General features: G+C 54.7%; 27 protein-coding genes across 46 annotated transcripts in view; 14 read left to right on the forward strand and 13 right to left on the reverse strand.

The window, feature by feature from the left end:
* Window positions 1–756: 756 nt before the first annotated feature.
* On the reverse strand, window positions 757–2,013 carry RPS27 (ribosomal protein S27). Its single transcript, XM_075039450.1, has 4 exons — window positions 1,863–2,013; window positions 1,515–1,623; window positions 1,307–1,417; window positions 757–991 (listed from the first exon to the last, which is right to left on the reverse strand). Exons 1-4 carry the CDS (start codon window positions 1,866–1,868, stop codon window positions 963–965), a joined length of 255 nt encoding a protein of 84 aa, XP_074895551.1. The 5' UTR covers window positions 1,869–2,013; the 3' UTR covers window positions 757–962.
* A 128-nt stretch (window positions 2,014–2,141) lies between these two features.
* Window positions 2,142–4,661, forward strand: RAB13 (RAB13, member RAS oncogene family). 4 transcript variants are annotated; one of them, XM_075039453.1, is made up of 8 exons: window positions 2,142–2,337; window positions 3,396–3,456; window positions 3,546–3,639; window positions 3,740–3,817; window positions 3,903–3,992; window positions 4,079–4,144; window positions 4,271–4,321; window positions 4,411–4,661. In XM_075039453.1, exons 1-8 carry the CDS (start codon window positions 2,214–2,216, stop codon window positions 4,483–4,485), a joined length of 639 nt encoding a protein of 212 aa, XP_074895554.1. In that variant the 5' UTR covers window positions 2,142–2,213; the 3' UTR covers window positions 4,486–4,661. The 4 variants fall into 4 exon arrangements, with proteins under 4 accessions (XP_074895554.1, XP_074895555.1, XP_074895552.1 ...); XM_075039454.1 differs by having other exon boundaries at window positions 3,546–3,606; XM_075039451.1 differs by lacking the exon at window positions 2,142–2,337 and having other exon boundaries at window positions 3,045–3,456.
* Window positions 4,662–5,000: 339 nt separating this feature from the next.
* Window positions 5,001–6,201, forward strand: JTB (jumping translocation breakpoint). Its single transcript, XM_075039455.1, has 5 exons — window positions 5,001–5,162; window positions 5,262–5,305; window positions 5,382–5,467; window positions 5,605–5,684; window positions 5,804–6,201. Exons 1-5 carry the CDS (start codon window positions 5,086–5,088, stop codon window positions 5,958–5,960), a joined length of 444 nt encoding a protein of 147 aa, XP_074895556.1. The 5' UTR covers window positions 5,001–5,085; the 3' UTR covers window positions 5,961–6,201.
* A 254-nt stretch (window positions 6,202–6,455) lies between these two features.
* Window positions 6,456–9,042, reverse strand: CREB3L4 (cAMP responsive element binding protein 3 like 4). The gene is given in 10 exon segments (XM_075040832.1): window positions 6,456–6,703; window positions 6,706–6,726; window positions 6,831–6,927; window positions 7,016–7,091; window positions 7,196–7,264; window positions 7,344–7,450; window positions 7,527–7,607; window positions 7,689–7,786; window positions 7,911–8,121; window positions 8,265–9,042. Coding segments are annotated over 10 exon segments (975 nt in total). The 5' UTR covers window positions 8,376–9,042; the 3' UTR covers window positions 6,456–6,599.
* A 15-nt stretch (window positions 9,043–9,057) lies between these two features.
* On the forward strand, window positions 9,058–12,066 carry SLC39A1 (solute carrier family 39 member 1). 2 transcript variants are annotated; one of them, XM_075040833.1, is made up of 4 exons: window positions 9,058–9,097; window positions 9,470–9,766; window positions 10,263–10,393; window positions 11,039–12,066. In XM_075040833.1, exons 2-4 carry the CDS (start codon window positions 9,574–9,576, stop codon window positions 11,663–11,665), a joined length of 951 nt encoding a protein of 316 aa, XP_074896934.1. In that variant the 5' UTR covers window positions 9,058–9,097; window positions 9,470–9,573; the 3' UTR covers window positions 11,666–12,066. The 2 variants fall into 2 exon arrangements, with proteins under 2 accessions (XP_074896934.1, XP_074896935.1); XM_075040834.1 differs by lacking the exon at window positions 9,058–9,097 and adding an exon at window positions 9,135–9,229.
* A 554-nt stretch (window positions 12,067–12,620) lies between these two features.
* CRTC2 (CREB regulated transcription coactivator 2) lies at window positions 12,621–25,450 on the forward strand. The gene is made up of 14 exons (XM_075040836.1): window positions 12,621–12,837; window positions 16,770–16,871; window positions 17,216–17,332; window positions 17,560–17,621; window positions 19,411–19,479; window positions 21,039–21,142; window positions 21,374–21,403; window positions 21,647–21,726; window positions 21,924–21,973; window positions 22,136–22,380; window positions 22,979–23,427; window positions 23,910–24,206; window positions 24,311–24,485; window positions 24,593–25,450. Exons 1-14 carry the CDS (start codon window positions 12,658–12,660, stop codon window positions 24,799–24,801), a joined length of 2,169 nt encoding a protein of 722 aa, XP_074896937.1. The 5' UTR covers window positions 12,621–12,657; the 3' UTR covers window positions 24,802–25,450.
* Window positions 25,451–25,899: 449 nt separating this feature from the next.
* On the forward strand, window positions 25,900–35,344 carry DENND4B (DENN domain containing 4B). The gene is made up of 27 exons (XM_075040844.1): window positions 25,900–25,986; window positions 27,868–28,178; window positions 28,257–28,509; window positions 28,602–28,671; window positions 28,831–29,000; window positions 29,077–29,318; window positions 29,409–29,475; window positions 29,568–29,626; window positions 29,721–29,865; window positions 29,959–30,134; window positions 30,255–30,355; window positions 30,437–30,652; window positions 30,740–30,885; window positions 30,965–31,104; window positions 31,188–31,311; window positions 31,443–31,649; window positions 31,738–31,866; window positions 31,966–32,116; window positions 32,177–32,763; window positions 32,839–32,961; window positions 33,050–33,225; window positions 33,628–33,751; window positions 33,848–34,081; window positions 34,162–34,267; window positions 34,373–34,538; window positions 34,616–34,680; window positions 34,784–35,344. The coding sequence occupies exons 2-27, from the start codon at window positions 27,880–27,882 to the stop codon at window positions 34,927–34,929; spliced, it is 4,422 nt and encodes a 1,473-aa protein (XP_074896945.1). The 5' UTR covers window positions 25,900–25,986; window positions 27,868–27,879; the 3' UTR covers window positions 34,930–35,344.
* Window positions 35,345–36,122: 778 nt separating this feature from the next.
* Window positions 36,123–77,291, forward strand: GATAD2B (GATA zinc finger domain containing 2B). Of its 5 annotated transcripts, none has more exons than XM_075040837.1 (11): window positions 36,123–36,249; window positions 62,254–62,583; window positions 68,035–68,164; window positions 68,437–68,568; window positions 68,924–69,055; window positions 71,276–71,446; window positions 73,392–73,707; window positions 74,609–74,811; window positions 75,753–75,863; window positions 76,408–76,525; window positions 76,821–77,291. In XM_075040837.1, the coding sequence occupies exons 2-11, from the start codon at window positions 62,255–62,257 to the stop codon at window positions 76,952–76,954; spliced, it is 1,776 nt and encodes a 591-aa protein (XP_074896938.1). In that variant the 5' UTR covers window positions 36,123–36,249; window position 62,254; the 3' UTR covers window positions 76,955–77,291. The 5 variants fall into 5 exon arrangements, with proteins under 5 accessions (XP_074896938.1, XP_074896941.1, XP_074896940.1 ...); XM_075040840.1 differs by lacking the exon at window positions 36,123–36,249 and adding an exon at window positions 51,545–51,562; XM_075040839.1 differs by lacking the exon at window positions 36,123–36,249 and adding an exon at window positions 53,706–53,913.
* Window positions 77,292–82,247: 4,956 nt separating this feature from the next.
* SLC27A3 (solute carrier family 27 member 3) lies at window positions 82,248–86,141 on the reverse strand. The gene is made up of 10 exons (XM_075040843.1): window positions 85,607–86,141; window positions 84,637–84,846; window positions 84,403–84,561; window positions 84,186–84,310; window positions 83,921–84,115; window positions 83,735–83,825; window positions 83,466–83,664; window positions 83,200–83,297; window positions 82,979–83,109; window positions 82,248–82,904 (listed from the first exon to the last, which is right to left on the reverse strand). The coding sequence occupies exons 1-10, from the start codon at window positions 86,106–86,108 to the stop codon at window positions 82,728–82,730; spliced, it is 1,887 nt and encodes a 628-aa protein (XP_074896944.1). The 5' UTR covers window positions 86,109–86,141; the 3' UTR covers window positions 82,248–82,727.
* A 780-nt stretch (window positions 86,142–86,921) lies between these two features.
* INTS3 (integrator complex subunit 3) lies at window positions 86,922–130,491 on the reverse strand. Its single transcript, XM_075040845.1, has 30 exons — window positions 129,687–130,491; window positions 126,085–126,168; window positions 124,851–124,934; window positions 119,361–119,474; window positions 119,025–119,109; window positions 117,335–117,401; window positions 113,620–113,764; window positions 112,529–112,658; window positions 109,146–109,243; window positions 108,199–108,390; window positions 107,229–107,316; window positions 106,565–106,644; window positions 104,506–104,597; window positions 103,806–103,912; window positions 102,866–102,985; window positions 101,323–101,452; window positions 100,384–100,438; window positions 99,335–99,438; window positions 98,726–98,770; window positions 98,131–98,250; window positions 97,823–97,976; window positions 95,869–95,937; window positions 93,749–93,824; window positions 91,889–92,002; window positions 91,754–91,802; window positions 90,549–90,716; window positions 88,434–88,534; window positions 88,131–88,203; window positions 87,891–88,047; window positions 86,922–87,760 (listed from the first exon to the last, which is right to left on the reverse strand). Exons 1-30 carry the CDS (start codon window positions 129,777–129,779, stop codon window positions 87,683–87,685), a joined length of 3,072 nt encoding a protein of 1,023 aa, XP_074896946.1. The 5' UTR covers window positions 129,780–130,491; the 3' UTR covers window positions 86,922–87,682.
* Window positions 130,492–131,133: 642 nt separating this feature from the next.
* NPR1 (natriuretic peptide receptor 1) lies at window positions 131,134–140,095 on the reverse strand. 2 transcript variants are annotated; one of them, XM_075040847.1, is made up of 21 exons: window positions 139,360–140,095; window positions 138,016–138,215; window positions 137,532–137,645; window positions 137,083–137,218; window positions 136,844–136,935; window positions 136,629–136,764; window positions 136,455–136,539; window positions 136,232–136,352; window positions 136,078–136,152; window positions 135,917–135,994; window positions 135,698–135,802; window positions 135,419–135,490; window positions 135,158–135,317; window positions 134,910–135,065; window positions 134,205–134,373; window positions 133,976–134,122; window positions 133,156–133,348; window positions 132,868–133,042; window positions 132,000–132,098; window positions 131,818–131,909; window positions 131,134–131,546 (listed from the first exon to the last, which is right to left on the reverse strand). In XM_075040847.1, exons 1-21 carry the CDS (start codon window positions 140,039–140,041, stop codon window positions 131,484–131,486), a joined length of 3,150 nt encoding a protein of 1,049 aa, XP_074896948.1. In that variant the 5' UTR covers window positions 140,042–140,095; the 3' UTR covers window positions 131,134–131,483. The 2 variants fall into 2 exon arrangements, with proteins under 2 accessions (XP_074896948.1, XP_074896947.1); XM_075040846.1 differs by having other exon boundaries at window positions 136,844–137,218.
* A 1,125-nt stretch (window positions 140,096–141,220) lies between these two features.
* Window positions 141,221–146,032, forward strand: ILF2 (interleukin enhancer binding factor 2). 2 transcript variants are annotated; one of them, XM_075040852.1, is made up of 15 exons: window positions 141,221–141,337; window positions 141,513–141,572; window positions 141,934–141,976; window positions 142,952–143,056; window positions 143,362–143,439; window positions 143,616–143,718; window positions 143,800–143,865; window positions 144,076–144,192; window positions 144,319–144,397; window positions 144,547–144,634; window positions 144,800–144,861; window positions 145,072–145,186; window positions 145,261–145,351; window positions 145,590–145,759; window positions 145,883–146,032. In XM_075040852.1, the coding sequence occupies exons 1-14, from the start codon at window positions 141,333–141,335 to the stop codon at window positions 145,748–145,750; spliced, it is 1,173 nt and encodes a 390-aa protein (XP_074896953.1). In that variant the 5' UTR covers window positions 141,221–141,332; the 3' UTR covers window positions 145,751–145,759; window positions 145,883–146,032. The 2 variants fall into 2 exon arrangements, with proteins under 2 accessions (XP_074896953.1, XP_074896954.1); XM_075040853.1 differs by having other exon boundaries at window positions 141,228–141,337; window positions 141,513–141,552; window positions 141,932–141,976.
* A 241-nt stretch (window positions 146,033–146,273) lies between these two features.
* On the reverse strand, window positions 146,274–147,833 carry SNAPIN (SNAP associated protein). Its single transcript, XM_075040857.1, has 4 exons — window positions 147,560–147,833; window positions 147,005–147,051; window positions 146,766–146,884; window positions 146,274–146,675 (listed from the first exon to the last, which is right to left on the reverse strand). The coding sequence occupies exons 1-4, from the start codon at window positions 147,793–147,795 to the stop codon at window positions 146,571–146,573; spliced, it is 507 nt and encodes a 168-aa protein (XP_074896958.1). The 5' UTR covers window positions 147,796–147,833; the 3' UTR covers window positions 146,274–146,570.
* An 86-nt stretch (window positions 147,834–147,919) lies between these two features.
* On the reverse strand, window positions 147,920–154,941 carry LOC142036998 (mothers against decapentaplegic homolog 4-like). Of its 3 annotated transcripts, none has more exons than XM_075040850.1 (12): window positions 154,666–154,941; window positions 151,695–151,943; window positions 150,764–150,938; window positions 150,636–150,656; window positions 150,319–150,522; window positions 150,093–150,187; window positions 149,875–150,003; window positions 149,732–149,785; window positions 149,586–149,632; window positions 148,767–148,935; window positions 148,308–148,446; window positions 147,920–148,210 (listed from the first exon to the last, which is right to left on the reverse strand). In XM_075040850.1, the coding sequence occupies exons 2-12, from the start codon at window positions 151,929–151,931 to the stop codon at window positions 147,999–148,001; spliced, it is 1,482 nt and encodes a 493-aa protein (XP_074896951.1). In that variant the 5' UTR covers window positions 151,932–151,943; window positions 154,666–154,941; the 3' UTR covers window positions 147,920–147,998. The 3 variants fall into 3 exon arrangements, with proteins under 3 accessions (XP_074896951.1, XP_074896949.1, XP_074896952.1); XM_075040848.1 differs by having other exon boundaries at window positions 149,449–149,632; window positions 150,093–150,224; window positions 154,666–154,936; XM_075040851.1 differs by lacking the exons at window positions 149,875–150,003; window positions 150,093–150,187 and having other exon boundaries at window positions 149,449–149,632; window positions 154,666–154,936.
* Window positions 154,942–155,400: 459 nt separating this feature from the next.
* Window positions 155,401–164,749, reverse strand: CHTOP (chromatin target of PRMT1). Of its 3 annotated transcripts, none has more exons than XM_075040855.1 (6): window positions 164,546–164,749; window positions 163,153–163,234; window positions 161,513–161,666; window positions 158,192–158,375; window positions 157,925–158,062; window positions 155,401–156,639 (listed from the first exon to the last, which is right to left on the reverse strand). In XM_075040855.1, the coding sequence occupies exons 2-6, from the start codon at window positions 163,215–163,217 to the stop codon at window positions 156,437–156,439; spliced, it is 744 nt and encodes a 247-aa protein (XP_074896956.1). In that variant the 5' UTR covers window positions 163,218–163,234; window positions 164,546–164,749; the 3' UTR covers window positions 155,401–156,436. The 3 variants fall into 3 exon arrangements, with proteins under 3 accessions (XP_074896956.1, XP_074896955.1, XP_074896957.1); XM_075040854.1 differs by having other exon boundaries at window positions 158,192–158,378; XM_075040856.1 differs by having other exon boundaries at window positions 157,874–158,062; window positions 158,192–158,378.
* A 127-nt stretch (window positions 164,750–164,876) lies between these two features.
* Window positions 164,877–171,908, forward strand: S100A13 (S100 calcium binding protein A13). 3 transcript variants are annotated; one of them, XM_075040860.1, is made up of 3 exons: window positions 164,877–165,096; window positions 171,334–171,514; window positions 171,716–171,908. In XM_075040860.1, exons 2-3 carry the CDS (start codon window positions 171,362–171,364, stop codon window positions 171,851–171,853), a joined length of 291 nt encoding a protein of 96 aa, XP_074896961.1. In that variant the 5' UTR covers window positions 164,877–165,096; window positions 171,334–171,361; the 3' UTR covers window positions 171,854–171,908. The 3 variants fall into 3 exon arrangements, with proteins under 3 accessions (XP_074896961.1, XP_074896962.1, XP_074896963.1); XM_075040861.1 differs by lacking the exon at window positions 164,877–165,096 and adding an exon at window positions 170,871–171,028; XM_075040862.1 differs by lacking the exon at window positions 164,877–165,096 and adding an exon at window positions 170,899–171,028 and having other exon boundaries at window positions 171,289–171,514.
* On the reverse strand, window positions 165,721–168,490 carry S100A1 (S100 calcium binding protein A1). Its single transcript, XM_075040859.1, has 3 exons — window positions 168,263–168,490; window positions 166,141–166,289; window positions 165,721–166,012 (listed from the first exon to the last, which is right to left on the reverse strand). The coding sequence occupies exons 1-3, from the start codon at window positions 168,426–168,428 to the stop codon at window positions 165,869–165,871; spliced, it is 459 nt and encodes a 152-aa protein (XP_074896960.1). The 5' UTR covers window positions 168,429–168,490; the 3' UTR covers window positions 165,721–165,868.
* Window positions 171,909–172,580: 672 nt separating the features above from the next.
* LOC142036318 (protein S100-A14-like) lies at window positions 172,581–175,592 on the forward strand. Its single transcript, XM_075039456.1, has 4 exons — window positions 172,581–172,712; window positions 172,968–173,076; window positions 174,396–174,542; window positions 174,650–175,592. The coding sequence occupies exons 2-4, from the start codon at window positions 173,044–173,046 to the stop codon at window positions 174,767–174,769; spliced, it is 300 nt and encodes a 99-aa protein (XP_074895557.1). The 5' UTR covers window positions 172,581–172,712; window positions 172,968–173,043; the 3' UTR covers window positions 174,770–175,592.
* Window positions 175,593–178,304: 2,712 nt separating this feature from the next.
* S100A16 (S100 calcium binding protein A16) lies at window positions 178,305–181,879 on the forward strand. Of its 3 annotated transcripts, none has more exons than XM_075039458.1 (3): window positions 178,305–178,460; window positions 180,782–180,953; window positions 181,076–181,878. In XM_075039458.1, exons 2-3 carry the CDS (start codon window positions 180,798–180,800, stop codon window positions 181,238–181,240), a joined length of 321 nt encoding a protein of 106 aa, XP_074895559.1. In that variant the 5' UTR covers window positions 178,305–178,460; window positions 180,782–180,797; the 3' UTR covers window positions 181,241–181,878. The 3 variants fall into 3 exon arrangements, with proteins under 3 accessions (XP_074895559.1, XP_074895561.1, XP_074895560.1); XM_075039460.1 differs by lacking the exon at window positions 178,305–178,460 and adding an exon at window positions 178,517–180,144 and having other exon boundaries at window positions 181,076–181,879; XM_075039459.1 differs by lacking the exon at window positions 178,305–178,460 and adding an exon at window positions 178,518–180,166 and having other exon boundaries at window positions 181,076–181,879.
* A 2,743-nt stretch (window positions 181,880–184,622) lies between these two features.
* Window positions 184,623–188,928, forward strand: LOC142036209 (uncharacterized). The gene is made up of 5 exons (XM_075039332.1): window positions 184,623–184,806; window positions 185,000–185,158; window positions 185,845–185,998; window positions 188,424–188,578; window positions 188,685–188,928. Exons 2-5 carry the CDS (start codon window positions 185,018–185,020, stop codon window positions 188,847–188,849), a joined length of 615 nt encoding a protein of 204 aa, XP_074895433.1. The 5' UTR covers window positions 184,623–184,806; window positions 185,000–185,017; the 3' UTR covers window positions 188,850–188,928.
* A 3,427-nt stretch (window positions 188,929–192,355) lies between these two features.
* On the forward strand, window positions 192,356–193,421 carry LOC142036320 (protein S100-A12-like). Its single transcript, XM_075039461.1, has 3 exons — window positions 192,356–192,496; window positions 192,665–192,821; window positions 193,063–193,421. The coding sequence occupies exons 2-3, from the start codon at window positions 192,669–192,671 to the stop codon at window positions 193,270–193,272; spliced, it is 363 nt and encodes a 120-aa protein (XP_074895562.1). The 5' UTR covers window positions 192,356–192,496; window positions 192,665–192,668; the 3' UTR covers window positions 193,273–193,421.
* A 2,168-nt stretch (window positions 193,422–195,589) lies between these two features.
* On the forward strand, window positions 195,590–197,304 carry LOC142036321 (protein S100-A12-like). 2 transcript variants are annotated; one of them, XM_075039462.1, is made up of 3 exons: window positions 195,590–195,624; window positions 196,405–196,633; window positions 197,039–197,304. In XM_075039462.1, the coding sequence occupies exons 2-3, from the start codon at window positions 196,433–196,435 to the stop codon at window positions 197,201–197,203; spliced, it is 366 nt and encodes a 121-aa protein (XP_074895563.1). In that variant the 5' UTR covers window positions 195,590–195,624; window positions 196,405–196,432; the 3' UTR covers window positions 197,204–197,304. The 2 variants fall into 2 exon arrangements, with proteins under 2 accessions (XP_074895563.1, XP_074895564.1); XM_075039463.1 differs by having other exon boundaries at window positions 196,414–196,633.
* A 3,242-nt stretch (window positions 197,305–200,546) lies between these two features.
* Window positions 200,547–202,482, forward strand: LOC142036322 (protein MRP-126-like). Its single transcript, XM_075039464.1, has 3 exons — window positions 200,547–200,722; window positions 201,303–201,461; window positions 202,141–202,482. Exons 1-3 carry the CDS (start codon window positions 200,561–200,563, stop codon window positions 202,324–202,326), a joined length of 507 nt encoding a protein of 168 aa, XP_074895565.1. The 5' UTR covers window positions 200,547–200,560; the 3' UTR covers window positions 202,327–202,482.
* Window positions 202,483–224,786: 22,304 nt separating this feature from the next.
* Window positions 224,787–226,123, reverse strand: LOC142036323 (uncharacterized). The gene is made up of 2 exons (XM_075039466.1): window positions 226,084–226,123; window positions 224,787–225,653 (listed from the first exon to the last, which is right to left on the reverse strand). Exon 2 carries the CDS (start codon window positions 225,630–225,632, stop codon window positions 224,991–224,993), a length of 642 nt encoding a protein of 213 aa, XP_074895567.1. The 5' UTR covers window positions 225,633–225,653; window positions 226,084–226,123; the 3' UTR covers window positions 224,787–224,990.
* Window positions 226,124–227,759: 1,636 nt separating this feature from the next.
* On the reverse strand, window positions 227,760–229,333 carry LOC142036324 (uncharacterized). Its single transcript, XM_075039467.1, has 2 exons — window positions 229,103–229,333; window positions 227,760–229,011 (listed from the first exon to the last, which is right to left on the reverse strand). Exons 1-2 carry the CDS (start codon window positions 229,205–229,207, stop codon window positions 228,367–228,369), a joined length of 750 nt encoding a protein of 249 aa, XP_074895568.1. The 5' UTR covers window positions 229,208–229,333; the 3' UTR covers window positions 227,760–228,366.
* A 12,970-nt stretch (window positions 229,334–242,303) lies between these two features.
* LOC142036325 (uncharacterized) lies at window positions 242,304–244,225 on the reverse strand. The gene is made up of 2 exons (XM_075039468.1): window positions 244,205–244,225; window positions 242,304–243,685 (listed from the first exon to the last, which is right to left on the reverse strand). The coding sequence occupies exon 2, from the start codon at window positions 243,644–243,646 to the stop codon at window positions 242,672–242,674; it is 975 nt and encodes a 324-aa protein (XP_074895569.1). The 5' UTR covers window positions 243,647–243,685; window positions 244,205–244,225; the 3' UTR covers window positions 242,304–242,671.
* Window positions 244,226–265,572: 21,347 nt separating this feature from the next.
* The window catches only part of LOC142036326 (uncharacterized), a 1,827-nt gene continuing 718 nt past the window's right edge, over window positions 265,573–266,681 (reverse strand). Inside the window, exon 2 of the mRNA XM_075039470.1 lies at window positions 265,573–266,499. Coding sequence (XP_074895571.1) covers window positions 265,813–266,499 — 687 coding nt within the window. The 3' untranslated portion in view covers window positions 265,573–265,812. The remainder of the gene's footprint in view (window positions 266,500–266,681) is intronic.

Raw genomic sequence — 266,681 nt, forward strand, 5'->3', positions numbered from 1 at the left:
TGTCACCCACCCGTACCCCCAAGTCCTTTTCTGCAGGGCTGCCCCCAACCCATCCATCCCGCAGTCTGTGCTGGTATGGGGAACTGCCCCCCCCTGCCCAGGCATATGACCCTCAGGAGCTTCACACCAAGCCCACTCCTCTAGCCTGTCTGGGTCCCTCTCGATGCCATCCTATCCCTCAGCCTTATCAAGCAAATCAATGTACATCCAGCAGTACAGAATCAGAGGTATTCCCATTTTTCACGTTAAATCCCCAGGGTTTTTTGTGTTTCATCAGTATTTCCTGCACTCTCCCAGGCCAAAGAGCAGCAAGAGCTCTGATGAGTGAGCTTAAGGTTTCCCCATGGAACACCTCTGCTATGAGGAAAAGAAACATGCTTCCAACTCTGGCATCACTAGTTACGATCCAGAAATACTCATATTCAGAGCAGCCTCCCTGCATTGCCCTCCTTGCAGGATATTCTCACCCTCCTGGAGGTTCCCAGCATTAAGCAGGACTCAGCTGGGGCTCTGGAGCATAGGGAAGTAAATCCCTACACGTGGAGAACGCAACCATACGGCAGTGAGAGATCCTATGCTGCACATGGGGGTGGTTTTGTTTCTGGCCTGAATAAAAGGAAGTGTTTCATTTGTCGCAAAGATTAATAGCTACTGATTTCCATCATTTAACTACCCAGGGGAGACAAAAATCTGCTTCAGAACTGCTGCCAAACCACCCTTCTCTTGCAGCAAAGAATCAGAGTGTTAAAAGAGAACTGATTTGTATGTATTTTATCCAAAATTTATTGACAGCAAGATGGGCGGGGCTGTAGCAACAATACGAATGTCACATTCGTGGCTGGCGTTCCACGGACGCACACCTGCCAGCACACTCGGGTCAGGCCTGGCGACGGGGTTCTGCGGCAGCAGCCCCTGCTCACGCTCTGGGCAAGTTGTCACATCCATACCCCCGCACCCTTCGCTTAATGCTGCTTTCGTCTGAAAGAGCAGCCTGAGGGAGGTAAAAAAATTAAAAAACACAAAAAACCCCACAAACAGTCAGAAACACCATAGCCTCTTTAAATATAATCCCTTCCGTACGGGAATCTCTTTGTCTCACCAGCCCAAATACAGCAGTTTTTGCCTTAAAACACCACCCCAGTTCTGAAAGTGCCCATAACCAAGTGGCTTTTACAATCTTCCAACCCAGAAAATTCGCGTCTCCACAAGCCTCCTCAAGACCCCTCCCCGGCAGCTCCCCGAGAAAGCTGGGGTGTGCGTGTGGGTTTCATAAGCCGTTCCCCCCATCCCCAGGCCTGCTACCCACCTTCTGTCAGCCTTGCCTTGCCCCCCGTGGGTTGGCACAGCACGGTCGAGCAGCCCACGCACAAAACCACTGTCTGAGCGTGGCTAAACACCGTAGTGATCTTGTAACAACCTGTCCGGAAAGGGAGAGCTCTGAGAGCGGCCCGGGGGCGACGCACCGGGACACGTTGCCCGCCCCCCGCCCCCCGCCCCTCGGCCCGCCGCCCTACCCGGGCACTTGACGTCCATGAAGTAGGAGTTGGGGCTCTGCACCAGCCGCTTCTTCTTGTGTTTCCTCTTCTCTTCCTCCGGGGAAGGGTGCAGCAAGTCCTTCGCCAGCTGCGGGGACAATCCCGGTTACAGCCCAGTCCCCGCCCGCCGCCATCTTGGAGCCCCCGCCATGGAGATGGCGGCGGTCACGGCCCACCCCACTGTCCTTCCCCCCCCCCACCCCCGGATCGACAACTGGGTCCCCCTCCTCCTCTTCCCTCCCATATCGCGGCGCTGGGACCCTCCCAGGTCCGGGAGCAGTGGGGGAAGGGGGAGGGACTGGACCCCAGTACCGGGGCCGCACTCACAGGCATGTCGGCGTGGAGGCAGCCGCGACCGAAAAGGGGCCAAACCGGAAGCGGGAGCCGCTATATCCGCTACGGGGTTCCCCGCACGGGCGGAAGTGAGCCGCGGCCGCGGGGCGCCGCCATGTTGGGAAGGTCAGCTGTATTGCCGCCATCTTGGGAGGCGTGCCGGGGGGGGGGGAGCGCGGATGTCGTGACGTCGGTTGATCCCCGGCGGTGACGTCGCGGGGGTGGTAACGTCATGGCTGCGGGGCAGGGCTCGGGGCGAGTCTCCGCCCCGGGACGGGGTGGCGGGGTGAGGGGGGGGGCGGGTCCCGGTGGCGGGGGAGAACGGCCCGGCGGCGGGCGGGGGCCATGGCCAAGGCCTACGACCACCTCTTCAAGCTGCTGCTGATCGGGGACAGCGGCGTGGGCAAGACCTGCCTCATCATCCGCTTCGCCGAGGACAACTTCACCAGCACCTACATCTCCACCATCGGTGCGTGAGCGGCACCCCCAGGGACACCCAACGCCCCCCCCCCCTCCCCCCACCCTCCCCCCACCCAACCGCCCACCGGGTCTCCACCGCTCAACCCCGGGGCGGCCGGACGACGGCCGAGGCGGTTGGGTCTGCTCTCATCGCTCGCTCGCTGCCTTTCTCCCTCTCCATCCCCCGCTGGCCTCTCACCCACACTCCGGCACTGGCAGGAGACCCGGGGACGGGGCAGCTCTGTGTGTGTCTCATCCCGAGTGGTGAACGGGGAGGTCTGAGCCATTTCCAGGGGCTGCATCACGAAGGAAGCCGGCGTGGCACCGTGATGCTGGCCACGGCTCGACGCTGATCCTGCTCAGCGGCCGACACCGAGCTGGGACCCCGGCACCCACTACCCCATCCTCCTCCAAGTTTCCATCGTGCTGGTAAAACCATTTCCTGAGCCTGGAGCAGCCATCCCAGCACGACCTGTGCCATAAACTCTGGTGTGGAGATGCCAGCTGGGCTGGGGGTCCATCCAGCTTGTACCCCACCATCACCCTCCCAGCCTGGGGCTCTGGTCCTAGGGGCTGCCCCCCAACTGCTCCAGCCCTTCTTCCTCCTCCACTTCAGCCCCTGAAACAGAGTGTCCTGAAACAGAGCCGAGTGGGGGGGGGGGGGTGGCTGCAGGGACATGGGAGTTTGGGGGGGCATCTGACAGCTTTTGGGACTGGTTGACTTGATTGGGGGGGGGTCCAGCAGCTCCCTTTATCTGGTCTGCGCCCACCCCTGCCACCCCGGCGTGGGCAGCATGGCAGGCAGCTGTGTGGGGTGATGCCATTCTGCAGGAATGCCGTGTCTAGCAGGCTTAGGGATGCCGGTGACCCTCTCCCACCCACTTGGGGATGCCGGTGACCCTCTCCCACCCACTGCAGCTGGTGCCGGGCTTGAACTTTGCTCCCCCCACCTTTCCTGGGATGCCAGATGGTTACTGGGAAACTGGGGGCTGGGACTGGGAGTGGAACTGTTTATGGCATCTGCTCCCGATGCCATCACTAGCCCCTGTCTCTCTCCTTCCATCCCAGGGATCGACTTCAAAATCCGGACAGTGGACATCGATGGGAAGAAGATCAAGCTGCAGGTCTGGTAAGTGGGGGGTGTGTGTGTGGAACTGGGGACCCCTCCAGCTTCCCATCGAGCTGCCCTCACCCTCCTCTCCTCTGCCTCTGCCCCAGGGACACAGCGGGACAAGAGCGCTTCAAAACCATCACAACAGCCTATTACCGTGGAGCCGTGGTATGGTGGGGGGGTGCCAGCAGCCCCCAGAAGGTGGGGGGGACAGACTGTGGCTGCCTGGGGATGAGGACCCTCCCCCCGCCTCAAACCGGGGTGGAGGGTCTCTGCCCCAGTGACCACATTATCCTGGCAGGGCATCATCCTCGTGTACGACATCACTGATGAGAAATCCTTCGAGAATATCCAAAATTGGATGAAAAGCATCAAGGAGGTGGGTGTGCATTGGGGTTGGGGACACGGGAGGGGGGCTGGGGGGGGGTGGAGGGGGGGTCCTGCCCATCCTCTCCTGCCTGCAGAACGCCTCTGCTGGGGTCGAGCGTCTCCTCATCGGCAACAAGTGCGACATGGAGGCCAAGCGCAAAGTGCAGCGGGACGAGGCCGAGAAGGTAAGAGGGGGCACCGTGGGGCTGGGGAGGTTCCCCCTGACCCCAGCACCTGGCTCAAAGCCGGCGGGGGTCCCATTGTCCCACAGCTGGCGAAGGAGCACGGGATCCGCTTCTTCGAGACCAGTGCCAAGTCCAGCGTAAACGTGGAAGAGGTGAGAGGGGGACCCAGATGTAGGGGGCGGTGGGACGCACACCCCCCCCCCCCCCGCAACGGGAGCGGCACTGGGGGGTTCCCCATCCCCGGAGGGGGGTCCTTGCTGACCATCTCCTCTCCCCAGGCCTTCAGCACGCTGGCGCGGGACATCCTGCAGAAATCCTCCCGGAAAGCGGTGAGTGGAGCTGGGGGGGCCGGGGGAGGGACACCCCCCCCCCCTGCTCCGGCACCCCCCTCCCGACCCCTCACCCCTCCCTCTTCCAGGCCCCCAGCAGCAGCAGGCCCCTGCTGGAGCCCGGCCCCCCGAGGAAAGCTGGGGGTAAATGCTCCCTGGCGTAGGGCCGCCTCGACACACACCCCCCCGCCGCCGCCGCCGCCGCTTCCCCCGCCTGCCCCGGAGCAGCGCGGGCGCCTCTCCGGAGGCGGGGGGCCGGGGAAGGCCGGGGACGGGGGGGAGGGAGGGCTGACACCCCCCCCCCCCCGGTCCACACCTCGTGCCATAAAGCCCAGCTTGTGCCTTGCCCCGTCTCCGGTGTCTCTGTTGGGGACGCGGGGGGGTGGGGGGGGCGGGCGGGACGACGGGCCCGGCGGGGGGAACCGGGATTGGGGGGGGGGGGGGTAAGGGCCCGGGGCGCCGCCGCGCCGTGCGAAGCCACGCCCCTTCGCTCGAAGGCCACGCCCTTTTGCTTAAAACCACGCCCTTCCCTCAGGTCACGCCCTTTCCCGTAACGCCCTGTCGTTCAAGCACGTCCCGTCCCTCAAGTCCCGCCCCCGCACGAAACTCCGCCCCTCCACAGCCTCGCCTCCTATCCAGGCACTGCCCCTCGCTGCCGCCCCCCGCCCTTCCCGTCGTCCCCCGCTTCTCCCAGCCGTCCCCGCGCGCGAAGATGGCGGCTCCGTCAGAAACGTAGGGCTCAGCCCGGTGGTTCCGCCGCGCCGATGGGGCCCCGTGGCCCTACCGGGCCGCGCTGCTACGCCCTTTACGCCATCCTGGGTGCCCTGGTGTGCGGTCTGTGGTGAGAGGGCGGCTGGGGGCGAAGCGCGGCCGGGGGGGGGAGGCACGGTTCGGCCAGGCTCGGAGCGCGGTCCTCACGGCGTTTCTGCTCTCTCCACAGGCCGGCGGCGGCGGCGATGGCGGCGAGCGATGAGAGGCGTTCGGGTGAGTGCGGGGGCTCGGGGTGGGCCAGGTGAGTTCCCGGCTGGGCCCGCACTCAGCGGCCGTGCTCTCTCTGCAGCGAGCCCGGTGGCGGCCACGCCGTGCTGGCGGGTGGAGGACTTCGTGGTGGCCCAGGAGTGCACCCGCTGCTCCAGCTTCCAGGCGGTGAGTACGGGCAGCGACGGGGCTGCACTCACCCCCAGCGGGTCAGGTCACACTGTGCCCTGCCCGGGACTGGCGGGGTCCAGGGCAGGGCAGGTCCTGCCCCGGTATAGCCCCTGACGGATTTTTCTTGGTTGCAGAAGACGATAGCGGAGTGCAGCCCCACCGGCTTCATTGAGAAGATTAGCTGTGCCACCTCCAAGAGGGACGAATTCAAGAGGTGAGTGCAGACTGGGGCAGCCATGAGCCCTGGAGAGGGGGGGTCACAGGGGGAGACAGTGTTGGGTTTGGGGTTGAAGCTTTTCCCTCCAGGGTTCCTAACTCTCCCTATCGATGCAGCTGTCGCTCCGCAGTGATGGAGGCGCACGTTTTCTGGAGATTCGTTGGCACCATGATGTGCGTTGCCACCATCTTTGCAGTGCTGGTGGTGTGTCGCCAGCGTGTCCTGGACAGGAAGGCCCTGGAGAAGGTCCGCAAGCAGATTGAGTCCATTTAACAGAGCCCGGCTGTCCTAGAGCGGAGTACTCTGCTCACCTGCTGCTCCCAACCGGGTGGGAGAAGGAACAGGTGCCTGGGGCAGGCCCTGCCCTGCTCTGTGAACACAGGAGTCCTGCTGGGAGCTGCTTCAGGTGCCACCGGGGCATCCCGTGGGACCAGCTGAGGGGTGCCTGCCTGCACGGGGCAGGCCCCTGGGGAGCACGGTGTGTAATAAATCCTGATCGTTGTCACCAGAACAATGCTGGCGTTCGTCCCTGGGAGCGATGTAGGGCTGTTCCACTGCGTCTGCTCCCCCGTTGGAGACCTGGCGGGGGGGGGCGGTTCCATCCCCCATGGCCCCACTACGGGCTCAGCGCCAACCCTTGGACACATGTTGGGGTGCAAACCGGGCACGGGTTTATTCAGTGGCACACCCCCACATCTGGGCTGGGCTGGATGTCCGTCCCCCCCCCCACACTGCTGCTCCCACCCCAGGGTGACTCCCAGGGCCCCAAAGCTGGGGCTGTTCTCCACTGCCTGTCACATTTCGTCCCCATGTCCCTGTTTTGCTGTCTGTGCATCCTCAGGGGGGGCCCGGCTTGAGGAGTTGATGCTTGGCTCCCTGCTGGGGGGGGGCCTCCTGTCCCCGTGCCCCCCCTCAGCTCCATCTTCCTCTGCAGCTGCAGGTCCTGGCTCTTCCACCCTCAGCCACCCCGGCACAGGGAATGGGGCTTCTCTGGCCAGTCCCAGTGGCTCCCCCCGGGTCAGGATGTTCCTGGAAATCACTGTGGGAACAGGGAATGCTGGGGTGGGCAGCACTGGGGTGGGGTGGGGGGAGCTGCAGCTAGTCCCCCTGCCCTGACCGGGGCTCCTACACCCTCCCTGTTACCTCCGGTGGGCCTGTCACCGTCTTGGTTGCCCCCCGGGCCCCAGCAGAAGGGGCTGTAGCTGGGGAAGAGGATGAGTCCCAGGGAGAGGAGCAGGATCTGCCAGGGAGAAACAGGAACCGTGTGCCCCCGAGTGGTGCTTGGGAGACACCGGCATGCGCGGTGTGCCGTGGTGAGCATGCTGTACCAGGATGCAGGTGCTGGTCTGGGCAGCCTTGTTGGATGTTTGCTTGATCAGCGCCTGTAGCTGCTGCAGCAGGGACCTAAGGGACAAGGGGTCAGCAAGCGCCAGTCCTGGTGTCGTCTCCCCCCCGCCCCTTGCTCATCCCAGCACTGTCCCCACCACAGTGCCCCACGCCACGCTCACCCGTTGTGCTTCTCCAGCTCCTGGACTTTCTTCCGCAGCTCCTGGTTCTGGGCTGAGCACGCGGCCGCCCTGCCGGGGCAGAGACGGGCATGGGTTGAGGGGACACGCACCTGGGGACATGCTGGCTCGCAGTGCTGCCGGCACCCACCTGCTCTCCAGCCCATCCAGGTACTCCTTCTTCCTCCGCCGGCTGTCCTGGGCCGACTGCTTGTTGCGGATCTTTCTCCTCACCTTCTTCAGGATCCGCTCCTCAGCCTAGGGCAGGGGGGTGGACGAGTGAGCCCTGCCCCCCAGCCCCTCCCACCCCCTTCCAGCCCCCCCCCCCATGCACCTGGGTGAGGGGCAGGGTGCTAGGCAGTGTCACCCCCTCCTGCGCCAGCAGCTGCTTCTCCTCCTCTGTCAGGCACAGCTGCTGAGAGATGGGACATGCATGGGGACGGGCAGGGGATGCCTGGCAGTGTGGGGATGGGGGGGGGGGGCTGTGGGGACTCACCGCAGGTCTGGGTGCGGGCAGGGGAGTGGGCAGGGACACAGCAGGCAGGTTGTTGATGATGCAGGAGCCAGGGAGCAGCGTGGGGTACAGCCAGTCATCTGTAAGGGGGAGAGGTAGCTGTGCCCTGCCTGCCCTAACCCGGGGAGCTGCTCTGCTCCCTGCTCTGCACCACACCAGCAGGATGCAGCCCCCAGGGGCCGAGCCGTGTCAAACCCCACTGACCCAGCTGGATGGAGATGACGCTGCCATGCTGGGGGGTGCTGAGGTCACAGACCACCTCGTAGAGGGTGGCAGTGGGGGGCTCGGTAGGCTGGGGGGGCTCTGGGTTGGCATCCTGGGAGCTGCAGCTGCCCGGGGAGGTGAGGCAGCCGCTCAGGCCGCAGACGGCGTCGGGGTTCACTGTCGGCTGCAGCAGCTCCTCGGCTTTGCTCCCCTGTAGCCAGAGAGGTGCTGGCAGGGGAGACGGGGACCCCGAGGGTTCCCGTGGCACCCCGCCCACGCACACACCGGTGTCCCTCCAAGGGGACACGCACACACGCTTCTCCCTGCCCCGCTCCCCCTCCGACACCGACTCACGCCATCCTCGGGGAGCATCCAGCCCTCGAAGGCCGGCTCCGAGCTGGAGAAGGGGGGATCAGGGAAGACGTTATCCGGGAAGATTCCAGCAGCCGGTGCTTCTGGCTCCATCACCTGAGCTTAAGGGTGAGCGGGGGCCACCAACCACCCCCTGCAGCGGGGTGCCTGGGGACCCTCCCGAGCCCGGTGCTCTGGGTGCTGCTCCCGCCAGATCCTGGTGAGGGACAGTGGCACCTTCCGCCGGCTCCGTGCCCTGACGCAGCAGGGATGGCCCGCCGCCCCCCTCGCCTTTCCCCAGCTCCTCGGGGCGTCCCGTTCCCCCCACCTCGGTCCCCGGTTGTGCAGCCACCTCCGCCCGGTCCCGGGGCCGTGCACCAGGATCTCCGGTATCCTGGGCAAACCCAGCCAAGTCCCACCCCCGGAGCTTTACACCGGTAAAGGGCCGGGCTCCCCGCGCTTCTCCCCGCCTTTCCCGTCTCTACCGGGGCACAGCGGAGGGTCCGACTGGGCTACCGGGGAGAACCGGGCTGAGGCTGTCCCGGTACCGCGTCCCGGGGAGCAACAGCGAGCGATCCCGTGGGGGAATCGGAGGTCCCGGGGGTCGGTTCGCTGCAACTGACGGTGGCTGCAGAACCGGGCCGGTGCCCTCCCGGTAACGGGACCCCCCGGGGGGGACGGGGCGGGGGGACAGCGGATGGACCCGTACCCCGTCTTCTCGTTTTTTTATTGGCTGCGATGCGCGTCACTCAATAATACCGTCAGGGTTTTCCGCGTCGCTATTGGCTGCGACGCCCAGTGCCGGCTCCGCCCCCTGGAACACCGAGTAGCGAGCGGTGAGTGCGGGGCCGGGGTGGGACCGGGACTTTGGACCGGGACCGGGGACCGGGACCGGGGTCCCGGTCCCCAATGCCGGTCCCCGGTCCCCGATCCCGGTCTTTGATGCCGATCCCGGCTCCCCAGTCCAGGTCCTTGATCCCGGTTCGCCGTTACCGGAGCGCTGCCCCGCTTTCCCGGGCCACCCCCGTCCCCGCCCCGGGAATTCCCCTCCCAACCCGTCGCCGTGCTCCGGCCACCGCGGGGCTCTGGATGGGGCGGGAGGGGGGGGTGGTCGGTGCCGGCGGAGGGGGCGGGGGGGGGGAGTGTGAGTCACCGGGACCGGGAGGCGGCACCGACCGCTCTGACGGTGCCATCCCGTCCCGCCGTAGCTCCGGTTCACCCCGGGGGATGCAAAGCGCTATCGAGACAGTAACGACGGGTCAGAGCTTCTTCCGCGGTGAACGTTGAGTTCCCGTACCGAATCCCAGCCGGGATGGCGGTGGAAAACGGGATCGGAACCAGAACCGGGACCGGGACGGAGGTGCTGGCCTGGAGTCCCGGGATAGCTCTGCGCTCCCCGTCCGGGCTGGAGGCGAAGTTGGGCTCATTGGTGCTGCTGCTGCTGTTGCCCCTTGCCTGCGGCCTTGCCCCGCTCTGCTGCTTCCGACAACCCCCCAGCTCTGCCGGTATGGCCGGAGAGGGACCGGGGACGGGGGGGTCGAGGTGTCCCGGGAAGGCTTGGGGGGGGGGGTCTCAGGGATCTGGGGTGTCTCGGTGGGGAGGGTTGGGGGGAGCCGGAGGGGGCTCGGAGTGTCCCAGGGGTTTGGGGGGTCCTGGAGGAGCTGGGAGGGGCTGAAGGGTTAGGGGGATCCTGGAGGAGTCGGGGGGGTCCCAGGAGTTTGGGAGGTCCTGGGGACGCTGGGGGGGTCCTGGGGAGTCTGGGGGTCTCAGAGGTCTGGAGAGTCTTGGAAGGTCTGGGGGGTCCCAGGGAGTCTGGGGAGGCCTGGGGGTGTCCAGTGGGGTCCAGGGGTCTCAGAGGGTCCCAGGGGTCTGGGACAGGCTGGGGACGGGGCTGTCACCTGGGGCTGGTCTGACCCCAAAGGGCCCGGCACGTCCCAGGGTGCAGGGCTGTGGTGGGGGGTCTCAGTGGGGGTCTCAGTCCCTCCTGCCGGCCCCCCCCAGATGCCCGCAGCCCAGTGCTCAGCCTGGTCAGCTGCTTTGCCGGTGGCGTCTTCCTGGCCACCTGCCTGCTCGACCTCCTGCCCGACTACCTGGCCAGCATCAGCGCGGCGCTGGAGGGGCTGCGCGTCACGGTGAGCACCCAGAAACCACCCCCCAGGGTCCTGCCCCCATCGGTGACCCTGCCCAGGGGGACCTCAGCTCTGTCCTGGGGTTTCCTGGTGTCCCTGTCCCCAGGATCAGGATCACCAGCCCCGGCTGGGTGCAGGGGGGGGGTGTCAGCTGTGCTGGGACAGTAGAGAAGGGACAACAGTGGGGAGGGGGTGGTGGGGAAGGGGATGGGGACAGCAGGGAAGGGACAGTGGGTACTGGACTACAGGGAGGGGGACAGTGGGGAGGTGTTGAGCGGGGATGGGATGGCAGGGAGGGGGACAGTGGGGATGGGATGGCACAGAAGGGGACAGATGGGACAACAGGGAGGGGGATGGTGGGGACAGGATGGTGGGGATGGGACAGTGTGGGGTGGGCAGCAGGATTGGGATGTTGGGGATGGGGACAGTAGGGATGGAGCTGGCAGAGCTGGGCTGGTGGCAGCAGAGCAGCCGGGAGGGGCCAGTAGGGACGAGCCCTCGTGTCCTGCTGTGACTCATGGAAAGATCCTCCCTCTGCCCACGGCTTCCCGGCAGCCTTCCCCAGGCTTCTTCCTTCCCCAGGGCCGGGTGCAGGCAGGGCCGGGGTTGCAGGCAGGCCCTGAACCCCCTTTCCGCTGTTTCTCCCAGCTGCAGTTCCCCTTGCCGGAGTTCATCCTGGCCATGGGCTTCTTCCTGGTGCTGGTGCTGGAGCAGGTCGCGCTGGCGCAGCGGGAAGCGTCGTCCATCCCAGAGGAGACGCGGGTGTTGCTTCCCACCGGTTCCATCCAAACCCTTTCACCGCAACCTCCCGTTCCCGGCACCCGGAGCGCCATCCGTGCCGGGTTGTTGGTGCTGGCGTTGGCGTTGCATGCCGTGCTGGAGGGGCTGGCGCTGGGGTTGCAGGAGGCGGAGGGGGCCGTGCTGCGCGTCTGCCTGGCACTGGTGCTGCACAAATGCGCGGTGGCCTTCAGCTTGGCACTAAAATTGTTACGGGGTCGTCTGCGCCCGCCGGCCGTGGTCGCTTGTTTGACGCTCTTCGCCATGATGTCACCTTTGGGTGTGGGGTTGGGGACAGCGGTAGCAGCAGGCGCGGGACCACGGCAGCGGTTGTGCCGAGGGGTGCTGGAGGGGTTGGCAGCCGGGACCTTCCTCTATATCACTTTTTTGGAGATTTTGCCCCAGGAGCTGGGGGTCCCCCAACATCGCATCCCCAAGGTCATCCTGCTCCTCGCTGGCTTCGCCCTTGTCACCGCCATCCTCTTCATCAAGATCTGAGACACCCCATCCCCAGAGTGGGGGATGCCCCCCTCCCGACCCCAATGCAGGACGCCAGGGAAGGGGGTTCCCCTCTGCACTCCCTCCTCTGTGCAAATGCCAAAGTGCCGCTTCAGGTGCTGGCCCCGGCCCCCATGTGCACCCCGGAGTGGGAGTGGGGGTCCTGCCTGCGGGGACACCCCCTCCTGTGAGGCTCAGCCCCGTGCCTCAGTTTCCCCATCAGTACAGGGGGAACAGTGCTGTCCCCCTCCACGGGACCCAAGGACGGGGGTGGGCTGAGTGTGTCGTGCCCCCCCCCACCCACAAGTGCCCTTACAGCGCGGGGTGCAGAGCCCCAGCCCCCCCCGCCCCCCCCGGCTGGGGAGAGGCGTTCGATGAAGCAAATAAAAGACTGGACCTGATGTGCTGCCTCTGCCTGGGAGGGGGCTGGGGGGGGGGGCGCAATACTGGGAGGGAACGACAATGTCCGGGGGGGGTGGGGGGGGCCAGAGTGCCCCCCTCCAGGTCTATATGTGCTGAGGGGGTCCAGGCACCCCCAGTTTTGGGGGGTGGGGTCTGCTCTGTTCCCAGCCATGGGGGGGGAGGTGACCCGGCTGTACCCCCCCAGCTCTAACCGCGTCCAGCATTACCCCCCCCGACCCCCCATGCAGCGCTGCACCTCCGCCCCCCCGTTACCCCTGGCCCCGCCCCCAGCCCCGCCCCAGCCCGAGGGAGGGCGAGGCCGCGCGGTGCACGCCGGGAGTTGTAGTCGGACCCGTCCTCCCCCCCCCCCGGCGCGTACGGGCGGGGGCGCCCCCTCCCCCGTGGGGGGAGGCCAGGCCGAGGACTCCATTTCCCGGCGGCCTCTGCGGGTGCGCCGCGGGGCCTGCTGGGAGTTGTAGTCCCCAGACCCCCGTGCCCCAGTGGCGGCCCTCGGCCCGCGGACTCCCCGTCCCAGCCTGCCCCGCGCGGCGGCGGCGGCGGCGGCGGCCGGAGCTGCCCGAGCAGGGAAGATGGCGGCGGCGGCGGGCGCGGGGGCCGGGGCCGGGGCTGGGCCCGGTGCGGGTTCCTCGGCCGGTGCCGGTGCTTCCAACCCGCGGAAGTTCAGCGAGAAGATCGCCCTGCAGAAGCAGCGGCAGGCGGAGGAGACGGCGGCCTTCGAGGAGGTGATGATGGAGATCTGCTCCACCCGGGTGAGCAGCGCCGCCGCGGCCTCCCCCCGCCGGATGCGCGACAGGCCCGGGGCAGGGGGGGGACGGGACCAGGGGCTGTAAGGGACCGAGAGCTGGGGTGGGGGTCGGGGCTGTGGGAGACCAGGGGGGTCGGGAGGGTCCGGGGAGAGATGGGGGCTGTGGGCTGTGAGGGGACCGGAGGCTGACTGAAGGCCTGGGGAGGTGGCGGGGGGGTAGAGGGGGCCGGGGGCTGTGGGGGTGCGAGAGCCTCGGGGTTCGGGGGTTGGAGGGGGCGTTCGGGGGTGCAAAAAGGAAGGGGAGTTCTCCTGCGGTAGCAGGGGGCCAGGGGCTTCGCTGGGGGTGCAGAGCGGGTGGGGGGTCAGGAGGCACAGAGGTAGTGGGGGGGCTTAGGTGGGTGCCCAAAGGGGCGGGGGGAGGGGTTTGGGGTGCAGAGGAGATGGGACTGAGTGGGGCATCACCCCGAGGCTTGGGGGTGGGTCTGCATTTGGGGTACTGAGGGGTGTGGAGGGGCCGGGTAGGGCCCCCCCCCCCAAGAAACGCTCCTTCTCCGGGTGCCTGCCTGCACCCCACTTCTCCTTCCTGTGAGTTTATTTTGATTTATTTTTTTGGCTGTGGGTTTCTCAGCAAGGGTTCGCACGTGGCTCGCTCCAGCCCGTGGCCAGTGTGCGTGGGTCCTGGTGCGCGCCGTGTGCCTCCTGTGCTTCCGAGCGCGCATCCTGGTGACCCGGTGGAAAAAGCGACTCACTGCCTGCGGCACCTGAGGGTTTGCCAGGACTCTCGCCAGCTCTTGCTGCGGGGGCGAGGAGGGGATCCCTGTGTCCACAGCTCTGGGATGGGTTCCTCCTGTGTCACAGCCCTGCGTCATCTCTGCTGGGTGATCCTCCACCAGCCCAGGCACTCGGGGCGTCTGTCCCTGAGCACCAGGGACCCTTAGGAAGGTTGGGTTGGTCCTTCCCGCCAATGCGGCCGGCTCCTGCGGGAAATGGTGGATGCTTCACCCCTGGAGATGCTTAAATTTAGCTTGGCCCGAGCCTGAGAAAATGCAGTGTTGGGAGTGCGGATGAGTGTGCCAGATCTGAGCCGGCAAAACCGCCCTGCTTGGCAGCTTCTGGGGAAGGGGAGTTGTTGTCTCCCATGGGCTGAGGACTTCTCAGAGGGACCTCGGTGGCAGGAGGGCTGCTCTGGGATGCCAGGGGGATGACAGCAGAGCGGGGAGGCCGGGAACGCCACGGCATGTTTCCAGGACCATGGTTTCCCGGGTAGGGGGAGCTGTCAAGAGGAGACGGTCGGCTCCCGTTTGCATTTTGTTCTGCGCTGGCCCTGAGGAGTCGGCGGGGATTGCACGGCTGTTTGCCAAGATCAGGGTTTGGCCAGATTTCAGCTCCCAGAGAGGCGGGTTGTGCCAACCCCGGTGATGGGGCTCTGCAGTGCCGCAGGTCGCTACACCAGCAGCTGCAGGGTCCAGCAGCCAGCGCCTTCCTTCCCGGCGCAGATACGAGATAGATGACTGAGGGGAGAGAAGTGCGGAGTTGAGGGAGCCAGAGACATGGAGAAGCTCTTCCAGGTGGCAGGGACCCGCTGACGGGGAGGCTCCTGTGTCACCCTGCACTTGGGGTCGGCGGGACTGGGAGAAGAGGGGAGCAAAATCCGTCAGACCTTTAAAAAAGAGGGTGTTTGGGTTGGAGAGCCCCGCTGGCACCCTGGGTCTGGTGAGGCAGTAGTGACCTGACATCCACAAAGCCGAGGCTATCACCAGGAGGGTGATGGGGACAGGGTCCCACTGACCCCAAGGGAGCGATGTGTGGCTCTTCCCACTGAGCCGACAGCAGCCCCATCCCCGGCAGGCAGGCAGGGCTCCTGAGTAGGGACATCTCTGCGGAGGTTTTGTCTCTTTCGCCAGGATGGCAGGCAGGAGCTGTGACCAGTGCATCGCCAGTGAGTTTGGGAGTGGACTGGAGCTTCCCGCGCCGTGTTTGCACAGTAAACAGCTGGTTAATGTGCAGCAAAGCTGGGGGGGAGAGGCAGCAGGACTGTCCTCCCTGCTAATCCCTGCCCTGGGACGCTTCCTCCAGGAGTTCGGGAGTTCATTACCTGTATGTGGGACTGGCAGCCCCGGAGAGGCACAGAGCAGCATGGCCTGGAACAGGAGCTGGTCCCAAGGAGGGTTCTGGCCCTGTGGGTCCTCTCCATTGTTGCCCACAGGGCTGCAGGCAAGGAGCTGGCAGCGGCCGTCACGTCGGCAGCTTGTGCCCCACACGGACATCTCCGTTTCATGGCTCCTGGCCGGGGGAGAGGCAGCTGAGGGGCTGCTGCCCAGCTCTGGGGTGCCCCGCTCCCGCTGCAGGGGTGTAGCGAGCCCCTCAAGCTTTGCTTTGTGTTTCCTGGAGTTTTTTCTGGCTGCTTGCAAGCTGCTGCCTGATTTCGGCCTCGTCTGGCTCTGCCGGCTCCCGCAGGGACCCTGGCTCAGAGAACAGAGCAGGATCCCAAGACCTTAAGCCCCAGTGCAACTCCTCGCACTAATCCTGCAGTTCCAGCGCAGCCAGCTGTTGACTAAATCTCCCTTTTTTTTGGTTGTTTTTCTTTTTTTTTTCCCTGGATCTGGATTTTGCTGGTCTTAAGCTTGGGAATTTGCTGTCGCAGGTTTCCCGGCTGCAGCCCATTTCCGAGCTGCTTTTTGTTCTTCATCTCTTCTTTCCCTGGGGTTTGTCCAGGACCGACAAGCACTGGTGCTGGCCGGTGTGTTGGGCTGCTCAGGGACCCCCTGGGTCCAAAGAGAAGGTGGTTTCATATATGCTTGGCCTTGGCTCCGTGGATTGGGATAGGAGAAACCCTCCTTTCCTGGTGGGATGCCAGAGAGGGGGGGAATAGGACATCCCCTTGTGCTGGAGGGGATGATGGGGGCCGTGCCCTTTCCCGGGATGCGGGCAGCAGAGCACTTTCCTGCTGCTGTTGGGATGAGGAAGTCTGTGCTGCTCATGGCGGGTCAAACCCCTGCCTGGGTCGGCTGTGGGCAGGCTCCTGCCTGCGGCGCTGGGGCAGGAGGGGGCTTTTGGGGCCAGCTCGGTTCTGATGCTGCCCCAGGACCCCAGCTCTCCTCTGCCATGGGGCTTTCCTCTGCCGAAGAGTGCGGGGGGGCGAGAGCCCAGACCCAGTTATCTCCCGCCTGCGGTTTGCCGTGACTCCTTCCCTTGGCCTTGAGCAGTGCTGGGAGCTGGCAGGCTGCTGTGTGGTGCCGAGCAGGCAGCCCTTCCTGCTCACCCTGCCAGAGTCCCAGACCCAGGCTGGGATCTCCCCCAGTTTTTGGGCTGCGGCACTGGCTGACTGTCTTTAGTGTGGATGAGGTGCCTGCTGGAAAACCCAGCACTCTGGATTAAAGTGGACGGGCTGACCCACTGAACTCCGGTGGCTGGGGAGCCCAGAGCCCTCTTGGGTGGGCACAGGGGCTTTGGCTGTTTGCAGGGGGAGCAGGGCTGGGCTCAGCCTCTGCTCTGGGGATGTGTGTGCTGCAGCCTGTGGGAGAGATGTGGTTTTCCCCGCTCTGGGCTGCTAAACCCAGCGGGGGCTCAGCATCCTTCCTGCACCAGAGCACCCATGGAGGGAGGAAAGTCCCTTGCAGGGCCTTCTCCGCACTCGGTGGCTTTGAAGCAGAGAGGTAGGGTGCACCTCGAGCCCTCCCGCCTCACTTCTGAGCAGTTCCTGAGGGCAGCTGGGTCAGATGTGCCTTGCTTGGGGGCTGCCTCCCCCCACGGGACCCTGGGGGGCTTGATACTGTCTGTGGGGCAAGCTTGGGGCTTGGCTGCAGGAGGCAGAGCATGGGGATGACCCATGGGGATGGGGATGTCTCGGGTGTGATGGGGCAATTCGGAGGAGCCCCAGCACCCTGGGGTGCCTGCTGGCCCCCCCTGACCTGCCTCCCCCCACCCCCGGCCCAGCTGCAGGCACAGAAGCTGAGGTTGGCGCACAGCCGGGGACCCTACTACAGCGGCTCCCTGCCCAACGTCAATCAGATCGGCAGTGGTGTCTCCGACTTCCAGGTGAGCAGCGCCTGCTCTGCTGGCTGGGGGCTGCCCTGGTGGGGGTCTGGGGGGGCTGCCCCCCATGGCACAGCGGCTGCTGCTCTCAGTGCCTTGGGGAGGGGGATCGGGATCTGTGTCAGGACTTAGGGTGGGTGTCAGGGAGGAGGGTGAAGAGCTGTGGCACGGGCTGCTGTTGGGGACAGATGTGGACGAGGGGATGTTCTCCTCTAATCCCTTTGCCTGGCCCCAGCTCTGTCCCCCCAATAGCGCTGCCAGCAATGGGGCAGTCGAGAGGGGCTGATCCCGAGACCCCTTCCCTCACAGACGGGTGGTGGGCTCACCCCGGTGTCTCCTCCCTGCAGGGCCCTTTGCACTCGCCGCTGGACTCCACGCGCAGCACCCGGCACCACGGCCTGGTGGAGCGAGTGCAGCGGGACCCACGCCGGATGATGTCCCCCCTTCGCCGATACGTCCGACAGATATCCTTTATCCCATTCCCTCCTGCCCCATCGGAGGGGCAGGCAGCCTTTTCTCCCACCACTGGGGTTCCTGCCCTGATCCCAGTGCCTCCTGGTGTTCATCTCTCTGGAATTAGTGAGCATTTGCGATGCGCGCTGCCCTGGCCTGTCTGCAGGGCTGTGTTAGGTGCCTGCACGCTGGCTGCTCAGCCCCTTGCTATCCGTCTGGCCCTTAACGTGCCTCTTACATCGACAGCTCTCCCTACGGACCGACGTACCTGTCGCCTCCACCCGAGCCCAGCTGGAGGAGGTAAAGACCCCACGTTTTCTTGGCTCCCAGCACTTGTTTTCCGGGGTGCCGGTTTCCAGCCCGCTGCCTCCCTGTGTCTGTGGGGTCGCTGGAGCCCAGGGCTCGCTCTGTGTTAAAGAGCACCCAGAGGTCTGGAAACAGGCAGGCTGGCCAGGAGCCCAGCGTGAGAGTCCCTTGCAATGGGCAGCCTTCCTGGGAGGATTTACACAGCTTCACTTACCAGTCTGTGGGGGAGAAACCAGACCTTGGGGGGGGGCACAGAGAGAAACACTGAGATGCTGGGAGTGGGGCTGGGAGGTCTCCCGCCTCTCTGATTTTGGGTCCTGCCCGCATTGTCCTGCAGAGGGGGGATTTTTGAGGAGGAACAATTTCATTGTGCCCAAAAGAGCCAGCTCTGGCGTGCAGGGTAGCCTCTATCTGCCGTGGCAGTGGGAAGAGGGATCGTGCCTGAGGTGAATCACCGGGTGGCTGAGTCCCTGTGTGCTCCGGCCCTTGGCCCCGTGGGCAGGCGAGGATGGGGCTGACTGGCCAAGCCTGAGCATGCCTTGAGCATCGGCTCCATCCCACGGAGGTCCTGGTGAGCTGTGGCTCCGCGCAGGAGCTGCTCGGGCTCAGCTCAGCCCTTTTAGAGGTCGCTCAGGGCTCCTGGGCTTTATTTTTGAGGCTGCCCTTGCTCTGAAGTGCTGTGCTCAGCAGACCTCTCCTTCCCTGGCCTGAGGACCATTCTCCCAGGGAGGCTTGCTGCTGATGCTCCTGCTGTGTTCGTGCCTCGGTGCCTGGTGCAGCTTGGCTGCCATGTTGGTGTGCTGGGAGCCTGAGGGGCTGTGTGTGCCCCTTCTCCCCAGCCTGGTGGTGACACCAGTGGTGGCAGGTGCCGGGTGGCAGACCTGGGTTGTGCCGTATGACGCTGGGGCTCTGCTGGAGGGTCATGTTGTGTCTTGCCCTTTGGCCCCGGCAATGAACCTTGGTGCCAGTCAGTCCAGAGTACGAGGGCCGAGACCTCGTCCCCCAGCACATCTTCCCCCATCTTGCCCTGTCCAAGCCCAGCCGTCTGGTGCCCTCTCTGCCATCCTCCCTGACCTCCTGGGGCAAAGCCTTGGCTTTTTTCCCTGAAAGAAGAGGTTGTGTCAAATCCTCCCTGTCGCTCACAGCGAGCACAGCTGCCCTCCCCGCAGGACCTTGGGCTCTGGGGAGCCATCCCCAGGAGCATCTCACTGCGAATCCTGCTGCAAATTCCTCACCCCAGGCTCAGAGAGGACTTTCATCCTTCTTCCAAACAGCTGCCTTCACTTGGCTTTTGCTCTGTGATGCTTCCCCAGGCGCTGCTGGAGGGGAGGGTGATCTCTGGCCTGTGGTCCCCCTGCCCTGGGGCGTAGAGACCCTCTGGCATTGCCCCAGAAACCCTTCAGCGTTTCCCTAGCATGCCTCAGCCGTCATGGCATTGACTCTTGGCCGCGGTCTGCATGGACCGGGCCGGCGGCTGTGTTTTTGGGTCCCCAAGGCCGAGCCGCCCATCGCTGTGGTGTCTGGGCTGTGGGCAGAGGGTTAAGGCAGGGAATAGGGTGAGGATGTCATGAATCAGCCCCGACTTGGTGCCAAGGGGTGTCCCCCGGTGCCAGTGGAGATACCCCAGCTTGTCCGCTCAAGGCAGCCTGCAGGCAGCAAGCTGTCTGCCTCTTCCTGCTGCCCTGAGCCTCCCCACTGCCAACCCTCCCTCCCATGGGGCAGTGCCGCCCTGCGCCCCGCTCCCTTGCCCCCTCAAGTAACCATGCTGTTTCTCCTTACAAAGGACCATGCCCTGGGGTAACTTTCCTATGGAGAAAGGACATTTGTTTAGGCTGCCGTCGGCTCTCAACAGGTGAATGATTTTTTGATTCCATCTTCTTTCTCTCCCTGTCTTGAAGCTGGGCTCCAGCCCTTCCCCGGGACCCCCAGGGTGGGCACGGTCCTGGTTGTAGCAACTCCAGACCCCCAGGAGAAGGGAAGGGGTCTCCACGCTGCCCTGGCTGCTGAATGGGAGGACCCCTGGGGTGGACATGGCCCCGGGGACCCCCAGGGTGGAGGTGGCTCTGCACACCCTGGGCTTGGTGCAGCCCTCGTGCCTCTGCAGGCTGCGTGGTCCCATAGCCACACTGAGCTCCTTGAGGAGCTGCTTTTGGGGGCACAGGGCTCCTGAATGCAGAGCAGGGTGTTTCCGAGGGCTGCCCTGGCTCAGTCCTGGATGCTGGGCTAAGGACCTGGCTCTGCCTGCTGCCATGGCTGCTTGGTTTCACCCTGGCACAGCACGAGGAGTGGGAGCCAGCGCAGCCCCGGGGGATCGGACCACCTCTCAGGAGCCCAGTGAGGTGACAGAGCAGTGGGTTCCCTGTGAGGTTTGAGCCTGCAGCCATGGGTGGCCTTGGGTACAGGGAGGAGCTGCCCCTGCCAGCCCTGGAGAACTGTGGCTTTGCCCCACAGGGGCCAGGGTGGCTTTAGGGTTGTCCCCTTCCCTGGGCTGGGACACAGTGGGGTCTCGGCAGGGCGAGCCAGGGCTCGGAGCAGGCACATTGCTGATGCCACTGGGATGCCCAGTGCGGGGGGGCTCGCGGCAGCTCCCACTCTGTCTCCCTTGGGCCGTGCGGGATGTGGTGCTGGCACCTTCCGGGGCTCGGTGCCAGCAGCGAGGCCCTGGTCGTGCGGCGGGCGGGTGCCCATCACTCCCCGCCTGGGCCCCGCACAGGAGGGGGCTGTGTCCCATGGGCGGCGGGGGGAGCTTCCTGCCTCCCAGCTGCGTCGCAGCTGAACAATATCCCCCTTGTGCGGTCCCAGGACGCGTCATTAGCTCGAGCAGCCTTTTCCCAGCCCCTCCCCGCGCTCATCTGCTTCAGACCAACTAATTGGGAACACAATGGGTGTAATATCCCTGGGTCCTCTGCCCCCAGCCCCTCCAGGGCCCCAAGGGGAAACAAAAGGTCCCTGAGGGAGCCCATCTTGCCCCGTGCCAGGACTGGCGAGGGCTCCTGGGCCTTTGCTGTGGTGGCAGAGCCATCCCTTGGAGGAGACAGGGCCAGAGCAAGCCCCAGCATGTCTTGAAGTGCCGGGCAAGGGACCCCACTAGAGCATCACTTGGGTTGGAGAGGGCAGGGCTGGCAGAACCCCTTGGCATTAGGCTCCAGGGCTTGCCCCGGGCACAGTGAGCATTAGACACAGAGGGCTTTGAAGGAGACGGTTGTTCCTCCAGCAAACCCCCCACACCCCGTGCTCTCCTTCCCTTCCTCCCCCTGCTCTTCCCCTTTTTTGCCTGCCACCCTGCCCCAATCTTGCCCACCATCCCAGGGCTGACCATGGGGGGCTGTCACAGTAGCAGGCTGTAAATGGGGTGGGGGGCGAGGGCAGAGCCCAGGCCCAACTGACAATCACCTTTCCTTTTCCAATTAGAACAAATTCCGACTCAGCGCTTCACACGAGTGTGATGAACCCCAACCCCCAGGACGCGTACCTGGGCCCCTCGCAGGGTGCCGCACCGCCCAGCCGCCGGAGTGGTGAGTGTCCCCTCCACACCCCACTTTCCCCAGTAGCACCCCACCGCTTCCCACCTCCACCCAGCTGCCTCGGGACCCCCAGGCCCCTTTTGCCCCTCGAGGACTCTGGGGGGGACTGCATGGAGCCCTGTCCCTCCACAGCAGGGTCATACAGGAGCCCCCCACCTTGCTCCGCGGTGCTGGCCAATGTCCCCCGTGTGCTGCTGCTAACGGTTGTCTGCTCTCTTGCAGGTTTTCTGGACGGGGATGCGGACAGTAAAGGTGAGCACCTGCCCACACCCACCAGCGTGGCACCGAGCCCAGCACGGACCCCTGTTCCTGTCCCCTCCTTGCAGTCTGCAAAGTCAGGGCAGCGGGTGGGATGCGGGGGGTCAGTGGCTAGGGACCCCTCTGTGGTGAGTGGGTCTGTAATGCCCCACTCATGACCAGTCGGTGCCCCTGGGGTGGATGTGGGTGGGCTGTGCCGCTCTCCCCGCACTGACCCTCTGCTCCCCCCCTTGCCAGTGTTTCTTTTCCAAGTGCCTCCCATTGAAGAGAGCTTCGACGATAACAAGCATTCGCTGAAGCCCTGGGACACCAAGAAGGTGGGTGCAGAGGAAGGACCGTGAGGAAGTCACCCCTCCGTTCCCCTGCCCAAGCTGCCTGCTTCCTGCCCATGGGGCATTGCGAAATCAGGGTGGCTCTGCCTCCTTCCGGCCCTCAAACCGTGGCTGGCCCAGGGTTGGGGGAGCACACATTCAGCATCCTGGCCTCACTTCACTCCTCCTCTTTGATTTTGTAGCTCTCGTCGTCCTCGGCCCGTCCACGCTCCTGTGAAGTCCCTGGGATCCAGTAAGTCCTGGGCTGTGTTGGGGAGCATGGCTGGGCAGCCCGAGCCCACAGGCAGCTGTGGAAAAGGGGCTGGAGCTGAGGGGGGGGCCGGGCTGCTGGGGGGGGGATGCTGGAGAAGGCAGCGGTGTTCCCACACTGAGTGTGTCTTTCTCTTTCCCCCAGCATATTTCCATCCCCAGATCAGCCTGCCAATGTCCCCCTCATCCCCTCAGCCCTCAACACGGGTGGCTCCCTTCCCGACCTCACCAACCTGCACTTCCCCTCCCCGCTGCCCACGCCCCTCGACCCGGACGAGACCGCCTACCCCAGCCTGAGTGGGGGCAACAGCACCAGCAACCTGGCCAACACCATGACGCATCTGGGCATCAGCGGCAGCATGGGACTGGGGACGGGCTACGACTCGCCAGGTGAGGGCTGACCCCATCCCGCTGCTGCCAGCAGGCAGGGGGACGCCGGGGCTGATGTCCCGGGGTGGTTGGACCAGCCACCAAGATGCACGTGGCCAGCATGGGGAGCCGAGAGAGAGGCCCCTGTGGCAGGGAGCTGCCTGCGGCGAGTGTTCGGTGGGGCTGGGGGAGATGGGGAAACCCCCAGCTGGCATCCCGGAGCTGGCTGTGGCAGAGATTGGCCTCTCCAGGTGATCCCGGCCTGGGATGGAGGCACCGCAGCCTGGGAGCGGGGTGGGGAGAGCTGCAGGGTCTGACAGCATCAGGGGGTCCTGCAGGGGTATGGGGTGGTGGTCCCGGTGGGGAGCCCACCGCCCATCCCACTCCTGCCCTGGTGCCTTCCGCTTGCCAAGCCGGAGCATCCTGTGCTGCCGCCAGTCCCGTTCCCGGGGTGTGTGTGTTTCTGTCTCTGTCTCCATCGTTTTGGTCGCCTCCGTCACCTTCCATCCCACCCAGGGCAGACGGGGAGCCCCAGCCTGGCCCAGCCCGGGGAGGAGAACCTGGGGCGTGGGGCGATTCCGTGGGTAACGGTGGTGTCTCTTCTTTTTTGTCCCCACAGGACTTACCTCACCTATGCAGAGCTCCCTGAGTAACCCGTCCCTGCAGTCCTCGCTTAGCAATCCCAACCTCCAGGCCTCCCTGCGAAGCCCCTCGCTCCAGTCCTCCCTCAGCAACCCCTCGCTCCAATCCTCCCAAAGCAGTTCCTCCATCCCTTCCTCGCTCTCCAACCAGTCCCTGCCCTCCTCCCTCTCCTCCTCGCTCAGCAATCCCTCCCTTCCCACGTCCCCCCGCAGCCAGCCCATGCAGTCTTCCCCCAGCAACCCCAGCTTGCCCTCCGGCTTGAGCGGCTCTTCCTACACCCCCATGGTGCAGGCGTCCATAAACACCTCGCCCCGCCGACGGGTCCCGCTCAGCCCCCTCACCCTCCCAATGGGTGGCGACTCCAGAAGGCAGCACCCCAAACAGTTCTCACCAACAATGTCACCCACATTGTCCTCCATCACCCAGGTATGCATGGTCCCATCGCCCCCACCGGTGCCTGCGCCGTGCGCTCGCCTCCGTCTCCTCCTCCCTCAACTCTCTTGTCTCGTTTCCATCCTCATCTCAGTCATGTGCCAGGGAAGCCCCTTGCCCCCCACCCCGGCCCAGCCCGTGGACCCCTCCCCGCTGGGAGGGAGCTCCTTGGGGACGGGACAGGGAGGAGGGGGATGCAGCACGTCCCAGCTGGGGCTCCCCCACCCCGGCTTCCCACTCTGGAGTGGGGAGCCCAGGCGGTGGTGGGTGCTGGGTGCCAGGTTTTGGCACCGGTGGGGCTGAAATTTGGGGTCTCCCGGATCGCCGTGGTCTCCCCAACCCGCTGCTGGTGCTGGGGGATGCACCAGGGGTTGGCGGAGATGGGGGCACCGGGGCACCCCGCAGAGGGGCCGTATCCTGGTGGGCACTGGCATGGGTGCAGGCTGACACCCCCCCCACCTCCGCTCTATCCGCAGGGGGTACCCCTGGACACCAGCAAGCTGCCGGCCGATCAGCGGCTCCCGCCATACTCCTACAGCCAGTCCGGCCTGCTCCTGCAGTCCCAGCCGAGCCAGAAGGCCCTGCACCAGCCCGTGCAGTCCCCCCCGCAGCCGGCACTGCCCCCCGCCCCGCCGGCACGGCCCACAGTGCCTCCGGTGCCGCCGAGCGGGGCCACGCAGCGTCCGTATGCCCCCCAGTACCAGCCTAACGCCTCCCTGCAGCAGCAGCAGCAGCAGCTGGGACAGCCCCTGAGCGACTTTGGCCTGGGCAGCGTGAGTGCTCCCGGGACGGGGAACGGTGGGGGGACAGTGGGTTGGGGGGACACAGACACGGCACAGCAGGGATATTCGTCCCTGTAACCTACCTCTCCCTGCAGTTCGAGCAGTTCGGGATGGGGGAAAGCCCTGCCAGCAATAGCAGCAGCTTTCCTGAGGAGCTGGGGACCCTGAGCTACCCCCCAACCGAGGGCGCCTACGACCCCCACGTCCTCAACCGGCAAAACCTGAGTAACTGCAGCCGCCACGGCCCCATCCCCAACATCATCCTCACAGGTGGGTGGGTGGGGGGCACCCCAGCCCCCCTTCCCCGGGGAGCAGGACATCACAGGGGGAATGCTGAATGCTGTTTCCACCCCCTGCCCCTTTCCCCCTTCCCATAGGGGATTCTCCCCCCGGCATCTCCAAAGAGATTGCGACGGCGTTGGCTGGCGTCCCCGGCTTTGAGGTGGATGCGACGGCGTTGGGTCTGGAGGAGGATCTGAAAATCGAACCCCTCACCCTGGATGGACTGAACATGCTGAGCGACCCTTACGCCCTGCTCACCGACCCGGCCGTGGAGGATTCCTTCCGCACTGACCGCCTCCAGTGAGGGGCTGGGGGCTCTGCCAGCAACTCCCCTGCCTCTGCCCCCTCCCCCCCGCCCTGCACCCCTCCCCAGTTTCTCTCCTCCCCTCTCCCCCTTTTCACTTTTTCTTCCGGTAAAACGGTGGGGCCATCGCTGGCTCCCTCCCCAGAGAATGGGGCCAGGGGACGCCGGAGCTGGTGGGAAGGGGGTGGGGGGGGATGTGAGCCAGGCGCTCTCTGCCCCCCCCCCCCCCCAAACCCCGGCGGGGAGAGGGCTCCCATCCCCCAGGGAGGCAGCTGTACATAACCCCATAGGTAGAGACCCCTGGGGGGGTGGGTGTGTAGGGGGGCTGCTTCTGTTTTTATTTTATTTTTTTCTGGCTAATCATCATGTTTAAGGAGAAATCCTGCTCCCCCCCTCAGCTGCGCCCCGTATGTACCCCCAGCCCCCCCCCACTTTACCCAGCCGCCGGGGACCCCACGGGACGTGTAGAAAGCACTTGTAACTTTGCCCCTGCAACCCCCCCCCCGACCCCCGGGGGAGCGCGGGGGCCCTGTCCGCGGGCGGGGGGACCTGGGGCCCCAGGACCCGCGTTCCCCCCCATGCCCGGGAGGGAACCAGAGTGATTTATTATTATTATTATTTTTTAAAATATATTATATGTTAATTAAATGCCCCCTGTGATGGCGTGTGGCTAATTTCATGGGGGGGGGGGGTGTGCTCTGTGATGGCGTGTGGCTGATTTCATGGGGGGGTGTGTGCTCTGTGATGGCGTGTGGCTGATTTCATGGGGGAGGCACGCATGCCCACACCTCGGTGTGGTTGGGGGGGACCCCCAGGCCTCCCCGGGGGGGGTTGGGGGGGCACAGTGGGGGTTCAGCTGCTCCAGCTCTCCCTGCCCTGCCAGACCCTTAGGTCTGGGGTCCCTTACTGGGGGGGGCAATGGGGTTCCTGGGGGTGCTGGGGGCAGATGACACGGTGGCCATAGGGAGCTTGGGGGTTTCCCTGAAGTTCTTGGGGGTGCCAGGAGGGGTCCTTGGGGCGTCCTGGCGGAGGGGTCCCGGGGTCCCCGGCGGGTGCAGAGAGTCCTCCCGGCCGCCAGGGGGGCGCTGTGGGCGGCGGCGGGGCCGGGCGGGCGCGCGGTAGCGCCCCGGCGGAGCCCAGCGGCGCGGCGCGGCCCGGCCCGGCCCGGCCCGGCCCGGCCCGCAGGTACCGGCGGGGGCGGTCGGGGGGCGGGTCGGGGCCTGCGTGGGGCCGGCCGGGGCCAGGGGGCGCCTGGCCGGCTGTGGGGCCGGCTATAGGGCTTGTGGGGCCGTGTGTCGGGCCTGTGGGGCCGGGCGGGTGTACAGGGTGTATAGGGCCGGCTCTGAGGTGCATAGGGCCGGCTGGGGGGGGGCTGTAGGGCCGGGTGTGCGGTGTATAGGGCCGGCTATAGGGTCTGTGGGGCCGGCCGTGTGTATAGGGTGCAGAGGGCCGGGTGGGAGGGTGGCTCTGTGGCCAGGCTGACGTTTGTTGACGCCCCCATTTCCACCCCAGGGTTTCCAGCCCGAGATGGGAGCGGGATGGGGGGGGTGCTGCGGTGTGTGGTGTAGCCTTGCCGGCCCCATGGGGTGCAGGGAGCCGTGGGGCAGAGGGTACGCAGTGGGACAGGGTCCCCAGGCACTGTGGGACAGGGGCTGCTGGGGACGTGCTGCTGCCTGGGGACCCCCGGTGCTCCCCTGCCTTTGGGGCACTGCCATGGGGCAGGCTCGCCCTACAGCCAGCGGCCAGATCCTGCCCTAGGGATGGAGCTGGAGCACGGGGGGGGGGTCGTCCGTCCACCCGCCCCCCCCCCCGTCCCTGCAGTCGTCACTTCCCCTTTGGCAGCCTCACGGTGGGGCCGGTTCCTGTTCCCACTGCAGCTGGGGGCAAAGCCCTGCCTCTGCCACAGGACCCCTCCGTGGGGCTGCCCATGCTGGGGGTCACTGGGAGGTCCATGGGGACACGAGGGCAGGTCAGGGGACTGATCATCCAGGACCCTGCCATGTCCTGCTGGCTTTCAGTGGGGTGCCCCACTGCAGGGGCCTGGTCGGGAGGACCCATGAGAGAGGTGGGGGTTGTTGGGGGGGGCACAGGCTGGCTGTGTGGGACCCCCCCCGCCACTTTCTCCCCACGCGAGGCGGGTGGCAGGAAGCTAAATCTGGAGCCGGGGCTGTGTCTCGGCAGCTTGGCAGTTATCACGTGGCACTGGGCTAAAAATATCCTGGGTGGCTGCCTGTGGGGCTGGGGGTCCCGAGGTCACCAGCTGGGGGATGGGGACAGCCTCCAGCTGCTGCCATGTCCCTGCCTCTGCCGGCACAGGGGATGCTGGCACGGCCCCAGTGGGGCACGACCCCACTGGGTGAGGGGGTTTCCTCCTGGGGTTCTGGGGCCAGTGCGGTGTCCCTGCTTGGGGTCCCCGTGTTTGGGGTTGCGACCAGTTTGCCACCCTGGTGTGGCTGGGGCAGAGCCAGTGTTGCACTCCGGTGCCCTGCAGAGGGGGGTGATGGCTGCAGGGGTGTGACATGGGTGTTCGCTGCCTTGTTGCCCACTTCCTTCCCCTTTCTACCCAGCCCTGCGCAGCTCTCCGGTGGCCTCCATGGACCCCTCCTGCGGCACCCAGGCAAAGCTGGGGGTGCTGGGGACGGAGAAAGGGCATGCAAGGGGGAGAGGGGCTGGCTGCAGGCCAGAGGTGCAGCCACCAAGCCGGGGGGCCACGGCACAGGGTGGGGGTCCTGTCTCAGAGGTGCTGCTCGAAGGGTATCCTTCCACAGCCGCTGTGGTCGGGGTGGGGTGCTGACCGCCCCTGCCCCGAGCCGTGGGGGTCCCCATCACATTGCCGTGTGCTTCACGGCATGACCGGAAGCCTCCTCCCTTCCCGTCCCCAGTGCTTTTGCTCCGTCAGCTCTGCCGTGCCCCACGGCTGCTGGCTCAGCTGTGGGGCACCCCACACTGCCAGTCTGCTGCGATAAAGGAGCTTTCCCTGCTCCACAGGGCCCTGGGGACGGCCGGTCCGGGTGGGCTGTGGGGCAGGGTTGGGGTGTCACCCATCCTGCTGTCTCCCCCCACCAGATGCCGTGAGCCATGTCGGACGAGAAGCCCCCGCAGCTGGTGGACTACTTTGTGGTCGCCGGACTGACGGACACCTCACGGCCGCTGGAGGAGGAAAGCCAGCAGCACCGCCCAGCCCGCCCCAGCGAGCCCATCACCGACGTGGCCGTCATCATCCGCTCGCAGGGCGAGGAGGTGCCCCACGGCTTTACCTGCATCGAGACCACCACCTCAGGCCACCCTGTCGACCTCAACGCCGGGCTGCTCAACAACCCCCAGATGTTCATATGCTACAAGCGGGGACGAGACAAGCCCCCCCTCATCGAGCTGGGGTGAGTTCTCGGGACTGGGGCTGGCGGGGAGGGCAATGAGCTCCCCAGGGGTCCTCCTCACCCCTCCTCTCCATCCAGGGTGCACTACGAGGGCAAGGACCGTTCAAAGCCAGGCTATAAGATCCTGGACACGACACCCTACAGCCGCTCAGCCAACCTCAATTCGGGGGGGCCGGGACACCAACGCACCTTCCTGATGTACCGGCGGGCGGCTGAGCCCCACGGCCACAACACACTGGGGATCACTGACATCTGCCTCATCATGCCCAGCAAGGGCGAGAGCACCCCCCACACCTTCTGCCGGGTGGATAAGAACCTCAACACCAGCATGGTGGGTGCCGGGGTTCCCCCTCTTGCCGCTGCTGGGATGCCCCCGCCACCATCCGGCCCATGCTAACCCCCTTCTCTGCTCCCTCCTTGCAGTGGGGCCCTGCCCTGTTCCTGTGCTACAAGATCGCTATGGCCAAGGCCAACACACTGGTCTACGAAGCGGGTACGGTCTCCCGTGGCAATCGAGGTGGGGTGGGTGTCAACCTGCAGTGGGTTGACAGGCTGCCGGGTGCCCACCCAGCTGCTCCCTCCCTCCACCACCTCAGCTGGATGGGGGAGTTGATAAGGTGAGGCTCATCCTTCTGTCCGTCTGTCTGTCCAGGGCTGCTGGGACGTTATCCCGAGCAGGACAGTGAGTCCTTCCCCCTGCCCGAATCAGTGCCCGTCTTCTGCCTGCCCATGGGGGCCACCATTGAGAGCTGGCCGGCCGACACCAAGTACCCGCTACCTGTCTTCTCCACCTTCGTGCTGACTGGCGCCTCGGGCGATAAGGCAGGATGGGGGGCTTGGGCTGCGGGGAGAGACAGTGGGGAGGGGGGGTCTCACCTTGACTGTCTGTCCCACACAGGTGTATGGGGCGGCCATCCAGTTCCATGAGGCGTTTCCCCGGGAGCGGCTGTCTGAGAAGCAGAGCCTGCGCCTGGGGCTGCTGAGCGTGGTGGACCGACGGCCTGTGGCTGGCCGCTCACTGCAGACCCGCAAGAGCATCTGTGTCCTGTCCCACTGGCCTTTCTTCGACGTCTTCCGCAAGTTCCTCATGTTTATCTACCGCTACTCCATCTCGGGGCCCCACGTGCTGCCCCTCGAGACGTGAGCGCTGGGCAGGGGGAGGTTTGGAGGGGGGACACAAGGGGGTGGCTCCCATCGTCTCCCCCCACCGATGGGCCCCTCTGCCTGCAGGCACATCTCGCACTTCATGCACAACGTCCCCTTCCCATCCCCGCAGCGGCCACGCATCCTGGTCCAGGTGAGTCACCATCTGTGTGTGTGTGTCTGTCCCGCTGTTCCCTTCCGCATGCTGGCTTCCCCCAGCCCAACCGTGTCCTCATGTCTCCCCAGATGTCCCCGTATGATAACCTGCTGCTGTGCCGGCCTGTGTCATCCCCGCTGCCGCTCAGGTAGGGATGGCTGCAGGGCACTGGGGACACACACACACACACACGCATGGGAGGGGGATGTGGGGCGGCTGAATGACGTCCCCCCCCCTCGCAGCGGCGCCAGCTTCCTGACGCTGCTGCAGAACCTGGGCCCCGACAACGCGGTGGCACTGCTGGTGGCCGTGCTGACCGAGCAGAAGCTACTCATCCATTCCCTGCGCCCTGATGTCCTGACCAGCGTGGGCGAAGCCCTGGTGGCGGTGAGTGCCGGGGAGGGGACATTGCAGGGGGGACACGCCACGGTGCTGGGGAACCCCGGCCCGCGGCGCTGACCGCCCTTGTCCTGTCCCCAGATGATCTTCCCCCTGCGCTGGCAGTGCCCCTACATCCCGCTGTGCCCGCTGGCGCTGGCTGACGTGCTGTGTGCCCCCGTGCCCTTCATTGTAGGCATCCACTCCAGCTACTTCGACCTCTATGAGCCCCCCAGGGATGTCATCTTCGTCGACCTGGACACCAACACCATCTTCCAGTGAGTGGCCCCCAATTCTTGGCCGGGGGGGGTGGGCTTCACCAGCTGGCTGCTGCCTGGAGGGATGCCGGGGATCCACTGGCTGCCCTCCCGTCGTCCCTCTTGTGTCCCCCCCACCAGGAGCGAGGAACGCAAGCTGCTGTCCCCCCGCTCTCTGCCCCGCCGACCCTGCAAGGTGCTGCTGGCCTCGCTGCACAGCCTCTCCCAGCAGCTGGACGAGAGTGAGTGGGGGGGTCCGGAGGGGACCCCACAGCTGCCTGTGCCCCTCCCCCGCCTAATTTCCTCCCTCTTTGCTCTCACAGTGTATAGTGGGCCGGGCGAGGAGGTGTCCCTGGAGTTGCTGCTGAGCGATGCGGAAGCGGCGCGGGGACGTCGGGCACAGCTGGAACTGGAGGCGCGAGCGGCTTTCCTGCGCTTCATGGCCTGCGCCCTGCGGGGTTACCGCTCCTTCCTGCGCCCCATCGCCCCAGCGCCCGCCCCGGCTGGCCGTGACACCGGCAGCCTCTTCGCTCTGCAGGGTGGGTGGGCAGCAGGGAAAGGCAAGTGTAACTGGGGTGGGGGTGTTGGCTGGATTTAACCTCCCCCCCCCCATCCTGTCCCCTTAGGGTTCCTCAAGTCCCGGGAGCGGGCGTACCACCGGTTTTATGGGCAGCTGCTGCGCACCCAGCTCTTCACCCAGTTCATCGAGGACTGCTCCTTCGCCAGTGACCGAGACCCCTGCCTCGAGTTTTTCGACACCTGCGTGGATAAGGTGGGTCCTGCCAGCTCTGCACCGTGTCCCTGTGTCCCCGTTCCCCCCACCCCAGTGACACCCTGCGCCCCCTCCCCAGGTGCAGGCGGAGCTGGAGAAGCCGGAGGACACACCCCTCATGGAGCTGGATGACCCGCGGGGGGGTGAGCACACCGTCTTCATCACCCCCCCCGAGCAGCCGGCAGGTCCCGACGGTGCCGAGCTGCCTGCGCGGTACCGGTGAGAACCCCCCCTTACTCCCCCCAGCCCTGCCGCCCCCTGAGTCCCCCCAACTTAGCTTCTGCTCCCCTCTGCCCCCCTAGCTATGATGGGTTCCCCACCCTGCGCCCCGAGCTCCTGGAGCCCCCCCGGGACCCACTGGTGGCCCAGCTGTGCCAGGCCAGGAGCAGTGCCCCCAGCAGCCCAGCCCCACGCAGGACCAAGCAGGTGAGCAGGGCCAATGGTGCGACAAGTTGGCCAGGCCTCAGCAGGGATGGGACAGCATAGCGAGGGGGTGCAGGATGCTGCCTGCCTGCCCACCTCCCCCAGCTCCCTCCTCTTCCTCCCCTCATCCCCAGGAGATGAAGGTGGCCCAGCGCGTGGCCCAGAAGTACTCCTCGGTGCCTGACATGTGGGCCAAGTGCCTGCTGGGGCACTGTTATGGGCTCTGGTTCCTCTACCTGCCCACCCACGTCCGTGCTGCCCCCGCCAAGCTGCGGGCACTCCAGCTGGCCTACGAGGTCCTGCGCAAGATGGAGACTCAGAAAGTGGTGCTGCCGGACGAAGTAGGTGGCATTTGGGGCAAGGCGGGCATGCCGGGGGTGGGGAGGGACCCCAGGCCAGCCCTGACTGCCCGTGGTTGCCCCCACCCAGGTCTGCTACCGCATCCTGATGCAGCTCTGCGGGCAGTATGGGGAGCCGGTGCTGTCGGTGCGGGTGCTGCTGGAGATGAAGCGTGCAGGCATCGTGCCCAACACCATCACCTACGGCTACTACAACAAGGTGACGGGCTTGGGGGAACACACACGTCGGGGGGGGCGAGGAGGGTCCCCACCGCAAGTGACTGTTTTGTTTCCATCCCCCCCCCCGCCCCACTCGCAGGCGGTGCTGGAGAGCAAATGGCCGGCGGGCACGCAGGGCGGGCGCCTGCGCTGGGCCAAGCTCCGCAACGTGGTGCTGGGGGCTGCCCAGTTTCGGCAGCCCCTGCGCCAGCGCCAAGCTGCTGCCGCTGCTGCTGCTGCCGCCCCCCCAGGTAGGTGGGGATGGAGTGGGGGGGGATGGCCAGGGGGAGCTGCTGTCACCCCGCTGATAGCCCCCTCATCCCCTCCCACAGGTGGCCGAGCCCCCCCGGCACCCCGTCCTAGCCTGCAGCGGCAGACCACCTGGGCCGGGCGCAGCCTGCGGGATGCCCCCCTGGCCCCCCGGCTCGTGAAGAGTGGCAGCCTCAGCTTCCCCGGCGGCACCCACGGTGAAGGGGGCCGGGGGGGGCCGGAGGAACCCCCGACTACCCGGCCCCCACCTCTTCCTGCAGCCCTGGACCCACTGCCTCCCCGGCTGTGGGGTCCCCCTGGCTCGGCCGACGGGAGCCTGTCGGATGTCAGCTTCGCCACAGACGAGAGCGACCGGGTGGATGAGGGGCCGGTGAGCAGTGGGGGGCTGGCGGGGGGCACGCCGCGGCGGGGGCTGGCTGCCAAGCTGCAGCAGCTGCTGTCCCCCGGCAAGCGGCCCCCGCTCCGGCCGGGCGCCAGCACCGAGCTCCCTGTCGGCCCCCGGGACGCTGCCGAAGCCACCTGCCCGCGCCGGGGCTCTGAGCAGCGGGATGGGGAGCCCCTGCCGCGCCGGAGCCCCGCTGAGACCCTGCTGCGCCCACGGGAGCGCCCCGAATCCACCGCCTCCGAGGTACCTGGCTTCTCCTCAGGGACTGTGACTGTCCGTCTGTCTGTCTGTCCTCGCTGATGGCACGTGTACCCCCAGAGCTCTGTCTCGCTGGGCAGCGAGTTGGACCTGTCGGACACGTCGGTGGGCAGCGCTGGCGTTCCCAAGTCCTCCGAGCCACCGGCCGATGGGGCAACTGGGCAGGAGCCGCCTGCTGTGGAGGTGAGTCGGTGGGTCCCATCCTATTATGGCCCCCCCCCCCGCCCCTTTCACTGCAGGGTCTGACGGTGCTGTCACCACTGCTGGCCAGGTCCTGCTGTCCAGCTGCTCGCGGTGCCAGGGCTGCAGCGCACTGGTGTATGACGAGGAGGTGATGGCTGGCTGGACCTCTGATGACTCCAACCTCAACACCACCTGCCCCTTCTGCGGTCGATCCTTCGTCCCCTTCCTCAGCATCGAGATCCAGGACTTCCAGCTGCCCCCCAGGTGGGCCCCCCCGGACCGGTGGGCCCCTGCGCACCCCCGTGTCCCCTGTCCTCTGGGAGAAACCCTGATGTCCCCCATCCTCCCCAGCACTCTTCTTTTGCTGCTCACCAGTATCCCCTGTCCTTCTGTCCTCTGGGGTAAGCCTTAATGTCCCACACATTCTGGTGTCCCCAGTGTCCCTCTTTGCTGCCCGCTGCTGTTCCCCAGCCTTCCACCCTCTGGGAGAAAACCCCAATGTCCCACATCTGCCTTGGTATCCTCCGTGTCCCCAGTGTCCCCAAACCCCCTCTTTGCTGTCCACCATTTTTCCCCCATCCTCCGGGGAAATGTCCCGCATCCTCCCTGCTGCACCCCCCTCCCCATTTCCATAACTCCCCCCTCCTCTGCCTCTTTGCTGCGCAGTGCTGCCGAGGACGGCTCCCTCCCTCCTCCCACTGTGCAGGGACCGGTGCTCAGTGACCGCCGCCGCTGCCTGGCCCTGGACGAGGCCGAGCTGGAGCTCTGCAACGGCTGCCTGGACACAGTGGTATAGTGCTGGCTGTGGAGAGGGGAGACAACCATCCCCACAACGGGGAGTCCAGGTGTCCCAGTGGCGTGTATGTGCCCCCCCCCTCTCCCACAGGTGCCGCGGCGGTCAGAACGAGTGGCTTTCGCCTACCTGAGCCCATTGGTGCTGCGGAAAGAACTGGAAAGTTTGGTGGAGAATGAAGGCGGCGAGTTCCTGGCGCAACCGGAGCTGGTGGACAGCCACCCCATCATCTACTGGAACCTGGTCTGGTATTTCCAACGCCTGGGACTGCCCAGCAACCTCCCCCGCCTGCTCCTGGGCTCCCAGCACGTCACCCCGGCCCCACAGGTAAGGCTGGGGGGGCTATGGAGAGGGGTTTTAGGGGTTGTGGGGGATGCCAGCGTGGTGCCCACCTGCCTGTCCCACAGGCGCAGCCCCCTGACTCCCCCCCCGTGCGTGTGCGGCTGCTCTGGGACGTCCTGGCCCCTGAGCCCGACAGTTGCCCCCCGCTTTACGTCCTCTGGCGGCTTCACAGTGAGTTGGGGGGGTGGTGGGAAGGGGGGGAACCGCAGCGGTGGGGTGGCACTGACCCCCCCCACTCTGTTCCTGTGTTCCTGTTGTGTGTGGTTCCCCCCCCAGGTAATGTCCCCACCCGGCTGAGGTCCTGGCGGGCCCACGGCCACCCCTTCTCGCTGGCCTTCCTGGAAGCTGTGCTGAGCCACGTGGGGCTGAGTGAGGTGCACAAGGCCATCGCCCTCTTCCTCGAGACACTGGCAGCCCCCGGTGGCCCCTGGCACCTGCAGAGGTAGGGCTGTGACCCCCACCCCCAGCCTCGTTGGCACCGGGCTGCCCCCCCAGCACCTCACTGCTCTGCCTCCCTAGGAGCATCTACCGGGAAATCCTCTTCCTCACGCTGGCGGCGCTGGGCAGGGACCACATGGACATCGGTACTGGGGGCTCAGGGAGCGGCTTTGGGGGGTCTGGGTGCCCCCCCCCAGCACCGCTGATGGCCTGTGTGTGTGTCTGTGTGTGTTCCCCCTCGCCTTGCAGCCGCCTTTGACAAGAAGTACAAGTCGGCCTACAACAAGCTGGCGGGGAGCCTGGGCAAGGAGGAGCTGCGGCGGCGGCGGGCGCAGCCCCCCAGCTCCAAAGCCATCGACTGCCGCAAGAGCTTCGGGGCCACCCTTGAGTGCTAGGGGTGGCCCCCCTGGCCCTCCCTCCCCCGGGACAGAGCAGTTGGGGGGGGGGGGGGGCGGTGACCCAGGCCAGCCCCTCCGCTCCCCAGGTTGGGGGGGAGCCCCTGCCACAGTCCCTGGCTCACAAAGGGTTTTATATGTCAGTGTTAATATATTTTTATTTATTTATTCCCCCCCCCCCCAGCACCTCCTCCTTGCTTGTGCTGGCAGCTGGGTGGGCAACTGGGACAGTTGCGGGGAGGCTCTGTGCATCGCCCCCCCCCCCCATCTCACCACCCCGCACCTGGGGGGCTTGTGAGGTCATGGGGGGGTTTGGGGGCCGCCTCCCCCTCCTCCCCCCCCCCCCCGCACTGTGCAATAGGAGCCCCCCCCCCCGCCCAGGGGGTCTGTAAATAAAAGCCACTGCGGTATTTTCCCCGCTGCCTCCCCAGGTGTCTTCTTGGGGGGTGTCAAGGGGCAGCAGGACCCCCCCCCTCCCGGGGGTAGGGTGGGGGGCTGGGGAAAGGGACACCCCAACCCCGCCCCCGGGAGGGTTCCGCCATCGGGGGGGGGGGGGAAGAGGTGCCAGAGCGTTGGCTTGCGGCCACGGCAGCCATCTTGGGGCCTGGCAGAGGCCTGAGGGCTGGGGTGAAGCCTCGGCATTGGGGCCCGCTACCGGCAAGCCCGGGGCGGGACACCCCCCCCCCATGCGCGGCCCTGCCCGGTACCGGGGCCCGCTCCGCGCCCCCCCCCCGCCCCGGCGTCGCGTCGGGCCACGTGCAGTCCCGTAGCGGGCGCCACGTGGGCCGGGCGCAGGGCGGCTACGGCGGCCGCTTTGGGCCGAAATTCCCCCGCGGGCGGAGAAGGGGGGGAGGGAGAAAAGCGGGGGGGGGGGGGGGGGGGAACGACACGGTTTTTGCCCGCCGAACACGGCGCGCGGCCGACGGTACCCGGATGTCCAGGCTCGGGGACCCATTAAAGGCGCCCCGCGGGGAAGCTCGGCGGTTTTCTATTGGTGGAGCGGCGCGCCAATCTTAGCGACCGCCCGCCAGTAAGAAGCGGGTGGTGAGCCCGGTGAGGAGGCCGTCGGATTCGATTGGCGGGACGTCGCGTCCGTCGTCGCGCCGTACCAATAGGCGTCGCGTCTAGGGTCGGCAGGCGGGGCGAAAGCGGCGGGGCCGCTGCCCAATCAGCGGTATTGTTTGTGGTGGTGCCGGCTGCGCTCAGCGGCTGCGGGTGGCTGCGGCGCCGCGTCTGCTCCGCCCGCCCGGCCCGGCCCCGGCTCGGCCCCAGGGCACCCACCGGCGCCTCCGGCCCCCAGGGCGGCGTCCCCCGAGCCAGGTGAGGGCTGCGGGAGCGGGGGGGGCCGGGCCCGGCGGTTGAGGGGGGGGGGGGTGCCGGGGGGGGGGCGGGCAAGGCCCGGGAGTTTGGGGGGGGGGGGGGCGAGCTCAGGGGTCGAGGGAGGGGAGGGGAGGGTGTCTGTGTTTGGGGAGCAGCGCTCGTCGGGGCTTGGGGGGGTTCTGCTGGTAGGAGGCAGAGCCCGGGGGGGTTGGGGGGAGCAGAGGGTAGGGATTTGGGAGAGCAGGGGGTGGTGGTGGGGGGTGTGTGCCTTTGTGGGGGCAGAGCTCAGATTTGAAGGGAGGGGTCAGAGCAGAGGGAGTTTGGGGGGGCAGAGCTCAGAGATTTGAGGAGGAGGTCAGAGCCGTGGGGTTTTGGGGGAGCGCAGAACGATTTCGGGGAGCAGAGGGGTTTGGGGGGGGGCAGAGCTCAGAGATTTGAGGGGGAGGTCAGAGCCGTGCGGTTTTGGGGGGCAGAGCCCCGGGCTTCTGGGGCTGGCGCTAGAACGGTGCAGAGCTCGGGGGGGGGGGGGCTCAGGGGCCCAGGGTTTTGGGGGAATACAGAGCCTAGGATTTGGGGAGCTGGCAGGGGTAGCCCAGCCCTCGGGAATGGGTGAGGAGGGCTGGGGGCGGGGATACCCCGTGGTAAAAACGGGGTGTTGGCTCTTCCGCCCGGGCTGGGGGGGGAACACCGGTCCCTGCCCGGCTGGGGACCGTCTGGGCCGGGGTGGGGCTGTCTGGGCCGGGGGCGGTGGGGAAGCGGGGTGCGGGCGCTGCCTGGCTCCAGGCCTGGTGTGCGTGGGGGAGGTCCCTGGGGCAAGGGAGAGCAGGGAGGGGGCGGCCGTCTCCATCTAACCACAGGCGACAGAGTGGGGTGGGAGCAGCCGCTTCTCTGTGCACCTGGAGGGTCTGGGGGGAGTGGGGTCTGTGTACCCACCCACCCCCCGCCCCGGCATCCTTGGCGTTGGGGCTGGGTACCGCTGCTTCGTGGGGAGTAATGCTGCGATGGAGCAGCCCTACATGATGGGGGGGCTCGGGGCTGGCTGCTTCCCCTGTCACCCAGAGGGGACACCCCCTTTGTTCCCTCTTCTTCTGCCGTATTTCCTTCTGCGATTCCCATTTCCTTCTGCGATTCCTGTTTCCTTCTGCGTTGCCATCACAGCATTTCCCTCTTCCCTCATTAGGGAGGTGATGGGAATGAGTGATTGACTGTCCCTGCCTTGCTCTGCCGCCGGTTGGGAAACCAGGTTTTCTGCCCTGCAGGATTCTGCCTCCTTTCTTCACTCCCCCCCTCCTCTTCCCGATGCTGCTTCCCCATGTCAAAACCAGGAGAGGGGCAGCCCGGAAGACTTTCACATCTCGCCTTTAATGTGGAGCAAGAGAGTCCAGCGACTGCCTACTCCTTCCCTGTGGGCAGCGCAGGCAGCCCTGTCTGCACCCCTTCCCCTTTTGCCGTGAGGATCGGGGTGGGGGAGGATGAAAATGCCTCTTCTGGGGAGGCCCAGGCCCTTCCTGACTCGACATTTGGGAAGCTGGGCAGCATGGTTCCTCTCCCCTTTGCTCAATTTCCCAAAATAAGAGCGTTTTAGGTTTTTAAAAATGCTCTCCCTTCCCCTCCACGGCTAGAAAGAAGGGTCTCTTTGATGGCGGGGGGGTGCTTTGCCAGGAAGAGGAGGAGGAGGTGGTTTGGGTAAGCGGAGGGTAGCTGAAAGCAAGGAGGAAGAGCGACAGCATATGGATGCGATCCTATCGATTCGCTTTAGCTGCCTTGCCTTCCTCGCCTTCTGTTTGCTGAAATCACCCCCGAAAATGGATTTTTTTTTTTTTTCTTTCTTTGAGCCTGCCTCTGCTGCTGACAGGCTGGAGGAGGAAGGGGGGGGGGTACGAGCCCGTGGGGAACGGCGTCCTTCTGGAAGAAGGTGTGGGAGGTTTTGACTCTTATTTCTCGGTGTTCTTCAGTGGGGGTTGGGGAAGGATTGCAACAACAAGCAGTTCAAGAGGACAGTGGTTTTTAAGGATTATGCGTGGTTGGCTACTGGCAGAGGATTGCATGCCTTCTCACCGGGGAGCTGAGAGCCAGCTGTGTTTGAGCTGTTGAGGTGTGCAGGGAGACAACCTCCCCCCCCCCCCTTAAATGCTGGTGCTCTGGTCTGGCACATCACTGGATTTTAAATGGCCCGTGATGCTCCTGTCACCGAGGGCAAACACAATTTCATCTCACGTGGGCACTGGGGGAGCTTGGTGCAGCTGTCGAGCTGGGGTGCCACTGGGGCCCGGTGCTCTCGGAGTGAAATGATGCCTTCACCATGTTCGCGTCTTATCCGTAATGGGGTTCGTGTCCCCTTGGATGGGTGTCTGTAGGGATCCCCCTGCCTCGCCGTGATTTAGGAGCATGCCTGGAATTTGTTGCATTCTTGGTTCTCCTGGGTGCATTGGAGCTGCTGATCGCCTGGCGGTGGTGGGAAATGGCCAAAAAGACCCATCTCGGGGGACAGCGACCTGATTTCCGAGCCGTTAAGATCTTCAGTGCGAGGTACAACCTTCGCTTTGGCGCTTTTCCTGATCACGAGGCTGCATGAAACCAAATGTGACGTGCAGCTGACAGGGAGCATCCATCTTTGCAGCGCTGCGGTTTGCCTGTGCCGAGAGCGGCCTGGCTTCCTCTTCCGATGGCTAACGGGCTCCTGCTGGTCATGGCACCCGGCTCCGCTTGGAGCATCCCGGTCCCTGCTGTGCTCCCGGCTGCTCTGACACAGTGGTGGTGGGGGTTTGCTGCCTCCTTTCAAATGTTTCTGGAAGGGGGAGAGCAGAAATATCTACTTGGCAGAGTTAATTAAACTTAAGATGCTCTTGAAAGTGTCTTTTCTGCCAATGTTTTCTTCCGAGGGAGCGGCGCAGGGCTCGTGATCAACTACTTGCAAGATGCAGGGGGGTTTAAATGAGAGGAGCTTCTTGGATTCATTCACTGAGCTGCTTTCATCACTCGCTAGACCCTTCAGCATTTAAGTAAAAAAAATCATGGAACCTGTATTTTTTAAAAAAATTATTTCCCTGCTAATTGATAGTTCTTTACACTTTCTTCTTCCCCACCCAACAACAAACTGCTTAGCGGACCCTGGTCTTGCGGGGTGTGGGGGGGTAGGGAGCTGTGGCCCCTGCACATGGGATAACTCCCTCCTTTTTGGGAGCCATCCAGGGGGGAGCCTTTGTCTGGTGAGCGGCCCTGCTCATCCTGGCTCGGAAGGAGTCCTGTTGCACCGCTTGGTTGTAAGAATTGATCATTTTTAAAATGTTTTGGCAATAACAAGAACTAGGGATTGGGGGGTGGGGTGGGTGGGAAATACCTGGTTTGTTTTTTTTTTTTACAACCTAGTGTATTACCCCATGGAGAGTGACTTTTATTTTTTTAAAGGGGCATTTGGTTCGGGTGGTGTGTAAAGCTGCTGGTGTGCGAGCACCGAATGCACGGCTCTGCATCGTGTTAGCGCCGAGGCACACCAGCAAAATGTTTCTGTTTAAAAAAAAAAAAAACAACAAAAAACCCAAACCAAAAAAAACCCCCAACACAAAAAGACCAGAGATTGGCCATAAATCTAATCCCTGTGTAAAGCTATCCACCTCGCGCACAGAAATTCAACCTATCAGGCCGTGCCACATGCCGCTGCAATTTTATAGCGTTGGATCGACCGCTGGAAGATGGAGAAGAAACTTAGTTTTATGTGGGGCTGCTGTGCTGAGACCTCACTGGTGCTTCTGCGTGGGCAGGTCGAGTGCGGACACAGTTTGGGGATCCATTTGCTTCTGTAGCTTCTCGGTGTCGTGAGCAATCCCTCCATGGAAAGCTGTGGTTTTGGGTTTTGCCCAGAGACTCATGGATTTCTGCTCCTTAATCTCGAGGTGATTCAGAGGAGCCTGGTTACAGATGGCTGGGGTTTCATTTGCTGTGACTTTTTTGTTGTGTGTAGGTTATTTTGCAGGTTTTTTTTAAACATGTAGGATGATATATCACTGCTCCATAACTTAGTTTGCAGCATCTCGGGGCGATGCACCTAGCGATGGGGCCTGGGAAGTGAGATGTTGTGATGAGCCCGTATTTCTCTCCTTCACTCTTATGGATAGACTTCAAGTCATTTCTCTTGATTGGTTTCAGTATTTCAGGTAATTTGGCTATTTAAAAAAAAAAAAAAATCACAAATGTTCTCTGCCTCGGCTGTGCTTTCTTCAGGAGGTTTCTGTGGAAAGCGGTGGAAAAGTGAGGAGCTGTGCTCGCATGTGTCCCGGTGGACTGTCTGCCTGGGGAGAGGCTGGTTTTGCTGTGACACATACTGACTTGTGAGAGCTGGAGTTGAAATGCTTATTTGTGTCACTTGAAAAAGAGATTTTTTTTTAAATTATTTTTTTCCTGTAAAGAGCATTACTCTGAAATTGGGACTTTAAAGAATACATCAACCTGCCTGGTGTGATGGTCAGGGTCTAGCTTTCAGGGGCTCGGACAGCCCAGCTTGCCCACGTTCTCATAGTGCGGTTGGGGTCGACAACAAAGCTTTGTGGCCGGAGGGATGCCAGTGGCCCGTGGATGTGCAGTCCTCCTTGTTTTCCTGCTTTTTTTGTTGAAGCTGGAAATGAATGGACATAAAGTTTTGCTAACCTTAAATTGGACCTACATACCTGGTGGTTGTCCTGGTGCTTTCCAGCTGTCTATGGAGCAATTGAGGCTGATGGTGGCTTTCCCCCTTCCCTGAGGATCACCAGCTGAGCACAATGTTGTAAGCTTTCCTGCTCTTCCCCGGACCTCCAGCTAAACTGGAACCCGGCCTTTGGACACCGCTGGGTTCATGCACCAAACCTGATTTGGAGAGGAATCAGGGTTATCTCCTGGGTTAACTGGGCAGAGGATGGAAGTGGTCCTGGCGTCGTGGTGGTGCCTGGGTCCGGCGATGGATGTGGCTTGGCTTCAGTGGGGCTACAGAGAGAAACTGCCTTGGGCTGGGGGGGGGAGCTGGGACCTGGGGACCCCCAGGCATGGGACGGTTCGTTTGGGCATCAAAGGTCCTGCCCTTGAACCATGCAGCTTTTTCATCTCATATGTATTTCCTTGGAGGGATTCCTTGCCCTTTGCTCTCTCACCTTCAGATGCCCAAAATCTTAAAGAATGCCATTAGGATTTTTTTTTCATGGAATCAAGGAAAACTGAAGTAGTTTCAAGGTCGTTGTTGTTGTTGTTGTTTTTCCCCAGTGTGACCCAGGTAACTGGGGCAATGAGCTCTGTGTAATGAATACAAGAGTGAGGTTCTCCCTCCGATTGTTTTAACAACTCTAGGTGCTACTTCTAACAAAACAAAGCCATGTTTTCAAGTAGAGCTCTGGCCCGTTTGCTGATAATACTGCCCTAAGGTACAGAGGCTTCCTTGTTGTGACTAACCAGTTCCCTCCTGTCGCCTTACGGTCTTGTCTTGTGCAAAACCAGAGTGGGTGATTATCTTGGGTCGGATGTTTTTAGGTTTGTCAAGTGCCTTGTTGCATGCACAGGCCTCAGAAAGCTTGTTCCCATCCGTGGGAAGTGGGTCGGGGAAGAGGCTACAGTGCTGGGATTTATTCTTTTTTTTTATTCTCCATGATTTTCATGTAAATGCAGCATATCACTTCTAATTGCTTGCTCTCAGCACTTGCAAAGATGGGATTATTTAAGATGTATTGAGGAAAGGGGGATAACGCTAAACTTTGGATCGCGATTAGTTTTGCAACTCTGCCTTTTGGATGCAGAATATTATCTGGTTATTTGTGATAACGGTATCCAGAATATGCCTGAAATCCTTCTGAAGACCAGGACCAGCATTTGGAATTTGGAGGGTGTGAGGAGAGGCGCTTCCAAGCCTCCTCTCTAAAATTAGACTGAAGATTGTCGCGGAGGAGTCTATAAAGAGCCTCGGGGGCTTTTTTTCCACGGAGCCTCGACACAACCATTGCACATTGGTCCTGTGAAGTCGCATCCATTTTGTTTCATCCCTAATCAAAGTCTTTTGGCTTTGTGGCAGCAGCAGGTATTTCCAGATAGGTGGTGCCAACTCTGATGGAGCCATGCACATGCTGGGATGGGTTAACAGGCCTTCACTGGATGAAGGGTGCTGCTGCTCAGGATTGAGTGCGTATTTGGGGGCAGAGCCCTGAAACTGTCCAATTTCAGAGTCCTGATGATAGATTAGAGGCGGTACTCACAAGCCCTGCCTGGTTCCTCAAGGTCGGAGGAGCATCCTGCCGGATGATCGAAAGGGTTGTGAGAGGGGAGAGAGAGGCATTAAAAGACCATTAAGGTTGTGATGGAAAGCAAAAGCCAGAGAAATTCTCGATTTGGGCTGAAATGAGCTGTCTCTCCTCTGGTCCTGTGGAGCAACGAGGAAGGAGGAAAGGTGTCCTGTTGTGCTTGGAGGTGCTGGAGGATCTGCCCTGAGCTGCGTGTTTCCTCCCGTTTATTGGTTTTCGTTGCAGCAGTTGGCGTTCTTGTGGTTCTTTTCCTGCGTAAATTTTTCATGCCTGGTCTTTTAAAGGCAAAACTCACTGCTGTTGAATATGCAAACACACGGTGCTGTCGGTGGGGTGGCTGGTGCATGCGTTCTCCCAGCGTGCCGGCTGCCGGAGCTGTGTGCTGGTGCCTTTTGGGCGCCTGCGTCAAAATAGCAGCTTGATACAACTGCGCAGGGGCCAGACGGTGCTAATAATAAAATAACTTGTGACCATGTGCCTTTTGGTTCAATGGAAGAGTTAAAAATGCCTTAAAACACCTAGTTTTGGATCTTAAAGGGTTGGTGGTAGCGGTGCTACTGGGCTTCTGGGGCAAATTGTAGTGACCATAAGCTCAAACTGCCTGAAGCCAATAAGCGTATTTTTCCAGAGTATCCTAGATTTAGGCCTCATTTTTATTGAATCTCAGAAAACGAATGCAAGAATCTCGTTTCTTTCGGATTAGACTTAACCAAAGTCCATCTGCCGTCTCGGGAAGAGGACACTGCTGCTTACTTACTGCCTGTTTTCCATCTCCTGGACCTGTAGTTTTGGGTTATGCCCCGTCCATACCTGGGAGCAGAGCAGCTATGTGCTTCGATACGTGAAGACAAAACATTTAAGTACTTTCATTCCGGTTAACACTCTGGTTTGGTAGGGGGGAGCTAGAAACAGGATCTTTATCACCAAACCTGCATAAATATTTGCAGGGACTAGAAAACCTTCTGCATGTGGCATCTTGAAGCATTGCCTTTCCCCGTCCAAATCTCTCCAGGCCTGAAATTACAGTCTCGGGTAGCTGGGGTTCCCCTGGGGAGCAGACAGGCATATCCCTCCTCTTCCCAAGGCACAGGGGTCCCAAGAAGCAAGCTGCAGAAACAGGATTTCAGAGGAAAGAGGCTGGACCTCTCCCTGGCCTCTTGGTGAGCTCATGTGTTGGGATCAGGCTTTTTATCCCTCTTCTGCTGAGCCTGAATTTTGGTTGCATCCCTACCAGCAAGGAAACAGATGGAAGTGTGTTTCTTCAAGCTCTCAGCAAGGAAGCAGGTTGTGTCCTCCTGACATGCCTCTCGTCAGAGACAAAATCTAACTCTTTTGCCCCAGAAATGTTCGCCCTGGTGAGGTGCTGTGGGGTGTAAGTCAGCTCCGGCTTCCCCGTCTCCTCTGGTCCGTGCAAGAAGCTTTCTCATTGACATCCCAGCACAAAGACTTGCAAAGCAAACATGTGAGATCTCGCTCTGCGCCCTGGTATGGCATCGTCCCTTTGAGGAGCAAGGGAGATGTGAAGGGAGATGGATGACCTGAAATCCTCCTGCCTACGAGGTTTTTGTTGCTGACAAGTTCTGGGTTTAACAGTTTGCTTGTCGTTTTTTTTTCTTTTCCCGACTGCCTAACGCAGTTTGTAGAAGAAAGATAATTCACTTTAATGAATTATAAAACTTGTTTCGCTGCAGTGGGTCTTCATTTTTCCTTTTGTCTGCAGCAGAGTCACTGTTTGAGTAGAATAAAATTAACTTAGTCCCTGAAAAGACAAAAGAGCTGAAACTCTTCGCTGCTGAGGGAGGGAGGGGGCAGGGCATTGTCTCAATGGCCCCATATGCTTTGCCAATCATAATGTTTTGGTTTTTTTTTTGTCATCTGGAGTTTTAAATTTAAACACTTTGCCATTTAAAAATGGTTCTTTTATATATGTATATATATATAAAAGATGACATATATATAAAAAGTTTTGTTTTCCCAGTCAGTCACTGAGAGCTGTACACATGCATCCAGAAGCAAACTGCGTAAAGTTAATGAAACTGTGCAGCATCTTTACAAACATCTGCAGGTGTAGTCTCTCTGTCTGCACTCCAGCACTACCCGTGTTGAGTGAGGGACTGAGATACTGAATGGAAAACCTACTTGTCCTTTATGCTGTGTGACTTGCTATGTAATCATAGGAAATTTTAAGATTTATGCTGTAAAGTATTTGTTAAAGTTGGATCGCTGTCTTGATTAGGTGGCTGAGTGAAGGTCTGCACCAGGGCTTGGACTGGGGAGTAGCTGGAAATCTGGGCATCAGCTGAGCTGCTCCCAGTTTGCTCCCAGTTTAAATCCACCCTTTAGATGGTGGTTTGTAGCAATTACCTGGAGCGGGTGGCTGATGTGTGGGGTGTAGCCTGCGCAGGTGGAGATGCTGCTTCCATATCTGGAATGAAGCTATTTGTTCCTCAAGCACATCTATTAACGCCCTGCACAGTCTGGCTTACCTTTGTCACCAGTCAAGAGATGCTGCTCTTTAGATTTTTGTTTTTTAAAAGGGAATTTTGAGTGAAAGGAAATCAGACAGATTCAGACTTTCAGAGAGTTTCAAAATGGTTGCTTAGTAATAGTTCCTTGTTGTTGAATAAGTCCAAACCTAATGCATTTTCCCCTTCTATGAATCACTCCTTAACTTGCTTCTTATTGAAGTCCCTGATTCTAATTTAATCTTGGAGACCTGACAATTTTAAATACCTACTAGTGCAGTGTGAGTCCGATTTGGCATTTCAATAGCTTATTGTTTTAGTCCCTGCAACAATTTCAACAAACCAGCAGCAGTGTGGAGAAAAGCGGCACTTTGGTGTCTGTGGTTGGAGCCTCTGCTCTCTTATTTGGAGGCACCAGTTTAACCTAACACTGTGTTCAGTAGCCCTGGAACAACACATATGTCTGCTGAAATAAAGATGCTAATAGACTTGGTTTTAAAGGAATGGCTTTAACGGAAAATCAGATCTTGAATTTGTTCAGCAATACCATTTTTAAATAACCTCTCTTCTGGGCTCAGCTGTATTTAGTCAGTGTGTCTCACTGAGATTTGGATAAATTGAGGGAATGATGGGTCGGGAAGCTTGCTGCAAGCCACCAAGGATGTCTTAATAAATTGCTGGGCACCATATGGCAGTTTTGGGTGTTCCAGTCGGTGTGCTGGCAAGCCCATTTTCTTGATAGCTTGCAAATGGGGTTCGGTTGGACCACCAGCAGCCCTTGGGCTCCTTGCTTTCTCTTCCCCGCATGGAACTTTTTGTTGTTTTGCTCTCACCCTGGCATTTTTATGCTAATTGTACTTGCTTTGCTCTCATTTAGTCTGCTGCTCTGAAATACGTGGACCCAAAGTGCTGCTCGCTAGTTTTACGTTTCAGTGCTGAAAACAACTGGACTGGGAAGCGGGCAGCTGCTGGACATGGTTAGCTTCCCACGCTTTGTGGTGAAGATAGAAATAGGACTGCCGTCCATTCACTTTCCGGTGGGATAGCACTGTGATGAAAATATCGCATTGCAGCTAGTTGGTGGTGTCATGGATGGTGACCTGTTGGTTAAAATTGCCATTAAAAGTGAGTGAGGGGAGCTAACCTTGGCACTGTACTGCAAAATTCAAAGGAGATCAGTCAAAGGACGGATCTGAGCCTCGGTTCTGTTGCATTTTAAAGAGAATTGATCCATTTCAGAGGGGTTAACCCCAGACCTGGACTGAACTTAGGTAGTGGGGTTATGCCAGTGGGGACTAGCCCATAGAAAATGAAGTAACTGTGGATTATGCTGAGGTAGTCCTGGTGGTCTTTTCCTGGTGAATGTTGTTCTGCTTCATGTGAGTTTGCTGGTGAAACCTTGTTAACCAGTTCCTTTGCCTTGAGATTAGCCAGCTTTGAAGTGGTATTGAATGGCAAATTTAAAAAAAAATAAAATTTCTTTCCTCATGTAATTGTCTTCCAGTTTTACCAAAGTATTTTTCAAAGTACTTGTTAGTCTGAAGCTGTATTATGATGATGATCATCATCTGCTTGCTATTAGCTAATGAGAAGGAAGGAAAGAAAGTCCAAAAAACATGAAGAGGAGGGGATTTGATCCAGGAAGCCTCTGTTTTGGAGAAGAGGCAGCTTGAATGACAGATATATAACTGAAGGACAGCACAGGTGGGGAATAAGCAACAAGGGAAGAGATGAGTCCTGGTGAAACCCACCCTATTCCCATGCCTTGGTTTGCTGCAGAAAGCTGTCCCAGTTGGGTCCTGCTGTGTTGGAAACCGGTGTGCCCTGCACAATGAAGAGCAGTAACAGTCCAGAGGACTGGGTTGTTTGTTTGTTTTTTTTTTCCCCCAGAAAAATGATTAGGAGAGATTTATTGTTCTTAGATGTGTTGATTTGAAATACCAGCAGCACAGATGCAAGTCTGTATTCTGATTGGCATTTTAGTCCTTTGGTTCCTCTTGGAGTCTCGCCTGGATATTCAACGCAGGCTTTAGGCAACACTGAGGAGCGATGCTGCTGGTGTCCCCATCCTTTAGTGCTACAGTGATGTTATTGCTGACTTTATTAGTATTCTTATATTTACACCACCAACAACTGTCTGTCATTGGATGTTTAGTTATGATTGAATTGAAAATTCAGTAGAAGTGTTGTAATTCAATCTGTTTCTCCTCCCCAATGACTATCATGACGTTTACCACTCTTTGGATCGTGGGCTTTCATCTTGTCATAACTTCATATAACAGGTTTGTATATGAAATTAGCCTTCCTGCCATCTTCACACTGGGTGTTGAGAGTCTTCTGGGCTTAACCTCATTACCAGCCTGTACCTTCAAACCCACCCTCTGCTCTTCATATCTTACACCCTTCTCCTGTGTGCTTCAATGTGATGGATTCATCACTTGTCCCCAGTGTCGGGAGCATTACCCAATTTTACTGCTTATTTTGGGGTTGTGGCACTGTCGTTGTTTCCTGGACCAGTGTGCAGTGGTCAGATCATAGGCTAAATCTCACCCTGCCATTACTTGGGTGCCATGCTACATTAGTCCTTTAATAAGTGACTTTATAATTCAAACTTTCCAAATACTTCGTCCCAATAAATTAACTCAAGGCGATCGCATCCTACTTTCCTGGTCGGCTGCCTCTTTCTTACCTTCCTGATTAGTCACCTGGGAAAGCTTGAAGGTTTGCTGGCCTAGAGACCCTTGCCACCTGTCCTTTGTGTATTACATATAAGAATTGCCGTAAAAGTGTAAATGAAGAGAAGATGGGGACTTCTGGGCTAATCACCCAGCAGAGCTGACGGGAATCGGGAGAGATTTCTCAGCGATGGATCACCTGCAGATAATGAATTGGGTTCGGGAAACAGAGCTGCATAAAAGCAGCTATTGTTAGCACTTTTGCAGACTTTGTCAAAGGCCTTTTCATACTGCAAATAGAAGCACCCAGAGGATGGGTCCTTATGAAAGGACCCTAAAATTCAATTAAATGAACAGTCCAGTGATGTTTTACCAATACCTTTCCCCATCCTGGCCATAAAGATCTTTCAGAAGCCTCGCAACAGTGGGATAAAGGACAGGGCAGGAGGAGAGATGTAGGGCATCTTCAGCCACCCCTAATTTGTTGGAAACAGTTTAATCTCTGCTGAAACTCTGCATGCCTTAAGACAAGGATGAAAGGTCTGGAGGAAGATGACAAGTGTGGAAAAAGCATGAAGCGGTCCTAAAAAAAACCCCAGAGAATGGAAATGCCTGAAGACAGAGCAAAGTGCTGAAGAAACTTTTTGCCACGGTGGGCTGAAGTCGTCGAGGTGAGATAAAGAAGTGTAGGAAGGAGATTTCTCTAGAGGGAACCATTTGAGGTAGTGCAGTCTTCTCCTTGATACTAGTTATGTTTCTCCATGACATGGTGAAGAGATTGCAAACTGCAAGGCTGGGCAGAGTCTCCCTGTGGTGCCTGGGGAGGTGAATACCAGTGAGTACCAGTGAATACCAGTGTATGGGCTGGGGCTGCATTGAGCATCATACTGGGTAGACCCAGTGTCAGGGAACTGAATTTCAGCTGCAAAGACCTGCAGCCAAGGACATATTGCTTAGGCCTGAGTGTTGAGAGACAGTCAGCAAAAACATCTCAATTCTGGGTTTTAAATGAAGAGAGGGTCAACCTTGTCTGTGATCGAACACAAGCAGCGTTACATTAAAGGTAATGGCAGTCTGCAGAGGGAAAGGAAAACCAGTGCCGGGATATTGGTGAGATGGCTGCCTCCAACTCCAGCTGGACTTGAGAAGCATTTTCCAGGTATCACCATGTAGATTTTTTTTCCCAGGATTGAACAAATACCGTGAAAGATGAGTGTTTGCTCCCTGGGAGAAGCCACACTTGCCCATCTCTGCACGGAGGGGCCGTACCTACCAGTCATGACCACCAACTGCAGCACATTGGAGGCTGGGGGGTTTCTTCACGCCGTATGGAAGAAGGGTTTCCTAATGTAATACCTTCTTTTTCCCCCAGAGACCCCAAACACATCATTTCTTCAAGCAGAACCTCAGGATTTCTGAAGACTTCTCAGCCGTAATGTGCTTGGGCTTTCTCAAAAATAGCAATTTCTTATCCTGTGCTTCTCTTCTCCATTTTCTTGTGACCTGCCACGTGGTCTGCACGTTTTCAGTGGACACAGCCTGGAAATAAATCTTACTGGGGCCCAAACCACCAGCTCATTAGTTTATAAATCTATAGTAACTACCATGTAATTAAAGCCTAATTAGTTATTTCCCCCTTTGTAAACGAAATTGTTCCATTTTATCTAATAAAGGCAAACTCTGGTAGTACCAGTGCTTGGAGTGGCATTGAAACTCTGCTTAATTACCAGATTCTCTGCAGCCCATAGGTTGACTAATACATGATAGTTACTGGGTATTATAGATTACATGGTTATTTGTGCACTGTGTAATAGCTTTATTTTTAGAAGATGCTTTGATAACACTTTCAGCGTGTAAAACCAGTGAAACCTGCGTGCGCTATCTTGACAAAGATGTAATTTGTAAGTCGGTCACTTCTGCTTGCTCCACAAATAAATTAAGTGTAATACTAATATTAATTATGTGCAAGGAGTCTCTCCAGATTGACACTAGCGGTCTTGTTAAACTTTGATTAGCACCATTTTGTGATTTGCAACCCAACATGGAAGGTTCCCATTTTATTAGTTATTTCAGCCGCCCAGTCACCCCAACCATTTTCATCTGCACTGTTGAGACACCGATTCCTGTTCTGTGTTTGGCAAAGCTGGGTTTGTGCTGGGTTTTGAAGTCATCTCTTGGTTTACTAGCTCTGGAAAATGCTTGAACTGACTCGTTAATGGAAGGGGTTTAGACCAGACTGGTCCTAATAAAGGATGTAGTGTGGGGAGGTGGGTGACCCCTAGGTCTTTCCCTTTGGCTAGGAACTTTAAATGGTAAAATGTATGAGACATACCTTGCGAAAAGGATACGGTCATTCAAAAAAAATCTGTTCCAAGCCTTTTAACCTATTTCTGGACACGTATCGGTAGACATTTGGGTAGCAGGGTAAGCGTTAGTAGCCCAGCTTTGCTTTGCTTTCACTTCAGGCTCTTCGTCTCTCAGGTTCTCCGTTCTGGCTTGCAAAGACAGGGGCATGTTGGCTTTATTTCTGCTTTCAGCATAAAGAAACCAAATTCAATAATTCTGGTTTTATAAAAAGCTGATGGGATCAGTGGAGCTGGACTAAGATGAACGTGAATCATTTCTATTCTTGTTGCTTTTGGAGGAGCAGCTTGGTGTGGTGGACACTCAAAATGCACATTAATTCCTTAATGAGGCCTTAAACTTGTCACCATCATCCTTACTGCTGGTTCCTCCCACATTTCATCTTTACCTGCTTGGTTCCATCTCTAGACTTCAGGGCATCCTTTTCTTCACCGTAGGAACCGGTGCGGGTGGTGCAGGGTGAGAAGCTGTGGGAATCAGTCATCTCTGAAATTTGGGTAAAACAGCTCAGCCTGAGGTTTGGTAGAGCTGCTCTCTGCTGAAGTCCGGTCTCAGGTGCCACAATGCCCTTGCCGCCAGCCAAAATCCTGCCAGATCCTTCCTCTTCAGCAAGGGAGGGAAGATGAGATGCCAAACCCCCAGCCAGCATCTTCGAAACCATCCAGGTGTTTGAAACCAGGTGTCCATGCCCGGTCCAGTCAGAGCTCCAGACCAGGCTCTGCTGTCCCAAGGGAGTGGAGATGCCCTCCTCCAGTGAGCAGGGATGCGGTTGCCCATGCTGCCAGTCCACCCTCGTGCTGCTGTCAGCTTCACCGGCATCCCTCGCATCTTTGCTGGGACCAACGTGCCGTGAGCTGGGCGACGGAGAGGGTGCTTTGACACCTACCTTGGGGTGCACGGTATTTTTTATTATTTTTTTGGGGGTGGGGGCAGGAAGCAAAGCCCCGCATGCCCCGGCTCAGTGTGCAGAGCATCGAGGGACCCGACTGTCATTTTCAGGAGCGAAACAGTTAAAATACCATCAGAGGAAAGGAGCTCTCATGAATGAAGACAAAGTTTGGCAAGGGGCCAGGGACTGCTGGCGGCCGGGGGAGGGAGGGGGCGGCAGCCAACTGACTCTTATACCACAACCCACTTAAAAAAAAAAAAAAAAAAAAAAAAATTAAGAGATAATTCCATGTCCTGAGGTTACAAACCGGCTGCAACTGGTTTTTTTTTCTTTTTTTTTTTTTCTCTTTTTCCCTGCCCCGCGAGGCATCATGGGTAAAAGTAAGCATCCCCCTTTTCTTTTGTTTAATATAACAGTACAGCGCATGATTGGCAGGGAAGTGCCCGTTTTGAGACAGGGTTTCTGCAGGTCCCTGGAGGGGGATGGCACGCGGGGCCGCCCATGCTCTTCCGAGAGGGCTCCTCGTAAAAAAAGCTTGGCTCTTCCTCGCCCTCCTCTCCCCCCTTCCCGCTCTGCCGTCCCTGCTCCCCGGCTCTCCTGTCCCCCCTTCTTTTCTCCCTAATTTTCTTGACAACTAGAGGAGGCAGCAGGAATATTGTACCTGTAAGTATTCTTTAGACTGTCCTTTTTTTATTTTTTTTTTTTTTAAACAGACAAAAGGCTCTTTATGGATTATCAGATCTGCTTTTTCTCTCTTTTTTTTTTTTTTTACGTGAGTTTGGCAGCTAAATGTAATGTCTTTACAGAATATTTTAAGGAGAAAACTAGCACTGTTGCTTGTATTTGCTGTTGGAGCGGTTCCCTTCCCCCTTCCCCCCCTCCAAACCCCCCCCCCCCCAGGCTCCTACCATTGCTGTTTTGCTGGAATTACTAAATCCAACCCTCCCCGCACTACTGCTGCAAGGGAAGGCTGATTTTGAGTATTAAAAAAAAAAAAAATAAAATTTTTTTTCTTTTGTCTGTAGCGCTGATGGTTTGATGTAACAGCATCCCCCCCATCCCCCATCCCTTTTATTTTCTTTATTTATTTTTTTTTCCTCTTTTCATGTCAGCCCTGGCCCCGCTGTGCACGGAGGCCGCCAGCTGACGGGCGCGCGTGGCTCGCCGCCAGCGCGCAGGAGCGTGCGGCGCGCACAAAGGCAGGGCCCGCAGTCGAGGAAATCGCGGCGCATTATATAAGGAAGCCTGCGTCATCCCTGGCTTGCTCAGCCTGACGGATGGGGAGGAGAGGTGGAGGAGGATGGAGGCGAACGCTCCCCTTTCCCCCCTCTCCTTTAATAATAATAGTACTATTATTATATATATTTTTTTCTAACTGACCGGTTCATCAAGGGCGCGGAGTATTCTCCAGCTGGCAGGGCTGACTTTCCCCAAAGCGTGCAGCCAAATTCCCCATGAAGCAGGAGAAGTGTTTTTATATTTTCTTTCCCCCCGTTGAGGGGCAAAAAGCAGCTTTTTTTAACTCTCCCCTCTCCCCATCTGCCACAACCTGAAAATGATTTTATGGGGTAAGATGTATGGTCTGTTGTGCTGGATGTAGCAACCATGATTACCTCCTCCCCATAAATTAACTTTGCTAAAAATGCAAACTTAGGAGGGGAAGATAGGAGAGGGAAAGAAGCACTTTTTCTGCCCACTGCCTGCTCCCCGCTGTTAGGTTCGTACTGTGCAAAACTTGACCTGGGGCTGCAAAACCCAGGGCTGCTCTGAGCTGGACAGCGGCGATTTGGGGTCTTGGGGGGGGGCTGGGGTTGTGTTTCACAAGCTGTGCAATGCCCCCCACTGCAGCTATGGGCGTTTTATCCAGCGAGATGGAGTCGATTTGGAAGTTGCAATGTGTCTGTACTGACCATGGCACTTTTATAATCATAGAATCATAGCCAAATATTTTGCCCGTTCATGTATTAATTTTCTTTCTCAATGGGTTTGTCGGGGAAAGGTGAAGGAAGCCGGGTGGGGAGCAGGGCTGTCGGAGGGGGGAGACCAGTGTCTCCCATCGCTCAGAGCTGGGGATGGGAAGGGGAAAGAGCAGAACTGTTTAACGAGTTTGCGCCGAAACGACTGTAAGAATTTACAGTCTGCTGCAACCGAGAGACAGCTCCCTGATCCTGTCGAAAACTAGCCTTACGGTTTGTCTTCTAAAATATTTTCTTTGTCTTATTTTTTAATTCCTTCTCGTGCATCTGAATGGCAGGGAGAAGCCTTGCTTAACCCCCCAATTTATGAATGACTCTCCTTTTACGCTCGGTGAATTTTTTTGAAGACTCTGTCAGCTATTTTCTCTTTGTTAAGGCTGTATTTAGGACTGTGTGTTTCTTTAAAGCCTCGTGCACGTTCTGCTCTTGATAAAATCTCCGCGATAGGCCCTACATGTTTTCTTTCTTACCTGCATAAAAATTCCTCCACAGGGCTGTAGTGTAGTATTTCTCTTTGCAGCTCACACAATAATCTGAGCCCAGCGTAGCATTTCTTGACAACTTACAATCCGTAGCACCAGGATTCAAAGAGCAGCACGTTTTTATTCGATAGTGCGGTGGTTTTTTTCTCCCTTTGCATCAGTGTTCTTGCAGATCTCTCTTCAGACTGCCGAGCCGTTAAGTCATAATTACCTTTTTAGGTTATTATCCTTTTTATAGTATTGTATGGAAATGCTCGTCTTGGGAGCCAGCCATTTTGTGTGTGCTGTGTTGAAATGCATTTTACGACGTAGATGTTGGTTTGTATTCAGCCTAGATGGAAGCGAAGACGTCGGAGCGGTGCATGTGCTGGGCTCTCAGCAGCCCCTAGACACACGATTTCATCCCATGGCGCTGGCGGGCTCCAGACAAGGAGCCAAACCTTGTGAAACCCATGGTTTGCCTACGGGCTCAGCGTGTTTTTAAGCGTGCAAGGGGAATCGTGTGATTCAGGGGTGCAAACGTGGCTTTTGAACAGCAGGAGTGGAGCACATTCAGGTAAGTCGGACCTTGCCTCCTCAGCGCATGTAAATACCATTTCTGCTCCCTGAGCCCAGCAGAACAGGGCTTTAAACAGCTCTTATTCCACCGACATAATAATTTTTAATATATAAACTATGGCACAGCACGGTTCCTGTTGTTTCAAGGGACCAAGATGGTGGCAGAGCTGCCTGGAGCGCCTTCGCTCTAACCTGGCCACGGCGCACAGGGATGGACATGTCGGTCAGGTGTTCAGTCCCTGCAAACATGACAGATCACGTGGGGATATTGGGGTTTGGATGCTGGATGCTGGTGCAGGTGCCTGAGTTGCTGAGTCCCTTCCGTGTGACTCTGTGTGTTATAAATGCATTTGTTCTGGTAATCCAGCCCGTTCGCTTTTTTGAACTAATGCAGCCCCAAATGTTTCTGAATTGCGCGTGAAGGTGCCCACTTCCCCCTGGGTTTTATTTCATGGGGTGGATGGGGGGTACCCACTTCACTTCTGAATCTCTTGTCCCAGTGGGGCTTATTCCTGCTGGGGCAAAATCTGGTGTGAAGTCTAGGTTGAAGCTGGAAGCAACACTGAGCTGTGGATTTAGTCTGGGTCTGGTACTCAGGAGGTAGAAAGGTGGCTCTGTGACCATTGGCTTCCCTGGGTGCTTAGGGTCTGCTTGGATGGCTTGGAAGAATAAAAAAATACTTGGTTGGAATTTACTGGTGATTGGTGTTACTGGCTGTGCTTTGCTGGCTGAAGAATGTTGTCCTTCTAGTTGACGATGGTGACTGAAAACTGTTCTTGCCCGCCTGGGATGTGGGAGATGCTCCGCCCTCCTGGACCATGTCAAGTAGCCCATGTTGGTGTTGGAGATATTCCTGTACATCTCTCCTTCCCTATCAGGCTGGGATAAAAAGTGTCCTTCTCTTCTGCCAGCGCATCATTAGGCTGTAGTGGTCCTTGCACACGGATGGACTGACGCTGTGCTTGGGAAGAGTAGAAGTTAATCTTTCTAGAAGATAGCCCTTCTCAAAAGGTTTAGGATGCTTCTGGTCTCCTGAAGCTGCTGCAGATGCCCGTCTGCCTGCGTTCGGTTCTTGCGTCTTGGTGGATGGTGCTGGCAGTTGTCTTTCACCGCTGCTCCCTACCCAAACTCTTCCGATAACCTTTGCAAAGGACTGTATGATCCCATTCCTCGTTTGAGTGTGACCATTTTTCTTTCAATACAGCCACCTGCCTTCCTCCACAGGGCTCTGGTTCAGCGACCTGCTTGTCATGGAGAGGGATTTCTCTCCTATAGGTGCATCCATAAGCCTGTGTGCAGGAGACATGCACGTGCATACTATTGCTCCTGCAAAATTTTTGGAGTCTGCAGTGCCTGACCATTGTGTGGTCATGCTGTAATCTGGAGCAGGGTCAGTAATATGCTTGCACAAACAGCCTGGCATTCTGTCCCTGGAGATGAACTACCCTGAGTGACTTCCTTGCCACCAGTCTTATTCTTATTGTGAGCGTTGAGCATCCCAGCAGGCTTTATCAAGCTACTGTGAGCTGGGGAATCCTGCAAGGGCCCTGAACCAGGCAAGGGCTGAAAGATTTGCTTTTGGTGCTTCATCTTCCAAGAAGGACCTGCCAGGCGAGCATTGCCTCCTCTGCTGCTGCGGGCTGGCTGATCACAGCCGGTATTACCCTGAAGCTGTGTTGCATTAAGCAGCAGGTACGGGCAGGGTTATAAAGGTGATGTCTTACCTGGTCGGCGAAGAAACAAGAACAGAAATAAACATGTGATCTGCACACGGAGCATGTCCCTTTGCTCTGGGCACCAGTACCTGGAGGAGCTGCACGGCCCGTGGTACACAGTGTGTCCTTGCCCTTCTCCTCCTCCGTGAAGACAAGCGGCTCTGTGAGGAGCAGAGCAGGCACCAGGTCTGGTTTGTCCTTTTATTTTCCTTTCATGCTCCCTCAGAGGCAGGAACCCAGGTAGCTGCCTCAGCTTTTCCAGGGCTGCGAGCTGCCTCTGTGCAGCAGCTCCGCTCGTAGTAACTCCTTGTGCTGCTGGAGCAGAGATGAGTAAGGAAACTGGTTGTTACTGGGTGGGGTGGGACTGGGGAGACCTTGTGTCACTGTAGCCACGTGGCCGGGGGAAGATTTTCCTTTTAAGACATGTCAAAGAGATCTGTTGTAGAGTCTGTCTTGCCTCGGATGCTTGTGACGGCGGCCAGTATAAATAGCTTTGCAGGAAGGCAGGAGTAGGGTTGCCAGGAGGATTTTGAAGCACAGTGCAAAAAGTTTTAGCCCTGGCTAGTTCAGAGAGAAGGAGGATCGGAGAACCCTCGTGGTGGATCAGAGATCCCTCATGCAGAGTCTGGAGTGGAGGAAAAGAGGAAACTTTGCTCTTGCCCAGCCAGGGATGGAGCATTGGACTGCGTCCCACCTCTGCGGATCCACACTTGGTGTGGTTGATGCTGCCCGGAGTGTGGGCAGCCAGAAAGCTCCAGCCTGGGAGCTGGAGGAAGCCTCCGGCAGCGGTGGCATCACTTCTGGATGTCATGGCCTTCACCTCGGGCGTCTCGCTTGGACTCCTGTGAGAAAGGAGAAGTGTAGGTTGCACTTCTTGGTCTGGATCATGTCCAGAGGCAGAAAGCGGAGGATTTCTGTCTGTTTTTTTCTGCATTTGTAGCCTCCCTCTTGGCTCCAGGGGAATCTTGCTGAGGGTGTGCTGGTTTCTTTTGTAAGATTTTTCCTTCTTCATACTGCTGGTTCTTGGTTGGACACGTAGGATGGCACATTATCTTGTGTTGCCTTTCAGCTTTGCTGTGTGTCAGCCTGTTAATTGCAACCCATCAATTAGTTCTGGAGGGTCTGAGTCCGGGAATAGCGGCTGGACGATGCAGTTGGTTGTGTAGGAGTCGAAGACAAAAATGTGAGTTAACACAACAGAGGAGCCCTAAAAGAAAGACAGGGAAGGGGTTGTAACCTCCTGGGGCTTCCCTGAATAAACTTAAGTTGAAATTAACTTCTGCTGGTGCTGCCAAATTTTGGTTGCTTGGTCCCACATTCATCAGGTAAATCTCAGAAGGATATTTATCTGTACAGGCTGCGTGTTAAGAACCGGCTATATCTAGTCCCTAGATATACTTGCTTCTCCAGTATAATATTCATCTTTTTGGCCCAACTCACTTGTTCCAGCTTTTAAAATAGTTGTGTTGGTTATTTTTTTTTCCTTGTGGGTGATGTATCAAATATAAATGGAAAATTGGGCTGCTGCTTTGTTTGTCTGGGAACAGCAAACCTGTCTTTCGAGCACTGGAGAAGTAGAACTGCCTAAAGCTAAAGGAACGTGTAGAGAAGCGCATGATGCTGAAGCTAAGACTGCCTTGCCCCTGACTGTGCTGAAGGCAGCATCGGCACATACGGGCACCAGGCTGCAATGCTCTTGTGTTTCCGCACAGAACAGCATGCCTTTGGGGACGTGAACCAAAAATGAAGGTGAGCCTGTAAACCAGTGGCACTGGAAATGCATGGTTCCAACTGGAGGGATTGCGGAGAGGAGAGCTCTTGTGCTTATAAATTGGAAGGGGGTATGGGGACTTGCTGGTGCTGGGGTGGAGAAAGAGGTTTGGAGCTTGCCTGGGTGGTGGCGACGTTCGGCAGCGTCAGATTTGGGGACCCAAAGTCTTTGGGAAGAGCATCTGCACACCAAGCGACTGTGACTTGTCCATTACATCCGGTAATTACTGTTGGTAGAGAACAAGAGCGATGCTCCCATCACAGCTAGGTGCTGCCTGTTTTTCGCCTCAGCTGCAGAAGTTTTGCTGGTCCTAGAAGGCATTTTTCCTCCAACATTGGCTGGTACGGTCTCACTGATGATGCTGCGTTTCGTCTCTCGGACCGCCTTGCATCCCTGCGTCGTGGGAGCTGAGCAGGGTGTCCCTTCTCTCCCTCTGGCCTCCTCCTCCCTGGGAGCCTCTTAAATGTTGGCTCTAAACTGACACAAGCTTTTTTTTTTTTTTAGTCAGGAAAGCTTTCTCACCTACAGAGCTGCAACTGGAGATAATTACAGTCTGTATCAAGTCAGAAACAAAACATGTTTTATAGCTCTCTTGTTTTCCCCTGGGGGATTTTGCCACCATTTGAGAATTTTGTTTCAATTTTTTTTTTTTTTAAATAAAGTTCCTTAGGGAAGTGAGAGGGAGAGCCTGCTTCCTGGGATGTGCCAGATCTCCAGGAGTGTTTTGCTGGAGGGAGGCGAGTCTGGATGATCTGGTTTGCGATGCCGTGTTGGTGGAGATGTGCCGTCATGCCTGTTGCCTCCTGTCCTTCAGGTGTGACTTGAGCACACCTGTATTGTCCGGTGCAGCTGGATGGCATCACTCAGTGTGCATCCATTTAACATGGTCCTATTACTGTCTGATTAATGAGGTTGGTTTCTTCTGAAAAATGGCTAAAATTCAGAGGGGGGGGAAAATCTGCCTTCACTTAGCTTATAATCCTAGATTGCCGATAACGAGGAGATGCTCCACAGCCGGTCCTCGTTCACGAGTCAAACCAGAGAGGTTTAATCTTTGCTCTTCATTTGCGTTACTGTGACACAGAGCGGACTGGTACTGAAGTTCCTGTCTGACCTTCAGACTCACTGAATAGCCCGTAGTTGAAAGAATTCCTGGTCTTTTCTGCTGTTTTTTGGCTGAAGTAGAGTGCTCTCCCCTGGCTTGCCCAGTTCTGCAGATGAGGTGCTCTGGAAATTCCCAGGGCTCCCAGTAAAGCTGCAGTTTTTCCCCTCCCCTTCCCCCTCCTCGCAGCTGAGTGTTAATGCTGAAGGGCCCCATTCAATAAAGAATCTGAAGCCTAATTTAATTTTTATTGAATCTGGCTGAAAGCATGTGCTCCTTACCAAGCCTGGAAAGCTTCCTCTTGAAAGGATTAAATAGTTGTGGTACCTGTTTCTGATAACAGTGCTTTTGATTTGTTTCTAGTACTGAAGCCACTCACGTTAAAGGGGAGGGCATTTTGAAACCCTTCAGATACCATCTACTCACATCTCTGCAAGCAGGGTTTTCATTCATGGTCTGCTCAGTCCTTTCCTCCTGCAGCAAGTGCATGTGCTAAATGATGCTGCTGAAATCCCACTGACTGGTGGCCATCGACTCCTGGAGGCTGGTGCATTGTTTCCTCAGTGTTTGTCGGCCAAGACCTTGATTTCCCACCCAGTGCATTCCTCTTCTGTGTCCCGAGATGGTGTTTCTTGCTTGTCCCCCAGCTCTGTGCTAGCGGGTGACAGCAAAGCTGGAAAATCACAGGGATACTGTGATGCTCCGGGACGTGGTACCACTCTTGCAATGGAGCAAGATGGGTCCATGTAGGTGAGGGACACCCAAAAACCCACTTTGGTGATGGGACTGGTAGGTCTCTGGGCTTCCTGCAGGGATGGGGAGACAGAAGGAGACCATCTGTCTTGCAAAGAGGCCAAGCAAAAGATTTGTTCTCCTTTCGTACCGCCGCTGTCTGTCCTTTGTGGTCTCAGTGGTAGTGAACCTTGGCTGCTGCCGACTCCATTGCTTGGCACAGATCCTGCCGGTGCCTCTGTTGCTGGCTTTGTTTCATGCTCCGACTCCGATCAGAGCATGGTGATAACACTCCTCATCACCTGTGTGCCTGCAGACGGGGCTTTACAGCTTCCTTCTGCTCACGGGTGTGCAGAGGCAGCCCAGCTCCAAATCAGCAGTTACTAGCAGGTAATTTCTTCTCTTTTCCCATGTAGCAGTTCAAAGGGACAGCGGCTGCCATGGGTCTTTAAAGGAAACACACAACTCCGGTCACGTTTCATGGCAGTGCTTTAGCTTGCTTAAATAACTGCCTGTAAAGGTGTATGGCTCAATCTGAAACCTCATCAGAGCCCAGCAACTCTCCCTTTGGTTATGTTGCTTTTTTTGTCTGTGCCAGGTTTGCTGGAAGTGGCACCTTGAGGTGCAGATGTCACCTTTCATATTTTTTAAAACGGGCAAATATTTACAATGTTCTGATGGTTTTCCTCGTGCAGGTACATCTCACTTACCCTTCTGAAGGCCAGAAGATGACCATTGTGTGCTCAGGAGGCCTGAACCTCCTTTGTGCGCTCCAGTATTGTTTTATTTTTCTGCTTGCCAGTGATATTACAGCTGTGTTTGTCTTGGTGTCAGAACACATGATGTGAAATATCCATGTGCGTGAAGCAGCGCAAGGTTTTTGAGTACCAAGACGTAATTCAGTGAAATTGCTTCAGATTGCTTATCAGTCAAGGTGGCACCAGCTCTCCTATGCTTGGTGTGTGGTGGTCTGGGTTTTTTTTTAAGCGATATATTCAGTTTATGTATTGTGTCAATGTGGAGCTTGTTTCATACGGACAAAGTGGCTTCTCAGTAGGGAAGAACCTGCAGGATGACTTGACCGCACCGCAGGGTGGGTACCACTATCTAGGGATGCTTTTTTAACATATCCTCAAGCAAACACTGAAGCGGTGGCAGGTTAGAAAGTGCCTGTGCTCCCTCTCTGTGCGTCAGCCTTTGTCTGCCAGGTATCTGGACTTCTCTCTCCTCCTCCTCCTCACTTTCTTTCATCTCCCAAGAGTATGAAGTGGGGGAGGCAGCCGTGGAGGCCCTTTCATGGCTGAGTTAATTGGAGCTCAGAGCTTTCCCAGCAGCTGGATCCAGACCGCAGCGCTGGGTGCGGTGAGGCTTCTTGCTATCCCATGGTGTCTTAAATAACCCACCGCCACTCACAGCTTCAGTTTAACCTGGGGTCACTTCTTAGGGATGGGGGCGGAGAGCGGCATTTCATGTGTCTTCCTTGGCTTGCCTGTGCTTGCCTTTCTATATTTGGTTGCAGTAGACGTGTGTTTTCCTGCAGAGAGACTAGACTGTCAGGTAGAAAGAAGTCTAAGGTGCTCACCCTGGACGTGGCAACCTCTTTGAGATCAGGCTGTGCCAGAGGCTTGGTCGGACTTTTTTTCTATTGCATTGCAGATGCGTGCTTGTTTTCTTGCTGCCTGCCATGACTGCTGCCCTTTTTTTAAGAGTAAAGTTTCTCTAGCATGGTTTATACCCTAGAAACTATATTGATACTGTAGTTGAACTTGTGTGACAGCTGTACTTTGGAAGATATGTAATTATAGGGATTTATAACTGAGGCAGAACATTTTCCTGGTAGAAATTTGGCTTGGTGAAGGTTTATCTCGTGAGTGACTTAGAGCCAAGTTTAGGAAGCTCCACCTGAAGTGAGCGTGGAGGAGCAGAGGTGCCTGAGATTCGGCCGCTTTGGCCTCATCTTTCAGCCTGTAGCACATAGACCTTATTAACGAGCCCCTGCAAGTTGCTGGCGCGCAGAGCAAAAAAAGTTATTGGCGTTTTCGAGACAACTACATTTTAATTCTGACTTATTCCCCACTTGTTTGTCATCGTCCCTAGCCCTGGTCTGCGTGTCAGTAGGTAAAGATCTCACCGAGCTGGTCTTTCCTTTTTTCAAGTGGAGCTCCCTTGGCTTTTTTTTGTTGTAGCTAGTTTCTTATCAGCCTGGGAGCAGAGAGATGGGTTTGGGATGGGCTCTGCGGCTTCTTCCTCTTTTTACTGCATCTGTTTGCCATGGGGCATTTTTGCACCTGGAGGAGAGGCAGGGGAAGATGGAGAGGGAGCGTGGGTGAGGATGGTCCTGCATGTTCCTTCAACCTTTGAGTGAGAAGGTGCCTTGCAATGCTGACTAACAAGGCAACTTTGCCCGAGAGCGTAGAAAGAGTGGGAAAAACTGCATGGTAGGAGATTTTCTGTATTTTGGAAGCTTGCTACCAAACTTGGCGTGCTGTGGCATTCATACTGATAGCAGGGGGCTCAAACCATGCTTCGGGTCCCCTCAAAAAACAGAAGTCCATGGCATGAAGCCTGCAAACGAAGCCTTACAAAAAACTAAGGCTGGGCACCTGTAGTGCAAGAAGGAGCTGAGCTGCCCTCGTGTCCCTGGATGACTCGAGTCTTTTCTGGCTCCCCTTTCTAATAAATCTTGTCGAATCGCAGCCGGCAGTGTTTTAATGCCGAACGAGGGATTGTGTCCTCATTCTCAAGGGTTTCGGGGTGCTCTCGCTCTTCAGGTGCGTGCGGTTCCTTCTGCTTGGGAAACTCCCCGCCTGACTGGTTTTAGGATCAGGACTAAAAGCGTGCAGCACTGCTGCCAGCAGGTCACTGCATGCAGGCGCGTGGGAGGTCGGTGCACCCCGAGGTGGGAGGCTGGGTTTGGAGGTCCCCGCTGGCCCCGGGGGAGTTAAGCCGTGTCTGCCGCAGCTGTTTTCTGTTTGCTGTGATACTGATTGTGTCCTTGTGTCAACCTCTGTCCTGCAGGATGGACAGAATGACGGAAGATGCTCTGCGCCTGAACCTCTTGAAACGGAGCTTGGACCAAGCAGATGATCGGGATGATGTCCTGGCAAAGAGATTGAAAATGGAAGGACATGAGGCGATGGAGCGCCTGAAGATGCTGGCACTGCTGAAGAGGAAGGACCTCTCGGGCATTGAGGTGCCCCACGAGCTCCCGGTGAAACAGGATGGTGTGAAAGTCTATGAAGAAAAGCTGAATGGGAGCCTTAGGCCCCATGGGGATGGCAGGACTGCAGGGAGGCCAGGGAAGGAAAACATTAATGATGAGCCAGTGGATATGAGCGCAAGGAGAAGGTAGGTGCTAAATGACTAGAGTCTGTAGCTTGCCTGTTGTTAATCCTGTGCTCTGCCAGATGTGAGAACCCAAGTCAGAAATTAAATCAACATTCTGCGGGCCTGGGGGAGTCTTCCTGGTGTCTGCGAGGTCCCTTTGGCTGAATGCCGAGGAGCAGAGCCTGCTCTCCCAGTAGAGTTTCTCTGGAAGGCACTCAGCGCTATTCTTTCATTGTTTTTGCTTCTGCTGCCCTTCTTATTCCACCCCAAAACCAGATGGATTTTGTTTCTTCCTCCCTCCATATGTTTAGTATTATAAGCTACAACCATTGGGTGGCTGGCAGAGCAGACCTTGCCAGTGTGTGTGAAGGAGGAGGGCGTCCCCTCCAGCCAGGACTTTTTATTAGCACCTACAAAAGTGGCAGCAGAAGTCCTTTATTCAGCTGGAGGCCAGATCTGATGCAAGTGGCACAGACAGTCGCTCTCAAACCTGACCGTGGCCAGGCTAGTGCCTCTGTGAAGAAGAAAATGTTTTTTCCTGCTGAGCCTAAGACTGCTTGTGAGAAGCAGTTGCCTGAGCGATCGAGTGCTGGTGAGATGTGTCTGTTTTCCAGGAGAAGTTCCTCATGGTCTCTGTATGTGCAGTACCCACACACCTGATTTTTATCATTAGTGAACTGCAACTCGATTTCCGCGGCCAGCACCTGCAGCCAGATTCTGCATGGGGGAGTTGGAGTGAGAGGGTCACATGTGAGAGCCTGTCCCATGTGCTGCACAGCACTGGTACATCCTGCCTCTGTTCTTGTTTCAGCTTTCTTGGGAGGAAGAAGGAAACAAACGTTAACAATTTTGATTTTTGGCTTGATTTGGATACCGAGCCAGAATGGGCTTGGCAAACAGGCTGAGGAGCAGAATGGGGGAGTCCTGTTTAAAGTAGGTACAAAGTGCTGAGAAATTCCCTTGATATTTTAGTGGATGAAAAGCTGGACCCGAGCCGCCAATGTGCGCTGGCAGCCCAACAAGCCAACCGTCTCCTGGCCTGCATCACCAGCAGCATGGCTGGCAGGTCGAGGGAGGGGATTCTGCTCCGCTCTGGTGAGACCTCCCTGGAGCTCTGCGCCCAGCTCGGGGGTCCTCAGCGCAGGAAAGACACGGAGTTGTTGGAGCGGGTCTGGAGGGGGAACACAAAAATCATCCGAGGGCTGGAACACCTCTGCTATGGAGAGAGGCTGAGAGAGCTGAGAGAAGAGAAGGCTCCAAGGAGACCTCACTGTGTCCTTTTGATGGGGACAGACTTTTTAGTAGGGCCTGTAGTGATAGGACAAGGGGTGATTGTTTTAAACTAAAAGAGGGGAGATTCAGACCAGATGTCAGGAAGAAATGCTTTACGCTACAGGTGGTGAGGCACTGGCCCAGGTTGCCCAGAGAGGTGGTCGATGCCCCATGGTTGGAGACATTCAAGGTTGGGTTGGACGGGGCTCTGAGCAACCTGATTGAGTGGGAGATGTCCCTGCTCACTGCAGGGGCGTCAGACTAGGTGACCTTTAAAGGTCCCTTCCAAGACAAACCATTCTGTGATTCTATGTTTTCTTGGTGCTTCCTGCACCTTGCTCAGGAAGCAGGTACCTGCAGTTGAAGCATGTTTGAAGGAGGCAGTGGTAATTCCTATGCAAAGCTGCAGCCTGCAACGACAGGAGCTGCATTTGCAGGCCTGGAGATAGATGCCGGTGTCCCAACTGGTTGAGTATGTCTTTGCGTGTGGATGTATAGGAAGTTTGGTTGCTTCAGCAGAAAGGTGTGAGGGCAGGGTGAGCCCTCTTTGTGACAGGGTACATGTTGCCAGTGTTGTCTGTTCTCACTCTCCCTGTTCATCGAGGAACCGGGATCGTGATTCAGCAAAACTGAGATTGTTTTGTCTTCATGGGTGCGTCATATCAGGGCTGGTTTTTGTTGGTGGTGGCTTTTGGATAATGAGGGGGTGCTGCCTATGCTTCTGGGGGCTGCTGTCCCAGCAGGGGCTGGTGAGCAGGTGATGGATGGGGGATATGAAGGCAGAGGATCTCAATGTTTCAAGCCCCTTCTGGGTGCCGTCAGTATAGTAAATATTATAAAGATTAATGCCTTCATAGGCACTTGCTTATCTGTCACACCCTGGCTTGCAGAATTTCAGAAGTGGTGAACAGATCTGGAGTGCCAGAGGTTGAAAGGAGAAAACCACCTGGATTATTTTTGTTTAATGACAATATATGTGGCTTAAATCTGCCTGGTCACCTCTGCTGCTGGTTCAGCCTCCCGTAAAATCTGAAGAACTGCATGCGGTGGGGCAGAGATGTTACTGTTGTGCACCAGAGGGTTTTATCTGTGCTCGTGGGAGCATTCAGGTACAAGCAACACCCTTTGTAGGTGCCCTGGGTTGACTTGTGTCCTGCTCCAAGTGCATCATTGGGGTGTTGCACCTCTGAAAAGTGCAGTTCTCCCAAAAAGCTGTGTGGGTGAGACAACATGGGTAATACTCAGCTGCTTGGCAAATGGGTTTAAGCTCTCAAGGTGTTAAATGCTGTAGGAATAACTGTGGCTCTGGGTAAGTTACTGTGCAGGTCGTCTTCTCCCCAGAGAACTGGCAGGCGAGCATTGGGCACTGTGGAGGGCTGCATGCTCAGCTGAGTTGCTTGAATATTGTGCAAGACACGGGGAATCCAGTTAGGTACCAGAACTGGATGCGAACACTTGAATCACTAACTGTGATTGAAAAGAAATCAGCTCTAAAAAGAGGTAGAAAAATTCTGCTATGAGTTTTGAAATTATTGAGAGTGAAAAACGTTTCTAGCAAGAGAAATAAGGCTAAGGGGTGTTTAACTTTCCTAACCAGCTGATAAGGGGTCAGTAAGCTGGAGTTTGCTTGGGAACATGCTCCATGTCTTCGCACCTCTGCCTACCTCTTGTGCTGTCGGCATAGCACTTCTTCCAGTAGTTTTGTTGTAATTATGCTCTTCTCTTGACAAAAGTAAATAAAACAACCCTGACATATTCAGCAATTCTTTGCAGATGGCCCTGTTTTCCCGTCTGGTTTTGACACTGGCTTTGCTTTTTTCCCCTCAACGGAATGTAAATAAAACAGCCTGGATGTATCTGGATGCTTGTGCAAAATAATCACCAGCAGCCATAACGACAGCCCTTGTTTAGGAAAATCCTGAACCAAAATCCAATACTTCATTACTCCGGGTGTGCCTGATATGTGGCCAAGGATGCGAGAGGAGCAAGAAAACCTGTTGTCCTCAATGCCTGATTGCCTTCAGTCCTTCTAGTCCAAGAGTTCGGGATGCTGTTACTCAAAGCAAGCACATCCAGAGACTTGCAGCAAAATAAGGGACTTGGTTTTGGTGCCTGTGGGGTCCGTGTGAGCAGCCCTGATGCTGATGGGGGAAGGGACCCTCTGCCAAAGCCTGCTTTATTTTTAACATGCAATCCTGTGCATACCAGAGAGCCCTTATCCAAACACTTGGTCATCACGGTATTTGTTGACATATGAAACTCCGTTTGGGGGACGGTGGCTGCGAGTTGACCCAGGATACCTGCTTTGTTGCAAGGACATGTTTATTCCGGAGTGGTTTTGTGTATAGACATGCCCTAACTGATGGTTTGGAGATAGGCACCTTGGGTAGCTCGCAGCAGAAGCCAGATAAAATGCCGTGGGAGGGTGATGGGCTGCTCAAGAGCTGTTGAAGACTCACCCAAAAGCAGCTCTTGCTCTTGGCCAGCTAATTATAAAACTCCTCGGATGCAGGTTGGTTTGCCTGGACAGGCTTGGGCTGACTTTCTCTCGATAGGATGCTCTGGACCTTCTCTGCCAACCATACTGCGGGGACAGACCACAAACTCAGGCCCAGCTGGAAACCCTCCTGCCACTGGCAACCTGAGAAACCTCCTTCTCTGCTCTGGAGCAGGAGCAGCAGCTGGAAAACCCCTGGTTTGGTCCTGCACGGAGCGTCTTTGGGGTGCTGAAAGGAGATCCGCAAGAACAGGATGTCTGTTGATCAGCGGATACCATGTTCATGTGATGGCTTAAATGTGTGATGGCCCACAAAGACACTATTGAAGGCTCTGAAATAATGCACCCACAAATACCATGCAAAGCCGTGTCCTCATGCTTTTGGGTGCAGCTGAGAGCTTTCACAGCTTTGATTTCTTTTTTTTTTTTTGATGGTTTGGAGCAATGCTGCTGGGGGCATTTCTCCAGCTGAAGAGTGACCTGCAAACTCTGTGATCGATGGAGCTCGCCATGGATGTGCAACGGCTGGAGAAGGGGACAGCTGCACAGCACTAGTGCTTTGAAATGCCCCTGAAAGCAGCTGTAACATTTGGGAGATAAAGCTGTCAAAGGCAAAACCCCCTGCAAGCCAGCGTCCCACTCCGAGTACCCTCTCTGGATCCACGGTCCCTGGAGTGGCCAAGCCTTGGAGCTGGGATTTGGCTCTGTGCTTCCTCCTGGGTATTCAAAGCTAAAAGTTTCGGATATGATAATCTGTGCATCTCCTTACCCCCACAGCCTCACACCAGAGACCTTCCAGTGAGTTCGAGAGCGATAAGTCTGTTTGCCTCGGTGGCAGTGTGCCTGGCACTTTTATAACTGTGGTGCTTGTCCTTCTTCACACTGGACTATCTAGCATTTTTCCAAGGCTCTCCAAGCACCATTACATTAAATTGGTGATAGCAAAGGACTTTTATTAGTGTCTTCTTACTCTGAATGATGGCATCACGAATAATGCGGTGCTTGGATACTGCCGGATTATGACATTGATTTTTTTTTTTTAAATATTTTTTTTTTCCCAGTGGCGGGCTGTTGCTGTTGCTGCTCCTTTCATTTACTGATTTTTAGGTCATGGTTCAATTGGATCTTTTGACTCTATGCAGGGTATTTATTCAGATTTTCTTTTATGAAGTGACCTTTTAAAATAGATTTGTATTGAGATAGGCTTGGAGTATTTACATTTCTGTTAACTGGGGGGCTTAGTCTGTTCTCATCTCCAGCATCGTGGTGATCTTCCTGAGTAAGTATGAACAATAGCAGGCCGGAGTATCTACCCCTGTTCACTCTCATCTCAGCACCTGGCTACAGTTGTGTCTCCCTATTTAGTTACTGTATTGCTCATTATTAACACCTGACTAGTCCTCTCACGGATAGGGTTTGCATCACGTGTTTGCTTACGCTGTGCTTAGAACAATACACCTTTCGCCCTGGTGAAGAAAATGTTTTTGAACAAGTCTTTTCTCTCCTGCGAGCAGAGGATACTTCTGTCCTAAAACCAGCAGTCCACTCCTGTTCATTGGCTCTGCAGGTATAGAGAGCAGTGCTGAGCTCCAGTTCGCATCTGTGGTGGAGGGGGGTTTGTTCCACACCCAGATTTGCTGCCTATGTCCCAGTGTTGAGGCTCAGCCTTTTTTTTTTTTCTCTTTCTCCCTTCTGTTACACAGTGACCAGGACAGGGGACGATTAACCCCTTCACCAGATATAATTGTCCTCTCCGATAATGAGGCATCCAGTCCCCGTTCCAGCTCTCGTATGGAGGAAAGACTTAAGGCAGCAAATCTTGAAATGTTTAAGGTAAGGGATTTCTTGGCTGTCCCAGGTGGCTGCTCCAGTGGGGAGCCATTCTGCTGCAGGAGGTTTCTGCTTTTCTGAAGGATTTGGGAGCTAAGGGGGTTTCTGAGCAATGCAGTAACTTCTGGGCGTTAACAATCCAGCTCTTGCATCCTTGGTTATCCTTGGTACAAATTCTTCCTTGTGTTAAAGCTTCCTCATGCTCTCTTGCCACTGAGGCATAGGTAGCAGGTTTCAGCTGTTTGAGTTTTGACTGATTTTCTGCCTCTTTGTAGGGTAAAAGCATAGAGGAGCGACAGCAGCTGATCAAGCAGCTTCGGGATGAGCTACGGCTGGAGGAGGCCAGGCTTGTGTTGCTGAAGAAACTGAGGCAAAGTCAGCTGCAAAAGGAGAATGTGGTACAGAAGGTGAAGCTCTGAGCAGCATGGTTTGGGTCTGGGTGGGATAAGGGGAAGGCGCTTGGCCTCGCAGAAGCCTGTTAGTGGGCAAACACTGAAGACTTGCTCTGCTCTTGGACCTTCCTTTACTCCACATTTGACCTCTTGTGTGATATTTCCTACCAAAGTGTGTCTGTAGCAAATCCACAGCCCATCCTACCTAGCATGCTGCCCTCAGGGCCAGCTGAGAAGACAAATCTATGCAGCTCTGAAGTATTAGTATTTGATGTAGCAGCGATGAGGCTTGGCTCGTGTCAGGTCTGTCAATGGATTTCCTTTCCAAGCACCATGCACTGATGCCAGTTCTCATTTTCTCTCAATCTAGACTCCAGTTGTCCAGAATGCGGCATCTATTGTCCAGCCATCTCCTGCTCACGTGGGACAGCAGGGACTGTCCAAGCTTCCCTCCAGGCCTGGAGCTCAGGGGGTTGAGCCTCAGAACTTAAGGACATTACAGGTGAGCCTTTCTGACACCTGTTTTCTGTGCAAAAGACTATAATTTTGTTTGGTGCACACACAACGCTGCACATTTGTCTCTGCCCGACTGAGATGCTTTTTCCAAGAGGCAGATAAATGCTGGCAGTTCCCAGCACCGTGAGTCGAACAGTCTGGTGTCCCACAACTTGTCTGGGAAGTTCTCTCTGCAGGCAAGGTCATCTCTGAAGCTGATCGGTGGAGAGTGAGCTATCCCCATAACACTTCATGCCTGTCCCAGCACTTGGCCCCTGCATGATGTGTGTGGGGAGGTCTGGGTCCTCTGCTGCTTCAGAAGTGGCAGATTTTTCTGCAGGGAGGTGTGGAGGTCAGTCCAGCTGACAATTTGCATTGTGTGAGGTGGAAGGAGCTGACTTTAGATGTGGTGGCCCTGAAGAAAGTTGTCTGCTGCTTGGGTAATGCAAGTTCTGGGTCTGCAGGGAGAAAACTGCTCATTTGCATGTACCCGCAGGAATTGCCAGTCAGCAGACCTGCTTTTTGAAACGGTGCAGAATGGTCAGAGGAAGAGGGTGAAGAAAAATGCAAACAAAACAGGGAATTGAAATGTTTACCTTCTTTGGGAAAGCACTATAGGCAGAGCAGGGTGCCGTGTGACATGGCTACCTTTCTGTCTGTGCGCTGGAAGAATGCTAATTCTAGATGACACAATTGTTTAATGTCGCACGGGTAAACAAGAAGCCAATGGTATGAGCTCACTGGAAGGAGGGCACTCGGCCTGTGCCTGTGGAGCCGGGTGTTGATGCTGATGGGCAATGGGGATTTCTTTCTTGGGGCTTGGTCCAGCTCTGCTGCAGGGCTTGGGGTCCCCTGCCACCTTGGGGCATGCTCTTACCCCTCCACAAATGTTCCTCTTCCACGAGCTCTGTAGCATCAGGAAATGGACTTTGTCCTTTCAGTAAGAGTCTGTCAGTTATATTTCTTTGATAGTATATTGGAATATACAAAGTCACAGCAATGCGGTTGTGAACCTAGATGCTGGGAAGATGGTGTATGGGACCAGGATGGAGGTGATCCTCCAACGTGTCTGTCTGCCTGTAGCTTTCTCTCCTGCTTTTGTCAAAAGTCTTTCATTTCAGTCTTGCTGATCATTTACTCCCTCCATTAACCATCTTCTTTGTTTGTGGCATTTGTTTTCTTTGCTATGGCAACGATTCGGGGTCAAGTCTATTGTGGCTTCGCAGTGGGATCAGGCTGGTAAAGGAAATGGGCTTTAGGAGAAGAGGAAACGCATTGTTTGCACAGTCTTTGTGAAGCTTTTCTTATGTGTGACAGCGAAGAACCTCATCTAGAACAAGTCTAATAAAAAAAAGAATAGGGGGTTGAGACAGAGGTTGTCAGGCAGGAGGTGTTTAATGTTTTGAGATCATTTCTGATAAAAAAATTGAGCCCTTCTACCTGTCATCCCTCCTTGGAGCTGTTCCTTGGCGCTCAGAGACAAAAAGACCTTGCTGCGAGCTGAGCGTTAGGAGGAGCCTGGGCAGGTCAAGCCCTGGCTCAGCCTGCGCTCAGGTCTTTCCAGTCCCAGTGTCATGTTTCTGGCTGCTCAGCATTGAGGTTTTTAACATGCCTCTGCATTCCTGCACCAAAGGCAAACACCCATCTCCCTGTTAGTCAGGACTCTTATAACTGTTTCACTTTGAACTCGGGCACCGGTGTGAATTCTGGTTTTAATAGCTCTATGCAGCTGGCAAACAGCTGTCTTTTTTTTTTTTAATCCCCTCTTTTCCCCTTGCTTTTTTCCATATTGATCAAATTGATGGGGTTGTTTTTAATGCAAAGATAGGCCACGAATGTGTGTCTTGAAAATCACCTTCCAAAACATCCCAGCCTAGATCCTGGCAGTCTGTCCTCTTCCCAGTGAGCAGGCTGGCTCCTGGGAAACAGTTGCTCCATGAGATTACTACTCCTTTTCTTGACTCAGGTGCTATCCCAGCCTCTCTACAGAAAATATGAGTACGTTGAGACATCCTCCCTCCAGGCAGAATGGCTGTGATTATTTAAAATAAAGGACAATTAGAGGAAAAGTTAACTTCTTTCAGTGGTGTCTTGCCTTAGAAGTTAACTGGAATTACAGATAAGTGGAAGTGCTCTCTGCTGTTGCAGAGCCTGATCAGGGAACTAAAAATTCTGGTTTGCCTCAAGTCCTTTTTTTAAATTTATTTCTTGTTTCCTTTCTTGACAGGGTCACAGTGTCATTAGGTCTGCCACAAATACGACTCTGCCCCATATGCTTATGTCGCAGCGCGTGATTGCTCCGAACCCTGCCCAGTTACAAGGGCAGCGGGTTCCTCCTAAACCTGGCCTCATCCGCACTACAACTCCAAGCATGAATCCAGCCATCAACTACCAACCGGTACGTTACTGATTTATTGCTGGATTTTAGGCACAGTTGCCTGGTGGGGTTAGCAAGAAGGGAAAATAGGAGGTGCCTTAAGGAATCTGAGTGCCATGGAGGTGCTCAGAGCTCAGCATGAAGACATTGGAGTGAAGCTTGCAGGTGGAAATATATCCCAAGCGTGGGTGAAGACAGATGTCCTTGACCCGTGTGGAAGAATGAAATGATAAATAATTTTAAAACTTCCTATTTGGAGCTGCCTGCTACCAAAGCGCTGGTTCATCTGAGCAGTGCTGGCCTCCTGCTGTAATGGTGACATGAAGACCCCACTGAAGCGGGGTGACTGGTTTGTGAGCAGGTCTGTTTACTCTTCCCGCAGCCAGTAGCAAGCACTCACTCACTTGTGCTTTTCTTCTGCTTTTCTCTGCTGGAAGAGCACAGCGAGCTCCCTGCAGTCAAGGAGCAGGACGTTTAAACCCACTTGTTTTACTTTTGGAAGAGTGGAAAGATTTCCATGAAGACGGAAAATGGAGAGGGAAAAAAAATAACACTTTCTGGTTCTAGCACTGGTGCTGCGTAAAGCAATCAAAACTTTCTCCTGCAAACAGCCTTGGTTCCTGGGCTGCATCTCTCCCGCTGTGGCACAGTTTCTGTCCCTCGTCCGAGACTGCAATGCTTGGCTGAGATGCTCTGTGTGTGTGTGGGCCCAGGTCAACGACCCCTGTTAATTCCTTTTAGGGTTTGTCACCGGTTCTTAAGCCATTTAACCTGTCCTAACCATAGTGTAGTGCAAATGTGTGAATGATAAACATGACTACACAACAGTCTGAAAGTCTTGCATCTGAACAACTGTCAAACGAACCTAATTATGTGTTTGATTAAAAGAAACACCCCAGCTACTCTTACAGAAGAGTTTTAAGTTCATTAGTGTTAATTCATCAACTGTTTATTTAAGTCTGCATGAGTTATCCCTGATCAGCTCTGCCATTAATTTTCCTGGACCTACATTGGACTAACTGGGTTGGGATGAACTTGACTCTGCCTTTTTTTTCCCCAATCAGTGAAGCATTAGGAGTCTTAAAAAAGAAAAGTGGGGCAAACTGATTGATCTTCTGCGTGTTATTCTCGATTGACACGACCATGTCTCTCGAGCTTTGGTAGCTGACCCCATTTGAATTGCTGAGAGGGTTTGTTACTGTTTGGGATTTTCCCCTTTGCATGCGTGGAAGTGTTCATACCTGGGAAACAGGCAGGCTGGGTGAAAGGCTGGCAGCAGCCCTGCTTGGGCTTAAATAGATTGCAGGCTGATGGCTTCTTATCACAAAAGACTGCGAAAGCTGCATCTTCAGGTCAGCAGAAGTCTTTGTGCTTTGCTACGGTCACGTGCCAGAGGGACTGCGCATCCGAATGAACGGAGGATGCAGAAGAAAGCTGCTGGAAATGGAAGAAGAGGGAATTGGCACATTCGGAGCACCTGTGTGGGAGGGGACGGACACCATCTGGCAGCAGGGATGCTGCCTGGGTGCCTGCCAGATCAGCGAAGCAAGAGGCGGAGGAGCAGAACTCGACAGTGAGCGATGGTGCCAGCACGTGAATCACGGCGCTTGGTGCTGCCTACGCGCAGCAAGGCCAATGCTGGGTCCCAAGGCTGGACCCTGCACATGCATTACCTCGCCTGCAGAAGTCCCTGGGCTGCTCTGGATGCCAAGACTCCTCTTGTGGATTCTGGTGCACCAGAGGCTCCTCGGCACCGGCACTGCTTTATCGTAGGGAGCAAGATGAGCTCCCTGCTCCCAAGTCCCAGCATGACTTCTGTCTCCCCAGGTCCTTTTGGGAACGTTTGCAGAGGGAGGGAGGGTTGTGAGAAGGCAATCTGGTTCATCCAGGTTCCTTTAGGGGCTGAGCTGTAGTTGGGGACTGTATTAATTTTTTGTATTAATCCTCATCTCCTTTTCCTCTCCAGCAATCAAGTTCTTCTGTTCCTTGCCAGCGTACGTCGTCTTCAGCCATCTATATGAACCTTGCCTCTCACATCCAGCCTGGCACTGTGAACAGGGTGTCGTCTCCACTCCCCAGCCCTAGTGCTCTGAACGATGCCGCCAACTCCCAGGCAGCTGCCAAGCTTGCCCTCCGCAAGCAGCTTGAAAAGACACTGCTGGAGATCCCACCCCCGAAGCCACCCGCTCCCCTGCTGCATTTCTTGCCCAGCGCAGCCAACAGCGAGTTCATCTACATGGTGGGGCTGGAGGAGGTGGTGCAGAGTGTTATTGACAGTCAAGGTGAGCTCAGAGGCCTGCAGCTTTCCTCGACCACCACGCTGACAGTGCTCCCATGTGTCATTTCCTACTTTTTTTATTTTTTTTTTTTTTTTTAAAACACCAAAATATGTGGTTTGCGAGGCTGTGAGAGAACAGTTTCTGGTCTTACCCAGCCCTGGACTCTGCTCCTTCTTGCTGCGGCTGCCTGCAGCGGAGGGGAGAGCAGAGCCTGGACCTCCTGCCTCCAGGCACTAGGGAGGTGTGTGCTGACCTTGTGGGCACAGAGCCAGTCTGGCAAGGCTGGCAGCCTTGATGTGCCGAGCCTGCAGCCAGCCCCGGAGCAGCAGTGTCTGTGGCCTGGGGCTTGTGGGGCTGTCCCCACTTGGGGAGGCGTCTCCCAGGCCCTTCCCTGAATGAATGTTTGGGAGCCGAGATGCAAAATTTTCAGGAACTGTGACTTCCTGGGGTCCTGTCCCTGCGGGATTGTGGAGCTTTTAGCTCCCATCTCACTGTTCCCTCCGGGCTGTCACCTCCCAGTTGGACGGAATTGAGCCTGTGCTCTTCCAGTGCATGTTTGGCATGGTGTAACTGTGGGGCATTGCTGACTTGCCTGACTCAACCACCAAGACCCCCAGCTTTTTATAGTCTTGTAGAGCTGGTCCCAGCACTGCCGGGTTGTTCTGTCCCTGGGGCAGGATTTCTCCTGTATCTCTCCCAGGATGCTGAGCTCTTAACCAGAGTGGGGTTCGACTTTGATGCAACGCTGTCCTGAAAATCCATTTATTTGCTGGGACCTTCCCTCCTGCTCCGATGGTGCGTGCGGGAGCTCGTTGCTGTCATGCCCGGGGTGGAGGAGGCAATGTGAGAGCATGGTGGGGCTGTCCTGTTTTCTCACCTAACTCCCATTCTTGGTGACTCCCAGGGAAAAGCTGCGCGTCCCTCCTGCGTGTGGAGCCCTTTGTCTGTGCCCAATGCCGCACTGACTTCACCCCTCACTGGAAGCAGGAGAAAAATGGGAAGATCCTGTGCGAGCAGTGCATGACTTCCAATCAGAAGAAGGCGCTGAAGGCAGAGCACACCAACCGACTGAAGAACGCCTTTGTGAAAGCTTTGCAGCAGGAGCAGGCAAGTACATGGCCCCTCTGCGAGCTGCGCTGGTGGGGCACGTTTGCTCCGCGAGAGCCTGGAGCTCCCGCCGTGGGCTCTGGGATCCCCTGCTCCCTTCCCTTTGTGTGTCTCCAGCCACGTGGCTTTTTGGTAGGTCAGTCGGGGTTCCCCATGCATGAACTTGAGGAGTTTGGCTTCTCTGTGGGGATGCCCAGCTTGTGGGGCTGCCCAGCTCGGCACATGGAGCTTCTAACAGTGAAAGGCTGGTGCTGAGTGTCCAGAGTGCTCCGGAGCAGCTGCTCCTCTGCCTTTGTGCGTTGTTTTCCCCCTGGCTTTGTAGCTCGAGGGCTGGCTGGGGACAGCTGCCTTCCCTCCCTGGTTTTGCCACTGACTTTGCTGGAACTTGCCGGAAGTCACTTAACCGCTTGCTGCCTGCTCGCTTTTTTGTGGAAGGGGGGAATTTGCTAAATTCCCATGATAAATTGGTGTTGGAGAGCTTGTTTAGAGGCCCTAGGGTAAAATAAACCGGAATCATCATTTTTGAACTTGTGAAAAAACCCCAAAAAACTAAATATGAAGTGGAATCCGGCTGCTGACAAACGGGACGTGCTTGTTTCAGAGCAAGAAGTGTCTTTGGGCTGTTTGTAACAAGTGGGTCCACAGATAGAAAAGCTGTTTGTGTTGGCTGCAGCAAGACTGTGGTTCCAGTACCACCTTGGGAAAGCAGTCGGGTTTTCAGTGGTTTTCAAATAAAGCAGTGATTGCAGAGCATGGGGAGAGGGACTTGCTTCCTCCCTCTCTGGGAATGCCACCTGCCAGGGCCAGTGTCAGTGTGAGCCCTGGCATGCCCTGCTCGTGGCGCCGGAGTGGTCAGCTCGGACCTGTTGCGTCTCATCAGGGAGGCGAGGTCTAATCTGGTGGTGTGTGCTTCTGAGGATGCTTCTGGTTCTTTCGCTCAGGAGATCGAGCAGAGGCTACAGCAGCAGGCAGCCTTGTCCCCCACTGCAGCTCCTGCTGTCTCCAGTGTCAGCAAACAGGAGAATATCATGCGGCACCACACGCTCCGGCAGGTAAGTGGCGCTTGTTCTTCCATAGCTCCGGTGCCGGGCTCCCGGCAGAGCAAGAGCATGCTTCCCCTCACTTGTAGCCCAGATGCATGCTCCTGCTTCGGAGTGGGGTGGGCACAGCGAGCGCTCCCTGACAAGGAGGGAGGTGCGAGAATCCTACTGCCTTCTCTCTTACAGCAGTTTTGGGATCTGGCTGCCCTTTTTCCTAGGGACTGTAGGGCTGCTTTTAACCCGAGTCCCCTGCACCCCATTTCCTTGTGCCAGCAGAGACCGTAGCTGCTGGTGGTCTTCTCTCCCACCCCTTCCCCTCCCGATCTATCCCCTGTCAATCCCATGCTGTCTGGTGGGGGAGCCCGCAGCACAGCCCTAGACTCTGCTGCCTGATTACGTACCTCTACGAGAGCGATCTGCAAACTGTGTTTTCCACGTACTGGCCAAAAACCACGACTGATTCTCCACCCTGTGGCTGCAGCTCCGTCAGGGGCTGCTTCCAGACTGCTGGGTGATCCCTGTGCCTTGCTACCATCTTTGTTCTCCTCTTCCTCAGGCTCCGCAGCCCCAGAGCACTTTGCAGCGTGGCATCCCCACCTCTGCCCGCTCCATGCTTTCCAACTTTGCGCAGGCACCCCAGCTGTCTGTGGCAGGCGGTCTCCTTGGCATGCCAGGTAACGTCCCCCCGTCTGTGCCGGAGCACAGGGAGGATGGGGCTCAGGGCTAGACAGAGAGCAGGATGGGTCAATCTGTGCCTGGTTTGATTTTTTTGGGGAGGGGGGGGCTTCCCTTCCCCCTGCTACAGAGGCCTTGCAGACCTCTGTGGATTTCAGAGGGTGAGTTTGGGTTAAATTGCCGCTTCCCAAGTAAAAGTTGGGAACGTCCTGGCTCGCTGGTCACAAAACGGGGACCTCTGAGCACAGGGGTGTGTTGGAGGAATCCCCACCTGCTTTTCTTGCCCTTCTCCAGGAGTTAACATCGCTTACCTGAATGCTGGGATTGGAGGCCACAAAGCGTCGAGTTTGGCGGACCGGCAGCGGGAATACCTTTTGGATATGATCCCACCCCGCTCTATATCGCAGTCCATCAGCGGACAGAAATAACGCCTATTGACCGTCCCCCCCTTCCTCCCCACTTCCGTCGCATGCAGTGCCTGTACTGGTGCCTACCGTACACGGGGAAAAAAGACAAAAAAAAAGAAACAAAAAACAAACAAATGAAAAAACAAAACAAAACAAAAAAAACAAACAAAAAAAACCCATTTCAAACCTTCAGCGACCTGTCCTTTTTCCAAACCTTAACTACTTTGGTTTTCTATAGCAGTGAGAGGTCACTTCCTTTGCCCGAGGTCAGAACAATGTCTGCTTGAAATCAGCACTCTCCATGTGTTAAAGCTTGTTTTATGCTATTTTTTGTAATGACAAAGCATAGAATTTTTAATTGTGTTGTGGGTTTTTTTTTCTTTTTTTCTTTTTTTTTCCTCCTTTGCTAAATGGATGGTTAAAACTTTTTTTCCTTTCCAGAGACTTTGTAAGGGCATCCACTCGACATTAAGTGACCATTATTTTTTTTAAAGGGCAGCCTATGCTGACTCACGGGGAAACGGGGGCAAAGAGATGTGATGGGCTGGAGCCCGGACTGCCGTCCGCGGTAGGGTGCTACAGTTCCCTTGGCTCGGCAGAAGAAGTCAGGAGACGCTGATCCCGACACCTTAGCTCCCTCCTCTCTTCCCGGAGGAAGGGAGCCTGGTTTGGTGAGGAGAGCTGTTGCCTGTCAGCACCGGTGTGCGGGCATTGGCGCTGACGGGGTCGATGGATGGTGCTGGCAACCCCCTTGACCGACTCGAGGAGCCTGGCGGGGTGCAGAGGGGTGTCGATGCTGCCCGGTGAGCCCCTGGTGTGGCGGGCAGGTGGCCGCCATGGTGCATGCCGGCAGCAGTGGCGGTGCTTCTCGGCAGGCTCTAGAGCAGACTGCGAACGACTGGTGGCCTCGGGCGCGGTGAGTCCCCCTTCCTCTCCCCTCTGCGCTCTTGCATGCTCCGGAGCTGCTCTTGGTCGTCGTCACTCGCCACCAGCCCTCGCAGATGATGGGGACGGCACTGCACTGCGGTCTCTGCATGGCACCCGGGCTCCAGCTGGCGGTTAACGAACCCAAAGCAAGAAATAAGCCGCGAAAAGTCGTCTGAGAAACGCTCTATTTGCACTTAACCTTCACACTAATGGGCCCTCCCCTCCTCTTCCTCCTCCACAGACAACAACCCTAGCCAGGGGAAATTGCGCCCCGGCTGCCGGAGAGACCCCGGCAGAGCCGTCCTCGCATCCTCACCTCCACGTCTCCTCGCCTCCGCCGGGACCTCTCCGTGCCCAAACTTGCCCAAACCCAAGCATCTGCGCAGGGGTTTGCTGCTCCTGGGATTTCCTGAGAGTTTTCTGGTTGTTTTTAATATTTTTTTTTAATTAATTTCCTTTTTTTGTTTGTTTGTTTTTTAATTTTTCCCTGACGTTAAAATTTTCTTGTGCAATTTTGAAGCGCCAGCTCGCCTGTGGGGAGCTGCTCGACGGGTGGGGGGCCTGGGAGCACCCCCCCCTCACCTCTGCCACTGGGGATGAGGCGCCTTCTCTCCCAAAATGCCACCCCTCGACCGGTGGGGGGGGACCCCCACCCTGTCAGCATCCCCCCTCAATTCAATGAGCACTTAACCCCCGAGGGGTCTGGGTGCCCCGACCCTCCACCCCCCGCCCCGGGGCCCTCCAGAGGCGAAAGGATTTTATTTGTTTTTTAATTTTTTTTTTTTTGGAAGCTAGTGAAGCGTAGTGGCGTATATATATATACATATATATATATTTTTGTGGGTTTTTTTGTTTTGTTTTTAATCTTGTTTAGCTGGCTCCTCTGTTCCATACTCCCCCCCTGCCCCTCCCCGGGACACTGAGATCCTTTTCAAATCTCCTTTTATTGCCCTGCTTCCATGGGAGCACTTTGACAAATCGTTTCTTCTTGGATAAACCTGAGGTTTTGGTTATTCAGGGTGGGGGGGAGTATTTTTTTTATCAGCTTATCCTTCACCACCCCTTCTTCCCAGGGCCCTTCGACGTGGTCGAGCCCCCCACACCCCTCCCTGTCCCTCGCTCAAGTGCCATTCTCCCCCGTCAGGTGTTACCGAGAGGTACGAGGTGACCTGGGCGCATGGGTTGAGATTAAATTATGAAACTTTAAAAAAAAAACCATGAAAAAAAAAAATACAAAAAACCAAGTGCAATACTTAATGCCGGGGGGGGGGTACATGGGGGGGGGTGGAGCAGACGGACGGAGGGAACCAATGGAGAACAAGATGCCGACTTCATGGTGCTATAAGTGAAATTTGGGGACAGGGGGGACGACCCCTTTTTGCCCACCCCCCAGCCCCCCCCTCCTTGGCGGGGGGGGTTCGATGGGGCCGGGATGGGGTGGGACCCTCGGCCCTGGGGTCTGCAGGCAGTTCCCCCCCCCCCCCCCCAGCCCAATAATGGAGCCCCAAAACAGTCCCTGCGGTCCCGCAGGGGGAGCAGGGCCATCCCTAGGGCCCCCCGAGGCTTTGGCTGTAACCTGCGCAGGTTTAACAGTTTTTTTGGTTTTTTGGGGTTTTTTTTTTTTTGGCTTGTTCCCTGCCTCCCACCCCGGCCCCCAGGGATGTGATGTACGGTAGAAAACCCTCCTTTTCCTTTATATTTTTTTTCTCCAGATACAGAAATAAGGATTTCTTTCCCGCTTTTGTTCGTGTTTCTTTTACAGCTAGGGGTAGATCTGCTTGTGAAAATGCTTTTATTGGGATTTATTTTGGGGGTGGGAGGGTGGGAGGGGTGGTGTTTGTTTTTTTTGTTTTGTTTTTTTTTTTTGGTTCCTCCAAAGGCATAACCCGTCCCTCCTCTAACCTCCCCCCCACCCCACCCCTTCATTAGCTTATGATATTGCTGCCGAAATGTTATAACAAGGACTCATCCGTGTATATAAGCTATTTCTTGACACATTAAAAAAAAAAAAAAGAAAAAAAAAAGGATAAAAAAAAACCAAAAAAAAAAAGAAATTGTACATTGTGTAGAAAAAAACAAAAACAAACAAATGAACCGGAAAACGAACCCACCTAGCCATGGGTGTTGTGGAAGTCGTCACGTCCTTCTCGTAGTGTGACCTCGTGTGTATGACATGAAACGTGCAAAAGGGGGGTTCCCGGCGGCTCGGCTCGGGGGGGGTAAGGGGGGGTAGGGAATGGTGCTGGGGGGGGACACACGGGACCGGTGGCCCCCCCCGCCCCGGCCCCGGCGATGCACTGGTGGCGGCGGCCACCTCCCGAATCTGTGCCTTTCACACACACGCAAACTTGGACCCCCCCCGCGGCACCAGCAGCCCCGGAGGCAGGGAGGGGGTGTCCCACAAAAAATAAAAAAAAAAAAAAAAAAAAGGGGGGGGGGCAGCGCGCTGAGCACGGGGGGAGCGGGGCCGGGGGGGGGGACGAGTATTATAAACTGTAACTGTATTTGCACTGTTTTTATTATTGCATTGGCATATATACAATATACATCTATAACAACCTGCGGTCTGCAGCCTCCTTCCTCTTCCCCTGGCAGCGTGCACTGCCCCCCCCCCCCCCAAAAAAAAACCCCCACAACCCAGCAGGATTTCAGCCCCCAATTTGCAGGATTTTGGCCCCAATTTGCAGGATTTCAGGCTAAATTGGTAGGATTTCAGCCCCGATTTGCAGGATTTTGGCCAAATTTCCAGGATTTTAGGCTCAATTTGCAGAATTTCAGCACTAATTTGTGGGATTTTAGGCCAAATTTGCAGGGTTTGGGCCAAATGTGCAGGATTTCAGGCTAAATTTGTGGGATTTCAGCCTCAATTTGCAGGATTTTAGCCTGATTGGCAGGATTTCAGGGTAAGTGTGTGGGTTTTTAGCCCCAATTTGCAATATTTTAGGGCCAATTTGTAGGATTTTTTGGTCTCAATTTACAGGATTTTGGCTCCCAGTTATAGGATTTTAGGCCCAATTTGCAGGATTTTGGCCCCAAGTTGTGGGGTTTTGCTCCTGATTTGCAGGATTCAGTCCCAATTTGGGGGGTTTCAGCCCCAATTTGTGGGATTTCAGTCCCCGTTTGCAGGGAAGCTGCACAGAAGCAGCTTTGGGGGAGGGGGAGTGCAGAGCAGCCCTGGACCCAGCTGGGTGGGGGGGGAACGTACATCATTTGGGAGTGGGGTTGTCCTCATTGATGCCATCATCAACTTTGGGCTCCCCGCCGCCCACAGCTTCCCATCTCCCTTGCCAGGATCAGGCCCGAGCGGTGCTTAGGCAGCCTCCCCACCAGCTGGGGCTGGGGGCAGCTCAGGACCCCTCCATCCCTGTGCCGTGGTTTGCACCCCACCATCTCCAGTGTGACCCCAGTGGGGACTGGCCAGCTCAAGGCCATCCCTGTGTCCCCCGCCCCACCCCCCCCAGGTCCCCCAGACCCAATTCCATGTCCTTTGGGTTGCATGGTGCCTCCTCCCCCGGCCCCCCCCCCGCAATTGCTCCCCGCAGTGCCAGCCCCTTCCCCCCAGTACCCAAATTGCTGTGCGCTGCCCCCCACCAAACTTGGCCCCACTGCTGTCTCCTGCACCCCCCCCAAACTTGGTCCCCGACCCCCAGCTTTGTGGGGGGAAGAGGGACAAGCATCACCCTGTCCTGAGCCTGGGAATTTTGGGGGGGGCAGCTACAAGTGACCCCCCCCCCCCCCCAAACCTGAGCCTCCTGCAAGAAGGGGGGGGTGCAGGGACCCAGGGTGGGGCGGGGGCTAGGAAACCAAGACTTTTGCACAAATTTAAGGTGGTGTTTTGGTTTTGTTTTTTTCTTTGGGGTGGGTTTTTTTGTTTGTTTGTCTTTTTCTCCCCCCCTCCTTTGCATTGTGTTTGAAATCGGGTTTAACAACAAAGCAAAGCCACGTCAGGGCTCCAGCCAGTGAGGACAAATAATAAGCTAATTTTTGGAGAAAGGCTTAAACTAAAATAAAAATCTAGAAAAAAACAAAAACCAAACCTTTGTAATATTTATCACTTGCAACCTATGTTTAATAAAGAAAGGAATGGTTTATAACTTTTGAAGCAGCTGGTGTATTGCATTGGGGCTTGGGGGGGGGTGTGTGTGGTGGTCCTGGCTGGGGATAGTTTGTGGGGGGGGTGGGAGACCCTGAATTGAGGTAGGGACCCCCCCATCCTAAGCAGGGCCTCCTGAGTCTTTCCTCTGTCCCTGCAGAGCCCCTGGGATGTGGGGTTGGTGGCACTGGTCTCCCCCTCTCCCCAAGCCTTAGCCCTTGGGTGACACATCCTCCCCTCCGGGGTAACACCACCACCACCCTCCTTGCAGCAGGATGGGGGTGACAGCGCCGACACTTGCTACAAAAGAGTTTATTTGCTCCCCCCCCAAAAAAAAATTTTTTGTATGTATAAAGAGCAGGACCCCAGGATGGGGGGGGAAGGCACCAGCGGCTGGGGGTGGGTGCCCCATGGTTAGGGATGGGGGCATAACCCCCTCAGTGGGGGGAGGGGGGGGCATGGGGACGTGGAGGGGCATGGGGACAGTGGGACAGACGTGGGGACCTGGGGACGGCAGGACAAACATGGGTACCCACAGGACGGATGTGGGGTGCGTGGGGATGGCAGGACGGACGTGGGGACCTGGGGACAGCTGGATGGACGTGGGGAGTGGTAGGACAGGTGTGGGGTACCCAGGGATGGCAGGACAGACATGGGGACCTGCAGGACAGACATTGGGGGTCCATGGAGCGCCTGGTGCTGGTGGGATGGACATTGGGCACTTCAGGGCACCGCTGCCAGGACACCCGTGGGCTCAGGGCACCCGAGTGAGGTCTAAATGCGGAGGCGTCCATCCAGGACCCTCTCCCACAGCGTGGGGCCGAGGGGCACGTAGGCTTTGGTGGTCTCATCCAGCAAGAAGAGAGGGTCGGAGACGTGAGCCGGGTCGAAGCCCTCCTGTGCCAGCCGCACCTTCTGCTGCTTGAAGGTCTCCGTCATCGCCAGGCGCTCCTGGGAGGGCAGTGGGGTAGGATGGGGACCCCCCCCGGTCACCCCCTGCACCCCCCCCAGCCCCTCCCCGTTACCTGCAGCCGGAGGAAGCGGGGCCAGGCGTAGGGCGGCAGGAGCTGCTCCACGTGCTGGTACAGAGCGGGACCATCCAGCTGGCAGCCAGGGCGCAGCACCAATGCCGCCATCCCGGCACGACCCTCGTGGCCTGCGGGTGAGGGCAGAGCTGGGGTCGGGGGGCATCACCAGGCTGGGGGGATTGGCAATGACACTGTGGCTGGATGGGGGGCATCGGTACCTGGCACGGTGACACCGTATACAGTGGCTTCTTGCAGGGACTCGTGGGCCACCAAGGCTTCGGCCACCTCTGTGGTGGCCACGTTCTCACCTTTCCACCTGGGAGGGGGAGGACAGGGATGAGCAGGATGGGTCTGAGCCCCCCGCATTTGATAGGGCTGAGCCCCTCCCAGCCATGCAATGGATGGGGCTGGGGGGCTGCTGCACTGTCCCCATGGGGCAGTGGGCTGGGGGTGGGTGTCCCTCACTGGTGGGGTCCTCTGGCACCTGTAAGTGTCCCCAGTGCGGTCACGGAAGCGGACGAACTGGGCCGCATCCTGCTCCATCAGGTCGCCGGTGCTGAAGTAGGTGTCACCCTCGGCGAAGACCCCCCGCAGCAGCTTCTGCTCCGACAGCTCCTGGCTGCCGGCATAGCCCAGGAAGGGCGTCCGGGGGGTCACTGGGGCGATCAGCAGCCCCGTCTCACCTGCAGGAATGGGGACACGTGACAGGGAGCACACATGGGGACCCCCCCCCCCCCCATCCCTGCTACTCACCCGTTCCCACACGGATGCAGCGCCCGGCCGCGTCCCGCACCGGGGCTCCCTCCGCCACATCATAGCGCACGATCTCGAAGGGCGAGAAGAGCTGGGGAGAGGACCCAGGTGGGCGTCAGCATCCCAGTGAGGACGGGCACGGGGTGGGGGTCACAGCACCCCCTCTCTCCCCGGCCCCCCCCCCACCTTGTAGATGAAGCTGCTGCGCCCCACGGCCCCCGGCGTCGCCGTGTAGTTGAAGAGGGTGACGTTGCCCTCGGTCATTCCATAGGTCTCCACAATGCGGATGGCCCCAAAGCGCTTCAGGAAACGCCGCCAGACGTCGGGGCGCAGCCCGCTGCCCACCGCCAGCCGCAGCCCATGCTCCCGCTCCCCAGGGCGCTGCGGGACGCAGGGTCAGATTTGGGGGTGCCCCCTGGGCTCCCCCCCCAGGACCCCCCCCACCCCCGACCTGGGGCTGGTTGACCAGGTAGCGGCAGAGCTCCCCGATGTACTGGAAGACAGTGACACCCTCGGCACGACAGTCATCCCAAAACTGGCTGGCTGAGAACTTCTCCTTCAGCACACAAGTGGCCCCTGTGGAAAGCCAGGATTGGGGGGGTGGGGGGGGCGTGTCATCCCCCCCGAAATGTCACTGAGCTCACCATGGGGTCCCCAGCCCTGCTCACCAATGCCGATGCAGCCAACGATGCCCAGGAGAGACCCGGCCATGTGGTAGAGGGGCAGCGCCAGGTACACCACGTCCCGGCTGGAGGCTCCCACCAGGTCGTAGAAGCTCAGACACATGATGGACTTCAGGTGGGAGACGCAGGCAGCTTTGGGGAGACCTGGAAGGGGAAGACAGTGTCGAGACCCCCTCAGCTCGCCCAGGGCACCCTGTCCTGCTGGTCCCACGCACCCACCAGTGGTGCCGGAGGTGAAGATGTAGAGGCAGGTGTCGTTCATGTCCTCAGGCTGCCAGACATCCTCGGGCTCCAGCTCCTCGGAGGCCGCATCCAGCAGCTCCTGCAGGGCCACAACACCAGGGGGGTACGGCCCCGAGCCCAGCACCCACACCACGATGTTGTCCTCCTGCAGGCTGGGCAGGATGGGCTCCACTGCCGCAAACAGGTCTGGGGAGGTGGGGGGAACAGGCTGGTGTGGGGGCAGGTCCTGGGCATGGCCCATGGTCCCCCCCAAGGCCCAGCCTGGGGTGGGGAGAGGATGGGGACCTGTCCCCACCCGTGCCTGTAGGTAGCATTCACCTTCAGGGATGTCCCCAGCCTTTGGGGACATCCCCAGCCAGGGCTGCCCCATTTCCACCCCAAGCCCTGGCCTGGGGGGGGGTGTGTGTGTGAATGGCTGGGCCCTGCCCGGGGGTGACCAGGCAGGAGCCGTGCGGGGCACATGGATGGGGCCAGTTTGGGATGACCAAAACGTGGCACAGCTGGAGGGACCCGCATCCCCCGGCATCGGCCCTGAGCTGATCCACCCCGCAGCCCCGAGCTGTCCGGCTCCCTCACTCCCTGGCTGGCAGTGCTGGGGACCCCCAGTACCCCTGGTGCCACCCCTGTGCCCCAGAGCCTGTCACCCCACAGTGGCCCCGGTCCCACCCCATTCCTCCCCGGCACCCGGGGATGGGTACCACCCCGCTGCCCTCCGGTACTAACTACCCCATCCCAACCCCTGGAGCCCTCGCTATCCCCGGTACCCCGGCTCCCACCACCCCCCCCGGCCCGTCCCCGGTCCCAACCCACCCCCTTGAGCCTTCGCCACCCCCGGTCCCACCCCATCTCCCGGCACCTTTGCCACCCCCCTCCCCCCGGTCCCCCCGAGCTCCGCACTTCCCCGCCCCCCCCCCCCACCCCCGGTCCCCCCCGCCCCGTTGCTCACCGTCCGCCACCAGCAGCGCCCGCGCCCCACAGGCGCGCAGGCAATGCCGGAGGGCGGCGGGTCGCAGCGCCGTGCCCAGGAAGGCGGGTCGGGCTCCCAGAGCCGCCAGCCCCAGCCAGCCCCAAACGAACCGGGGTTCGTTACCCACCAAAAGCCCCACCGGCACACCGGGTCCCAGCTCCCCCCCCCCCGCTAAAGGCCGCCGCCGTAACGCGTTGGCCACCCGAGCCACCCGCCCCGCCGCCCGCCCGTACGTCTCCTCCTCGCCTCCCGCCGCCCGTAGGAAGGGTCGGCCCGGTTCCTCCCGCGCTGCCCGTAGGAACCGGGCGGCCAGGCTACCCGCCCCCCCCCCGCCGCCCCTTCCTCTCCCCGCCACCGCCCGCCGCCGGCACCGGGCCGCCCGCGCCGCGAAGGCCAGGTCGGCCCAGAGGTGCGGCCGCAGCAGCCGCTGCAGCAGCGCCAGCGCCGCCAGAGCCGCCAGCGCCGCCGCCGCCAGCGCCATCGCCCGCCGCCCGCTGCGGCCGCGCCACGCCGGGGGCGGAGGGGCGGAGGGGGGCGGGACGAGGGAGGGGGGCGCGCCCGCCCCGCCCCCGGCGCCCCGCCCCCGGGGCGGGAGCCACGCCCCCTCCGCGGGCCTACACCCCCCCCCCCCCCCCGCCCCGGTTCGACCCCCAGCGCGTCCCTGTCGCCGTCCCCGCTCGCCCCAGCCCCCTCTTCCAGCCTTGTCCCCCTCCCATCTCGTCCCCGTCCTCCTCGCTACGGTCGACCCCTCCCATTTCATCCCGCAGCCCCTCCGTCGCGTCCCCACCACTCCCCCGACCCCTCTTCTAGCCCCAACCCCACACCTTCCCATCATATCCCCACCCTCCCCGCTATATCCCCCCCCATTTCACCCCCAGCCCCTCCACCACGTCCCTGTCCCCACCCCACTGGCCGCAGGGCCCCCCACAAGGTCCCCATGCCTCCTCACCACAGCCCCCCCCCCCACTGTGTCCCCACCCCCCTCACCAGGTGAAAGTCCCTGTTTCACCCCTGGCCCCCCCATCCCAGCCCTCCCCCCCGGTTCATTCCCATCTCCTCCCTGTCCCTGTCCCCATCCCACTCACAACAGACCCCTCTTCTGTCCCCCCCACCATGGTGTCCCCCCCCCAGTGGCCTCCCGGTTGTGCTCCCAGCCTGGCCTCGTCCCAGATTCCCCCTCTGGCTCTGGGTGGGGGGGCTGGCAGCACCGTGGGCCCCCAGGAGCCACATACCACGGCCAGCTGCAGCTGCTCAGGGGACGCTGGCCCTGGGGACCTCGCTGAGACAAGGCACAAAGAGGTGACATTTGTACAAAACATTTGAGAGGTTTTTTTATTGTTTTTTTTTTTTTAAAAACACTTAAAAATGCTAATAGCTCTGGGGGGTGACAGGGGAGACCGTCGTCCCCTTTTCACGTGGGTGATGAGCTCCGGCGCAGGCAGGGTCTGCCAAACCGAACCCGCTGCCCGGTGGGTGCTGGTGCATTCCCCCCCCCCCAGCAGCTCCCCAGGGAGATGCAGTCCTGGGAGGGAAACAGAGGATGCGGTGGGGGGGGTGGGGGGGTGAGGCTCGGCCTCCTCTCACCCCCGCAGGCAGGGACACGAGTTCACCCCCTCCCCAAAGCATCCTGGAGCAGCAAGTCAGTTCGCACTGTTTATTTACATTTCTTATATGAAAATAGGGGATGTGTGATATACCTCCCCCCCTCCCCAAGTCCCCTTTCCCCTCCCCGTGGTGCCACGTCCCCTCTTGGGGACCCCTGTCCACGCTGCCCCTCGAACAGGCAGGGGCTGGAGCCAGATCCTGGGGGTGGGGGGTGCACGCTTTCATCCCTCCCCGGCTGTTGATAAAACGGAATTAAAAAGTCAAGTGGGGAGGGCTGGTGTGGGAGCACAGCGCCTGCAACGAGGAGCTGGGGTGGTCCTGTTCCCCGCAGGCTCCCAAAGGGGACGCGTGCTCTCCTTCCCGTCCTGGCAACGGCTTTTTGTTCTGAGCATGGCAGGGTCACCGGGCACCACAGGGACCTGAAAGCGGCTGGGGGAGAGGGCAGAGCCCTCAGTCACTGTCCGAGCCCACGGCGGAAGAGCCTTTTCTTTTCCGTTTGGCAGGTTTGGGTTTGGTGTCTTCTTCCTCCTGTGCCGGGAGAGGGGGAAGTGGGGGGTCACTGCTGCCGGGGGGGGACCCCGCTCCTGCCTGTGCCTCCTCGAGGTGCGGATGTAGCCGAGGGGCTGCGGGGTGCCGAGGGGGAACTGGGGATGCTTACCGAGGCGCTGCTGGAAGCCGACTCCTCCTCATTGTTGGCCGGCTGGGCTGCGTTCTTGCGGCTGCGGGGGCTGGAGAGGGTGGCTTTTCGCCGGCTCTTGGGGGGTTTGGTGGAGGAGTCTTCATACTCCTCTGCCAGGGAGAAGAGGTCGCTGAACCTAGAAGGAAGCAGGGGTGGAGGGGGGTGGGGGTCAGGCACTGTCAGGGCACCTGCCTCGTGGTCCCGATGCCACTGACTTACTTCATCTTGTGGGCTTCGTCACAGCTGGCCTGGACGTGTTGCAGGGCCTGCAGGATCGGGGTTTGGCTGAAAACTGTCACGGAACCAGCAGAAATGGAAGTCAGAGATCTGACAGTGGATGCCCCCAGGGCAGGGGGAACACCCCTCCCCATCCTGGATTTTGGATGCAGGCAGCTTTGCAAGGGCCTCCCAGTATCCCAGAGCATCCCAGTTCCCACGTGCGGCCGGGAGGCACCTCACAGTAACGGAGATGGGCAGCGGCTGCAGCCCTGGGGCCCATCCTGGTTGTGCGGCGGTACGTACAGTTCTGTTTGGTGTTGGTCAGGTTGAGGCGGAGGTTGTCCAGGTGCTCCAGGATCTGCTCCAGGGTGAGCTGGGCCAGTTTGCTGCTGGAGCTGCGCAGGCTGAGGGCAAAGGAGCGACACCCGTTAGCATGCACCCTGCTCCTCCTGTCCACCCCCAGCCTGTCCATCCCCCTCCCGAAGACAGGCTGTAGGAGGCCCCGCTTGTGGAGGGAACCGAGTGCCACAGCCCTGCAGCAGCACCCCTAAACCCCCAAGACGACGTGGGGCACAGAAAACCCTACCACTCATCCTGCTCCAGGGTGCCCCCAGCACCCAGAGGCTGGAGCAGGCAGGGCGCCGGGATGGGGAGCAGCATAGGAACCATTTTCCAGCTCCAGCACACGCAGGGCTCCCCCAGAGCTGGTCTGTGTGCTGCTCCAGCTCAGGGATTAAGGGGATAAATCCTGCTCAGGGTGTTGGCCACCTCCATCCCCAGCAGCTCAGGGGAACGCAAAGCACCCCGTGCTGAGCCTCGGCTGCAGGACGGTGTGTTGGTGCCAGCACCCAGGGTGCTGCCAACAGCCGGAGCCTCAGCTGGCCACCCGTTAATTAGCGGGAATTAGACCTGGATACGTCTCGGATCCCGGAACAGAAACACAGTGAAAATAGCTGCGTTGTTCAGCTGTGAAAGGCCATTAATTAACAGGCAGGAACAGATGAAGGCACAGGCTTCCCTGGCAGCCTCTTTGGAGAGCTGGGGGGGACACCCAGAGGTGGCCGAGATGCCAGCAGGACCGGCCGCTTTCCTGGTGCTAGTGTGCGAGATCCCAGCGATGGCAAACCTCCTGGCAAGGCTCTGTCCAGCCTGCTGGCTGTCACCCAGCTCCATGGCATGGTGGTGCCGGCTCCCTGGGTGCTGGGTGGGGGTCCTTGGGGACACGCAGTGCTTGCTGCGGTGGGAGCATGGTGCTGCTCTGCTTTCCCAGGACACTAGATGTCCTTCCTACTCCAGCAAAGGGCTGCAAGCATCCAGTCGGGAAGGGGCCGCACAGGACCCCGTCAGCCTGGTGCAGTGGGCTGGGGGCTGCTGGAGCAGACCACCCTCCTCTCCCCCAAACCCAGACCCCTGGCACCGAGGGTCAGAGCAGGCAGCGGGACCAGCCACCTCTCACCCCGGCAGGTGATGGCTGCGCCGAGGGCAGAGGCTGCCTCAGCCTGATATTGCTCTTTGAGGCTGGATAAAAGGCTGGGAAATCACCCAGGGAGCTGAGTGCAGCAGAAAGAGCTCCTGCCTGCCTGCCAAGGGACATCTTGGGGTTGGAGTGAGGCATCCCATGTGCCACCATAGCCAGGAGCTGGCACAGCAGCCAGCACAGTGGTGCAGGACTGCCTATAGCATCCTGTGCTGCTCTCCTTTCCTCTCCCTCAGCTCCAGCTGCCTCCACCAGCATCCAGAGCTTGGGAACATGCCCTCTGCCCCTTCCTCCAAAGGCAGGAGAGCAGAAACCTTGCCCTGGGGAGTTGGGATTTAACCTCTGCAGGCTACAGCTTAGCCCAGCTGTGTCCTTTAGTCCACTGCTGGACCCTGACTCCATCCACCCCAGAGGCAGCAGCACCCCAGCAGAGATTAAGTGAACCACATCTGGAAGATTCCTTGCACCAAAAGATGCTCTGGAAACATCCAGCTGTGCCCAGGCAGGCAGAGCGGGTCTGAGCAGAGGGGCCTGCCTAGCCGGTGCTGCAGCAGGGGAGCACCAAGGCTTGGCACTGCTCACACAGGCAGCTGAAAGTGCTTCCCCACACAGCTTGGGTAATGGGCTGGGCATAAAAGGGTCCTGCAGGCTGGATGTCAGCACAGGCAAGATCAGAGAGCAACCTCCCGCACAGCTCTGGAGCAGAGACGCTCACTCGTGGCTCTGGCTGCATGTCAGCGTGTGGGTGGGCAGCAGCACCACCCCAGCCTAGCCGGCAAGACGGGCTGGCACGCTCGTGTTGTGCTGATGGCATGTGGCATCTCGGCTGCCTTGCCGGTGCACGGAGAGGGACACAAGGCAGAGTCTGTCACCTGCTTCCCAGTGGCAGGACGGCCCCAGGGGAAGCAGCAGGAGATGCTGTGCCTGCCCTGGCCCCTCACCTTTGGCGTTTTCGTGGCAGGCTGTTGTTCTTGATCAGCAGCGACTTGATGTGCTCGGCCAGGAGGTCGTCATGTTTGATGCACCAGTGCCGCAGGATGCTTGTGGTGAATTGGTCGTCGGGGTGGCAGGGTCGGCTCAGCACCATCTTCACCATCTCCTCGCTGGGCCTGTGGGGAAGGGCACGTGAGGAGGAAGGACAAGCAGTTTGTACCCTGGTCAGCTGGGGTCCCCCGCAGCCACTGTCACCCACTTGAGCTTCATGGGAGCCTTCAGACCTGGACACAACAAGTCTGTGGAGCTGCACAGGAGCCCAGGCACAGCTCGGATGGGACCGAGCTTCCCCAAACACCACCTGGGACCCACATGCTCTTCAGCAGCCCCAGCAGCATTGGCTCCCAGGCTCAGGGGATGACAAGCAGCGTTCAGACTCCTCTGCTTCCCCAAGGCTGCTGGCAAGCAATCCTCCTGGGGACCACCAAGCTCGCTGCCTAGCCCGTATCACCCAGCCGTGCCAGCCCCACTCCCTCCCCACCGTGGGAAAAGCACTGCTATGTGCTCGCGGCCTGAGCTCGCCCCTGAGCTCTCCGTCATTGTGGGCTTTTCACTAACGCAATTTAGAGCTGGGATTAGATTAGCCAGCCTCATGCACCGCATTAATGAAAACAAATAAAATGCTCTTCACTCAGAGCAGTGGGATGTGGCCAATCCACCCGTGCAGGCAAAACCAGCATAGATCAATGCCAAGGCAGCTCTAATACTTGTGCCCCCCGGGAAGCAGGTGACAGCCCGCTCTCTGTTAAGTAAGGGGCTCCAGGATGCACAAGGTGAAACACAAACAGCCCATTGGCACTCGGACTAAGAGAGCTGGTACTCAGCAAATGGTGCTCCCAAAGCTGAGACACAGGAGGGAGCTACTGCCTTTGGGAAGGGTGCTACTGCTGGGGTCTCATCACACCCAGGGGCTCCAGGACAGGACTTCCACCCAGAGTGAGCTGGGGAGTGCTAGCATGAGGGGCTTTCCCCACACCTCACTTCTCAAGCAGCCCAAACCAGAGTGGGTGGCATCCCCTTGTCCCTGCCATGCCAACGGTGCTCAAGAAAGCCACCGGCCGCAGCGTGCCAGGGGCAGCCCCACAAGCCTGCGGCCACAGGACCCTCTGCAAAGTGTCACACAGCCCTACGTCCCGCACTTGGTGGCACTTACTTCTCTCGCCTCAGCTGCAGCAGCAGGCAGGATAACGCCTCAGGGTGCTCTGCAGAGGAAAGGACACCCTCAGCACAGGAGCTCATGGCCACCATGGCTCAGCGCCATGCCTCTCTTGTGCAGGGGACAGCTCACCTTTGTATTTGAGGTGCTGCAGGATCGGGATGATGGCCTCCAGAGGAATGTTGTGTGCGAGGAAGAGCTGCCAGGTGCAGTACTGCTCGAAGGTCTCCCAGTCCAAGCTTTGAACTAGGGGGAAGCACAAGATGGTGAGGGAGAACCTGCATGGTGCCTGGAGGAAGGGCAGGGACCTGCCAGAGCCACCGCAGGCAGCTCTGCCCCAGCCCCTCTGCGAGGTCCAGCTGTGTCCAGGGATAGTGCTTCTCCTGCCTGGCGTTACACCCACTCCTCCAGCCCAGAGCAGGGCACTGGAGAAGGGCACGGTGCCTGAAACCCTGCTGCATGTGTCAGGGTTTGCACTGTGCCAGGGCAGCTGTGTTGAGCAGCACAGGCAGCCCCGCACGTGTGGAGACTGAGCAGGGGTCCTGGGACCTGGCAGGTGGCACCGGGGTAGGCTCTGCCAGCCGAGGCATGGGTGGCAGAGCTGTAAAGTCACTAAAGCAGCTGCTCAGGGCTCAAAGGAAGAGAATTAACGAGGTTCTTTAATTAATGGGCTTAGACCACTGCTTGCAGCTTGTGTAACACCAAAGCTGGATCTAGGCAGCCATCGGATCAGGGCAATGGGGCTTCTCTCCAGAAACACTTGCTGGCCCCTCTGCACTGAGCTCTCCACACTGGCTCTGCCCAAAACCAGCCCGGCCCAGGGGGCTGCAGCCACAGCCGGCTCTGACTGCTGAGCAGGAGCCACAGGGCACAGGCAGGCAAAATGCAGTGCTGGCTGGAGATAGAAAGGGCTTTTCCACTGTACGACAGTCAGCGGCTTGCATAGATGAGAGCCAAAGTCCAATTAAAAAGCAACATGGGGAGCTGGGTCACCCACTGGTGATCCTGGGGGCAAATGCCACAAGGGAGAGATGATGGACACCAGCCTTTTCATACGCAGCGGCTAAAGGGACCGTGGTCCTGGCAAAGAGCTGCCTGTCTATCTGAGAGGCTTACTCTGTTAGTTCAGGGTGGTCCAAGGGCCAGACTAAATAGCAGCAAGGGCCTTTTTGCTCTTGGGGTGTCACACTCAACAGAAAACAAAGGGAAATCCCGATTCCAACCTTTCTGATGATCCTTTTGCCATCACCTCCCAGCTGCCCTCACCCCTGCTGCACTGGGAGAAGAGGTTACAGCTGTCTCCAGAAAGGCAGCCGTATCAGCTGCTGCATGGCGGGGAACAGCCGACTGTGCAGACTAGCCATGGGTTTGCGCCAGGACAAGTTCACATCCCTGGAGACGCAGCAGCTGGGACCACGTGGAGTGGCTGCAGAGCTGGGGGAGATTTCAGGACTTTCCTCTTTCTCAGATTTTTTTTTTTTTTTCCCCTCTGCCCAGACAGGCTGCGAATGTGCAGAGTCCCAGGTTACACTTTGCCTGGCACTGTGGAGAGCCAGGGCTCCCAAGCCATCATGCAGCCAGCCTGGTAAAACCCATTAGAGCACACAGCATGGATCACACTGCTAATCTAACAATCCGGTTTAGGGCAGTGATCCTTTAAGCAGCAGCAATAATACCATGAGGAAAACCAGACCTTGATATAACATAGCCAGCCCAAGAGCCTCTCTTGGATGCTGCATGAGCAGCCAGCTTCTGCAGGGCTCTTCCTGCGGCATTGCTGACCTAGTGCAGCTTGACACGGACTACAGTCCTCCCCATCAGAAAGGGCAAAGCTGTGATGAAGGCTGCAGCCTTCTCCCTTTCCAGGGATTTCGTCTGTCTCTGCAAAATGGGGGCCCAAAGGGCAGGAAGGCTTGGGGATGCCCAGGAACCCCTCTGCTTTCACCCTCGCCCTCCCCAAGATGCACTCGTGCCTGCAGGGGCGCTACTCACTCAGGATGTTCAGCACTGAGTCTTTCCGAAACATGACAAGGTTCCCCATCATCACGTGGCACACCAGCTCCTGCAACTGGGCGGCAGAGAAAACAGGGTTAGCGGGATGCCCAGGCTCTGCGGAAGCCCTCTTACGTGGGGGACCACCAGGCAGGTCCGGAGAACAAGCAGGGAAGCAATTGCTCTGCCAACATCAGCCAACTCCACAAGAGCAGGGATCCAGTGGGGAGTCCCAGAAACCCTGTGGGCTGCAAATGGCTCATAAATGAGAGCTGGGTTAAGCAGCTCCAGGGAGAGGCAGCTGTTGTGAGGGACCAGCAGAAGCAAAGAAGTAATGAGAGGTTAATGGGTTTCACACACCAACACCCAGGCTGGGGAGCAAGTGTCAGGCAGGACAGACAGCAGATCCCCACAGGCTGGGTCAAGGCGGGTGGGATGGCATTGTCCTGTTTGGAGAGCTCAGCTGCCACACAAGCACTGGGGACCTGCTCCTTGTGCTCCAGGCGCTCTCAGACCCAGGCTTTTGCTGACAGATGCACAAAGCCCACCTGGGGGCTGGCAGCAGGGAGGGCTCAGCAGCCTGCTGGGAAAGCTCTGACAACCCCCAAACCTCTCTGCTTGGGGCCCTGGACTATCCCTGGTCTGTAGGATGGGAGCTGACACTACCCAGATGCATGGTGCTTCCTGCACTGACTCACCCTCTTCATCCCTGGGAGAGGTGGAAGCGGAGGCAGAGGGACAGGACGGGACACATGGGGAGCCTGCCTGGGCTGCACCAGAGCAGGGACGGGAGCTGGGGAGCACTGTTCCCCACTCCTGCACTGACAGGTTCAGCTACAGAACGCAATTTGGCTCTCATCTATCCTGCCTGCTCCTCAGCCTCTGCCTCCAGCCTGCTTGGGCACAGGGTGCTGGAGGTATGCAGCGACCAAGGGCAGGCTGAGCTGCCCAGACTGTGCCCCATGGCTCTGCTCACAGACCCCATGTGGGCCGGGCACGGGGGCCACGCAGCCAGAGCATTGTGGGGAAATAGATGAAGAATAACAGGAAGGAATGAAGGAATTGGAGAAGGGAGGGGAGAGGAAATGCTACGGGCCTCTGCTGGGAAAAACAAAACCTTTGCATTTCAGCACGGGGCAGAGTGCAGGAGCAGAGGACTAAGAGCAGGGCTGAGCTGGGGGGCGGGTCAGGGCATCATGACTCAAACCTTTCCTGTACCCAACTTTGGCTCCAGCCTGCCAAGCAAAACTTGCTGGCAAGGCGTTCTGGCCCCTGCGCAGCTGGGAATAGCAGGACTGGCCAGGAATGGTGTATAAATAGGGTGAGTTAAAGGGTTATCAGCAGATCACGCTCCAGACGAGCCTAGACAGCAGAAACACGCAGTACAGCATTCTTGCCAGTGCCCACCTCCCCACCCCCAGCTTTCGCCGTGACTATTTTTGGGTTGCTCATGGCAACTCAGCATGACCATGGGGAAAAGTTCCTTCCAGGAGGGTCTAACGAGGGCTTGGCCTTCCGCTCGTTAGCCTGCTGAGCCTGCAGCGGATCTCCCACCAGGAGGGGAAGAGCTGGCGTGATCTCAGCCCTGCCAGCCCACAGGCAGCAGGGGACGTGCTGCCTGCACCTTTCCTGCGCCCTCCCGCACATGTGCCCCTTGTGACACTGCTCATAGATTTGCATGTCCCCAGCAGCACTAAGCACCTCCCCACCAAGGGGCTTATTATTGATAATTAGTGACTGCGTGCAGCAGCACTGGCCATGGCGGTGCTTTTTGCCAATGCCTGCAACCCAAAAGGGATCAGAGCAAACCCAGGCAAATCTCTCTCGGCATGCCTGCTGCAGCTCGGCGGCCAGGGAGATCCCTTGAAAGGAGCAGCTTGGATTCAGCCTTCTGACACCACACATCACAGCTCCTCAAGGGAGACACTCAGGAGGTTTCGGAGCTCCTCTTCGCAAACCCCAATGCCTTGCTCAAGAATTGGGGCAAGGAGGACTAAACAAGCAGAGCGCTGCCCTGCAACCCTTATGGATGGGCCATGTCAGGTTTAAACCTCCTGGGAGCAGAGGAGACACTTCAGGAATGTCCTGCCTCCCACCCCAGACACCAGTGCCCTCCTTACCTGGAATGAATCTATGACAGCTACAATCATGTTCAGCAGCTCGCCGCTTCGTAGGGTCTCGTCTGGGAACTGGAAGAGTACAAAAGCAAGGCAGGGCTCAGGAAAGGACATGAGGGAGAAGCCAGTCAAAAGCTCCCGTCCCCATAGCTGAGGCAAAACTCCTCCTCGGTTCAGGCTCAGACACACACATATTCCTCCTTGCAAGGTGCAGCATTGCCCTGCCTGACCCGATGGCTCACTGAGGGCTGGACCAGAACCAGCACCACTTCCTAAACACAACAGGGGAAGTGGCTGAGTGGGAAAAGGAGCCAAGAAAGTGCAGGAGGGTTGACAGGCTGGTTTTTGTGCACAGCCTGGAGCAGGCAGGTTCATTCACTGCTCAAGTGGGCCAAGGGCTGCAAGGCAGCGCACCAGCAGGCTGCTGCGAGTGAGTGCCCAGCACATCTGTGAGATGCAGCTGACACCAACCATCTGGACCGAGAGGAGCTACATGAGGAGTGAGGCTGCTTTGATTGCGGGTGGCAGAAGTCAGCCAGCCCAGAGTGGTTAAAATTCCCCATTTTTCCCTATCCTTGCTAGCTTTGCTCGCTATTCCAGGGCCTCGTGCATTACGCAGAACTGCAATGAAACAAAAAAAATCAACACATGGGGCAAAAGGCCAGGAAAATTGGCAGCAGCAAGCTATGGCTGCACCATTTGAATCTGGCTGTCCAGACAGGCTCCTCTCAGGACATTCTGCCTGACCTGAGCTGGTCACTACACCCACGGGGGCAGCAAGTCTGACCCCCCCCTTTGGGGAGGGAGGCTGTTAAACCCAAAGGACCAAGGAGGGGATGCAGCTGCTGTTCTATGCCAGGATCCCCCACAGAGCATCCACCATGCTGCTGTGCGGTACAGTGCCTACTCCTGTGTAGATTTTTCTCCCCCCAGGCTGTTGCTGTGCCCCTGTCCCCACAGAAGCCCCTGGGAAGTACTCATGAGGAATGGGCTGGACGGCCTCAACGCCCAGCAGATGTTCCTGCTGAACTAGCCAGAAAGGAGGGAGGAGCAGGGCCAGCTCATTCCTCCCAAGGAATGAGAAAGTACATGCAGAACTCTGACCCCTCCATCTATTCAGAGTGCACGATGTTACCCTCCCTCTCTTCAACACCCAGCACTGCTCCCTGAAGCCGGGTGATCGCTGGATGGTTGTTGGAAGCAGCCTCCACCCTGCAACCATTTCAAATAAAAGGCTGCAGCCTGCACAAGGCTGAGGAGAGCTCGACAGCATCTCGGCAGCAGGAAGGTAACAGCAGCTCTGTCCAACAGCCAGGCAGGCTGTGTGAATTGGGACCGAGCTGTGACCTATCTGGTGCAGATGCCTGACTCCCCATTCCAAATGTGCGCTCTGCTAAGTCCAGCTGGCTCCACCTCAGCACCAAGTGCTGAAAGCAATAAAACCTTTCGTTAAACCCAAGGGTTCAGGGCAGGCAGCAGAACTTGTTCTGAACGCTGCTTCCCCCAGACTTTGACACGTCTGCTTGGAGCCTTCACCTGCTTCTCTCCAGAAGAAAAGCAGCAGAGAGAGCAAAACCTCTTTAACCAGGGAGCGCAGACAACACAGTACTGGGAGCCAAGCATGTGCATGAGATGAATCTGGAACAGCAAGGTTAGTACCTCACCATCCACAGAGTGCATCAGGCTTTAAAGGGGCCGTAAGCAGGTTGGATGACAGCTGAACATCGATCTCGATGGCAGCATGCTGACCCCCATTAAGCTGGGCTGGGGCGTGGGTGGAGACTGTGTTGTGCTCAGGCTGACAGAACTTTCTCTAGGCTTTATGGCTTCTGTGCTGCAGTGTAACAGGCCTGAAGCTCAGAAGCAAACCAGCCCAGCCCCGAGCCTGCCCATAGGAAGGTGAGAGGATGCCCTATGCATCTGAACTGGGGTTCCTGGTGCCTGGCAGGGGCCTTACCTCTGTGTAAATGGAGGGGGTGAGGTAGCAGAGCAGCCGTACATCGTCTTCCTGGCAGGCCTTCATGTCCATCATCAGACACGTGTGCAGGTCCCCCAGCTGCGTGGCCTGGGCAAAGGACTCGTACAGGTTCATCTTCCCTGCTGCAGCTTTGCTAGAAGGAGACGTGCCCAGGTGAAAGAGGAGCCTGCCAGCCCCGTGCCACAGAGAGGGCTGGGTTGGTGGTGGTATGACACCGAGCTGTCCCTTGGAGGCAGCATGAGCCAAGTCAAAGCTTGGACGCTTCCCTGCAATCCCCACTGGCCTACCTGGCTTTTAAATAGTACAGCAGATGGTAGCCAATCTTGGGTTGCTTCTGATAGAGCTCTGACAGGAGATCCAGCAGCAGTGAGAAACCGCTATTATCCTCCTGCATCTGGCAGAGGTTCCTTGGGGAGTACAGGACAGGGAGACAGCTATGTTACATGGAATACCATGCACAAGCTTCTCTGCTAATGATGAGGACCGGCAGCTTGCAGGGAAACTCAGCTCCCAGTACCAGGCTGTCCTGGCCACTCGCCCTCTGGACTGGCCACAGCGGTCACCTCTCCCACCCCTGCTGCAGAGGACGGTGGGATGTACAGCAACAAAGGGGTCAGGACCAAGCAAACTTCAGTTACCCACAGATCCCAGGCTTCTACAAAGGACCAAATAAGCTGTGATTTTCCTGTATTTCAAGTCTTTCTACTAAACAAAATGCAACACAGGCAGAACAAAGCAATAAACTCTTCTGATTCTGGAATCAGCCCTGGGGCAAGCAGGGGCATGGCAGACTTAGACCCACAGGGTTCACCCACCGTGGTGGTCAGGAAGCAAACAAGAAAGCCCTAAACAGATTATTCAAAAATTTCAGAACAGACATACCTAAATATTAGGTAGAGAGGTTTCCCCACCGACTCCTCCAGAGACCTGCAGGAGAAACACAATAGTCAGAGCTCTCTGTGCACCCATCCTCTGTGTTTCCCCAGCAACGGCAGGGAAAAAGCCCTGGACCTTGGTCACTGTGGTCCTTGGGCCATCAAGGGTTAGCCCTAGCTAATGGGGAGACGGGAACAATCCTGCTAACAGAACCCAGCAGCTCTGACTCCAAGCCCTGTTCCAACAAAATCCTGGAGGAAGAGTGTACGGTGCTGATTTGTGCAAGTACAGCAAGGACAGATGGAGTATTTAGGACCTTGTGTGCCCTGGTCAGACAGCCAGAAGCCACCAGAGCATTACCTAAACTGAGCTCTGACACAAGGACCTGCAGCAGCGGGTTCTCCCTGCACTTGTGGGGAAGAGGAAGATGATCTCTTTTGAGCCCTGGATATAACAACTGTTGACCAACTCCACAGTGATCACTTGTGAACCTTGGATTGCTTCATAAGGGAAGCTGCTGGCTTCAGCACAGCCTTCTGAAAATGGTGAATATCCTACTGGGAAAAGCCCAAGTCCCAGTATGAAAGGATGACATACAAAAAAATAGATCCTTACTCCTCCGTGATTTCTTCTGGCAAAACCTCACCACGGAAGTGAGCCTTAAATAGCTCCTGGAGGCAGGATGCGAGCACTGATAGCTGCTCCGAGTCAAAGTCCTCCTGGTAGAGAGAAAGGAAGGAATGAGAGGAGAAAGCACAAGCTCAAACTCTGCCTGCCCAGCACAGGTGCAGCTGGAAGGGACACAGCAGAGTCACTGCTGTGGGGAATGGACCCCAAGCTGCTCAGGAGCCATTTTGCTGCTATATTGCAGCACCAGGAGCTGGTCATCAGCAAGACAAGCCCCTAATTGATGTCCAGCTCTGAAGCACTTCACAATCACTGTGGTCCACTTATCCTCTAATGGCTGGTAATTCACTGAGCTCAGCTCTCCCTCTGCAAAGGGCTAACAGGGACTGAAGGCACTTGGCAATGAGGATTTACACCCTAACAAGCCCTTTCTCTGAGTTGTCACAGAGGGGAGAAGCAGCTCTCATGCTAAAAGGCCACTTGACTCTAACGGAAGCTGATTAGAGGCAGGGGATGCAACCTCCCTTGGATGCTCAGCTCCTGAAAAACATCCGCAGCTCTTCTGCTGGGCAGGGCTTTCTGCAGCCTCTCCTGGGCACAAAGCCCAGGGCCAAAAGCAAGGGAGCATCCCAGATGCACAGCAAATGCAGAAGCCCCCAGAAGTTCTGCAGACACTATAGCAGCCAAGCGGGGTAAAAATGTGAGCCTGCCTCCCCCAGCATCCCATCTGACAGCAACTACTGGGGACATTTAGGCACGGGATATAAGGAAACAGAGCAGGATGGAACGATTTTCCCCTGCTAGACCCTTCCAGCAAGCAGCAGCTTGGGGCTGTGTTTAACAACCACAGATAGAGCTGCACAGTGCCATTTTGAACTCATTTAGGATTTGAGTGTCCTCAGGCTTGTGTGTCCCTCCTTTGGTTGCAGTTCTTGGGGCTGAGCTGTGCGGGCTGGGAGCTGCCCAGCCCACACCACTCCAGCTGCTCTGGTTTTACAGTTAGGCAGCAGCGCTGCTCCTTGGGTCTGTGCAGTTACCTCCAGGACTTGATCCACGATTTCCTGCATGACCTCACACTGAGCTTCCGTATCGCTGGAGCACAAAAACAAGAGGAAATCCAAGTTACATAGGAAGATACCAAGAGCAGGGACAAGGGGGCTTTGTGCTGAGCTGGCTCTGCTTGGGAGCCCCCCAGGACCTGTGAGTGGAGGAAGCTTTGCTTTGCAGTGGTGCCACGCTTAGAGGAAGGCATGGCTCAGAAGCACACGCTGCAGAGACCCAGCTCTGGAAGAATGCGCTGCACTGCTGCAGCACCTACTTACAAAAGTGCCTGAGGTTGTCTGCAGCAAGACAAACAAATTAAATGACTAAAAGCATAAGATTAAATGCACTTAAAGCCATAAAGCCATAAATTACATTAAATCAGTCTACTATGCCAAGGTCTGCAAAGCAAGAGCTTTTTTTAAACTTCTTTAGATGGAGTTAATTCCAAGGTCACTGAAAATCAAGAGTGGGGGTGGGGCAGTCCAGAGAACATACAAACACAGGTACATCTCTGTCTGCGGGGAAGGTGTCCCATGCAGAGATGTACTGAAACCCCCAGGCAGCAACAGCCCCAAAGGTCTACACAGCCTTGTCTTGTCAATCCAACAGCAGAGAAGGATGAAACTAAGAGCCTTTTGCCTTCCTGTCACTGATTCAGAGAAAGGCTGTAGCCCCAGCAAATTGCTGTTGTGTTCTGGTCTGAGCCTGCTCCAAGGACAACTTACAAGGCTCTTAACCCAGCACCTTTCAAAACCACCTGGACATTTCCTGCAGAAACTCCGTCTTAAAGGGAGACAAGCCACAAGATTGCATTAGCTCTGAGAGAAGGGCTCTGGAGCAAGCAGCATTGTACAACAGGACTAAAAGGTCTTGTGTATCGTTGCCCTGAAGAGACCAACATGAAATGTAACACATGACCAAACAACACCAACCTTCCCTTCTGCAGCTGCAGGACTTTATCCTTCAGTGACTCATCCAGCTGGTCCAGGAATGGTGTGATATCAACAGGCTCCTCCACAATGGTTTCTTTGATCGGATGAAACCTGAACTCCCTCTTCTTCCCTGCAACAAAGCAAGCAACAGTGGAATTGTCTATTTTCCCAAGCAGCTACGTCTAAGAAGTCCTAGAGGCAATCTCTGTCCTAGCAGTGGCAGTTGTGAGGGGCTGCGGGGGCAGTCACCACCCCAGGACAAGCAGCCTTCCCCCCAGTATGCGGTCCAGCCTCAGGCCTTGCCTTCACCCTTTAGAGACATGTCCAGGTCACAGTGAGTAGGAAGGTGGGATGGGATCCAAATGCAGGGGGTGTCCAGAATTGTGGTTCCCATTCAGTCCAGTTTCCAAACCTGATGCTTTGCCTGTCCTTCAACATACTCAACAAACGTAGCTAGCTCGCAATTCTCTTGCCACCTGAGGCACAAATGCTTGTGTTCAGGACTCTGGGGCTGAGACACCCCAACTGCTTTTCCACACCCTCATCCTCCAGGCTTATTCCGGGCCACAAAATTGAACTGCAGCAGAGTCCAGAAGCACGAGGACCAAGGCAGAAGTGCTCACAAAGAAGCTGCCACTAAGGGACGGGACAAGGTGGCCGATCCCCGTTGCAAAAGTCCTCTCTGCACATGGCTTTCAAGCCTGTGTCCCTCGCAGGGGCCCCAAGCAGCTGGCAGGGCTTGACAGGACTGTGGAAGACAGTGCTACAGCACAGTGTCACATAGTCTCCCCCATCCTGGGCCTGTGGCCCCTCCCCACTGTAGGGGTAGCCCTCCAGCACGGCAGGAAGCCCACAAGAGTCCTACCACTAAGGCCAGAAACAGCTTGAGATGCCTCTAGCTCCAGAAAGTGAGCAGAGGGGATTCTGGCCTTCTGCAGGCTTGTCAGCCCCATGGCTTCGAGAGGGAGCGAGCATAATGAAAACCATGTAGCTAAGCAATTAGAGGCCTGAGCCTCATTAGCAGCTGCTTGAGAACAGAAACACCCTGTTCCCAAACAAACCATCCGGCACAGCATCTGCCACAGGGATTCCCAACCATGCAGAGCAACAGGGCTTGAGACTAGTCAGACATCTAGAGAGGACACATGGGTGGAGAAAGAGCTATGTTCGAAGGATCTAAGCTTAGGGAGATGAAGCCCAACAGCCTTTGCCTTTGAGCACAGATCTGTATCAGATCTACCAAGTCTGGCTGTCAGGGACTGGGAAGCAGCAGAGCATTGGCCTCAACACTGTCTCTTACAGAAGGAAACCTGGATTTCAAGAAGGGGGTCTGCCTTGAGTGCAACAATTCCCACTGCTCATGGGAAAGGGGCTTTGAGGGAACTGTGCTTACAGCTGGTTGTCTGGGGATCCTCCATCACGAAGGGAAGGTGCCCACCAGCCAGCGGGGAAACACCATCTGGCGCAGAGGCAAACGGCAGCTATTCTGCAACGACGTATAAGTACTTGAGAGCACTGGCGCCCAGCTGACTGCACTCCTCACCTTTGCTGTTCAAGTCATCTTCATCATCACTGAATGCAGCCTCGGCATTGTCATAACAACCGTCATCCTTTTCTGACATATGATTGTCCATCTCCATGGAAACGGGTTCCTCAATTTTGACTGCAAGAACATACACAAAGGGGTCAGAGCACAAAGTGACATTACGATGGCTCCTCACACAGCCGAGGGGCAGGGCAGGCTCTGCCTACGAGTCACCTCTACTGATAAGCAGGCTCCAGCAAGGAGATAAAAGTGCTTTGGAAAGGGAAGAAAGAGACTGGGCAAGCAACGGACCCTGGAAAACTCAAGCTGGGGAAGGGCACTCCCAGCAACTCCATTTAACCATCACTACCCAGTGCCAAGTGTGGCAGGACCAGGTCATTCTCCACCTAAGCTGCCCAGCATCCTTCGTGCTTCATCCCTCACCCAGGCCAACAGCAGAGCCTGAGACCCTGAGCAGAGCAACAGCTTTACCAGCTCTACGAGGCCAAGAGGCTTGGGGAGGAAGGGTTTGTTGGTTAGGTCGGTCCCTTCAGCTGGAGCAGCTTATGCAACAGGAAAACAGACAGGCTTACAGCCACAGTCCTTCAGCAGATCTGGCAAAGCAGCAGCACTCTCCTGTTAAATACAGGTTAGAAATGCTTGCTCTTTGTTTAACCTAATTATGTTAATCAATTAGCCTACAGAGAAGAAAGGCTAAGTTAGTCCCTATGGAGCAGAGAGAGAAAAGGGTAGTGTGCATCTTTAGTGTACAGCAGGGCTGAGATGAAGGGAGACCACAACCATCCATAAATATGAGCACCCAGAGCCCTCCTCTCCCCAGAGTCACGGTCTGATCCTGCAAACAGCTGCTATTGCTGCAGGAGTGCCAGGGAAAGTCCCGTCTCTGGGAAGGCAGCACCTGCTGCAGCCTCCCTCCGCCACCTGCCCCACTCCCTACCTTCGATGGGGGGCGAGGGTGAACTGCAGAACTCCGGGAATTTCTCCCTCAACATAGCACGGAGCTCTTTGTCCAGCTTGGGGTTGTCGAAAAGAGGGGCCAGATGTCTGTGTTGGGGGGTAAGAAGGGAAAGGGATGAGAAAGAGCTGGGATGCGGTGCCCTGCTGCATAGCTTCACCTCGGTGGACATGCAAGGGGATCTCACATCAGGGCTTTGGTTTGCGTTATGGACCACAAGCTACGAGGTCCCACCTTCCTTCCTGCAGCTCAGCTGGTGTTCCCTCACTGCCACCAATAGGACCTGTGTCACCAGAAGGCATGTGGGAAGGGGAGAACAGGCCTTACCTCCTGGGAGGGGAACTTGGCTGATGCAGGAGCTGTCTGCAGGCTGGAGCACCATGAGCAAGGCTGCTCCATTCAGCTCAGGGACCAGAAAGGGCTGGGGACATTTCTATTCATCTGAAGTGGAGCGGCTATAGCTTTCTTAACCCACCCATTCCCTTGTTTCAAGGAACAGCTCTCAGGACAAGCTTCAGCACCATACCAACACAACTATGCCTTCTTCCATGGTTCATACACAATACAAATGCCCTCCGCAGCTCTTACAGAGCCTGGAGGTCATTTTGACTAGACTGGTGAGACCCAGGAAAATTGGCTCACAGCAGTTGTATAAATGTAGTCAAATTCAGGGCTGTCTTACGCAAGGACTCGCTTCTCCACAATGTGGGTGAGAGAGTTGAACACGCCTTGCCGGACGTGAGCCTCCAGTGGGGGGTAGAAGTTGGGAATGATCTGAAAACAGGAGAATGACCACGTTAGTGCCATGAACCCTTCTGCCTACCATTGGGTCTGTGTCAGCCAGCAGAAGACAGTCAGGACTAGCTAAGGCCATCAGTCAGCTTCTTGGGTCACCGTCGACTCAAGCACCACATCCCAGCTGCTCTTGTTGACCAAGAAGGGCAGCAGGAGAGCTGTCTGAGTGCAGCATCTCAGTGATGATAGATAGAAGGGGGGCCAGCCCATGCCTCTGGCTTTTCTATCCCGGAGCGCCAGCTGGTGCATCTCCCAGGGATGAGAAAAACACACAGAAGCTGCCTCGTGAGCTGTGGGAAGCTCTGGGGAGTGGGGGAATACGAGAAGGGTACCCTAAACAACATTCAGCTCTGTCCACACACAGTCCTTTGCTTCTGGAGGGAGTAAGAGGACTCCTCCCTGAAATCTGGGTCATCGCAGGAACCTTCCACCTAATTCCTTTGCCAGAAGCCAGCAGCTGCTTTTGGACTCAGGCAGCCCAGGGACAGGAGCACACAGAGCGTGCTGGGCATGAGGGAGGAAAGCAATGCAACTCATAGCTCTTCCAGTGCTCATGCCATGGAAAGACCCCACTTCCAAGAAACACCATCAGCCCTCCCTGGGACCAAATTACTGGAACCAGCAACTCTTGGCATGGCTTCCCCCAGGATGGAGCGGCAGGACCAGCTCTGCTCCCTGCCCAAGGACAGCTGTCCTTTGAAAGGGAGATGATGGCTCTCACTTGTCCCCTGCTGCAGTGAGACTCTGTTTGACCTCCAGGGATGACATCCAGCCAAGCATTTCATTAGGTACTAAAGGGAACAATTCAGAAGCCTTTTTCCACTAATGCTCATCATTCTGGAAGGATTTATTTGCAGAGTTGGGAAGTCTTACACGCCTTCCCACAGTGGCATTCCCATTAATGAATTACACATGGGCCCAACGCTCTGACCTCCAGGAATAGCCCTGGATTTATCAAGAGACCGTGAGGACTCATCAAAGCCTCTGGTAGGGGGTTTTAAGAGGCGAATAATTTGGCTGAGCATCTGTAGCAGTGTGCCTGACTATGTTCTTGGCAGATCAGCAAGGGGAAAATCCCTCCTTAATTTAGCATAGGTAAGGTGAGGTTAAAAGGGCTGCCAGAAGATACTGAGCTACTCTGCAGGCTATTTCACAATCAAGAGGCTCAGGGCAGAACAGACCAGATGATGCAGAGGAATGCGGAAAAAAAAAGAAGGCAGAACAGCTTTTTTGTTTTGGTTTGTTTTTTTGGCTCTGAAGAATGGGCAGCGAGTCGACACTATTTTGCTGCTCCATTATCACTGGCTCTAGGGATTCATGAAATTCCCTTCCTATGGGATGGAGAGGCAAAGGGCCTTTGCCTCAAAACTCTCTGGGGAGTGAAGATATCTGTCTTCCCTGAGCCTGTGTTATTGTTCCTGCTCTTCGTGACTGGCCAACACAGAGCAAGGGGCAGCCTGCAGGGAGCAGGCTGTTGCAGCTCACCACTTGACTGCTCCCAGCTTCTGTCTTGGCAGAGAAGGAAAAGCACTGACCTACACCAAGGTGCTGCTACACCAGCAATGGGTGGTGGGGAGTGCTCAGAGGAGAGCATAGCCGAAGGGCCTCACTGCAATCCCTAAAGGACCACCTCCCGGCCAGTGCACTTCCACTCCTCTGCACCACAGACAAGCGTATGAGGCTAAAACAAGTCCCTGAGGCTGACACAGTGACCAGCTCTCTTTGGAGCATGACCTCTGCACAGCTGGCTGGTGTAAGCAGAGAGCACGACTGTTTCCCTCTACACTGTCCTCTGCTGACACTCCTGAGGAGTCTCTCTGTCCCACTGGTGGCAGAGGGATGGTGCGGACCCCAGTGGTTGCTTTTACAGACCTCATCACTCAACCCCCATCATGCAACTCATCTGGCAAGCCAGGGTATTCCCCAGAGAGCGAGAGGCAGCTCACCCGGCACATGAAATCCAGCAGTGTGGCGGTGATGGCAGGGTGAGGCTTCATGGAGTGATGCATCACCAGAATGGCAGGCTCTGGAAGGAGAAAGCAGGGAGCCCTGTGCTGAGAGCCCCAGAGATGCCCATACTCCCTGTGCCCACCCTCCCAACCCCATTCCTGCAGACGCAGCCTTCTGCCCCTGGGGTGCAGAGGGAACCCCCTTCTTTTGGCTTGTACACACCCTTGCCCTCATCCAGCTCCTAAATAACACTCAGGCTTCCAACAACGGCCAGAACCAACTTCCTTGCAGGCAGGAGCTCGCAGCAATACCCCTGGCTGTATCAGTCCTTGCTCATGTGCCCTGAGCCCTGGGACAGCCCTGCAGTCAGGCAGCCTGCCTGCCCACAGGGAGGGATGCTCTGGGGCCAGCCACTGACCTCAGGGAAGATGCTTGCTGTTACGACAGATATGAAAGCCACAATTAAAAGTGGCTCCATCAGAGCAACTCTCCAGCAAGCCAGCAAATCCCAGGAGTTCAAGGCAGGGGAGGGAACTGATGCCTTTTGGAGATAATCTGCTGGGCTTTCCCCACCAGATCCCCCTACCTCCACCAGCTCTGGAAGCCATTAACCCCTTCTTTGACCCCTGCCCATTCAGAGAAAGCCTCCCCGTGGAGTACCTATATTCATGATGCTGTCCTTCTCAGGGTTGAAGAAGAGCCAGTCATAGAATAGGGCCAGTTTGGCATTTGAAGCAGCAACGTTGGACTAAAGAAGAAAAAAAAAACAAAACAAATTGATGAATACAGTGCTGAGCACCCAATCCCTCTGCATGCCTGACGTGCTGGGCCCTGCTGCTGCGAGGCGGGCGGTGGCAATGCTCTTCACACCAACAGGATGGGGCAGAGCTGGCAAAACCCCTCCCGGGCACCCGCTGCTGCTGTTTTTTCAGAGAAGGTGGGAAATTCTTGAGCAAACCTGCCTTCTTTGAAAGCAGCTCCAGCCAGGGCAGCACACAGAGTGGCAGAGGCCAAGGCAGCCCCAAGACTGGGAGATACAAGCCACGTCCTCTGTGAAGTGCAGCCTGGCTACAACCCTGAGTCATGTATAATTGGGCCCTGCACATCACTTGGCGTTATCTGCTACATGTTCATGGGCACAGCCAACAGCCGTTTCCTCGGCAGCTTCTGCTCTGTTTGACAAGTGCTGCAGATCGCAGTCCTGCATGGGACAAGGGATGACAGGCCAGGCGGAGAGTGGAAGCCAACAAGGCGGTAATGAGGCATCTCCTTGCAGGCGCTCTTGCACCCCACTGGGACAGGAGAGGCCCCACGCCTTGTAGATGGGCCATAAACATAAATCAGAAACAAAGGGCTCGATAAGCTGAAAGTGAGAAGGTGAGGTTTATGCAGGGAAAGGAGATCCCAAAGGATCCGGTGTGCAGCAGAGCCAGGACTAAAATCCAGAGTGCAGAACAAAGGCCAATGTCATAACCACTGCTCTGCAACTCTCTCCTTCAGCCCAGCCAGCAAATACCTGATCCCAACCTCCAGGGCAGCTTCCAGCATCTGAAGGTTACCCCTTCCCTGCAAGGGAAGTGATCCCAGGCAATTATGTGACTTGCTTTTGGGTCACGCCCTCACAACTCACCGTGCAGGTGGTGAGCAGCCACCCAATGATGGCCCAGCGTGGGAGGATGTCAGAGCTGAGCACCTCGTTGGAGGGGTGGACCACGCCACAGATGTAGCGTATGAGGTCACAGCGCAGGGACTGGCTGTCCGGGGTGGACAGGTACTGCCGTTGAAACCAGTCCTGGTACCGCTTCTGCTGGCCAAACCGGACCTGAAGGGAAAGGGAAAGACACAGGTTTTGCTCAAGCCTTGGGGAAAGGCTGCTAGAACCACGGTCTGCCACCCTCTAAGCTGCTTCTTCCAGCAAACTCTGCTTTACGCCCTGCTCCCCATCAGTCCCATGCTGGCAGTGTCTTTAGAGAGACCGAGGAAGCAAAAAGGCCATTGTGCAGCATTCTCACGCAGGGTCTGTCTCCAGCTGAGCAGATGAGACCACATGCCCTGCGTGTGTCGGCAGAGCATAGCCCCTGCGAGCAGCCAGTGAGCAGCTGGGCCAGAGGCAGAGCGAGGGGAAAGCGAGCTCTGCCTGGTGTACGAATACAGATAACAGTTAACCCCAGTGCTGTTGCTGCGCAGCTCCTGGCCTCTCTTGAATACGGCTGCTGTTGTTGGAGCGCTGATAACCCACCGCATCGTGGCCATTCAGAGAAAGCACTTGCCTTGGAAAGCAGCCAGCCAGGAGCAATGTTCCCCTGCAAAGCTGTTTTGTGCCTTTTAATGAATACCAGTGATGTCTCAGGCCCATCTACATCAGCTCCTGCTGGGCAGCCTCTCCTCCTCCTGTCACTGTTAGATGCCAGAAGCAACAAATACTCGCACCAGAAAAGCTCAGACTGGTGCTCTGCCCTCCCTCCTTGTGCCCAGTGTCAGCGTGGGAACGGGACTGGTGCACCACGGACCGGGCAGGAACAAGTGCCCTCCTCCCCTGTGCTGGCACAGGACCCCCAGCAAGCATGAGGGAGTTACCCGTGAGGTCATGAAGAGCAGCTTGGTTTCCATGTCAGGAGTGAGGCGACATGCCAGGAATTTGCGAGAAGTCCTCGACTGGAGGAGCTGCAGGACACCTGGGGAGAGACAGAGAGGTCGGTCTGCGCTCACACAGTCCTGTGGACAGCACAGCATGAATGGGATCTGGGCAGGGATCTACCAACATCCGCAGCAAGCTGAGTTTGGAGCATTAAGATCCATTTCCCCAAGGCTACAGGCAGTGGAAAAGGATCAAGGTTTTGGTTGGAAAAGGTCTCCTAAAACATCTCCTGTCCAGAGCAAGCTTTTGTCAGAGATCACTAATGAGGATGCCAGGAAGGAGAGCCTGAAGAAAGGGAGAGAGGATGCACAGCAGGGCAGGGACAAGATCTGGAAGAGAAATGAGGAAGTCCAGATGCCAAGACCCAAGCCGTAACCAACAGAGCACATTTCCATCTCCTACCCCTCGACCTGGGCACCAAAAAGCAGGGCTGGCATAAAGAGTGCCCATCGTGGGCTGTGCCAGCACCCAAGTCCAATTCCTCCCCTGGAGTAAAGGTACCCAGATGTAACAACAAAGATCAGACATAACAGAAAACTTGTGTGTGCATGTGCGTGTAGAGAATGAAGGATGGGAAGGAGAAGGGGAGGTTGCAAAACCCACTCTCGTTCCCAGACAGCTGCAAAGAGGAGGAATTTATGACCTGAGCAGAGAGGCTTTGCTGCCGCTTGACAAGACCTGAAAGATTTACAGGGCAGCCAGCTCTGACGCAGACAGGCAGGCGGCAGGGACACTGCGCACACGAGGTGGGCTTCGCTCTTTTGCTGTTTGGAAGATGTCCTTCTGCTGTGCAGCTGGAGGGCCACACCTGGGGGAGGGCTGGAGGAGGGAAGCTTCAAAGCAGAAAGAACAGATGCCAGTTCCCATGGAGCTCAGAGACAGGGTGGGAGCGAGCTGCACATCAGGGGAAAAGAGCCACAAAAGCACCTTGCCTGTTAAGAGCTCCCAGCTGCTTGGAGGGAGGGATGGGTCCTGCACCCAGAGCCACCCCCTGCTGCGGTTTTCCCTCATACTCAGTGCTGCTGAACTCTGGCCCTAGTCACATGAGCATGGAGCTCAGCATGACTGACTCAGATTAGAGGTTACAGAGCGATACAAACCCGAGACTACATGGACCGGCAGCTGCTAGAGATAATAGCCACTTTGCAGAGCAATTATTACAGGCTCTCAACAGCAGGCAAGAGGGCAAAGAAATAGTCTTATGACCAACTGCAGGGGAAATTATTTTTGGGAGGGGACCTTGAAGGCTCCACATGAGCAAGTATGAATGAAGGCATCCCTGGACAGATCAGCTTCTGCTTGAAGTCCTCCCATCCAGCCCCTAGAGCCAACTGCGGGGTTCTCTGTGGGACAGGGAGGAGTGACAAACCCAGACTGGACTCCTGGTGCATTGCCAGACACAGCCCACCTCTCCCTACCGCCCCGAGGGCTGCCCAGCTGCCTATGCTGGGGTGTCCCCTGGGGACACATGTGAACTCTGCCTGCTCCAGCGCTTTGCAGCTGAAACGGCAAGGAAAAACATGTTTGTGGGTGCGTGCACTTACCCAGGTGTCGTCTCACCTCTATGAACCATCAGGCAACGCCATGGGACACTGGTTGTGGTGTCAAACAGAAGAAAAAGGGAACCAAAGGAGAAAGGGCAAAAACCATGGGGAGTTTGGCAGTTGTCAGAAGAGAATGAGTCAGGAGCACTGATGTTAGCCCCAATTTAGGTGTCGTTTTGCTGGGTCACTTGGTTAAAACTAGCAGCAAACCAGGAAATAACCCTGACCAGCTGCCCCTACAGGTGGGGGAAGCAAGTGAAGTGAGAAGGACATTTGTTAGGTGCCCCAGGATGCTCCAAGCATGGACGTGAAAGCTCAGCACTCAGCTGGGAAGGTCCAGACAGAGCTAAGAAATGCTTCTAGTGAACATACAGCTGCAGGAAAAGGTAGGGCTGAGCCCTGGAAATGTGAAACGTGAGCCTTCCTTAGGTGTAAGGCTAAGACTCCTCTGCCTCCACAAGCCCCACAGGCTAATTCTGATAACCCAGAGAGGGGAACTGGGTCTCTGTAGTCCCTTGGCTGGCAAGTCTTAGCAGAGACCAGCAATGACAGGAGACAAGTTCTGGAGATGGAGAAGCCACAGATCACAAAGCTTAAGAAGCATTTAATCAAATGATGTGCCGTGAGTTTCCCTGAGCATAATCCAAGATCTTTAAAGTGACATTAACACGGCCCCTGGGAGGAGAGCAGGCACCGGGGGCAGGGGGAGAACACTTTAAAGCCCCATTTCTGAAGACTCACTAGAATTGCTGCAGACAGAATGATGTGACAACCCCTGGAGAAGTGAGTAATTTGTACCAATAAAAATTATAAATATAACACTCTCTCCATCATGCCTATTTTAACTCAGACTGTGCAGAGGGATCCATGGCTGAGTGTTCAGCAGACCAAACGTGCAAGGCTACTGGGAGAAATAAAATCCCATTTAGAAAGTGTCAGTTGCTGCATCTGCTGGACTTTTTGCTTTAGAGCTATGGAGCTTAATCAGACTCTTTTCTGAAGAGTGTGAAGGACTCAGACACTTTATATCTTTGGGCTCCAGCTTCATCTCAGCTTATAAATCAGTTAATTAAAAAAAGCAACAACTGCAATTATGGAAGCCTTAAGTCCAGAACAAGCAATACAATTTACCGACCCTTGCCATGGCTCAGCTGCATTCTCACAATCTATCATTACAGCTACCTCAAGTATCTGTTTTCCAGGATAGTTTAAAGCCCAGATGCCTACAAGGCCTCTGCAGCATTTAAAAAAATGGCAAGAGCTGCCAAGTGCTGGAGCTGACCATGGGAAACTTGTCCAGGCCCTGCCCCTATTCCTAAGCTCCCTGGAGCCAGCAGAAAGCTGCTTTTGGAGGCATCTTCTTCTAGTTAGTGACAAGAGGGGCTCTGGAAGCAGCCACATGGGCCTTGACACTGATGGAGGTGGGATCACACAATGTAATTATAGTGCTCTCTGCATGCTCTCTAAGAGAGCATCTGGAAGGAACCCAGGCACCCAATGTGTTTTGCTTTAGTAGGGCTGTAATACACCCTGTTAGCTCTAGCACGGTCCTGAGATCTGGGCCAGATGGGGTGTGCAGAGTGAAAAATAGCTGCTGTGCAGGATTTTTGCTCCAACTCTCCCTGGAATGGGCTGACAGTCATGGCAACCTTGCCACAAGGGCGCATGAAGGCAGGAGGGGGTTGCCTATGGCTAGCAGGGCTCTGGCAGAGGCTCTACGTTGCGTGCGGGCAAGACACGACAGAGACGGTTGCCCTTTTGGCCCTGGCCCTGCCTACCTGTGAACTGCGCACTGAGGACCTGCGGGTTGTGGATGATGTCCTTCCAGAGCTGCTCGAACTCGGGTATCCTTGCAACGTTTTGCAGCAGCCGCACAAGGTCCCGGCCAATCATGAAGCAGTCCATGAACTGGGGAAAGGAGAGGAAAAAATCTCATTTACTGTTTACCTGCTCCTGTGCACGGGGAAGGGAGAAGGCACTGGGGGGCAGGAGGAGGGAAAGGGAGGAATAGTCAGTCCTTCAACCTTACCGCTGGCTCCAGATGATTCACTCTTTGCACAATATCTACACTCCTGCCCCTGGCAGCCTGCCCCTCTTTTGAAGCTAGCAGGTTCTGAGAGGCAGGGTGACAGGCGGGAAGGTCAGCAGCTATTTTAAAATGTTCTCTCTCTTGTAAAGCAAACAATCAGACCATAAATCTGATATTTTCTCTCCAGGACTGCAGCCAGTCTCTGAAGCTAAGACTTGACACTTGGTCCTTCCCGCCCAGCAAGGAAGAATGGGAGAGCGGGCAGCACTCAGACCAGCGGGCAGGGAGCTGCAGAGCCATCATGGCCCACAGGGCTAGGATGCTGAATGCAAGGATTTCTGCCTACACCTAGCTTTGGGGGTTTCTCCTGCACGACACAGACCAAAAAGTGGCCTGGAGCTGGCTACTGTGTTCTCTGTTAACCTGTGAGGACACTGGCTGCCTCCCTAAGAGAGGAACTGATGTTCTTGCAGCTATAGTAAGCCACAAGCACTAAGGTGCCACAGCAGCAGAAAGAGAATGGTTTTAACCCTTATGGCCTGAATAAGAGAGACTGAAATGAGGCAGCCCCATCAAAACAGCTGCTCTCCCCCTCTACAGCCTGAAGTCTGATGGGATAGGTGGTGTAAATCAGTTGAAAACCCATTCACAGCCTGCAATGAGAATGAACCACACACCACTGCCTGTACAGTGCAAGCTAGGAGATGACTCTAAGCAATCAGTGTGTCTCACACTTCCAGCTGCATGAGGAACATGGGCAACACCACCACATGCAGACACAGACTCCACAGAGAGGCACGTCTCTTTTCCCAGTCATCCCCAGTTCCCTGATTTGCTCACCCGTTCACGGAGGAGGGAGATGCAGAAATCCACCTCCTTTTGACGAAGCACCTGGAGCTGAGATGTGCCATGATGGTCCACAATGAGCCTTAGGTACGTGTATACTGCCATGGCTATCAAGAGGCTGCTTTTCAGTACCCACTCTCTGCAAAGGAAGGAAAAAAAAAACCAAACCACTTTCATCCACCTCTGTGAGTGAACTGTAGCCAAAAGTGATGTATAAACATGGAGACTCAGGACAGAGGAATCTGAGGCACAAAGGAAACAGCAAGGGCAGGGACTCCAGCCTGTTGTGCCAGCCCAGAGAATGTTCATCCATGGACCGTTCCCTGCTCCGTACTGGGTGCTTGCTGTGCTTTGGTCCAACTCTTCCTCCCCCAGAAGAGTCCCATCACAGTCTACTGTCTGGGTGCTCACACCCAAGCTCTTTGACAGGGTGGCAGACATGTTCACGCGAAGCACTGGGTGGATTTTGAGGACCACAGAGATGTTTGCTGCCACAACAGTCTAAAGTATTTGCAACTACAGGCAATGAAGTGCTCAGGAGCAAGTGTGTGGAGCAGCTGCCCCAAGAATAGACTTGACCTCGATGCTAACACCAACTGCCACAGGAGCCTCTTTACTGGTCTCCACAGCCAGAATAGCACCGAGCAAGAGACAACGCACCAGGACAAGCTATGAAGGACCCTCCCATACAATCAGGCTCTCACACACACCCATGCAAGAAGTGTTCTCATGCTCCCTTGCTGCCAGCCTGCCAAGTGGATTAATACAGCAGGTCACACAGGGCCTGTTAATGAGATGTGGCAGCTCTGGAGCCCTGCGCTGGGAAGCAGGTCCTGCAGCACTGGGGGCAGAAGAAGAGCTGCCCCTACCCCAGCTTGACCAGGGAAGGGTGTGTGGGGTGAAAGGAAAAGAGCAGTCATGACTATCGGGAAGCTGGAAGCACCAAATGGCAAAAACTGGGGAAAACCAGATGTGCTTGAGATCAAATACTAGGCAGATTTGTGAGAAGGCAGATGTAGCTGCATAGAGAGGGTCTGTGGGGGGAGAGACATCATAGCCCCATCACAGGCATGGCAGGAATCTGTCCTACCATCAAGGAAGGACAGGGGCAAGCAGTGCTGTGGTCGGTGCAGGGGTTCTGTAAGCAAGACTGGCTTTCTAGAAGCAGATTTGTTTCTCAGCCAACTGGCTTCATGTCCTGAGTGCAGGCAGGTCCTCCAGCCCTGCTCCCTCAGAGTGGCAGAGCCCACCAGCACAGCATTTCCATTGTATGCTCAGCTGCTGTCTCCTGCCTGTGCCGCCCTGCCTGCTCCGTGCAGCAGCACCCTGTCTGCTGGGTGTGCCGCATTCTCAACCTCCCTTATCTAAGTGCAACAACAAATATTCTCAGTCCATAAAAAGGACCTCATCAGCTTGGTTATTTGCCCTGGACACCCAGAACGGGCCAGGCCAACTTGGTGCCTCCAGCATGATTGATCACGCACAGCATCCCCTGGCTCAGTGAGCTGTAAATCAGAAGTCCCATGGAAGTGCCACCGCTGTGTGCAGCAGCTGTAACACCATGGCCACCTGAAGAGACACCAGTCCAGTGGCAAATGAATCAGCTGCCCTAAATCATTGGTAGCAGGGGGGAAACACGGGAAGATGTGACAAGTGTTTGCTTTCCCAGACTCTTCTCCGTGCATCTAGCTGGATGCTGGGAGCAGGTTAATTAGTTGGCTGGGTGGGCTGGCCTGGCAGCACACCGCGCCGAGCGGAGGTTATGTTAGGGAGGATGTGGGAGTAATTAAGGCTGGGATGCTGGGGGGCTGTCAGGTCAGCATCTCCCCCTTTTCCCCGTGAGGGTTGTGCAGAAAATAAAAATGCTGTAAAAGGGGGGCAAAAGCCACCCACAGCCACAGGATTCATTCATCTGACAGGCAGAGAAAATGAAAACACTCAAGAGGAAGCATTGCATTTGTGCCGCCATTAGCAGCAAGAAGCTAAATTAACACCCAGCGTTTGAGAGTAGCGGACTTGCCTCCTCTCCGAGGAAGGCAATGCTTGAGAAGCAGCTTTGCTGTAACTGTTTTTAATTAAACCAAGCACTCAACACTCTGAATGTGGCATCAGACCTTCACATGCATGGCTTTAATTAAAGCTCTGGCTTTCCCCTAATCAAAGCACACAAATTCCAGCAAAGAGCTGCAGGTTCTCCCTCGGGCTCACTTCCAATTCTCAGCTCTCCTTGTGCTCAGACTGTTTCTGTGCTGCTACAGTACGTATCATTGACACTCCAGCAATACCTTCAACAGGGGCCAAGCCTTTTGCTCTCACAACTCCTCCTCTGACAAACTCCTCTCCTCAAGTGACAAAGCTCAGCTGTTATTCAGTGCCTGGAGCTTTCTCCTGCAGACCCATGGCCAGAGGCGGCTTTGGATCACCACTGAGAAGCTGCTATTTCTCCCACAGTCCAGCTGTTTGCAGGTATTTGTTCACAAAACAAGAGCTGCAACGTGCTTTGGCGAGGTGAGGAGTGATTCCGAGATGCTCCAAGGTGCAGGGTGGCAGCAGCAAGTAGCAGCAGCACACAGGAAGACCATATCAAGAGCTGGTAGGGGCTTAAATACAGTTGGGAACACAAGAGCTGAGCTTAGCACAAAGGCAGCAGAGGCAATACGGCGAAGAATCGAAGGTCAGCCAAGCCCAGAATATCTCAGAGGGTCTCTTCTTCCCGTGCATGGTGGGGCACTAGATGGCACTCGCAGCAGCACACACCCACACAGCTATTCCCGGAATACAAATCACTAAAACTGTTAGCTGTGGCCAAAATAAATGCTTTAACAACCTGATTGTTAACCGTAGTAATAAGTGATTTTAGAAGAATCGCTGCTATTATAGACAGCGCTCGGTGAAAAACTATAGGCTATTTAAAAATAATGACTCTGCCCAGCCAAAGGCTGCAGTTGGGAATTCTGCTTATCATCAGTTAGCATCTGCTTTGCCAACAAAGGACAATGCTGAGCCCATAGGACAATACTTCCCAGATGGCCTGTCCACAACAAATGAAAGTTGCAGCCCTGATGAAGCAGGAGCTGTTTAAACACAGGAAGCTTTTTGGGCAATTAACTCTGTCCTACTCCTCCAAAAGGAACTCCTCCCCCACAGCTTGGGAAACTCAGGAAGAAAATATTCCTGGGATGCTGCTCCTGAGCCACGCATGCTCCTCAGCCACATGAGGCAATGCCACCCCACTGCCCAGAGGGTGGGCTGACCACCTACCAGGTACCACACGTTCAGGAATAGCTGTGTCCTCGCACACGGCTCAGGGAGAGGTATCAGTCTGTGCAGACCATGTTATCTGACGTGACCTGCAGCCCCTCTCCAAACCCCGCAGAGGAGGTTTACTAATGGAGGGACTTCAGGACACTCTCCCACACACAGCCTGCAGCAAGAGGGCTCCAAGAGCTAGAAATTCGTGCCATGGCTTGAAAATACGCTTGGTAACACAGTAAGGGAACGCAGAGGTCTTTTGTGCAGGAAACCCCATCAACACACTCCAACGCAGGCTGTCACCGCAAACACACTGCCCTGAAATCTGCCTCTTTTGCAGTAAGCAGGACAACCACCCTTAGCAGGCAGATGAGGAGTGCTCTCCCTCGCTTCATGCCTGGTTGCTGCTCTCTTCAGACTGTACCAGCCTTCGCCAGTGCCTCCCGACCAGCCATACCTTTGCTCAGTCAGTATCTCCAGGACGTTCTCGGCCAGCCAGATATTCTTCGCTGTCACATCCCCACCTGAAAGCCATGAGCAACAGGGAAGAGAAAAGCCAGTCAGATGAACGGGTGCTGTTCTGTTGCCAGACTCAACCGAACCACCGACCACTTCGATCGCTGCATCCCCGTATGGCAAAGCTAATTAAGGGGTTTGCTCCTTGTCTGGAGCACACACTCGTGCCTGGTCCTGCTCTGCCTGCCACACATGCTCGGCTGTTCCTACATAGAGCATATTTCTAGGTACAAGTGCCTTTCTGTTACCAGATCCAGGGGGTCTTTGCTGCAACAGTCCTCTTGCAAAAGAACTGTGATAATATGGAGTCAGTAATTATCCTTCTGGAAAGCAAAGGAGAAGCCAGAAATGAGGCCAGGATGAGATTCAGTAGCTGAAAAATAAAACATTTGCAGCTGCTGAGCCTACAAAAGGGAAACAGCATCTGCAAAGAATGCCCAAACTCTCAAATAAAGGCCAGGTGTCAAAGTGGTGTCTCACCCCCTCAGCATGGGCCTTCAGCACAAAGCTGGAGCCTTTGGCTGACGTCACTGGGAGCAGAGCGGGACTCCTGCTCGCAGAGGCACAGAAAACGCCTAAAGCAGGCAAGCCAAAACAATGGAATCATAACAATTAAGGCATCGTAAAAGTGGTGAGAAGTGAGACAGCGGAGTCCTTCCAGAACAGAAGGGGCCCTGAACAGGGAGGTGCAACCGAGGGGAAACAAGGGATGCCTTCAACCAGTGGTTTTTAAAATGTTCTGTGTTTACATTGTGACAACAGGGCCAGGGCAGCTTGGCTCGCACTCAGGACTCCGTCCCCTCCCTCTCCATTCTTCCTCCCCTGAAGAGCAGACACGGCAATTTCCAATCCAGGCTGCCCAGCCCCGTGTCACAGGCACATACAATAAAAACACAATGTCGGGTTTTACAGTGGGACATTAATTCCTCCTTCATGGACGTCAGCTGCCAGCACCAGCACCGAGCAGAGAACACGGAAGAGGCACCGTTCCTGTGAATCCGGAAAGGCGTGTGCATGTGTATGTGTGCACGGCTGTGGGGTGCTTACACTGAGGGCTAGGGGGTGAACACACAACAGACTACCATACGGCTAGTGCCAGCTCCCTGGAGGAGCTACTGACTTTACGTGGGGTGAAGCAGCCTCCTGTGTCTCTGATAAGTTCCAGAGGAGCCGCACACATGGCTCTTGCCACCCCAGAGGTCAGAGCAGGGACTAAGGATGATCCTGGTGTTCTTGCACAGTGCTACGGGGTGAAAGCTGGCAGCAACAGGAACCAATACACTTCCTGGCTGTTCCAGCATTTGCCAGAAGCCTCCTGGCTCCCTCTGTGATTCACCCCTCGTAGAGGCTGTTGGGAACAACAGACTCTTGAAGGCTTATCCACTGCTCCACCCCCCCGGAGAGATTTCCTCACCAGACAGGTTGGGGCAGGCTCCGTGCCTGCCAGCTGGGTACAGAGACACTCAGGAAGCCTGTCTGGACCTGGCTGCACAGCAGAACAGGCTCTGGCTCTGGCACCAAGTGCAGCACGCCACAAGTCAGCCCTTGTATGCCACCGACAGCGCCCAGCCTGCTGGCACGAGCAGGGGGGGTGCAGGCAGTGGTCACCTTGCTCCCACGGCACAACTTACCTGCAATCTGCTTCATGAAGGTCATGCAGACACCATCTGCACCAAGCACCCCGCTCTTCACCAGCTCCCGCAGCAACCACACCAGCTGGGCAGAGGGAGAGATCAGTGCAGCTTTTGCCACAGCCTCCCCCACAACACCTCTCCCCAACACCATGGCTGCCTTGGCCAGCAAATGCCTCCACACTTCCCTTCCAAAGGTGACTCCTTAACATGGAGCAAAGGAGCTCCACCGGTGCTGACTTCCTCCCAAGCCCTCCACACTCAAAACGCCCTCTGCTCACCCTCTGCCTGGTTGGTGTGGAAGGAACGATTCTGGGGAGAAGACCTTCTCCTCACCTGGGTCCGACAAGTGTCCTGCAGCTTCAAGTACTTCTCCATGAGAATATGGTTGATCTTGTTGAGAACAATGTTCATGCCATCTCGGCTCACCAGTGCCAAGTCCCGGTAGCACTGCAGCAGAGAAGAGCAGGAGGTGGTTATAGATGAAGGACCATAACAGAAAACATACAATGTTTTTATCAAACCTGATCAGATAACAACAGATAAATGAATCTCAAAGAAAGAACATCAAGGCAAGCAGACTCCCATGGGGTGACCTCAATCAGCATCCCAGGGCGAGGCAGGGAAAGACATTAATCCTCTGGGGCGTTACAAACTGCCAGTTGGATTCACTGGATTTAGCCCCAGGAGCCAAAGGTTTCTTACTCCAGAATGGACACTGTCAGGTGTCCCTGTCCCCTCATCCCACCCTTCTGTGCACGCTGCCACAGCTCTGGAGAGATCAACACTAGAGAGAAAAGACAGCGGTCCTTTGGGAAGGATCCAGATTAAGAGTCACATCCAGATTGCTTTAGGCCCCACTGCTTCAATCTCCCTGGCACCAGTGACAACTGGAACTGCACTGAAGATGCCAGCAGGACTTGGGGTCGCTACGATGTGATGCTGGTTCAATACCATGGGAGCTCCATGGAGATGCAGGAGCAGAGGCAGATCATCCCCATGCCAGGCACTCCTGCTCACACAAAACTTCCAAGGTCAGATGGAGCTGAATTTGGAGACTGTCTGGCTCAAAACCATGCTACCATGTTGGCTTGTTTCAGGTTAGAAATCCAGACATGCTGCCTGTAGTCCAAACCAGCAGATTTGGTGGGGCTCTGCTATGGGAAGAGGGAACTATTGCTGGGAAAGGAAGGACTTTCTCCACTCTTGTCTGCCACCAGCAGCCAGACAAAATGCTGGCCAGAGAGCAAAGGTGCTGGCTCTGCCTTCTCCTCTGGTCAGGACAGCAGGGGGTGGAGGGTGATTAGAAAGTAATTTGCTAAGTGGTTCTGCATGAATGTTAATTTGTGCCAGTAAATGTCATGATATTCCAGAGAGCAGGGGTCTGGTCTCTGCATCCTCCTTTAGAGAGTTAATGAGGCCTCAGAAGATCCCTTTGATTAGACTCCCTGTGCTCAGGCTTTCTCCCTCCCTTTTTCATATAGCACTGTGTGAAAAAAGAAAAATATATTAAAAAAAAATCCCAAACAAAAAAAACCCAGAATCCAAGAGGTGTAGACTCTTTGGGGCCTTTAATTGCTTTTGAAATGCTAAATGAATACCCACAAAGCAGAGCCAGACTCAAAGTCTCCACACAGACAAGACTACCTGGCCAGGAACACACAACATCTCCCTCTGCTGCATCAGCTTTAGAAAAGAAACACATACATCACCCCAATGGGAAAATGCAGGGGATAGAGCTGGTCCAGGACACAGCCAGCCAGGGAGCACGCATGATGCCAGTTCCTCTGTGGTCTGCCCAGACTCAGGCAAAGCTTTTATGTCGTTTTGAAAACGCTAGTGTTGTCAGGTCCCTACCCTGCCTGCATCCTACCTCCTGTGCTTGATGACAGGATTGTGACCACCCATCGCCCATGGCACTTCCCTCTCACAGGCAGGTGCATTTCTGCACCCTTAGGAGCAGCAATAAGATGAACATTTTTCATCTTAGTAGCTTTTCTTGGTGGTCAGTAGCTGCTTCTGTATTCAAAGAATCCATGCTTTTCTGGGTGAAACATCTAGGCTTTGGTTTTCTGCTGGACATGTGTGAGGTGCAGTGTCTGCATCTGCATTTAAAGCCACCAAGAGGTCCTGTGATATGGCCCTGACAGCATGGATTAGTTCCCGACCGGCTGGACTGATTCTGGCAGCGTTCTCAGCAGAAGGGCTGGAACAAATGGCTAGAACAGACACTCTGAGGGATTTACTTCTGGTTGAGTATTTAGGTCCCAGCAGGAAGGACACTGTAATCCTATTACCTAGGGAAATTTGGTAGCTTTTCACCTTGCTTACTGCATACTTCCTCAAATCCCATAAGGAAACACTGCCGAAGACCAGAACTCAGACCGCACCTCGGATGTTGCTGATCCTTGGCCCAAAGTACAACTGGCCAGAGGAGAACAAGTACCATTTTATCAGGGTCACGGCAGTATGGCATGTCACCGACCGGTTGCCTAGACGGGTCAGACCGGACACCTGCCTAACAGCCTCCAGCACAAGCAGTAATCCAAAGGAAGGTGCTTGGAGAAAATCTTCAGGCCTCCTGCAGCTAGGGAGGTGGGGAGACAATCTGAATTTCTTGATTATTGCCAAGGCTGCAAACAATCCATCGTCTCCTCCCTGCTCTCAGCAGACTGGAGCCACCACTCACACAGGCCGTTTAATTAACAGGAAGGAACAAATAATAAATGTTCGCTTTAAATGAGGGGAGAAGAAAAATAAAGGAAAACAGCCATCGAGTGGAGGAGAGAGGACCCTCCCACCCAGCACCAGGGCAGAAGAGGCATACGGTGGACAGACGCTGAAGGAGATGTCAGAGAAGCACTGTGCTCATCTGCAGGGAGGGCTCAATGCACTCTGATCCCGGAGCAGAGTGTTAATTAAAGTGAGAGGTGCCAGGCGGAGGAGGGAGATCTGATGGATCAGTTGCTGTCACTCTGATATTTGAAGGGGGTCAAGTGTCCTTCCTCACAGCTGGACAAGTTTAGCACAGCTAATCTCTCCTGGCTGGAGTGTCAAGGCAACAAAGAGGGAGGAGGAGGAGACCTATGTGCTTCAGCCGATCCTCCGCCACGGTAAGGGAATGGCTGTGCCACTATTTCTTTAATGGATCAGCGAGGGGATGGGGCAGCTCAAGCCTGCTCCCAAAAAGGAAGGGAGATGTGTTTTAAACAGCCTCTCCAAGAGGAAGAGGGGGTACCTCCACCTCCCCTCCACACACCAGCAGATGCAGGTGAGGAACAGTGAGGCCATGGTGCAAGATGAGCTGGATCCAAATGCTGGGGACAGACATCCACTGAAGAAATACAAGATGACCAAGCAGATGGTGTGACATGCCTCTGCTAGTGTGCTGGGACTGGAGCATGCGCTGCAACACCCTGCTCAGCTTCTAGGGCAACAAGTGCTAAAAAACCCTTGAATGCAAACACGGTCAGCTACAATATCCTTTTTTTTTTTTTTTTTTTTTTTGGCCAAACAACACGTCCCAGGAGTATGGTAAAGCCTCATGGGGTATGCTTGATTCAGAGCAGTACCACTTCCACACCAACCTCATTGGGTTCGATGCTCCCATGCTGACACACAAGGTTGTGAATATTCACCTGTGACCAGAGGTGGGAATGGTTATTGCAGATGACCAGGGCTGGCTGCGCGGAGCATCTTGGACCCGTGGGCTTCTTGCTGGAAGATGTGTGACGATTTCAGAGCTCTCTCAAGAGTCTTGCAAGATGCCTTATCAGTCAGGCAAGCATTAACCCCTCTTCATAGGCAGGGAGCAAAGGCAAGGAGTAACTCCCCCCCAAAGCCTGGTAGAAAATCACTGACTGGCTTCCTGTCCTTGCCATCTGGATACAGGGCAGGTGGCAGCAACAGATGACATCAGAGCCTAGCAGACTGGCAGATCCAATTACTCCCTAAGAAAAGTAACGTGCTCTGAAGAGCAGAAGGGCCAGCCACCTCTAATTAATGTGGCAGTTAGCAGCAAAACATGCCCCCAGCCTGCCACCTGAGAGAGACAGTGTCGGTGCCTGTCAGCAGCTCAGTCGCAAAGGAGACAGACCGCTCACCCTTTTGCTCCCCTTTGCCAGAGAAGACCACAGAGGGGAATGTGTTGGGCAGGTTTCTCTCAGCCCCTCGCAGTGGGACAGCCAGCGAGTGCCGTGTGGATGGAAAGCTGGAGCTTGCCAGACTCGGTCAACCTTTGCTTCCAGTGTATGGAAGCACCTGCCCGAGTCTTATGCTCAGTTAACGGTGTCTGGATACTCCCTACTGCATCCCAGCTGTGGTCCACCACATCCTAGAGGGGAGAAGAGCATTTTGTTCGATGTGGAGGAGGGTCACCTTTTGGAAGACCAACCTGTAGAGCGCTGCTAGTCAGCAACTAGAAATACTCTTTGGTTCTCTCAGTGTCTTGGAAACAAGGATATGTTCAGCAGTGCTCCGAGCCTCAGCTGGATTCAGCCTCTTCAGGTTTACAAGTCTTGTGCTCAGCGCACAAGGCAGAATCAGGCCACAGCAGGGCTGGGGACTTTGTGGTCAGGATTTGGGAAGGCCTTAAGCCACAAGGAGACAGAGCAAAACACAGCCATCTAACCAAAAAGAAATCTGACTTGCACCAGCACCATTAAGCAGTCAGGCCTGAAGACTCCCAGAAGCAGCATGTTTTGTTTTCAAGAGGTGATTTCTGGGGAATGGAGCTGTACCTTCATTGACAAGGACCATCCCATCTAGCAATGCCAAGGCAGCTATGAGTTCTGGGAGCTAATGTGGATCTATTGCTTTGGAGGAGAGAGCTCTGCCCTCAGAGCAGTGATTAAATCAAGAGAGAATATTGCATGAGTCACCTTCAGTCCAGCAGAGTGCCAGGATTTACAGAGCATCCCTAATGGCATGCCACTCAGCCACATTCATGACAGACCCTGCCGACTTCAAGAGTCCACTTCAACCCTTTCAAATTCTGTGCAACACCTGGCATTAACTGAAATGCATCCAAACAAGGACCCCCAGGTACCGCTCACCACACACAGCCCTTCCAACAGTGCTTTTGTTCGTCCTTGTAGCTGCTACAAATAGGTCTGGTTTCTATAACGAAACATCATTTTCTACTCCCTCCCCGAGTGCCCCCAGTTTGTAGCAACAGCACCAAATCCACATCCAAGATCTTTAGAATACAAAACATTAATCTTCCTGCAGGTGAGTAACTACAATTTTAGAAATCACAGTTTACAGCATCATTAAAAAGAGTTATTTAAAAATTAAATCTGGTCTGTGAAATTAATAGAGGTGGACTGCTAAAAAGCGATTTTCTCTAGGAATTGAACAAGTTCCTCCTCTAGAGTCTAGGTCATTATTTCTGTAGGCATCTACATCTGGCTTCCAGCATGCAAATCCATTCTGGGCCTCCAAAGACAAGGCAGAAACTGGAAAAGGCATTACAGTTTCTTAAAGAATCAGTACTCACCTCCCACAGCAAAAACCAATTAATTCTAGGGCTGTGAAAGAACCCAGCCGAGCTCCCTTCCCTGGTGGCAGTATCTGCATTCCCCTGAGCAGCAGCTGCTGCAGCCCCTGTGCCACATGGAGGCAACAAAACCAGGAATGGTCTAAGCAAAGTCATTGCCCTGCTACAATAAACACTGCTCAGCACTGAGGGTTTGAGCCAGGCATCTTCCGATGCCTGCATGAGACCCAGAACTCCCACAGCTCTGAATGAATCCCCAGCTGCCTGGAAAGCAAAATCTCTCATGGACAAACTTTCCACACTCACCGATGGGCACAGGTGTGCCTTACCTTCTGTGCCTGAGCAGGTTCGGTTAAAACCAGAGTGAAAAGACCCAGGCAGATCTCTTCGTGCTGGGGGGTTCCTTTACATATCTGAGAGAGAAAAATGCAAGTGCCATCAGTGAGCAGGCGAGATGGGATGTTAGAGGAAAGTCAGTAAAGCAACAGAAGAAGGAAACCCCTCTCAAGCCCATCAAATGGGTGGTCAACAGAGCACCCAGCAGCCCGCAAGGAATTCAAAGTAGAATCATCAGGGAATACAGAAACATACAGGATCTCCCTAGCATTTGTACCCCATTGCAAAGTTAATGCTGGTGCAAACCTCTCAGTACCAAGCGCTTTCCAGTGATTTTAGTTGCACCACTTCAGGTTCTCTCATTACTGAGGAGCAACAAACCCCCAGACAAGAACAGCAGCAGATCTCTGAGCCCTGCCCTGGGGCTGGGGACCTGCCCAGGCTCTTCTTACAGACTTTTCTACAGCCTGTTCATCCAAGTGGGAAAGCATTTCATGAGCTTCAGAGCCCTGAAATCCAGCCTGGGTTGCCAATCGTTTCCCATTAAGGGAAGGCAACTCTGTACCACTGACTCCAAGAGCCCAAGGTGTTCTAGGGAGGAAAAAATACAACCAACATGTCCGAGAGACAATCAACATGTCACACAACAGTTTCCCTTATACGGTAACATCTGCAGCTTGCTGGCAAGTATTTTAAGACTATGCAGAGTTAGAAATAAATGCTCCATCCCTCAACAGAAAGGCTGAACCTGCCCTTTCCAGTAGTCTGGAGTCTGGCTGTTTGTGGGCCAGGAAAAAGCTGATCTGAGCAGTGCAGGAATACAAAAATACACGAGAAATGCAAACACCAGCAGCACACGCATAGTGACAGATTCCTGCGTGCATGCACACCTACAAAGTGCTTATATGCTGGGAGAGAGACACACTCAGCCAGATTTCAGCAAGAAATTGCACTGCAGGTCAGCTTCCAAATAGGTGATTAGGCAAGGATTAAAAGCACAATGTTGTTTTGTCTTTTAACTGTAATAGCTCTGGGAATCCTCAACAGGCTGAGAGCTGCAAGAGCACAGCAGGCTCCATTCCCCAGCCTCTTCGTATCTGCCTGTTCTTTGTGCCTTGCAATAGCTTGTATGCCTGCTCCCTCAGACAGAGATCCATGCAGGTACAATATACCACGAATAATTTCATCCAAGCAGGACTTCTCTTCGCTGAAGGAAACGACACTTACGTGAGCATTGAGGGCATCATTAGCTTCCCTCTCTGACAGCCCGTTGGTTAGTGAAGTCACGATGCCCACGCACCTTTCTAGTCTCTGAAACAAAGAAAAGCCAAATGTCACAAACTTGGAAGAACAAGTACACTTGAGCACACCCGTGCCAAGACAAGATACAGCAGAGGCTGCTTCAACTGCCACTCAAACACCTGAATGGACAGAAAAACAGCCAGCGATGCAACAGCCATTCTTGGCTCATGTCAAGGCTCTGAACCTCCTGCCAGCTGGAGAAGTTACCACTTCATCAATGTTCATTTATTCACAGGTTTGGGTTTTAAATACTCTGCTGACACTGTTCAAAGTGCCAAAAAGTAAATGCATTATTATTCAGTGATACTAATACTGATGTCACTGATATGAAGCCAAGGTGCAGTCGTGCAAAGGCTGAATTTGAGGCAGGGTTGTCAATCCTCACTCTGAGAGCAGAGCTGCACCCTGAGATGATGAGCTGTCCCCTTCCCCCAGCACAGGGAAGCCAGAGCCCATCATCCAGCAGCTCTGCAGTACAAGACCCACCACTCCTGTCCGTGTGGGAAACCTGGGCTGCGGAGCAGCAGCCTGGAAACCTTTTGTTCTCATCACTTAACATCTGAGCAACTTCTGGCTGAGAATAAACAGCAGAAGCAGATGTTTGCATGCAAGCACCCCAAGGGATGAAGTGATGGGAAGAGCCAAGAAGTCAGGACTGGTAAGTTACAAGAGTGCAGGCATGAAAATACTGGAGAAGTGAATGGCAAAGGTTTCCCCTCAACTTGAGAGGAAATCAGAGAGTTGACCCCTTTTCACACAGGGCATGATCAGCTCCACGCAGAAATGGTTTCTCCAGTCCAGCGGGCTGGGCAGTGGTTAGCCGATGTCTGCCTCTGGTGTGGAAAAAGCATGAGCAGAGCAGCTGACTCTGGGCACAGGCATGCCACATCCTCTCCCCGCCTCATGGTGCCATCTCAGAGACGGTGACAGAAGAGCTGCACAGACTCACAGGCTCTCACAGCAGCGATGACACCCAAGAGCCTGCAAACAGGTGGAGAGCAGGGTTCCCGGCTGTCAGCACAACCACGGCTCAACTGCAGGGCTCCTTTAACACCAGGGTCTTGCTCTCATGCTACGACTTGCACGGCAAGACGTTGTTCTAAATTAAACTCCTCCATAAACAGCTCTGTTGCCACGTGAGGGAGACGTGCCCTGCCTTCTTCACCGGTGCCACCACTTCCATGCCAGAGCTGTGGACATGGCTGGACTGCTTCAGCCACAGCAGCAACTCAGGAGGCCCTGGCTGCCAGCAAAATGAGGTCTCGCTTTCCTAGAGTTTCCTTGGAGCCTATGGTTAATGGAGCGGTGACCTGTTTGCACCAGGGAAAAGCGGCAAATGCAGCCTAAGACAGGCAACAACCAAGTTACGAGAAGGTTATTTCTACACAGTCACTTCTTGATTAAAATGCAAACACATCACACCGATTATGGAACTGATTAGCAACTCCTTTGCATATCAAAGGGGCTGCAGTGAAGAAGCTATTGAGAAAGAGGTCAACAGTTCTCCACTCCAAGGCAATACGAAAGAAGATGTACTGGTCAGTAATACAGAGACAATGCCTTTGTGAAACCGGCTTTGTTCCAGGCTGAGCGATGGCATTATGAAAGAGCAATGGGGCAAAACCCATGAAAATCTCAAATCTAAAGCAGATGAATTATTTGAAAGGAAGGACAAGATCCAGCAGCTGAAAAACAGAGTTAGAAAAATCCCAGTGAGAAATAAGACAACTTGTTGGCAGATAATGCAGCCAATGAACCACCAGAAGAGCTTTGCAAGGAAGTTCACTGTCAAATAATGTCTTTGATCCGAGACCTGCTGACGGGCTTGCAGGATCAGGGTTTGGTATTCCCTTCTTGGGCTAAACAGGAGACACACCAACTTGCTACTGCCAAGGTATCTGAAAACAGTACTTCTACCTTTGAGCAATTCATAGTTCACATTCCTGTAACAAGCTCTGTTGCCTCTACCAAAATCCACAGTGGAACAAGACGATGATTTCTTTTTGTTAACACCTGGTATGACATATATTCTTACAAGCTCCAGTCCTTCCGATCACCTTTCTCCCCCAAACAGATGTGTTCAACTTACTACCACCAGCAGCTCCAACAACAGCTAAAGGGAAAGACTGGAGGTTTTTTCCTAAATGTGGCAGCCTGTTTACTGTGAAAACTCAATGCGCAATGATCACACATGGTTTTTCCTGTGTACGCTCTGTTTCCTGTTTGTTGGAGTCCTTAATGAAAGAAACACGAAACTTGTGTGACAGTAAATCCATCAGCGCTCAGGAGTGTAATTAATGCCCAAACCAGTTTCTCCCAACTGACTGGGCTTTTAGTTGAAGGCACTGCTTTCCAGTGGTTTAAGAGGCAAGGGGAGGAAGGCTTGCTAGTTAAGCAAGGCTTGTCTCTGGAAAGTCTTCTCCTTTTGATACCTGTGTTTGCCTGGATACGTCACAATCACCAAACCTGAGTTACGCCACGCTTGCCGACCTGCAGTGGCTCCTTCCCGGACTTGATGCTCTTGGGGAAAGATCTGGGTGAGAGCAACCTGGACCCCGGGAGACCCACTTCGGTATCCTGGAGCCAATTTTCAAGCCCAACCAAAGCTCCCAGCCATGCCGGGTTCACAGAGTTGCATGGGTCCGAAGCTGGGAACGTTCTGTCCAGACCTGGACAGGACCCAAAACATACATAGGGACCAACGAGTGCTTTGAAGGAATATAAATACACTCCAAATGGCAAAGGACAGTTTCCAGACCTTGAGACCTAGTGATTCCTGTTACCACCCTGTTTTTCTCCTGCAATTGAAATCCGACATGATTTTTTTTTTTGCCTGCACCATTTCATGAGCCCCAAATACATTTGTTTCCATCACACAATAAATAACCAATCTCTCCCACAAGTCTAGCAGTTCACAAAAGCATTGCCACCCCTGTGGCACCAGGGAAGCCGGCCCTACACCAGCTTTAGGAAGATACCTGAACACTCACTGAGTTGACCCTGTGAGCCAGGTGTAAATCAGTGTTACAGAAAGGCCTGAGCAATGCGTCTGCCTCACTCGAGTCCCTGTGCTACCAGCTCTTCCATGGCTCCTCCACACCAGGAACAGATCCCAGTTGTCCTGGGGAGACCCCAAACCTTCCCCACCTATAAAAGAACCAGCTCTCTTCTCCCAGTGCAGGAAGAAAAGCTCAATGGGAAGTAGGACAGCACTGTGTAATTTGGGGCCTGGTAAGCACAGGTCAGAAAGTTTCCCAGACACTGGAAAGATGAGTTCTGTTCGCGCTCAGGCGCAAGGCAATCTTCGTAATCGTGCTCCACAACCTGCTGCCACCCTGCCCAAGCACAGCTGGGGCAAGGCTGGCAGGGATACCCTAGCTGGGAGGTGGTTTCTCTTTAGAGCAAGCCCCCTCCCCGCACAGGGACAGGCAAGGGGAGCAACATGTGCCACCCTGTCTGCACCCTGCATGGGGCTGAGCGCCTAACCCACCCCCTGGAGCCCCCCTGCCCGAGCCCCAGGCACCTACCTCCTCCAACTCATCCTTGGCATCCAGAAGAGTGGAGACCAGCAACTTCCCTCCTCCTCCTGCTGTTCCCCCCTTCCCCTTCTGCATCTCCATGGTGGTGGTGGTGGGAGGAAAGGGGGGAGGGCAGCCCCCAACCAAGGGGCTTGGCCTGAGAGGAGCCCCCCCTTTTTACTTGGCAATCCCCCCCCCCCAGCTCTTCCTCGTGGGAGGACAGGGAGGGGGGTGTTTGTGGGAAGTACCCACCCTCTGGAGCACCCCCTGCTCCTGCAGTGGGGTGGAGGGGACAGGGGCACCCTGCCCTGCTCCTCAGGGGCTTCACCCTGGACAGGGGCGGGGTACAGGGGGGCGGAGGGCTGCCTTCCTTTAGCAGGGGGGCGGAGGGGCTGCTCTTTGACTAGGGCAGGCCTGAGGCCTGCGGCCGTGCTGCGGGGGGTGGGGGCTGTGCTATGGGGAGACCCCACGGGAGAGTGCTGGGAGGCGGAAGGGGGCTGTGGAAAGACCCTGGGGGGGGCTGTGGGGAGGGAGGCCCCCGGGTGAGGCCTGTGGTGAGGGGGTCCCGGGGCGGCCCCGGCGCGGGGGGGTAGCGGGGAGGTAGCGGGGGGGGGGGGGGGGTGACAGGTCCCCCGGTGCTGTGCGGGGCAGGGCAGGGCAGGGCACGGCGGGCGCTGCGGCTGCCGCCGGTGCGGGGGGGACGGGGAGTGGGGCTCCGCCGGGCGGCGGGGCGGGGGTCTCGGTGCCCGGGGGGAGGGGAGCGGCGGCTCCGCACCCCCCTCCCAGCGCCGCCGACCGGAAGTCACTGGGAGAGGGACAGGAGGGCCCGGGGGGAAGAGGAAGCGCACGGCGGCCGGAAGCGCCCGCCCCTCCTGTCCTTTGGCCAATAGCAGCAGAGAAAAGGCTCGGAGTGACAGCGCGGGTAGCCGGCCTGGGAGGGGCGGGGCCGCGGCGAGCTACTCGACCAATGGGACGGGGGGCGGGGCCTGCGCTGGCTGGACGCTCCACCCTCCCGCTCCCGGAGCCGCTGCTTGCGGTCGGGGTCACCCCGGAGCCCCCGGTACCCCCCGGACCCTCCAGGGACCCCCTCGGGTCGGGCACGGCCGGGCACCCGGGGGTCTCCCGGACCCCACTCGGGAACCTCGGGACCCCCCTGCGGCGTGCATCGCCGGGACACCCCCCCTCCCTTTGGGCAGCCCCCCCAGACCCACACTGCCTTGCACAGCCGCCCCATCCCGGCTCCTCTGGCCCCCACCCCCTAAAAAGACCCCCCCCTGGGGATGCCCCCCTCTTGCAAAGCTCCCCCAGAGCCCACCCCCTCCCTCCAGGGGGCTTGGGCCGCTGTCTCGGGGATACCCCCAGGGCCACCCAATGCCCCAGTGGGACTAGGGTGCATGTGGGGTGCTGGGGGGGGACCATAGTGGGACCCCACTGAGACCCACGGCAAGTGCATACACATCAGCTTTATTACAAAAGTTAGAGCTCTAGTGACCCCCACCTGGGGTCCGGGGATGTCCCCGTCCCCCTGTATCACCACCCACCCCCCCAACTGCCCCATCGGCCTTGGCCCCGATCCTCCGCTGGTGCCCACGCCAGGGTCAGGCCACGGGGCTGCTCAGGGATGGGGTTCCCCCACCCCACCCCAGGAGCAGTGAGGGGTCAGTCTGGAGAGCACGGTGCAGTTGGGGGGGGGGTGCATCCAGCCCCCAGCCGCTAGCAGTGCCCCCCCGCTTGGCCCCAGCCTGGGGGGGCCTTTGCAGTGGTGCTGGGAACAGCCCCGCGGGCCCTGGGTGCTGCTGGGTGGGGTCAGCCCCGGGTGCTGTTTCCGTGCTCCCCCAGCAGCCAGTATGTCCTCACCTTCCCCTTGCCCTGTGGAGAGAGAGGGGTCGGGGGGGGCTGGGGTGAAGGGGGTGTGCGGGGGGGTGCCTATTGCCCCGAGGGTCTGGGTGCAGGGTCGGCCCATTTCCCCAGGGGTCAGGGTGCAGGGGGTGCTCATTGCCCCAGGGGTTGGGGTGCAGGGGAGTACCCACTGCCCCACTGCGGGCTGCGGGATGAAGATGCAGAGGGGGGACTCAGCTGTGGGGACACCACTGGGGCAGCCATCGGGGGGGCTGGGGCTGTTTGGGGGACTGGGGTTCACCTTCATCTCCACATCACCCCGCAGCTCCAGCTCGAAGCAGCCAAACTCCTCCAGCACGGCCTTGGTCACCGCCGAGATGTGGATCTTCAGGGCTGGTGGGAGGTGGTCCCATCAGCACCCATGGGTGCCTGGCCCAGCCCCAGCCCTGACAGCACTCATGGGCGCCCAACCTGGCCCCTCACCTTCCCCATTGGACTCCATGCGCGAGGCCGTGTTCACTGTGTCCCCGAAGAGGCAGTACCGGGGCATTTTGAGACCCACAACGCCGGCACAGACGGGTCCTGTGGGACACCCAGTGAGCCCCCCCCCCGCCTTGAGTGCTGACCCGGCCCCCCTCACTGGGTTCTCCCACCCATGGTGGCCCCACGGTCCCCCTGGGTGCTAGTGTCCTCTCCCCTGTCCCCGGGGTCCATGGGAGGGCTGGGTGCCCCCTCACCCCATCGGGTGCCCTGTCCCCCCATCCCCGCTGGTGCATGTGGGTGCCATGTCTCCCCACCCCATGGATCTGTGTGGGTGCCATGTCCTTGTCCCCATCCCCACTGACCCGTGTGGATGCCATATCCCCATCCTTGTCCCTACTGACCCGTATGGATGCCATGCCCCTGTCCCCGTCCCCGCTGACCCATGTGGGTGCCATGTCTCTGTCCCCATCCCTGTCCCCACTGGCCCATGTGGGTACCATATCCCTCCCCCATCCCCACTGACCCTTATGGATGACATGCCCCTGGCCCCATCCCCGCTGACCCATGTGGGTGCCATGTCTCCATCCCCATCCCTGCTGACCAGTGTGAATGCCGTGTCCCCATCCCTGTCCCCACTGACCTGTGTGGGTGCCATGGCCCTGTCCCCATCCCTGCTGACCCTTATGGGTGCCATGTCCCTGTCCCTGTCCCCACTTACCCATATGAATGCCATGCCCCTGTCCCCATCCCCACTGACCCGTGTGGGTGCCATGTCCCCATTCCTGTCCCCACTGACCCATATGGATGCTATGTCCCTGTCCCCATCCCTGCTGACCCATATGGCTGGCCCACCCCCATCCCCGCTGACCCGTGTGGATGCCGATGCGCAGCTTGAGCTGCTGCTGTGGCCGATGGCGGATGCGGAAGGAGCGGACGGCGTCCAGCAGTGCCAGGGCCATGCGGGCCACCTCTCGGGCATGCAGCTTCCCGTTGCGCACCGGCAGCCCAGACACCACCATGTAGGCGTCCCCGATCGTTTCCACCTGGGTAGGGTGGAGGGACACACTGGTGGGGACATGCCATGGATGCCAGCTTTGGGGTGTCCAGCAGGACCCACGGAGCATTCATGTGCACGCACGTGTGTGCGTGTCCTCACCTTGTAGACGTCGAAGTTGTCAATGATGGCATCGAAGCAAGTGTAGAGGTCATTGAGCAGCATCACCACCTGCATGGGGGTGCTCTCGGCCGACAGCGCTGTGAAGCCCACAATGTCACTGAAGTAGATGGTTACGCTGTCGAAGGCTTCTGCCTGCACCGTCTCCCCCCGCTTCAGCTGCTCCGCCACAGAGCTGGGGGTGCAGGGGGTGGGTGAGGGGGGGGCACAGCCCCCCAACCCCTCCTGGGGGTGCAGCATCCCCAGCCTCCAGCCATGCTGGGGGGTCCTTGGGGTCTCCAGCCCTCTGAGGACCCCCAGTCCTGAACCATGATGGGGGACCAGGGTTGTCTATGGTCCCACTGAGGACCCCCACCCCCAAGCCATGCTGGGGGTCTGGGTTCATGCCTGGCCCCTTTAGGTACCCCAAGCCCCAAAGAGCCATGGCAGAGGATCCTTGGGGTCCCTGGCCCCTTCAGGCACCCTGAGCTATGCAGCAGTCTGGGGTGTCCCCTGTTCCTCCAAACATCCCCAGCTTCAAGCAACGTGGGGGTCCTCGGGGTCCCTAGCCCCTCCAAGCATCCCCAGCTCCAAGCAATATGGGGTCCTTGGAGTCCCCAGGGCGTTCTCAGCCCCTCCAAACACGCCCAGCCCCAAGTCATCTGGGCATCCTTGGTGTCCCCAGCCCCTCCAAGCACCTCCAGCCATGCAGAGCATCCATGGGGGGCCACACCCCAGGGCAGGCAGGGGATGCCAGTGTGGTGCCCCAGGGTGCCCAGCAGTGGAGGGGTACACAGAGGGCTGAGGCCCCCCTGGTGCTCACTGGGGCAGGATCTGGTAAAGGAGAGCCTCAGCCTTGCGCTTCTCCTCCAGGTAGGCTTGGGTTCGCTCCTCCACCAGCTCCTCCAGGTTGTTGGCATACTGCTCCATGCGTGACAGCAGGTTGTCCAGGATGTTGCTGCTGCTCTCCCTGTGGGCAGGGGGTAAGCATCCACCCAGGGACCCTTTTCGGGGTCACTCATCACCCACAGGGCTGGGGAAGGCAGAGGTACCTGTTGAACTTGCGAAGCTGGACCTTGATCTGGTTGAAGTCAGGGCGCTCCAGGACATCCTCAGCCCAGCAGTGCTGCATCAGCTGGCCTAGCTCCTCCATGTGGCACCCCACATTGGCCGAGGGGCGGAAGCTGGGGCATTCCCCACTCTTCACTCGCTCAATGATCTCTGTGGGGCCAAGCACCCGTCAGCGGGTCCAAACATCCATCAGCAGGTGCAAGCACCCATCAGCAGTTCCAAGCACCCATCATCTGGTCCAAGCACTCATCAGCTGGTCCAATAATGCATCCGCAGAGCTAAGCGCCCATCACAGCTTGTCCAAGCACCCATCAAGTGAGGCCAACCACTCCTCAGCTGGTCCAATCACCATCAGCTGGTTCAAGCACCCACCAGCAGGTCCAGTAACCCACCAGCAGGTCCAAGCACCCATCAGTGGGTCCAACCATGCATCAGTGAGGGCAACGACTCATCAGATGTCCTGAGAACCCATCACAGCATGTCCAAGCACCCATCAGCAGGTCCAGGCACCCATCAGCTGGTCTAACAACCCCTCAGCAGGTCCAAGCACCCATCACAGCAGGTCTAAGCACCCAAAACACCCACCAGCTGGTCCAACCCTCCATTAGTGGGGCCAAGCACCCATCAGCTGCCCCAACCACCCATCAACAGGTCCCTGGCACCACGACCCCAGCCCTCCCACTCACCTTTGGGGCTCAGGTCCAGCCCCTCCACGTAGAAGACGCCGTTGCGCAGGGCGATCTCTTGCAGGATGATGCCGAAGCTGTAAACGTCACCCTTCTGTGTGCCGCGGGCCGGCGGCGACTCCATCCGCAGCAGCTCGGGCGCTGTCCACAGCTTCTCTGTGGCACCGGGGAGGGGGGTCAGGCTGGGCAGGGACCCTGGGTGGGGGGTCCTCCCAGGGTTGGGGGTTGAGGATGGGCAGGGTGCTCACTGGCAAAAAGCGCGTGGGAGTCCTCGCTGTCGGGGGCCACGCGGAAGCTCTCCAGCCCATAGTCCGTGATCTTCAGCACGAAGCGGCTGTCCACCACGCAGTTGGAGGACTTGAGGTTCCCATGGGAGATGATCACCCCATTGTGCAGGAACTGCATCCCCTGGCAGGGTGGAGAGTGGTTGGACCTCGTCGTCCACCCCCCTCCATGGGAACAGGGAACCCTCATGGGAACTGGGTGCCCACTGGGAACTGGCTCGTTACCTTGACGATGTCATGGGTGAGGGAATAGCGGAACATCCAGTCCAGTGTGATGCTCTCATTCTCCAAGATGTCCTGGGGCCATGAAGGTCACATTGCTGTCCCCCCACCATGGATGGTCCAGGGATGGGGGACAGCATCCATCTGCCCACTGCGGTCAGCTCCCTCCCACCCCAGGCACCAGCAGAGCAGCTCTGGGCAGACCCGACACTGAGTGATGGGCACTGGAGGGAGAAACTCCAGCCCCAGATGGCTGCCGGCTATCTGGGTCCCTGCCGGTACCTGGAGGCTCCCGCGTGGGCAGTACTCAGTCAGGATGCAGATATTCGGGGGGTCGGTGCAAGCGCCGATGAAGCGGGTCAGATGCTCGTTTTGGACATCGCGCATCTAAGGGGGGAGCAGGGTGTGGGACCAGGCTCATGTCACTTTCCACCCCACCCAGGAGACACCACGCTGAGCACCCCCATCCCACCACGCAGCGCCAAGCCAGGGTCCACCTACGTGCTTCAGCTCGAACAAGACCTTGCGCGTCAGCTCAATGCGCTTGCGGTTGAGGTGCTTCACGGCCACAAGGTTGCCCTGGGGAGACACAGGGTGATGGGTGCCCGGTGGGGCACTGGGTGCCTGGCAGGTGGTGGGTGCCCATCCCAGCACTCCCATACCTTGTAATATGCCGTCTTGGCGTAGATCTGGAACTGCCCCTCTGTGGTCATCAGTGAGCCGTAGTTGGAGCCCCTCTGGGGAAAGGGACACGGGGTGAGCCCGGTCCCCGGTCCCCATCCCCAGAGCAGGGCTGGGGACAGGATGGGTGCTCACCAGGGAGAGGGTGAGCTTGCTGCCGGTGCTCCGGAGGTGTTTCTCCAAGCTGCTCATCTGCACATCCTCCCAGCGGATACGCCACAGCTGGGCCGCCAGCTCCTTCTCCAGCTGCAGCTTCCTGCACCAGGAAGATGGGGTGAGACCCCTCTATGTGTCCCCCCCACCTCCAGGGACACTGGTGCAGCCTCGGGGTCACCCTCCCTGACCCCGGCACCCCCACCTGTAGATGAAGAAGGAGGCGATGGTGATGGCCAGGAGGATCAGGCTGACCACGAGGGACAAGACCTCCAGCGTGGACAGGTTGGCTGCACAGTGAGAGGAGGCTGGTGAGGGGCTGGTAGGTGCCTGGGGTGGGGGTCTCATGTCGTGTTGTCCCCCCCCCGACACTGCTTACCTTTGCGGCACAGTGGGTCACTGTTATCGAAGCCACAGGGGGGGATGTCGGAGGGGACCGCGTTTCCCGGCCAGTGGATCTCACGACCTGGCACCATCTGGATCTTCTTGGTGGTGCCATTGTAGTTGGCCACGATCTTGGGGTGGGGGAAGAAATGGGTGGGAGGAGGCCCCCGGCCACCCCACGGGACCGGCTGCCCCCACGCTGGGGCTCACCTGGAAGTCCCCCCGCACAGGGTCCATGTCCCACAGGGAGTAGTCACTCTCCCGGTCCCCATTCTCATCGATCTTCAGGAAGCCGGTGACGCCTGGGGACGGAGGGTGAGGGGCTGGGGAGAGACCCCAGCCCATGGGTGGGGACTTGGATCCCAAAATATCATCCTGGGAGCGGGGCAGGTGGGTGCCTGGCAGGCAGCACCCAGCTGGGACGGGGATGGGATGGGGACAGGGCTCACCGTAGAAGGTGCGGTTCCACATCTGGCGGGTGATGGCAGAGGCATTGGTGATGGAGCCGCCCTGTTCCAGTGTCTCGTTGAGGGCCTGGGCATAGAGCAGCACCCCATCGTGGAAGGCAGCCGGGATGAAGTTCATCTGGGGGCACGGAGATGGCTCGGGGATGGGGCGTAGCCAGGGGGCCCTGTCCCCTTGTCCCCTACAGCCCCAGGTCATCCTGCAACTCCTTGTCCTCAGCAGCCTCAGCTCCATCCTGTGCCCCTGGCTCCAGCCCATGTCCCCTTGTCCCTTTGTCCCCAGCTCCAGCCCATGTCCCTCAGCAGCCCCAGCTCCATCCCATGTCCCCTTGTCCCCAGCTCCAGCCCATGTCCCTCAGCAGCCCCAGCTCCCTCCTGTGCCCCCCTAGCCCTGTGCCCCCCAGGTTTCCTGGCTCCATCCCCCCATGTCCCACCAAGCCGTCCTTCATGGAGAAGTTGAAGTGGGCGAGTGCCTCCTCCTTCAGCCGTGCCAGGAAGGGCTGATACTCGGGGTTTTCGGGCTCCTTGTAGGTGATGATGGTGACAGCCTGGGATGGGGGAAGAATGGCTGGCAGCAGGGCTGAGCTGGACCCCACCGGGGACTGGGACCCTGCCCAGTCCCCTCAGGGACAGGGTCCCAGGCTGCGGGCAGGGGCTGCCTGCCTTTCTGTAGTGCCTATTAATAGCCTCTGCTCCAGGCAGCGCCAGAGCTGGGACCCAGGGCCATTAATCTCGTTTCCTTCCTCCTTGGTGGCTGCCAGCAGCGGGAAACGAGCAGGGGGGAGACAGGGGCTGCTCCACCAGCTCTGGCGCCCACCGCAGTCCCGCTCCCTGTGCTGAGGTGCACACATGCGGGTGGGTGCCTGTGCACACGCACACGCATGTGCGGTGGGTGCTCGTGCAGAGCACCGGGCTCACCTCGAAGGCTTGCCGGGCGCTGGCGTCATGGTGGTCCCCCCGCTTCCAGGGCCGCTGGGGCTCAGGGAAGCGGCTGCCCTGCAGGCTGGCCCCAAAGATGTCGATGTAGAAGAAGGCATAGTCGCCGTGGGTCAGCCCTTCGCGTCCTGCCTGCAGCATCAGCTCCCGTAGCGTCTCCGGGGCGCAGCAGACGTAGACAACTGCATGGGGCGAGAAGGCTCATGGTACCCTGACACCCTCCCCATCCCCGGGGGACCCTGAGACCCCAGCCCAGCATCCCGAGGATCCCCAGTTAATGCACGATGTGGGAGGGGATGTGCGGTGGGTCGTGCTGCCGAGCGGGTGGAGGGTGGCTGAGCGGGATGCCAGGGAGCGGGGGGTCCCTAACACCGCTGCCTTCCCCCCCCGCCAGTGCCCTGCCTGCCTCTACCCTCCGCTGCGGGTGCCAGGCTGAGATTTCCTGTTTTCCTGACTGTTTCCTCCTCCCTGTGGCCCAGATTGCCGGCAGAGATTGATTCTCAGCAGCGTGGTGACCCTGGTGGGTGCTGCCTGCCCCACCGCCATGGTCCCCTTTGGCATGGGGTCACGGTGCCAGCAGGATGGGTGGTGCCTGGCATGGGGCACAGCTGTGCCGCCCGTCAGGACCGTGGGGCCCCAAAAGAGCACCCGTCAAGGCTAAGCAGCAAGATGGCGAGGCTGGGGATGGCTGGACGCCACCCACCCAAGTGCCAACCCCCCTGGCACCCGCTCCCCTGGTGCCACCCGGCATGGCTCCGACTGGAGCAGCTGGCAGGGACAGGGATGGGGACAAAGCCAGCCTGGGCCACCGGGACGGAGGGGAGCGGGGCAGCTGGCCATGTTTAGCAGCTCCCAGTGGGGCACAATGCGGGCTGGGGGTCTGAGGGCGTCAGGACGCGGGGCCGGGGCAGCACACGTGTGTGTGGTCATGCAGCACACCCGTGTACAGCTGTGCGGAGCTGTGCTTACCCGTGTAGAGCTGTGCATACCTGCGTAAAGCTGTGCACACCTGTGCAAACCTGGGCATACCCGGACACAGCCGCGCTCACCCGTGTACTGCCACAAACACCAATGCACAGCCGCGCACACCCGCGTGGAGCTGTGTAGAGCTGTGCACACCTGTGCTCACCCAGGCACAGCCATGCACACCCATGTACACCCACATGGAGCTGTGCGCACCCATGCAGAGCTGTGTAGAGCTGCGCACAGCTGTGCCCACCCATGCCCCACACCGGCACCCCCTCGGCTTCCCTGTCCCCCCACGCTGTGCTGGTGCATGGCAAGACCCCCCCCACAGGTGTGTGTCTCCCCCTCCCCAGCACTCACTGCGTCCCTTCTGCTTGATCTCCTGGATGATGAAGGAGAAGTTGCCGCCGTCGCGGAAGACGACATCCATGACGGTGAGGTTGCGCAGGGTGGGCAGCTGGACGTACAGCCCCTCGGCGGCGAAGAAGTATGGCCGGTCATCCATCTTCTCGTCCCAGTAAACAAGTAAAGCCCGATGGGTCCAGTTGAAATGACGATGGAGCTGCACGCCCAGTTCACCCAGTTTGCGGTGACTGGGACCCGCACGGGTGGTCAACCCGAATTGCTCTTGCTTGTCGTCAAAGCCGTGAGCTTCGGCACCCGCTGTCACCAGTGGAAGCTGCCAGTGGCTGGTAAACCGGGCGACCGGTGCCGCCGTATAGACGCAACCGGGTCCCAAAAAAGCGGCAGGGTGATGGGCGAGCTGTAGGTCGACGGCAACCAACGGCGCAGCCATTTCAGAACAAACACCGTGTCGATCCTCGCTGCTACCGAAAACCCACTGTAAGGTAAAACCGGGTAATAAATCGGGACGGGCGTTAACAGCGGCGGTGGCTAAACGCACCGCTGGTCCCACTCGTGGCCAAGCCCACGGGTAGGTGAGGTTGCGTTCAGGTAACACCACTGCTAAAGTCAGCACGGTTGTCCCCGTCGTCGCCGCCACCGTCACCGTGCTGCAGAGCACGGCCAGCACCGCCAGCATCGCCCACGGAGAGTGGCTTTTCCACCCCCCCAACCGAGACGGGGCTGAGCCCTTCCTTCCCCCCCCCCCCCCCCCCCCCCCCCCGTGACACAAAAGGCCGTTATCATCCACACCGAACTTAACTCCTTCCTTCCCGCCCCCACGGCATCCACCGAGGACCGGGATGGAGGATGGGGCCGCCCGGTGGTGGGTGTGGATATTCTGCAGCTCCTTCCACGCGTGGGAAGTGGGGTGTTGGGATGGTAGAAGTGGTGGGTGGCTACGGTACCCACGACACGCCGGGACATGTGTCCCGGCGTGTCGTGGGTACCGTAGCCACCCAGGTTCTGCCACCCCCCCGCGACACGGTCACCCGTGGGGGCGGGCAGGTCTGAGACCTGACAAACTCATCAGCGGGCAGAGAATACCCCGGAGCCCTGGATATCGGCCCATCCCCACGGAATCCCCCCGCCCCGCCCGAGCTTCAGGTGGCCCCGGGGGGGCTTCGTGGGGGCTTCGTGGGGGGCTCGGGCACCCCCCAACTCCCCCCCGTGTGAGCTCCTGCCCCGCGCCCCGGTCACGGCAGCCCCGGGGGAACGGCGAGGTAACCCCGGACGGATACTGCTCCGGGGACACCGTCACCTCTCGGGAACACGTGCGGAGCTCCCCCCCCGGGACACGCACATTGCTGCGAGGACACGCGTGACCCCGGCCATCCCGGGACTCTCCTGACACACGGTGACCCGCCGTGCCCCTAAGGCTGCAAAAGATCGGTCTCGCCGGAGAGTAGCGTTAGGGAGCGCTTAAGGCGGCAGCGAAAATTAATGTAATTAAGTAAGGTGCTAATAGAAGAAAAACACGCGGCGAGCAGGGGGGCAAAAATGCTTACTCCTAGCAGAGGATGGTTTCGATCCATCGACCTCTGGGTTATGGGCCCAGCACGCTTCCGCTGCGCCACTCTGCTATGTGAATGAAGCCTTCTACCGGCACTATACGTACCCATCCAGCGTGTGTGCATGCGCGCTGAGCTCGCCGGCTGCTCCATTCATGAACATCGTACCCCCTCCAGCGGCCGCCCGCCGCCCAGCGCGCGCGCACGGCCTGCGCCACGATTGGTCGCTTTCCCTCCCGCCCTCCGCTTTGGATTGATGGTTATCTGAGCCAATGCCTTACAGCGGAGTGCTGCCAGTGGGCAAACTCGCGGCGGGCGGGAAACCAATAGACGAAAAGGTTGTTGCGGGGTTGGAAGAACGCAGCCCGGCGGGGTTTCTACTGCAGCACCGGCGATCATTGTTTGGAGCGGCGGGGAACCATGAGGTACGCGGGAACCGGACCGGAGCCGATGGAGGACGCCCGGGCATCCCCGGTGCGAGGCCGGAGCCCGCGGGGTCCCTCAGGGAGGGCCCGGCCCTTGGGCGGGCGGGATCTGGGCCTCCGTCCCCGTGCCGCCTTCCCGCTCCGTTAACGCCGTTTTCCCTTCTCTTTTCCGCAGGGGCGATCGAGGCAGAGGCCGTGGCGGACGCTTTGGTTCCAGGGGAGGCCCTGGCAGTGGGCGAGTCTGGCTTCTGCTTTAGCGAGGGTGGCTCTCTAGAGTCTCAGGCCTAGGGGGTGGGCCGCGGCCGCCCCCGGGGGGCAAGCTGCCGGGGTGCAGAAACCGGGGCTTTAAGCTTGTAGTGTAGCGTAGGATAATGGTGAGGTGTAGAACGGGGTGGCGGGGGTGGGACACCGGGGGAGGGCGGGGGTTAGTTATCGTTAGGGGGAGGGTTAGGAAGAAACCTTTCCTGTTTCTGTAGGGCCTTTCTTGCCTCTCCACAAAACGGTGATGGGGTGGGGGGCGTTCAGTGCTGACGAGCAGAGTGGGGAGACAGTGCTACAGAGAAATAAAGTGGTTTTTGTTTTTTTTTTCCCTTTAGGTTCCGGCCCTTTGTGCCGCACATCCCCTTTGATTTCTATGTCGTGAGTAACCCTCTCCTATGGAGCTGTTTGCAGGCAACAGCTGCGGGACTTTTCCTTGTTTAAAGATGCATCTTAAAAACCTCATTTGCAGACTTTGATGGTTTGACTTCTTTTAGCGTAGCTGGAGTAACGGAGTTCACTGGAAATGCTGTTGGTTCAGTAACTAACTCAAAATAGATCTTCTTACTGTCTCTGTTGTTTGGAGTACTTGTCTCACACAGGATGACTAGGATGCAGTTGAGTAATAATCACAACAAATAAACGCCTCGATTGAGGTTTTTCTGCTTTTTAAGGCACCTCGCTCACCTAGACCCTCAGTTCTGTCAGCTCTCTGAAACACAAACCTCGTGGGTTACTCTGATAGCTGTCACTTGCCTGTCAGGTGTTCTCCAGGCTCTTTTGCTGCATTGGTCCTTGCAAGGACCGACAGCAACAGACATTTCCCACCTTTTTATAGGAGGAAATCATTTCCTCCTCCTGCTGAGCACCTGCCCTTTACAGACACAGGACTTTCAGGGCAAACTAGTTCACTTACTCTTGCCTTCCAGGCCCTGTGGCTGTGAACCCCGTCACAGCAACTGAAAAGCTTTGGCCATCTGCAACAAAGGGTGTTATTCTTAAGGGACTGTAACATAGTTAATAAAAACCCTCTTGATAGAGCCATTCTTAATTAGATCTGCCCTGTCTCACACCCCGTAGTTGCATGGGCATGCTGATGGCTCCTCTGCCATTTGTGAAGACTTGCCATTCCTGTCAGATCACAGTGAGAGTGTACAGGCAGGACAGGCAGCTGCCCTCCCTCTCTTAGGATAACGTGAAAGTGAAATTAGAAAAGCAACAAGTGAAAAACATGATGGGGAATTGCAAAGGAAACAAGCGTTGGAGAATTAAAAAAATGGAGTAAATTTTGCTGATGAGTGGGCTGAACCAAAGTCTTTCTTGGGCATTGCAGTCTGATATCTGATCCCGTTTCAGTGCGAAATGGCTTTCCCCCGTGTAAAACCTGCTGCTGATGAGACTGCGTTCAGTGAAGCCTTGCTGAAGAGAAACCAGGATCTCGCTCCAACTGCTGCTGAACAGGTTTTGTGCCTAAAACTGCTTTAAATTCTTTGGCTGGATGTTACTGCAGTGTTAGAGAACACAAAGACAGACTATCCTTCAGAGAGCATAGCCAGGAGTGGCCATTACTAGCCTAAAAAGTAATGACTTCCTTCTGAAATAAGCACTACAGTAGAAATATGGGTGGAGCTTCTTCGACAGTGATTGTTAAATGTTTCATTTATTGTATATCTTGCATCAGGGCTGTCTGCATTATACACTGTGCAAGATCAGATTATTTCAAGTTGTACTGGACAGCGGACTGAACCTCTCTGATTCCTTTACAGGCTTCCATTCTTTCCCTGGTGACCAAAATAAATAACGTGATTGACAATTTAATTGTAGCACCAGGAACATTTGAAGTGGTAAGTCCAAAAGTGGTGAGCCTGGAAAAAAAGCTATGTGGGGACATACTTTGGCATGAGGGATGCCAGTGTTCTAGCTACCAAACCTGGCTCCAGATGGATTAAAGATTCGTGCCGACTCCCAGAAACAGCATGTGCATTAAATTCACTGATTTTTGCTTTGCTCTTTCAAACAGCAAATTGAGGAGGTTCGCCAGGTGGGTTCCTACAAGAAGGGCACCATGACAACGGGGCACAACGTGGCCGATCTGGTTGTGATTCTGAAAATCTTACCCACCCGTGAGTATTGGCTGTGTGGCCACTGACTGAACCGCGGTGCTCAGCCCTGCTCTGACTGCCTCTTCTTCTGCTTCTCCCTAGTGGAAGCTGTGGCAGCCTTGGGAAACAAAGTTGTGGAAAGCCTGAGAGCACAGGACCCCAGTGAAGGTGGGACACTCTCCTGTGTCACAGAGGGCTGAGGAGGACGTAGGCTGATGCGAGGCAGTTTCCCCTTGAGCTTTGGCGTTTGTCTGAAGGGGATGGTGCCCAGCCTGGTGCTGCAGCACTGTTGCCAAGATCTGCGGTCTTTCCTGCATTCCCAGGTGCTGGTGAGGTCTTCCAGCCCCTCCACAAGGAATTCTTGTTCTTTCTTCCCAGTCCTGACCATGCTGACCAACGAGACTGGCTTTGAGATCAGCTCGGCCGATGCAACGGTGAAGATCCTCATCACCACAGTGCCGCCCAATCTCCGCAAGCTGGACCCCGAACTACACTGTAAGAGCTGTTTGCTCCACCCTGCATGTGAACCTTCACAAGTCGGGGGGAGACAGCTGGTCTCCCCTGGCCCACACCTACTCACCTTTCAGTTGAAAAACCAGGCATTTCTGCTGCTTCTTTCAGTGGACATCAAAGTACTGCAAAGTGCCCTGGCTGCCATCAGACATGCTCGCTGGTTCGAAGAGAATGCTTCACAGTCCACGTGAGTTTGGCCTCAAAGAGGAAATGCAGCACTAAGGCCTGGTTGAAATAATCTCCTTTACAGAGAACAGGGGGAAAGCAAAGAGAGCTGTTCCTGCAGCAGAAAGGTGTGTGACATGTTATGAACCCTCCTCCTGCTGTCTTTTCCAGGGTGAAGGTCTTAATCCGGCTGCTGAAAGACCTGAGAATTCGATTCCCTGGCTTTGAGCCCCTCACGCCCTGGATTCTGGACCTGCTGGTAAGTGCACAAGGGGGAATGGTGATGGTGTGCCAGCCATGCCACAGCTAACTTGTAGATGCCTACACGTCATTGGGCTCCTGCAGCAGGAGTTGGGATTCTTACGCTTCTCTTGTGGGAAGTTGCTCTCGCCCTAACGCCCTCTTTCTTCTTTCACTTCTTCAGGGGCACTATGCTGTGATGAACAACCCCACCAGGCAGCCCCTGGCTCTCAACATCGCCTACAGGTCTGTTGCTGTTTGCTTCACTCGTATAAATTCCTCCTACCATCTTAGTTTTGAACATACCAAATGAAAGCGGCAGCATCTTAGGGCTTGAACGGACCTGAACTGGACACAAAGCGGACTCCTCACATAGATGTGCTAATTGCAGACTTTCTGGCTGAGTTTCTGTGCTGGAACAGCCTGGTTTCTAACCCAAAACATCTTGTCCCATAGGCGCTGCCTTCAGATCCTAGCCGCAGGGCTCTTCCTTCCTGGATCTGTTGGTATCACTGATCCCTGCGAGAGCGGAAACTTCAGAGTCCACACAGTTATGACCCTCGAACAGCAGGTGAGCTGCCTTGTCTGCTGCAGGAGAAGGGACTACAACCTGTCCACACTCTTAGACTATTCCCACCCCCACAGGACATGGTGTGCTACACTGCACAGACACTTGTCCGGATTCTCTCTCACGGAGGCTACAGGAAAATCCTTGGCCAAGAGGGTGATGCCAGCTGTAAGTGGGGTCCGTGCAACACGTGGGTTTTCCTCCATGCAGGCTGTAAATGTCTTGGTGGGTGAATGGGACTGGTTTTCTGTGTTGCTGGAGAAAGTTAAGGGCTTCAAGGAGAAACGACTCAATAAACCCCAGAGCAGTGGGGAGGTGAAGCTGGCGAGGTGGGGTGTCGTGCTTCCCCCTGCCTGTCCTGGGGCTCTTCCGCGCTGCTCAGGGTCACCCAAGACTGTTTTTGCAGACCTGGCTTCTGAAATGTCCACATGGGATGGAGTGATAGTGACGCCTTCTGAGAAGGCTTACGAGAAACCTCCAGAGAAGAAAGAAGGAGAGGAGGAAGAAGAGAATCAGGAAGAACCCGCTACAGGCGAGGAGGAGGAAAGCATGGAAACGCAGGAGTGACTCATGCAGGTAAAGCTTGTTGGTACTGCTGCCTGGGAGAAGGCAGCTCTGGACAAGGGAGGGAACGGTTCGGGCTGCCTCCACCCTGGGGCAGTGCTCCCTCCCTCGGCAGTCTGTCTTTTCCCCCTGCAGTGGGACTCCCCACCGCTGGGTGCCGCTGGCTGAAGGACGTGAAGAACCGAGTAGAGGACTAAGCCCATCCTCAGTGAACACAACCAGCTGACATGACCTGTCCCTTGTATGTGTTTTTTATAAGTTGCACATTAAAGTGTTTCCCCCTTTCGAGTGCATCCTGTTTGTTTAGGTAGAAGATGCGCATTATAGAAGGGAGCCAGAAAAAGGTCTAACAGCAGGAGGGGGTTCCAGAACTTGAAGAACCCCATCTGGGCATGCTAAACCCCACACCTGTGCTCTCTGCTGGCAGCATCTGCTTGGTTCTGCTTTTCCCCAGGCACATCAATGTCACGCTGTGGCTGTGATGTGGGAGTGTTACAGACTCACAACTCTGCAGCTGTGACACAGGAACATTACAGACTCACAACGCTGCCTCACCATCCCATAAGCAACACGGGATCACTTTTATTATGGTGCCTACAAATCTGGAAACACAGATTTCTGCCTCAATGCAGGACTTCTCACTTCATCCTGTGCTGTGGATGCTCAGGAGAGCGCTGCTACAAACAGGGATACCTGCTCCCCTCACCAGTGGCCCGTTCTGTTCGCTGTCCTTATGGGGACGCTCCTGCTCCGACCCAGCTCACAGGGCTGTTGGTGCAGCTGTGGTGTGAGTCAGATCCAGCCCAGCGCTGCCACAGGGGCCTCACTTGCCTGGCAGGCCCTGGGGGTAGCCCCCCGCCGCCTCCAGCATGGCCTTCCTCCGCACCGTCTCCTTGGCCACACTGTGGTTCAGCCTCCGCAGCCGTTCCTACACGGAGGAGCAGCAGCCGTCAGGATGGGGGGCTGGGATCCCCCAAAATGCTGCGGTTCCCAACCCCCCTGGGGTCCCTGTGCTGACCTGGGCGTTCTGCAGGATGTTGTTGACCAGCACCACCCTGCGCCGGGCATTCAGCAGCTTCTTCACATAGGGGTCGAGATCCAGCGCCACTTTCTGGTCCTCATTGATGCGGCACAGCTCTGAGAGAGCAGAGCGTGGGAGTGGGCTCAGGGTGCCACAGATCCCCAGGGAATGTGGGGCAAACCCCGCTGTGCACCCACAGCCAGGCTGCGGAGCTAACTCCCCCCCTCGTGTCTCACCTGTGGCCAGGCTGTCAATGTGCTCCCGCAGCTCCACCTGGCTTTCCCTGTGGAGGGGATGGCTCACTGACCAAGATAAAACTCTCCACCCCAGCCCCACAGGCCCCCGCCCCACCCCTACTCCCCCTCCAACAAGGAACCTGTGCCCCCAGCTGCCCCTAATTCCCTCCCAGCCCAAATGCTCCCCCCCCAGCTTGTTACCTGCACACCCTCTCACCAACCCACCTACATGCCCCGCCCGCCTCTAACCCTCACCCCACACCCACTTCTAATGCTCCCCCCAAGCCTGGGGACCTGCCCCCAACAGCACCAACTCCTGCGGCCCCTCGGCCCAGCTACGAACCCCTCAATTCCCCACCCAGGCACCCCTAAGTACCCCCCAGATGCTCCGAAAGCCCTTCATCCCACCCCAAAACTGCCCCGCCCCTCACTCCCCGCCCCCCCGTACCTGCCCCTCAGCCGCGCTTCCGCCGCGGCACCTGCTCCTCAGCCCCCTCAGCCCCGCTCCCGCCGTTCACCCTCAGGCGCCCCGGGCCCCGCTCCCAGTTCCCGGACCTGACGGCATGGACGTGTCCGTCTAGCTGCCGCACCGCCGGCCGCAAAAACTGCAGCAAACCCTCGGCGAACAGCTCCCGCGCCGCGGGACCGCCGCTCCCTGCCGCCATCTTGACGCCGCCGGGGCCGCTGGGAAATAGCTGCAGCGCACAGGCCGCCGGGAAGTGGAGTCCGCGCGACTGGCAACTTCCGCGCTGCGCCGCGGAGGCCGCTGGGAAATGTAGTCCTGGGGGCATAACTGCAGGCACAGCCCGTACCCTCAGGAGCGCCGAGCACCCGCGAAAGGCGCAGAGCCAGGCAGCAAAACCCAAGCCCGTTCATTAATGAACAGTTAAAAACAGTCCCCGCCGCACATTCTGGTACTTTTCTGCTTGTTCTTTTTAACTTTTTTTTTTTTTTTTGCTTTTTTTTACAAACATTAAATTAAGAAGGGCAAGGATTAGCGCAGGGAGCTCGGCTCTGCGGCGGGCATGGTGTGCAGGACCTCGTCCAGCAGCTGCAGGGCACGATGGAGGTGCACCTCGATCCAGCATGGCGTGTGCTTGATGCTCTGCCGGGGGTAGTCAGGCCCCCAGCCCTTGACGAAGCTCAGCCGCAGGATACACAACCGCCGCAGATCATCCACGCCGATCCCTGCTGCCGCTGAAAGCCCTGCCCGGGAGGGACACGGCCATGGGTGGGGGATCCCCATGGCCATGAGGGTGCTATCCTCCCCACTTAGCTCAGCCCCAGGGGCTCGCTCACTCACCCACAGCAGGTGCGATGCCTCCCACTGAGCCTGGACCTGGGATGTTGCCGGCTACAGCAGCAGCCTGAGCGGCAGCCGCAGCCTGGGCCGTGGCCGCTTGCTGCTGCATCTGACGGTGGCACTGGCGCAGGTCAAATACCTGAGACCAATACGGAGGGAACCCCTCAGCAGGGCAGCATGGGAGGGTGATGCCCCGGGGACCCCTTTCAGCATAGGCACAGGGGTCCCTCCGTCCCCGGGGTTCCTCCATTGCCCCACAGCATGGGTGACCCACTGCCCAGGACCCCCTTTAATGTGGGCATGGGGGTCCCTCCACCTCTGGTCCTTCCATTCCCCCTCCAGCATGGGGGACCCTTTGCCTGGGACCCCCTTTAACATGGACTCGGGGAGTCCCTCCATCCCTGGTGCCCCTCCCTCCTGGGATGCAAGGTCCCTCCCTTCTCTCTGGGGATGCTCCACCTTGATGTAGGCACCGGGGTAGATCTTGTGCACGGCGTCCCCCGGGGCTCTCCCGGCTTCCCGGTCCAAGTAGTAGCTCTGCACGAAGACGGCGTGGTCGCTCAGGCACCGCATCCACACGTCGCCCTCGCCCCGGCACTCCAGCTGCACGCCCTTCCCGATGTGCAGCCTGTCCCGCAGAGACCATCAGCACTGGCACACCCCTACAGCATCCCCCGGCTGCCCCCAAAATCCCCCAGTAGCCTCCTATATCCCCCCATCTGCTCCATACATCCCTCATTTGCCCTCTATATCCCCCTTCTGTCCTGTACATTACCCATTTCCCTCCCTATATCCCTCCGCTCTGCCCCATCATCCTCCAGTTGCCCCCCATATGCCTCCACCTGCCCTGTATATCCATTTGCTCCCTACATCCCCCTTCCACGCCATCATCCCCCAGCTGCCCCATGTATCACCCTTCTGCCCCGTACATCACCCCTACACCCTCATACACCCTTTTGACCCCCACCTCCCACCCCCACATTGCCCTCCCCATTTACCCCATCCGTTCCTTCACCCCCCATCCATGCCTGCATCCCCCAGCTACCTCCCCCTCCTTTTCCCCCCATCCTGCCCCACACCTACCCTCCAACCCCCCACCTTGACATTGCTCTGTCCCCCCCTTCTGCCCCCCCAACCCCACCGGGCCCGCTCGCTGGCGTCGGTGCGGTGCACATTGGAGAGCTGCCCCAGGCAGAAGCGGTCCCCCCCCGAGGGGTCCACATAACCGTCCACGATGACCACGGGGCAGCTGGATGGCACCTTGAAGATCTCCCCCACCTGCACATCCATCTCAAAGTAGGCAATGGAGCACCAAAACTCTGGCCCTGGAGGGGGAACACACATGGTCATGGGGTGGCCAGGGCACGCATAGCTCATGGAGGGGGTGATCATTGGGGTGCTAATTAGGGTGGGGGGGCACTTACCTGGGTGGGTAGACACTGGTTGCTGGTATGGCCCGGAGCCATGGTGTGGGGGCCCTGGCGAGGGGGTAGAGATGGGGTCAGTGCAGCGAAGGGGTGAGGACCCTGCAGATGACCCCCAGCCCCCCATTCCCCCCTAAACCTACAGTAGTGGTTGGGTTGGTGGAATGGGGGCTGCGGATGGTTCTGGGTGCTGGGCTGCGGCGGGGGGGTGGGCTGCGGCCCCCCCAGGCTCCGTGCATAGACAGCTGCACCAGTCCAGCTTGTCGGTGAACCTAGAGCAGGAGAGAGGGTGGCCGGGTGGGGGTGTCCCCATGCAAGACCCTTGCCGAGCCAGGGGACACAGGGTGTCCCTGGTACTCACTGTGGTAGGGCAGCTTGGGGTAGCCATTCTGGGGGGGGGGCTGCGCCAGGGCGACCGGGGGCGGTGTGGGGCAGGCAATCTGCAGCAGCCCCTCGCTGTGGGGCAATGAGAGCAGGGAGCTGCCGGGGACCACTGTGGGGGCGACACACGGTGGGGGGGGTGTCAAGTCGACCCCCCCCCCAAACCCTTCCTCAGGGATGCGGACAGAGGTTTAACAGGGTCTTACCTGGGGGTGACATGGGCAGCGCAGGGCAGAGGCTCCCGGGGACGTGGGGGGACTCAGGGAGCTGCAGGGGGGGCAGCGGCTGGCGGTATGGCTCAGCGGGGGGCAGACGTGGCGCCCGCTTGTCTCCCCGCTCCCGGCTGGGCGGCACCTCCATCTGCACACAGTCATGGACAAACTCCTCCTTCACCAGGCGCGTGGGGGGCACTGGGGAGCGGGGGGGACACACACCGGAGACCATGGGGGGCACGGGGACCCGCTGGGGGGGGGGGATGCTGGCTCCGGGGGTGCTCCCCGCCGGCCCTGTACCAGGGTCTCACCTGTGCTCTGGATGCTCAGACCTACCAGGGAGAGATGGGGTGGTGGGGGTGTTACGGGTGCTGGTGACAGAAGTGGGATGGCCACCCCCCCCCAACCTGGGGGGGTCCCGGCTGTGGGACTGGCTCACCGATGGTGGGGGCCACCACACGCTCGTAGTGGTAAGGGTTGACGCAGACGCTGTCGTACTTGAGGTCGAAGGCAAACTGGCAGAATTTGATGTGTTTCAGCTCGTTTTTGTGTAGGTCGGGCCAGCGCCAGAGCCTGGCATAGATGACGTGGGGGAACCCCTTCCTGCCAGCCACCTGCGGGGTGGGGGGACAGGACAGGGACACTGAGGTGATGAGGTGGGTGTGTGGGCATAGTCCCTCCCCACCTCCCAGGCTGACCCCCCCCAGCATCCCCGCCTCCCCAGGGCGAAGGCTGGCGCCAGGCCGGGACCCCATGGCAGCCGGGGGGCTCCCCCTGAGCGTCCCCGGCTCCAGACATAACAACCCCCGCCCCCACAGCCCGCTCCGGACTCCCAGGCTGCCAGACAGTGACTCATCCCGGGAAGGAGGGGCAGAGTCGCCGGGGGATGCCAGCGCCGAGAGGGGGGACGACTGCGGGCAGGGGGCAACACTGCCTGCGGCTGCTCCTGCCTGGATGCATCTGACCTGGTGGGGTGGGGACTTCTGCGTATCCCTGTCCCCCCATCTCCGGTGCAGCCGTGGCCCAATAGCACCCGTGGTGGGTGGGTGTGAGCCCAGGCACTTAAGTCAGGGTGGCTCTCAGCTCAGAGCCGTAGGCTCGATGTGGCTGGGGTCCCCCTGCGTGTCCCTCCTGGGGATGGGGGGGTCCCCTCTGCCAGGGCCCCTGCCTGGGTCCCCCCAGCTCGAGGAGGGTTGGGGGGTCTCGGGGGCCATGGGGCACCCCAACACTCAGGTCCCCCCAGCTCAGGGAGGGCTGTAGGATCTTGGGGGTCATTGGTCACACCGAGGTCCCCCCCAGCTCAGGGATGGCTGTGAGGCGCAGGGCTGCCGAGGCACCCAGGCACCTGGGTCCCAGTGCGGCAGGGTTACCTGGAGCCGCCCGTCCAAGGTGCGCTGGATGGTGACGCACTTGCTGGGGTGGGCACCGTTGGTGGTGATGGCGGCGATGAGCGAGTCAAGCTCGTCCTTCTTCTCCTTGAGCTTCTTGACGAGGCTCTCGATGGCCCGCTTGGCAAAGGTCTCGTTCTCCCCACCCTGCCGGTGGCACATCAGGCTGTGCACGATGCTCAGGCAGGCGTCGCTGCTCGTGGGCGCGCCGAGGGACATTGCGCTGCTCCCCTGCAAGGCACGGCACGGCCCTGCCTGTCACCCTGCAGCAGGGGACCTGCTGTCCCACCTGCCCTCGCCTGCATGGCCACTGTAGCACTGGGCCACCAAGTTGGGAGTTAAGCACTGTACGGGGTGCCGGAGCCCACGGGGTAGATAAGAGGCGGTCGGTGCTGGCAAGAGGGACATGTGGCCCCTGTGTGGCACTGGAGATGTGGCAGCCCCCCCAAAATGGCATCTGGCAGGCAAGAAGGATGCAGGACAAAGCCGTATGCCACCTTGAAACAGGGGGCCAGCCTGGATGCCTAGGGGTTCCACGTTCCCTGTCTGGGGTGGGAAGAGGCACAGGGGTTACAGTGATAGCGGGACACTCGGGGTGTCCCCAGCTCCCCGCAGTCCCTGGCTCCTACGGCAGCAGAGCCAGAGCTGGGCCACAGCATCAGGCTCTGCAGTGTGTATGGGTACGGGGACACCAGCCGTGTCACACCAACGGCCTGGCAGGGAGGCACGCCTGTGTGTGCGCAGCATGCAAGGGTGCCTGTGTGCGTGCAAGCACTTGTTCTGGGCTGGGGTGACGGGACACGTGCTCTGCGCTGCCTGTCCCATCGCAGGCACAGGGGCCAGACTAAACAGAGCCCCAGCTTGGCGCCGCTCCTTAACCCCTCACTCGCTGCTGGGCTTCTCCCTTTCCTGCCTCCCCTGCCAGACTGTGTACATGCCAAGAGCTGCATGCATACGCACATGTGCCGGGGCCCCATGAGCATCCCCACCCCGGCTGTGGCTGTGCCAGGGCTCTGTGCCCACTGCAGTGCTGCTGCAGTGGGGTCCTGGTTTTGCGTCATGGTGGGTACAACACTCCAGGGCCTGGGAAAAACCTTGGGCCGGCGGCAGACAAAACAAACCATTAGCCCCTGCTCTGCGCCGCTTATCCGCGGATGGGAGGCAGTGTGTCCTGCCAGCGCCCTGCCTGCTTGTCTCCCCCCCATGCAGGCACAGGGCCATGGCTCCCCTCTTTGTTGGAGCGATGCCACTGGCTGGGCTCCTCTGGCTCAAGATAAGCCAGATGCTGTCGGCCATGGGGACACCCTCAGAGATGCTGGAGGGGTCCTGTGGAGCTCCCTGTGGCTGGGGCACAAGCCTGAGCACCACACCAGGCTATGCGGTTCACCCTGTGGGTGCTAACGCAGCCTGGGGCACCCGTCCTGGGGATGCCCGGTGCTGCCTTGATGTTGATACTCCTGCCTGCTTTCTACCAGCCTTCTCCTCTCCAGGGGTCCTGCCTGCCTGGCATGCTCTGCCTCAGAGCTCCATTTTGAGGCCAGAGGAGGTGAAAGAGGATGTCAGGGACTCTGTGAGCAAGGGCTGTCCAGGATTGCCCTGGAGGGAGCATCTGGGGGCCCCAGCATCGGTCCTGGTTCCCCCCAGCTCTGGTGGCTGGACCCCAAGGCCAATGCTGGCTGCTGCTCCAGCAAAGACTCAAAGGGCCAAGGCCATCTCCAGCCCCATCTGAAACTCAGCCCAGTCTGGTTTGAGGGAAACTGGGGTGAGCACGGGCTAGAGATAGCTTCTCCCTGGCTCCAGCTCCCCCCGGCGATGCGACAGCTGGCAGTGCTCACTGGCTCTCAGAGAGGATGGCTGTCCCTGTTGCACCACAGACAGAGTGGACCCCAAAACGGCCCTCCTGCCCCGGCATCAGAGCGAACCAGAGGAATAATGAGGCGCCTCATCGTCCCACTCCAGATGGAAAGTGACATTTCTGTGCGAGTCTTTTGTCCCAGCAGAGGGTACGTGGCTGGGGGCTTTTCACAAACCTGTCAGGGCTCCTCCTGCAGCAGCGCAGGGCTGGGATCAAGGTCTCCCCTCCTCCCCACCCTACTTTGCTCCTGCCCTAAAAACACCTCGCTGATCCCATAGCCCAAGCCCCAAAACTGGAGCCAGCCTTGTACCCCAGCTCTGGAGGGGGACAGGCAGTGTGGGGTGGAGGGAAGCCAGCTCCCGCAGCCCCTGCACAGACACGGTTCCTGGACTAATCTCCTTGGCTCCAGGGCCGCTAACTTTGCTCCCAGATAATCTCAAGGGCAGGGACAAAGGGACCGACGGGTGCCTCGGTGGGGATTTCATTCCTGTCTGCGCCTCCCCGGTGCCAGCCTGGCTTCTGTCCCCCCCCAGCCCAGCTCCGGCTCCCCAGGCTGGGAAGAGGGATGATCCCCGTACTTGAAGCCTTGGCTCACAGAAAGAGGCCGAGGAGGGAAGCAGGAGGGATGCCCTGGAAAAGTGAGTGCCAAAGGGCAATCGCCACCACATCCCAACTCGCAAGACTTCACAAGGCAGCGGCCCACCTCCGTCCTGAGATCACCCGCAGGCTGAAAACGGGTGTTTTCCTGTTTTTAGTGCAGCGTTGGAGCAGGGTTTGGGGCTGTCGGTGGGAGGAAAGCGGGGAGAAGCGCAGAGGGGCTGCCTGAGTGGGTGGGGGTCCTTGTACCCCTGTGAACTGCCCGGCCCCGGCAGTGCAGCACGGCTGTTTAACAGAGGCGGCTGCGCTGCCAGCAAGAGGCCAGGGGATGCTGCAGCAGGCAGACGGGGTCAGCAGAGAGGGGCGATAGGCTCGGCGTGAGGCTTCGAGGAGGGAACACGAGCAGGGACGCCCGTGGGACTCGGGGTACAGAGGGGCTGGGGCCGATGCGGGGCAGGGAGGGAGGGGGAGCATGCATCAGGACCGGGGCTGGCTACTCACCGCCACCGCCCGGCTCTCCTCACTCGGGCCCCGGCTCCTGCTGCATCTCCTCCGGCTGCCTGCAGCCCGCCGCCGCAGCCCTGCCCGCTCCTGCCGCCGCTTCGCAACTTGTTTGCTACAATAACAAAAGGGAGAAGCCGGAGCGCGTGAGGCGCTGGTGCGTCGCAGCCAATAGCAAACGTCGTGACAGCCTGCCGTCTCCTCACCAACCAATAACAGCCGAGCTTCCACCCCGGGCGGGGCGACCGTCTGCGTCCAGACGGACCCATAGCCCCCCCGCCCCGCTCCCCGCCCCGGCGCCTGCCCGCCGCCCGACCGGGGCTGAGGGCCCAGCCGGGGCCGAGGGCCCAGCCGGGGCCGGGTCCCCCCACGAACGTTACAGGGAAGGAGGCATGAGCTAGTGGATACAGAACCTGCAGGAAAAGCCATGCCAGCCTCAGCATCCTCGGCCCAGGGGCCTTTGTACAGCACAGGCAGGCAGGGCAGATCCTGCCTGCAGAGGCAGCAAGCTGCCCCTGACCACTCCCAGACAGTTTCCCCATTCCAAGGCAGCTGAGGTCCAATTCCTCTCACAGCAGAGAACACGACCTTCCCTCGGCTCCCTTCTGCGCCGCCCCCCCCCCCCCCCGGTAAAGTTAAATTTACCCCAGGGCACAGCAGAGCAGGAGCAGAAAAAACCCATTTCCAGGGAAAAAAACCAACCCCAAACACCAAAAAGACCACCCAGAGTCCGTCTTGCTTTTATAATTATTTCTCCTTTGTTACAACAAACCAGAAATACAAGATTCCATTGAAACTGGAACAGCTCACAGAATGGCTGAACTGAAAACTTGAGGGTGCAGGGTGGGAGAAACAGACCCCTTCCCAAACCTGTCCGAGGTAAGTGCAGGCAGTTGGTCTGAGCAGAGGAGGCAGTTTTGGTTACACCAAAAGGTAACAGATGAATTTTGGACCCCGTTTTTTAGAAGAGACAGTTCTACCACACTTGGCCATCACAGCTGTAATTTTATGTTCCTGCTTCCAATTCCTTTAAACAAACACTTGTTTTCTTGCAGATACAGAAACCACTGGTGCCATCTGTTCAACACAATGCAAAAGAAATTCAAACTTCACCTAAAAACAACAACAAAAAAGCCAAACCAACGAAGTTTTCAACCTAGGAAGTGCTCCGCACTAGGCATTAACAGAACACTGGCTACCAACAAAGGAAGTAGTTCTGGTGCAAAACGAGATTGGCATGTCTACAAGGAGCACTACAACTAAACCTAACCTGACTGTTCGCCCTGTTGGGAGTTTGGTTGGGTTTTTTTTTTTTTTGCTTCAGATGGGTTAAACTGAACTGTGGGTGTGAACTCAGCCCTTCGGTCATGATTGGGGACCAGGCCGATCCCAAAACGCAACTGTGGAGCTCAAGCAGCACATCAACACACGATCCCAGTGCCAAGGAGCACTTCACCTAACACAGCATGGGCGGCGTGCACAGCGAGTCACCAGCGCTGATGTCAGCAGATTAACTGTGGCAGATCTGTCACATTCATGTTTGGAGTACTCAGGGAAAGAAAAAAAATATGTAAAAAACAATCCAAAAAAAGGTTTCATACAACAGATAGTATCAAAACATTAAAGGAACACACTAAAGTCTGATCTCTCAGTAGAACAGGGCCGCTCCCTATTCCTGCGGGTCCTTCCAGCATGAATCAGGGTTTCCGTTTTTAGCTTATGGGCATCGACATAACACACTAACTTCAACACCAGTCTCTCACTATGACCTTCAGTCATTTGTTTCCGGGTCCGTCTGAGCCATGTAAGCATCCAGCTCAGCATCGAGGTGTCCTTTTGTTTTAGACATGTAAGCATCCAACTGGTTGTCCAGCTGCTCCTTGGTCAATGCAGGACGTGCTGATCCTCTTCCTCGTCCTCTGCCTCTGCCACGACCTCCAAAGCCCCCTCGTCCCCGGCCCGTCATGCCACGACCTTACAGTGAGACAAGAAGACAGTTACACACTCCACCTGACCGAGCCTCGGGGTTTGCTGCGGCTGCCGCTCCCTGGCAGAGCCTGGACAACATTGCACGCTCGGCAGAGCTGCTTCAGCACCTCCATGGGGAAGTCCTACAGCATCATGGCAGCAGCTACCCCTCAGCCCACTTCCAGGTCCCGCACAGCAGGTCAGGTTTTGCCACACTGGATTAGCTCCCCAGGCTGATTCTCTTTCAGTCCAGAAGCCCAGACAGACATTTGATCCACAACTAAGAGCTACGCTCTCAGTTCAGACTCCCGTCTCCCCTGCTTGTGTTCCAATCCCACCTACACGTTGCATACTTCTCTCCCATGGAGCATACCCCAAGATCTTGCAAACCTCTGGGTCAGGCTGAAGCTTTTGGCAAAGTGGCAATGCCATCACCCACTACAGGCAAATTTTTCCTATAGATGAGTACTTTGAGAGGTTTTCAGACTGCTTCAGAAGTAGGATACCCAAGAGCCCACATCGATCAGCATGTGTTTGTCAGGCTAAAAAGTAGCTTTAGCTCTATAAGACAAAGCTGTCAGGAGATAGGCAGCTTCCTGCTGTCTGCTCTAACTCCTACAAACATGGGGCCAATCCCAAAGCAACACGAGACACCATTTGGCTGGCGTTCTAACCAAACATCTGTCTGAAACAGTAACAACCCTACCATCAACAGCTGTCTCCTGTATTTCCTCTTGCACTCCTGCTTTACTGCTTCTCTGATTTGTTGTTAAAAATAGAGTTCATCTATCCAAGACTTGATTCAGTTTCAGACTTTGAATTTAAGTTTATTTTGCAGGGGTTTAGACTTTCTTCTCTGTTAAATTTTTCCCCTCACTGATTATTTTAAAGAGTCTCTTGGTTTACACAGGCTCTGTATCATTTCCTTCTTAAGCATGAGGAGACAGTGTAGTCTTCCTCAATACGCCGGAAGATTACTCACTGCCTCAACTACTATTCCAAGCATCAGCCAGCCAGTGATACCTGCAGGAGCAGACAACTTTGCTGACAGTCCCCAGAACCCCTCTAGCAACACTGACAGAGTCAAGGATCTTGGTTAGGCATAAGGCCTGGCAAAATATTTCAGGAACGAAAGCCTTAATTTAGCACTAAGCTGTACACGAATTCAAGAACAGAGAGGGTTTGGGGCTGCATGTACTTATGCATGGTAGCCTTAAAGAGAAAAAGAATTAAAGCTTACTTCTACTTATTCAGCAGCAACGTGTCGCTCCTGAAGTTTGTGCACACTAACCTCTGCCACCAAGTCCTCCACGCCCCATGGCACCTCTGCCTAGACCACCTCTTCCAGGGCCACCGCGACCTCTAAGGCCACCTCTTCTCAGGCCCATCCTGGGGGATATACCTCGTCCTCCACGAAGCAGGCTCTGACCTTCAACAGAGAGAGGGAATTCAAATCAGACAGAAATCAGTTTTCAGACTGAGCAACAGAATCAGTCACACTGTCAAAAAGACGGTGTTACTGACATACAAGCAACTCCGGTTCAGCCACAGTACTGACCTCTGAGCGAGACTCCTCCTCTCAGCAGAGCTCTTGCTCCCCGGCCACCACGCATGGCTCCTCGTGGCAAGCCTCTCTGCCCCATAGACAGTCCTCTTCCTCCCATGGCTCCACGAGCAAGGGGTCCTGCTGGCCGACCTAATCGTGCCTGAATGTTACTTTTACCGAGGCGTTGCTTTAAGCTCTTCTGGAATAAAAGATTTTTAAGAAACAAGAAAGTCATGCAGCAATCTCAGACTTGCAATACAAACAGCACAGCAATCACCTACCAATAAAAGTGGTGTGTTGTTTTGTTTTAAATAGACTAGAGGGTCACCAGCTCTCTGCAATATATAATCAAGCTTCAAAGGAAGACAATCAAATCTGCTCTGGGAGGGATAATTTGTGAAAGTCAAACAGAGAACAAGGACCTTTCCTGGAAGCAAGTGTTTGTACAGAGACAAGAAAGTTTGCAGATTTGCAAGGAAGTATTTTTCTTCACTTTTAGCAGTGCTGCTCTGTCAAATCAGACACTTAATCCACAAGGCAGCCCACTAATCCTGTATGCTGGAAGGTGATAGTCCAAGTATATCCCTGAGACAGAAAGCAACTACCCCTGCTGTGGCACAAGCCTAACCTATCTCTGCAGAGCAGGTGACATCTGTGCAGCCACATACCATGGGTATTGTTCCCAGTGGCTTACTGCCCTATCCTGGGTAGGCTTCCACATAGACTAAGGCAACAGCGAGGAGAAGCATCAACTTTTCTGTCTGTACTACAAAAAGAAAACTATACTGAAGAAATTTACCCTCACCAGAACAACAGCAAAATAGCAATCTTTGCATATCTGGCTTTTGAAGTGTGGTGGTTTGGTTTTTTTTTTCTTTTCCATGTCATGTATGTCCAGCCACCAGACTCCATTTCACAGGCAGGGCTGGCTTACCTTGGGCCAGCCGTAGCAGCTCCTATACGCCTATACCAGAACTGCTGCAGAGATGGCTTAACTGCTCATGAAGCAGCAGCTGAATGGCCAATTTACATCCCAGTATTGTTAATACACACCAGTACCAGTTTGGTCTCCGCAGAGCAGGCTATAGCTTCTGTAGGCACTGCTGAACCTTACAAGGAGCTAAGCAGCAACAGTGGGAACATTCACACTTGTCTCAAGAACAAGCCCTCTTGGCCCTAAGAAGGTAAGGTAACAAAGGCAGCCATAAAGGCTGTCTGTATTTTACTACAGGTTCCAAGAGTTGCTTCAAGTTACTGCTTGTCTATTTGAGCCAAGCCTGTGGACAGCTGAATTGGTTCCTCTAAAATCAGTCTCTTCTGTAGCTGTAGTAAGAGTTTAAGTTTTACTGCCTCAGAGTTTAGATAGTAATTCATTTTCCAACAGCTATAGCAGCCTAAAATGCTAGCCTCTCTCTCTTGCCCAGCTCCACTGGCAGAAAGGAATGAGAAAGCATGTTCTACATCCAATTATTCATTTATGTCACTTACCATGAGAGTTTAAGATAAGCTGCTGGACTTTGCACTGAAACAGCCTAAGAGTGCTCACCCTTCTGCTCTACTTCAGAGCAGTAGCACCTTGGTCTGCTCCAGCTACTAAGTAAATGTTTTTACATAAAAAAACCCCACAGCAGGTTTACATAAACACTTGTGCACTCAGACGCAAAGGATGCAAACCACAAACCCACAAATCTAGCATAGGCAGAGCTCCACAGGAGTTTAGAGAAGTCCTTTCTGAAGCACAGGTGACCCATCACTAGGATCAATGCTCCCCAACACTTATGGACACAGCACATCCAGAAGGATCAGAAAAGCTCCTGGTGATACCAAGTATAGCACTTGTGAAAATCCAATCACCACATCAACTTCCAGAGCAACCTGCAATCTTCAAAGAGCTACCTAACATAAACCACGTTTCTGAATTTCCCTACAACACCCTGCCGTAGCCCTCCCTTGCAGTGTTTAATTCCAGAAGACCATGAAAGTACACCTATGTTCAACATAAAAATCAAATGGGTTTAAGAGCTAAGCCAAAAGACTAGTTCTTCCCTGTTCCTCTGTGGCACTTCAGTTCAGCAGCAGCAATTTCATGCTTTCAATCCAGTTTCACTTACCACTTGTGAAATTCTTAACTTTCCAAACTTTTTTTTTTAAAGCAGAAAATAATTTAGACTACTATTTCCAGAGCTTTTGTTTACAAGCTCTGCAAGGCTAACTGGCACCATCGTCTGTTTTTATAATAGACATCTCGAGAGATCTTAAAAAGCAGCTGCACTCCTCTTTATCAGAGAGTGAGCCCTGAATGTGAGCACGTGTGGCAGCTTTAAGTATTCCAGCTATTTGTTGAAGCAGCTCAGCTAAGAAATTTCCAGGGCTTTCTCCTCATATGCAACATAATGTACAGAATTACATTTAACTACTTCTGTAGTCAAGTGATCCAGTACTGCTATTTGACCTCCCTGCACAGCTGTGAGGCACTACCCCACAGGTTTCAATTTGTGCCCTACACATACATTTTATGTGAATCCTACTAGCGTTCCCATTTAAACATAAGCTTTAAAACGTGTAAACCCCCCTACATGCTGACAATGAGCAGGCCCTAGACAAACAGCTCTCTTTTGTATGTTACTGAGGTTTCTGTTGTAGCAAGATTTTGCCCCCTGCCCCTTCCATAAGTCTAGAGTTATGGAGAATCACATTTACTGCAGCAGAGAATCAGAATCTAGCATGTTTGCTTAGGTCTTCCACTCTGCTGACAGAAGGCAATTTGAGGAACACATCGTAAGCTGTAGTACTCATCACTGAAACGTGGAACAATAAAAACTCTTTATATAAGGGGAATGCAACACTATGCCTTAAATCCAGGCCTGCATTCTAGCATTTGCAAGCAATGAAAAAATCAGTTTGTTCATCTGTTCCTCACAGCCAGCTGCTATCAAAGGAGTGCACCTACAGAGGGCAGAGTTGGGGATGGGAGCAACCAGCCTCAACTGGATAGTAAGTACTGGAAACAATCTGCAGCAATTTTAACTGCAGCTAGACTGTGAGATGAAGCACTTGGCAGATACAGAAACCCAGAATGAGAACATTTATCTGAAAAAAATAGAGAGAAAATATGAACGGCCAGCACAACGCCCTCCCCCACCTCAATACTATTAACTGTTAGTTACAAAGCATTACTTATCTGAAGTAAAAAGCAGGATTTTCTGCAAGTCCCTTCTAGGTCTCTCATTTTTAACTTTCAGGAGCATTTTTCAAAATCCACCACATCCTGAAAAGCCATCTGCTGGTGACAGGCATCAACGGGCTGCCCCAGAATATGCCACTTTCTCTCACCTGTTTAAGCTTCAAAGCAGCCTGGACAGAAGGTCTATTCTCCATCTGCTGGGCCAGTCTTCTGTTTCTGGCACTGGCTAGCTGCTGCTGCTGCTGCATGGTAGCCCGAATATTCACTGGCATCGGCTGTTTGTTCTTCAGCATGTTAGTAAAGCTTCAAGGTCGAATAAAATGGGTGTTTAAATAAAGCTTTATTACATACATTTATTGGCATTTCATGGTTCTCAAGATTGGATCTCCAGATCCCATGAACCTTATGTAAAGAGTGGTACTTAGGTCACATCATATGTGATTACGTATTCCTTGTTTTCCACAAGTGTGCAAGAACTGGAAACTCAGAAATGATGTTGTATATTAATTCAGAAGTGATAAAGTTTTAGGTTACTGATTTTAGAAATGGCAAAAGGAATGAAAACAAGCAATAAGCAGAGATGATCATGACAGATGGGAGAGGACATCACAGAAACAGAAAAGCAAACTGAAATCTGACTGCAAAAGCCAGATTAATCTTCAAAGGTCCGAGAAAACTGTTTAAAAACCTCAATGCCAGAAGGCAGCTTTACAAAAGACATCACCCTGAGAATAGACCAGAGTGCCTCTGGTGCACCACAGAACTGGTGCCATAAGAAATGCCACCACCCAAGTGCGCTCACTTACAGAAACAGTTCACTTGGCAATTTCTTTGGTGCACAAAGAATCTTCTGTCTTTAAGAGCTACATAGGAGCAATACAGCAAGATGGTAAGCCTCCTTAGCAGCAACCCATCAGCTTTCTACTGTGTCCTGGGAGCTACACAAGGCTGCAAAAGGAAACACTTACAGATGAGGAATATGGACTGACCAACATGAAACAGGCCAGCAAGCCTTCCCTGCACTGCACCTCACCACTCATCTTTCCTGGGGTAAGCTCTGAGCACTGGTTCAGGCTACATCTCACTGCAGCACTTGCTAGAGCAGGAACTGCAGGCCAATGGCCCCCTTTATTCCTGGTTCAACTATACTAATAGTTAATCCAAGAGTTATTAGTAAGAAAGTGAAACATAACTGCAGCATCACTGTTGTCACTGTAGAACCGCAAAAGCTCAATGGCATGGAAAAACAGAAGAATACTCAACAGAAGAAATAAAGAAATCAAGAAAAGAGAGAGATGGAGATGAAGCAAAGCATTTGCCTCTTACAAGGCCCAAAACATTGTTAAAGGGCCTTTGGGCTTGTTTAATGGCCTGCTGCATGCCTCTTACAGGCCAGACCACATGCACGTGTGTCTGCCTTGGACAAAGCAGCAAGCCTGCTACAGCTTAGGTAACATGCTACCGTGCTGCAGCATCAACTATATAAATGTAAAAACATGTGGAAGAAAAAGGGAGGGTGTGAGGTTTCTCTCGTTTGTTATAACACATCCCACCATATTTATGTGTCGAATAGTTTAATATTAACTGCTATGGATAAATTTCTCCAAAACACTTGCCCTTTTAACCTGGTGTACCACATTTGTTGCAGTTTAAGACAGAGGTGCATAGCCATCTGCTTGTTTTACTGAGGTTAAGAGAGGGCAGAAACCATGTTGGTTTTTGGACACCGGACAGTGATAATTAAGTAAAAAAATTTCTTATGAGCTGAAGCTGCTGTTGGCTTCCTCACCGCTCGTTCAGAGACATCTTGGTGGTGCTCTTTAGCACAACCTTCGGTGCTGACTGTGCAGCCATCTTCAGATCAAGAGAATCTGCAAAACACCAGAATCGGATTTCACAAACAGCACAGAGATCTTGCACTTACTTGGTCAACATTAAAAAACCTACATTCCAGCTCCTTTGGTGGAGAGTCAGGAATGGGACAGGTAACAGGTATTCTATTAATGCATTTTTAGTAAGTTTTCTAGGCCACCATCATGATACAGCAGGTTTAATAAATCAGCCAGTTATGCTAACTCATCCTTACTAAGAAGCCACCTTTTTAGAAAGTGAGCATTTTACCATTGGCAGGAGTAATGCTGCAAAAATACAGTCCATCAGCGGTCAAGATGGCACCCAAATGCCTTGTTTAGTACAGCATCTAGTAACACTGCTATACTTCTAGGCTTTTAGTATCAGCAAGACGGAAACCCCAGTTTGTTTGGAACAGACACATACCATATACTTGGCAATAAAGTTCCAAGATTACTCTACGGAAGTCCCATATACTTTAAAAATATTACGCTTCCATCCTCCCATTATGATTGCCACCACTTGGACAGAGGCAAAACTGTAGGGGGGCAGTCACTTCAGCTTTTTAATGTGTAACAATTCCGGTAGGCAGCTCATCTGCAGTCCTAACGTGGTTCTCCAACGTGACAGCCTGCCACATGCCTCATGAAAGCAGCAAATAGATTTAAACTCAGCTGTTACTAATCTTTGGAGCACAGCTCAAGCCCGAGTGCTTTGCCAGTGATGAATACTACTGAAACGTGCTACGCTCAAACCCACTAACTATGCAGATCGATTTCCCTTTTTTTTTTATACAATTAGTATCAAATTTAATGCTTAGAAGACTGCTTAGAGGTACTCACCCTCAAAATACCTTGAACAAATTACCTTCTTTACAGTGTTTTACAGCTAGAAACTGAGTCAACAGGTAGCCGCAACCCATTTTTTTTAAATTAAAAATGGTTTTAAAAAGCATTTTTCCTGAACAACAACCGCAGCGCAGCTCGCAGAAGCAGCCCCGCTCCCGTAAGCCCGCCACGCAGCGCGGGGGCAGCCCCGGCACCGCCGGCCGAGGACGGGAAGGCGAGGCCTTGGCCTGGGCCGCCGATCCAGCCTCGTCCCGACAGCTGCCCTACGAGACGGGGGGAGAAAGGCCGGTCCTGCATGCAGAAAGACTGGGCAAGGGCCAACACCGCACCACCACACCCCCCAAAGGGCAAAGATGAGCCCCCCCCCCCCCCCCGGCCGCCTGAGGGGACGCCTCGGCCTCCTTTACGGAGCCGGCCGGCCGGCCGGCCTCCCTCCCTCAGCGCCCCCTTCTCGGCCCTCCGGCCCGGGCCAACCCCTCTCACCGAAGCAGACGGTCGCCAGGTCTCCGGTGGGGCTGGCTAGCGGGTGGCGCGGGGTATGGGGCTGACTCCGGCACCCTCCGCCAGCTCCCTCCGCACTCAAACGCCAACGACAAAATGGCGGCAGCAACCACAGACACCCTCCCTCCTCCCACCGCCTGCGCCGGCCAAAATGGCAGCGGCGACGGGCAGGGCGCAGGCGCAGAGCCCCGTACATCACCACGCCCCCTACTATTGGGTGGGGCAGCCCCGACGCAGGGGCCGTCCCCTCGGCCATTGGTGCCCCGGGGCGGGGTGGGCCGGGCCGGGCCGTGGGCGGCGGCGGCACCGGCTGCGGTGCGGCCTGGCCGGGTTCCAGCGGGGCCGGGCCGGGCCGGGCCCCTGTTCCCCCCGCGATCAGGAGCCGGTGGGCGCATGTACCGGGGCCGATCCCTCAGAGGCCGCCCAGCGGGGCCTGTCCTGGGCGGGGTCGGAGGCGCCGAAGACCTGAGGAGGCCTCCCGGGGTCCCCGGTCCCCCCGCCGCCGGCCTGGGCCTGTGACCTGGCTGTTCCCGGTGCGTCCTTGTTTTCTGCCGGGGCAGCCCCCGTCTGGGGCCCGACCGGGTGGGTCGAGGGCCCAGAGCCGTGAGGGGTGGTTGGGTAGAACCGGGGCCGGTCCCAGCCCCGGCAGACGATGGCGCTGGCGGCCTTGTGCGGGGCCGGGCCGGGCCGGGCCTCAGCGTGGGGGCTGCTGGCTGGATGCCCTCTGTGGGAGGAGATCAGAACCGGTTCCTCCAGCCCACGGGGCGCGGTGCCTGCGCCTCTGGCGGGACGGGCAACGAGTCCCGGCCTGTGCCCCCCCCCCCGGACCCTCATGCCCCCATGTTGCACCCCCATGTCCTGCACCCCAACACCCCAGTGCAGGCTGGGGTCACCCACCCCAGCTGTGCTGTGCCCTGGCGTGATTCGGGATCGATGCCAGGCTCAGGGGCAGGGTGGGGTGCAGGGTGTGATGGAGCAACCAAAGCAAGGTGCAGACGGGAATGTCTCCAGGCGCTTGGGGTGACCCAGCGTGGCTTTTTCCTGTGACCCTGTGGCTTAGGAGAGGGAAAGCTCCCTGGTATCCCCGGGGGCACTAGTAGGGGGACAGGGCAGAAACCCCAACCCTGGAAACGAAGGAGCTGACAACACGCCTCTGGCTGGGTCAGTGCCTTTATTGTGGAGCTGGATCCCAGTGGGATCCCTGGGGTGTGCTGGGGAGCGGAGGGTGAGGTGGGGGGGGTGGCGGGGGGCTCTGCGTTTTGGGGATGCCATGGCTGGCTGCTGCAGGGTGGAGACCAGCCTGGGTCAGGCGTTCTCCCAGAAGAAGGTGTTGCAGGCCACGGTGAGGGCGGCCACCAGGACCACGTACTCCTGGAAGTCCACCTCCCCGTCGCCGTTCTCATCCAGGTCCTGCATGATCTTCTCCACGGCACCCGTGTCCTTCTGGGTCTGTGTGTGTGTGTGGGGTGACAGGCTGAGCCCTGGGGCTTGGCAGCCCGCTGGGATGCCGCTGCCCCAGGGCACGGAGGGAAAGGGGGACCCCCCAGCCCCCGCTCCCCAACATGGCTGGTCCCTACCTCCAGGAAGCAGCCCAGCTCGCTCTGCAGCAGCTCCTTCAGCTCCTTCTTGCTCAGCTTGTACTTGTCCCCCTCCTTGCCCGAGTAGTGGTGGAAGACATTGATAAGCGTCTCCATGGCCCCTTCCAGCTGCGACGCCATGGCTCTGGCTGTGGGAAGGCACCCACCGCGTTACGGGGGGCAGCTGCCAGCCCCTCTTGCCATGAGGAGCAGCCCCCAAATCGGAACCACCCCTGCCCTGTCCCCTGCCAGCAAGCGTCGCATGCTGTGGCCTCCATTCTGAATGCTCGGTGCCGGGCAGACAGCCGGGGGCTGTGAGGGTCTCAGGGCACCCCGCTGCTCCCCAGGGCTGCATGGGGTGCTCCTGTGGGAGGGGGGCCCGGCTGCCTGCCCCCTCTCAGGGCAGCTGTGCCCTGGCTGGGACCTGTGCTCACCTGAGCTCCCAGCTGCACTGCCCGCCCGCTGCTCGGAGTGTTCCGGGCTGGGCCAGCCAGGGATGTTAAATAAGCTCCAAGCCCCCTCCCTCCGGGAGGATCCGATACCTGCGCTGGACAGCCCGGCTGGCACCGCCGGGCTGCCCTGTGCCGCCTTCATGGGGGGCTGGGATGTGGGGAGCCCAAACCCACAGTGCCCCGCTGCCCTGCTTGCCTCGCACCAGCCCCAGGATGACGCAGAGGAGCGTTTCTAGCCCCACCGGTACAAGATGCTTTACATCTTGTATCAGGTGCTTATGGGGTGGTGGTGGGCAGTGGAGGAGTGGGCAGTGATGCCAAGAGTTACTTTGGGGGGTTCCATGTCCCTCCCTATGCTAAATCTCGGGCGTTCCTTTTTGCCACCCCCATGCCTGAGGCTGGCCCCACTGTGGCCCCGTGGGGCAGTGGGAGGCTGGGGGCACAGGGATGTGTGGGGTGGGCAGGGGGGTCCCTTGGTGGGGCCACCCCCCAGCCGGCTCTGCCTGCCAGCCACATGTCAGATCCTGTGCCGGGTTCTGGCTTTGCTCGCAGCTGTGGCCCCCGTGGCACCGTGGCGCCCGGGGTCTGACCCTGTGGCGTCACCCGCTCGGCGCCCGCCGGCATCCCCCATCTGTCAGCGCCATGGTGCCATGCCGGATCCGTCCCCAGCCCTCCTCCCCCAGGCTGATAAGGTGCAGGTATCCGGTGTCCTTGCAATGGGAGCCAGCTGGAGCTATCGGGTGTCTCAGCCCAGGCCCCCCGGGGCTGCCCGCTCCCTGCACACAGAAAGGCCTCTTGTCAAATTAAAAAAGCCCCACAATTCCAGCCCGGAGGTTGCTCCAGCAACAGCTCAGCTAGGAAACCAGATTCCTGAGCTGGCATCACTGATGCTGATAATCCTGGCCCCACTGCGGCTCTTGTTACAGCCCTGCATCCGTGCAGCCGGGGCAGTGTAAGACCAAACCCACCGCCGCCTCCCCAGCACCAGCATCCCCGGGGGAACGACAGTGGTGCTGAGCCCCCAAACTCAGACGGGCACAATCATTCCCCCTTTTTGGGACCCCCCCTGCTGATGGTGCAGGGGGGCTTCTGGGGAGCTGCCGATGTGGCAGCATGGCTTTTTGCAAGAGCCGGGTGGTGCCGGGCTCTTTATCCTGGATTCCAGTCCTAATTTGCAGCTAATTATATCCTGCTCCCTTCATTTCCATCTCCCGCACTTCCTGTCCCTGCAGTTGGGAAACGCCACAGCTGCGTGGCACCCCCCCCAACCTGGGAACCCCCAAATGACCCTGCTACCCAGTCACTTGACCCCATGTGGCTACCCCACCACCACTACCCTGTGCTGGAGGGGGTGGCTTGGGGGGGGGGGGCTGGAGGGTTTGGGGTGATGTGCAGGGTCATGGGGGTCCAGCCCCTGTCCTGCACCTGGGGCAGCTGAGGTGGCTGCAGAGGGGGTCCCTGGCTGGAATTAGGGGTCCTGCATGTAAGTGGGGGTCCCGGATGGAAGTGGAGGTGCCAGATGAAAGCCCAGGAGCTGCTTCTCAGCAGGACACAGCTTCCATTTTTGGTGTGGGGCAAGGAGGGGGGCCTGGGGCTGGTGAGCTCCAGGAGAGGCCGGGTCCAGAGCCTGGGGACAGGGGGCAATGGGAAAGGACCCTGGTGGCACTCACTCAGCAGTGTCCGCGTGGGGGCTGGTGGCAGCGGAGCCCCTGTACCCCTGTCCCCAGCGTGGCTCGGCAGCAGGCAGGATCTGGCTTCCCCTTCTGGGAAAGCCTGGCCCCCGGGCTGCGTTGCCTGCGCAGTTGGGCAGCAGCTGCCTGTGACAGGAACATGCATTGCTGTCCAGTCCTGAGCTTAAAAATAACCCAACCCTGGTCTCCGCAGTGGGCACAGAGCTGGGGCTGCCGTGCCCCGGGCACTGGCATGGCCAACGTCTCTAACCACCCAGCTTTGCCAAGCTCTCTAAGGGCTCCGGCTGCACTTGGAGGGGCTCTGTCCCACTCTTATTAAACCCCAAACCTTCCCAGAGATCAGGATTTTGCCAGGCGTTTCCCAAGGGGTGAGACCAGCTGGAGCTGGGTGCCCAAGGGTAAACCCCAATGCCGCAGGGCCGTCGTGTGGGCGCCAGAGGGGTCGGCCCTGGGCGCCGCGGCCCCTCTCCCTGCCGCTGCGGTGCCGGCCATGGGGAGAGCACGCCCGGCGTGTCAGTGCTGGCAGATCCCCAGGACAAGCTCTTACCAAACCAGGAGCAGTGAGGGACATGCCAGGAGGTTTACACACATCTTGGAACAGGTTTCAGCCACTGCGACTCCCCATGCTCCACTTTGACCCAGCTAAACCAGTTGCTCCAGTTGCTGGTGCCGGGGCTGGGCCGATCTTGTCTCTCTGTCCCATCGCTGGAGCATGGAAGAGGCTTTTCTGTCCCGGGGGTTTGGTTTGGAGTAGGGGGAGCTGCGGAGCACCTGCTGTGCCAGGGCCGGGGGCATCATGATGGCACCGGGCACCTGGTTTTGCAGCATCAAAGCCGTGCTCCCCTCCAGCAAGCCCTGTTAGGTCTGGTGGGCTGGTGTGGACTGCTGCCAAGTTGGCATCCATGGTGGCCACAGTGACTGTCCCTGGTTGGGGTCCCCAAGCAAGGCAGGTTGGGGACAACACCAGGACCAGGACATGGAGGTGGGTGCCAACCCCCTGGGATGCACCTGCACCCTGATCCTGAGCTCTCACCCCAGCACATGGGGCCCTGCCATGCTCTGCCCCCTTCCAGTAGCGCTGGGGTCCCTGAGGCCAGGTCACTGCTCCCTGCCCATGGGGACAGCCCTGAGCAGGCATCCTGGGCTCGACCAGGAGGTGCTGTTTCTCCTGCCACCTGTGATTTGGCCGCCTCCTGTCGCAGGGCCACTGCAGTGCCTGCTGCCTCCTCACCCCATCCCGGCACCCTGAATTCCAGGGGTGACGAGTCATGGGCCCGCCTGGCTCTCGGGGCCAGTGATTCACTCCAAACCTGTCCCCGTCCCTACCGAGCCTGACTCACCCCAGCGGTTTCCCAAGAGACCATCTTGGTCCCCTGACGGGCTCAGCGGAAGTCCCGTCCCCGTCCCCCCGTCATCCTGGGGAGGGGGATGGGCCGGATGGGGCTGCAGGAAGACAATTCCTCCCCCGTGAGCTGGTGTGACGGGTGTGGGGTGGGGACCAGGCTGCCTTGGTGTAGGCTGGAGCCTCCCCATCCCCGTGTAGAGGTGGAGTGAGTGCGTCAGGGCTCAGCAGAAACTGGGCTGGTGATGGTGGCATTGCGATGGGGACCCCCCAAAACACTGCTGGTGGGGGGGTTTCCAGGCTGTGCTGGGCTCCCTGGGACCCCACTCCCATGTGCTGTCCCAGGGGGGCTCCTCACCCCGGCCTTGCTCCCTGTCATGCTCGATGTCACGCTGCCATGGAGATGCTGGGATACAGCCCCCATGGCATGCAGGGATTGGGTGGCTGGCAATCAGGGATATCCCTGCCATGCTCTGGGCAGAGGCAGTCCCCCAACATCGCTCCCATCCCACGCCACCGCCACCCCTGGCATCCCCACTGCCTCTCTCTGGGGCTGTGCCGTGGGCACCACGTGGGGTTTGTTTGGGGCCAAGGCGTGCCAGGGTGCGGGATGCGGCTTGGGGGCCCGTGGGAACGGCGGTACCGTGGTGCAGAGCTGCTCCATCTCCCAGGTGGAAACCTGCCAGGGCTGCCATGTTATAAATACACAATGATTAAAGGGGAACGCTCAGGCAGTTCCAACCCCTAATTAATTTGGATTAATTAATTTTTACAAAGCCCACTATTAATAGGGTTGATGTCAGCGGGTGGCTGAGTCACAACTCTCACTCGGTGCGGGTTGAGCCCGGCCCTGGGTCTGCAGTGCCGCTGGATCATGGGTCAGAATGAGCTGCCATGTTGGGGCATAGTGGGACATCAGCAGGGCACTGGGGACCACATCCCCATCTTCAGTGCAACGCCATCCCTGCAGGGATGCATTTGGGGGTGAGACCTGTCCCACATGGCTAGAAAGGTCTGGATGATGCTCAAGCCCTGCGAGATGCTCCAGCCAGAACAAACCCGCTCCGTTGTCCCACATCCCTCCCCTCTGCCCCGTGGTCCCATCCTGCTCCCCACTGGAGCATCCCCACAGCAGCAGAGCCCAGGCGGTGCCACGGAGGCTGGGGCAGGTTCACGACAGCGGGACCGAATGCTGAATTTGGTCTACTGCCCGCATGGGGAGGGAGGAGAGGAGGACGTCTCCGCACCCGGGCGGTGTCTGTGCTTCCGTCCGGCTGCAACAGGAAACCCAACACCGTGGCACTGGGGACGAAGTGCTGCGTTCTCCCCTCCTGCTGCTCAGAGTATAAAACCTCCCGGGGGGCCACGACCTGCCTGTAGCTCTTTGCCTGCAGGCGAGGGGGGTAAGTAGGGAATTGCTGCTTGCAGCACTGGCCCCACCCTGGCCAGCGTGTCTTCAGCCTCTGCCCCCCCTCCCTGCGCCAGCCAGGGAGGGCCTGGCTGAAGCGCTTGGTCCCTAGGGAACGGTGGGGCAGCCCTCAGCCCCGGGACCCTGCTCAGCCTCGCAGAGCCGAGCTAAGACCTTGCAGACTCACTGCACCCTGGGCTAGGGAAGGGGAAAGGGTCCCCTTGTCCTGACGCACCCTGGGCATCACCTCCCCAGGACGCCACTTTGCCTCCGACCCCATCTCAGCTCCTCTCCCTGCAGCCCCGGGCCGCTGCCGTGCACCAGCACCATGGCCACGGGTGAGCTGACCGAGCTGGAGACGGCCATTGAGAAGATCGTTACTGTCTTCTTCACCTACGCGGCAAAGGAGGGCAAGAAAGGCACGCTGACAGCTGGCGAGTTCAAGGAGCTGGTCCAGCTCCAGCTGCCCAACCTGATGAAGGTGAGGCAAGGGGCAGCGTGTGTGGGGCAGCTGGGGGGGTGGCTGGATCTCCATGGGTCCCCCTGAGCTGGGGGGGGGGCTGCTCCTGGTACTCTGGGATTTGCAAGCAAGAGCGAGCGGCAGACCCTGCTCCCTGCCCCGGTCCCCATCCTGTTCACCAGGGACTGGGATCTGGCTGAGCCTCCCCTGTCCTCCTCACAGGACGTCCCCTCCCTGGAGGAGAAGATGAGCGAGCTGGATGTGAACAATGATGAGGAGCTGAAATTCGGCGAGTATTGGCGGCTGATCGGGGAGCTGGCAAAGGCCATGCGGAGGGAGAAAGCAGGGAAGAAGAAGTGACAGGGCTGGTGGGGAGACTCGGCTGACACGGAGCTAATAAAAGAGGTTTTCCTGAGCCTGAGCATCACTGCTGTTCTTAGTGGAGGGCTACTAATTTGGACAGCCCATCTTCTCCCCTGCCTGCATCTGCCCATGGCCACGCTGTGCCCAGGGACCAGCCCGGCACCACGAGTGGGGGTTTGGGGCTCACTCTGCGTTGGGGTGGCTGCTGTGGGGAATCTATGATGGATGGGGCCATTCCCAAATTGCCCTTGCGCTGGTCTGGCTTGCGGGGTGCCACACTGTGCCCCACAAACGCCTTCCTGCTGGGCTGTGGGGTTGCTTAGTGCAACCTTGATGGGTGGCAGAGATGTGGCTGGGACCAGGGTGGGGCTCAGGAGTATCTCCGGCAGCGATGCTGCGGTGGTCGTCACCTCCATGGCATCAACGCCCATCCTCTCTGGGGTCTTGGGTGGCATGAGGGGACGTGTCCGCTGGCACAGCACATCCTCAGCTCAGCATCCCTAACTGAGCTCCCATACCCAGTGTTCAGCTCCTAAATACCTGTGCTGCTGGGAAATGGTAAAATCTCCACCATGGGCTGACCCATCCCTGAGCCAGCCGGGGCCCAGTGCCCAGGTGGCCGTTCCCACGCGGTGCTGCACGGTTGTGCCGTGCTGGGCCGGATGGGGAACCATCAATGTGGCCGGGAAGGAGGCGTTTCCCAGCCCCACGCTGGCCCTGAGCCAGGCTCCAGAATGAGACGCCTTGCACCACGCCACAGCTGGCGGCGCACAGGGAGCTCCCACTCACACCTCCCCGTGGTATAAAACCCCAGCGCGCCACAGCCCGCGCAGACCCAGGAGAGCCCGTGGAGCAGGTAAGTGGCCCATCCACCACTGCGGGATGGGGGTCTGCACCCAGGGGTCCCGCCACCCCTCTGCACGCCCTCTGCTCCCACGCTCGGCTCTGCCATGACTTGCTGCTGGGGCAGGGACGCTCCTACCGCTGGGACGTGTCCCGGCAGCTCACTGCATCCCGGGGCTCCTTCCTCACCCTGCACTCAGTCCCGGCGCCGAAGGAGGGGAAACTCCCCCCAAGCCGAGAGCTGAGCCTGGCTTTCTTCCCCCGCCAGCTCCCCAAGACCCCGTCGGAGAGGACAGCCCCACCACTGCTGCCACCAAGGACCTACAGACCCCGTGAGGAGCAGCATGGGCCAGTGCAACTGCCGCAAGAAGCGCAAGGTCCACGTGTGATGCTGCGGCACCGGGAGGGCTGGGACCCCCAATGGGGTGTGGCACGCAGGGGTGACCCTGCATGGCCCCATCCCTCAGAGCACAGCCCTGGGCACAGGGTGACTCAGAGCAGCACGGCCAGGCCAGCCCCATCCTGGAGCCAGACTCCAGCGGAGGAGCCAGGGGGCTGTTTTGGGGTTTGGCGACGCTGCCCTGGTGCTGGGCAGGGGGACCTGGTGCTGCAGACTTGGAGCCACTTGAAAGCTCGGGGAACCAGGAAGCTTTCTTCAGCTCCCTTCTGGACTCACCTTCCAGAGCTGCACTTGCTCCTTGCAACCTCTCCAAGGACGCCCAACAAGAGAAAGTCTCCTGTTTTCCTCGGCTTTCAAATGGGAGGTGCCCACCCCACTCCCCTTTGCACCTGTGGAGGATTTGGCCCCGGCTGGCTGAGCTGGGGCACTGGGCTGAGGCTCTGAAGATTGCTGGGTTCTTCCTAATGGGCATCGCCTGATGTGGTTTAATAGTGTTTTAAGGGAAAACCGCAGATGCTGAGTGAATCACCATTGTTTCCCTTCAAACGAAGCTTTGGCTAATTAGCACGAGTGGCTGGCAGTCGGGCGCATGGGTCGGGCTGGTCTCTGCCCCCCACTCTGCCAGGGAAAGGGTCTGCAGCCCTGACAGGGAGGGAGAGGGGCTCCTGCCACCACCAAGTCCCATCCTGGTGGGTGCCTGAGTCGTCCCGGGCACTGACTCATGCCGCCATCCACCACTTGTGCAAAGGAGAGGAAGAACCAGTCCGGACGGCCGCAGCAGCCCCCGCGCGCCGTGGGTGTAGTGCCTGGAGACGCCGGGGTGGCTAAGCCTTGCTGGCCCCGGGCAGGGAGAAGTCTGGGCAAGCAGAGACAGGGGGTGACATGCCTGCAGGGAGGGGTGTCACATCGAGGTGGAGGGGTATGTCAGCTGTAGGGGGGTATTGCAGCTGGGCAGAGCCTGTATGGAGGGACGCAACATCTGTGTGGTGGGTTCTCATGTCTGTACGGTGGGGTCTTACATCTATATGGAGTGGTCTTGCATCTGTATGGGGATCTCCAATCTGTACAGTGAGGTCTTACATCTGTAGAGGGGGTCTCACATCTGTACAGAGGGCTATCATGGTGATAAGAAGGTTTATCACATCATTGTGGAGGGGTTGAACATCTGCAGAGAGCACTGGCACATCTGCTCGGGGAGCATCCCATCTACCTGGGGGCTTGTCCTGTCCATCTAGGGGATGTCCCATCCATCCAGGGAGGTGTCCCACTGGTGCTCACCCTCTCTCCCTTGTGCAGGACTGCCAGGAGCTCACTGATGTGGAGCGGGCCATTGAGACCGTCATCAACCAGTTCCACTGCTACGCAGTGAAGGGGCAGAAGGAGTACCTGACGCCCAACGAGATGCAGGAGCTGGTGGTCCAGAAGCTGCCCCACCTGGGGAAGGTGAGGGCAGAGCCTGGCAATGGGCAGGGGGAGTTGGGGTGGGCACGGGCTGCCTGCGGGACCCCGCAGCCCCATGACCCCGATGCTTTCTTCCGCCCCTGCTGCAGTGTGTTGGACCGCTGGACGAGAAGATCGAATGCATGGGAGACCCTGACGAGGCCAAGCTGGAGTTTGGAGAGTACTGGGACATGATGGGGGATGCGGCCAAGGGCTGCCGGAGGAAGTAGAGGGCGGCGGGGGACGGGAAGGTGCCCGAGGCCTCAGGCTGTGCACCGAGAAGCGTGAGAGGCTGCTGGTCCTGGTGGGATGCGCCTGGGAAAATGCAGCGTTGCTCCTTCTGGGGCTCGTCTCCTCCCCGTGTCCCTGACTGGGGCAGAGGGATCCCCTTCCTTGGCTCCATCCCTGCCCTCTCTCAGCTCTCCTTCCTGTCAGGAAACATCCCTTCCCATCCCCAGCTCTGGCCTGTACTGTGGCGGGAGGGAGGTGGCAAGGGGGTTCCTGGCCTGGGCTCTGGAGCTGCCTTTCTCCGTCCTTTGCTTCAGAGCCTTTATCCCCGGGGTTGTCCCACCTCTGGCCCCAAAACCCCTCTGGTTGCAGGTCCCCCAGCCCTGGAGCATCACAGTGAGAGGGACTCGGCTCCTTCCCCCCCCAAAAGCCCTTGGATGTGTGGGCTCGTTCTCCCGGCCCTGTGCCCTGCCACCTGATGGGAGCCACTTTGCCACAGTCCTGCCTCGTGCTTCAAGCACCTTAGGGGGCATCCCAGGCTCCGGGCCAGCACCGACATTGCTGTCCATGGCCTGAGTGTATTCCCTGTTCTTCCCCTGGTGCAGGGACTGTGGTGTCCTGCGCCTGCCCAGGTTTTGGGGTGCTATGCTGCAGTGTGCCGCCTGCACGGTGCTCCCCTACCTGCCCCTCTCCAGGGACACTGGCCCCCAGCTGGCAGCTGGGCTCGGGGCTGGGACGGTGGTGGGTTGTTATCAGCTTGCATCACTTGCAACCATTTTTGTATAAATTAATAAAGGAAAACACTGGAAAAAAACCCAGCCAGGATGGGGTGGCCTCATTTGTCTTTCATGGGATGGGGAAAGGGGAGGTGCAGGGAGGGACAGGGCTGCAACAGTCGCGGCTCTGAACGTCACTCACTGCTGGGTTGCACAGTCCCAGTGCAGAGCACGGGGGTGCAAGGGACCCTGTGGGCATGCAAGGGATACTGTGGGTGTGCAAGCGATGCTGCATGTGTGCAAGGGATGGTGCAGGTGTGCAAGGGATAGTGCAAGTGTGCGTGGTGCTCTGGGTGTGCATGGCACTGAGGGTGTGCACGGTGCTGGGTGTGTGTGTGGGGCTGTGCACATGCCCAGTTCCCGGGGTGGCTTGTGCCCTGTGGTCTCCATTGCGGGGACCCCACAAGCAGACCCAGGGCTGTGTCTCCGGACCAGGAACCCCAAAGGCTTTGGGCATGCAGCTCAGAGGACACCCCAAAATCCTGGGCTCTGAAAGACCCAAGAACTGTGAGGTCAGCAGCAAGATCCCACCTGTGCTGGAGAGTGTGGGATTTCTGTCTAATTACAGCAAATTAGAAAACAGTAAATGCCACAAAGCGGTGGCTTACTGGGATGGAGCAATTAGCTCAGGCACCGAGCGCATGGAGGGCGAAGACATGGGCTTGAGAGGGTGCAGGGCACCTGCCGAGCCTGGTTATCCCACCTTTCATCTGCCATCCAGGCCATTCCTGCTGAACTTCATGTCCCAGAGGAACCCATAGGGAGCCCTGGAGGTGTGATGGGGATGGGGACCCCAAAAAGGGAAAGGGTGCAGGCACCTCAGCAGCACCTGCATCACCTTGTGAGGCTCTGTACTGCGGGCAAAAAAAATAGATGAACGAAACCAAACCTCAGAGAAATGTGATAAAACCCAAGGCTGGGACAGGGTGGCAGGTCCGCTCAGGCCAGTGGCCAGTACAGCAACACCGACACCGTGGCTTGGCCACCTCTCACCTTGGGGTGGATTTCACAATGAGAATGACTATTTATTGTTCCTGCTTTGGAAATAAATACATGGAAATTAGGCAGAAAGGTGTGGTGTGCATTTAATTAGAGACAGGAAATGTGTCAAATGGTTGGGGTGATGGTGGGGGGAAAGGGGAGCCAGGGCTCCTGGATCTTTTTCCCAACACCAGGCTGGGAATGTGCTGTAGGAGTGGGGACTCCTGGGTCCTATTTCTGGTTTGGTGACCAGCTCCCTGGCATGATGGTGTGCTGTCGGGAGGACAGCAATTCCTGTGGCGTGAGCCATCCTTGATAAGTATCTGTTGTATCTGGAAAGTCTTTGGAGGTGGTAGGAACAGCTCAGCTCATGCCAGGGCGGTTGGTGCCCCTCAGTGAGTCAGCGCTGACCACGCGGGCATAGCACCACGCTGGTGGAAATGCTGAGAGATGCATTTGTCTATACCAGGGTGGCCGCTGTGTGCAGGAGTGGTGGCTCCAGGGTACCCATCACAGTGGTCACCAAAGAACCCCAAAGCTGGGGCTCAGTGTCCCCCCTCTGCAAAGGGTCCCATGCAGCGGAGCTTATCCATGAGAAGATAAATTGCTCCCGACCCTTGAGACCCAGAGCTGGTGGGGACCAGGGGAGAGACCAACCTCATCGGGGCAATCACACTGGCTGGGAACTGTTTTGTGATGGGTTTGGAAGGTACGTGGCTGCTCTGAGCACATGCACACACACACACCCTGGATGCCTTGTAAAAATAAGGGCCTGGATGTGGTTGTGACATCTGCCAGGCACAGGAGAGTAATGAAGGCCCATGATTCAGAGGTGAGCTGTTTGCCTGCAGGGTCAGGGAGGGTTTCCCACCCTCCTGGGATGTTGCATCAACGACACCGGAGCATCTTGGCCAAGAACGGGTGTGCTTCCTCCCAACCGAGATTAGGAAGAAACCAGTGGAGAGCTGGGATGACACACATCGTTTTTTCCGGGATAGGAGTCCCAAAGGTCCTCTGAGCAGGTGGCTCCTGCCCATAATACATCACCTCCTACTTTGCATCCTTAAATATGCAGCTCCCAATAACGCCCATATCTAATCTTGGCATCAAATCGCCGCACCATTGCTCTGGTAGACATACAGGGGTACAATTTGCTGGGTCAATTAATTATGGATGTGACTTTACAAGAACAGCTACCAGCTGAGAAGAGCCTTATCTGTCCCAGCACATCTAGAGATGGCTGAGAGCTGGATAAAACCCTGCTTGGAGTTGGTGCTTCTGCTTCCAAGGCCCCAGAGACCTGCACCAGCCCCTTTCACCCTTGAGAACAAGTGGTTTTGGTTCAAATAAACAATGCCCCCTCACCTTGCCGGGCAGCTCCTGTGCCACACTGGACCTGACTGGCTGGCCTCACCAGCAGTCGGTGCATGGGGTGGTTTGGAGCGGGGTGGGTGGCGGGGATGCACTATGGGACAGAGGAGCTGGGCTTTTGGCCAGTGCATGGCTGGATGGTGGTGGGTTTGCAAACCCTGGGATCAGGCTGGAGTTGCACTATGCCTGGTAAACCACCACTGCTGGGAGCCTACCACCCCTTCCAGACAGCGGGGTCTTTTAGGGTGGTCCCCAAACACCTGCCATCACCCCACAGCCACAGCCATGCGCAGAGCAGCCCCCAGGAGGGAGCCAGACCCCGCCACAGGTCTGTGCTCGCACCAACCCGTCTGGGTGTTGCAATCACGGGGAGCCATTTCCCAGGTAAGCCCCAGCTGGGGAACGCCCTGGGAACGTCAAGGAGGGGTGGGAGCCTCTTTAAAAGCCCGGCTGGGCCCGGCGGTATGGGTGCAAGGTGAGGAGAGAGAGCGCGTAATCAGCTCCCACTGCCCGTGCTGCCAAATCGGTGACAAACGGACACAGCAGGACTCTCAGACGGAGCCAGGTGAGGCTCCCAGACAGGGATGGGAAAGCCAGCATTGGGACCCTTGGGGTGAACATTCAACCGGGAGCAGCCCTAGGACGTGCCGCTGCAGGTTGGGTGGTGGAAATCCCCGGAGCCCTTCGGCAGCATCGCGCGCGTGAGGCTGGGGTGGAGGGGACCTGCTGGATGCAGGGGGAGCACTGGGGTGAGCTGGGCTGGTGGGCGGGTGGTCCGGCATGGGGCTTGGCAGCATCCATTGACCTCCACTGCCTATGGAGACCCCAGCATATGGGGTTGCCAGTAGGGTCTGGCCCCTGGAAAAAGGGCATTTCCCCCCTGTTTTGCCCACGGCAATGCCAGGACTGTGGGCAGGGAGCAGTGGTGCTGTGCCCAGCTGCGGGTCCTGGCTCTGGGCACTGGTGCTGGTGAGTGCTCAAGGAAGGAGAGGGAGAGGTAATGGAAGAGGGAGGACCACAGCGGCAGGAGCAGAGCAGCCAGCGAGCCCTGTCCTGCCCACCCCACCTACCCGGCACCCAGCCCTGCTGCAGCCGTGCTGGCACCCCTGGGTCCCACTGCGGTGACAATGCCCCAGGTTGGCCCCAGGGACACATGGTGGGGCTGGGGTGCAGGCGATGGCGGTGCCATGAAGGCTGCGCAGTTGCGGATGGGCTGGTGCTGTGAGTCAGCAGCGAAGCGGTAGCCATGATGCCCTGAGGATGGGCTGGGTGCTGGTGGTGGAGGACCGGCGATACCGGCGTGGGGTCTGCATGTGGGAACCCCAGCAGGTGTGGGTGTGTGGTGGGTGCTTTTGCCCAGGTGCTGGTCATTACCTTTTGTTGGCAATTAATGGCCCGGGACAAGGAAGGGCTGGGGCTGGAGGTCTCCAGTGAGCGGCTCTCGTGGGGCTGTGGCAGGCACTGCAGCTTGCAGTAGGACCCCCTGCCAGTGCTGGGACTGTTCAAAAGCCACCCTGGTGTCCAGCTTTCTGCAAGCCAGATACGGTCCCTGGCCCCAGGATGGGGTGGCCCTGGGCCGTGGCACTGTGGCAGAGAGAAGGCTCCCATGGGGACAAGGGTGGCTTGGGAGGGAACCCAGCCATGCCAAGGCATGCAGGGATGAGCGCAATAGTGCGGGGAGCCCGGGGCTGAGCCTTGTGTCTCTTGTCACCACCCTGATGTGCCAACGTCCTCAACCTGGGGCTGAATTGGGGAGGATCAGCGCAAAGAGAGAGGGGACATGAGCCAAGTTTAGGGCACCGGGCAGGTCCTGCCTGCTCCCAGGGAGCAGCTAGGCTGCAGACACCATCCTGGATGATGCCCACAGAGTGGGGAACAGTGCTGGACTACCCCTTTGGGCTCCATGCATGGTGCCCTGTTGGCTTCCTCCAAGACCCACACGGCCACCGCTGCTGTGACGGTCGGCGTTGCACCCTGGGCTGGTGTAAATCAGCATAGCTCCAGCACAATCACAGGGAGCAACACGCTCCAGCTTGCCCTGCTCCCTGCCACCGACGAGGCAGGAAAGGACCAAGGCCGGACAAGGTGATGCTGTTTCCGTCCCTGCCTGCCTGCATCCTGCCTGTGACGTGGACACCAGACCCTGTGACGGGGACCATCCTGTTGGGTTCATCCATAGGAAGGAACTTCCTGACTTGGGGAAGCTTCGGGACCGTGGAGAGAGGAGGGGGACCCCAGACATCAAGCAGGCAGGCAGGATTGGACCTTGGGGTATGGGGGACAGCCTTGGCTGGGCTAGCGGGGGGCTCAGGCAGGTCCAGACCTGCTCTGCCAGGGTGTTCCTGGCGCCGTGAAGCAAGAGGAGGGCTGGCCGGTAATTCCTGCCCTCATCCTGCCGCCACCGCCGCCCTGCCACGCGGCTCCCAGCCCCATTCCTCCCTAATGAGCCCTGGGAACTGGCGGCTGCGGCTCCAGTGCTGCGGAGCCCCGCGGCCCCAGTGCCATAATTGCCGCCCTGTCCCATGCGTGGGGGCGGCTGCCCTGGCGGGGCAGGTGGGGCGGCTGGCGTGGGGTGGCTACCGTGCCAGAGCTGGGGCAGGTGGCTTGGAGGATTTTTAGGGTAACCCTGTATGAGCAGTGATGTGGGGAGACAAGCACCCTGCATATCAGCACTGCCAGCTTTTTGCCTTTCTGTGGAGGCTGTCTTTTGCCTGCCTGGGGGCTTGCAGTAACTCCAGGACTGGCGGCAGCAGAGACCCCCGTGCACACCCTAAGTGATGGGACCGTGAGCTTTGGTGGCACGCTGCCTGCCCTTCCACCCCTTGTCCTCCAGCATGGGCTTGTGGATGGTCCCAGGGCCCCCGTCCCTGACCCCCGTCCCCACAGGTGACCACAGGCAGTGATGGCAGAATGCACGGAGCTGGAATGGGCCGTCCAGGTGCTGGTGAACAATTTTGACAAGTACTCAAGCCACCGCTGCTGCTGCAAGAAGCCACGGCGCATCAGCAAGAAGGATTTCCGCAAGATGCTGAGCTGTGAGCTCAACCACATGCTGACGGTGAGGCTGGGGTGCATGGGGCCAGGGGACCGGTTCCTCCTCACGCTTGCACGGGGTCCCCCCCACCCTGCACCTTGCTTTCCCTGCTGCCCTGGTGTAAGCGGCTCCGCTGTCTCCTCCAGGACACTGGGAACCGTCGAGCGGCCGACAAACTCATCTGTGACCTGGACGAGAACAAAGACGGGCGCATCAGCTTCGAGGAGTACTGGACCTTGATAGGTGGCATCGCAAGCCCCATCGCCCAAATCATCCGCCAGCAGGAGCAGAGCATCAAGCACACCAAGTAGCCGGCTGCATCTGGACCCTCCCCAGGCTCAGCTTGACGGGCTCAGCCCCTGCTTCTCCATGGCTCCCCGCTTCTCGCCTCTCCCGCTGCCGAGCCGCACCCCGAGCCCCAGCTTGCCGCGGGGCACCCCAGTCTCCCACAGCTTTGCCGACTGAGCCATGCCAGAGTGTGATCAGGGCAGGAAGATCCTGTGGGTGGGAGCTGAGGGGTGCAAGGCCACCACAGCCTCGGGGCAGTCCTCCTTACCCCACGCCATGCCATCCCTGCCCTCATCCTGTTCTGCAAGCCTTGTCCTTGCTGGGCTGCTGGGCAAGAAGCAAAGGGAGAGGCTTCCCCTCATCTAGGACATGAATTCTGTCTGTTCTCAGACCTCTGGGGTGCAGCCCTGCTGGCAGAAACCCCATCATGACCGGGACCCCCTCTCCCATTGGACCTCCCCCTCAAAGTCAGGGGTCTTCTTGGGAAAAGCGTGCCTTTCCCCCTGCCCAAGCTGGTGAAGGGTCTGCCCTGCCTGTGCTGCCTGGTGCTCTGGTCCTTTGGGCTCGGGGAGTGGCGCAGTCCCATCTGGGCAACACCACAGTGGTTATTTATTGCAGCAATAAAGTTTGGAGGAGCAGTGGGTGAAGCTGAGGCTCTGCTTTCCCGGGGGCTGCCCCGCAGCGTGCATGCATGGACGGGATGTGGGGGGCCAAGAGAGGGAGTCTGCCCTATTTCCCATCACGCACGCAGTCACAGCGTACCCTGGGCTGGCGATAACACCCATCCCAGCCTTCTGGCGTGGCAGGGATGGGCTCCCTGGGGCTGATCGAGCCACCACGAGGTGTCAGCAGACACCGTGGCCTCCCAGCACCCCAACCCATTGCCTGGGACACAGGGTGCGGATGATGCTGCCACATGTCCTGAGGGACCCTCTCCATGTCCCCATGTGGGGTCCCAAGCACCTGGGACTACAGCCCCCCATCCGTACACCGTAAGGTCACAGCCACCCCAACCCCAGGGTGTCTCAGGTGACCCCAATTCCCGTGCTGCATCTCGGCTCATTGCACACCCCCCCACCCGGGATGGGGAAAAGCTCCATGCCCTTGTGTGTGCCGGGGACACCCTGGGCTCCAGTGCTCAGTGGGGAGTGTGCTGCAGCCTGCCTCATGGTGCCCTGTGATGCCCACGGTGCTGGCGGGCAGCCCAAACCGGCGGCCCCGGCACTGGCTGGGGATTTTCCACTGGGAGGTGACTTGGCCCCAGGCCTGCGAGCATGGCGGTGACCCTCTGCGACCCCCACTCCCACGGCAGGGCGGATGACAGCACCTTGGAGCCAGGACTCCCATCCTTTTCCAGCCAGCCCCCCTCGCCGATGCAGGAGCATCGCTGGCTCCTGCCTGTCCCCCTGCCCGCGCAGCCCACCTTCCCCTGCCCTGCAGCATCAGGGGTCCCAGGCAAACCAGGGGTGCTCCTGTGGGAGACGGAGCAGCTGGGTAGGGCTGCGGCTGAGTCATGGTGGAGGAATCCCTCTCAGGCAAGGGCAGGGCTCGTGACTCACTCTGCTGTTTATGGGGTGACTGGGGATTGGCTGGGTGCTGCGCCTAGCTGCTCACGCGGGATCCCAGTGATCTGGTGGGATCCAGAGTAGACTCTAGGGATCTCTCCAGAAAGGACCCTCAGGGTGAGGGGGAACCAGCCCCCAACATCTCGTTTCTAGATGCAGATCAGCTGCAGTGCACAGAAACAATTCAGGATGCCCCCCCCCACCTTATGCTAACTTCCTCACAGGACCCAGGCATCCGAGCTGGGGCTCTGAGCAGTTGCAGGCCCCATGCCGGTTGAGGCAGGGTACATTATTTCCCCATCCTGGAGCTGCTTGGAGCAAACACGGGTGCATGGGGAACCCAGGAGACACGGGAGGGGCTGCTGCAGTGCACCAGTGTGCACGGGACCAGTGTGTGAGAGAAAGCATTGCACAAGCATCCATGTGGGCAGGGGGTGTTTTGTGTGTCCGTACGCTCGGCAGCTGCACCCCTGGGTGCTCCTCCTGGAAAACCCTGGGGCACTTCACACAGCACCATATGGCAGGCAGGGAGGGGGATGGTGTGGGGCTATGCAACAGGGATGGGGCTGCCAGGTTCTGCAGCTGGCCCCAATTTAGGGAACTCAAACCCACGCTCCTGTCCTCGTGTCTCCAGTGGGATCAGCTCTGGGCACCCTGTGTCAGCTGCTAACCCAGCCCTGGTGGTGCACCAGTCTCAAGGTCCCATGTGCCGCAAGGTTTGCAAGATTTCAGAAAATGCCCCAAATATGTTTTTCCCCATGGTCCTCTCTAGCTGCCAAATCTCTGGGAGAAGAAAGACACGGTTCCTCTGCAATCACCAGAGACAGAAAAGTTGGCTGTCTTTGAGATGCTCGAGGCCAGGCCACCTTGGGTTTCACCAGGTGAGGATTTACCCTGGCTCCCTCCTCCAAACCAAACAGGATTTTGTGGATGGGTGGTAATGCAAAAATAACTGGGGGTTTGCAGGAAAAAGCCAGGTGCCCTCCCTGGTAGTGGCACTCCCCCAGGAGCAGCCTCCTGCCAGGATGGCCACCACCCTGGAACAAGCCCTGGCCTCCAGCAAGTGCTCAGGGAAGGAGGGTGACAAGTACCAGCTGAGCAAGGCTGAGCTGAAGGAGCTGCCCAGCTTCATGGGGGTGAGGGTGGGGACACTGGGGACTGAGCCCCACCAGCATCCTCGCATCTCTCCCCACCACTGGGGAAGATGTGGGGGTGAGGGGAGGGCTTTCTCCTCCCTCAAACAGGTTCCCCCCACCTGCTGAAACCACCTGTTGCGGTTGATGCCTACCTGTGCCGTGGCTGGCAAGCACCATCCTTGACCCTGTTGATGCTCTGTGCCAGGAACAACTGGATAAGCGCAGCTTCTGGGTGCTGTTGAAGGACCTGAAGGACAAGGACAACGTGATGGACTTCAAGGAATATGCGGTCCTCCTGGGTTACCTCACCATGCTCTGCAATGACTTCTGCACTAAGGCTCATGGCCCTGCCAGCTGGCATTGAGCCCCAGCCCATGGCTCAAATAAAAGAACTGTCACCTCCCCAGCCCCACTGCAGAGCCTGTTCATTTGCATTGGAATCACCAGGATGGGAGTGCTTGGGACCATCTGTCTTGGGGAGACCAGGGCCACCCAGAAAGCTGGCAATGTGGGGTACAGTACAGTGATGGCTTAGTGGGGGGTAATGGGGTGGTGACCAGCTTTCTCTGGGGACCCCCAAGGGATGCCCCAGCCCTTCCCAGTCCCTGCACCCATCACTTGGCTTGTGCCTTGGTCCCCAGACTCCCCAGTAGGGCCAGCAGCTCCTCCCAGCACCCACCCACCTCCTACTAATGGGATCACACAGCTCGTTAGGCAAAAATGAGGTGCGGATGAAACTGCCAGTGTGGAGCTGCTGGGAAAGCCTGGAGGCGAGGGGGCTGCGTGGGGCATGCTGGGCAGTGCCACCCTGGCTGGGCTATAAATGCCCATTGCGCTCCAGATGCGGCACCCTGGCTCCTTGCTGTTGCCTGGTCTGCACCAACCCCGGTAAGTCTTTGCTCCCCTTCCTTGTGCATCGCTTGTTGTGCAGCTTTGCTCTCCAGCTGCAATTCATCCAGCAGTTGCTGCACCCTGAAATGCCTCCCTGAGAGGAGGATCGCAGACCAATTTGGGCGGGGGTGGGGGGGGACAGACCCCCCTGCCACTGCTCTGACCCCATCCTTGGTGCTCTGCCCTCCAGGCACGTAGGAGGCTGGCGATGGCGTGTCCCCTGGAGCAGGCGCTGGCCGTGATGGTCACCACCTTCCACAAGTACTCAGGGAAGGAAGGGGACAAATATAAACTCAGTAAGGCGGAGCTCAAGGAGCTGCTGAACAAGGAGCTGCCCATCTTTGGGAGCGTAAGTGACCATGGGGGCACATACCTTTGCATCCCCTCAGAGGTGCCCAGGTACGGGTGGGAGGTGTTGTAGGAGCAGGAGAAAACCAGCCTTGGGTCTTTCCACGTAGCATGGTGCAAACCGCACAGGGGTGAGCCGAGGTGGTCTCTGAATTTCCCCAAAGCGTGCATGATGGGTGCAGCCCACATGCAACACACTGAGATCTTGTGTTCCAGGGCAAGCCCTGAGGAGAAGGGGGGATGAGGCCAGGAGGACCCAAGCTGGAGCATGCTCAGTCTGAAAGGAAACTTGGCTTTCTTATACCCACAGAAATATTTTGATTGGCAAAGAAAAATCATGCTCCGATTTAAATTTTTTAATCCTTTTTTAATGCCCCAACTTCCCCTTCTGGCTTGTGGCTTAAATTGGGAGGAGGGAGGAGAAGTTTTTTAGCCAGACCTTTTCATGACTGAGAGGTATATTTGCTGTAGTTGTGCCAGCACACCCCAGAGCACAGGTAAGCCAGCTGCATTTCTAAAGCCCACCTCCTTCCAAAGGCAAAGAGAAAACCCTCCTTCAAGGCAGGGGGAGGGAAGCCCAGGCTTTTTACATCCTTCCTTGCAAGCAGCGGGGCTGGATGAGAAAGCACCTCTCTCATCTGTGCACCCCGAAACCGCTTACCCTCACCGTGCTCTCCCCCCTTGCAGAAACAAATGGACGAGGTGGAATTCAAGAGGCTCGTGAATGACCTGGACCACAACAAGGATAGCGAGGTGGACTTTAAGGAGTATGTCTGCTTCCTGGCCTGCATCACCATGGGCTTCAATGAGTTCTTCAAGGATGGCCCCACCAAGCAGTCCCGCAAGAAGTGACCCCCACTAACCACAGTATCACCGCGGGGCTCTCAATAAAAGCTTTTCCAAAGCCTTGGTGTGCATCAGCATGGTTTTCCGCGCCGTAGGTTAACGGACAGCTGGGTGACTCACGCCCTCCTCCAGCTTTGTGGGATTTTCCATGGTGTGACTCAGCCCCAGGAGGCATTTTTTTGAAAAGCCTGAGCAAAACAGCTCAGTGCCGCCTCTGAGCAATGTACTTGGACATTGCCCTGAACCGTCCTTGCTGGCTTGAGGAGAGGTTCAATGCATGTTTAGCTCAAAACATACAAGCTTCCCTGAGAAGAGCTTGGCTCATAGGTTGGCACAAGCTGCCCTGGGCAATGCATTTGGTTTAGGGAGAAAAAGCTGGTCTGGAGGAGCCGGACAGCAACATGCTAAGTCCATGCAAAGCACAAAAGCCAGAGTGTGTCCCCAGTCCCCACAGAGAAGAGCTGTTTCTGAGCAGCTGGAGGAGATCCTTAGACCCCTCAGACTAGCCCATGCTGGGGGACTGCATTGGAGGTCAGCCTAAGCCCCCCCCCGCCCAGGTGTACCACGGAGCCATGGGGCTGCAGACAAGCAGCAGTTTCCTGAGCACATCAGCCTGTGATACTGGCTGGAAAGCACAGGGCTCGCCTCCCCCTCCACCTCCCCATAGCCTCAGCAGCTCCTGGCAGGTCTGGGCTGGTTTGCAGAAGGTGCTGTGGCTGCTCTCCAGCTTTCCCCAGCAGCCCCAAAACCTCAGAGAAACCATCCCAGTTTCAAAAAAGCCCTTACAAAGCCTCTGCATCATTGCATGGCAGAGCAGATACCTGGCAGAGCCTGTCCCTGAGCTCCCCAAGCCCTCCTTGAGCCCCCAGGTCCTTCCAGCATCTCCCCAGCAGCCTCAAACTTTGCTCTGCCCCTTCCCAGTGCCTTTATAAAGAGCCCCAGGGAGCTTCTGCCTCCTGCCCGTAATTTACACCAGTTTGCACTTGCTAATAGGGAGACAAGGTTCAGGCTTGGGGGTTTCTTTTGCCAAAATGGTCCTTAAAGAAACCCCTGACCCGGGAAGAAGCCGTGCGGTATTTGGTGAGGTTTCACATCCCACAGGGCACCAGAGCAACCTGGAGCCGGCAGGGGGGCTTCATCCCCTGTTTTTCTCACTCTGGTCCCTGCAGCAGCGGGTGCCTTTGTCCTGAGGGGGCTCAGCCAGGCTCGGGGACACTCGGGGTATTTGTCAACCCTTGCACCACGGCGAACAGCCGGTTCGCCCCATGGTAGGGGGTTGCAAACTGCCTGCTCCTGGCTTTCCCCTGCAACTCCCTGACATGTGCTCGGGACATGCAGACACCAAAATAGCTCTCCGTTACACAATGGGGCACTGTGACGCACTGCCCTCGCAGTTAGGAAATAGAAATTGCTTGCAGTTGAGTTAAAAAACAGACCCCCCCCCCGCCCCTCCAAACCCCAGCACAACAAAGCTGTGGACAAGCCCCGCTCGGGTTTGTGCAGTTCCAGACATCCCTGGGGATGCTGCCAAAACCATTGCGTGCGACGTCTCGCCCCGCATCGGCATCACCTACCCTCACTGGCAGTGGTGGGACGGGGTGCCCACCACCCCCCTTGCTTCAGCCCTTGTCCCTAGGGATTCTCTCTCTGGACAGGTGGTCCCTGTCCAGCCCTGGGGGCACATTCTGCCCTTTCTGACACAAACCAGCCCCCTTGGCAATGCAGGAGCTGGATGGGTTGGGGGGGCCACGGCTGCTCCCAGGGTTTTCCTCTCCTCCCTTGCCAGCCAATGTCCAGACAGGCGCTGGATCGGCATTGGTGCCTTTCTATCCCGGTAGTGAGGAGGTGTCCCAGGCGGGGCTATAAATGCCATGAACTGACGCCGGCTTGCCTCCCGCCCTGCCTGTCCTCGGCTGTTTCGTTTGAGCTGTTGGTGAGTTGTATTTTTCCTACGATGCTCTGTTCCCCCTCGCCCTGTTGGCCATCCAGATGCCCTCCAGATCTCGCTGACGGTGCAGCTGCCCCAACCTGCAGCGGGGTCCCCCTACGGAGGTTTTCCCCTGGGGCTGAGCGTGAGGCTCCTGCTGCAGCGAGCTGAGCTCAAAGGCTGCATTTCACCTCTGAGGGCTGGAAAAGGACAGGTGCCCCTTCCCTGCCTGGGCTGCCTTCCCCCACGTTCTCCCCTCCGGCATGGCTTTTTTGGAGGTTGCTCAGCACCGGTACCAGATGGCAATACCCAGCCTGGCTGCTAGTGGGGGGGTGAAATTAGGGAGGAAATGGCAATGCATCCCTGTGTATGCCCGGGAGTGGGGTACCGGAGCAGGCTGTACAGTCTGGGGAAGACTGTTGGCCCCCCAGCGTGGAATTGTCTGGGGACCCTGAACTCTGGTCTCACCTGCTTGTGCTGTTGGTGCCTCCAGGATCGCTGGCATTCCCCATGGCATGTCCCTTGGAGCAGGCACTGGCCGTGATAGTCGCCACCTTCCACAAGTACTCGGGGAAGGAGGGGGACAAGTACAAGCTCAGCAAGCAGGAGCTCAAGGAGATGCTTGTGAAGGAGCTGCCCAGCTTCAGCGTAAGTGTGCGGCAGAGGGTACAACATCCCATGGGTGATGCTGGTACTCAGGGATGTGGCCCTTGATGCAAAACCCCATTTTAACCACCCTTTTGCTCCTGGGCAGAGACAAACCAATGAGGCCAGCTTACAGCAGCTCATGTGCAATCTGGACAGCAACAGCGATAGCGAGGTGGATTTCCAAGAGTACGTGACCTTCCTGGCCTGCATGGCCATGATGTGCAACGACTTCTTCCAGGACTGCCCTGACAAGATGCCACGAAGGAAGTGAGCATGGGGCACTGGCCTCAGGGCTGCATCGCTGCTCCCATGACCCTTTTGCTCTTTCAATAAAGGTTGCTTTAAACAAAGTCCTCTGCATGCTTTGCAATGAGGGGGTTTCTTCTCCCGGGGACAGGAGTGCTGTCAGACTGGGGAAGACCCCGTTTCCCTTCCACGTGCATGTTGCAGGTACCGGATGACGAGCGAGAGCATGGGTGCTACTGAGTTGGAGTTGCTCTGCCGCAGCATGGGCACCTCATTCCCTGAGCCCTTGTAAACAGCCTGCTGGGCTGATCCCCGCCGGCCACGTTAGCGTGAGTCAGTGGCAGTTGCTGCCTGGCAGCACCCTGCCCTGCAGCCCCAGTAACTGCTTCGTGGTGATGCAAGGCAAGGCAGGAGCTTTCACAGGGATTAATGCCTCCGACCAGCACTGTGATAACAGTGACGGGTAAACAACTCTTTTTTAGCCATAATTATTAAGCTGACACAGGGTCAGCCTCTGTCCCCCCACCTGCTGACCTACTGCATTGGGAAGTCACCCAGGACCCTTGTCCCTTCCCCACCCCAAGCAAATCCTTAGGAAGCAGGGTTTCAGTTGCGTTCCTGCTTGGGGTGGGGTTATGGCGTGCAGAGGAGTGACTTCCCCCATGCACCCAGCCAGCTCTCCTGGGCTGCCGGCATGGGAGGACTCTGCCCATGGCTATAAATGGAGGAGCCATGCAGCCACAGCCCTCCCTTCCCCCCACCGGAGCCCGTCCTGCTCATGTCTGTAAGTCTCCATTTCCTCCCCCTGATGCCTTTTCCCCCACACTGAAGAGCTGCGGCCAACCTGGGCTTGTGTGCTGACCTCCAGATGTGCAGCATGCGCCTTCCAGATGTGGACGTTCCCCCCTCTGCCCTGCTGGGAGCCGGACCTTCATCAGTCAGCTTGGGGCTGCTCCCAGAGGCACCGGCAAGCAGAGATGCCACAAAGGCTTCTCTTTGGCCAGCCCTGGCTTTGCCCCCCCCCCCCGCCCCCCCCCCCCCCCCCCCCGCCGCCCTCTCCACCAGCCCCCAGGCTGTGTGTGGAGGCAGCCCAGCCGGGAGCCACGTTTGGGCTGCGCCCCGTGAGTCACCCTACAGCCACCAGCCCCAGCTGATGCAACACCCTGGGGTGGCATGACAGTGAGGATGCGGGGCAGCACCCTGCTCCTTTGGGGCCAGACCCTGGGGGCTGCGCTGAGCTGGATCTGGAGCGGCTTTGCCCCCTCCTGCCCTGCTGGCACCAGGGCAAGCTAGAGGGTTGCAGAGCATCCCTTGAGGTGGAGAGGGAGCGATGCCTGAGTTGCTCCCCAATCCCTGCCCCACGGCTGGACCAGCTCCCAGCTGCCTGCTGAGCTCCCCTCTATCCCCGTGCTGCCTACAGCCATGGTGTGGACTGGACCTGGACCATAACAAAGATGAGGAAGTGAATTTCTAGGAATACATAACCTTCCTGAGGGCCCTGGCCATGATCTACAATGATGCACTGAAGGAATGCAAAATGTAGAGCTGGGCCAGCCAGTGGGGCGAGGGGCCCCAGGGGCCTTTTCTAAGGACCTTTTGTAAAGTTTTTTGTAATTTCCTATTGTAAAGTTTTGTTGCTGTGTTTGTGGTAATTTTTGAACCTGGAATAAATTAAAACCTCATGGATGGCACTGTTTTTTCTCTTGCTGGGGGTGGACGGGAGGGACTCAGCAAGGGGCTGCACCCAGTGATCATGTCGCAGCAGATGGATCCTGTTGGGTGCTGGCGATGCTCTGCCTGTTCTTCTGCCTAGGCACTGCACCCTTGGCTTTGAAGGGCTGGTTTGCCAGGAGACTGGGATTGAAGCTTATCCCCCTGCGCCCCCAAACAGAGACTGTAGGGCTTATTCCCCAAACCCCAGCTTCTGAGATCCAGTGCTCACCTGAGCATCAATATTAGGAAGGAAAAAAAAAGTATCCACCCCTCCAGGCTCAGTGAAACACCTGAGAATGTGGCTGTACCGCACCTGCATCCCAGAGGCAGGTGAAAGGGACAACCCCTACAAGCCCTTGGTCCTTTTTATGCCTGATCTGTGAATATTTGAAGCTGGCATGATGCTGTTCACAGGCATCCCTGCCTGCCTGCATCCATCCACACCCCTGTCACCGCCCTGCTGCCATGCCCTTGGGGCTGTACTGGTTCTGTCCCTGCGGCACCAACACTCCCGGCCCCGCAGCTGCACTTGGCCGCAGAGCAGATACCAACAACCCATGGCAGCTCTTGCACTGGAGCGTGGGGTGCCATGGCACAGCAGCCAGGCCCCAAGGCAGGGCATATGCTGGGAGCGTCTGGTGCGTGTGCACGTGGCTTCCGTGGCAGATTGGGTAGCAAATGGCAGCATGAGGACCCGCGGCGCATGCGTGTCTCCTCCCACCTCCCCATGTGGCACAGGCATATCTCTTCATGCCTGCCCATGTGTGTCCCATCACGTCTTGCTGACGGTGCACCCGTGCCCCACTGATCAGCCATGTGTGGGCTCCCCTTCCTGGGGAGGACATGCCCGTCTCCCTCCATCATACAATCAGTTTCTTTGTTTCACTCTTTTGCAATTTAGGCTTTTTCTGGCACCAGTTCCTCATGCTCCTGGATTAGGAGGCTGATGGGGAAATGTTTCACCACCACTGTCCTTCCCATCTCCTAAAAGCCTTAATGGCTAGCATAGGCTTTTTGCTGTGCCAGTCCCACCAAGAACAGACTTGTGGTGAAGGGCTTGGGCGTTCTTGGGCACAAGCTCCTCACCAGCCCCCCCCGACTGTCTTTCCCCCCAAGACATGCAGAGTTTAGCAGCCCGTGCCAGGCCATGGGAACACCATGGGGTCATCCATGTGACAGCATACCCCGAACAACTGGGAACAGGCAGCGATTGCCAACGACCTCGGTTATCATCAGGAAGCAATTACAGCTGCCGGGAAACACCACCTCCTAAGACTGGCAGGCAGGTTTCCGGCATGCTGGCATGCCCAGATTTGTAATGTCTTTCTTGGCTTCCTGGCTAGCCATTAAGAAATGATTCAGGAGGAACGCTGCTCATGATTTTGGAGAGGTGTCTGGGGGGTGAGATGCTTTGGCCATCCCCCAGCACCCATGCAGCACACCTCTAGTGAAATTCAACATCATCATGGCAGATACAGGACTGAGGAACCACATCTACCATTGGGAAAAACCAGCATCATCCCACTGGAAACCGTCACCCAGCACCTTTTGTGTGACCTTGAAAAATTCCTTTTCCATCATCTCTTCAAAGACCCCCAAATTCCGCATGAGTGTCCCAGCTCCTGGGAAAGCCCCTGCACCGTCACTGACCCACAATGCTGGCTCCCTGCAAATGTCTGTTTTGGTGTTTCCTTGTTTTGCCCTAACGAGTTTGGTGTGTCCCCTCCCTTGTCAACAGTGGGAGCAGCCAGTTCCTGGAGCCAGGCAAGAAATCGCCACCTGGGCGTGCTGCGTAGCCTTGCACAATTCCCAGGGTTATTGCCCTGAAGGAAATTTGAGGCTGTCACAAATCTTAGCTCAGGGAGAGTATAAAAGACACCTTGCCTCCACTGTGCTGTCACTGCTCCTCTCCTCCCGTGGACCGCCATCTGCAGAAGTCAGCCCCAGCACTGCTCATAGGTAAGTAGGTCCTTGCCAAACAGTGGTTTCAGGCCTCATGTTGCTGGAAGTGCCACGGGATAAGCCCGACCGTGCCAGGCAGCCAAAGCCTGGCTGGGGCTCCCGGAGGAGAGGGCAGTCCTTCTCCTCTGATGGGGTTTAAATGTTTTGCTGCCTGTCCCTTCCTAGCAAGATGAAAACCGACCTGGAGCTCGCCTTGGAGTGTGCCATCAACATCTACCACCAGTATGCCATAAAGTACCCCATAGATGACTACCTGAGCAAGGCTGAGTTCTCGAAGCTGCTGAAGGAGACCGCCAAACCCTTCCTCTACAACACTGTGCCGGTAAGAGCTGAGCATGGCCCAGCTCTCCTAATGCTGGTGAGAGCTTGCAGAAGGGGTGGCCTCCTTGGGGTGTGTGGGTGGTTGAGAGCCTCCCAAAGGGGAGGGAAAGTTTTTCTAGGATTTTCCTGAAACTGTGCAATCCTTGCTGGGTGAGCCTTGTGCTGTAGCTGCAGGCTGTCAGGGTGACCCTGAACCCTGCTGTGCTTCAGGCTGACTCTTTTTCATGTTTGTCCTGCTGCAGCCTAACACGTCCATCGATGACTATATAAGCAAGCTCTTTGCCAGAGCAGACCACAACCATGACGGTCGCCTGAAGTTCACCGAGTTCCTGACCACGCTGAATCTCGTAGTCATTGATGCCCACAATAGGTCCCACCAGTGTCACAGCAGCCATGACCAGCATCCAGATGACAGTCACGGCCAGGACCACGGCCATGGTCCCCACAACTGAAGCAGTTCCCAGGGTGACTGCGCCCACGGGATTGTGCTCTTCCAGCAGCATCATCCCTTCTGTTTGTCCGCAAGCACAGACAAACCTGTAACCAAAGCTTTGCTGTCTGCTTCTGCCTATGGCATTGAAATAAAATTTTCTTCTTCATGCACCAAATGCAGCTGTATTATGTGTCCTGTCATCTCCAGGGAGGATGCAATATGCATCTAGTGTGGGGCTGGGGGGGGCTTAAATGTCTATTGAACTGGAGAAGCAATGGGAAAGGAAAGGTGGCATGGGGGGACCCTGCTCCCTGCAGAGCAGGGAGCCAGGACAACAAGGCTACTGGGTTGCAGCTGAGCAGCACAGGCTGTGCAGGCTCCCCGTCCTGAAGCATATCAGACCCTGGCACGCTCCCACTGCCTTCCCAAGGCTCAGCGGGTTCCCTGCACAGGGTGGTTGGCCCCAGCACCCTTCACCTCAGTGGATGGTGGGGTGTGTAGCACCTCATCACACTGGGGAGGTTGCTGGGAAGGGGCAACCAGTGGCTGCACAAGAGCATCCTCAGCCCTGGTTCTCCTGGCCTGTCTTCGCACCAGCTCCAGGACATGCCAGGGTGAAGCACAGTCGGGGGCTGCTTCCCCAGGTGACTGCCAAGACCCTGCTCTGGACCTGGGGGTGCAGCATCCTGGGGGTACGCGCAATGCTTTTGCAACCCACAAAGCAACCAGCACTTATCTTGCAAGACCTGACACAGCAAAGAATGAGGCTGAGGGGCTCTGGAGAGTTGGTGTTAACTCTGCACAATGAAGTTGGATGTTTTTGTTAGCGTGAGGCAACAGCACCCCAGGTCACAGCACATCTACAAGCCACTGCAGGCTCCTGGGGAGCAGATACATCAGCAGAAAAGAGCTCCTTTATCTGCCAGCGACTGCACTGAGTGGGAAACTCTCAGACTCAGGAGGCTCTGACATTTCCAACATCAGCTGAAATCAGAAGCCTGTCACATGTGAAACCGAGCCACGAGAGGAAGCATGGGGCTATTGCATGGTTATTTGCACTTGATGACACAGGTGATCACTTTCTAGCTCCACAATGTTGCTACTGGTGAGGAGGCTTTGTCCCTCAGAGGCAGACGTTATTCACTGTCCTGCCAGGGCACCCAGGTTGTCAGTTGCGCATCATTTCCCTCACAGTGCTGGGCACTGGGAGCTGCCTCCCCTGCAGGTTTTGGGGAACACAGGTGTGAAAGATGGGAATTCAGAGCCCACAGGTCTGTCTGCGTGGGGACTATGCAAGTGCACAGGGCAAAAACCAGTCTCGGCTGATGCTTTGCGAGGCCAGCTGGGGAATGAGGATGCAGTTTTGGACTGTTGACAGTCCCTGATGAGTAGAGCAGGAAAACAAAAAAAGCAATAAAGTGAGTCAGGGATACCAGAATAAAACTCATGCAACAGTTCTTGATACTGCCCCTGGGACATGCAAGAAGCTTATTCAAACAGGAATGGTTACCCTTTTGTTTTTCTGTTCCTACCCTCTTCCTGGAATCTATTGTCTTATTTTTACATCTTTTTATAGTCTCTTCATTCTTCTAGTACCTGTTCTGCTAATGCAAGATGGGTGGCACAGAGGTGACTGTTACAAAACACTTGCTAGTTAATGCTCCAGCCAGTAAAGACTCTGACCTCAGATTTTCTTCTTGTTTTACGCCCAGTTTCCTCCACAAAGTTTCTGGAGCAAGAGGAAAGGTCTGGTACAAGTGACATGAAAATAGAAAGTAATGGAAAATACCCTGGAAAACAGTTTCTTAAAAGGTAGATGCTGCCTTCATCTTTGTTAGTGTTCAACCAGTTAGTATGATAGAAAACAGAGAGATCACATTAAAAACAATGAAGGGACAAAGTTATCCACATCTCTCTGAAACAGCCCATCTTTATTCTACATTGGCATGAGAGCGCATAAAATTTTCAGCACGTTGCAGAACTTGCAAAGTTTTGGCAATTTCTGCCAAGACGGACCTGCCCTTTATGCTCACGTTGAGGGGTGATGGTACATCCAGTGTTTTTCCCATTCTTTGCTCAGCATGCAAGCAGCTCAGCCCTGTCAGAGGTGATGGTGGGGTGGAAGGGCAGCATTTCCAAAGCCCGGTGGGTGTAACCGGGAACTATGTGCAGAGGTATGAGATGGGGAGGGGTTCAGAAGTTCCCACCTTGCAATTTCCAGGTACGGGAAATCCTAACTCAAGCTCTTGCTTGCAGCAGGTGTGTCAGAATCTCTGATGAAAGAGGATCTCAGACATGTATAAAAGGGCTGCCCAGGCTCTTGGATCACTGCAACAGACCCATCATCTGCAAACCTTCCTTGGAGACAAGGGTAAGTAACACTGCAATGGTTCTTGCAGGAAATAAGATGAGGGAGAAGCAATTTTGAATATGGCACTTCATGCCCTATGCCTGTTTTATTCCAGGGTGATGCTTTCTACTTGGGGCAGGGTAGGAGGCTGGTTTTGATGGCAATACAGGTATAAATTAAGGGCATTTCTGTGCCATCTTTACTGGAGCTGTAATTGTTTCCACTGGCAAGGAGAGAGCCCTTTGCAGGTGTCACCTGCATGGTGGCACCCACCTGAGAACAGGCTCTCTGTGCTCAATGTCTGCAGTGAAAAGGGTTTCCCACCCAAAGAGGAGAGGGAGATTCACAGAGAGAGGAGGAGGTCAGGGAGAGGCTGCAATGGAGCCCATACCTGAACTGTGCTCCCTGACTTAAAGCCATCCTTGCCGTCAGTGGCATGGTACAGATACGTGACTACAGCCTGATGGGTTTGTCTAACTTACCTGACAAATGCCTCCAGGTCAGTAAGAACAAACTGCTTCTTGGGTGAAGATAAAATTGGAGACAGTTGGACAGTGCTGTAAAACAGTGATATTCCTGAAACCACTTATTACCTGCTTGGCGCCGAGGAGCCACCAACTGCTCCCAGGCATGCTGGGTGCTACTGGCTTGCTCAGCCCTGGTGAGATGGTACAGATCTGCTGCTAGGCTGGGGAGGTGCCATGCAACCCCTCTTTGGGGTGCCTGGGGTGGGGGCCAAGAGCATGGTGCGGGGTGCCTGGTTTTTGATGTATCTCATGGCTTTGAGGTTTCTCCTTGCAGTTTCTGTAGGAACCTCAAGAGCTCAGCCATGTCTGCAAGCACCCAGAGCACAGCCACCCTTCTTGAGACTCGGAAGTTCCCTGGAAACTGCACACTGGAGATGGCCCTGAAAACCATTGTGGATGTCTACCACCGTTACAGCATCCGGGAGGGCCAGCTTGATCTCCTCAACTTCAATGACTTCAAGACACTGCTGACTGAGCAGGCACCGACCTTCCTGCAAGCTTGTGTGAGTGCCTCATGAGCTGTGTTGTGCTCCCTGGAGGGGTTGTGGCAGGGATGAGGCTGAGGTTGGATGTTCCTGTGGGAATAGGGTGCAGACCCCACCATGGCTGTGGTCCACAGAGTGGGTTTCTGTGATCAGACCCAGCTTGTTCATGTACTGCGGGGCCACCCGTGGTCATCCCTCCTGCCACTGCAGGGGTATGGAGCAGCCAAAGGAGCTTGGGACAAGAGCCTATCCATCTGGGGTTTTAACTAGGGGCTGACTGCAAGGTAGGAGAGGGTCACAATGATCCTGTGGCTTCCAAACATTTTCCAGGGCATGCAAGAATAAAACTGGCTCGGTATCCACCAGTGGGTGTGCAGCCCAGGGAGGAGCCATGCTAACACATGTCCTGTCCCCCAATTTCAGGGCAGGAACAAACATGAATACCTGAGGGAACTCTTTGAAGAGACAGACTTAAATAAGGACAGTGAGCTGACTTTTGAGGAGTTCACCATCGTCTTGGCCAAGCTGACCGATGATGCCCATCACATCATCCACCGGGATGACCGCTGTATACCAGACAAGGATTGAGTCTCAGTGCATGACCCATGTAAAACTCAGAAGGGGTTGCTTGTAGGAATTGTGCTCTGTCTGCTTTCTGTCTGCTTGGATCAGTCATGCTTGTGAGACAATAAAGCATCACTTGAAGTTCACTGAGTCCTTCCTATCCCATCTTACGGATGGGGAGGGTGGGCACCAGCTGCAGCAAATGCATGGTCCTGCTGGAGCTGTGGGATAAAGGCTTGCCTAAATGAGGCACCCCAAAAACCCCAAAAGGAAGAGGCTTATGATCGAGATGTGGTGAGTGGGAGAGAGCTGTATTGCTCAGTGTCTGGTCCAAGCTGAGAGGACTGGACTGATGGGCTTGGAAGGTATTAATGACCAGAAGACCAACGCAAGGCATTGCCATCAACTGCAATGTATTGCAGTTGTATTAGATGTTTTCCCTGTCAGAGGAATTTTTCTGCATAGACTGAGAAGAGCTGACCCAGCCTAGCTTGGGGAAGCACTTCCTATTTTGCCCATCCTCATCCAGCTTTTTCACCTTGGCCATGCCAAGTGTGTTCTCTGGATGCAGAATCACCTGTGAGCAGGAAAAAATGCATTAATACCCATGACAACAGCAGTTTACAACAGAACACAGCCTTTACCACAAGAACAAGCCAGGGTGCTCTTAGTAACTTCCATGTGTATTTTTTTTCCTATCTATATATATAGCTTCTAGTTTGTGGGAAATTCTGAGATTTAAAATTTTATCCCTAAATCCCAATGAAAACTCAAATTTCAGATATTTCCCACGCAGACAAGTCATCTGGAGTGCTCCCTCCCAGCCCTGCTGAATCACATGCTATCCAGCCAAGGTGAAAAGCCCAGATGGTTTCCATCTCAGAGTTTTCCACCAGTAAAATATTCTCACCAAAACCCTCATGGGCTCCAGCAGGGCACAAAGATCTTGTCCCTGTCTGAGCCATCTGGAAGATGTCTTTCAGCACCAACAAACTGTTTCTGGGTACTAAATACACTGTAATACAGCTCTTTACCAAACGCTCAGGTACCACCTCCCCATGGGGCTGAGCAGGTAGGTGCCCCAGCACAAGCAAGAGCAACACTTTGCATGTTGCAGCACAAGCAGGAAGGTCAAGTGCAATGGCCAGATCCAGCCCTGCAATCTGCCAAAGCTACAGGCAGGCTTAGAGAGGGTTCAGAACCCTACAGCAGTTGTGCTGTGCCTGGGCAGGCAGCAGAGCTGGGGTTCAGCTCCCTTTGGGCTGGACCAAGGTGGTGCCTGCCAAGCAGCTGAGTTTATAGCTGTTTGATATGGATAAGACATATGTGAATGCTTTTTGGCTCAAGCTAAAGAACTGGGAAATCCTTACCCTTGTGGCATCGGGATGGGAAAACCTCTAGGCTGCCCCAGCTCCCATGGTGGCTGCTCCTGCCAGGTGGCAGCTGGAGCATCGCTGGTCTGATGATGCTCAAAGGTGCTCAGGAGCTAGGGCTCAGAGTTTGTCCCCTGGCTCCCCCAAGCTAAAACCACATCTTGCAACCAGAACATATGTTCTGTCCTGATCTGGACTAAAACCTGCTGTGAAACACAGCAAACCGCATAGTGACAAACCCTGCCATGCCCTCTTCCCGCATCAGTCAGCCACTTGCCTGTAAACATGTATTTTGAAAGAGTTTTGCAACCATTGTCAAGCATGGGGTGCCCCGCCAGGGCTCAGGTCCTCAGGGCACAACCAACCTCAAACCAGACCTTTTGCTTGCCATGGCTATTGGGCTGCTTGCGTGCCACCTGATACCTGCTTCCCACTCCTTCGCCTCTGCAGCTCCAGCAAGCAGGGGCTTGCTCAATCGCAGTGGCCTTGGGGCCAGGATTGCAGCTTGCTGCAGCCACCTTGGCATGGCTTACAAGCACAGCTGGACAGGGAGGCTCCCTCTGCAAGAAGACCTGCAGAGCCAGGCAAAAAGTTGTACTAGTACATGTTCCTGTGACCCTAAGCAATACACAGGCTCCCTGGTCACTTTAGTGATTGCACTGGCATTTAAAAATTAAATACCTGGGGTCTCATCCCGGCTGCCTGGTGGGCACATCTGAGGGTCCTAGCCACATCCCTCTTTGGAAATCCCTGGCCACAACTCACACCTTGTAACCCATCCTTGCTCTTCCCCACCTCCAGGATGATAAAATGACCAAAAGTATGGTTTCCTGAAATTGCTGCAAAATTCTGCAACTGAGCAGATGGTCCCTGACACCCTGTTGTGAAATGCTCCAGCCTTTCTCCAGCTGTTTTGTGCATCAAAGCACTCCTGTTGTGAAATGCAGTGCACCCCCACCAGTGAAGGCAGGAGTCCCAGTGGCCACTGTGTGTGGACTGGGGCTGCATCCCTGAGCAGCTGCCTGCACAGTGCTGCTCCGTGTCAGCTCATCTGGAGGTCCTGGAGCTTGCCCCAGGCCTGTCCATGGCCATGTTTTGGCCTCCACTTTGTGTCTGAGATTAGTGTCATGTTTGGCAGGTTAAACAAACCCCCAAACAAGTCAGTTGAATCAGCAGGCAGAGCATTTTAATGAAGAAGCACTGGACAATCTTGTTTTGCTCCTCATCTTAGCTGCTCTGAGGCAAAGCACCTGTGCTGGCTCTCTGCAACACTGAGAAACAACAACAAAAAGCAGCGACAAAGTGAGGATACAGTCCTAAAAATTAAAACCACACCTTTCAGCCACACCTGGTCTCCCCAGCTCAGAGCATACCTTGCGTGGGGAGAAACCACCCTTGGCATTGGCTGTTACTAACCTGAGGAGATGAAATGAAGTTCCGGGAGCCCCGCCAGGTTGGGAACCCACCCTGTATTATTTGTCTTCCATAAAAAGCTGCTTGCTGGAGGCAGGGGTTGGTCCCCCAGCACTGCGGCACTGCCCTCAGCACCACCTCTGTCCCTGTGTCATGAAGGCAACCCTGGCCATGCTGTCAGTGCTGGGCTGCGTGAAGCAATTACACAGTGGGATGCCTTTGGGTGCACTGGACCATGCAGTGCTTGTGTGCACCAGGCCTGCAAGGGTGGGGATGCTACAGGGCCAAGCAGTGTTGGCTCATTGGAGAAGGGCAGGCATGATGCTGTGGGTCCCCTTTGTCTTGCAGCATGAAGACATCTCTATAAATGAGAGTAAAACAGGTGAAATTGAAGCAGCAAAGGGGAATGGACTTCCACTGAGAGCTGGAGAATTTCAGCCCCAATTACCAGGTGGAGGGGTGAAGGGGACCCAGCTGCAGGGACACAGCTATGCCCTGACCACCTCCTGCCACCCAGCCAGAGTACATGACACACCGACCTTACGGGAAAAGCCACAGACACCCCTTTTAAGGAACTACCCTGGAGCCTTAAGCAATGTACAAGTATGTAATGAAGATGGACTGGAATTGGGTGAAACAGACATTTCACAACAGCTGGAGGGGCACAGGCGGATGGTCAGGCTATAAGAGATGCCGTGCTTGGGACCAGCCCCGCTCCAGCCTGAGGGGATCTCACTACTTTGTCAAGATGAGCAAGGCAAGTCTAATGTGACATGGGCATTTAAGGTCTTCATGTTCTTTTCCAGGTGCTGGCTGGGCCATTGGAGGTGCAAGAACCCTTAGGGAGCCTCTCCTCACCATGTGAGCTGCCATCAGTTGCTGGCAGAGGATAACCATCTCCACTCAGGCTCACCTGAGCACAACCCACAAGGAGAGATGTCTCCTCCTGGAAGAGCACAGTCCAACCACTGAAGGGGCTTCTGGACATCAGATCTCGTACTCTGTATCTCTACAGAGGTTTTTGCAGTGCCACCAGCTATTTTGGGAGCACATTTGGAGGGGGGGGAATCAATTCTCAGTTATTGTCTGTAGTTGCACATCCCAGAGCAGAACCAGGCAAAGGCTGCAACACCCTTCAGTCTCCTTTGGCTTGTAGATAAGAGAAAACTCAAAACAAACAGCTCAAATATATCCCCCAAAAGAATGACTGAACAAAACCAGATTGCATCCTCATCTGGTGTGAAGCAGGTGGCTGTAGCAGAGCCTCACTGGTTTACATCAGACTTGCTCATCTATTGTGGCTCCTGACATTATATAGTGTAATGGTTTCTCTTCAGACCTCCCAGATCCAGGAACCGCTCTCTGAGCTGGAGAAGGCCATGGATGTCATCATTGATGTCTTCCACCAGTACTCAAGGCGGGAAGAGGACAGAGACACCCTGACCAAGAAGGAGCTGAAGCTCCTGATTGAGAAGCAGCTTGTGAACTATCTCAAGGTGAGTGGAGTCAAAGCAGGGTTTCTTGTGGCCCACATGGGGAGGTAGTTGGGCTGGACCCCATTGCCTGAGTATCTCTGGGACCTGGATTCCCCCCCTTCCTACTCTGCTCTCCTGCCCCAACACCTTCTGCCCAGACTCTCCCTGTCTGACTGCCACTTTCCAAACATGCTCTGTAGACAGATGAAGGAAACCCACACAGGTCTGAGTGAACCTGCAGCCAGCTATTTACCCTCATCACCTTACCTGCAAAAATCAGGGTCATATTGCCTGAGAGTTCCTTTGCCATCTAGGAGCAATGATGTCAGAAATATCAGCCAAAAAGTCAATTTTTTTTTTTTTTTTTGTAACTCACTTTGCTAAAGCAGAAAGTAAAGCTTTTTTAATCCAACACGCTAAAGGAGAGGTTTGTGGCTGACCTAACACTGCTGCCTTCATCGGTCTCCACATTGCATGGTGTCCTTGCAGTGATGCTAGCTTGTTGCCCTCTGATTGCTTGATTGCTGCAGGTGAATCATTGCTGTACCCAAAGCAATCGGTGATGATGACACAAGGATGAAATCACTCATAACACCTGGCTATTGGGGACCTGGCACACATGAGGGTCCCAGCGAGGCCGGGGAGAGGCTTGAGCCATGGATGACAGGACTTTGCCCTCACCCTGTCCCTTCCTTTGCAGCATGTGAAAAACAAGGCCACCATTGATGAAATCATGAAGGACCTTGACATCAACAAGGATGCACAGATCAGCTTCGGCGAGGTGATGTTGCTGATTGTCCGTGTTACCATTGCCACCCACGAACACCTCCACGATGTTGAGGACCAGCAGCAGCAACACAAACACCAGCACCAACACCACCACTGAGGTGGGCTGTGGTCCCAGGCCGAAGGCACCCATGCAGTGCTTGCAGCCCCTGGCTTTCTCCTCTCCATCCCTCTCCACCCACCTCCCTCTTTTCCTTCCTTCAAGTTTGATGGTTTTGCTGCCAAATAAAGATTTGCCCTGAGGCTGTCAAAACTCTTTTGTGTGTCTGCACGAGTTTTCCTCAAAGCAAGTCCTGCACCATGCTGTCTCTCCCAGCATGACTTTAAACCAGGCAAATCCACCTTGGAGACAGGCTGCAGGTTCTCAGGGGCAAGGTGAACGCCTGGGGAGAGCAGGGTTCACTGCAGTGGGTGCTCACAATACTCGTATTAAAATGTGCTCCATAGGTGAGGGAAGGCAGTATAATTTGACAGGCCTTTGCATTTCCAACTAGAAAAAAACCCAACATTTTGGCCTGAAAACACTCTGCATGTCTCCTAGGACTGACCTGTGGTGGTAGGCAAGAGCTGGAAGAAAGGATGGGGATGGATGAGCACTCTTTTCTGGATGAGCATGCTTTTTAGGGCACTTCTGCTCTGCAGGGCCCTGACATGGGGCTGGAAGAGGGCTGGGGGTGGATGCATTTAGTTTTAGTGCTACAGCCAGCAGTGAGGTCTGGCTGCTGGGTTTCGTGTGGAGAAGACCTGAGAACAATCCCAACTCCTCACTCAGAGCATCCCATCTTTGCACTGAGGAGGTGTCTGTTATTAATAGCTGCTTTCCAGAGTGGATGGCTGGAAATCCCTATGATGCTGCTGAGCAGCCTCCTTTCATGCATACTTAGAACCTGGGTACTGATTTGCAAATGCCTTTTAGAGGGGGGAAAAAAGGAACAGTTGTGATTTCCTAAGGGTGAGTCAAAGCCCTGAAATCGCCCTGCTCTGTGAAGGAACCTGCCACAAGCTTCCCCAATCCAGCAGCACTGAAGCAAGCCCTCTGGTTAACACAAGACTGCCACAAGTTTGCTTCACCACTGCTGGCTGGGTTGCTTCAGCTTCCTTTGGAGTCAATTTTGACATCTGAAGTGTCAAACACCTTCTTACAAGGTAAAATCCGCTGCAGGGACCAGAGTCCACTCAGCTCTGCCTGAGCCTGCACAGGGTGGCAGGTCCCTTCTGGAGCCAGATCCTGCACCCAGCACTCAATCCTGCACCCCAAAATGGGTCATGCACCCCATCCTACAGCAGTTTAGGGTCTCTGGAGCAGGTAAGAGGCCCATACCCAAGGGAGAGAGTGGAGCTGGTTCACCGCCATCATCCTGCTGGGGCAGTAGCAGATCACCTCCAAGAACCAAGCTGTCCCCAGGGCTGGCCCATAAGGACATGCCCAGCTTTCAGGACAAGGGTGGTTCAGGTCCCATTTGCAGCAGATCAGCTCTTCAGGAGCTCAGCACTCTGCTGGTCAGTGGTCAGCCCTTCTGTTCTTCGCAGCAGACGGGTCTCCCTGTGCAGGGGCCAAGCACACAAATCTTGGTGCTGGGGGCACCCACAAACCACCCTGGGACCTTCCCCCAGGATCCAGGCAGCAACCAGCTTTGAAGCTCACGGTGCTGATGCAACAGGATATTTGCCAACACAGCGGGACTTTATGCTCCCCTGAAACCCAGGGTGCAGGACTCCTGTTGTGTCACCTGCTGGGGCTGTTGGACCATCACACCGGAGGTGGCAAAGAGTGAGCCACCACACACCCTGAGCACAGCAGGACCCAGATACCAACACAGGGCTACAAGCAAGAAAAAGCTATCGGTGGGTCCTCCCGTAATAGCAGAGTGGTCTCCAAATCTATACACATCCTTTCATCCCAACAGAGCTCACAGCTCCCTGAACAGAGGGGACACCAAAGCATCACAAGTAAGAAGGTGTTGGTGTCCTGGTTTCAGCTGGGATAGAGTTAACTGTCTTCCTAGTAGCTGGTACAGTGCTATGTTTTGAGTTCGGTATGCAAAGAATGTTGATAACACTGATGTTTTCAGTTGTTGCTAAGTAGTGTTTAGACTACAGTCAAGGATTTTTCAGATTCTCATGCCTAGCCAGCGAGAAAGCTGGGGGGGCACAAGAAGTTGGCACAGGACACAGCCAGGGCACCTGACCCAAACTGGCCAACGGTGTGTTCCATACCATGGGATGCCCCATCCAGTTTAGGAACTGGGAAGTGGGGGAGGGGAATCGCCGCTCGGAGACTGGCTGGGGGTTGGTTGGCGGGTGGTAAGCAATTGCACTGCGCATCATTTGTACATTCCAATCCTTTCATTATTGCTGTTGTCATTTTATTAGTGTTATCTTTACCATTATTAGTTTCTTCTTTTCTGTTCTGTTAAACCATTCTTATCTCAACCCACGAGTTTTACTTCTTTTTCCCGATTTTCTCCCCCATCCCACTGGATGGGGGGGAGTGAGTGAGAGGCTGCATGGTGCTTAGTTGCTGGCTGGGGTTAAACCACGACAGTTGGATACACCCCAACTGCGCTGTATCCTGTGCTGCAGAAGAATTGCTCACTCAGGCTGATGGGCAAGGTGCTCTGCTGCCCACAGCCATGCTGCCCGTTTGGGGATGGCACCTGGGTTCCTGCAGCCTTGCTGCCCCAGGAGCACTTCACCAGCAGCACGAAGCAGGGGCGGGGGGAGGGGGGCAGCTCACAGCCCCACCTGCCTTCATCCCCAGGTTATAAGGCAGGATTCGACCTCTGCAAGCTGAGGACCAGGCTCCTGCTGCCACCTGGTGGCATGTGCCACCGAGGCTGTTGGAGTGGCCACCACCCCCAGAGCAACATGGGGAGCCCATGGTCCTGCCCAGCTTCCCAGGATTGCACCTCAGGGACACAGCGGCTGAGCCCATCAATCGCAGGCAGAGCCCCATCCTGTGACTCCCCTGTTCATCACACCCCCTACTTCGACCCCACCAATGCTCTTTACAATAAGTAGGATTATACTGATTTATGTGTCAGAAACAAAAACACGCACTGATTTGCAAACACCCAAAACTCCTCTCTCGCACGCACCTGCTGAAGCCACCACACAGTTTTGCTGGTAAGGCCTCCTTTCTTTCTCAACACTACCACATCAACTCTTCTTACCTGTGTCCTATGGGGAGAAGGAGAAGGGAAAAGCACTGTGGTTCCTCCAGTGTACAGCTCAAAGCATCAGGCAAGTGGTGGATGCAGATAAATACTAAATCCTCCTCCTTTCCCTGTTTGGGGGAGCTTGTACCCCACATCCCTCTCCCTGAGCTTTGCCCAAGTGGGGTGCAATGCCATCAGCTTGCATTTGTACCCTGCCAGGGGTCCCAGCCTAGCCCCTGCCTAAGGACTATGTCTTCCCCAACTGCCATCCTGTCCTGTCCCATCAAAATAGCTTTGGGGTGGCCCTGCCAGCTCCTCACACTGCTGACCCCCTCCCAAAGCTCCCAGACTTGAGAAAAAGGGCTAAAGTCTCCAGGGCTGGGCTTTATGAACAGCTCTGCAATGAGGGGATGTAATCCAACTGGGGCTGAGCTGTGCCTCCCAGCTGTGACCTAGCCCAGCCCCAGCATCCCCATCATGCCTGGTCCCCCTGCCCACCACGGACCCCCTCCACCCACTGTTGACCTCCTCCACCTGCTGAAGACCCCCTTCACACCCCACAGACCCCTCCACGTGGAGTCAGTGGCCCAGTGGCTGACAAAGGAAGGGTTGTGCAATGCCCAGCGCTGTGGCAACTGGGGACTTTGATGCACTGTGCGCGTTGCGTTTGTTATCAGTCTAGACATGCCAATAGGGATGAGCCACCATGAGGTAAAACTGGTCGGTCCTGGGGTGTCGGTGAGGCATGTGGCCAGGAGCTGACCCGTCGTCATGGGCAAGCCTATGCCTGGAGCCCAGCAAAGCCAGCCTGACGCTGCTGTGGATGAGGATGTGCTGCCACAGGATGGCACCGTAGTAGCAGCAGGCTCGGAGGGAGTAGCTGGCAGAAGGGACTGGCTCAGAGTGATTCAGAGCAATTTTCCTCCTAATTCCCCTCATTCCCCAGGGGGAACGTGTGCTAATCAGAACGGCAGTGGTGGAGGGAGGAGTACAGTGGTTGTAGGTGCCATTGCCATGTGTTGCCCTCCCATCCTCCTCCACAAGTGCTTCCTGCCTGGTGCAGTGGCTTCCGCATGGCCATGCCTGGCCACCCCGCGGCATCCCCGGTCCTGGGGTCCTTCCCACATGCACCGTCCCCGTGGCAGAGAGATGCTCATCCAAGATAGTTCATACAGAGGTGGGGATCCGCCAACATAAAGCCTTAAACCCTGAGCACTCGGCCATCGGCATGACTCCAGCCCATGAGAAAACACTCCTTTGGCTGCGTCTTCATCAAGGGCATGGCTGGGAGCAGCAGGCGCTCCAGCTTGTGGGAGAAATGTTGTGGGGATGTTGGTTTCTCTGTGGAGTTTGTGCTAAGCAACCTGGCAAGGCTGCACCCCAAAAAGTTGCAGGGTAAATTGTGCTGCTGTCTGTGCCCAGTTGCCTGGCCATCCCCAATATAGCCCTGAAGCAAGTCCCCCAGGGCTGGGGCTCTCCCAAAAGCTCCAGCTCCAGGGGACCATAAGCTGTGAGAGCAGCCCCTGGGCTGATCTGGCTTCCACCAAAAGCATCCGTGTGCTGGGCAGCCCTTGCTGCAGAGGGCCTGCAGTGACTTGCTGCCTCTTGCCTCACTGTGCCAGGGTAAAATTTAGCTCTAGACCATGGTCTGCATCTCGTTTACAACCCACTTAATTGCTGAGATGTCTTGTGCCGCGCTGGCGGTGTCAGCAGTGGTACGTGGGTGGCACAGGTTGGCTCCAGCAACCCCTCCTCTCCCAAACACGCTGCTATGAACCCGGCCCTGCAAATGCTGCCTGGGAAGGCTGATGTAGAGTGTGATCTCATCTGGCTTTGTACCGTATCTGGCAATCTTGGGACAGTGCCTGAGCCCTTAATGAAAGCTGGCACACCCTTCATAGCAGGCAAGGCTTGTTACACCCCCTTTCCAGGTAAGCAAACCTGGGGTCATTGACTTCTCTGAGACCACACAGAGAACAGGCCAAGAGCCAGGCATCCTGCCCTGGCTGCCTCGCCGCAGCATCCCCACAGCCCCTGTGCTTTGTTCTTCCCCCGGGACCCCTGGGGCAGCCTGGCCTCATGCACAGCTTGATGTGCTCCATTGCGGCTGAAATGCAGCTTGGCCCTATGCACAACTCAGTTTGCTCCATCGGGGTTGAAATGCAGCCTGGCACTGAGGCCATACTGCTGGGATGGGTGGTGGCTGTCCCTGTCCCATTGAGTTGTATAGTAAGTGACTCTCCCACAGGAGGGAGCTCGTGTCCCTGTTGGTCATGGCCACCGAGGGCTGGCGTCACTGGGGGTGTCACTCTTTGGAGCAGGCTGCCCTGTTTGAAAAGCAGCTTGGTGCTCTTTCTCCTTTCTTGTGGAAGAAACCACAGCTCTGCTGCTGTTGTCCAAGCTGGGCAAATGTGAATGTAGTCTAGGCCCAGTGGCAGCCTACATGAGACATAAGGGACAGCCTCAAAAATTAGATTAAAACCATGTTTTCTGCAGGAAGTTTTTTTGTCTCTGACATTTTTAAAGCTTTGGCATTGCAAAGCCCCATGAACTCACAAATCACCTTGACTGTACAGGAAAAAACCTTTTTGGGGAAGCTAAATGCAAACTTTCATATGTGAAGAGAACATCTGGTTAGCTTTTTTTTCTGATCCAAGGAGATGTCTCCAGTGCAAACCCCTGTGCAAAACCCTGCACTCCCCCCTCAGGTCCCTAAACAATGCCCATGGAGAGCAGAGCTGCACGCTGACCTACATACATCTCTCCCAGGTGTGCTGGTAAACATCCTCCCCGGGGAGGGATAATGAGGGAGGCTCCCTGGAAAGTGCAGCAATGCAGAGAAGCAGCCAGAGAACAGGATTGACCGGAAGAAATCCTCACCCTCCACCCACTCCCCCGCAGCCTGCAAGGAGCTTGCACAGAGCTGCTCCCACCAGTCCGATCTGCGCCCGTCGGCTGGTTGATGCAGGTGAGCAGGGTGAGTCTCCACCATTTCTTTTTGTACTTGAAATCAGCTTTTCTATTTTCAGGGCCAATTTGCAACCTGTCCTTCCCAGGAGGACTTGGGGCAGCAGGGACTAAAGACACAAGCACAGGACTAGGTGCCCAGACTCCCTCCGCCCAGCCCCAAGTGCAGTGCATGTGTAGACACAGCACTTTCCTTAGTTGCAAGAGCTGATTCATTCAACCCAACAAGTGCCTGAGATGGCTACAGGGAACCCTGTCCTTTTAATTTAAGCAGGGAATGGGAAAGTGGAGAAATGAAGTGAATTAAGGTGAAAGTTGCGAAAGTAGCCAGGGCGGTGGGCAGCCCAGCTTTTAGCATCCAGCAAAGGGAGGTTTCTTTTTACCTCTGGCAAAGAAATTTAGAAAGGCTGAAACTGAACTTAATATGTTTTGAGTTATTGGAAGGGAATGTGGCAGTTTTCCTCCTGGCAAAGCTGCCCCTGCTCCTTGCTGTGTCCTCAAGTTTTGCTCCTTTCCAGGACTGAAGATATGTCTAAGCTCATTAAAGCCATCACTGACATGATGGAGAGTTACCAGGGCAATGCCAGGAAGGGGAAGAAATCTGAGCCATTCAGTAGAAGTGAGTTCAAGAAGCTGATCCAGCAGGAGTTTGCTCCTGTCAAGGTAACTGTATGGGCTTAAGGTTGCAAGGATGGATGGGAAAGGTGCTGGGGTGGTACTTAGGGGTCGTCAGGGGTTATGAGGGGTCCTGCAACACTCACCCCACACCCAGGAATTGGATCTCTTCAGTCTTTAATTTTCCTGGGGTTGAGCATTGTGGGCAATTTCCTTGGGTTTGTATTGCAAGGCAGCAAAGCTCCTGTGCACCCCTCCCGGTCCAGCTGTCCCCATTTTCCTGCAGGGAAAGGGAGGTCCAGGGTGAGGAAGGGGTGCCTAGTCCTGCTGTGCCTTCATTTCCTCCCTGGGCAAATCCAGGTGTAATACCATGCTATGAAACCTTAGCATTGGACTCTGTGCAACCTCCGCTGCCTGCTGCAACTATCCTTTTCATTGCACTGCCCTTGCAATAAAGGGACCCAGCCCTCGCTTCACCTCCTTGCCCCTTTGGGAAGGTCTGATGGGCTCCTGTCCTCTCAGAGGTCACCCACCAGCAAGTACAGATACATCACCAGCCTGCCAGATTCGGACACCGAGCCCATGAACAAGAAGGAGAGGGGCTCTGCCAAACCCTGTGTGTACTGAAGGGCATCTGTTGCTGCTCCTGGGGCACAGAGACGAGCAGGTAAGTGAGAGCTCAGGGAGTGCGGCAAGTAGGCGAAACTCCCAGACAGCATTTGCATTGCCTCATTAGGTGGGGACAGATCCTTCCTTGGGACCAGTGTCACCCTGAGGTGGTGTGTGGCTCCCCAGGTCTGCTTTACCCCTTGTGGTTGTCCCAGCAAGCCCAATCCATCAGGGAGGATGAGGTGGATCCAGGAGCTGAGCTCCAGATCCATGGGGACCCAGAGAGTATTTAATCAGCTCTAATAACTCCAACAAAATTGCACAAGCTTATGGGGCACAAGCTTAGTGCAAAGCAGAGGTATTGCAGGGCAGGTGGTGGGGAAATGGGGGCTGGGGGGGGGCGCATGGCAGCCTCAGCAGGGCTTTGGGGCAGTTGCGGGTGAATTCCCCCACAGGTTTTCTTCCCTTTCCTGTAGGATCCCTGAATTGCCCTGTGGGGCAAAGGACAGAGGCACCAGCAACCTGTGGGCATGGTATGGTCACCTTTTGGGCTCTCTCTACTCCTCTGGTGCAGGCAACACCTGCCCTCGCACCAGTGGCGGGGGAGATGTGAAGACAGTGCCCCACTCCACGTATTACCTCCATGAGGCAAAAATAACCCTGGGTCTCTTGTTTTGTCCCGATGCTCCACGGGTGTCTCTTTGGGGTGCTTTGCAAATGCAGCTTGAAGGCTGGGGGGTGGGGTGGGTGGGGACAGATTTGCTGTTTTCTTCTCAGGAACACAACAGCAGAGCAACGGCTGACATATCAACCCCTTCCTCCATGAGCTCCTTTTGTTTTTAATGGGTAGAAAGTGAAAAATCACTAGACAATAGGGCTGGAATGAACCATGCAATTAGTTGACTCAGGCTGTACAGTAATAACGAATAAAGACTGGCAATTCTTCAGGGAAAATTAAAGGTCTGTGGTTGGGAGTTCATCTCCAGCTCATTTGAAGTCAACAGCAAAATTCCCATGGGTTTGGGGGGCGGACCAAAAATGCACCTCAACACTTATGAGGATGTTTCAGTCTAATAAATGCAGCTGGGGCAGCATGCTGGCTTGCTTTTCCATTAAAAAAAGGGAAGCCTAGCCCTCATTTTTTTTATTTTATGGAAAGTTTTTACCTATGTCTTTGCGTAATTAACCTGCACAGAGCTGCGCAAAGAAATGCCACCAACAGTGACTGGCCAGAGGATGAGGAAACATGACTGCTTTCCTTGGCCATGCTCAGTTAGAACATTGCTCCCGATAAATAAACCAATAAAACAAGGCTGTTTTAATAGCAAGGGGGGGATGGTAGAAACCCTGAGTTTCACTGGAAAAAAATATTACAGATAGTTACCAGGCCTGTAATATTTATATCCCCATTTGCAAGCATTTGGAAAGTCAGAGGAAGACATGTAATTTCTGACAAGGATTCGCTTTATGATCACTTTACTACATGGATGAATGTTTTCTGCAGTAGTTTATTCCTCTCAAGCTAACGAGTGCAGGATCCGGTCCTTCAGCTGTTACCTGTCTGAATGGGTTAATGTATCAGCCATCTTAACTGTGATGTTTATGCATTGTAAATATCCAAAAGGAATTTTTTGGGGGCTTATTTTACTTCTTCTATGGTTGTAATACCGTAAAAAAGCAATAAAAACTGTGCAACACAATGCCTGCCTGATTTTCATGAGCCACCTGGTGATCACAAGTAGCCTTCTTGGGTAGGAGGTTGCTCAAAGCTGCGTAAAAAAAGCTGTCATGGTGGGGAAGCCCCAAGGGGATGGGGCAGGAATGCAAAGCTCTGGGGGTCTGGGGGCACCAAGGATACCCACAACCCATGCTACACCCTGGGTATAGGGCCCAGGCAGGACATGCTGTGGAATGGTGTCATGGTTTAAGCCCAGCTGGCAACTAAGCACCACGCAGCTGCTTGCTCAGTCCCCCCACCCAGTGAGATGGGGGACAGAATTGAAAAAAAAAGTAAAACTCACGGGTTGAGATAAAGACAGTTTAATAGGACAGAAAGGAAGAAAATAATAATAATGGTAATAATAAAAATGACAATAATAATAATAAAAGAATGGGAATATAAAAAAAAAGTGATGCACAATGCAATTGCTCACCACTCGCCGACCGATGCTCAGTCAGTTCCCGAGCAGCTATCTGCCCCGCCCCCCCCCCCCCCCCCCCCCTCCAGCCAACTCCCCCCAGTTTATATACTGGGCGTGACGTCACAAGGTATGGAATATCCCTTTGGCCAGTTTGGGCCAGCTGTCCTGGCTGTGTCCCCTCCCAACTTCTTGTGCTCCTACAGCCTTCTTACTTGTTGGGCATGAGAAGCTGAAAAATTCTTGACTTAGCATAAACACTACTTAGCAACCACTAAAAACACCCGTGTGTTATCAACATTATTCTCATATTAAATCCAAACCATAACACTATACCAGCTACTATGAGGAAAATTAACTCTATCCCAGCCAAACCCAGGACAGATGGGGAGGTATTTTTGTGCTTTCCCCATCACCTGGTACCCAGCGATCCCGGCTGGCGGAGGAGAGTAGAGCTGGTGAGCACTCAGGGATGATCCACACTGACTGTGGCCAGTCACCGGACCATCAAGAGAGTTCAGAGGGAAACCAGATCTGCACAAATGGCACAACCATGTTTGTTAATCCAGCTGTGCCCCTATAGTGTGCATGGAAAATAAGGACGAGGAGTTTAAGGAAATGCCAACACAAGAGAGGTCTTGGGAATTTAATGCTTTATTGTCTCATGGGTCCCTCGTGGGGGCAAAGCACAGCCTGGTGCATCTGGCGGCGGCAGCAGGGAACCACAAGGGATGCCCCTTCCCCAGGGAGTGATGGTCCTGGAGGGCAGAGGAGAGGGTTTGCAGCCAGGCAGCTCCCGGGGCTTGCAAAGCTTTGGGGAGGCTGGAGGGAGCTAGTCCATGTGTGGCCTTTGCTGCTGGCGCCAGGGTGTGCCGGACACCCCATCACTTCAGCTTCTGTGAGGGCAGCTGGTGGACCTGCTGCTGCTGCTGCTGCTGCTGCTGGCACTGGACCTGTGGCATCCTGTGGCAGCTGGAGCCACTGCTGCTGTGGCAGCCGCCACTGCTGCCAGAGCTGTGACAGCCACCGCCGCCACCGGAGCTGTGGCAGCCACCACCGCCGCCGGAGCTGTGGCAGCCACCGCCACCGCCGGAGCTGTGGCAGCCACCACTGCCGCCGGAGCTGTGGCAGCCACCGCTACCGCCGGAGCCGTGGCAGCCTCCGCTGCCGCCGGAGCCGTGGCAGCCACCGCTGCTCTGGAGGGTGTAGCGCTCCTGCCTGTGGCACTGGTCCTTGTCCTGGCGGGAGCACATTGTTGTATGTCGGAGTGACCTGGGGGAAAATGGAGCTGTCTGGGGCTGCTGCATGTCCCACCGCCCCGACCGCCCCACCACCCTCATCCTGGGGCCCCTGTGCCTGCCCCGTTTGCAATCCCACCCCCAGCACTGCTGTGCAGGATCCTGGAAGACCCCCCAGGTCTGGTGCAGTGCCCTGCATTCACCGAGCGAGAATTTCATCAGCTGGGTGTAGCAGCATGGCTTGTCCCAGCCACGAGTCAGGTCCTCGCCTCCCTCCATGCATCCCGCCACCCTGCAAGCATCCCTGCACCCCAACAGCAGGGTTTGCATTAAACCTGTGCTCTGCATCCCTTGCTGGGAAATGAGTCCCCAAAGAAGGAAAATCCATCCATGCTGCCAGACTTACCTGAGCTTGAGAGGAAAACAAGAGGAGGGAATGAAGATCCCTGGGACAGGAGCAGTTTTATAGAGATCTCAGATCCATTTCCCCGGAAATGAGACAGCTCTCTGTCATAGCGATCTATTAATTTAATACCCAATCCCCATCAAACCGCCCTCTGTTTACATTGCTTGCCTGACTCATTCATGATGGGTATAATTTCTTTTTTATCTGTTTCCTGTGCCACATAAGTATCTAATTGCCAGCCTCACCTGCCCTTAATAGAAAAACCTGTGGGTGCCTGGGTTTCCAAAGGCTTCTCTGTTTGGGATTTGTTTTGTTAAATTAAGTCCAGGCATAATTATAGCCCCATCCCATGAGACTCTGCTCTCAGAGTCTAATCACTGCTATTGAGCCAGCACCAGATAAAGCCAGAAATAATCCAGGTAAAAAGGAGTGGAAAGTTGCTCTCTCTTCTCCCTTAGATCCTCTGTCCAAAAAAGCTGTCATGGCCGTGGAGACAGCCTGGGGCGAGGACAAAGTCCTCCTGGGCTTCAGCAGGGGTTTTCTAGTTCCCCTCCTTGACCTAAAGGAGTTGAATTCCCCCCAAAAGGCACCTGAGCAGCCAGAAGACAGTCTTGGGGACCGGTGAAAACCTTGCAAGCCCTGCTGTGTTCACATAAATCTGAGCAAGGTCCCTGGGTGCTTTGTTGACAAAGACTAGCTATTTCCATACTCTTAATGACAAAGATCAGGAAATGAAGACTGAGGAATTAAAAGACCCATCTGGTGCTGCCTGCTTCATTGGGTCCACCTTCTGGAGCAAAGCCGGAGCTCTGGAGACGGCCCTTCTGCACAGCCCTGTCCTGGTTGAAAAGCTGCCCAGCACTTCATCACCCTGCAAAGTATATTGACCTCTAAAAGCCACAGCTCCTTATTTACATGATAAAGGCAAGAAAATGTCTGAGACATAGAAGATAACATTGGGAGCCATGCAAACAGACTGAAGATCCACCTTGTTGCCAAAGAGAAATGTTTTGGCAGCTCTCCGAGGGAGGAGGGGATAGCGCTGGGGCTTGGACTGTTTGAGCTGAAAGCCAATGTCATTCCCAAGACACATGTCAACTAGTGCTATTTCGTTATGCTTAGCACCGCTACTAGCACTGAAAATTAGCTCCTTCCTGCTTCTCTGGGAAGCTGTTGGGTGGCTCCTGTCTGGCTTCAAACCCATTGGCAGGGGATTGAGCTGGCCCCGGCATCCCTGTGTCCTGCACGTGGCAGAGCTTGAGCAGAAGGGGATGTGGTGACAACGGGATGAAACCTCCCCTGGGGTTGTAGGTGTCCGCAGGACATGAACAGCTCACGCTGCTGACATCTGGAATTTCGGGTACTTGAACTGTCCATCATGAGCCTCCCACCTGGTGTCGATGGCTGTCTGTCTTATCTGAGGGGTCAGCAATAGAGAGGATTGCAAAGCTGTCCTCTGGCCTTGCAGACCCGTAGCTCACCCAGCACGAAATGCAGCTGGCATTTACGGTGCTGACTGCTACTGTTGTCATAAAATTTCATCTAGAAACCGGTGGCTGCAATTGTAATTAGCAGAGGAACTGGGCAGACACCCACTTAGAGCTGTGTGTGCTCCAGGCAAAATTCATGTGGCTGTTGGAGCAAGTGTGTGCATGCATAGAGGGGGCTGATTCCTGTGCAGGCTGAGCTCAATATCAATGGGGCTTCTTGCTATTGCTATATGCATCCCTCCCACCACCCAAAATAATAACCAGTGACTACAGTCTCAAGGACAAATGCATTTCTGTGCATGAGTCTTGTGCAATCTGTTTTTGTCTTTTCCGGAAGATAGTAGCAGTCGTGTTTTGCCCAGGTCAGGGGTGATGTTCTGCACAGGAGAGTTTAATGTTGATTTGCTTTCAGGTGATGATCTTATTTATTCAATGAGAAAGGACACATGAGCATTTTCAGTGTAAACAACTGTGTATCAAGTTTCATAACGGCTGGTGTTTTTCTTGCAGTCCCTAGCCTCTCAGATGTGTTAGTTCAGCTTTCAGTTAAAAGCAGAAACCACATCAAAACAAAAGCAGAGAAGCCTCTGTCCTTTTTTATTGTGGTTACAGAAAAAAAAATATCTTTAAACAGTCAAAAACCTAAGAGGCAAAGGAAAGGAACATCAAAACATATAACTAGTAATCACTTCTAGGGTTTTCTTGGGATGCGTGGGGTTGGCAGCAGGGCATGGTTGCACTGCCTGGCTCCCCTCACTCAGCCTTTGCACAGGGTTGTAACACATCTGGGCCAGGGTGCTTCCAGTTCCCAGCTGCAAAACCCATTCCCTGCTTGCTTCCCTGCTTTGTTCCAGCAGCACCTCTGCCAGGTCCTGCCTGCTCAGTGAGATGGATTTGGCTTCTCTCTCTGCCAGACTCTCTTCCCTTGACTCTGCATCCCTTAGTACAGCTCATAGAGGCAGATATCTGTTGAGTTCATCTGCCGTCAGCACATACACAACAAGCTTCAGAAAACATAAGAAGTAAAGACTTCGCTGAGCTCAGTTGCACTGTTTTACGCAGCAATATCATTCTCCCTAAAATGCAATGCTAAACGGTCTCCATGTGCACTTATGCTGAAGGGCTGGGTGCTTTCTCAAGGGTGACTTCCCCTGGTTAATATATATGACCTGCTAGTAACTGTATAGACTCTGTATTCCTCTACACTCAGCTGCACCCCAATAGTGTGCATGGAAAATAAGGACGAGGAGTTTAAGGAAATGCCAACACAAGAGAGGTCTTGGGAACTTAATGCTTTATTGTCTCATGGGTCCCTCGTGGGGGCAAAGCACAGCCTGGTGCATCTGGCGGCGGCAGCAGGGAACCACAAGGGATGCCCCTTCCCCAGGGAGTGATGGTCCTGGAGGGCAGAGGAGAGGGTTTGCAGCCAGGCAGCTCCCGGGGCTTGCAAAGCTTTGGGGAGGCTGGAGGGAGCTAGTCCATGTGTGGCCTTTGCTGCTGGCGCCAGGGTGTGCGGGACACCCCATCACTTCAGCTTCTGCTGGTGGACCTGCTGCTGCTGCTGCTGCTGCTGCTGGCACTGGACCTGTGGCATCCTGTGGCAGCTGGAGCCACTGCTGCTGTGGCAGCCGCCACTGCTGCCAGAGCTGTGGCAGCCACCGCCGCCGCTGGAGCTGTGGCAGCCACTGCCACCGCCGGAGCTGTGGCAGCCACCGCTACTGCCGGAGCTGTGGCAGCCACTGCCACCGCTGGAGCTGTGGCAGCCGCTGCCACTGCCGGAGCTGTGACAGCCACCGCCACCACTGCTGTGACAGCCATCACCACTCCCGTGGCAGCCTCCGCTGCTCTGGAGGGTGTAGTGCTCCTGCCTGTGGCACTGGTCCTTGTCCTGGCGAGAGCACATCGTTGTGTTTTAGGGTGACCTGGGGGAAAGAGGAGCTGTTAGGTGCTTTCCTATCCTGCTTCTGCTCTTCCAGGGAAGAGAAATCTGGATGTACATTTATCCAGTCTTAGACAGATCCCTCAATCATCTTTAAAACTTGCACCAGCTTCTTATACTACCTGTGGGATTGTCCCACCAAATCCATAGCCAAAGACTCTGGGAGCATCCAGAGCAGCTGGGTGGGCTGACCACAACTGGCTTTCCAAAGTGGAGCCATCTTGCTTTCAGCTTCCCCTGCACTCCCTCCTCAACCCACCTTCCTTCTCACAAGCACCCACAGAGCAAGACCCAACCCAGTACAAGGCATGGGGCTCAGCCCTCTCCAAACTCATCCGCGTCCCAGAGAGTTTTGAATGCTGCGCTGAGCCCCAAAGCCCTGCAGCATCGCTGCTCTTACCTGAGATGCTTGTGCAGCGAAGGGGCAAGGAGGGAATGAGGCTTTCCAGGACAGGAGCGCTTTTATACCCTCTCTGTGCACCCCATCTGGAAATGAAGCACCTCCCTATTTCAGAGGTCTGCCTGTTTGTTTAATTTGTTGATGGCTTTTTTTTTTTTAACTCCCCACTCTTCAGGTTGTTTGCGTAACTCACCTCATCCGTGCTGGGTTTTGCCTCTTGTTATCAGTCATCTCTCCTGTGCCGCAGAAATATTTAATTGCCAGCTCTACCTGTGCTTAGCTCCAATGGGGGAGTAGTGTGGGTGGCCCTGGTTTCCACAGCTTTACCAATTTGTTTTTGGTGTTGATCACAGCTGGGGAAAACTGCGTTTGGTGGGGGGAATTATGTCATATACCTAAATCACACCATCCTTTTAAAATGTCTTGAGATGCGCTAGTCCTGAAAATGCGCATAAACCCACAGATGTGCCTATAAGTACCAATAATGCCAATGGCATGGTAGACAATCCTTCCTTAGCAGCAATTTGACTGGTACCACTGTTGGCTCATTTCTCTTGAAACCAGCTGAAATGCGGTGGAGTGGTGAAGAGACAGAAAAGGCACCCCCTATAAAACGTTTTTGTTAGTCAATAGTTTCCTGCTGTTGTGAGAAGGACCAAAAGCTGTTGGGATTCTTGGGATTCTTATTTTTATAAGGGGGAAGACCTGCTCTAGGTAGTGATCCAGAATTAGAGAGGTACATAATTATGTGGTTAACTTTCAGTCCGTGAGTAATGCTGGAGCAGCAGCACTGGTGGTTTTTTTCCAGATTGTGAGTGGCTTTGGTGCTGTGACATGGAGGAGAAGGGCTCCCATGGGTGCTGCCTTCGGTGACGCATTATGGTCTGGGGTGGCTGCCACATTGTGGGGAGCTGGCAGACCCTGGGGACTTACTTCAAACTTGTAGGAACATCCTTTTTGGAGCACTTTTCCCAGCTCCCCAGTTAGCTCATAATTGGCTAATAAACCTGAGTGTTATTCGGACAGATGCACAGACCCACACAAGCCTTCAGGCCAGGACAGGTACCATGTTTGCAGTGAGACCTAATTGCAAGCAATAATTTGAGATACTCCCTGTACCTTTCCTGTACCTTTGCTGCATGGGCCGAGAAGTGCTTAGGACCATGGATCTTGTTTTGTCCTTTTCTGCCACTACTTGTGGAAGACATTTCAGTAATTAAACAGGCAGCAAATAAAAGATTAAAATCAATATTGCTAGCTGAAATGGGGAACTGCTATGATTTTGTCAGTGCAAAAGTGCTTGGAAAACATTGGCTGAAAAATATTTCACTTGCCCGCAGACATGCTTGAGCATTTGGTATTTTTGGTCCACCTCTCCTGCCTTTTATTTTTCTTTCTCCATGTTGATTAAGTTTTTGTGCTATTCCCAGATGCTGGCCACAGTGAGATGGAGGCTTAGCCCCATCCCACATTTATGTTGCTGTTTGAGAGACCTGGCATCCTTCGGGAAGCGGCTGGAAAACTAAACAAGCTGCTGAGATGCCTTTCAGCCTCTTGTGAGCTCCTCGTTTGAACGCAGGTGTCCAAACCTTCGATAAGGCACTGCAACTCCTGAGCAGTTCCTGCAACCTGAAAAACATCTGACACATTTGCTGTTACTGAAATATGGAGGATTTTTTTGAAATGCAGGTGGACAGGGCAAGGTTAATGAATCAGGTGCGCAACTTAAATGCTTCTTTTGTATTGCTTAATTGCTATTATGAACTAGAACAGTGTCAGGGCAAACTGTACCCAGGTTTGATTGCTTCTGTTTAATTGTGTTTTGTTCTGTCATCAGAAGAAATATGGTAAATACTCTCTGTGAAAAAAAAGACTCAAAGTAATTTTTGGCTCTCAACATTGTGCTGTATTCAGTTCCTCATGTTTTAATTGTTCTGAGTTTGTTACAGATCAGCAGCACCCAGCCAGCAGTCCTGGGCACTTACAGATTTTGTGGCTGTACACTTTAACATGGCTTGAAAATGGGGTTTGCAATGGAAGTTTAAGGCACATGCCAGCCTCACACAACCAGCCTTTTCAAATGATTCCTACACCGAAAGCAGGCAGCCTTTTTAGGGAATTAGCTGCTGTCTGCACCCTTTTCAGCAATGCCAGATATTTCTGATCTTCATGACACACTCGACAATAATCTTATCAGGGCAACATCCATTTCATGAATGACAATAGCAGACCAATAAATTACACAATTTGTTTTAATTACAAGCCAAGAAGAAATTTTTCAGTTCATTGTGTAATGCTAGCATCTTGCAACGTCCCTGTCTCGACCCAGGGCTTTTGAGGTGCTGGGCAGAGGGTTTCTAGAAAGGCTTGCTGGGGGTTTGTCACAAACATGTGGAGATACCTGCCCCAAGGATGGCACCTTGGGGCCAGATGGAAAAAGAAGGGGGTTCTGCCCCATCATAGGTGCCTTTGCCTATAGGACCTTTTCTGCCCCACAGTTGTGCCCATAGCTGGCCCTGAGAGCTTATGCAATGCAGCGTGTGGAGTCTTGGTAGGGGCTTTTGGGTCTCCAGCTCTGTGGGAAGGCGGCATGGAGGGGAGCTGCCTGCACTGCAGAGGCCTGAGATGGCCTCCTAAAATGTCAGCATTTAAAAATCTTTATTCTTTCTCTTTTGCTTTGGAGTCCATAGGGGAGAGTGTGGCAGTGCTTACCTCTATTGCCTGTGTCTGGGCAGGGTAACTTCAGGGCTATTAAACAAGCACAAGGTGTCTTGTGATATGAAACACAAGGTGAAAGAAAAATCATGAACACAAAACTCTCACAAACACTGAATTGTAGTGGCTCATATATAGTCACACACTGATACAGAGAAAACCGTGCCAGCGTGAACATAGACAGTTTATTTTAGCACCCACAGATAAGTTCATCAGAGGTACAGGACTCACCAGGGGAGGGAGAGGAGACATTTTCTTTGAAGAATGAAAGGAGACATGCAAAGCTTTCTGAACTAAGCACAAGATCAAGGACATACATGTGTATAACATGCGGATAATATCCTGATCACTTCATTTTTGAGGATACTTGATAAATTTGCTGCTGGCAATCCTGTGGCTTTCCATGGCAGGATCCCCTACTGCTCCCATGGCATCCAGATCCCCCACTGCTCCCATGGCATCCAGATCCACCACTGCTTCTGTGGCATATGGATCCACCGCTGCTCCTGTGGCAACCAGATCCACCACTGCTCCTGTGGCAACCAGATTCACCACTGCTCCCATGACATCCTTCACTGCCGTGGCATGAGGATTGTTCTTGCTGGTGGCACTGGTCTTTGTCCTGGCGGGAGCACATCTTTGAAGACCTGCTGGAAAGACTATCATCTCTGAGTGAGTGCAAAGGCAAGAGACACTGTAATGCCTGTCATGTAGCAGTAACAGTTGTCTGTTTAGATGGGATTATATATCAAGAATAAATTCTCATTATAAGACAGGTTCCTGAAGAACTGAGAAAAATTAGCAATGCATGTCTGCCCGTAGTGGTCCCTGACCTGTACAGAGGACTCTGTGCTATCTTCCTTTGAGCAAGTCTTTCCTTTCTCTTCTATGTTTAGCAAATATATAAGATAGAAGTTAAAGCACTTAGTGATTAGTGAGAAGTGGTGGCCAGGCAGAGTCCAGAGCTAGACCTGAAAAGTCCTGTACTCAGTCATCTGAACTAATAAGTTTTAAGTTTTCCTGGTTGTTTTCTATTATTTATGTATAGACACGTGTGAAGAAGACAACCTAGGCAGAAGTACTGAGCAACTGTGACCAGAGATAGTCACAGAGATGAGATGTGTCAGAGAAGTGGTCAAGACCTCAGGATCAGGACAAAGCTAGTGACCATTAAAAGTATAAAAGTTTGATCAGGATGGACTTACCCTGTTCAGCAAGAATTCAAGAGAAGAAGTAAAGCTGAGACAATAAGGAGAAATGGGGTGCGAGATCTTTTATAGGGCACCCAGTATTTTTCCTCCGGAAACAAGATGAGCTCCCACTGGAGGGACTTGATTGTTCACCACCCTGAGCACTTTGCTAATTGGAGAGTTTTTACACTGCTGTTTTGACTCATGGTATTATGAGCAGATCAATATCCCGCCTTTGGGATCACCATTCCTCTTGTTACTCCATAAAAATGTTAATTGCCCACCACACCTGGTGTGGTTCACGTGCAGTGATGGGGAGGGTTCTGGATGGTCTTGCTGCCTTTGACTAAAGCATTTACCTGCTTCTTGTGCCTAATGCAAAGCAGCTATGAGCCCAAGGTGGCAATGCAAAAATATTAGCGGACAGGAAGGTAGGATAATGGGGTGGGCTGGTGGACTGGTTTGCAAAGGAATCCAGAAAATAAAGGGGTTTGAAAGAGAACAAAGACAACAAATAAAGCCAGGATGTCATGTAGGGGAAATGAGTGCATTTGGGCAGCTTGGGAAAAAAAATCTAGGCTGTGAGTGGGCGAAGGAGACAAAGGGAATTAAGGATGCAGGTATGAGCACATGATGGGGTGGCAGAAAGTGAGCACAGAGCCTGGGGCTGGTCTATGTGGGGGGTGCCCTGAAAACAAGGAGTGTGAGCATCCTCTGCCAAGCCCCGGGTGCCAGCACTGGCCATTTACCTCCGCTGGGGCAATGGCACCCAACCCTGGTGGGTTACAAAAGGCATTGAGTTACCTCTGGGCTCTAAAGCTGTCACTGAAATTTGGGGTTGGGATTTAGAGGTGGGACATGGCAATGCGAGACTTCAAAGCAAACTCCTGCTGGCCGTGTCTGGTTGGAACAACAGAAGTGGGCAAACAAGTGGTGGGATATGGCCAGGGAGTAGCAGAGAAACCTATTTCTGAGTAAAACAGCAAAGAAGCAGTAAAAGGAGTGTTGCAATATTTCAAGTCAGTCCTTTCTTTGCTCAGAGAGAGGATTTTAACCCAAACGGAAGGAATTTAAAACCCTGTAGGAGACAGAGAGCATCCAGGCAGGAGGCTTGGAAGGACAAGAGGTCTCCAACAGTGTCTCATTCCCATGATACTTGTTCCAAATATCTGCTGTTGGTTACCTTTATTACACTTTGATTGGAGAAAAAAGTAGGGAGGAAAGTGTTGTGACTCTTTGAGCTCTTTCCTCCTTCTGTGCCTCCATCCTCCCAGGTACATTGGGGAGGGCATCAGGATCCACGTCTCCATTGATGTAACACTGCTTTGGGGAGAAAAGTGTCTTTCTGCCCACAGAGCGCACCAGGCCTGATCTCATCCAGGACTCTAGAGGCCACTGTAATATTAATAATAGCACAGATCAAATTAAAATAAAATAGTCAAGGAGATTCATTGCTAACCAATGGAGCTGAATCACTTGAATGAATTGATACATGAGGAGATTAGAATGTATCTGGGCATATTTCACAAACAACAGAAGAATGAAAATTCTTGTGAAACTATTTTTCATAATTCACTAATTACACCCCAGATCACGTGGATGTTGACAAACCTGTTTATCGTTTCTCTCGGTGATAGAGACATCCACCTGAGCATGGCCTGGTGGGGAGGATGCTCATGTGTGTCAGAGACTTGGAGCCATGTACAAGACAAGACTGTACTGACCCTACAGCTGGTCTCTGAGCCCCACATGTATCCTGCAAAGCTCCTAGTCTTTGGAAGAGGCTTCCCTGCATCCCTTGATCCTATTCTGAGTGGATGGCAGTTTTTTCCTTTGGGTAATTTATTGGTTTTATGGAAGGAATTGCCTTTGCAGTTGTCTTAATACAAGTTTCAGGAGATGGTTTGTTCCCCAGTTTGGATCATGTTTTTTTTGGTGGCTTATATGTGGTCATGATTCTTTGATTCTTCCATATGTCAGTTATTGGTTTTCTATTTACGAAGGAGATAAATGAAGCACAGAAAAAAAAAGACATCTTAGAAAGATCTGGGGGACACCCCAGATACAAGTTCAAAACCGCAAATCCCTGAGAGGTGATTTAAACACAAAGAAGATCTCTCTTCTCTTTCAGACAGGGATTGCTCGTGTGAAATCCCTCTCAACAGAGGTTAGACAAATCTATATCAAAATAGCTTAAGCAGAACAACTCCTGCCCTGGGGTGTGGGAAGCAGGAGCTGCCCTCCTGAGATCTCCTCCAGCCCTCTCTTCCCAGCTCAGCAAACTCCAAAAGACATTTGAAAGTGGATTTGGATGCCTTTGCTGGCACTTTTCTTTCCACAGAGGTCCCTGAGGTTTGCACAAGTGGCATTGCATGCACTGGGGTAGCTGAGCCATTGCAGTCCACTGCGCTGCCCATGGGGTAGGCATTTGGGCTGCCCCAGGTCTGGGCCACCCCACTGAGCTGTGCTTGAGGTGGGGACTGTGTGCTCTGCGATGTGCATTGGCATCAGCCTCTGCATATGAGTGAGGAAGAGGTTGACAAGGAAGGCTTGCTGCAGTGTCAGGGCAGAGCATGTCAGTAGCCCCCGTGTGTCCTCCTATAAAACCTCCATCCCAGGACGGTGGACCCTGCCCCTGTTTTTACTTCTTTTCCTTATCCAGATCATGCTGCAGGAGAAATCTCCACCATTAACATTGTGAAGCGGCTGATTCTGCGATGTGTCACGTCCTGCAGGTTGGGCCAGGCAGCGCACGGGGAGATGGAGATGATGGAGGCTCTCGTCTGGGGTGGGTGAGGTGCGAGGAGCCACTGGGATCATGATGCTGTGAGTCACTGACTCTGGATCCCTGCTTTGCTGCAACAATCCTCCCAGGTAATTCCTTTTCTAACCCTACCAGGCCATATCTTACAAGGAGTTTGGGGGCTTTTGCCCTGTTAGAGAGAGTGGATCCTGGCGAGTCCCCCCCGATGTCTACAAACCCATTTCTAATTTCCATTTGACATATATTGCTGGCCAGATGATCACCATTTCTCCCTCAGTCAAAGTCTTCAGCTCTGAGAGGTCTCACACCTTCCTGGTCTTTCCCAACATCTCTCAGCCATCAGAATGGCACCAAGCGTCACTGAGTATCAGCTGCTGAAGACATGTAGGTCCTGCAGGAGATTCCTCCTTTGGGTTGAGACAAAATCTGTCACGCTTGTGGTCTCTGACGGTCTAATGGACCATGGACCAGAGCATTTCTCTTCCACCAGCTTTGGCATACCCTCTTGCTCTACACTAGCTGTGCCATTCCTGTTCCTGAATCCTCTTCCTGACTTTTTCCCCAGGTTTTTTTCTGGAGGCTTATGATGTGAGTCAAACTGTACCCGTTGCCTTGTCAGTGAATGAAATGATGTGCCAAGCAGACCCTCTGATTTTTACCTTTCTGATGAAATGTGTGTTTTTTTTTTTAAATTAGTCTCTTAGGATTTAATTGCTGGGTTGCATAAAGAGTCCGTTATGAAAACTCTTAGTTACTTCTCAACAAGGAAGTTGTCTGGAGTAGGAATAAAAATACACTAGGTTGAATCAACCAGGAGCCTTGACGTGAGGGTGAATGGGGAGCTGCAAACTCCAGCTTTGGCCACAAAAAGGAACCGAATCAATTCAAAGGGGTGAAGTGGAAAACACTGATGCAAGGGGGTTATGAACCATAATTTTTTATTGCCTCCATGTCTGCTGTGAAATAAGGAGGTGAATAGCACTTAACAGAGACAGTGGGTTACATCTTCAAAGCATGTTACAAGCAAAATGATAGAAAAAGTGGAGATCTGTGAGCAACACAGGACACGCTGCCCATCAGGGCAAGGTTGCAAGAGTGAGAAGTTTCTCCCATTCATTCCCACTCCTCATTTCCTTTACTTTATCTTCTGGGCTGGCACTTTGCAGACCTGCTTTTGCTGCTGGCTTGGGATGCACTTTGCCACGGGCATGCAGCCTTGCTGCACCGGAGAGGGACGGGTCTGCACTGGGCAGCACTGTGGGATGGACTGCGTTGGCTTGCTGTAGTATGGCTTCCCCCCCTGATATCCTGATCCATGGCACGTCTCGGAGCAGACGGACCTCCCATAGCTGTGGCATCCCCCTGATGACCCATAGCTGTATGTGGGTCTCCTGACACAGCTTGAACCACCTCTGTAACATGAACCTGAGGACTCGTGGCATCTCTCAGAGCAGACTGACCTCCCATAGCTGTGGCATCCCCCTGATGACCCACAGCTGTACGTGGGCCTCCTGACACAGCTTGAGCCCCTGCCTCCCTGGCACGAATCAGCTGCAGAATAGCCATGGCATCTCTCAGAGCAGACTGGCTGCCGATAGCCATAATGACGGTAGTTGTGCCCTCTCATGCCTTCAACGCCTTCACTGTCGCACCCCGAGGAGCAGGTGTTGTAGCCATAGCGGAAGGGTGTGCGCCGGGTGTCCAGCCAGGACCCCGAGGGATCATACCAGGTTGAGTTCAAGTTGAAGTATGATTCTCTTCCAGAAGAGTATATCATCTTTGAGTTGTAGAGAAAAACCTGAAAAACACACGGCCAGATAGGCTTGCATTTCCATCTCTCCTTTTTCCATTTAATTTCCCATAAAGCTGCTTTAGTGAGCCATGCACAGGTCAACCTTACTTATCCTGAAAGCCTTGATCTAAAAGAAATTCTTGCAGTTGCCCTGGTACTGGTCAGATTATGTCCAAACCCCCTTTCTGACCTTACCCTTGTTTTTTTTTTCCTCCAAGAACAGAAGCAACCATAAGGCACTGCAGCATATAGTGGTATTGCTGTAAATCCCATACCCAAGTCCCCCAGTAGCTTCTTTCCTGGCTTAGCCTATTGTCCTCTAGCCCTTGTGTGTAGAACATGGTCTGAAGGACAGTGCAAGCGTGCCAGGTCTGTGATGTCCTGAACCCAGATACCCATCCAAAAATGAACCCAGCTGCTCTGGGATGTGTCTTACCCAATTCACAAGGGAAGGCAGATGCTGACCAGGGAAGCAGATTGTGAGAGGCAAAGGGACGGAGGCCTTTTATATGGTTCCAAGTCTTCCCCTTGTAAATGAAACACGCTGCAGGAACGAGGACTAAATTATTTATTGACAAACCATCTTCTCCATTTGGATGCTGTTCCCAGCGCTTGGCATGTTCTGCTTGACTCATGATTCCTGATAAGCATCTTGTAATTATAATGTAGTTACTAAGTGGAGCACATAAAGGACTCACATCGTTTAAGCCACACATTGGCTACGTGAGGCAGGTAATAACGTATTTATTCACCGTCTCCAGAGGACCGAGGCACTGAGTGGAGGCTGATGGGTGGCCTGTGAGTCAGGAGCTGTGATGTGCACAGTGCTAATGTCCTGGCCTTCCCCTTCTGCTACCGATGAGGAGCATTTCCAGGTGCCTCAAGGACAAACAGGTGATTGGGAAGAGCCAGCTCAGAGTCACCAAAAGCAAATCACGCTGATGGGTTTTGGTGATGAAAAGGTTGGCTCTGTGGATGGTGGAGTGCGATGGATGCTGCTGCCTCAACTTTCAAGGCTTTTGGCACAGTCTCCCACAGCAGCCTTGTAGTTAAGCTGGTGGAGGTATGGACTGGATGGGTAAACTACATGGCGGGTGAAAAACTGGCTGATACTGGTGCTGTTTAACATTGTCATTAATGCCCTGGATAATAGGGTGGACTTGGCAAATTTACAGGTGCCACTGAACTGGGGTGAGCGGCTGAAATTGCTGGAGGATGGGATGTGGGCAGGCTGGAGGAATGGTCCTGCAGCTAGGATGGACTAACTGGGATGGGAGGGCTGGGGTGGCTGGCAAAAAGCAGCTTGGAAGAAAAGGTGGACCAAAACTGACCTGGAAGCGCTGGTGTGATGGCTAAGCTGGCCCTTGGTCTGTGGGCTCTGAGTCAGCCCTTCAGGCACTGCACTGGGATGGTGCCTGGGAACTAGCTTCAGTGAGAAGAGGTTGGGAAGAAAATAGCTAATAAAACAAGGGATTTCTGAAGTTAAAGTTCATATGTAGGTGTTTTTTTCATTTGGTTAAAATTAGACATGAGAAAAACAAATTGTTGTGATTTTCTGCGTTAAGAAAACAAGAATGAATTTCTTTTTTTCTTTGGTGATTGCTAGTGGCTGTGAGAACACACTGGAGCTATGCTTAGGCAATACAAAGAAAGAACAATATATATTTTAATGCACCTAGTGGAAGGCTTTTCTGGCAAAGTGTGAGAGAAACAGCACATTACCTGTGTGCTTGCAAAAGCTGGGCAGTGGAGAGCTGTGCGAAGTGAAAAGGCATTCCTGGCATGCACAGACACACCTCACGTGCCAGGGCATGGGCTTATTATCATGATTAACATTTATATGATGGATGGCCTCCTCGTGCAGTGTTACGAACTGGCTAATGAAGGTGATGGCACACATTATGGAGCAAACTGTTTGTACCTAGATCACTTGCTGATGGACCATAGTGAAGTCCCGCCATTGGTCCTCTGATGGGTAATCACAGTGGAGAGGATTTTACAGCCCACAGATGGAGTTCAGCCTGGTGAAACGGCTACAGCCAGAGCTGAAATCCTCATGTGTGAACTCTGATTTTGATTTTAAATTTACAAGTTTCCTTGTGAGAATTCTAATGACTTTTAACATCTCCTCATTGTAATGTTGGTAATATTTTTGGGGGTAAAAAAAAAAGGAACCAGGTGTCAACTAAATTTTTTCAACTTTATTCTTGAATATACAGGGAGAAAATAAAATTGCAGGAGTCCTTGATGTTCCTGCAGTCACAGTGTGTACTTTTTTCCCAGTACAGTCCTGTCTCTGTTTTCAAACAACCTTGAAATCCATTCACTGAACCCATGGGAGAAGGTGGATCCATGGCAGGCTATTTCCCCATCCTTGTTCAGGCTCTTCCCATTCAGTTTCCCCATCCCCAGGCTGCTCACCTTCTCAGAAGAGGGGAGAAATGGCTGCTCTACTCTGAGGAAGAACAAAGTGGGGTTTGGATGATTAAAGCCTGTTCCCTGACAGGGGGGGACTCTGGGAATTTAAAGTGTCAGTGCTGGGGTCAAACAGGGGACTGCGGACCCTGAATCCAGTGTGCAAAGAGCAGCAGCAAGCCATCAGTCACAGCTGTATCGCATTGTGCCGAAAGCAGAGGTGGGACCATCAGTGGTTTGGGCGAGCGGCAAAGCATCCCCCATGCTGAGGGGGATGGGTCCCAGTGCCTCGCTGGCCCTGTGCTCATTTCTTCTGCAGGCAGGGTGGCAAGAGAGGGACCTGCTTTTGCTGGTGCTGGCTGGGATGCAGCAGCAGGGGCGCAGCAGTTGGGCAGCAGCGCTGGACAGGTGGGTGGCAGTGCGGGATGCAGGGGCAACGATGCTGCAGTGGCCGGGGATGCAGTATTATGGGGGGACAGGCGTCCTCCACGGGACACTGGTCCACGCGCCTCCGGGGCTTGCCGCAGCAACCTGGCTCCTCGCAGTGCAGGGGTGGGCGGTACTGCTGCAGTGGCCGGTGATGGATTTTCACAGGTGGGGGGCAGACGGGCTGTACATGGCTCACCTCCACCCGTCGCCGGGGCTTGCCAAAATTGCAGCTTTGCTGTGGCGGGCAGCACCTCCAGGGTGGGCATGGCTCCATGGGCTGGCAGCCTTGCGGCTCGCTCTGGCAGGACCCTTCAATGTCATGGCTGAGGCTGCTGGCGTCACGGCAAGGAGGCAGGTCTGTGGCACCCATGGGGCTTTTGTGGCAGCACCCTGTGGAACTGTGCCACATCCAGCCCTTCTCGCCACAGGCTGAGCTGTCATGGCACAAGTCCTGGTCGCTGTTGCCTTTACAGTAGTGCATCCTGTGGCAGAGATGGCCAAGCCCTCGGGGATAAATAGTCTGGGAAAAAGAAAAAAAACCAACCAACTTTTTTTTGCTGTTTCTATGAAAAAAGTGAGGAATCCGAGACAGCTGAGAGAATCTAACTCACCCTGTGACTGGTGACAGATGGGCTGAGCAGAGAGTCTGGGTCCTGAGGACAGGGCTGGGGCCAAAAGCTTTTATATGTGACCGAGCTCTTTTGGAAATGAGGCATGCCATGGGAATTAATAGCTGAGCAGTGAGTGCCACTTCTGTGTGTATATTTTTTCTGGCACTTGCTATTGGATTAATCAGCTGCAATTAGCATCTCCCTTGATGTAATGTCAGCTTAGCTCTTTGCATATGCAGTGGCGATTATCTAATTAGTTCTCCCGTCGGTCATGTTCAAATACGCTGTTACCTAATGTTAGTCAGATGGGATCCTGGGATAAGGATACCTGGAATACCGTGATGCTGAGTAATGTGACCAAAAGGAGTCTCTTGTGGCAGTGGGAAAACCACAAAAGGGCCCAGGAGTCCTGGTCTCCAGTCCCATGTCCAGGTGCACAATGGCTCTCGTCTTGAAACAGGGTGTTGGTGCAGAGGTATGCAAATGGCAATGTTTTTTCATAGGACTGGAAGAAAACAGAGAAAAATCTATCACTGAAAACAAGTAAGCTTCCTGACAAAATAAAAAGCAATTTTTTTTTTTTTTAAAAGGAAAAATTGGAAAACCAGTGGAATTCTGTTTTTAATAAGAAGCGATTGATTTTTCAACTCTATTTCAACTTAACACCACCTGGACCAACTCTAAACCAGGAATTGTTATGTTTGTGGAGTGCTCCATGGAGCTGGAGTTTTTCCCCAGACTGCTTTCTAGTGTTTTACCCACAGCTGGAAATCTAGCCTGACACTCAGCAGAGATAGGATGATTTTACTGCCTCTTCATGCCCCGCTCCACACTTCATGCTATGGTACCGTTGTCTGCAGCTGGAAGTGCCCTGTGATGGAACAGGGGCTACACTCAGTTATAATTTCTACTTGAATATAATTAGAAGTGGGAAAACCTCTTTTTACTATGGTAACTTTGTGAAACTGTGATTTTAATTTGTAAAGCTGGACTCCAAGTGGACTTTTGTTTATTATGTATAAAAAATTCTGAATTCTGGATTAGCAAGATTCAGAAAAAACATCATTTGAAACTTGTATTGTAATGCTCCTGTTCTTTAAAAACAGTGTGGTGGGTTGACCCTGGTTGGATGCCAGGTGCCCACCAAAGCCGCTCTATCACTCCCCCTCCTCAGCTGGACGGGGGGAGAAAATATAACAAAAGGCTCGTGGGTCAAGATAAGGACAGTTTAATAAAGTGATAGCAAAGGTTGCATGCGCGAAAGCGAAGAAAAAACAAATGATGTTATTCTCTACTTCCCATCAGCAGGCGATGTCTAGCCGCTTCTCAGGAAGCAGGGCTTCAGTACGCGTAGTGGTTGCTCCAGAAGACAAAATGCCCCCCTTCCGTCTCCCTTTACTTAGCTTTTATATCTGAGCTGACGTCATATGGTATGGAATATCTGTTTGGTTAGTTTAGGTCAGCTGTCCTGGTTACGTCCCCTCCCAAGATCTTGCCCTGCCCCAGCCTGCCATTGGGGGGGGCAAAAATGTTGGAGAGACAGCCTTGATGCTGTGCCAGCACTGCTCAGCAGTAGCCAAAACACTGGTGTGCTATCAACACCTTTCTAGCTACTGATGCAGAGCACAGCGCTACGAGGGCTGCTATGGGGAGTATTAACTCCATCTCAGCCAATCTCCACCCCTTATTCCATACCATTTGCGACCTGCTCAGGTCCCACATAATTTAATACAGATATCTTCTAACCATACTATTGTATTTAATTGTCATTACTGAAATCCTTTCTTACCAACACTTACAACTGAAACTACATACTTAAACCACTTTTATACCCAATGTACAGATATATGCATTCTTATTAATTACTATCCCCTGTCCTTTCAGAGATAGATATTCCATGGGCTTCTTCCACTCTTCCAGATGTTCATACACAGGTTATGACTTGGGCCCCATCCATCAGGATGAGTGGTCAGGACAGGAGAAGCAGTATGTTTGATCATTGGGCACCAACACCAGCTTGGTTTGGGTCACTGATGAGCTTGTCTGGTTCCTTGCGAAGTTCACTCCTCTGCAGTTCAGGTCATTCCTGCTACATTACTTCCTACAACATACAACTCACATCACAGATTATTTTTCCCCCAAGGTTAAATGTCCTTGAGGCACACACTGGGTCTCCCCATCCTGCCCGCATTCTCCACCAAAAAGACTGTGATGGGTTGACCCTGGCTGGACGCCAGGTGCCCACCAAAGCCGTTCTATCACTCCCCCATCCTCAGCTGGACAGGGGAGAGAAAAATATAACAAAAAGCTTGCGGGTCGAGATAAGGACAGGAGAGATCATTCACTAATTACCGTCACGGGCAAAACAGACTCAGCTTAGGGAAAATTAGCTCAATTTATTACAAATCAACCAGAGTAAGGTAATGAGAAATAAAACGAAATCTCAGAACACCTTCCCCCCACCCCTCCCTTCTTCCCAGGCACAACTTCACTTCCGGATTTCTCCACCAAGCCCCCCCAGCAGCACAGGGGGACAGGGATGGGGTTTACGGTCATCACACGTTATTTTCTGCCGCTTCACCTCCTCAGGGCGAGGGGTCATCACACTCTTCCCCTGCTCCAGCGTGGGGTCCCACCCACAGGAGACAGTCCTCCACGAACTTCTCCAATGTGGGCCATTCCCACGGGCTGCAGTTCTTCACGAACTGCTCCAGCATGGGTCCTTTCCACGGTGTGCAGTCCTTCAGGAGCACACTGCTCCAGCGTGGGTCCCCCACGGGGTGACAAGTCCTGCCAGAAAACCTGCTCCGTGGACTCCTCTCTCCACAGATCCGCAGGTCCTGCCAGGAGCCTGCTCCAGCATGGGCTTCCCACGGGGTCACAGCCTCCTTCGGGCACCCACCTGCTCTGGCGTGGGGTCCTCCCTGGACTGCAGGTGGAGATCTGCTCCACCGTGGACCTCCCTGGACTGCAGGGGGACAACCTGCCTCACATGGTCTTCACCACGGGCTGCAGGGTAATCTGCTCTGGCACCTGGAGCATCTCCTCCCCTTCCTTCTTCACTGACCTTGGTGTCCGCAGGCTTGTTTCTCTTACATGTTCTCACTCCTCTCTCTGGCGGCTGTTTCTCACTCTCCCAACTTTTTTTCCTTCTTAAAAATGTTATCACAGAGGCGTTACCACTATCGCTGATTGGCTCGGCCTTGGTCGGTGGCGGGTCTGTCTTAGAGCCGGCTGGTATGGGCTCACTCTCTCTCAAACACAGGGGAAGCTTCCAGCAACTTCTTACAGAAGCCACCCCTGTAACCCGCCCCCCTCCCCGCTACCAAAACCTTGCCACATAAAACCAATACAAACAGACATCAGGTTTTAATTAACAACGTTGTCCTGATACGATGACCTTTCTTCATGGAGTACCCTAGCACTGAATTTGCAGAAGGCATCTGAAAAAGTGCAGAGAGTACAATTAGTTCTTTAAAAACTGCAATTTCTGCCAAGCCAACCCAACTTCTGACACTGAAAATGTTATCTACCAATAGGGGTTTATTTCTTCTTTCATAAGCTTCCATCTGAAAAATCTTTGGCTTTTGATTTGTTAGTGGAAAGTTGAAATTTTCTGTGAGAAAATACAGGAGGTTTTCCAGCTGGCTTTGCAGATTGGGCTGCAGGTTGGACCTTGTTTGTCAGAGAAGGTCTGTGATATCTGCACATGATGCTCATCACCTTCCAGAGTGCAGAGAAACCAGACAGCCAGAGAAATGGTGAGGGAACCAAGAGTGACATCTGGACCATGATGAATGGCAGATGTAGTATGGATGACTGGAAGATGTGAGTTCTGCATACAGGATCCATATGGACACCAGGGCACAGGGGCAGACTACATCAGGCTGTGGATGGGATGTATATTCCCCTATTTAAATGAATTAATTCCCTTCCAAGTGAGGAGCACCTCGGTCAAGTGAGTGGCTACAACACAAAAAGCCCTTTTATGTGCTGCATATCTGGAACGAGGACACCACAGAGGAGTGCTAACCTCATGAACTAACAATTTCAGGCTTTTTCAAGCACCATATCCACCCTTCTGACATTTCTGCTTTGACTCATTTTCGATGTAAGCTGCTCCACTTTGCATTTCTGTGGATGGTCAAGACATTTTTTAAGTACCAGCAAAGTATCTCTCACAGCAGCCCTGGGGCTCTCAGTGCAAAAGGTATTTCCGTGTGCTCACTCTACAGTAGAGCCTCTGTAAGAGATGCGTTTGGGTTTGAATCACTGGGAAAAGCATGTGCAGAATTCAGGGGTGTGATTCCAGGGTGCGTGCTTGGACTTGATGACTTTGCTGCCACTGAGATAATTTATTCTTTAGCTACAGGAAAAATGTAACTGCCTTGCAGGAAGCCATGGGACTTGCATGAAAGGACAGAAAATACCTTGGTATCTGTTAAGGGCCAACAAGGATTTTAAATTTATAACTCATTACCACAGTCCCAACATTATGCTGTTTTGGGATTTTTTCATGTTAGAAGAGATGTTTTGGAGTCACTTCCCTTCCTGAGGGTTTTACAAATCACAAAGTGCAAATATTTCATTTCTGAATCTCATCTCTTAAAATTTGCCACATTTTAATAGAATTCCAGATGAAATTAGATAGTATTTCTGAATCCTTCAGGCTAGACTTATATCTCCACATCTTTCAATAACTCCCTCCCTCCCTGCACCATGCAGACCATGCTTGCTGGTGTATTTAATCTTATTGACAAGATATCAAGCCTTTTAAGAAGCCTGCTTTAAAATTCACCAAATTCACTGGAAAGATTTCCATTATCAGAAAATATAGCTCTGAAAAAAAAAAAGATAGCTATCAGAAAATCTTTAGCTCTGGCTTTAGGACCATACACATGCTTCGATCACAGACTGTGTATCTTCAAAGTCATAAGCAGGGGAAAGATAGCATGAAAATGCATGGCCAAGAGGATACTCCTGTAGCTTAGATAATGTATTGACACTAGCAAGCACTATTTTTCCCCAGATGAGAGACTAACCCAAGAAGTTTACCGCATGTACTGGCGTGCTGTCATCAGTAGCATGACAAATAGTTGAAAAATTCACTATATTCAGAAACTAAGCAAATGCAAAAAAAGTCCCAGACCAAAGCTATAGTTTAAAAGACAAAGATAAATGAATCAACATATACCAGAAGTCTGCAGTGTCATAACTTAAAAATTTTATTGTCTTTCATGACTAATTGGAGATTAAATCAAGAAAAGGGAGTACAATACATCAACAGCATTAAACATCCCACACACCAAGAGGAAAATTAACAGTAGGACCAGTGCTTACAAAGGAAAATCACACTGATCAGTGAGTAGCAACTTCAAAGCACATTACAAACATTTGGTGATTACAGGCAGACAAAGAGGAGAGATGATCTACAGTCTCTAAGCAAAGGAGGAAGAGCGTTCAGGGCGGTATCCATATCCATATCCAACACCAAATGAGCCAGGAGGGAAGCAGCAGGCAGTGCAGCCCTGCCTGCCCTTTGCCATGTGGGCTTAGTTGCCACAGCAGCCACCGCAGCAGCCTCTGTTATTGTTCATGGTGTAGCAGCAGGTCTGCATGGGCATGCAGTAGGTGGTGGGTTGGCAGCACTGCATGGGTGAGCAGCACATTGGTGTCTTGCAGCACTTCGGGCTGCTGTAGCAGCACACGGTGGTGTTATTTCCACCGCAGCATCCACAACCTCCGTTGGGCATGTTGTTGGTAGTAGTGTAGGCAAAGCTGAAAGAAACAGAGGGAGTCTGTCTGTGACTGGGAGCAGGATATTTGGAAATACAGAAATAATTTAAAGCTCTGTTTATGCTAAATTCGGAGATTCAAGGAGCTCGAACGGAGTGCTATCTTCTTTGTAGTAAATCTTGCTTGTAACTCTTCTCTCTGTCTTTTTCCTGTAATGTACATGTCCACCTACTCATACCAAGGCATCCCTAATGTCTTAGCAAGAATCACACAGCGCAGTGCACATAGTCCTCATTCTGGGCCCTTCTGAAATGTTCTCAGTCCCCTTGCTCTGCATGGCCCTGCTAATACTCCTATAGCCTCTCCATACTTTAACGCTTCTAGCTCATCCCCATAATTCCTAGTACACAGTTCATAAAAGCCCAACTTCAGCCTAAGTCCCAGTCCAGTTACCTGGTTATATTTGGATACTGTTATAAGATATACATAACATTTTTCTTCTGTGAAAAATAAGGAAGATTTAGATGCTCTCACTTACCCTGCTGAAGAGTGAGGAGAGGTGAAGGGAAGAGAAGATGAGCGAATGAAGTGAGCTGGGCCAGGAGACCTTTTATAGTCCTAGACACCTTCCTCCTGGAAGTGAGACAGCCATTGACCATTTGAACATCCCTGTTTACTAACCCAAACCCATACTTTTTAGCTATACGTGTCTTCTGGTATTTACTCTTTGCCATATTATATGTGATCACTACCTTTGTTTTGCCTCATAATTGTTTAGCCTGCAGATAATCAAAGGGCTTCTATGAATACTAATGAATTTGTCCTCTCTGCAGCTTTGCAAGGCAGCCAAAAAATGTGTCCTCGTATCTGTTTGACAAATGCAGACAGCGACGACCAAAGATGCTAAGGGACTTACTCAGCAGCGGCTGGTGCTGAATCAGTGTAAGAACTGAAACTGAATCCCCTGGGTTGCGTCTTTTGCACATATGATGGGCTGTTTCATTGGACTGGTGTTTGAAACAAATATTTGGAAAATTTCATCAAAATAGGTATGTTTGTTCCCTGTCACAGGACATGCACGTGAGGAGGGAACAAGAAGACCATGTGTTTGGGATGTGTCGGGAGTCATGCTGGCTCCTGGGTCTCAGTCACCTGCATGTGACTCCATGCAAGATCATCTTGCCCTCATGCATGCTAAGAGCATCTTTGCGATGCCGAAGCCATCATTATCTTTTGGCTTGCCTAAACTTCTGAAAATCCTCCAATTTGGGGGGTTTAGGTTTGCACATAGGCATCACTAACACAAGAATGCTTCACTTCCAGCTCTGCTTTGCTGGAGCTGCTTTCCTAAAAACATTTTCAAAAACTCTGAATTGAATATTCACTTTAGAATAATTTGCATTTTAATTAGAAAGCTAAGGGGCAGCACTGCCTGTGCAAGCAAGCAACACAAGGAGTCATGGCTCTGGGACTGGGCATGATGCATTGCAAGTCAGCATATCCCTCCTGTGACCTCCCATTGCATCCAGCTGAAATCCCCTTGTGTGCTGGAGCCCTGGCACCAAGCAGGACCACCCCTGCACAGCTCCTCAGCAGGGAGGGAGGGTTGTTTAGAGTTGGAGGTTGTGCAGGACTCTTTGTGGGTGTTGGAAGTGGTAAATGAAGGAGCCCAGCATGGACTGAGAGAGTGAGAGGAAGATGAAGGTGGAAGAGATATGACAAGCACAGGAAACTGGTTCTAACTGGGGTCATAGAGCTAAGTGGGAGGCAGGGACTCAGAAGTGATGCAGGAAGAGATATTACTGAGGTGAAACCATTTTCTGGGAGGGAAAGAAGAAGGGAGGAAGGTCAAGGTAAGGCAGAGCCTTGGGCAACTGAGCCAGGGTGGATGAATGGTTGTTTATTGCCAGCCACTGCCTCCAATGCACTTTGCTGTGGGGCTGAATGGTGGCAGGAACACAGGGTATTTGGGAGGAATTTTTTCCATGGCCTAAAATTGCTGCTCTCATTTGAAACCCTCGCCACATTATCCTGAGAGGAGTGCTGCCTAATGAGAGGATGGTGGAGCCTGCCTGGCGAGTTCCCTGCCTCCTGCCTGACACCCTCCGGGATCCCTGGGGTCCTCTGAAGAGGGGTCCTCCTAGATGAGTGGCTACCAGCCCCAAAGATGCTAACAGGGGCCTTGGTTTATTTTCTGCACAGTGCAAGGGGGAGCAGATTGTGATTTTAGTGCCAATTTGCCCCTGCAGTAAATGCAGCCAGCTCCTTTCCAGGCTTTCCTGGAATGAGAGTAATTCCTTGAGTGAAATGGTGGAGAAGCAACACATGTAATTGCAACTTCTCCAGACAGGGTAGAAGAACACGCATGGCATTTTCTTTCCAGCAGTTCTCCTCTGAGGTGACATACACTTGCCTGCCCAAGAGAACTGATTAATTTACAAGGAATTAATGGGGCAGAAGCAAAGGGGCGCACTTCACTTGTGCCTCCAGAGGGAAAGTTCTCATTGGCAAATCCTGCAACTGCATGAAGAAGTGATGATCTAGATGGGCATTTCCCACCCATGATAATTGTGTCCAGCCGTTTGTGTAACCTAGGTACTCAAATGGTCTTTGGTGAGTGGGCTATGGATCTTAATGCAAAGAAGAGACTGAAGCAGTGTGGAAACAGAGTCAGCAAAGGTGTTAGACACAGAATGTGGACTGTGGTGCAGACCTTGCATGCTATGTTTTGGTGCAACTCTTACTGACCCAGTCACTCCTTGAAGACAGTAGAGGTTTCTCACCATTTGTTCTAACACTTCAACTCAATATCTGGTAACCCAGACATTTTAGCAGAAGCAAGACCTCCATCTCATAAATCTTAAACTATTTATAGGGACTGCCTGTAGGTTCTGAAGTAGACCTCTAGCTGGTTAAAATACATGGAGCTTTTCTAGTTGGGATGTGCCTGTGTAAAACTGTTTCAGAAGAAATTCACATCCTTCACAAGTTTATGTATTATTTTCTTCCTATTTCTTTGTAGATTTATAGTGAGAGGAGAAATATTGCTTGCAGAAATAACAGACACTCAGCTTTTGTTTGAATAGACCCATGCAGAAGCTCAGAACCGCATCAGGGGTGAAATAATTTTCTTTGTGTAGGCACCCTCCCCTAGTTAGCACCTTTTAGACAGGAGCATCCCAAATTGGAAAAAAATGCGAAGAAAAGGTGATAGGTGCAGTGATACACTCTGGATTCACCAGCTAGCAAACAGATAACCACCAAGAGTTTTGCAGGGTCATGGACTACAGACTTTATTGTTTTTCAGACAGAGTCAAGCAAAACAGTGATGAAAAGAATTAAACATCCCACACACCAAGAGGAAAATTAACAGTAGGACTAGTGCTTACAAAGAAAAATCACACTGATCAGTGAGTAGCAACTTCAAAGCACATTACAAACATTTGGTGATTACAGGCAGACAAAGAGGAGAGATGATCTACAGTCTCTAAGCAAAGGAGGAAGAGCGTTCAGGGCGGTATCCATATCCATATCCAACACCAAATGAGCCAGGAGGGAAGCAGCAGGCAGTGCAGCCCTGCCTGCCCTTTGCCATGTGGGCTTAGTTGCCACAGCAGCCGCTGCCGCTGCCGCCGCCACAGCAGCCTCCGTTATTGTTCATGGTGTAGCAGCAGGTCTGCATGGGCATGCAGTAGGTGGTGGGGCGGCAGCACTGCATGGGTGAGCAGCACATTGGTGTCTTGCAGCACTTTGGGCTGCTGTAGCAGCACACAGTGTAGTTATTTCCACCGCAGCATCCACAACCTCCGTTGGGCATGTTGTTGGTAGTAGTGTAGGCAAAGCTGGAAGAAACAGAGAGAGTCTTTTTTTTCTCTGCCTGAATCTCCCAGTTGTTTAGGCAGCTTAAAACATTCTTATCCCAAAGTCCATCTCAAACTGGCTGGGGAAGTCCCTACTGACCAGAATCCCATGACAGCCTTTCCCTGAGTTCTCCACATTTTTGCATTGGACACTGGTGCATTTGGCATATTGTCCAGCACTGGTTCCACCAGAAAGAAACCACCCAGGTGGATCCCAAAACCAATCTCTCAAAATTGGTCCCAAACCAGACAGTACAGGAAATCCTGGACTGCTTCCTGCAAAAGCACACAGAAGTACAGTAGAATGCAAATGAAAAGGCAAGTGGTAAACTCTGACTTACCCTGTTGACCAGTGAGGACAAGAGAGGAGAAGTCAAGATGAGTGAATGAAGACCACTGTGATGGAGAGCCTTTTATATGCTTCAAAGACATCCCCCTGGAAATGAGGCATTCTTTGGCAATTCTGACTTCATACTGTATCACCCAGTATGCCTCTCACGTGTCTTCCGGTATTTAATCTTTACCTCTTTTTGTTTGCTCACCACCTCAATTCTGCACTGTAATTAGTTGTACATACAAACAACAGGTGCAAATTTTCTAGTGAATTTGCATTAATGGGAACCAGAGGTAGCTGTAAAGTATTGCTATCCACTTCCCAAGGAATGACCTTGAGACACAGAGATACTTAACAATGTGCCCGGGGGAGGTGGGTGCTGAAGCAGTGGCAGAACCATGCCTGGAACTTGGAATTGTCACCACTTGTGTCCCCTCTGCACTTGGCTGGGATTTTGGGGAACAAGTGGAGGCTATGGGTCTATGTGAATCCTTTTTTCCGGCCTCTGAAAGGTGGCGATCTGGTCAAAGTTAAGACTGAAGATTTTCTCCTTTCTTAGTCTTGTTCTTGGGTTTCCCTCCATGGTGTTTGGTCCTCACACCCCCTGCTTTTTATTTCTACTAAACTATTAAGAATTTTTTTCATTTTCATCCATGAAAGAGATGGATTAAGTCTAAATTAAGCAGCTTTCAAGCAGTAGTGCACACGTTAGCTTTTTTTCTCTGTTGTTTCCATACACTCCATTTTCTGAGACTTTCTAAGGTCTGTGAGACTGAGACAGCTTGTATTTAATGGTATTTGTGATGATCACATTTGAGTGTTTCACACTAACAATTTGGTTTTGTGTCACTGTAGGCAAGCATGAGGTTCAAGACTGGAAATCCAATCCTGAGTGCATTTCTCTGTGCCTTTCCCCTGTACCTCAGGAGCCCAGCTAGTATCTCACAGATGCTCTGAGTTCAGACACTTGACAGGACTTTTTCAGCAATTGCTTATAGTCGTTTTGGCTGCAGTGTGCTAAGGCAAAGGCTGCTGTGCTTGCAAAGCTTGACTGAACAGTCAGGAGGGAATGGGTAAGATGGTTGGAGTCAAGGTAGATATTATGAAGCAGGCTTGGAGATGGGGGAAGGAATTGTGGACATGTGCAGAGCCAGGACAGCTCCATGTGAGAAGAAGGTGTTGGAGTTTTCATCTGATGAGAGGGGACACCAATATAAGATGAGAGTCCCAAGATGCTGAGGCAGCATCTACTCATGGCAAATTAAGGCTGCCATCATGTTCAGCGGACTCTGAGTGTGAGGCTGGAGTGGTGGCAGTTGATCCCTGGTGGCTGGGACACGTAGTTTCTTCCCAAGATGTGAACATGACCTCTTATGACTTTGGGTGTCTCTTCTGGAATTGTCCCTAGGGAAGCATTGTTTCGGTCACATGATAATAGCCAGATACCTGCCTGCAGGAAGTAATGCCCTCTTTGTTTAAACCCTCAAACATGTCATCCACTGAATAAGTCATTCATTACCTTTTAATCAGGCTTTATTGTCGCCATATTGGCCAAGATGATCCCTGTGTTAGAATCATAGAATCATAGAACGGTTTGGGTTGGAAGGGACCTTTAAAGGTCACCTAATCTGACCCCTCCCCACCATGAACAGGGACATCTCCTACTCCATCAGGTTGCTCAGAGCCCTGTCCAACCCAACCTCGAATGTCTCCAGCGATGGGGCATTTACCACCTCTCTGGGCAGCCTGTACTAGTGTCTCACCACCCTCAGAGTAAAAAATGTCTTCCTTCTATCTATTCTGAATCTACCCTCCTTTATAATAATTATTTACCCTTGTCCTATTGCTACAGGCCCTACTAAAAAGTCTGTCCCCATCTTTAAGAAAGATACTTTCTTAAAGCCCGCTTTAAGTATTGAAAGGCTGCAGTGAAGTCTCCCTAGAGCCTTCTCTTCTCCAGGCTGAACAACCCCAACTCTCTCAGGCTGTCCTTATAGGAGAGGCGTTTCAGCCCTCTGATGATTTTTGTGGCCCTCCTCTGGACCTGTTCCAACAGGTCCATGTGTTTCTTAGAAATGGATGTGAACCCTGCAAGGCTGTTGCTAATCAGGGTCTTATACAGATATTGAGGATATACTGGCATTTAATGTATAGCTGGGTCAGAAATAACATACTTCCACACTAAATCCCTTTTACATGCCATGCCATGCCATGCCATGCCATGCCATGCCATGCCACGATGTCTTTGTAAACTTCCATGGTGGTTACATGAATTTGAGAGCTACAGTACCTTTGTGAATGGGGAGGAATCTGTCATGGCAGCTTTTCCAGCATATGATGAGATTAATATTCACAGGAATTTCTTAACAGAATGCACTGCTGATATAGTATGTTATGATATGGTATAGGATATCCTTCTGCCAGTGTATTGTACCTGATTTACTTATTAATAAAAAACTCCTAAAGACCTGAGTAATGTTTTCAGAAGAGTCTAACCTGGTAGAGAAGATTATTCTAATGCAGACTTTGTGTATGCTCTGAAGATTTGGTTGAGGGAAGCAATCAAGACAGTGCTCAAGGCATTTTCCTGAGACATACAATTCACAGCTGAGTCCTGAATTTTAATAGTAAAGGAAGTGCCAGCCAGGTAGAAAAGGGACTGTTGACTCATGTGTGTGCTATTTTAGGAATGAAGCTTTTAAGTTGTATGCTAACAGCTGGGTTTCATTCCACTACTTGTAGTTCAGGAACACTGTGTATGAAAATCTCTGCTCATACAAAAATAATTCACTGATTTAACTTGTTTTCTGAAATTTTATTTTTGAAGATGATAGTGGAAGAAGATGGTGCCTGCTATTCAGTGAGTAGTGAATTCATCTCAGTACCTACTGAAATACCTATTCTAGTATCAGGGATGAGTTCCTATACATCTTATGGAGTGGTGTGTTTTCAGATGGTGGAATTATGCATGCTTCATTCAGTCATGTCCTTTGAGTTTTATTTGCCTTAACCATTTAATTTTATAGTAAAAATTGAGCTAACTGAGGCAGATGATCAGTAGGTGCAAGAAGGGATCATACTGCTCTGCTTGCTGTCTTTAGACATGACCTAATTTATGCCAATGGGAAACATGGCTGGGCAGCTCTTTGTTTCTTATATGTTAGTCGGTGCCACAGGAGCATGTTAGGAGCCTGGCTGAAGGCATAGAAAACGGCACCAGAATGAGGACACATTCTGGGCAAAGCAACGTAAGAATAACCAAAAGACAAGGTTTTGTGTTTTGCTTAATGCTAAGTTTTATTGTCTACAAGTCACGAGAGAAAATGAAGGATGATCACGTTAACAGCAAAGTTGTCCAAAGTCCCATACACCAAGGAGAGAATTAACAGCCCCACTAATATCTAATAGCTCTTTGCCTTATACAGTGGTTGATATATTCAAGTGCATTGCAGATGTTCAATAATTAAAGGACAGAAAGAAGACAGCTTAAGTTTGAAAACAAGAAGAGAATCACTAGGCATTTACTCCATTGTCATATGAACCAGAAGCAAATGAGCAGGTTTTCATCTCCTTGTGCCTGTTCTTGATGCACGCCAGAGATGGGAGCCAGCAGAGTTGCTTTTGCTACCCAGAGCTGGCTCAGCAACACTTCTTAATTGTGGTACAGCACTGCTGGATGGGTATGCAATACTTCCTCATGGGAGAGCAGTTTTGCATGGGGCTGCAACACACCACAATGGGCTTCTTCACCATGTAGGAGCAGCAAGACAGACAACCAGAGCAGCAGCAGGGGCGGCAGCCACAGGAGCAGCAGGGTTGCTGGGCACAGCAGCAGCAGGACTTCTGGCACACCTTGGTACAGCAGATGGGCTGCTGGCAGGAGTCACAGCAGGGCTTCTGGCACGGGTCACAGCAGGACTGCTGGCAAGGGTCACAGCAGGGCTTTTGGCAGGGGTCACAGCAGGACTGCTGGCAAGGGTCACAGCAGGGCTTTTGGCAGGGGTCACAGCAGGACTGCTGGCAGGGGTCACAGCAGGGCTTTTGGCAGGGGTCACAGCAGGACTGCTGGCAGGGGTCACAGCAGGGCTTCTGGCACGGGTCACAGCAGGACTGCTGGCAGGGGTCACAGCAGGGCTTCTGGCAGGGGTCGCAGCAGGACTGCTGGCAGGGGTCACAGCAGGGCTTCTGGCAGGGGTCGCAGCAGGACTGCTGGCAGGGGTCACAGCAGGGCTTCTGGCAGGGGTCACAACAGACAGACTGCTGGCAGGGGTCACAGCAGGGCTTCTGGCAGGGGTCGCAGCAGGACTGCTGGCACGGGTCACAGCAGGGCTTCTGGCATGGGTCACAGCAGGACTGCTGGCAGGGGTCACAGCAGGGCTTCTGGCACGGGTCACAGCAGGGCTTCTGGCAGGGGTCACAGCAGGGCTTCTGGCACGGGTCACAGCAGACAGACTGCTGGCAGGGGTCACAGCAGGGCTTCTGGCATGGGTCGCAGCAGATGGACTGCTGGCATGGGCTGCAGCAGATGTTCTTCTGGCACGGCTGGCTGCAGCACACTGTTCTGTTCTTCACGATGGAACAGCATCCAGTAGAGCAACATCTGCTAGAGCACATGTTTTTTGTAGTGTAGTCAAAGCTGGAAGGACCGAGGACCTGAAACACAGTGTACTTTCAGATACAACCCATCTTTCCAAGTATATAGATCCGTTTTATTTTGGCATACAAATGCTGCTGTCTAGGCCCATGGGTGATAGCCATATCACACAGTGCTTCCTATTTATTTGTCTTAAGTTGCAAAAAAAAAGATCCTTAGAGAAATCAAGCCACCTGTCACTATCCGAGCAATATTTGTGCATCTTTTGAACTATCCTAGAAACTAACTTTCCTGTGGTCATCCATGAAGACCTGAATTTCCATCCCAAGAAGCTTATTTTCCACTGTGCTCTCTCTTACCAACTGTCTTTTGCAATAAGCAATAGACCAACAGGCTAGGAAAATCTGGTTTTCAGAGAGAGCTGTAGATCATAGAATCATAGAATAGTTTGGGTTGGAAGGGACCTTTAATGGTCATCTTTTCCAACACCCTACAAAGATACTTTTCAATTCATTGCTTGACCAAAACCAAATGAGAACCATTGGTACCAAGGAACACTGCTAATAGGTAACACTTACCGTGCCAACTGAGTGGTGCAGTTGAGTGAGGAGCAAAGGGACAGGAACACCTTTTATTTAGCTCGAAATTGTCCTGCCGGAAATGAGGTACCCCACAGCAATTCGTGATTTACACACTAAGCCTATACTTATTTGTTGAATGTGCCTTCATCTATTTAGTCTTTGCCTCATTGTTTTTGACCAACCCCTCAATTTTGTGTTATTATCAATTTGTTCTGTAAATTTTTTACAATGTTTTAATGTCAAGTTAATTCTTCTGTGATGCTTGTGAACTGCATAAAAGGTATGTTTCTGCTCATTTTGCATATGGTAACGCTGTTACATTGAGATGTTGGTGGCTTGTTCAGAGCTAGTGAGTGCTCAATTAACATAGAAATCATAATTAAGATTGAGGAGCAGTGGATTCCAGAGGCATGCAGAGGCCTTCTGGATGTCAGTCACTCCTCAATATGATTTTTTAAAAATAGAATTCTAGCAAGTGTAATTCCATGACCCCGTATTTTGTTTTTGAATGTAGAAATGTTGAAGCCCAATGTCTTTCTTTGGAGTCTCTGGTCATTGGAAGGGCAAGTAAGTAACAGAAAGTTCTTGACATCTCATCCCTTGATGCCTTATCCCATCCATGCATGGGAAAACACATGCCGTTGTCCTTGCCAATATCAGAAATTTTAGGTGCAAAGGACTGTGCAGATTCATCATGGAAATTTGGAATAGAGTTTGGGTCAGAGTCCATATTTTTCCAATTCCTTTTTGACATCTTTAAATAAAAGAAAAAAGCAAAACGCAAAACTTTTCTGGAATTTTTACATCCTGTTTCTGCTTAGCATAACTTGATCTGCAAAATTCCTATTTCATTTTTTTTAAGTTCTAGTATGCCCTCGAGTAATGAAAGACCCACCTACGGATGTTATTTCTGGAATAACTCTATGCTCAGTTCTCAGACACCCATTGGCTGTCATTAGTGCTGATGCTAATGATCATGTTGCAATTATTCATTATTGATGTTAATATTTATTTTGCATGAAAGCCTGAAGGACTCACATGATGCCCTGAGCACCTTTAGGGTTTCAAATTAAACTACATTTTTAAAAAAAATTATCTCTCTCCGGTCAGAGGGAATTCACGGGACCTGGGACTGTACCTGACGTGATTAAATGTTTCATTTCTGAGATCACCCTAAGGAGGAGGGCTGCTCCTGCTGCTGCGGGAATACATCTGTGGGAGCAGAGCACTGAAGGACCCTTGACCACCCTCCCCTACAGTGTAGAGTTTCACTGGAGATATCCTGATTTCTGCTGAGGTGAAGGAGAGAAGATTCAGGCCATTTCTGTTCATACAAAACCACAGAGTGATCCAGATCACAGATGATGCTGAGCACATGATAGGTCATCGTGAAACTTCAGTTTGACTTCTGGTGACATAAAGCATCCATTTCCAGTCAGTTTCTGTTGGGTAGTTACTGTTTTTATTTGGCAGCTTTTAGAAAGCTACCCAGTCTAGCTTTGAAGAATTCAAAGGACCATGAAGTCACAACTTCTCCAGGCAAGCTCTTTCCAAGGTCAATGTTCCTGTCCACTAAACCATAGGCTTCATTTCCTATTGCGTTTGGCTTCATGCTGATGACCCAGTTAGACTAGGTCACTGCCACACACTGTAATCTAATTAGTGATAGAGATTTACACCAGGTGAGTACCTGCATCTCAGCTAACAATAAAGGACGCTCATGGCAACCTAGGAGATGGCTGGGAGGGGATTTCTGAGCCTGCAGAAAAATGACAGGAGACTCCAACATTAGAAATGTGGGGGATCTTGAGCAGTGAGGTAAAGTAAGAGAAGTTGGTGCAAAATGAGGCAGTTTTCTGTGTGACTTTGTATGGATCTGGGGCATTGCTTCATCCAGTGTCCCTCTGAGTCAAAAAATCCCCTGCTGCTGTTAAAGCTGGATGTGAACATCAGAGATGTCTAAAGCCAAGTAAGACAGATCCATGAGCAGCTGAGGAGTTTTACAAAAGAAAAGATTCAAATTAGACCCCCCCAAAAGATCCCAATTAAATTTTGCATTGAGTAAATGAACTTAGCAGGCTCCGTAAGATGCCCAGAGTAACACCACTCTGTTTGTTTGGATTTGAGAATTACGGATACAGTGAAGCAATCCTCGCCATGAAACAGCTAAGGCAAATTCCTCCTCATTAATCCTTAAGGGTTTGCTCACAGTTTATCCTGGTTGTGGAAATCCGCTGTTACGTTATTTAACACATACTCAGCAGAGCAGAAATGTTCCTCTAAGCTATTTAGAGCATTAGGTATAGAGGACTTCTCTTGCCAGATGTCTATGGTCTCTGATTTTTAAAGAAATATTCTAATGAGGTAAAGCATTCACAAAGGCTTTGGTCCTTGATGTTCCAGGTGTCAAACCTCTCCAGGGCTGACAACAGCTTAGAATCAAATTGAATCAAATAGACTAGACTAGAATGGAATAAAATAGAAACAAGCTTTGTTCTTGTTTCCCTGTTGCTGCCATTTCTCATCCTCAAGCTAACGGGAGCTTCAAGCTTGAGCACAGCAGAAAGCATAACCAGTTCAGAGGCTTTGTGCCTTTCATGGGACTTGCAAAAGGAAGAGGAAATAAAATGTGCTATAATTAGTCACAGAAAAGAAAGTTGGAGGCCTGGGGCAGCAAGGGAAAGTAAACATATCTACTCAAAGACAAAACCACTCCTGTGGACAGAAAGCCTTACTGACTCAATACCCAACTGCAGAGAGGTGAAGAATGAATAAGGAAAAGAGTTTTTAATACAGCTGCCAAGGGTCGCATGAAAATGAGCCATCTCTTAGCAATGGCAACAACTTGAATGTAGGTGAGTAATTAATTGCTTGCTGCATCCCGCTTGCAACTTTTCCTTTTTAGCAGGCTGTGCCTCTATAATGACAATTTTCTCTGTAACCTATACATAACTAATTCCAATTACTTATATACCAACTGGTCATTTACTGGGTACTTGCAGTGCCCAGCTCATCCAGCCTATTTCCCATGCCTGCCCTGGGATGGATGAATCATGCTGGGGAAATCTCTCATTTTACACTGTAGAAATTGTTTAACTGAGAGTTTCCAAGGCAGGTTCCGAACCCTGCTGGATTTGCTTTGTTTTGTTTCCAAATATAGCAGCGGTTTTTAAGGATTGCGTCCGCAATAAAAACATGAACGTGCAGGCCAGGCCCCCAGCTGTAACTCTGAAACCGCCATTGCATCTGCTGAGATCAGTGCAAATATTTGGTTTCACCAGGAATTAACTCGACGTGTTTCTCCCAGCCCTCTGCATGCAGTGCAGTGCTCCTGGCATTGCTGGTGGATGCTGCAGGCATTTTCCTTGACTTTCAAGTTTCTTTGGCATTTGTCCTACTTTGGCTATTTTCACCAGTGATTAAAGCATGGCTCTAAAACCACGAGAAAAAGCAGATGCTGCCAGACAAGCAGATATGATGGAGTGGTGACTAAAAACATCCAGAACTGTTAGGTAGAGTTGAAATATAATTTTTATTGTCTTGCTGGAGAATGAAGCAGCAAAGCAAGAATGAAAGTATTCCCAGTGGACAGTGTGCTTTGCATTGGCAGGAAGAAGATAAACAGCTCAAAGCTCATTAAACCGAGAGACTTCAACCTAATACCACGCTACCCTCCAACTGTTTTAAAAGTGTTTACTTTCAGAGAAGTGGCATGGCTGGCAAGCGATGAGCAAGGAGGTGAGCTCAAGGCTTTGGGCGGGGATCAAGCCAGTGGGTCCAGGTGCTGGGGCTGGATTCTGCTGCTAGTACTTGGGGTACGATGGCAGCAGCTTGCAGATGTTCTTGGTGTATTGGGGGCAATAGGGGGCTGGGGGGCAGTAGCGCTGTATGGGGGGGCAATAGCGCTGCACAGGCGGGCGGCAGGGCTGCACGGCGGGGCAGCAGGGCGTCACGTAGTTGTACTTCTGCACAGGCTGCCTCTGGATGGTGTAATGGCAGGAGGGTCCTGAGTCGTGGCAGGAGGAGTGGGATCCATGGCAGGAAGACCGGGATCCGTGGCAGGAGGACTCATAGTCATGGCAGGACCCGCGAGAGCACATCTTTCTGGAGTATCGGCAAAGCTGTCAGGAGCAAGAGATCAGCGTGGTGAGAGAAGCCCCAGATCCACTTCTTCTGTTCACTCCCCTTTTTATTTTTAATAATACTTTTCTTGAGATTCTCAGCAAACTCTTTCTCTTTCTTTTTGCCTGCCTATTCCAGACCAAATGCACCCTTGATCCTACCTAATCTGCAGAGCTTGCTCTGGCAATTGCTCAGTGAAGCTAAGTCCCTGCAAGTCGACGCAATGAGCCCCATGAGTGACTCCCAAACTCCACCTCCCCTGTGAAACAGCATGGAGTGTGTGTCACCCGAAGATCCCTTTGTTTGCCTTTGCTGCACCTTCTCTGGTGATCCCCCTCCCTCCATCCACCATTCACTGAGCCTCCCTCAGAGCACCACAAGGGTGCAAGCAGAAGGCATTTAGCTAAGTCCCAGCTCCCAGAAGGTCCATAAAAACCTTTAATGGAGGTTTCTTCTCTCTCAGCATGAACAGAAATAGTAAAATTGGTCTTACCCTCTACGGCTACAGGGAGAATTGTCTGGAAGCGAAGGTAGGCGACTGAGGAGGACTGGACTAAACAATCTTTTATATGGCTCCAAAAGGTTATCTCAGGTATGAGACACCTCTTTGCAATGACAATTTAATTATTTCCGCACTCAATCCCGCAGATGTTGGTGCTATCCTATTTTTAGTGTTTCCTCTTTGACGCACTGTATTTCATCCCATATGTAATCCCTAATGCATTTCCTATAAGGATTTTGGAAGGCATTTCTTTCCCATTTCCTGGAGACTGACACTAATCTCCTAGGTGTTAATTAGCTTGCCAATGGGGAATGGGGATTGCATCAGTGACAGAAAGGTCTTTATGTCTCAGAAATGCTGACTCCTGGGGTAGGCCTACCATTTTGTGCAGGTGACAGCTCAGGATTTTAATTTACATGTTGTTGAATGCCAAGAGGAAAAGGGATTACCAGCTGCAACTCATGGGTATGGCATGATGCTGGAAAGTCTGGCATGATCTCTTCGCTTCCCTGCTACGGCAAAAAATAAAGTATTCCTGATTCTTCACATGTTCCTTGACTTCCTAGATGACTTGGCTGACCCCATCAGATTGTTCCACATGTATCAAAGGTTATTTAGTACTTAAGATCAGGGAAAAATGTCTGGCAATGAGGTCTGTACAAGGTATGAGTACCTTAAGCTTTCCTGTTCCCTGGTTCCTCTTTCCCTTCACTGATTTCTTATACTTTTTCCACCTGACTTCACCTGCAGAGGTGTCTGGAAAGCAAAGGATTCAGAGAAAGAGAGCACTTGAGCTGAAGTTTGAGCAAATACTGGGTTCTGTCACTAGTGGCAAAATTACGGGCACTAAAGCTGGATTTATAAACCTGTTTGACTCAGTCTTCGAAGCGTAAGAAAACAAAGCCCATAACTCATCAACTTTGGAAAATGTTACCCATTAAAGTAATTTGCTAACTGCTAACAAGAAGCTCTCTCTAAAGTATGGGTGTCCTACAGCTTTTCTTCAGGCTAGAGGCAATATAATTGCTTGTGGTGAGTTTTCGGTAGCAAGGAAGGATTGCACGAATTTCTCAGGGGTATTTTGTGACTCAGTTGTGGGTCCAAAACCAAGAGAGGCTGCAGCTGCCCAGTCGGTGAAGATGGTGCTTGTGTGACAGTTCTTCTTTCTGCCGTGCTTTGGCCTGGAGCATCCCACCAATGTTCCTTCAAAACTTTTCTACCTCCTCAGCAGCCTTCCAAAACTGGGGTGTCCTAGGTTACACCCCATCAAAAAACATTTCTGAATCTTTCAAATTCAGATCCTGCTATGGAAATCATGATCTCTAAAGAGTTATCATCCATTGCTTGCAGTTCTTTTAGGGGAGTATGTAAGGGCAGCCCAATCTACGGTGATGAAATGTCATATTGAGAGCAATGTGGTGGTTGATACGTGCTCAGCTACATTCAGCAGTGTTTGGTTTATGAGCTCTCCATAATAACATATGGTGGCTTTCAGATCTATGCTGTGAGAATGCACAAGAGTCTTAGATGAGATGGACCTTCTCTGGGCTAACCCATTTCTCTGCTTCGAAGTATACAGTAGTGACAAGCAACACTGGAATATGAGAAAGAAGTTTGTGACTTCTGTTTTCAGAGGCTCAGAAGTGTTAAGATATTTGAAAATATTTATATACCCAAGTTCTGAAGTTGAGCTTGGAGTAAAATATTGCATATATTAAGTAAGAAAATTAGCAACTGTGAACTACTTATTCCTCTTTTACTTAATGAGCTATGCTTGTCCCCAAAGCAAAAGAGTTTGCATTCAATTGTCTTTGATCTCGTTGTTTTCAAAGTGATGGGACAAAAATCTGTGTAGACCAGCTCATCGTCTGGTGTGAGCAGGGGAAGCTTTGTTCTGCTCAGCCCTTTAGATCCATGTAGATTTTTGGTAGCTGAGAACTTTTTAATCTACTAATGTGTCTGTTTTCTTCTCAAATGAACGTGGGAATTGTTATTGGCCACCAACTATCGGGGCACCTTAAGAATATGAGGAAATTTGACTGAAGAATCCAGAAAAAAAAAAAAAAGTCTAAAGGAAAAAGTGAATAAAGAAATTGAAAGAAAATGCGGGTCTCATGAATTGTAAGATTTATTGTTTCCCACACCCAGATGAGTCTGAAACAGAAGTGCATGGCATAGAAAGATTCCCAACAGTAATTATGCACTGAATAATTAGAAAGGACATTTCCTGAATAACTAGAAAGAATGACACCTTGAATGACAATTAAGGGAACACTTCATCCAAATCAGCTGTGAGGCACATGGCAGAGACCCAGGGATTTCTGTGAGGATGAGACGATCCATGGCCATAGCGTCCAAGGGAGGAACAAGCCGGTGGGTCCAGGTGCTGGGGCTGGATTCTGCTGCTAGTACTTGAGGCATGACGGCGGCAGCTTGCAGATGTTCTTGGTGTATTGGGGGCAATAGGGGGCTGGGGGACAGTAGCGCTGTACAGGGGGGCAGCAGGGCTGCACAGGGGGGCAATAGGCCTGCACGGCGGGGCAGCAGGGTGTCACGTAGGGGTACGTCTGCACAGGCTGCCTCTGGATGGTGTAATGGCAGGAGGGTCCTGAGTCATGGCAAGAGGAGTGGGATCCATGGCAGGAAGACCGGGATCTGTGGCAGGAGGACTCATAGTCGTGGCAGGACCCGCGAGAGCACATCTTTCTGGAATATCAGCAAAGCTGTAGGGAAGAGAGAGACACCATCAAGCTGGCACAGCTGCCCCACTGAAACCCTCTGCATTTTCCTTGGTTCTTTTTCTGTAGTAGTCTGGGAAATTTTGTTTTCCTCTGTTTTGTAATATATGGGATATCTTGACCCTGAAGGTGATACTGCCTTGTCTTTTGGGGGTTATTCTGGAATGGTCCAGCTCTGATGGGAATTTCCCTACCAAGGTAAAGAAAAATTTACTTCTAAAACTGTACTGACATGTCTGAGATATCTCTCCCTCCATCGCCAGCTAGTTTGGGAATTAATCTGTTGCTCAGTCCCAAAGACTCTGTGTCTTTGCAGATCTGGTCCTTCAATTACTCCTATTTTTCTGTCATCCCATTTGCTGTGAGCACCCTTTGTATAGCTTACATGTTCAGGCACTCAGTCACCAAAAATAAGAAATTTCTTAGACAAAGGCAAGGTCTAAATGCAGAACTAGTCAGCTAGAATTCCTATGTGAGCTCCTGCTGCTCAATAGTAGATAAAGCAATATAATCCAACTTACCCTCTGTTGGAACAAGCAAGAGGAAGAGCACCTAAAGCTGATGCTGAATGAAGGAGGAACAGGGCATGGCGAACTTTTATATCTTCCAAAGGGTTGTCTGAGAAATTATACATCTCTTGGCAATGCTGGCAATTAAGTAGTCACGTTCATATTTATCTTCTGTGTCTAGTTTTTAGCATTTCCGATTTGACACAGTCAGGAAAAACAATTATGACTTTTTCCTTAACGCGTTAATAGGCAACGAATTTCCCAATCTGCTTTATAAGGGAATTTTGAAGGCAGTTGCATATTTACATATTAAAAATGAACCTAACCCTAGAGTTATTAAGTGATTTGTCGTTGGGCAACCAGTATTGCATCAACGTACAATTCAAAAGTGTTGACTCCTACCCTGCATGCTGCCCCTTGGTCTGCATGACAGACTCACATTTTGATTGATATGTTTTTTTCATGACACAAGGGACTGTAATTAATAGTTACAACTCACATAGACTCTACTTGGAGGGAAGTCCTGTTAACTAGTTCAAATGCACCTAATACTTCAAGACCGGAGATGATGCTAGAAGGACATCCCCAGTTCCTATGTTTTTCATTCTGTTTGTGAGTCCACCAGCCATCAGCTGTTTTTCCCTTGTACCACAATATTATCCTGTTTACATTCCTCCTAGAAGAAGGAGATTTCAAATCCTAAGCAGGAAGGATTTGTGCTGGGAAGCTAACACCTATTGGCATCCTGTTTCAGATCCCAAATTGCTTCAGGCTCCTGTCTTGCTTAAGCAGTTTTGTAATTTTTACTCATTGCAGTGTTTCACTATTTACTACCAAGTTTCTCTCACAGAGGCCCAAGACTTTACTTTAGGACAATGAAACAGGTAATTGTTCCTTTCCTGTGACTTTTATCCAGGTGGGTGCTGCAGGAACTCCTTGGGAGCATCCCATAGGTCAGTCCTGATGCAACTAGAACAAGTGGGTCCTAAAAGTTGCTTATTGAGTTCAAAAGGGAGCAGCTATCCCTATTGAGATGGTCTTCTTATCTTTCAGGGTTTATTTTCATGTCAAATTTTGGGAAAAAAAAATTTGCTACTCTGCCAACAGTTTTGTGAGATGTTAATTCATTCTGAATTTGAAAATACATCCTGGGAAGGTGTGGTTTCATGTTCTGGTTGGGGTTCTTTTTTATTTATTTTTCAAGGCCATGATTCAGAAAAAAAAATAAGTGTTCTAGAGCTAGCCCTTGTTTAGGAAAATCACACCTGCAGTTTTCTGAAAAGCATTGTGAGCTATAGGTAAAGTAGAAATGGTTCATCTAGGTTGGTAAAGCGGTATTTTTGGGGAAGGCCCTTGTGTCAATTCTTCATCATGCAAGGTGCATTCATCTCACCCTTTTCTAGGCGCTCAAAGTTAATAATTTAAGCTGAAGCTAGTTGTTGAGCTCTTTGTGAAACTGGTGCAGACAAACAGGCACTGACAGAAGGAAGCAAGCGATCCTGTTCTAGAACAGATGTCTCAGCTAGATGGGCTGGAGACTGGGGAGATAAGGATAGTCTTAGGTTGTAAAAAGTAGAGAGAGATTTAGCATTTATTTTTAAGTGTGTGCAATTTTCATTGAAAACAGTAATTTGAAGTTCAGTGAAAGAAGGAGGGTTAGAAAAGACCTCTAGGTGCCTATTTGCAGTTATTAGACACCTCAAAATATTTGTAATTCTGAGTCAGAGTGACAAATGAAGTATGAAGTGCTGCTGAAGTAGGGAGCTGAGAAAGACAGTCCTAGGCTAAATAGGGTACAGATGAGCTCCCTGTGCGCTGTCCATAAATACATTCATCTGCCACAGAAATGCATCTGGAATGACTGGCTTTCATTCATTTTGAAACTTTAGGATGTGGGCATTTCATGGTAAGTTTGAGAAGAAAAGAATGAGAAGTGGTGACTAAGAAGTCAGAGGTAAAGATAATTCTCAAGTAAAGACATCAAAGAATAAACAAATCATAAACTTTTTCTATTTTTGGAAATGAAATTTTATTGTTTCATCTGCATGTTTTGGAGGTTGACACATCATGTGTAAGTCAGTGCCAACAGAAATAATTCCCAGTCTTTTGGAAAAGAACATAAGCTGGGTCTTGCGTGCTAAATACATTGAAATGGATCTGATTTATATTTTGAAGGAAATTCTAATCACAGGTGAGCTATTAGAGGATTCAGGCAAACCAAAAATGGGAAAAGAGAACAAAGGATTCAAGCTTTAGGCATTGAGATCGTCCAAGGGAGGAGTGAGCCAGTGGGTCCAGGTACCGGGTCCGGATTCTGCTGCTAGTACTTGGGGCACATTGGTGGCAGCTTGCAGATGTTCTTGGTGTACTGGGGGCAGTAGGGGGCTGGGGGGCAGTAGCGCTGCACAGCAGGGTAGCAAGGCTGCACAGGTGGGCAGCAGGGCTGCATGGCAGTGCAGTAGGGTGTCACGTAGTTGTACTTCTGCACAGGCTGCCTCTGGATGGTGTAATGGCAGGAGGGTCCTGAGTCGTGGCAGGAGGAGTGGGATCCATGGCAGGAGGTTTCGTGGCTGTGGCAGGGCCTGCGGGAGCACATCTTTCTGGCGTATCAGCAAAGCTGTAGGGAAGAGAGAAACAGTCATACTGGTATAGCGGTCCCAATGTATGTGAGCACATCTGCATTCTCTAATTTGTTCTGGAATTCCCCATTTTCTTCCTAATTTCTAGTTCTCCAGGGATATGAAAGTGATTTCAATGCTGATTAGGTATTGGAAGATGATTTATATCCCCCACTAAAACCATGACCTGTTACGTATGCAATTTGCTTTTCAGAGAAAAATTACTCAAAACATTCATTGCTCATATGCAGCCCCAGACCCCCCAGTATTTTCTACTTGAAAACTTCGAACCCTCTTTTCCATAAAGTCCTCTGACTGTCCTCTTTCCGTATTTTCCAATCGTTCTGTTGTTTTGGTTTGGCTTGAGCCTCTGCCTGCTAAGTCTATATCCCACCTGTCATTTGCATTAATAAAATAGCTCTTGTGGGTAACAAGAACTTGGTCTCCTGCATGACTGAGGTCCAGAGTTGAGGAGTGGGTATCATACTCCAATTCTACTAAAGCTTGTATGAAAGTAGCTGGTTTCATAAAGAAACTCAAGAGAAATAGAAAAATTGGACTTACCTCTTCAGCAACAAGAATGAAGGTGTATAGGACCAGAGAAGTGAATGAAGAAAACTGGGATGAAAGACCTTTTATACTCTTCCAAAGGGTTATCTGGGACATGAGACATCTCTTGGCAAGTGTAACCTAATTACATATCCCAGCCCATTTCTATCCGCTGTATTCAGCTTCCGACATTTTCCCTTTGATGCACTGTGCTTTTAACATTGTAATTGTCCCATAGGTTATTAATAGCACTCTAATTTGTTTGCCTCCCTGTGAAAGAGATTGGATGGTATTTCATGCAAAGTGACGCCAATACCAAAGAAACTAATGGATCTGGTCATGGACAACAAGTATCAAGCAGGAGAGATGTTTGAAATTCAGAAGTATCCATTCCTCAAGCTGTGCCAGGATGTCACGTGGACCAAGAACTAAACGTGATCACACATCTATGTGAAAGAAAAATGATTACTAATGTTAAATCATGCAGATTATGTTTAGGGCAGGAATATTCTAGCTGAATTGCATGATGGTACCAGATATGTTAACGAGAGATTTGGCATTAGCCCAAAGATGCCCTTCATTGATAATTTCAACCCGTCTGCATGGTGTATCCTATCAAGGATTTCTTTTATTCTTGTGTGGTGGATTGACCCTGGCTGGATGCGAGGTGCCCACCAAAGCTGGTCTATCATTCCCCTCCTCAGCTGGACAGGGGAGACAAAACATAATGAAAAGCTCATGGGTTGAGATAAGGACAGGGGGATCACTCAGCAATTACTGCCATGGGCAAACCAGACTCAGCATGGGGAAATTAGTTTAATTTATTACCAATCAAATCAGAGTAGGATAATGAGAAATAAACCCAAATCTTAAAACCAACTTCCCCCCACCCCTTCCTTCTTCCTGGGCTTAACTCCACTTCTGATTTTCTCTACCTCCCCCCCCCCAGCAGCACAGGGGGACAGGGAGTGGGGGTTGGGGTCAGTTCATCACACGTTGTCTCTGCTGCTCCCTCCTCTTCAGGGGGAGGACTCCTCACCCTCTTCTCCTGTTCCAGCATGGGGTTCCTCCCACAGGAGACAGTCCTCCATGAACTTCTCCAACATGAGTCCTTCACACAGGCTGCAGTTCTTCACGAACTGCTCCAGCGTGGGTCCCTTCCATGGGCTGCAGTCCTTCAGACACAGACTGCTCCAGTGTGGGTCCCCTGCGGGGTCACAAGTTCTGCCATCAAACCTGCTCCAGTGTGGGCTCCTCTCTCCACAGGTTGGCAGGCCCTGCCAGGAGCCTGCTCCAGTGTGGGCTTTCCATGGGGTCACAGCGTCCTTCGGGCATCCCCCGCTCTGGCATGGGGTCCTCCCCGGGCTGCAGGTGGATATCTGCTCCGCCATGGACCTCCCTGGACTACAGGGGGACAGCCTGCCTCACCATGGTCTTCACCACGGGCTGCAGGGGAATCTGCTCCAGTGCCTGGAGCATCTCCTCCCCTCCTTCTTCACTGATCTGGGGGTCTGCAGGGTTGTTTCTCTTACATGTTCTCACTCCTCTCTCTGGCTGCAATTACACAGCTTTTGGTTTTTTTTTCCCCATTCTTAAATACGTTATCCTAGAGACGCTACCACTGTCGCTGATGGGCTCAGCCTTGGCCAGCGGCGGGTCCGTCTTGGAGCAGGCTGGCGTTGGCTCTGTCAGACTTTGGGGGAAGCTTCCAGCAGCTTCTCATAGAAGCCACCCCTGTAACCCCCCCGCTACCAAAACCTTGCCACACAAACCCAATACCTCTTGCTATAGATGCTGTTTTAGTCTAATTCTGTAATATGGTGTTGATGGCAGTGATATCAAATCCTGGAGCAGAACGGTTTGAGGTAAACCCACCAGCCTAAGTCCTGCTCACACTCCCAGAGGTGTAGTTATTTTCTCTTCCTATTTTCCTCTGTCCTTCTTCAGTGTACTTCTAATTTTTTTTCCCAACATTTTAAATAAAACCTGCCTTTAGTTCACTTTCTGGAAATTTTTAGCAGTTGAGGTTGTGAGAAGGTGGGGCCATGTGCCTGCCTCCAGAGTAAGGTTTAAAATCTTTAATTTCACAATAATGTTGAAGATGATATTTGGGCTATTAGCTGGGACAGAGCACTAGTATTGCTGTCCTGCTTTCAGTACTCAGCCATGGCACCTCTGCGGTTCTTATGGAAATATGCATTAGACAGGGCTGTAGCTCAATAAAAAATAAACAAAACAGTCTAATGCGGTAGAGGTAGATGCTTCTAAGCCTGGACTTTCCTGTGAATCATGGATGAACTTCGGTCTTCCTCCCCGTGTCTACGTAGAGGTCATGCCCATTTAACCCAGCAATTACATTTTCTTGTCCTATAAAAGGCAAGAATGTGTCAACACTGGGATGACATTGTGGATTAGACGTCAGGCACAATTGATTTTGGGTGATGCTCTATTGACTCACTGGGATCCCTCAAACAGGTCCATTCACATCTGTGCTTCAGTATCACAATGTACAGAACAAACCTATAAATACTTCGCTGCAAAGTTTTATTTAGGCTGTAGTTAGGCAGCACCTTTAGAAATCTTTGATCATGTATGGGAGTAAATTTGCTGGTATATGAAAGAGAGAAGATGGTAAAAATAAAAAAAAGTGTGTCAGATGTAAATATCGGGAACCAAGGGCAGCAAACAAAACCAGCTGTGGTCAGGGAAGAGCAAAGTCCCCATTGTCCAGCAATGCCTCACTGCTGAAGTCTCCAGCTCTATAAAGTTCCCCTGTTTCAGGCCATTCCCTTCAGTTTGACTTTACTTCTCCTATTGCTCCCCTGTTGTTGACTAATGTACGTGTTTTGACTGATGATCTGGAACATTTATGGAAACTTATTTGTAGACTGTAGCTCTCTGTTTACCTACTTGACTTGGCTCTGCCTAAAATCACACTGCTTGTTTATTGTAAATAGTACAAGAGAGAGATACCTTCTATGGCATATTTCTGTATTTCACTGATAAATGATATCTAATTATTGAAAATAACAATAAAAATCAGTTTTTTTGAATAAATATCTCACCTGCAGGAAAAATATTACAGTATCTAATATGTCATCCAGAAAGTATCTTATAGGCAATGATAAAACGGGGGGAAAAAAAGTCCAAATTTGCTGTAGGTAAGTCCTCAATTTCTGGTTGGCCCTGCTTATCTTGAAGTGCAGTAGATAAAAAAAATTGCATAAGTAGATATTGTCTTGCTTTCATAACTGAGCTACCTTTCCTTTAGGTGTACTCCACCACCTGAAATGGCGTGCTCTTCTGGGAGGGAATCCTTCTTCAACTTGAACTCAACCTGGTATGACCCATCAGGCTCCTGGCTGGACACCCAGCACACACCCCTCCCCTATGCCTATGGTGCCAGCTGCGCCCATGGCAGATACTCATGCCACGGTGGCCATGACTATCGGCACTATGGCTACCACCACTCACTCTGCTCCGAGCCTGCATCGTGCCTGGGAAGCAGGTGTTCTTGCTGTGCTGGGGAGCCAGTGAGCAGCTACGAGGCTTGTGGGGCATGCCATAGCCATGGGGTATGCTTGGAGGGGTGTTATGGGGGATGCTACAATTAATGGGTATCCAGGGTGTGCAGGACCCTCACCTTGCTGTGGTCAGGGACTTTCATGTTGCAGTATCGCTGTATGCAGCCACAATGGCACAGCATAAAGCACTCTGTAGGAACCCAACACTTGTCCAACACTTGTTTAGTGCTGAGAAACGCTGTCTGCATGCAGGCCCCCCTTGCCTCTTGCTTTTCTAATATTTGCCTTGGGTTTGTCATGTTTTTTGAGGCCTGTTTCTCACCCACTCTTCTCCTGTTGACTTGATTGAGGCACTGTCCAGAAAATGTCCTCTGCAGAGGTTGCCCTCAGCACAGGCATCATTGCAGCTGTGACCTTCATGGTGGGGGGAAGGTGGGGACAATTTCCAGATGAATTTATGCAATCGGCTTTCCTGCTTCACTTCCCAGACCTGTGTGCTGAGATAACAAAACTCCAGCTCAGGAGAGATTTGCTGTCGGTATTCGTCAGGCTCTTCCTAAGTGTCTCCTTAAATGAATGACACAATCTGCAGTGCTTCAGGTAGCCGAGAGTGAGAGTGTAGGTGAAAACTTGGATTGCTTAGAAAGAATTAAGATAGGAGATTTTATCTCCCCTTCCCCCAAATGCATTCAGTCAGACTCAAACCCAGCCCAGAGCCTCCAGTCTGGCTTGGTTTCAACCTCCCATTTGGCACAGGATGGATTTGGCCCTGGCAGAGGGTTACCTGGGTGTCTGGGGGGACAGGGATCATCGCTGCCACCACGCAACGCCTTCATACGCAGTCAGAGCTGCATGTCTCTGACCCTGACGTTCACTCCTTACACCTGCAATCATGTACCTTGCATATGGGAATGATGCTCCTTGTTATTTTAATTAACAGTAATAATAAAACAAGTACTAATAATAAGTTTCTTGTTCCTTTCAAAGATTCAGTGCAAACCCTTAGCTAATTAAATACTTAACGCATTACATACAATACTGCTCTTATCCCACAGAGGCACAAATTCCTGCAGCAATCTGCCTCTGTGCTGGTGGTCACTGGAGGAGAACCCGGGGATTAATCTAGTGCAATGGGAAATGCAACTGCTGATTTTTATGGCCATCTGTCCATTTGATATTCTTTTTTTCTACATCTGCAATGGAAGCTCAGAACGTGTATGGTTTCTGCTGAGAAAAATTAACTTAAACCTTGGTAGGAACAAGGAACATTTTTTTTCTTTTGCAATCTTGTTTTCCAGACATTCATGGTGTTTACAGGACTAGAGTTCACAGTAGGAGTCAATGCTGCAGTGCATGGCCTGACTTAAACCCAGTTTTATTTTCCATCAGCCAGTATTTCATCTAGGCAATACGGACTCTTGCTGGGATTTTCAAAGAAAGTAGAGTTACCTTGCACGAAGTACCTATCTAACCCCATATTCTCTATTTAGAACAGAAGGAAGATTAAGTATGACATAGTTCTTCCTGTGCTTATACCCTCTTGTTTATTGGTGATCAGTGATTTTCAGACTTCCTTGATGGAGTCTGCTTTTGTGCTCACCAGTCATGTACACATGACAAAACCAAACTTCACTTTTTGCTCCTTTGAAATGTGCCTGTGAGGGTCTGAGGCTCAGGGCCAGTTGCTGCAGAGCTGAGGGCTGGGATTAATGAAAGATGCTGATCTGCACCTTTAACCCCAGACAGCTTTTCCAAACCCAGCATCTGGATTTGTTTGGCAGATGCACAAGTTGCGGGGACTGGAGAGCTTAGCTTTGACACATTGCTGCCCATTGAAGTGCAATGGGAAGGAGAGGGAGCTGTGAAAAGCAGCTCTCATTAATAAAGGTGGGCTTGGGAATGATGCTAAAGATGGGGAGGGTAACGGTGGAAAAACACTAGGACACCAGCACGTTTTATGAGCTTTATGTTTTAATATCACATCTTTGCTACTGGAGACAGAAGCAGGGAATTAATGGATTCAAATTCTCTCGTGCGCGAGCAAATCACGTTTCTGCCATGCTAATGCCACTTTGAGTTATCAGGAGCAGGGAGAGGTAATACGTGCTAGAGGGAAGGGGCAGGACCTGCCCAAGGTCAGGGCTGCATCTTGCGGAGGAGAGGGGAGAGGCGCAGCCCTGCGGTGTGCGCTGACCATCGGCTCGTCCTCACCCTCTCACTTCTGCTGCTGTGGAGGCCACTGCACGGGCTGCTTGATCTGCTGCTGCTGCTGGCAGGGAGCAGGGGCCACTGGCACCTGCCCAGGCATGGTGACCACGGGGCACTGGGGAGGGAGGACCACCACTGGCGTCACATCCTGCACGGCACTCACTTCATGGCAGATGACCTCCTCGGAGCCGTGGCAGGACCTCTCGCTCTCGTGGCAGGAGGAGCCTCCACTGTGGCAGGAGGAGCTCTCGGTGCTGTGGCAGCCTCTGTCTCCACGGGAGCACATTTTTTGTTAGCAAGGCAAACCCTGGGAAGGAGAGACCTTTGTCGTTAGATGCATGAAGGGCGCTGCACTTTCCCTGTTTTGCTTTGGGTTCAGATTTCTTTGATGTGTTTATGAACCTGCTGGGGCTTGGCAGGATTTGCCTGTCTGCATGTCCCATTTCTGTGGTTTGGGGCTTCATTCCCGCAGTGCCAGATCAGCCCGCACCATCTGAACACCCTCATAAGCCCCCCCAGCAGCCCTGATGTCCATTTCTGCTGGGCTCCATGAGCCATTTCCCTGCTCTCCCTTGCTGCATCCCACGAGCACTCGTGCAAGACACCCTTGGGATTATCTCAGGGTTGTGTAACAGAGAAGCAGATGTGCTGTGGGCTTTAGGGCAGCTGTTTATGCTGCATTGGCAAGAGGCACCTTGGCAAGGGTCTGAAAAACTTGCAGCCTAGAGGGGCCCTGGCACAGCCAGTGAATTTACAGCCAGGACTGGTGGTATCAGAGCCTTGGCAAAATACACTTTCAAAGCCAGGTGCTCAAAATGAAGAGACTCCTGTGCCTTCCTCCCTCCTTGTGTCCTCTGCTCCGTCCATGTCCTGTGGACCCTTGGCTGGCCAGTGCCCAATTTCCTGGGGCAAGAGGAAAATCCTACGTGCACATCTAAACCCCCTTCTGAGAAGAGCTGAGATTTCAAGGAGGCAGAAAACATCCAGAATGGGGCCAGCTGAGCTGACAGCTGTTCATGCTACTCCTTCCTCTCATAGTTCAAATCTGTTTTCTCAGTTCTTTCCTAAATTTCTTCAAGGACAGCTTAATACTTTCAGCTTCTGAAGATGTACTTTTTCCAAAGGAGCTTAGTAAAGAAGTCAGGCTCATAAGCGCAATTAAAATTCCCAGCTTAAACCCAATGTTTCTCATAAAAGATCAGCCTGCTCTGCCTCATTCATTCCCAAATCCCCTTTACTTTTTTTTCTTTCCAGTTTGTCCTTTGGAAATTACTGAAGTAATCCAAATATATCTACATGTGATAAGAACAATGAATTTTGCTTCTTAGCATAGGCAGTCTTGAGACCAATTTTGATAACGCAAAATTGCCACAGCCACCGAGGCAAGAACTTGGCTCTCATTAATCCCAGCACCTGTAGACAGATGCATCTTCGTAAGAGCATAGCTCAGCTCAGTTCAGCAAATTTTCATAGGAATGAAACGTTAGCGATGTAGTAGCAACTTACCTTGGCTGTGAAGGTTCTGAAGAAGGAGCAGAGCTGAGTGAATGAGCTGCTCTCCCATCCAAGAACTTTTATACAGTTCCTAACTCTCTTCCTGAAAATGCAATAAACCCCTGGGGAAAAATGACCAACATATTTACAAAACAGCCACACCTCTAATTATCCACCACCTTCAAAAGCTTATTCAACCCGGTTTCTTTGATTGACTTGTCATACAGTAGATTGTCTTCCTTGTGTTACACAGCTTTAATTGCCTCCCTGCCCCATGCAGGTTGTAATGCACGACGAGTGAAAACTGTGTGGGTGGCTTGACTGTCTCACCGTCATGCCAGGATGAGTTTTATATTGCAAAATGGATGGCAAAGGTGGCGCTTTTTTGGGTTTCTATCCTCCTGAAATATCTCACCCAAAGTCTGGCAAGGAAGAGAGGTCACAATGCCTGGTCACCTCTAACTGCTCTTGGCGGGACTGGGGTCTTGCACAGTGGACAAGAACCACCACTTTTAGGTCCTCACCATAAAAAGTGGCAAGTTTTTAGAAAGTCCTCATCACATGTCCTCTGAAAGCATCTTTAAAGTTGTCTTCACCCTGTAAGACATCGGCAGGTACCAGAAGCTTAGCAGCTGACGGTCCCCGCTCAATCTCCTCTCTCTGACTGTGTCATTAGGGCTAGGGATAATGAAGCCTGTGGCCACTGTGGCAGGCTCCAAGAGCTACAACTGGAAAGTGATCTGTCAAAGCCAGGTAGCGGTAGTGGACTCCCACTTTTGGAAGTCTTGGCTTATATCCCAAATACCCCCAAAATGTAGTGTGGTTTCTCTACTTATGTCCATCTACTTCATGTCTGATTTTATAGCTATTTCACTGATACTGACATAGTTACCACTAGTTTTCATTGCTGACATTTTTCCTGGCCGATACCAAAAAGCCCCAAACAGAATTGCTTTTTTAAAGTTTCCATTTTTCTAATATTGTAGTTTTTTGTTACTTGCCTAACTCTGAAGCAGCCATTGCCTGTCATAGGAAATGTATGCCTACAGAAGCCGCTTGGGCAAACCTTGCATTCATGAGTAAGCTGTGAGTAAAGCGCTAGCTCAGAGACCACGTACCCGAGTTCACCACACATCCCGAGCTCACCCAGCTCTTCCCTGGGGCAGGACAGGCGCACCCTGGGTACAAAGCAGTGGACTGCTGCAAGCCTGGGGCACTTGTCTGGCCCTGGTGCAATCAGCTGTACAACCATGGCTTTGCAACAGTCCCGGTTTCTCCTTTTCCCTCCCATTAGCAGCTTGATCATGCAATTTCAGCAGGGCTCACTCTGTGTTTTTACTAATTTTGTATCTTAACTCCCTCTGCAAACAGGGGAGTCACAAGGTTTTGTTGGGTAGAGATCAACTAAACATCAGAAGCAGAGGGGTGGCTCTTGCTTGCTATCTCTAAAACAATTTCTTTAGTTTCTATCCAGAGGCGCCAGTTAGTGACTTTCATCAAGAAGCCAGATTTGTGTTTACCGTTCAGCCTGCCTGTTTACAAACAGCCAAAGCAGAGGGGCCACGGCTTTTGCAAGCACCAACACGCTTATGGACAAGAGTCCTGCATTATCACAGTTCATCAGCCATGAAGGATGACTCGTTCCTCCCCCGTTGCACAACGAGTAGGGAGGAAATCTGCATGCTCAAGTGCACGTGTGTATGCCTTCGTGTAATAGGTCAGTTAACATCTAAGCTTGTGGAGTAACTTTTGATACAAGCCTCAGAGAACCAGCTGGTGGGACAGTGAATAAGCAATGTACTTCTAAAGTGTTTTCTATTTTCTTTTTTTGGGGGGGTGGACTGAAATTTTGGGATGGTTTTTGGTCAGTTAGTTAAATAGACAAGACGTTTTTGAATACTCCGGACTCTAATCCGTTTTCTGGAAGTCTCTTGGAAGTTGTTGAGCCTTCTGAGTTCTTTTGCTACCTTTGATGCTATAAGATGAATTGGGGAAAATAACAGAAATCAAGAATGAAGTGGTAGATTTTAGAAATATAAGTAGATGCGAAGAAATGATAAGGCTGTTTAATTTCAGAATGGAATTTAGTATGGCTGGTGACAAAACCTTGTGTAATGTTCCCTGCACCACAGACTTACAACATTTTACAACATGAAAGATACCTGTTGTGGCACCAAACATGGGGCTAGAGCTCAGAGGATTTTGTTTTTTGCAAGATGTGGTGTTTTACAAACATCAGGGCAAAGTTTTCTGGATTTTTATTGAGCCGAAAGGGTCAAAATCCCCACAGGTTGGTGAAAGCAGCAATGTTAAAATATATTTCACAATGTAATTTTATGCCCTTTTGTTTTTAAATGGGCACAGATCTATGAGTGTTTTTTTCCTTCATTACCAATATTTAGAGGAGTCAAAAAACCCCAGAGAATAGTCCTGAAATGTTTGGCAAATACGATGTAACAACTGGCACTGGATGTTCGAGCCTCCCCCGTGCTATCCCATCAGCACAGCACAGAGGAACCATCTTCTCTCTGTGCCTAATTTAGGGCCTGATCCTATCGAAAAATGTCATGAAGCAGGTTACTGCAAAGAAGCAAACGAGCTTGTTCCAGTTGCCTCATGCCACTGGTGCAAGCATAAGGTTTATGTGCTCTAGCTTACAACATCACCTGCAATCTCTCTGGGATGGGAGCCTGGCGTGTAATTGTTTCCACGTAAACAACCTTGCACTCCCAAGGTCACGCTGTAAGTAATAATCAGTTGGAAATCACCTGGGAGTTTTGCCTATCTCCTTAACACGGCTCACAGAGTCTGGCCTGTGTACGCATGCAGAGGGTCTTGGCACGGCACAGCGTTTCCATTTTACAGGAACAGCATGAGGAAAACTCTGACTTCAGCAAGAGCGATATTAAGAACATTCTCTTGCTGTTGAAAATGATGTATTCTAATTCTATTAAAATAAATGTTACATTTGAGTATGCTTGTAAAATATGTATCAAAAATGTTGGAAGATAAATCTTGTGTTCTAAAGTAGACTCCTTGAGTATCTACCTGTATTTTTAGTGAAGGAGCCAGAAATTAAATAAATCATTCAGATACTGGCATTTCCCGCAGACTATGAAGTTTTATTTTCCAACCCATGAGTAAAAAGAGATGAAGAGAAGGATCTTTTCCTGTCACCAAAGCACAAATCACTTTTCCCAGCAGTGCTTGCAAGAGCATTGCTAGCATAGCCCAATGCAAGGAATGCAAAGCTCCCTGATAGTAATGACACAGTCGTGGAAAAGACACATTGTGGCACTTCCAGGGCACTTTTGCTTGAGCAGGGGTGGCTGCTGGGTCAGTCACTTCTTCTGGCTGGGGGGCCACTGGCTGGTCTGCTTGCTATAATGGGCCTTGATGTTGGGAACGACCACGGGGCACTTCTGCTGCATGGTCTGGGAGGACTCACCACCTCCAGAGCTGAGCTCTGGGCCTGAGCATCCCACGACGCCATAGCCCAATCCTCCACTATAGTACCCTGATCCACCACTGCCCCCACCTGTTGTTAAGGCCTTTTCTCTAGGTGATGCATCATATCCATATCCAGAGCCTCCTCCCGCAGTGATGCCCAATTTCCCACTGTGGCAGCTGGATCCTCCACCACTCCCTGAGCTGCCAATGATGTTCTGGCCTGAGTCCTCACTGCTGCACCCTATTCTCCCAATGGTGCCATAGACTGGGACTGTCCCCCCTGTAATGCCCCAGCCAGATGTCCCCCCGCTGTCACCACTGGCTATTACAACAGATCCATCACCGCTACATCTGTACGCCCCTGCAATGCTGTGGGTGGATGATGTTGGCATGGGCTGGTAGGATGAAGCTCCCCGGCTGTAGATGACCGAGCCTTCCCCATCACAGAAGAAGGAGCCATGTCCGTGGAGGCTTGAGATGTTCCCATTGCTGGTGTAGCATCCTCTGTGGTGTGAGGAGATCTCATTGTTGTAGCCCCTGTTCTGTCGGGCACATCTCCGTCGGAAAAAGTGATAAATCTGAAAGAGAAAAAACCCCAAACCCAAACCTGCACTGCTTTGCTTCATTTTTCCACCATGGCGGGTGGGGAGGTTTCAGACAGTGTGTCAGAAAAGCTTTTCCAGGGCCTGGGGTAATGCCAGGCTTCAAAACTGGGTACTGCCTAGCTGTTCTTCAAATGCAAGAATATTTTGACTCTTAC

Source organism: Buteo buteo, chromosome 11 (genome assembly GCF_964188355.1).
Source record: "Buteo buteo chromosome 11, bButBut1.hap1.1, whole genome shotgun sequence".
Classification (NCBI taxonomy): domain Eukaryota; kingdom Metazoa; phylum Chordata; class Aves; order Accipitriformes; family Accipitridae; genus Buteo; species Buteo buteo.

What these genes read in the sequence shown, in the direction of transcription:
- RPS27 (XM_075039450.1), bottom strand. An exon ending in CATGGACGTCAAGTGCCCGG is followed by an intron (nt 1,418 to 1,514) that starts GTAGGGCGGCGG and finishes CTTTCCGGACAG; the next exon opens with GTTGTTACAAGATCACTACG. An exon ending in CAAGGCAAGGCTGACAGAAG is followed by an intron (nt 992 to 1,306) that starts GTGGGTAGCAGG and finishes TACCTCCCTCAG; the next exon opens with GCTGCTCTTTCAGACGAAAG.
- RAB13 (XM_075039451.1), top strand. Translation starts at nt 3,161, where the DNA reads ATGCCGTGTCTAGCAGGCTTAGGGATGCCGGTGACCCTCTCCCACCCA. An exon ending in AAGATCAAGCTGCAGGTCTG is followed by an intron (nt 3,457 to 3,545) that starts GTAAGTGGGGGG and finishes CCTCTGCCCCAG; the next exon opens with GGACACAGCGGGACAAGAGC. An exon ending in AGCGGGACGAGGCCGAGAAG is followed by an intron (nt 3,993 to 4,078) that starts GTAAGAGGGGGC and finishes ATTGTCCCACAG; the next exon opens with CTGGCGAAGGAGCACGGGAT.
- JTB (XM_075039455.1), top strand. Translation starts at nt 5,086, where the DNA reads ATGGGGCCCCGTGGCCCTACCGGGCCGCGCTGCTACGCCCTTTACGCC. An exon ending in GCTGCTCCAGCTTCCAGGCG is followed by an intron (nt 5,468 to 5,604) that starts GTGAGTACGGGC and finishes TCTTGGTTGCAG; the next exon opens with AAGACGATAGCGGAGTGCAG. An exon ending in AAGAGGGACGAATTCAAGAG is followed by an intron (nt 5,685 to 5,803) that starts GTGAGTGCAGAC and finishes CTATCGATGCAG; the next exon opens with CTGTCGCTCCGCAGTGATGG.
- SLC39A1 (XM_075040833.1), top strand. Translation starts at nt 9,574, where the DNA reads ATGGCGGTGGAAAACGGGATCGGAACCAGAACCGGGACCGGGACGGAG. An exon ending in ACAACCCCCCAGCTCTGCCG is followed by an intron (nt 9,767 to 10,262) that starts GTATGGCCGGAG and finishes GGCCCCCCCCAG; the next exon opens with ATGCCCGCAGCCCAGTGCTC. An exon ending in TGGAGGGGCTGCGCGTCACG is followed by an intron (nt 10,394 to 11,038) that starts GTGAGCACCCAG and finishes TGTTTCTCCCAG; the next exon opens with CTGCAGTTCCCCTTGCCGGA.
- CRTC2 (XM_075040836.1), top strand. Translation starts at nt 12,658, where the DNA reads ATGGCGGCGGCGGCGGGCGCGGGGGCCGGGGCCGGGGCTGGGCCCGGT. An exon ending in TTCGCCGATACGTCCGACAG is followed by an intron (nt 17,333 to 17,559) that starts ATATCCTTTATC and finishes CGTGCCTCTTAC; the next exon opens with ATCGACAGCTCTCCCTACGG. An exon ending in CTGCCGTCGGCTCTCAACAG is followed by an intron (nt 19,480 to 21,038) that starts GTGAATGATTTT and finishes TTTTCCAATTAG; the next exon opens with AACAAATTCCGACTCAGCGC.
- DENND4B (XM_075040844.1), top strand. Translation starts at nt 27,880, where the DNA reads ATGTCGGACGAGAAGCCCCCGCAGCTGGTGGACTACTTTGTGGTCGCC. An exon ending in CTCCCAGCAGCTGGACGAGA is followed by an intron (nt 30,356 to 30,436) that starts GTGAGTGGGGGG and finishes TTGCTCTCACAG; the next exon opens with TGTATAGTGGGCCGGGCGAG. An exon ending in AAGTGGTGCTGCCGGACGAA is followed by an intron (nt 31,650 to 31,737) that starts GTAGGTGGCATT and finishes GCCCCCACCCAG; the next exon opens with GTCTGCTACCGCATCCTGAT.
- GATAD2B (XM_075040837.1), top strand. Translation starts at nt 62,255, where the DNA reads ATGGACAGAATGACGGAAGATGCTCTGCGCCTGAACCTCTTGAAACGG. An exon ending in GATATGAGCGCAAGGAGAAG is followed by an intron (nt 62,584 to 68,034) that starts GTAGGTGCTAAA and finishes TCTGTTACACAG; the next exon opens with TGACCAGGACAGGGGACGAT. An exon ending in CAAATCTTGAAATGTTTAAG is followed by an intron (nt 68,165 to 68,436) that starts GTAAGGGATTTC and finishes GCCTCTTTGTAG; the next exon opens with GGTAAAAGCATAGAGGAGCG.
- SLC27A3 (XM_075040843.1), bottom strand. Translation starts at nt 86,108, where the DNA reads ATGGCGCTGGCGGCGGCGGCGCTGGCGGCTCTGGCGGCGCTGGCGCTG. An exon ending in ACCTGGTCAACCAGCCCCAG is followed by an intron (nt 84,116 to 84,185) that starts GTCGGGGGTGGG and finishes TGCGTCCCGCAG; the next exon opens with CGCCCTGGGGAGCGGGAGCA. An exon ending in GCAGCAGCTTCATCTACAAG is followed by an intron (nt 83,826 to 83,920) that starts GTGGGGGGGGGG and finishes TCCTCTCCCCAG; the next exon opens with CTCTTCTCGCCCTTCGAGAT.
- INTS3 (XM_075040845.1), bottom strand. Translation starts at nt 129,779, where the DNA reads ATGGAGATGCAGAAGGGGAAGGGGGGAACAGCAGGAGGAGGAGGGAAG. An exon ending in TGCTCTTCATGACCTCACGG is followed by an intron (nt 108,391 to 109,145) that starts GTAACTCCCTCA and finishes CTTTCCCTTCAG; the next exon opens with GTCCGGTTTGGCCAGCAGAA. An exon ending in TGCTGGATTTCATGTGCCGG is followed by an intron (nt 104,598 to 106,564) that starts GTGAGCTGCCTC and finishes TCCTGTTTTCAG; the next exon opens with ATCATTCCCAACTTCTACCC.
- NPR1 (XM_075040846.1), bottom strand. Translation starts at nt 140,041, where the DNA reads ATGCTGGCGGTGCTGGCCGTGCTCTGCAGCACGGTGACGGTGGCGGCG. An exon ending in TCACCCATGACATCGTCAAG is followed by an intron (nt 135,318 to 135,418) that starts GTAACGAGCCAG and finishes CCACCCTGCCAG; the next exon opens with GGGATGCAGTTCCTGCACAA. An exon ending in GCTGGACCTGAGCCCCAAAG is followed by an intron (nt 134,374 to 134,909) that starts GTGAGTGGGAGG and finishes TTGGCCCCACAG; the next exon opens with AGATCATTGAGCGAGTGAAG.
- ILF2 (XM_075040852.1), top strand. An exon ending in TCCCCTTTGATTTCTATGTC is followed by an intron (nt 141,977 to 142,951) that starts GTGAGTAACCCT and finishes ATCCCGTTTCAG; the next exon opens with TGCGAAATGGCTTTCCCCCG. An exon ending in TTATGACCCTCGAACAGCAG is followed by an intron (nt 145,187 to 145,260) that starts GTGAGCTGCCTT and finishes CCACCCCCACAG; the next exon opens with GACATGGTGTGCTACACTGC.
- SNAPIN (XM_075040857.1), bottom strand. Translation starts at nt 147,795, where the DNA reads ATGCCCCCAGGACTACATTTCCCAGCGGCCTCCGCGGCGCAGCGCGGA. An exon ending in CATTGACAGCCTGGCCACAG is followed by an intron (nt 146,885 to 147,004) that starts GTGAGACACGAG and finishes CTGCTCTCTCAG; the next exon opens with AGCTGTGCCGCATCAATGAG. An exon ending in ACATCCTGCAGAACGCCCAG is followed by an intron (nt 146,676 to 146,765) that starts GTCAGCACAGGG and finishes TCCTCCGTGTAG; the next exon opens with GAACGGCTGCGGAGGCTGAA.
- LOC142036998 (XM_075040848.1), bottom strand. Translation starts at nt 151,931, where the DNA reads ATGTCCCTCGGCGCGCCCACGAGCAGCGACGCCTGCCTGAGCATCGTG. An exon ending in TGTGGTGGCCCCCACCATCG is followed by an intron (nt 150,657 to 150,763) that starts GTGAGCCAGTCC and finishes TCTCCCTGGTAG; the next exon opens with GTCTGAGCATCCAGAGCACA. An exon ending in AGGCATCGCACCTGCTGTGG is followed by an intron (nt 148,211 to 148,307) that starts GTGAGTGAGCGA and finishes CCTCCCGGGCAG; the next exon opens with GGCTTTCAGCGGCAGCAGGG.
- CHTOP (XM_075040854.1), bottom strand. Translation starts at nt 163,217, where the DNA reads ATGGCTGCACAGTCAGCACCGAAGGTTGTGCTAAAGAGCACCACCAAG. An exon ending in CTGCTTTGAAGCTTAAACAG is followed by an intron (nt 158,379 to 161,512) that starts GTGAGAGAAAGT and finishes CTTTTATTCCAG; the next exon opens with AAGAGCTTAAAGCAACGCCT. An exon ending in TGGAGGACTTGGTGGCAGAG is followed by an intron (nt 156,640 to 157,924) that starts GTTAGTGTGCAC and finishes TCTCACTGTAAG; the next exon opens with GTCGTGGCATGACGGGCCGG.
- S100A1 (XM_075040859.1), bottom strand. Translation starts at nt 168,428, where the DNA reads ATGCATGTTCCTGTCACAGGCAGCTGCTGCCCAACTGCGCAGGCAACG. An exon ending in CCCCACGCGGACACTGCTGA is followed by an intron (nt 166,290 to 168,262) that starts GTGAGTGCCACC and finishes GCCTTCCCACAG; the next exon opens with CCAGAGCCATGGCGTCGCAG. An exon ending in AGCTGGGCTGCTTCCTGGAG is followed by an intron (nt 166,013 to 166,140) that starts GTAGGGACCAGC and finishes ACACACACACAG; the next exon opens with ACCCAGAAGGACACGGGTGC.
- S100A13 (XM_075040860.1), top strand. Translation starts at nt 171,362, where the DNA reads ATGGCCACGGGTGAGCTGACCGAGCTGGAGACGGCCATTGAGAAGATC. An exon ending in AGCTGCCCAACCTGATGAAG is followed by an intron (nt 171,515 to 171,715) that starts GTGAGGCAAGGG and finishes TCCTCCTCACAG; the next exon opens with GACGTCCCCTCCCTGGAGGA.
- LOC142036318 (XM_075039456.1), top strand. Translation starts at nt 173,044, where the DNA reads ATGGGCCAGTGCAACTGCCGCAAGAAGCGCAAG. An exon ending in ACTGCCGCAAGAAGCGCAAG is followed by an intron (nt 173,077 to 174,395) that starts GTCCACGTGTGA and finishes TCCCTTGTGCAG; the next exon opens with GACTGCCAGGAGCTCACTGA. An exon ending in AGCTGCCCCACCTGGGGAAG is followed by an intron (nt 174,543 to 174,649) that starts GTGAGGGCAGAG and finishes CCCCTGCTGCAG; the next exon opens with TGTGTTGGACCGCTGGACGA.
- S100A16 (XM_075039458.1), top strand. Translation starts at nt 180,798, where the DNA reads ATGGCAGAATGCACGGAGCTGGAATGGGCCGTCCAGGTGCTGGTGAAC. An exon ending in AGCTCAACCACATGCTGACG is followed by an intron (nt 180,954 to 181,075) that starts GTGAGGCTGGGG and finishes TGTCTCCTCCAG; the next exon opens with GACACTGGGAACCGTCGAGC.
- LOC142036209 (XM_075039332.1), top strand. Translation starts at nt 185,018, where the DNA reads ATGGCGTGTCCCCTGGAGCAGGCGCTGGCCGTGATGGTCACCACCTTC. An exon ending in AGCTGCCCATCTTTGGGAGC is followed by an intron (nt 185,159 to 185,844) that starts GTAAGTGACCAT and finishes CCCCCCTTGCAG; the next exon opens with AAACAAATGGACGAGGTGGA. An exon ending in AGGAGCTGCCCAGCTTCAGC is followed by an intron (nt 188,579 to 188,684) that starts GTAAGTGTGCGG and finishes GCTCCTGGGCAG; the next exon opens with AGACAAACCAATGAGGCCAG.
- LOC142036320 (XM_075039461.1), top strand. Translation starts at nt 192,669, where the DNA reads ATGAAAACCGACCTGGAGCTCGCCTTGGAGTGTGCCATCAACATCTAC. An exon ending in TCCTCTACAACACTGTGCCG is followed by an intron (nt 192,822 to 193,062) that starts GTAAGAGCTGAG and finishes GTCCTGCTGCAG; the next exon opens with CCTAACACGTCCATCGATGA.
- LOC142036321 (XM_075039462.1), top strand. Translation starts at nt 196,433, where the DNA reads ATGTCTGCAAGCACCCAGAGCACAGCCACCCTTCTTGAGACTCGGAAG. An exon ending in CGACCTTCCTGCAAGCTTGT is followed by an intron (nt 196,634 to 197,038) that starts GTGAGTGCCTCA and finishes CCCCAATTTCAG; the next exon opens with GGCAGGAACAAACATGAATA.
- LOC142036322 (XM_075039464.1), top strand. Translation starts at nt 200,561, where the DNA reads ATGTACAAGTATGTAATGAAGATGGACTGGAATTGGGTGAAACAGACA. An exon ending in ACTTTGTCAAGATGAGCAAG is followed by an intron (nt 200,723 to 201,302) that starts GCAAGTCTAATG and finishes GTTTCTCTTCAG; the next exon opens with ACCTCCCAGATCCAGGAACC. An exon ending in AGCTTGTGAACTATCTCAAG is followed by an intron (nt 201,462 to 202,140) that starts GTGAGTGGAGTC and finishes CTTCCTTTGCAG; the next exon opens with CATGTGAAAAACAAGGCCAC.
- LOC142036323 (XM_075039466.1), bottom strand. Translation starts at nt 225,632, where the DNA reads ATGATATACTCTTCTGGAAGAGAATCATACTTCAACTTGAACTCAACC.
- LOC142036324 (XM_075039467.1), bottom strand. Translation starts at nt 229,207, where the DNA reads ATGCCTCATTTCCAAAAGAGCTCGGTCACATATAAAAGCTTTTGGCCC. An exon ending in CATCTGTCACCAGTCACAGG is followed by an intron (nt 229,012 to 229,102) that starts GTGAGTTAGATT and finishes TCTTTTTCCCAG; the next exon opens with ACTATTTATCCCCGAGGGCT.
- LOC142036325 (XM_075039468.1), bottom strand. Translation starts at nt 243,646, where the DNA reads ATGTGCTCTAGCAGATGTTGCTCTACTGGATGCTGTTCCATCGTGAAG.